This window comes from Sceloporus occidentalis, unplaced genomic scaffold (assembly GCF_023333645.1).
Source record: "Sceloporus occidentalis isolate IW3139 unplaced genomic scaffold, rSceOcc1.0.p SCAF_94, whole genome shotgun sequence".
Lineage (NCBI taxonomy): Eukaryota > Metazoa > Chordata > Lepidosauria > Squamata > Phrynosomatidae > Sceloporus > Sceloporus occidentalis.
Window position 1 is genome coordinate 2,927,263 of NW_028317074.1, and position 288,358 is coordinate 3,215,620.

Consider the following 288,358-nt stretch of genomic DNA (forward strand, 5'->3'; position numbering starts at 1 on the left):
CTGGATTGGTGTGTGTGTGGATTGGTATGTGTGTGGATTAGTATGTGTGGATTGGTGTATGTGTGGATTGGTGTATGTGTGGATTGGTGTGTGTGTGGATTGGTGTGTGTGTGTGGATTGGTGTGTGTGTGTGGATTGGTATGTGTGTGGATTGGTATATGTGCGGATTGGTAAATGTGTGAGAGTGATGGGTGTTATGCTGTACCATTTCCAATGTATTTTTCATTATATAATTATGCTCTAGTACATCATAACTCCCATCACTCTATACTGTTCTATACAGTGGCAGAGCTGGGAGACAGAGGCCTTGCACCCCCACCGCAGGACTCCTGAAAGGTAAGTGAACTTCAAAGGGGGAGAGGGTAGATCGTTAGGAGGGGGTAGATAGGGAGAAGGGAGTGAGGCGGGGGGATAGGGGGTAGATAGGGAGAAGGGAGTGAGACGGGGTAGGTAGGACAAAAGGGAGTGAGAAGGGGTAGATAGGGCAATCATACTCCTCTCATGCCAAGTCTGCGAGTACATCCTGGAATCTGCGAATGCCTGGGCATGACAGGAATGTGATTGCTGTTAACAATCATATATATATATATATATATATATATATATATATATATATATTAATATTGTTATTTAATTGTTTTGTCCTATTTTGGTGTGTTACTTACTTTAAATAAAAGTGTTAGATTTTTTTTTTATGGTGTGGGGGGGGGTCATATTCGGTTTCGGCCAGGTAAATGCTGCATTTTCGGTTTCAGTCCAGAATTTGTTTCGGTGCATCGCTACTACTAATGAAGTGGTAGGCCTACACCACATCAATGTTTGGCTTAGTATATAGTGATAGGAGTTATGCTGCACTATTGTCAATGTCTGGCTCAATGTATAGTGATAGGGATTACGCTGTACCACCGTCAATGTGTGCCTCAGTATATAGTGATAGGCGTTATGTTGTACCACCGTCATTGTCTGCCTCAGTATATAGTGGTAGGTGTTATGCTGTACAACCGTCAATGTCTGCCTCATTATATAGTGATAGGTGTTATGCTGTACCACCGTCAATGTCTGCCTCAGTATATAATGATAACAGTAAGTGTTATGCTGTACCACCTTCAGTGTCTGCGCCGGTATATAATGGTAGAAGCTATGCAGTTTTAAAGTGTGTGTGTGTGTGGGGGGGTGCCACATACAGGATCCGCCCCAGGTGCCAAATACTCTAGGTACGCCCCTGTTTAGGATAACTCTGTTCAGGATTAGAGTTTTGTATAGCCGGGGCTACAGATTTAGCAATAGTCTCCTGCATAGAGGACATGCATTTGACACTGATTTATTTACAGTACCATCCAATATAGACTGTAAATTTCCCTCAGAAAACACTTCATTATCATGAGAGGGGCCATCCAAAAGCAAATCAATTTTAGATGTAGTATCTTTAGCAGACATAGTGGCAGTGTAACAGTTTCCTCATGAAAACACTTCAAAACTGAGTCATAATAAAATTATTCTGCTTAAAAAAGAAAAAAAAAGTAACAAAGTATGAGAAAACTAAATCCCCGTGAGAAACACTGAATAAAGAAATAAGTATGAAGTGAGAGCTGTTTAGGGTTTGCTGAGGCTCTCTGAGGTAAAAGGGCCGTACCAAACTGATTGAGGATATAAACTATGTGGATCAATACTTATCTGTGAAGGGAGCAGCAAAGAAAGAGGAAGATTGGTTGGCTGACTGATAGTATATAGACTGTGCCCTGCTGTGATAGTCTATGTTCCACATTTGCATATTGTTTTGCTTCATTTTTTGTGTGTTTGTTTTTCTTTAAATAACTTTATTGATATTTGCTGCTGGAGTAGTAAAGAGAGAATTTAATGCATAATATGAGCCTCCTGTCTGAGATAAAATTCTATGTTTCTATTTTATGACAATATTACGATCATTCAGTGTATACTGGTGGAACTACCAGGAGGTTATAGCCAGAGAAACAGAAAAATCTGCAGCTAAGCCAGAATAAAGGCAAACACTTATCGGCCTTAGTAAACAGGGATTCAAATCTTTTTCCATCAACAGTTCTATTTGTGCTTTAATTAACAAGAGAATTGATGATTCATTTGAATTATGTTAGTGAATCAGACTCTTAAGTGGGTTTAGACACAGATGGGTTTTTAAAAAAATCCTAAAGAATAAATGTCAGTTATGGGAATGTTATATATTAGTCAGTAAAGCATGAAATTGAGCAGCTGTTCCTATACCAGCACACCTTGGAACTTTTAGGCTCCAGCTACTGGGAAACCCCCTTTCAGGCTGCAGCCAGGGCTACCTGCTGACACCAGTAGGTGGTCCCGCTAACTTCACAGGCTGTCTCACTGATGTGGTGGGCATTTCCAGTGATATCGCAGGACACTCCTCCATTTAAGGGGGAAATGGGCCGAGTGGGATGTGCCAGGACCCAGTGTCACCCCACAACCCGATGGATTTGGGGGTTGAATCGGTGCTTCTCCTAGTGTCTCGGGCAAAACCCGGGGAGTTCCCAGGTATGTACACCTTTCCTTAGAGGGTAGGATATATTAAGAATATTATTCAGTGTAAGTTATTTTTACTATTTGGTTTGGAATTTATGTATTTTTATATATTTACCACTATATCATGTGACAGGATGCAAAGTTTACCCTAAACGTGTTCTCTATAAATAGCTTATCTCGCCATGAATAAACAATATATATATGTTTCCCTAGTTAAAGTATAAGCTGTGTATATGATTGTCGCCTAAATGTAACTATAGCAAAACTTTAAAAAAAAAAAATGGCCTGGCCCCTGGCAGCCAGAAAATTTTTTTCCTGATTCCCAGCACTCAAAGGGTTAAACTTAATCAGCCGGGTTAACATCCATTTAATTATCGATTAAAATGACCTTTCATCATGATTTATGGAACTTGCTATGAAAAACACATAAAGGAACATGTCTAACTTCCCTCTGTACCAATTGTATTATTTACTGACAATTATATTATTAACAATAACATTTTAAATTATTGCCATGCGTTTTTTTTAAAGATCGATGTTGGCCTTTAATGTCTGCCTGAAGCACCAGCTATAGATCCAAGTCTATGGCATATATTTGAACAGGCACATGTTATATTTACATGTATGTATATTTAACACAGACACAAGCAAAATTATACACAGCATCAGAATATAACCAACTAATATAACCTAAATAGAAAGCGTATTGTTGCCTGTACTGATAAGCACACACAAAATTAACAAATATTTGAACCTGGAAAAAGTATACTGAAGAAACCACTATACAGTAATAGTGGAAACAGTCACAAATAATTATACTTAATTTGACTGCAGACAAAGTTAAGAACCAACTTGCTCTGTGACTTGACTACTGATTTACTATCATACTAGGTGTACCTAAGGGCTGGAGTCAGGTGTAGGTATCCACTTGTAGAGAACAGCCTCAACCTTGCTCTTGTGCACAGCAGACCAAAGAGAGTGAAACAATAGTCCCTTTATACCAAGCAGAATAAGGAACAACAGGGAATCTGGCAGATGAAAATGCCAGCAAACAGAGGTAACAGCACAGAACTAGGATCCTGCTGCCTTATAATCTTATATACTTATAGTCTTATCCAGCACAGACTAGTGTTTGAATCCTGGGTGACCAAATCAATTGAGAAACAACCAATTCAATGAAAGACTAACAATGTCCAACTCCACAGCAACTCGACTTCTTATAAACAAATTGCTGTTTTAGTATTAGGGCTGCTGCAGTTGAATTACCTCTGTATTGGACCTATAGATTTACTAGATTTCTGTAGGATGTAATTATTATTATTACAGATGTTACTGTGTGCAAGCCAACTAATCTAACTAAACATCAGCTGGCAATCTGTTAGCACACATTTTTCAATGTGTTTTTAAACTTTTAACCCCTTCAGTCCCCTATGGACGTACCGGTACGTTCTACCCTTCTTGCAGTGGCAAGTTTGACAGGCTGGACTTTCTGCTGTCTGATCTGATGTAACAGCTTCCGGCACGAAAGCTGGAAAACCGTTACATCTTTAAACGTTGATCGGGCATTCCCTTCCAGGTCGCGTCACTGCTGACGTCACCCTGAAAGGTCATCAGATGCTGTGACCTCTATGCAATTCTGTGGGAACTTGCATAGAGATCACAGTGTGATCGGTGCAGGGGGATCGCAGGGAGGAGAGTGAGAAACCATGTTTCTCACCCTCCTCCCAAGCTAAAAAAGAAACAGAGAAAAAAAAAGGTTAGTGATTTTAAAAAAGAAATCACTAAAATATTACAATAAATAAAAGAATAAAGTGAGCTAAATTATGTCATTGTGACATCACTGGCATTAATAACATGTTCAAGAAGTCCCTAAGAGGACCTCTAACCATTTAAAAAAAATATATATATATAAAAAATGCAAAAAAATACAAAAAATAAAATATATAAAAAAGATAATAATAATAAAATAAAAAAACCCCTTACATCCCATTGCCCTAACACAACATCTACCCAGTATAACCTTCCTGCCCCTGTTCACAACGCCCAAACCCGTTAAGCCATAAACATAAAAATTATATGAATAATGTAAACCTTATAGTATGTTCCCTATAAGTGCTGGGAAAGTATGGAAAATCTATATAAATTAGGTATTTCTGAAATCAGGACACCTGAATTGATAAACTTGGAGGGGATTTTCCATCACTTTACCTAATTTTGTGAGGATTCAGAGGGAAAATGTAAAAAAAAAAATTAGGTGTTTTTTTCTAATTTTCTCTTGTTTTTACTAAATTTCTCATTCTCAGCGAATCAACCAACTATGGTATCAAAAGAAAGCTCTATCTCTCCTTGAAAAAACAATATATTTAGTTGTACATGGATACACTATTAGCAGGAAAAGAGAATACTCGCTGAACCAACATGATCACCAGGGGGCAGTGATGGTTACTATAGACACCATTGGGTAGCCGTGCACACCACTGCTGTAAAACACGATGCTCCATGGCACCGTCTATACCTGCCGTGCTGTGTTTCTATCTGTAGTTTATATGACTTATACCTGGACTACATGAGGGAGGAAAAGAGAGATGCGTACAGTGAAGGAGGGGACAAAGAAAATCTGAGGTTGAAGACACTCGGGGTGGCCCACACAGGGAGCCTGAACACCTAAAGTCGGCCCTGATCACAACTCGCACATCCCCTTCTGGTCACTTGGAGGGGATTTTCCATCACTTTACCTAATTTTGTGAGGATTCAGAGGGAAAATGTAAAAAAAAAAATTAGGTGTTTTTTTCTAATTTTCCCTTGTTTTTACTAAATTTCTCATTCTCAGCGAATCAACCAACTATGGTATCAAAAGAAAGCTCTATCTCTCCTTGAAAAAATATATATTTAGTTGTACATGGGTACACTATTAGCAGGAAAAGAGAATACTCGCTGAACCAACATGATCACCAGGGGGCAGTGATGGTTACTATAGACACCATTGGGTAGCCGTGCACACCACTGCTGTAAAACACGATGCTCCATGGCACCGTTATAGGGTTTTTGGCACACCATGATAGTATAGAACATCATGAATGCTTCAAGGGGTTAAAGCTGCAGGCACTACAATTTTAGTGAATACGTACGTTTTTTTTTAGTGTTTAGCATATGTGGGTGTGCATCCGCGGTGGAGTCACTGTTAACCCTTAACTCGACTGATCACTCAACCTCTGAATAGATTTATTTTGCAAGATGTAAGAGTAAGTCTCACTGTCTTCTTTAACGGACTAACTTTTAAACCAGATTTGTAATATGCTTAATGCGCTTAGCCAACCTAATCATGGGTCATCTTTTGCATATCTCCGGGAGTGAGTAATAGTCTTTCATATTTAGAAAATAGTCACACATGTCACAAACTATTTTTGGTAGTAGCCAGGGTAGGAATGTTTCAATGATTCCAAAGTTCAGGTTTACTTTCAGAAACTGTCATAAAGATTTTTTCAAGGATTATGGCATTTGCACAATGCTATCATAAATCCTCTGTTTTTTTTCACACATTTGGCCTAAATATACAGTACCGAACAAAACAAGGCAAGTGTTAAAAAACATTTTGGAGAACTGACCAGTTTTTCTGTGGATTTAGGCAGCCTCAGTTCTCTATCTTCATGTAATCCCAGATGGACTTGATGATGTTGAGATCAGGGCTCTGTGGGGGCCATAGCATACCTTCCAGGACTTGGGGTCATTGATATGCTGCAGAATAAATTTGGGGCCAAAATATGCCTCCCTGATGGTATTGCATGAAGGATAAGTATCTGCTTATACTTCTCAGCAATATGGAGACTATTAATTCAGACCAACTCCATTTGCAGAAATGCAGCCACACATTTGCAAGGAACATCCATAATGCTTCACTCTGGCCCTCAAACACACACTGCTGAGTTTGCATGTGATTTTGTAGTTGCTCTATATACCTTTAATGCTATGCTTCCATGTGTTATTTATCAATACCTGTAAATACCGGGTTTGTATGTCTTATGCAGTTGATCTATACCTGCCATGCTGTGTTTCTATCTGTAGTTTATATGACTTATACCTGGACTACATGAGGGAGGAAAAGAGAGATGCGTACAGTGAAGGAGGGGACAAAGAAAATCTGAGGTTGAAGACACTCGGGGTGGCCCACACAGGGAGCCTGAACACCTAAAGTCGGCCCTGATCACAACTCGCACATCCCCTTCTGGTCACTTCCCGTGACAAAATGCATGTACAGGGCCTTTAATATTGACTGGACCTTGGGCAATTGCTGCCCCCTACTCCCTAACATGCAATCACCACATCACTCACTTGCTATGCGGTCACCATAGTATTGTGCTCCTGCCCTGTGCAGGACATCTCACTCATAGTCACACTAGGGTCAGAAGCAGGGAAGACTACACTGACTCTGACAGTCTCCTCCTAATCTACAGTACAGGGCAAGAACTTTTGTTTTTTTGTATTTGGAGTGGAGGGGTGATTGCATGTTAGGGAGTAGGGGGCAGCAATTGCCCAAGGTCCAGTCAATATTAAAGGCCCTGTACATGCATTTTGTACAGTAGTGTGTGTTCTTACACTTCCCCCTGTTTATGGTTATGTACCATAAATAAATGTTTGCTGTCCATTCATACAACATTCGTATCACATTCGTATCACATTCAGTGAGTGCAGGAAGATATGTAAACGATAATATTATAAAAAAGAATCTGTGGAAGACTGATGCATCCTACGTCTTAAAGTTTCCCTTAATATCATCTCTCCTTGCTTTATCTTTTCTCGAATAGTTAAATATGATTTTCTTATTCTACATAATAAACATATTTGAAAAATAATACATATAAAAGACACAAATAAAACAATAATAAATGGATGTAACAAAACACTGGTGATAGTGGAGCCAAAAGATGATTTTGCCATAATTTCTGTTGACTTAGCAAAGTTTTTCCACCAAGATGTACCTGAGACTATTGACCATTCATGTTCTATGTTTTTGAGTTTACCTTGCTCATGTTGAAATACAATCTGTGCTTCTTTTAATTGTTTTTGCAAGACATTTAAAAATCCTACATCTTTCCTGATCTCATTTGCCCACTTTTGCCATGGAAATTCACTTACTTGTGATAAATTAAACTGTAGTGGCAAAACATTTAATTTTTGAGAATTAATTTGAGAAACATTAATCTGAGTTCCATATATATAGATTGCTACTGGATCGCCATCAATACAATACAGACCTTTCGATAATATTTCTGTATGCGTACATTTAGGAAACATTGCTTTAATCAATTCCCCATTAGACATTACCTGTACACATACTCTACCTTTCTCTATAGGCGTTACAAGATCGTTAGATGTTTTCACACTTTGAATTGTACCTGAACATGAGCTCTGGTTATGAAAACATGAATGATATATAGTTTCAGCTTGATGAGACAAACAAATAATTTTGGACACAAAATGTAAACATGCAGACAAGTCTAACTGTTCCGGTTCTGACATATCTGTGGAAAAAACAAAATCAGGATACTCTAATTTATAAAATAATAATTGTGTACTACTGACAGGTATTCCCAATACTCTCATCAGGAATAATGTTTCTTCTTTACCTGCCATTGGTATTAAAGATGTACCTTTACACACATCATTACTACATCCTAACCATTTATTTACCCATAAATCAGTATGATTTCGAGCAAATGTAAATTCTTCAGGTAAACTACGTAGAATTCTTAGAGGAGTAATACCACATTGGAATGCTTGTGCCATTATTTTGAAGTCAGTAGAATATTCAATTTGGATTTCCAAGCAAGGTCTGGCTACTTCTGATAAATCAGCATTAGTCATTAAAGCCATGGTTGCTTCCTGGAGATGTTGCACTGCAGGTCCTATCACAGAAGCTGTTTTTATTATCATATTCTCCAAGATTTTGTTTAAACCTTGTTGAATATGTGTTTCTTTACTTCCTATTAACCCTGCAGTTTCCAAATCAGACTTTAGTGTCTTAATATCCATAGTATTAAGTATACTTTCTACTGTATTTACACCTGTTAAAATTTTTTTTTTTTTCTCAATTCTCCGTTTATTGCACGTATGGTAACATAGACATGGTATAAAGTACCGAGTACAGAGGTAAAACAGCGGAGCAGTTTACAAATACAGCATAGGCGGACACTGCACACGGATAGAAATGGCCAGGAAAACATGAGACATTGAGAACACTAGTGGAACAAATCAGGTACGTAAAAGAGTAAAGCCACCCCCAAAGGGGGAGGACAGAATAAGACCGATAAGCCATTCGGAACCCAATAATACAGTACCATAAAATGTGTAAGACAAAAGGAAACCAAAACAGAATAAAACAAGTCTGTCCCAGGGTCCGGCAGGTAGCTCCACTACTAAATCACATTAACCAAAGGCACGAACATACAAAAATGGACATAAAGAGACGCGGGAAGGAACCGTCTCTAGGACTAACACCCAGAAGGAGAGTAGTAGCGAACCCCTAGAGGGACACAGGGAAAGGACGATGTTCCAGGGACGCGATGAACGACCTCCAGTGAAACCACTTAAGTTCAACTTTATGACCCGCCCCCCTAGCTGACCATATGAGAACTTCCATCTGGTATGTGAATTCGACCTGGTTAACCCAGGCCATAAAAGAGGGAGGGGAGGCTGATTTCCAGTGGCGGGGGAGGACCGCGTTGGCCGCGTTAATCAGATGAAACGTCAAGGATCGCTTGTAGCTAGAAAAAGAAGTCTGTGTGTGATGGAGCAGAATGGCCTCAGGAGAAGCCTGGAAATCGGGATTGGCGACATCACGGATCACCGTCGTGACGGAATCCCAAAAGGATCTGATATCTGGGCAGGACCACCAAATATGCAACAGGGAGCCGGGATGAGCACCGCACCTCCAGCAGGATGGGGGAACCTGAGGGGCGAATCTGTGAATGTCTAGGGGAACCCTGTACCATCTCGTAAGTATCTTAAAAGACGTCTCCTGCATTCGACTAGACACCGATCCCTTGTGGACGATAGAGAGGATCTTAGACCAGTCCTCTGGTTCAAACGAGCAGGCCAAGTCCCGCTCCCACAGGCTAAAATAATACGGCTTGGCGACCGGCTCGGGGGAAAGCAACAGCGCGTACAATTTACATAGAAGATGGGGCGGCTCCTTCAGTTCAAGGCAAAACCTCTCCAATTGAGAGAGCGGACGTTCCAGATGCGGCAGAACCGCCAAGGAAGACACAAAATGCCTAAGTTGATGGTAGAGGAACTGGAGGGAGAAGGGGCAGGGACCCGGGCCCGACAGGGCCTCCAGGGGTTGCAGAACTGCCCCAGTAACCACATGGCACAGGCGCAGGGTACGCACCCCCGGAGGGAGAAAAGCCCGCAAGCCCCCACCCGAGCGACCCGGGGGAAAGTCCGGGTTCCCCACCAAGGGAGTCAGAGGGCCGGGTACCCTAGCAACCTTACCATCCCGCAGCAATCTACGAAAGACCCGCAGGGTGGGGAGAAGGAAGGGGTGGGCAGGGTACGTGACGCAACCCGCAGGGTCGCGAATCCACGGTAGCGCAGACAACGGGCACGTCAAGAAAGACCCCTCCACAGAAACCCATTGCTTAACCGATTCGACAGACCATTCGATAACGCGGCGCAAGTGAGACGCCTGCCAATAAAGCTCTAAACTCGGGAGACCCACCCCCCCTGCAACCGCTGCCTAATCAAGTAGGAGAACGCCAAGCGAGACGGCCTGCCCCTCCAGACATAGCGCAAGAAGGTCCTCCGGAATCTCTGGAAGAAAGACCTCGGGAGAGCTATGGGCAGCGTCTGAAAAAGGTAAAGGAATCTGGGGAGAAGATTCATCTTTATGACCCCCACCCTCCCAAACCAGGATATATGAGGATAAGCCCATTTACATAGGTCCGATTCTAGAGTAGACAACAAGGGCTCAAAATTAAGAGAGCGCAACTGCGAGAGGTCCGTGGGGATACGCAGGCCCAGATACTTAATAGAATCATCCCTCCATTTAAAGGGGAACCCAGTCCGAATGTGGTTACAAAGTTGCGCCGGGATGTGAAACCCCAGGATCTCCGATTTGGACAGATTGATTTTATAATTGGACAACACCTGGAACCTGGCAAGCTCCGACAGGACAGCCGAGAGAGACCGAACCGGGTTAGTGAGAGTCAAAAGGATATCATCCGCAAACAACGATAGAGTGTAAGACTGGGTTCCAATCCGGACTCCCACAATATCCGGGTGGGCCCGGATAGCATTCGCAAAGGGTTCGAGAACTAAAAGAAACAAAAGGGGGGAGAGGGGGCAACCCTGCCGCGTACCGTTCGCCAACGTGAATGGATCAGACAACAAACCATTAACGGCCACCCGTGTGGTCGGGGAGTCATATAAAGCCTTAACGCAGGACAAGAAGCGAAGACCAACACCAATTCTCGAGAGCACCCCAAAAAGGAAGGGCCAGGACACCCGGTCAAACGCCTTCTCGGCATCCATCGAGGCTACAATCAACGGAAGGCTACGAGACTGGACATGGGCAATTATGTTTACCACCTTCATAGTGTTGTCTCTCTCCTCGCGCCCGGGGACAAACCCCACCTGATCGGAGTGTATGAGATGGGGCAAAAAGGGCAACAGGCGCTAACATTTTGGAGAATAACTTCAAATCAACATTGATCAAAGAGATAGGGCGAAAACTACTACATAAATCTAAGTTTTTGTCTGGTTTAGGGATGACCACGATATTCGCGGACAGGGCCTGCGGGGCAAAAGGAGCACCTTGGGCGATAGCATTAAAAAACTAAACCAAGTGAGGACCAAGAACGGAAAGGAACTTCTTATAATAGGCAATGGTAAAGCCATCCGGACCAGGACTCCTACCAGCCGGGGAAGTTTTCACGACCTCAGCTACCTCGGCCAAGGAGATTGGTTGGTCGAGGAGGGCCCTGGCGTCGGGTGGCAGGGTTTTGGTGATGAATTCCGATAAATAAGCAGTGAGGGCCTCCTCCGACTCAGAAAGGGGAGTCCCCGGGCGCGGCAAATTATACAAGGACGTATAATACTGTCGAAAACAGTCGGCAACCTCCTCCGAACGGAAGCGAAGCCGACCCGCAGGGTCCCTAATACGTGGAACATAGGTTTGTGCCCTCTTCGCCCTCAGCGCCCGAGCCAGGAGCCTGCCAGGTTTGTCCCCAAATTCGTAAAACTGACGCCGAACCAAAAGATAGTTACGCTTAGTCTTATCATCAAGGAGGGCCGCTAACCGCGCGCGTAGAGCAGAAAGCTCCACCTGGGTGGAGGGGAGGAGGGTGAGCTTGTGGCGGGCCTCCAGACGTGCTATTTGCTGCGTAAGGTCTAAGATAGTAGCCGCGCAGTTCCTTTTAACGGAAGCGCCCAACTTTATCAGGTGGCCCCGTAAGACCGCCTTATGAGCTTCCCAAATCGTAGGAAGCGAAACGTCAGGGGTAACATTCTCTGCAAAATAGTGTTCAATGTGAGAGGACAATTGGGAAACTTGGTGGGGGTCACTCAATAAGTTCTTATTGAGACGCCAATGCCAATTGGTCCTGGGGAGGCCCGAGATAGCCAGCTTCATAAAAACCGGGGCGTGATCACTTATCGTAGCCACACCAATGCTAGCCGAACGCAGGAGCGACAAATGGAAGTGGGACAGAAAAAAGGCGTCTATGCACGAATATTTACAGTGACTAGGGGAAAAAAAGGTATAATCCCGCACAGTGGGATGGAGGGCTCTCCATACATCCACCAGCTGGTTCAAACGCAATTGATGGTTCACCTTACGAATCATAGAAAAGGGAACATGGGAACTCCCCGAGGAAGTGTCAATCTTAGGGTCCAACACCATATTAAAGTCCCCCCCCAAGATGGTAATACCCTCCTGGAAATCAGCCAATTTGGACAGGATCGAGGTAACAAATCGGGCTTGGTTACTATTAGGGGCATATATATTTGCCACAGTTACTCTATGAGAGCCCACATAGCCCTTGACGAAGATAGCTCTTCCCTCAGTGTCCTTCCACGTCTCAGAGGGTCTAAAGTGAATGCACTTATGAATGAGGATAGCCACCCCCTTGGTTTTGGAGGAAGGGGAGCTGGACAGAAATGAGTGAATGAAGTGTTTATTTAAAAGGGGGAATTCCCTGTTAGCGGAATAATGCGTTTCTTGCACAAAGGCGATATGTGTCTTAAAGGAGTGGAGAAACGCTAGGAGTTTGGAACGCTGCTGGGGTTTATTGAGGCCTCTGATGTTCAACGAGACCAAGTTAAGAGATTGAGGAGCCATACAGAATATTGAGAGAGCACCGGGAAGAGCACATCCGATAACCTGGACCCCTGGGACAAACAAACAAAACAATAAAACAAAACATAAACCAAACTGTGTGTAGTGTGTGTAACGTGTGATGCGATGCAAGGGACAACATCCCTAGTAATATTGCTGCCGCAATATGCAAGGTGAGCACGGGGACTGCAAGCAGGCCCAAATCAACCGTCCACACAGGGACGGGAAGGCTCTGGGGGGGGTTGCCGAGGAGGGCAAAGAAGGAAAGGACCGGGACGGTCCCTAAAATCAAAGGTGACAGGGAAGGACTATACGTCCCCGTCAACGGGACTGGGACAAAACATAATGACCGCTATGGGAAGGAGAACCCGGGAGCCGAAGTAACGGTCTAAGAGCGCCAAGCGCCCTGCTGGGTAATAACATGAATGTGAAAACTAATGTGATGTGTTAGCGAGCGGTACTTAGGCCGGTGAGAGTCAGACCCCCACAAACGTCAGGGGACCCAACCTAGCAAGGAAAGGGGGACTGCCCAAACTTAGTGGAGCGGATACGAAAAATGTAGTGTGGTGTACGAGCGACGACGCGTGTATAACGAAAAACCGGAACGAAACGAGCGAGGAACGAAAAATACAGAAAAAACAATAGAAAAATGCCGAAGTCCGAAAAGTCAATATGCCAATGTCCAGAGTGCCTCACCCACGAAGTGCGGGAGAGCACAGATGTGGGTACAGAGGATAACACCGACTCACCACCTGGACCGGCGGAGAACCCCATCGAAAAGCGCCCGCCAGGATTCAGGAGCCCGGCAGAGGACGAAAAACCGGAAGTGAAGCCAGACACTCAAGGGTCACCACCGGTCGTCGTCGCTGCAGTCGTGGCCCGTCGAGACCTCTTCCTACGGTGCACCGGGGCCGTCCAGGACCTGGCCGGTTCGGCGAGCTGCTGCGGAGCCTCAACGGAAAGTTCCCAGTCCGGGAGGCGAATGGCAGGAAGATCCAGGTGAGTGAGAAAAAACTCCAGGTCGCTGTGATGACGAAGGGTAAGGACATCCTTGTCCTTGCGGGCAATGAGGACGAACGGGAAGCCCCACTGGTACGGAATGTTCGCTGCACGTAGAGCTGCTGTAACAGGTTTAAGCGCTCTACGCTTCTGCAGGGTGATCGGGGAGAGGTCTTGAAAAATCTTGATCTGCTCCCCTTCGAAATCCAAGTCGCCCGAAAGGCGACACGCTTTCAGCACAGCCTCCTTAACGGAGTACTCATGCAAACAGCACACCACGTCCCTCGGTGGTGCCGTAGGGGGACCTTTCGGACGGAGTGCCCTGTGAGCCCTGTCGAACTGGATCGGGGTATCCTCAGGCTGCTGGAGAAGCGTATTAAATAAAATTTGCAGCGTCTTACGGACGTCAGCCGCGGAGACCGATTCAGGTAGGCCTCTGATGCGTAAGTTATTGCGCCTTCCCCTGTTGTCCAGGTCCTCAAGCTGTCTGTGTAGGGCAGTAAAGAGTTCCGAGTGATCACGGTGCACAGCAGACAAGGCATCAACCGCCTCGCAGGTCTTGACATGATCTTCCTCCAGCGTAGCAACACGGTCACCAATATGCTGAACATCCTGCTTGATCGCCGAGAGATCAGCCCGAACGCCCTGTAAGGCCTGGTCCAAGGCGGCATCGATCACCAAGACCAGATCCGCCTTCGTGGGCAGCTGCTTCAGGGCGTCCTGCCAGGTAGGTGACTCCGCCGGAGGATCGGAAAGCGCGGCTTCTCGGTCTAACGAGGCGTCATCTGAGCATTCGCTCGCTCGACTCGAGGGAGAGGGCGCCATCTTGGACGCATGTCCTTGAGAGTCAGAGTCCTGGGAGCCCCGGAAAAAGTGCCTCACCGAAGGCGCCAGAGGTCTCTCCCGGGAGCTGGGGGCTTTAGGAGTGCCGGCCGAGCGATTTGACTTCCCCATGATCGCGGCAGCGTAAACTAATTGCGGAAAGTCCCGAGACGGTGGACGGAGCTGCGGTCTTATGCAGCCATCTTAGATCGGTGCCGGCCCCGCCCCCCTCTACACCTGTTAAAATTCCTTGTATTACATTTCTCTTTTTCCTATTCAAATTTGTATTATTTCAACACCTCTTTCCATATTTAATAAATATTTTTTGCATTGTGGAAATCTAGATGAAATTTTCCACTCTGATATATTAAAATTCCAAATTATTGTTATAAATTTACCATCTAAAAGGAGAGGTTTGGAATGGAGATAGTTTACCTGAAATGGACTTGAATCTTTAAAAATTTTGTTTTCACACACAGATTTTTTTTTTTTTTTTTTTTAGGAAGCCCGAGGTGCGTGCTCCTTTTGGTGCCGCATTCTGTGCACAAGGCAACAGAAGCCAGACTACGATTCCGAGTTCCCTCACGGAGAACTCGGACAAATTCCAACCCCCCCCATGGGAGGGTCGGATCTTGAGTCTCACCCCGAAGAGTGAGACTCCTTGCTGGGTTTGTAGAGAGAGGAAGGGGCCAGAAGGCTCCCAATCCTCCTCCAGCAAAGTCCAGGCTTCACTGCCTCTTAAAAAGAAAACAGTGTCCAAAAACCGTGGGATCAAATACGTGTGCCATAGAATCGTGAGGGCCAAGCCGTGAATTTCAAACCGTGAATCAAATAAGGGGGGCAAATTAATGGGCACTCGTGAAAACAAAGTGAATTATATAAATAAAGAAAAATAATTTAAGGACAGACCATTGCTGGCCTGCCGGATTCAAAAATATAAACTTAACCCCAGGACCAGAAGGTACCTGGGGAAAAGGTAGTGCTGACAGGCCCCCAGTGGAAACGTGCGCTCACCGTGTGCAGTGGCGTGCAATACCACACACGGTGACTCCAGCATTTCTGCTAGGGCAATTTCACCTCGGGCTCCATCTGCTATCCCGAACCCTAAGGCCAGAGGATCAGCATAGTCCCCCCCTTCCCAAAGAGGAACTACACTTGATCTTAGCCAAAAGGCCGAGAAGCGACTGTGTGTTTTCACACACAGATATTGTTGGTGAGATGACAGTAACATTTACATCTACACATTTCCTTTCAAAATTTTTCAATCTTAAACAACACTGATAATTCCCATTGTCATTGAGAGTAGGCCGGTCTAGATGATATGTAAATCTCTTCTCAGACCATTCTACTCTACCTACTAGACCTCTATGTATCATACTCTGATTTGCATTGGAAAAACTTCCCAGGAACTCATCACCCTTAGTCCATGTCATTAAAGACTCGGGAGATAACACCGACTCAGTACTACATGTTAACACTAATTGATCCCTTCCTTCTAGGATCTCTATAGAATTAGGAAATCACATCACCATGTATAACTACACTCAAGTACGCTACTTCATTTATAATATGATCCCAAGACCCAAATTTATCATCATCTTGTGTGTAGGTCCCTTTAGTCCAACTAAATAAATGTTTAGGCCCTATCGTAACATTTAACCTTACATTACTTTGTCTAGTAAAGTTAATTCTAATGTTACATACTGATAAGTACCCTTTCATTACACCAAAACACACATGCCCATTAAAATCATCAATTTCTCTCTTCTTTCTAATAATGTCTGGGAACACTTGAGTTTTGTTAATTTGGCTATAAATTGGTTGTCAAATCTGTAGATCTTCTTGACTCTGTAGATCTTCCTTAGAACCGTCAATCATCAGTATGGTATCTTTGCCATGATGGACTTTTTAATGATTTGCATTGTCCATTCGACTCTTATATACAACCTAAAAAACACAACAGATATGCAGCATCAAAATCTTAGCTGATACAACACCTTTATTACTGTAGCACCGCACCATAAAACATAATGTAATGTTCTAATATGATTCTTAAGAAATTGTTTAAAATGATTATTTAACATTAAAAACTGCATCATTTTATCAAATAACCAAATAGCAAATTATAACACATGAATTTGGATCATGAGATGAATTTAAGAATATAGACAATAGTAAATAATTAATACTTCAATTGATTACGGAAAAACATATTTGATCAATACAATACAATACATAGTAATCCTATTTAGTCATGACGCAAAACCCTGTTCTCATGAACTAAATTAAGGTTTTGAATCAACCTGAGAAGCAAGAAAGGAAATATCCCTAACTTGTACTTCTGCAAATGATGGACACTATATAGTTGCAGTTTAACATATACAACATATAACATTACAGGATCTTAACTTAGAGAATAAAACAAAACACAAAACTTTAACATATAACACATCTGATGTTGTTCATATAGTTTTTTCTTATAAATAAATTAACTTATTCCAAACATCTTCATAGAAGACAGAGTGCATTGATACAGTACGAATTAGAGTTAATTGCTATACTAGCTCCCTATATACTGAATCAACATAGATCTACGTATTATAGCTCTCGCAACACTTACAACAAACATACTCCTGTGTAGTTCCTGCATTAGGTAAATCTTCTTTATTAACTTCAATCTCCCTGATTTGCCTAATCATTGGAGTGTAAAGTAAATCTCTTTGAGGTGTTACAGCCCTGTTAGTATATACATTTATATCTGAACTGTAAACAAATCCATTTGATTTTCTTTGCTCTTTTAATTTTTTATTATAGAGAAATTTGCGACATTGTCTTTTAAAATGTCCCAGTTTCTTGCAATAGAAACAGTGAAAAGACTCTTTATTCCAAAACCTGTGTCCCCTGGGATTCTGCATCTGGGTATGTTTAAATTCCTGAGGGGGAGAAGGGGGGTGAATTAAATGTGATCTCTCCTTTCTACCTATATCCTTGCTATTAACCATGTTAACTACAGACACATTCATTTTAACCCCTTCATGTCTGCATTCTCTCCTGATTTTATCAATAAATGCAGCAGCATCCTCAAGTGTTTGCATATCGGAAGCAATTGCTATGCTAGTAGGATCCAGGTAGTTAAACTTTTTAACAAAAACTTGAATCATAGAGACAGGACATCAGAAATGTTAAAAACTAATCTGTAAGCCTGCTCAAATCTTAACAAGAAAGAAAATGGATCCTCTGAAATTGTAGGTTTCAGATTTTCTAGTATATCAATTGTTGGATTGGTATTTCCAGTTGTAAACTTAATCAACTGCTGGAGTCTATCCTTATCTGTTCCATGAATTATTTCATCATTCTCCACTATAGGAGAATTTATTGGAGCTACTAATCTTCTACTCATGTATGTAGGTAACCAAATCTTAAACAAAATATTTTTTTCTTTATTAGACAAGTTATGTTTGTTTGTATTGGATTCAAATACATCTGCATTACCAAATGCATCCAAATTAGAATTATACGGTTGTATTTCTTTAAGTAATTTCATTAACTCACTTTGTATTTGTAATTAAAATTTTGCTGCTTTATTTCTAAGCTTCTTCCTTTGCAGTTCCTGTTCTGAACTGACCTCTGGTTCATCCTCTACATTTTCTGGAATTAAGCTGTGTCTTTGTCTATCTCCCCTTGTAATTACACAAACTTGTTTCAAGTCTTTCTGCAACTTTGTAATTAACAAATTCTTAATTTCTAAGCAATCCGACAAATCAGAAATCTCTTCAGTTAATAAATCACATTTAGGACATTCCTTTTCTATTGCACACACATTGTGCATCTCATTTTTAACCATGTCACTACTCTGTGAATTACTTTGACTAACATCATTATTAGTCAGATTATCACCACCATCAAGTAATGTATTAAAAATCTTAATCATTTTCATTACATTTCTCAACTTTTGTTTCTCCTTATTCCCAGAAAATATCTTTTGTCTATCTTATTATTTGCATCTTCACACTGACGCCATAAATCATGCCACAAAGCTGAATCACTAGCCATATAAGGAACAAACATATATTCAAGTTTACTTGCGGAAGACAAAGTATTAATAAAATCCATACTTACCGTAGATCAGTTGCTTGCTCAGTCTGCTCTCAGTACAATACACGGTTCTGGAATGCTCTTGCTTCTCACCACGTGGTCTGGTAATGGTCTGGTAGTGTCGAATTACACTTTCTTCTGATCACACTGCTAGGTTTTTTGTTTTTAGTCAGAGGATCTCTTTGATCTCTTCAGACAACTGCACACTATCCCCCCTTTTGTCGGAAGAGGAAAAGTAAAAAACAAACGTGCAGTAAAGGCTCGCCGTAGAAAACTGACTAAAGACTGGCTCAATTTGTTAGAATATTCTTTGTCTTGAATATCTAAGCTTCTCCAATGATCAAACAGCAATCAAGACCACAGCTTCTATGTCTATTAATTAGGTTTATTCGATGACAAATTATCAATTCATACAATACCAATGCTGGAACAAATGGTGATAAAAAGGTATTGTAGGCTAAGTATCTTGGTGAGATGAACGTGAGACCGTGGAAAGAGCGTGGAAAGAGACTTTGTCTTTGTAGTCATGCCAATTTAAACCCCTTTACATTTGGTTAGGGTATACGTAAAGGAATCCTATTGGAACAGTCATATGATACACCGGCATTCCACAGAAGACCCTCTAAACTACGTCACTTAATTGATACCATATGTTCCTAGCACTCAAGTTGCATTCAGGCCTAAAATGTGCAGAACAAAATAAAAGTATAAAAATGATTTCTTACAGTGTGTGTCTCAAACTCCTCTAAATTACTACATTCACAGCCTATAGTGAAACAATACCAAGCTTACTATAAATCGGGTTTATTATCACCCAACATGGTATTTGTAAAGCCTCTTTATTACCAGGTTAATCAGCATCAAGTAAAACATATAGATCTCAATAAAAATGGAGAAGATTATGAATTGGTATGAATTTAAAGGTCATTGTTTTGCATATCTCATTATCTGGGTTGTCAGAGAGTCTATGCATTTGAGGGTCTTACTGTACAAAAACTTACTGTACAGAAAATACTGTGCCGATGTAAAATTTAAATACTAAAAAAGTTATTATTATTTATTGTTTTATATAGTGCCATCAAATTCCGTAGCGCTGTACAATGGGTGGACAGGACAAAACAAGTATGTAACATAACTATTTGACTTACAGAGACAACAAGTGAGGAGGGGTCCCTTCAAGTGTCCCTTCAAAGAATAATGTCACTCTTTATGGCGTGAGATAAGCAGCATAATACCAACAAAAATTAGATGAAAAGTCTCAATATTTAGATAAATATGGGTATTGGCCCTCTCGGGTACCACCTTGTTTCTACGAGGTTCAAAATCTTTCTGTGTGCCCACCTATAAGCCATCCTTTTCTACCTTCCCTTTAACGCAGACCTGCTTTGACTTCTAGGTAAGTGTATCTCTAAAGTAGGCTCTGTTCTCAAGAGATCTTATTTCTTGAGTTAAATGTGTTGTTACCTCCCCACAGCACTTCAAGGGGCACTCTGCCTCCAGAAAAGCCTTATGTCTCCCATATAACACCCCCCCCCCGACTTACCACTGCTTCTGACTCCCTGCAGTGTCTGGTGGGGGCAGCGGGTGGTGGCCAGCGTTCATGAAAGGGGCCCAATGGCGAGGCGAAGTGCTGAGGCAATTGTGCGGCACGGTGCGTGCACGCCGGCCCCTTTAATTTCATTAGGCGCCGGCGGCCGCTTTCAATCCCGCTCGCAACCGCTCAGCGGCTGTTTTGAATGTTGGTCTGCCGGCCGCTGATCCACTGGGAGTCTTTCCTTCCTGAGTGACTGATCATCAAAATGGTAACCTACTGTTACTTACTGGTACCACTGTGTATTTTACTTATTTATATCCAGGTCCTACTGGAAGACATATCTATACCCTAGATATTCAGATGGGTGGATGCACTACAACATGTATTCCAATCTTCCCTTAGTGGAGTCTCAGGAGTTCACGAGGTAGGCATGGAGAAGACTAGCAAGGGTCAGTATGACCCCACTCAAGAAAGGGCTACATACATTTCAGAACAGACTGGCCAGGCCTAGGTACCAGATTATCAGTGTGTCTCATGTAAAAGACCTCATTGTGAGGTCGAAACATTGTTTTTTTGTCTCAATAAATCTGCCTGACGCTGGAACTCTTGAGTGTCTGGAGCCTTCATTTACCTTCTGGATTTACAGGGGAGCTGGCCCTTCCTGGCACAGTTAAGCACCTGGGTTCCCTTGGAGTGTGCAGATTCCTCATTATGGTTATTCATGTATGATAGCAACCTAAAATACAATTAAGGTACTTAGGGGTTTCATCACTAAACCAGGAAATTACAGGTAAGGTGAACATTTCTCATTGTTGTCATTTATAGAGTTGCTTTTATTTCACTATTATTGTTTTTAGGGATGCACCAATATATCGGTGGCGGAAACGATATCAGCCGAAAATAGCATTATCGGCAAAATGCCGAAACAAAAAAAAAAAAACACCGAAAATAATCATCCGCAGGGGCCCTTCCGCTTCCCTCTGTGTTGCTCAGCAGCGTATCTCTTACTCCATCAGGAACCCAGCAGAGTCACGTGAATGCATGTCACCTCACGTGACTCCGCTCCATTCCTGTTCCCCTTGGCAGGTCAAGAGAAGTTCAAACAGACTGCGAGCAACGCAGAGGGAGACAGTGGCCCCTGCGTAAGTCTGCGAGCGGCACCGGAAGATCTGCAGTTCAGGTAAGGTGCATGAATGAGTATACGTGAATGGGGGAATGAATGTTTGTGATGAATGAATATGCATGTGATAGCATGGATGTGTAAGTAGGGGGGGCAGGGTACAGGGAGGTTGTAGGTTATATGCATGTATTGGCTGCTTGTGCATAATAGGAGTGTCATTGCTACATAAAAATTATATGATTACTAACAGCAATCACACTCCTATCATGCCCAGCATCAATACACAAGGGGGGCAGCTAGCCAGGTTTCAGCATGTACTGGCTAACTTGGCATTGCTAACAGCAATCACACTTCTATGATACCCAGGATCCAGCATGTACTGGCTGCCTGGGCATGATAGGAGTATGATTGCTGTTAGTAATCATATATATTTAATATAGCAATTACACTCCTATCGTGCACAAGCAGCCACAGTAGTGTTGTGTTTATGAACATGAACCTTTATTGGAAGCTCTAGATTGCTTCTGGGAGAGGATCACACATGTGCACAAGCACAAGTTCCCACACGTACTGGCTGATGTACTAGCAGCTGGCATCAATCATACTCATATTATGTCCAGGCAGCCAGTACATACTGGACCCTGGGCATGATAGGAGTATTATCCTATCCCACAAGTCTATCGCCACATTTCATATACATGGTGTCATTCAATCACACTGACTAATATCATGCCCACAGGGAAAAGAAAATGTCGGTGCGCTGAGCTAGTCACAGGCTCAAATAATACAAATGTATAATACGAGGCCTACCAAACAGGTGTAAGCATGCTGCAAAAACAGTGTATTGGCTGTACAATGTATACAAAAAAACAGAAACTGTCTGCGCTTCTTACCCTAATAAAGTTGGCAACAAATACATAAACATAATATAAATGAGAGGTTTTGGTTATATGAATTGGCCAAAGCATAATTAAGCTCACCCGCCACGTCAAGGCACACTCTCAATAGGGTGAGAACCTACTCTCACCTCCTTTTTCCCTGTTTGCACATATTTGAGGTTGTTGGCTCCTCATCAGTCTGGTTGCAGCTTGCTGTCCAGGGGTTAATAGGGAGGAGGTTTAATTACACCTCGCCCAACACATTAATAAGGTTTTGGTAGCAGTATAAAACTGCTTTGTGTGCCCACTACGCAAGAGGTGAGAGTAGGTTCTCACACTATTGAGAGTGTGCCTTGACGTGGCGGGTGAGCTTAATTATGCTTTGGCCAATTCATATAATCATTGTAGCCCGTCAGGATATGTCCTGGTGCGTTTGGGTGTCAGTGTGGCAGAGCCTGTCCTGGTGTGTGTGTTTGGGTGTCGGTGTGGCAAAGCCTGTCCTGGTGTGTGTGTTTGGGTGTCAGTGTGGCAGAGCCTGTCCTGGTGTGTGTTTGGGTGTCGGTGTGGCAGAGCCTGTCCTGGTGTATCCAGGCACAATCAGTTGCCACTACTGTCACAAGTTCATGCATCTTTTAACCTAAACTGCAAGCATTTGTAGACATGACCTTTAGCTGCAGGCGCCTTCTATCCTTGTTTTCTAACCAAAACACCTTCCGTATCGATCCTGTCCGAACCAGAATTTGTTTTTAGCCCCCACCCCATTCCTAGTTTAAAATCTCGTCCAGCCTTCTAGCTGTCTAGCCATCCTCTACCCAATCACATTGGACCCTCTTGAATTCTGGTGAAATCTATCAAGACTACATAGATCATACCACAAAGCAAAATCAGTACAGTGCTCTAAAAACTCAAAGCTCTCCTGCTTACACCAAGCCATGCATTTAGTTGCCTAATCTACCGCTGTCTTTCTGGTGTAGCGCATGGCACAGGTAGTATCTCAGAGAATACTACCTTTGAGGTCCTTTTTAAATCTTACTCCCTCAATCCCTAAAATTACCTTTTAGGACTCTCCATCTTCCTCTTACTATCTCATTGGTGCCAATGTGCATCGAGACAGCTGGATCCTCACCAGGCCCTCCCAATAATCTATCCACTCTGGATTGATTATTCTTACTAGGAGTATCTCACACAGCAATAGAAATTGAGTGAATTAAGTCAATACATCAGAAAAATGTAAATTAGGCTGTCCAAAATCACTGCCCTCACCATTTACAACCAAATGATATACTACTGCTTGGAAATCTGTGCTGAATGTGTTTCTTGGTCTAGTAAGGAAACATGGCTGATTTCAGGGAGGCAGGGCTAGCCATGTACAGAGACAGTAACATGAGTACTGAGCAAGTGATAAAGTACTGACTTGGAGGACCGGTGATCAAATTGGACATGAGGGCAGAAGGACTAGATGTCAAAATTCCAAGTTGAAAAACTGAATTGTGCATGTCCCAAATGTGGCCTTTTAGTCACCAGATAAGCCATGCATGAGTGGTATCACTGTACTCAGGAGATGTCGGGTGTTGTTGGAATCAAGAACAAGCTTTCCCTCACTCAGGGGTGATGGAGCCGGTATGCATTTTGCTGATCATCACCCTCTCTTCTCTCAATGAGCTGCTCCTCAGTTTTTCAATTGAGTCAGTGAAGCTAATCTTCTGATAGGACTATTGGATTGTTATTTTCAGTATAAGTGTACCAATTGACACTGTGCTTAGCTTGTTACCTGGAGGCTAGTAAAGTATTTTCCTTTATGGAAATTCTCTACATAGGGCATATGCATACATATTTTTCTATACATTTTATTTCTTTTTTTCTCATGTCTAATGTGCATTTTTATAGCCATTTTAATCTATAAAGTTTATTATGATTATAAGTTATGTTTCACAGGGAATAGTTTGAGTAAACCCCCTAGTGTGCCCCTGTCTGGTAATCTCTCCTGTTATCATTTGTGGATTTTAACATGTTTTGAAATACCACATCCTGATTTGAAAATACTTGCTGCAGACAAACTAGGACAGACAGACATGACTGACCAAGGGTGGGTTACCTAGTTGTCTAGCTGTCTTCCAGCACAGATCTCCGTGTGCTATTTAAGTGACTGCACAGGATGGAGTAGTGTCAAGATAAGAACAATGCAATGATAAACTGGTTTAAATTTGTAGAACTGAAGGTGTAAATAGAAGTATTATTAAACACCCATCTACACACACCAGACAAGCCAGAAGGCTTGCTTTTCCCTCAGAAATCTCATGGTGCTTTCACAACCACAAGGGATTCTGGGTAGGCACATGCAAACAAGGTTAACAATTATCACCTTTGCCTCTATATCCACTTTATACATGGATTCCTTGAAAGTAATTGCCCGCTGTACAAGACAGCCTTTAGACAAAACTCAGAAAGAGGTACAATAGCCAGATCACCACTCATGGGACTCGTCAGCATGAGGTTGTGATACTGGCTTAATAGTATGAGGCTTGGAGTAGCTAAGAAATACCATTACATAAGTTATGTACCTCTTTCTGAGTTTTGTCTAAAGGCTGTCTTGTACAGCGGGCAATTACTTTCAAGGAATCCATGTATAAAGTGGATATAGAGGCAAAGGTGATAATTGTTAACCTTGTTTGCATGTGCCTACCCAGAATCCCTTGTGGTTGTGAAAGCACCATGAGATTTCTGAGGGAAAAGCAAGCCTTCTGGCTTGTCTGGTGTGTGTAGATGGGTGTTTAATAATACTTCTATTTACCCCTTAAATTTAAGTGGAAGGGTTTCCATCACCTTTTACCCACCATAACTTATGTAATGGTATTTCTTAGCTACTCCAAGCCTCATACTATTAAGCCAGTATCACAACCTCATGCTGATGAGTTCCATGAAGGACTAAACAGCTGTCCATGAGTGGTGATCTGGCTATTGTACCTCTTTCTGAGTTTTGTCTAAAGGCTGTCTTGTACAGCGGGCAATTACTTTCAAGGAATCCATGTATAAAGTAGATATAGAGGCAAAGGTGATAATTGTTAACCTTGTTTGCATGTGCCTACCCAGAATCCCTTGTGGTTGTGAAAGCACCATGAGATTTCTGAGGGAAAAGCAAGCCTTCTGGCTTGTCTGGTGTGTGTAGATGGTTGTTTAATAATACTTCTATTTACCCCTTAAATTTAAGTGGAAGGGTTTCCATCACCTTTTACCCACCATAATTTATGTAATGGTAGAACTGAAGGTGTATTACATAGTGAATATTACTAATACATCTAATGTGGATCTTGAACTTACAAGTTGAAATGTTTAGTTTGTTATGTTTTTTTTGATGCTATCATCTAAAACCTGAAAATAATTTGTCGACATTCTCACAATGCCTCATAAACCCTTTAAAATGCCTTAAGATTATAATAATATTACATGGGTTAAACACATGATTAACTTTAGACAAAGGTGGGACCGGCCCTTTTTTCTTAGTTTTACTCCAGATCACTGAAATTCCTACTATGTTAATGGAGTGAGGGTGGGGAATTGGAGAGAAGGTCAGGATCTCCGTTGCCACAATGCATAGCATTGTTGGATATGCCAAGACTACGCCTTAGGGTGAGGCAGTAGAAAGTCAGGTGAGAGATAAACAGAAAGGCAAAAATGTTCTTGCCTGACAACTGAATACACATTATGCTCAGAGAGAGTAACAATATCCCTGTGAAGATGCATTATATGCCACCAGGCGAGATAAAGAGGAGGCAATGGTTATTGTGTGTGAGAAGATGTAGTAATTGTTGTTAGACACATGTAAAGAGAGATGGTGTGTTTGAGCTTAATGTTATTTCACCTAGTTCAGTAGAAAGATGTTGTCAGGGACCACTTTTTCGCTGCCTGAACCATGGCTTTTTTATACCTGTGGCATTTAAATCTGCTACCACTAGTGGCCACCCTCCACCCTCTGGAGCACTCAGAGCTCAATTACTAGGATCAGGTGTGCCTTGTTACCTGGGTTGAGCCCTATTTAAAACATCCAGCTGGATTGTGTTACCTGGAGTACCCTGCCTTTATGAGCCTGCCCTGCATTTCAGTCAGGGCCTTTGTATTGAGGTCTGTGGACCTTTCTGCTTTGGCTCTGCACCTGTACCATTCCTGGTTACCTGCTTTGCGTCCTGATCAAGTGGATTCCCTGCTTCGTGCCCTTCCCAGTGGGCTCTCTGCCTTTCGTGCCCTTCCCAGTGGGCTCTCTGCCTTTCGTGCCCTTCCCAGTGGGCTCTCTGCCTTTCGTGCCCTTCCAAGAGAGCTCTCTGCCTTTTGTGCCCTTCCCATTGGGCTCTCTGCCTTTCATGCCCCTCCCAGTGGGCTCTCTGCCTTTCGTGCCCTTCCAAGTGGGCTCTCTGCCAAAATACCTATTACCAGTATTTATTTTGCCATACGTCCGGTTTCTTGCTTAGACTGTATTACCCTTATTTGCTTGTCCTGTTATATACATAAAATACATTACATTACCTGGATTTCTGCTTGTGGTGTCTTTGTTTGCATAATCATGGACTGTGGGTTACAGACCAAACCCCAAGTATCCCCTGCACATGGGCTCCTACCCGACCTGATCAGATTCCTGACAGATGTATGCAGAAATCTTATAGTAAACAAAATATAAAATATTCGGCTTTGAACCTGTATCATAAAAATATAGGGGTAGACATTCAGAAACATTAAAAATACATTACTACAGTCTAGTAATTATTACTATCCCCAAAAACCTTGTTGTTATTTGACCTTAAAATGTTTCAACTAGGTTCTTTTTCCAAGTAAATGTGTTTCTTGGCATACCCCAGTTGTTCCAGTATCTCACTACAACTGTTTTGTTCCTTAACCCCTTGATGACAATTGCCGGTCCGGGCACGTCACGGAAAAACATGTCGTTAACGACGAATGACGTGCCAGGACTGTCATTTATTAAAACGGGTAACAAAATCGATCCGTGATCGTTTTTTTTTTCTTTTACCCAAACGGCGTTGCTGTAATGCCTCGACCTCGAGGCATTCAGCAACGCCATGATCGGAATCAGGGGCCATGTCTGGCCCCTCCCCGGGGCGTCAACATCCGCCATACAATGTATGGCGGCGGACGCCCGTTTTAAAAGCGTTTAGGAGGCCATCAACGATCACCTCCTAAACTTAAATGGTGTCGCTGGAATGCCTCGATCAGGAGGCATCCAGCGACACCAAACACTTACCTCTTGATGGACTGTGACTGCTCCGGAGAGCGCTCACAGCCGCAGCTGCCGGTGATGTTCGCCATCAGCAAGATGACGGCGGCCCGGGAAAAAAAATAATAAAGACGAAAAAGTTCGCTAGACGGTCTCCTGACCGTCTAGAGAACTCTGGCTCCACTTGCAGGTTGAATACAGGTACTGCATTCAACCATGCAAGTCAATGGAGCCCTGCTTTCTAATCAGTGTGATTAGAAAAAAATAAATTAAAAATAAAATAAAATTAATAATCATTAGAAAAAAAAATAGTAAAAAAACAGTAAAATGTAAAAATAATTTCCCTCTGATGTCACTATCAGGGGAACCTTCAAGTTGAAAAAAAATGTTAAAAATGTTTTAAAAAAGGCAAAAAAAAATTAAAATATATATATAAAAAATATATTTTTGAGAGCAAGTCCTAAAATTAGCACATTATCTTAAAACAATTCTCGCATGGAAAGAGTTAAAATACTGGCATATTAAATGCCCATGGGGTGTCTACTTTTAAAAAATGTATGATTTGATGGGGTAAATTGAATTGGCCGGATTCAACAATGTCCCAATTAACACGGGGGGAAGGATGGCCACACATCTAATTTCCAATTAGAAAAATGCACACTTACCAAATGTGGCCTTTTAGTTCCCCCCAAGAATGACAAACCCATGCATGTGGGGTATCACTGTACTCAGGAGATGTTGCTGAACACATATTGGGGTGTCGTGTGACAGCGGCATATACCACGAGCTGTAAATTCATACATAAAGTAGGTGTGTGTGGGAAAAATACACACAAAAAAATACTACTGCAAACTTTGAAAAAATGCTGGTGGTAAAATGTTTGCATGCAAAGAGTTAATACCAGCATTTAAAATACCCTGGGGTGTCTAGTTTTCAAAAATATATGGTTTTGTTGGGCACACTGAAATGGCCCGGCTCAAAGATGTACCAAATAGGGCATGGGCAGTGGATCCCCAAATGCCAAAGTTCAACATTGAAAAATGTGCATGCCCCAAATGTGGCCCTTTTGCCCCCAAACAGCCAGGCAATATCATTCATGTGGGGTATCACCGCGCTCAGGAGATGTTGCTGAACACATATTGGGGTGTTTTGTGATAGTGACATATACGAGAACTTTTTAATTCATACCTGAAGTAAAATGTGTGTGACAAAACAAATGCAAAAAAATGACTACCACAAAGTTTGACAAAGACTGGTGGTAGATATGGTGCATGGAAAGAGTTAAAATACTAGCATTTGAAATACCCTGGGGTGTCTAGTTTTCAAAAATATATGGCTTTATTGGGCATACTGAAATGGCCCGGCTCAAAGATGTACCAAATAGGGCATGGGCAGTGGATCCCCAAATGCCAAAGTTCAACATTGAAAATTGCTCAGGAGATGTTGCTAAACACATATTGGGGTGTTTTATGATAGTGACATATACCAGAACCTGTTTATTCATACCTAAAGTAAAATGTGTGTGAAAAAACAAATGCAAAAAAAATGACTACCATAAAGTTTGACAAAGGCTGATGGTAGAATTAGTGCTTGGAAAGGGTTAAAATACTAGCACTTGGAATACCCTGGGCTCTCTAGTTTTCAAAAATATATGACTTGATGGGGTAAATTGCATTGGCCGGCTTCAAAGATACCCGAAATGGCACATGGGGGGAAGAATTACCAGATTTGGAAAAAAAGGCTTTGAAATAGCAAAACGCTACCTGTACTTTTTGCCCCATAATGTGTAGAAAAAAGCAAAAAAACATAAAAACATTGGGTATTTCTAAACTCAGGACAAATAGTAGAATCTATTTAGCAGGTTTTTTCATTACCTTTTATAGATGAGTAAAAGATTTTTCAACTAAAAGTTATAAACAGTCATTTTTTTCTAAATTTTTCACCATATTTTATACTTTTTTTAATAGTAAATAATATGATACAATCAAAACAATGTCATCTAAAGAAAGCCCTTCTTGTCCTGAAAAAAACAATATCTAATGTGTGTGGGTTCAGTAAACGGGAAAGAAGAAAATTACAACTAAACACGAGCAGAACAGAAATGTTAAAACGCCCATTGTCACGAAGGGTACAAAAAGTAAAATCAGCCTTTGTCACGAAGGTTAATCCTTCCAAACAAACCAACATTTAAGAGAGCAAGCTTGTACGTTTTGTAGAAAAATAAGGATCAGCCATAACATTATTACCATTATGACAGATGACGTGAATAACACTGATAATCTTGTTATCATGGCCCCTTCCAGTGGGTGGGATATACCGTATTTGCTCGATTATAAGACAAGGTTTTTTCAGAGCAAATGCTCTGGAAAATACCCCTCATCTTATAATTGGGGTCATCTTATAATCAGACCTCAAATAGGTCTGACTAAAATCCAGATCCCCCGCAGCGCTGCAGGGGACCTGGATCCTCCTGTCTTATGCCCCCCCCCAAACTTACCAGTGCTTCTGACTCCCTGGTGCGTAGCCGGGGCAGCATGTAGACGTGGCTGCGCTCTCACGGATGTGAATATATGAAAGAAAGAGAAACACAATAGTGTAATATGTCTCTTAAAGCTTATTTTTTATAAAATGAAGGCCGCAAGGGGCTACTCACATTTGGTGGGGGCTTCTTCAGTTAGCCCCAATGTATGTGCTTGGGTGATATAATCCTCGCCTTAAAGATTTCCCCCTTGTGAATGTTTTATGCAAGCCTCTAACCATGTCATTTATCTATTTTTTGTACAGTTTGAAAAGTAGTCTTGTCACTAAAGCAACAAATAAAACATTCATACCAAATGGTCTATTTGAGTTCTTTTGTAACAGGGACACTTGGTGGGGGGCGGGGCATGTCAAGACCCCGCTCCCGCGACCCGGGGCATTCGGTCAAACCTGGGAGTTCCCAGGTATGATTATAGGGATGCACCGAAATGAAAATTTTAGACCAAAACCGAAAAATTCGGGATGCACTTTATTATTATTATTATTATTATCCTTTATTTATATAGCGCCAACAGTTTACGCAGCGCTTAATACAATACATAAATTCAAGGGATATGACAAGACAAGAATTGACAGACTAAGACAAACCGATACATTTGGTGGAGAGAGCCCTGCTCGCAAGCTTACAATCTAGAGGGAAATGGGGTGACAAACATAAGGCATAGAGAAAGGGTGAGAGGTATTGTGGGGGTTGTATCGATGACAAGGAAGTTCTAGCAGCTAAGATGGTATGCTTCTCTGAAGAAGTGGGTTTTTAGATGTTTCTTGAAAGTTGGGAGGGAGGGAGAATGCTGAAGGTTCCTTGGGAGTAGATTCCAGAGATATGGGGCAGCTCGAGTGAAATCTTGTAGACGGGAAAAGGAAGAGGTGATGAGTGAGGAGGAGAGCCTTAGCCCATGGGAGGAACGTAGGGATCGAGTAGGAGAGTATTTGCTAATGAGGTCAGAAATGTACAGAGGAGCAGTATTATGGATGGCCTTATATGTCAGTGCCAGGATCTTAAATTTAATTCTAAAGGTAATTGGGAGCCAGTGGAGGGTTTCACAGAGGGGGGAAGCAGAAGAGGAGCGACGTGCAAGGAAGATGAGCCTAGCAGCGGCATTTAGGATAGACTGTAAAGGAGAGAGTCGAGACAGTGGAGTGCCAACCAGAAGAGTGTTGCAGTAGTCAAGACGGGAAATGATAAGGGAATGAACGAGTGTTTTTGTGGATTCTTGGGTGAGGAATGGGCGGATACGAGAGATGTTTTTTAGGTGCAAGCGGCAGGATTTGGCGAGGGACTGAATGTGAGGGATGAAGGAGAGGTTTGAGTCAAGGATGACCCCAAGGCATCGGGCCTGGTTAGTAGGAGAGATAGTCGTGTTGTTAATGGTGATAGAGAATTCAGGTAGTGGAGTGGAGATGGAGGGAGGGAAGATAATGAGTTCAGTTTTAGAAAGATTAAGTTTCAGGTAGTGTTGTGACATCCATGAAGAAATAGCAGACAAGCAATTGGTAATACGGGACAGGAGAGATGGAGAGAGATCAGGAGAAGACAGGTAGATTTGGGTATCATCTGCATATAGGTGATACTGGAGGCCAAATGAGTTGATTAGTGTGCCAAGAGAGGAAGTATAAAGAGAGAACAGCAGAGGGCCAAGGACTGAACCTTGGGGGACACCAACCGAAAGTGGAAGGGGTGATGATGTCTTGCCAGAGAAGTTGACAGAGAAGGAACGGTTAGACAGATATGAGGAGATCCAGGAGAGAGCTGTATCTCGAATGCCTATAGAAGCAAGTGAGTGTAGAAGAAGGTGGTTATCAACAGTATCGAAAGCAGCAGAGAGATCCAGTAGAATTAGAATAGAGAAGTGACCTTTTGCTTTGGCAGAGAGCAAGTCATTGGAGACTTTTGTTAGAGCTGTTTCAGTAGAGTGAAGGGGTTTGAAACCAGACTGTAGAGGGTCAAGGAGGGAATTAGAGGAGAGGAAGTTAATGAGGCGGTTGTACACAATCCGTTCAAGCAGCTTAGAGATAAAAGGAAGCAGAGAGATAGGGCGGTAGTTAGTCAAACAGACGGGATCTGAGGAAGGATTCTTTAGAATTGGTGTGATTAGCGCATGCTTGAAGGCAGATGGTACAGTTCCAGATGATAGAGAAAGATTAAATAGGTGGGTAAGTGATGGACCAAGGGATGGATATAGAGACTTTGTGAGGTGTGAAGGGATGGGGTCGAGGGGACAGGTTGTTGGGTGAGAGGAAGAAAGAAGAGTGGCTATCTCTTCTTCGGTTGTAGGGGAAAAGGCAGTTAGTATAGTAGGAGTGGAGAGAGTGGTGTTGAGTGGTGTAGGAGGGAGTTGTAAGGAAGAGAGGTCTTTTCTAATAGTCTCGATCTTCTCTTTGAAGTGGGTAGCAAGATCTTGGGCAGTGAGAGAGGTTTGTGGTGTGGGTGTGTAGGGACAGAGAAGGGACTAACATGACTGTTTCGGCACTTTGCCGAAACCGATACCGAAAATGACCCCCCCTTTAGAAAAGAAAAATAACAAAAAACACACTTATTAAATATAAGTAACACACTAAAATTGGACAAAAAATAAACATTAATAATAATAAACTCAAATAGCAGTTTTATATATAAAATATAAATGACTAATAACTGCAATTAAACTCCTATACCACCCAGGCAGTCTGTTTATGCTGGAATCTGAGTGATTCCAGCATGTGTTGGCTGCCTGGGCATGATATTACAAAAAAACAGAAACTGTCTGCTCTTCTTACCCTAATAAAGTTGGCAACAAATACATAAACATAATATAAATGAGAGGTTTTGGTTATATGAATTGTTGGACGCCCCTGGTCTAGACCCTTCTGGGATATCAGATTACTCCCCCTATGCACTGATGACAGACACTGTAACCCCCAATGCAAGTTTATGGAGACTTGCATGGGGATCACAGTGTGATCGGTGCAGGGGGGTCGCAGGGAGGAGACTGAGGATCCATGTTTCTCACTCTTCTCACAAGCTGAAAAAATAAACAAAAAGAAAAAAAAAGTGTTAGTGATTTTTTTTTTTAACAATAAAAAAATCACTAAAATAGGTACCGGCCCCCCTCTGTCACCTCCCTTTTTCACCCTGACGTTCCGAACAAATGTTGGCGGTGTGATGCTGCCCCGGGCTCTCTTCTACACTTGTGGTGGCACTGCTCCTGCATTGTTCCTTTCTGGGAATCTATTCATCGCCAGCTAGCTCCCTTTACTGATAGAGAGATCCCATTCACGCCAGAATGTTTTCTTCTTCACCACATCCCGTACTCGGCGTCCTGGTTCCGGAAGACCATTGTCCGTCACCTCCTCACGGCAGCTAAGCCGTTGGTTCCCCTGCACTGGGGTGATCCTGCTCCCCCTACTACCAAGGAGTGGATCCTTCGGGTGGAACAGATACGGGTGTTTGAGGAGATGTCTCTCTCTGCCTTGGGGTCTGCTGAGCGATATCAGAAGATATGGTACTATTGGTTGGAATTTCTGTCTGGCCCCCAGGCTCGCTCTCTGCTTACCTAAATCCGCTACTTTTGCTGTCTCGCCGGTTCTTCTGGTTTCCCCTGGCTTTTCTCTCTTCTTTCTTTTTCTTTTTTCTCTTCCTTTCTTTCTATTTCTTTCTCCCCCTCTTTTTTTTTTTTTCTTACTTCTCTTCTCCCCCCTCCTCCCTTCCCCCTCCTCCCTTCCCCCTCTGTATCACTGTTGCTCCATGGTCAGGTTTCCCGGTTCTTTCTCACACACTTGACCTGTTGGTCCTGGACCTTGTCTCATGGTCCGGTTGTACTGCTTCCGCCATCCTGCGGTTACTGCCTTCATTTTTCTACGCCACACACACGTTACACTTCTACATGGTGTCCACCTGCCCTGCTGTTCTGGGACCTGGGTTACCATTCGCCTACGTGCTTTCGGTTCCCTCCATGCAGTATCCTCTTTTTGAGGGACGTGCGCCTGGTCCCTTGTTCCGTTGGTTTCGCATGTGTCATTCCGTGTGGTACTGTTCTTGTTTCTCATCATGGACCGTCTTTTGTTACGCGAAGACATTTTGGAAACCGTTTCTGTAATCTACTGTGATGCTATCTGTGCTCCCCCCCTTCCCTTTTTTCCTTTCTGTATCCCTCCCTCCGTTGTTTGAAAATACAATAAAATTTGATTTACTCTAAAAAAATCACTAAAATAATACAATAAATAAAGAAAGTCATAAAAAAAAATACTAATAAAAAGAAAGGAAAAAAAAAACATCCCATTGCCCTAGCACAGCATCTAAAAGGTATAACCCCCTGCCCCCGCTCACAACCCCCAAACCCGTTAAGCCATAAGTATGAAAAATGCTACCCTATAGGGTACCATATGTAAGGGATGGATATGACCCACTAGAAAAAAATAAAAAACTAAGGATGTGGGGTATTTCCATAATCAGGAGATGCAGCTAAACAATTTTGGCTGGGTTTCTCAGCTGTAACACATACCATATGCAAAAATTTTTTAAGAATCTTACAAAATAAGTTGGTGTTGGTGGAAAAAAAAATGCAGGAAATAATTTCTGTGGCCAATTTTGACAGTGATTGGTGGACAAATAGCTGCATGAAGAGTGCCCAAATTCTCATAATAGGATAGTCTGGGTTGTCTGCTTTACAGAAATATGTACTTAATGGGTTTTTTGGTTTAAAATCCCATCATACCTAATGTAAAAATTCAACAGGTTTGTAAAAAATAATTGTGACGGAAGCCTCCATCACTGGGACCACTGGAGAAGCCTGACTGCCAGCCTCCTCCCTATTGACTATGGGCCCTGGGTTTGTAAAGACTTCTGTGGCTACCCCCAGCAGTATCATGTCATCACTGGTTGAGGGGATTATCTCCGGCAGACAGCCAGGATCTGCAACCAAGGAGAGACCACCATTGTTTTAATTTAATATCAGACTCCCCCACCCCATGGTGCATTATTATGTTGTGTAAATCAGTCTCTCCTCCCCCTCCTCATTGTATTGTTAATCCCGTTACTGCCCCTGTTGTCTCTGGAAGGCAGATTAAGGGGGGGGGGGTTTGTGTCCCAATATCTTGTTTTATGTAAATATGTGTTTTGATGGATATATCCAGTCCTGTGTGTGAGAAATAAATCAGTCTTAGTTTGGTTTTACCCTACACCGAGTCTCGGCTAGTGACTGGGGAACCAGGGAAAGTGTGTTGACCCAGGCTAAGGGAGCACAAGACAGCGGAGGTAGTCGGTCGGACTAGCCAGATCCGTGACATTGGTGGCAAGCGGCGGGATTGCTTCTTAGTCTGAGGGACACTTACTTTCTACCGGGATTGACCGACAGGACGGCAGACTTCGGTCGCCTTGACGAGGACATGCATGTGGTATCAGAATTCCAGGGGCTACTGCGGGTCATCCTCTTCTGCTACACAACTACTCTGCCTACAGAACAATACCATAATCTGAGGCAACTGGTTCGACGGTCACTATGGCAGAGGGCTGTTATATGCCGGGGTCAGTGTCTTCCAAGCTCCAAACAAAAGATTAGAGACCAGCGGGAACTACGGATGTGATTCCTGGGACAGCAACCCCAGGAGCAATGGGTATCCGAATTGGACAAGCTGGTCCAAAAGGAGGTAGAGCTGGAAGATCACTATAGGGCTCTGCAGTGGTATACAGAACAAGCATATTGGGGAACTGCAAAAGAATGTTCTCCAGAGGGCTATGACTTCGGTGGCCTGGGATTATTATGGGATAGTCTTCAGGAGGATCCGGAAGTACAGCGGAGTGGCGGATTGAGGACATCCGGGATTTCAGGGAGTGGGACCTCCCAGATGCACTAGGACTTAAAGGTGATTTAGACTTTTTAATTACACAGGAGTGGGAACTGGAAAAGGCGTATAAAAAACTGTTCGACTGCGTTCAACAGAATGCCCCAGTGTCCAGAGATTTTGTGGATGTGATTGAGTGGTCATCTGAGGATGTTGATCAAGGCAGGGTGGATGGGACTGCGGTCTCCACCCCTGAGTCACAGGGATACTGGGCAGCTAATCCAGATCCGATACCAGAGCTATGTGACTTTACACCACAACCGGATCCAGAGATTGTGGATCTAACTGATTTTATATCTGAGGATGTTGGTCTGGGAGGGCTTGCAATTGGCTTTCCTTCCCAGGGAAAGGAAGAAAGTTTTCTGGGGGTAGTGGATGGGACAGCAGTCTCCACTAGCACCCACCCAGCTGAAGAGCTGGCAACAGGCAGAGCGCTGCTGGCTTCTGCCCAACACCTTCAATGGCTACAGGGATCCAGGAAGATGCGGCAGCCGGCCCATCTCCCCAGCGGCAGCTCACATGTCCGGGAGCGGAGGAACCGGTCCTCCCTCCCCAGCGGCAGGCCGACCCACAAGATTCCCTAACCCCAGCTGAAGCGCTGGCAATCGGACAGAGCATCGCTGGCCTCTGCCCAGCACCTACCAAAGCTGCAGGAATTCAGGGAGATACAGCGGCCGACCCGCCTCCCCAGCAGAAGCAGGGAGGTGGAACAGCCGGTCCATCTCCCCAGCGGCAGAAATTAATTCCGGGACCGGATCAACCTGACCTCCCTCCTCAACGGCAGCAGGAGCACCAGGGAGGGGATGCAGGAGGCATCCCTCCCCAGCGGTACCCGGGATATGGCGCAGCCAGCCCATCTCCCCAGCAGCAGCAGGAGCACCAATTTTGGGAGGGCATTGATGGGCCAAATAAACTGACTGACTACGGAGTCAACCCGTTTGGGGTCTCATCCTGTGTCAGTCCAATTCGGAGGGCGGAGAATTGTGACGGAAGCCTCTATCACTGGGACCACTGGAGAAGCCTGCCAGCCTCCTCCCTATTGACTATGGGCCCTGGGTTTGTTCTGTGGCTACCCCCAGCAGTATCATCTCATCACTGGCTGAGGGGATTATCTCCGGCAGACAGCCAGGATCTGCAACCAAGGAGAGACACCATTGTTTTAATTTAATATCAGACTCCCCCACCCCATGGTGCATTATTATGTTGTGTAAATCAGTCTCTCCTCCCCCTCCTCATTGTATTGTTAATCCCGTTACTGCCCCTGTTGTCTCTGGAAGGCAGATTAAGGGGGGGGGGTTTGTGTCCCAATATCTTGTTTTATGTAAATATGTGTTTTGATGGATATGTCCAGTCCTGTGTGCGAGAAATAAATCAGTCTTCGTTTGGTTTTACCCTACACTGAGTCTTGGCTAGTGACTGGGGAACCGGGGAAAGTGTGTTGTCCCAGGCTAAGGGAGCACAAGACAGCGGAGGTAGTCGGTCGGACTAGCCAGATCCGTGACAATAATGTACACCTTATGGTATGCTCCCTATATAATAATAATAAGTAAAGTATTTCTGAAATCAGTTCACCTGAATTGATAAATTTGGAGGGGATTTTTTGTCACTTTTGTGAGGATTCAGATGGGAAAATATATAAAAAAAAAATTTTTAAAACTTCGCAAAATTTCTCATCCTAAATTTTCTGCTAATTATCCAACTATGGTATCAAAAGAAAGCCCTTTCTATCCTTCAAAAAACAATATATAGTTTACATGTGTACACTATTCACAGGAAAGGGGAATAATCGCTGAACCGACATGCCGCAAAAATGGCAAAATTGCCCCGGCACTTGAGGTACCAAAAACCCCTGGGACCAAAGGGGTTAACAACATTACCATTGTTTTTATTTTTCTTAATATTCTTAAGCACAATGAAGCCGAGTGGACAACTGGCCCTTCCAAACAAATCATATTTGCTCAGTCTTTTTGTAATTATACTCTTATGAACTTTTAACATTTAACATGCTAACTGAGGCCTTTAGAGTAACTCTTGAGTCTTTTGCAATTTCTCTGACCATTTCCCGGCCTGACCTTGGTGTAAATTTGGTGGGACGTCCGCTTTCTAGGAAGATTAGCACCTGTCTTGAATGTTTACTACTTTTGAATAATCTTTCTCACTGTAGAATGAGGACTTGTTTGGAAATGGCATCATAAATCTTCACAGATTGATGGTCCAGTAACAATTGCTTCTCTACGATCATTGATCTCTTTCCTCCATGGCCAGACCTGCAAACTGCTAAAACGTTGGCTTGTATGGACGTGGCCTCACTTGCTGATGGTCAATTAATCAAGAGCATTTGTCTGCTACTTAGCATCTTAATTCCTATGGACGTTTTTGACACATAGCTTCTCCATTTTGGATTCTCCATTTTTGTAGAATAAATCATGACCCTGTGTAATATGTCATGTGTTCTTGTTCATCTGAGTTTGTATTTATTCAGAGAGGCGCAATTCGTATCATCCGACGCTCGGGACATGCAGTTCCTGGTGCCAGGCAGGTGTTTTTCTTTTTCATTCAGAGCTGCAGGAGATCTGTATTATGCTTGCAGTCAGCATGGTTATCCAGGGCTGCAACAATGAATCAATCCTCCTCTTTGGCAGACGGTGAACGTCTGCTTAATGCGCATAGACAACCTTCCGCTGCTGCCCGGCACTTCTGCCAGGGCTTCATTGACAGAGAGCCAGCATCCGCCAGCTCCCCCCGCTAGACACCGCTAGACACCGGAGGCAGAGTGGCATATCTGGGGGTATGTGGCATATCAGGGGGTATAAGGCAGACTTTAAGTCTAGACTTTGAGTCTTGTGTGTGTCCAGGTTGGAAGGGCCCTTTCTACACAGTTTCGAACTGGTACGAAGAGACTACCTACTACAACCCTGTAGTTATGCCAGTGGTAGTAGTGATGATTGTGAGACAACTATTGGCATCTTTCGGCATACTAGGAGATGGTCCTTCTCCACTGAGTTTGTCTGGGTCTCTTTGCATCTGGGTTGTACTGTTCAGTTGGTCAATTTCAAGTTTTTAGATATTTAGAAGCCCTTACATCCCACTGCCCTAGCACAACACTAGCTCGCAAAGTATAAAAGAATGTAATACATACTAACACTCACAATTGTTTTTTGCATGTTACTATGGTTTCAAAGAAAGACCTATTTTTTCTGAAAAAAGGATGTATAATATGTGAATTCATCAAACATGGAAAAGGAATCTTGAATTTACCCACATATGGTAAAAATGGCAAAAAACATACAGTAATTATGGCACTAAAGGACCTTGGTAAGCAAGGGTTAAGGTAATATAAAAAGCATGTGAATATTGTGTAATGACACTGCCACCAAGTGGCCATGATAACTTACTACATTTTTGCAAATATTTACCTAGCTAAACAAGACGCTGCTCTTTTCTGTTTAGGGTCTCAGTAGAAAAGAACTGCAAAGGATTATTTAAATTAATTGTAATAATATTGATAATTTCTATGTTTTTAGAGTGTATAAAAAAAATTGACAGTGGCTTTTTCATTGGGCTCAATCCCCACATAGCTGCTTTTGCCCAGAAACGCAAACGGCAGCTCTGTCTGGTGCTGGACATTCAGCCCCCGTTTGCTTCTCCTCTTAGGAGCAGAAGTATGCTAGGGTCCCTACTTATTAACCCTTGTTGAACATAATATTGTTAGAGCTGACTTGTTTATTGAATTTTTATATGCTTTATTTATAAATAATTTTTGTTAGAAACATTTTCTTTTGTGTGATTTTCTTCTGCCTTTTTTTGAGTGGCTGATTTAATTTGGAGTTTAATTTAATTTAAAAAATGTAATAATTTTATTTGAGGTTCTATTCAGTCTAAATTTTCAGATTTGCAGGGCCCTACCCTATATTTTTCCTGGTGCTTGTTAATAGTAGGCATTGAAATTGTTTCTGGATTAGTAGTCTAATTCGGAAGCAATTTTAATGCCTACTATTAACAAGCACCAGGAAAAATGTACTTCTTGTGGAAGTTGTCACACCTGTGCGAATAGGAATTCAAAGCAAGGTTTATGATGTAGTTGGTCACAAAGCTATAAATCCATACTCCTAATGTTGCCACACAGTCTGCCTGTGCTTTCTTCTCTGTCCTGTGATTGCCCATTTGCTGTTCCAAGAGTTGTATGTACGATGCCACAAAATCCTTCTCAAACTGCTAAAGCCTTAGAAGAGGCGGATCTATTGGATCTTTGAAGCGAAAGTCAATCAAGCTTACCAGAACATAGTCTTCAGTGCTCTTTATGGAGATTACTATAGGCATGAAACTAGAGATGCAGTGTGTTTGCAAGCTCACACATCACCTGTCTAACACTCAGTGGTAATTTTCTGTATTTCTTTGTAGCAGAAATATCGTACTCAGCCCTGTACCCGTGATAGTGGTAGAAAGCTCACCTGTGAGCTCTGACAGCCATATAGTCAGTGCTTTGATCACTTGTCCCCTCATTAAATTAGTCTTTTTGTACATTTTAGGTAAACAAAAATGTGGCTTGGTATGTTATAACAAAGGCTAAAGATGAAAGTACTAGTGTAACGATTGGATGAGGAGGACCCCGGATGGCGGAGTGACCCAGGCAAACAGGAACCAGGAGTAACCAGGAGAGCTGGAACCGAGAATCAGGTCTGGTAACCAGTAAAGCAGGAAGCTGAATCAAATCCAGAAGAGTAGTCAAACAAGCTAAATCAATACCAACAGTCAGAAAAGAGGAGCCAAATCAGAAAACAGGAGCAAAGTCAGCAAGCCGGGTCAAACGAAGAAATAGCCACAGCAAGTCGCACAGGGAAACCACAGAATACACCAACCAAGGGTGACCCAGAAGAGGAAGTCCAGGTTTAAATAGGGACAGGTGGAGGTGTGTTCTGCATTAAGGAGGTCACCCGAGTTTATAACACGTTACATCTGTAATATTATGTTTTGATCACACGGTGGTGCTGTGCTACCTGTTTGCCGCGTGGTCGGCCACACGGTGAAGATGCCGACCGTGTAGCAGTGGTACTCGCTGCCCAGGAAGCCGGCCGAGGAGGAAGCGTGGCAGGACCGGAGAGGCAGGTAAGTCCTTACAACTAGCTACAGTATTTTCTTCTCCACAAAGGAAAATGGAAGCTTATCAATGGCCAATGTTTTGTCAGTAGACCAATCCACTATTATGTCACTCTTAGTTCCAAGAGAACTCAACTGTACAATATTTTATTGGCTCATTGGAGTCAGGGTACACATTGTTATCATCATTTTAGCCATCAGCTGTTCCTTTGCAAAGTTTAGGAAGACCCTACATGAGGTGAGTGTTGTACAGGTAACTTCTTTTCCACCATTCAAGGCACTTTCCCTGTAACTTCTGCTCTTTGAACCTATTTATAAACTTTGTGGGGATGCACTTAAAGCACCAAGCCTTTAAACCCCTCTGTGACAAGACGCCCTGTACTCCCATTGGGTACTCCCGCCAAACTACACTTCCTCCTGCCAGGACACCAGTGGTTAACCCCTTCAGCGCCAGACAGAACCAGCGTTGTAGAGAGAAAGGGGATACTTCTGCACCGGAGCTGGCATGGTGTCTAGCTGTAGCTTGGTATACTCAGCGCATGTACTATCCTCAAAAGGACAATCAGTTATTACAGTAGCCCACCCCAAGCATCAGACAGCATCAATATTGAGGTGAAACCAGGACTCGCTTTTATTCAAAACACACCAGTATCTAAACAGTACAAGGGGGTATTTTACATACAAAAGAAACAGCAAACCACACATAGTTCTCCATTAGGCCCTCCTTTGCACATGGCCCAGTATTTGCACTTGGCCCACCTCAGCCCAGTAGGGGGTCAACATTGTAGTCTGTGGGGAGGATGGTAAACTCGAGCGGTTCCCTGACTTCTGGCTGAAACCTGCTGGATATCAGATCCTGGTGCAAATACTGGTCATGGAGGTTGCTGTCCTGTAAGTCCTGACCCAATGGAGAGTAAAACAACACACATAAAACCCCCTCCCAAAATGCAGGTGCCCAAAATCTGCATCCAAGCTCCACAGGTTGTAGAGTCTCTGGTACTTGGGGAAACGCGGCACTCTGTTCCAGGGGTAAGAAGTTATCCCAATGGACCCCTGTACTCACCTCCCCAAAAACAGAACCCCAAGTCCAGTACCCATAGTCTGTAAGAAAGAGGCTGGCCCTCAGACTCCTCCAGGAGCTACCCTGAGCCCTGCCTTATGTCAGTGGGTGGTCCCGCTGCTGTCAGTGGATGGTCCCGCTGTTTCTCTACACCACCATACCAGATACGTCATGAAAATATGTCCCTAGGATTTTTCATTAAAAAAAAAAACAGTCCAATGATCACAGTGATCAAGGAGTCTAGTCTGTGACTGGACCGGTCAGTCTAAAACAGACTATGTATGTGATTGCTTCTACAGCCAACTATGTGAACAGATACAGTCAGATGACAAATGCAATGACAAACTCTGTCTGTTCTCTATCTCTCTCCTTTTCAATGTGATTGGGAACAGTAAGAATCAGTGTTCACTTGTGTGGAGGTTAGTTAGTGGGGAAATTAGTTATGTAAAGTTAGGTTTAATATTAGATATTAGTTTAAAAAACAATATCAAATAAGTAGAATTAAAACCTAAAACAATTAGGAAACTTGAAAGAATTTTTTTTAAAGAATATAGGGTGTTTTTTCTCATGTATAAAAGCTGTGTATAATTCTATATAACCGAAAAAGTGAATACATGTTTTGTTTTTTAAATTTCATTTTTCAAATTTCATAACAAATAATGTACAGATATAAATATGGTTTTTAAAAAAGCCTTACTTGACCCAAAATATCTCACACTGATGCCATACCTGTCAAATCCTTGTCCAAGCCCAATAACTTTTAAACCTGATTTAAACAATATGAATATACATTGGTTCCTATGACAGGTATAACATTGACCATATATAAATATTAATGTTCATTGACCTACACATCTACTGTACATTTGCTTTACAATGAAGAATCCAAGTGAAACATGTTGATTCATTGCTGGAGATTAAATTACAGAAAGACGAATCAGAATGATGGTACCAATAATGGTGTTATTCAAATAAAGGCAGATAGAACAGATGTTAAATGTGCTGTTCCTTTTTAGACAAAACATGTAGCATAAACCTGAGCATATCTATGATCGTACTCTGTGTTTCTTTAAAATACTTACAGCATATATTAATTTATTGACAGGCAGTCATTTCAATTCAGAAGTGTAGGTGGAACAGAACATTACGATTATTAATGTTTTAACCATTTATAGCACTGTATGGTGAGCAAGCCCCATTTTACCCTATACTACTGTATTCATTATCGTTGTCTAGCAAAAACCACGGTCATTCAGCTTCCATCCTTATATCTTTTACATCTTCTTTAATTTTTGACTGTCTGTACGTTACACACTCAAGATAACAACTTTGCTCTTTAGCTCTTGACAGTTTAGTAGACAGGAGGTGTGGAACCTGTGTCCAGAAAAGGTCCACAAAAGGTCAGTGAATTCACATGGAAGACAGAAACTGATGTGCTTAGCATATCTTGTCTCAACTAAGAGGAATATATTCCCTAGATGAATCAGTACACTGCTCTACTCATCTAGCAACTCATATATTGTTTAAACTCAAATTTGAGATTAAATATACACAGTATAATTTGTAATTCAGTATAATTTAAGTGTAATGGGACAGTTAAGTTAAAGAATCAGTGTCAATTACATGCTTACAATTCAACCCTGCAATACTCCAGATAACTATTTCAATGAGATTGATCTTTGTATATTCAAGCACAGTGAGCTAGAACCTGTTTTCTTCTTGCTGCTACTACTTGAGGAGAAGAACAGATTGCAGAGTGGTGCATCTCTATTTCCACTCTGCTTACATAAAAATAATTAAAGTGTCCATGACAAAGACTGTGGATGACATTGCTGCCTATGGGACATTTACAAAATTTCCACCACAAAGCAAGGGTGGATCTAGAGCCTGATCTTGGGAGGGGCACTCACACTAACACAACCACCCAGACAAACACCTAGACGATCATACTAACACAACCAAAGACATGTTCACAGAATAAATACCCCCAGAGACATTCACTAACATATAAAAACACACTCGCTAAGATACCCAAACAACGACACACTAAACCCCCCCCACATACACTAACATACCCAGGTACTAACATACTCAAAAGGCACATGTTTACTTACCCATACCTTGCTAATATACCAAGACAAAGTCACATGTTCACACACACACACACAAACATGCCCAAAGACATGTCTAACACAAGTTTGATTAAATACTTTAACTGTTTATTACTTAGAGCTCCTTTCAGCTTCTCCAGCCCACATTACCACTACATCCCAACATGCGTAACAGCAATCAACCTAAGCTCCTCCTACTTGATTACACCTGCAGATAACGATGTTATGTGACTCCCTATAACTGGTTTGTCATGCCAAACATCACATTCACAAACTGACATAAGCAGACACACAAACAGAAACATACCCAAAGACACGTGCTCACACACTAACATGCCCAAACAAACACATGTTCACACACTAATACACCCAAACACACGCAATAACATATCTAGAAACAGGCACGCAATTGACTTATCATACAAAGCCTCAGCCTGTCTTTGATGCAGCTGTCGTACTACTCCCACTTGATCATTCAAATGAGGTCTAACTAAGATCCAGAACACCTGCAGCAGAACCTGGACACGAGCCAGAGCAGGCGAGCACACAGGTGAGTAGTCACAAACAAAGCCGAGGTCAAGGATTGGAGAAATCAAGATCAACGTAAGACAAAGCCGAAGTCAGGACTGGAGCAAGCAGGACAATAGTGAAGCGAAGCAGGGGTATAGGAATGGAGAAATCAGGATCAACGGGAGACCAAGCCAAAGTCAATATTTTGGTTATAAACTCTATACCAAGCAACCCTGAGTGAGAGTATGAAAAATTTCCACCTTGGCTGCCTTTTCATGTGTAGTTTTAGAAAAAACTGACATACTTTTGTCCATGACTAAATACAGTTTGGGATGAATATATTAAAATTGTACTTAACTTAAACAAAGTGATCAACGATTGCTTTCTTTGCTCAGTGTTCCTGCAATGCCTCAATATTGAGGCATACAGCAACACCAAAAAAGTTGCAGGGGCCACTTGTGACCATGTGATTAGCTTTGGTAGATGATTAAAAGACTTTTTTTTTTTAAAAGTCAGAAAAAGTGTCCCCCCCCCAAATTGTTATTTTTATAATAAATGTGATCATGTGATCAAAGTAACGGTATCCAAACAAAGCCCATCTTGTCCTAAAAAAGCAAAATATCATTTGCATGAGTACACTAAATAAAAGAAAATTACAATTAAACACAAACACAGCAGAAATGTCAAAACAACCTCAGGCATGAAGGGTACAAAAATGAAAACACAGCCTGATCCTTAAGGGATTAAAGTCTGACCCTGACTTTATTTTATACTCATTGCAAAAATTAAATGTACCGGAAATCGCCTTTGTTTCAAAATGAAAGCAAAATCACTGAGGGTGCCCATGGACAAATGTAAAGGCTGTTTCCTTCAGGGCGCTCTTCTTCAGGGTGCTTTATTAGCACTTTTCCCGCTCATCCCCCTGTTCACTCTTTTAATTTTCAGGGTCTAGGCACATTTCAGACACACTGGGGTCCAAAATCATATTGGACAATTTTTTTTGTTTTGTTTTTGGTTTATCCGTATTCAGACAACAAATTTTGTTTCCTGTACTTTCGGTTCGGACTAAATTAGTTTTTGTGTTTTGTTTTTTAATTGGGGAAAGAAATGTGTTGCCCAAAAACAACTCTCTCCCCGTCCCTCAGTCCTGTCTGTGTCCCCTGCACCCACCCCCTGCCTTGTATCTGCTCCCTCCCCACCTGCTCACTTACATTCTCCAGCTGTAGGGCTGTAACTAACAATTATTTTCATAATCAATTAGTTGACCGATAATTTTTTCAATTAATCGATTAATCGGATAAAAAAAATAAATGTACATTTTTCATTTATTTAAAATCATTTAATAAACAAACAGGATGTTAAAAACAAACAGCAGAATAAAAAAACGTTGATGAAAATGCATTTCTTGTTTCCCAATATGCCCCCCAGTTATGCACATTTGAGCTCAGACTTGACACACTGCCTCCCAGATATGCCACATACCCCCTGATATGCCACTGTGCCCCCTGATATGCCTTATACCCCAGTATGCCATAGTGCCCTCATATATTCAGATTTGTTCACAGACTCGTTCACAGCACACTGACACAATATTTTTATAAATAAATACAGGATTAATCTTCACTGCCCCAGGATTTAGGTTCCCCTTAGTTTGCCCCCCTTTACCTCTAACTGCACCTTAAGCCTCATTAAATTAATTAAATTAACCCTCAGTCCTCAGCATTAAATTAACCCTAACGACCCCAATAACCAGGCCCGGACTGGCCATCGGGCCGGGCCGCGGCAGGGCCGGATTGACTTAGGGGCTGATGGAGCTGCAGCACCAGGCCCCTACCTTAAAATAGGCCCAGTCAGGACCGAACTGGCCATATCACAATATTGCTATATCTCAGCACACAATGCTATATAGTACAGTAATACATCACCAAGCCAATATCACTATCTTAGCTGATCAACTTGCAACTCAGTAGGGACTGGGAAACCCCTCAGGACAGTCTTTTCAAAGAGATACTTGTCTTGGACACAATGATCCCTGGATCCGTCCTGTGCTGCCCATGCATGTTTCGCAAATAGCACAGGTGAGGCTTCAAAGTTTGTGGTCGCGGCCGTGGGTTTTCATAGCCATTGTGGGGACTTTTCAATATTTTCAATCTTTCAGGGGTGAGTGTCTTTACATCATGGTGTTATCTCTAGGTGGCTTCTGTTCTGTGACACAGGCTGGCCCTCTATCTTATGGTGCTGGCCAGGCAGGTCCTTTGCCATTTTGTCCTTATCTATTCGGCACAGTGATCTGTACATGTTGACCCCTAAGTTACAAGTTATATAACTATCCTTAACTAATTAACCCTGATGTGACCGGGCCCAGGAGTACACTGGCAAGAGTAACAGAGTAAATTTCAAAAACAGGATTTCACAGAGCACCTCCTGTAGGGTCTCTGGGCATAAGGCTCACAGCCTCCTCTTTGTTATACACTTATCTGCCACCCGTTCCCACGCTGCACATTCTCCCAATGTCAAGTCCACCTTGCAGTGAAGTGTTTTTCAGCTGAGACTGTCAAGTTTTTGGTACTGTCTATGGGCACTCCTGAATTCAACCCTACGGTACCCAATCATTGAGCTTGTTCATTGTATTTGTTGTTTTGGTGATTTCTCAAAAAATTTGTTGCTGCTCGTGCCCTTTGTACCTGGCTTCCGATCTAGTTTGACCTTGGCTTCTGAGTCTGGCTCCTGATGTCTGCTCCGGTTGTATCCTTGTTATCTTCCCGTGTGGCCAGTCTGTTTGCCCTTTATCACGCTAGTGGTTTAAGTGAGGTGTTCCAGGCACTGACCTGACTCCGTATAGAGGGTTGAGCAGAACTTAACATGACACTCTCCAGCCTTTGGCTTATATAAAAAGCCTCTCTCACATTGCCACTATACATATATATATATATATATATATATATATATATATATATATATATAATATATACATGGCTCTCTCTCTCTCTCTCTCTATATATATATATAAACACATGGCTCATGTGCCTGTTTATAGGATTGCAGGAGCAGATACCTTTATGAAGCATGGAGTGAGGTATAGCGCAGAGGTAAGAATCCGGTACAGTGCAGCACAGTTATGTGGTAGAGGTGGGCGCCATTCCAGTACAGAGCAAGGCGTTTGTATAAGGGTGGGGTAAGGCTCCAGTAGGGGGCAGGAGAGGGATAAGGATCAGTAAAGGTTTGGGGGACTCAGGTACAGCGCAGAAGAGGGAATTGTTTCTGTATTACACCCTACCTTTATCCCTGCTAACCCCTGCTGGGGATGTAAAAAGACCTAATATTGAGAAATAAGAGTTTCATATGTATATGCAATATACAAAATTCAGTGTGGTTATTTGATTCAAAACTTTCAATGACTTTGAAAGAACTGTCAATATTACTGAAAACAAATGCAAAACAAATGCAAATAGGCTTGACCAATAAAGTAACAAGAGTCAAAGCTAATTAAGATCTGGACCACATAGGTTAATAACATCCAATGAATTATCAACAAGGGAAATAAAGAAGACAGACATAAGTGCGTTCAAATGCTTCTGTCTAATGGATATTTCCTTCTGAAGCAAAAAGATAAAAAGGGAGTTTGGAAAGAGAGTGGGAACATAAATACAGTACTTATACTTGGTAATATTTGGTAAGTTGACTTACGCCCCAGAGTTTATAAATCATCTGTGACTTGCTGTTTGGGGAATATGTGAAATACTAATTCTATCTCACTCCTTTGTGTGTCATGCAAGGCAGCTTTATAAGTCAAACACAAAACCAGGCTCAGCAACCATTTTAGTGTCTTAGAGGTACAGCCTTATTCACAAAGTTTTTAAACAAACTAGGTACTTTGTGTACATCCAAAAATAAAGAAACCATCTGGCGGTCAAGTAGTGTGGCAATCTTGGTTTCTTATACAATATTTTGTAGAAGATATATAGGTCTCTGCCTATGATGGTCTGGGCATCTTTAGATGATGATATATAGGTCTCTGCCTATGATGGTCTGGGCATCTTTAGATGAAGTAAAAATGGAATCAATTAAGAGATGTTAAGCTAAAGGCAATAGAATATTGCATTATACTTGTTAGAGAAAGAAAAAAAATCAAACCACTGTGGTACTCAGCAGATGTGGCACAAATATTGAAGGAAGAGAAGGTAGTGTTTAGCAGACTCAGAATAAAGAAATGAGAGCAAAATATAGATCTAAACTTAAGGAGGCAAAACACATTACTAGATGCACCAAAACACACACTGAGGATAATGATATATGGATAAGCATAAAGATCTAGCTGGCCGCATTATTCTTCAGTTGAATTTTTAAAGAGAAAGTTGAAGGGAAAGGGCTTCTAGGAGAAAGGATGAGGACCTAGCATGGGCAGAGGAGGACCTACTGTACCATCAGGAGCAAGTGAAGGAGTTGGAAAATGATTAAGAACTCACACAGAAAGGGGTAGGGCTGAATGAAGGGGTATTTAAAGCCAATTTGTGGCCTATTTTCCAAGCAGTGGAGCACATTGATTCAGGATGGCAGAAGCAAGTGTGGGTGAGATGGTGACCAAGTTGAAGTCTGCAGCATGTAGGAAGGGGCCTGTCTGGATGAAGACAAGGTTGGAAGCCTGCCATGATGGAGATGAGACAACAGTTCATGGGGATGAATATTTCCCTCCTCAAAGGTCTATTTCCCCCTCTACTCCTCTTCTGCTTCAGAGCAGAAACATATTTCCTTCTATTTCTACTTCTGTCCCTTTGGGGTTGGGTGTCTGTGGGGTTAAGCTCCACTAACAGAGACTGTTGGGGTGATACTAAGGGTAGTATGGATGGTACAGGTGCTTGGTATTTAGGCCTTGTGTAAGGAGGTGATTTGCAGTATGGTACAGGATCATAAACTCCTGGGAGGGGAAGCTACCCTATGCTGACTGCCCCATCCCAAAATGTGAAAGCTACAAACTCAGTATAGTGTCATCTGAGGTTACCACTCCTACAGGGGATACATCAGGTAATAGTGAGGCAGCAAAAAGGGTTGAGACAATATCAGATCATGCCAAAGGGAAGGGGGTCTGCGGGGCCATTTAAAGCAGGGGATTAGTTAAGTATTTTGAAAGGTGAGTACATAGATACATTCACTTTACTGTCCCTGGATATGTTTAACCATGACGAGGTGGCAAAGGCAGAAGAAAGCAAGAAGAAGGTTGTGGAGAGAAATTGTTACAGGCTAATTCCTTGCATGACTTAAAGCCTTTGAATGAATGGTTGGGATGCAGAGACAACCATCCCATCTCCAAGTTTTTTAAGAAGGGAAACCACAGGACTTTAACCAGCAACCCTTTCCATGACCGACCGTTCGCTTACCCGTGTCATCACCAGGTGGCTCTGTGGTCTCTAGGATTGACGATAGTATAAGCAGAGAAACAATGTTTCTTACACTTTATTTTATTTTATTTTATTAATTTATTTTATTTATTAATATATTTTATTAGTTTATTTTATTAATAATAAAAAAAAAAACATAAGCAAATTATTACCAGTCACATTACAAAAAAATCCCAATTAATCTAAAAAGCACCAGTTTTAATTATTTTTAATTACCATTAATTAATGAATGCTAACTACCATTATACCGTATTGGCTCAATTATAAGTCGCACCCTTAAAGGTTGGTGTTATTTTAAAGTTACATTTATTTTTAAATAAAAAATACACATTAGTGGCATCACACAGACGTTCCCCGGCTGCCAGAGAGGAGGATACAGGTCTCCGCAGTGCTGCGGGGGATCCTCATCTCTGGCAGCCGGGGGAAGTCTGCGTGATGAAGTTTGCGTGATTGGGCTTCTATGGTGGAGCACCGGAACATCATGTAACGCTGGCGCTCCTTCATATGGCGCTCCTGGCGGAAGTGCCGGCAGCAGCGGGGGGACAGATCCAGGTCTCCTACAGCTCTGCAGGGGATCTGGATCCTTACCCTGCTGTTTGCCCACAGCAGGGCTAAGTGATAAAGAAAAAAAAACACCTGCCCGGAACTGTATGTCGGGCGATACGAATTACGTTAAACCCTGATTCTAGGCCGTACCCCCACTTTAAGTGGGGGGGAAAGTGCGGCCTATAATACGGTAATTAAAAAACGGTTTGGCGAACTCTACATTTTTAAAGAAATGGTTGGTGCCAACCGGCAAGAACCGGCTGAATCCCACCACTGCCTCCCACAAGCCTGTCCACTAATGCCAGCAAGACCTCCTACCTGCATCCCACAAGGGGAGATCTGGGTACCTGGAGCCAGAAGTTTCCCAGGTATGCCTGCAGTGCTATGTTTCCATGTGTTATTTATTTAGTTTGTACCTGTAAATACAGGGTTTGGATGCGTTATTCAGTTGATCTATACCTGTATGTGGGTCTTTTCAGGTGATGACTGGGGAACACAGGCGGTGGCACAAACAGAGCACCTGAACACCTAAGGCCAGCTCTGTCTGCAGTAATTTATCACACAACCCACTGCATACTTATTCTGTGTAGTTCAATCTCAGGATAGGATTCTATCCAAAATAGCTGAATATAATGTGCATTAGATAAAGATATGTAGGATATAACAGCTACAAAGAATTTGCTGAAAGATTGAATAAGAAAAATGTATATTTAACTTGTGTAGCATGTAATGCTGAGATCAGTCAAGAACAAATATGTCAGATCAGCATGTTGAGCTAAAACAAATATTGTCCCTGAAAAAATGAAAACAAGATTTATTTATGCTGCCTGCACTTATTTTTGTGATTTGCTTTTTGTGATTATCAATGCTGCTTCTGCAGCACACATTTAGTGTTTAGTGAACCTGTTTTCTGCTCTGATATCACGATACGTGAGCTGGAAAAATATTATTAAACTGTATTGTAACAATTATAATAATTATGGTTATGTGTTATAATTGTGCAAGCTCATCTCTAGATTGTAAGTTTAAGCAAAATCTAGTCTTTACATAATGTATTGGTTTGTCAGTCAGTCAGTTCTAGTTTAGTAATGCCTTTAAAATATATGCACTGTAAGAAGTGCTGTAGAAATTGTTGATGCTATCTCTACGTTAACCACATATTAAGCTACAGCTTTTCGTACAAACACCCCTACACATATTTAGCAGAAGGCCAATAAATGGCGGAATTGTAGTCCCTTTAAATGCAAATGCAAATGCAGCCACACAAATGCAGAGGAAGCGCAAAAGTTAAGGACGCAGATCCTTTGTGTTCGGGAGAGGAACTTGCAAAAGCTAAGGCTCCAAGATTCTTTAGTAATAATAAATATCATGTATCACGCGATGTCTTTTTTTTTTAATTACATAGTTACATGGGCTGAAGAAAGACATTCATCTATCAAGTTCAGCCTTTCCTATATCTGTTAATTTGTTGCTGTTGATCCAAAAGAAGGCAACCCCCCCCAGTTTCAGATTTTGCAATAACCAGGGAAAAAATCATTTTTGACCCCAAAATGGCATTCAGATTTCTCCTTGGATCAATAAGCTGTTTCCCCATAATTAAAGATTATATGCCTGAATATTATGTTTTTCCAAGTATTCATCCAGTTGCTGTTTAAACGTCTGTACAGACTCAGATAACTACCTCTGCAGGCAGAGAATTCCACATCCTTATTGTCCTAAATGTAAAAAACCCTTTCCTCTGCCTTAGACTAAATCTCCTTTCTTCCAATCTGAACGCATGACCACGTGTCCTAAGCATAGTCCTGTTTATGAACAGATTTCCACACAATGGTTTGTATTGGCCCCGAATATATTTATATAATGCCATCATATCCCCTCTGAGATATTCTAAACTAAACAGATTTAAATTTGTTAACCTTTCGTTATAACTATAGTGCTCCATTCCTTTTATAAATTTTGTAGCCCGCCTCTTCACCCTTTCTAGTGCTATGATATCCTTCTTTAGAATAGGTGCCCAAAATTGCCCAGCTTATTTAAGGTCCGGCCTTACCATTGATTTATACAGAGGCAAAATTATATTTTTATCCCGCGAATTGATGCCCCTTTTTATATACGACAATACCTTACTGGCCTTAGCAACTGCTGACTGACATTGCACATTGTTGCCTAGTTTGTTATCTATAACAACTCCCAAATCCTTCTCATGTGTCGTGACCCCTAATTTGCTACCGTTTAGGGTGTAGGTTGCTTGTGCATTCCCTACCCTGAAGTGCATAACTTTACATTTATCTACATTGAATTTCATCTGTCATTTGTGTGCCCAGTCCCCCAGTCTATCTAGATCCCTCTGCAGCACTGTAATATCCTGCTCGCACTGTATTACTTTACCTAGTTTAGTGTCATCCGCAAACACAGAAACATGACTTTCTACGCCTATTGCCAGGTCATTTATAAATATGTTGAATAAAATTGGTCCCAGAACAGAACCCTGAGGGACACCACTTACCACTTTTGACCAGCTTGAAAATTTACCATTTATAACAACTCTCTGTTCTCTATCTATAAGCCAATGTTCTACCCGAGAACAAGAATTTGCATCTAGACCAATTTCCTTCAGTTTGAATACTAACCTATTGTGTGGAACCGTGTCAAATGCCTTGGCAAAATCCAAGTAGATTACATCCACTGCAACACCCTGATCTACACTTCTACTTACTTCTTCATAGAATGCAATTAAGTTAGTTTGACAGGACCTATGTTTCATAAAACCATGCTGATTTTTGCTAATAATACTGTTCTTGCCAATGAATTCCTGAATATTATCCCTTAATAAGCCATCAAATACTTTCCCAACCACAGAAGTTAAACTCACCGCTCTATCATTGCTGGGCACAGAGTTTGAACCCTTTTTGAATAAAGGAACCACATCTGCCTTCCTCCAATCCTCTGGTACAATTCCTGATTAGATTAGAAACAGAAATTCTATTCTCCTTGCCAGACAATTAGCTTTCACACATATTGAGAGCAAAACAGATGTCAGAGGTAGACATCTGCTTTTAAAGTGTTGGATAAGCAATGCTAAATATTAGACTTTTGCATTCAGATTAGTCTGAATGGCAAATTTACAGAATTTTGGTATATTCAGCGATTCATATGAAGCCACGGAAATGTTTTCTTACCTCTCCGCTGACCACTTCAGCTTCTGCATCTTCTTCCACATCATTTTGCCCTAACTTGAATTTGGGGCAATATATTGACGGTTCTGGTAACATCCTCTCCCTGATCCTCCAATCAGGAGAGAGGACATCATCGAAAGCGTCATCACGCCAAAACTTAGAAAGCGTTAGAGAAAAAGTGAGAGCATTTGTTTACCAATCTTTTGCCCCTGGTTTTAGAATTTAGGGACAGTCAAATATTATGTGCATACCTGAATGCTACGCTTGACCCCTCCCTAAACAGTTCTCACATGGGAGACTCCAACTATTCAGAGCAACTGAATAATCAAAGGCTTACCCTTTCCTGAATTTTACATTCCTTATATGATATTTGGTGTCTTGATCATACAGAAGGAAGAAATTATTATTTTTACCTGTCCTACCATACATTCTATTCTAGAATATACTATTTCTTTATAGATACTTCTTTGTTGCCTAGAGTGAAGGGATCCACTACTGAAACAATAAGACAATCTGATCACGCGCCAATCGTCTTAATAGCAGCTTGTTGTCAAATAGTATCTATATGGAATCTATAGCATGCCATATAACAGCATAATTTGAGAAAACTTGACTCCAAAAGTTTTCTCAGCACTTGTTTGGAATGCACACAAAGCTGTAATAGGAGGGCATATAATAAAATTAACATCTACACTCAAAAAGGACAGAGAGGAACATTATCTTAAGTACTGTGCCCAGTAAAAGAGGTTAGAATTTTAGGCGAGAATAGGCAGCTATGCAACTTAAAACAACTGAATATATGCTGCGGTACCTTAAGCAAAGTTACTAAATGAAAGTAAACGAGGATGGCTCTCAGTTAGCTGGAAAACTAAAGCTAAATCCTCTCAGTCTTAGACTCAAAGGAGCAGAAATTACTTTATTGTTTGAAGGCTGCACTTGTCCCCCTAATATAAATCTTTAAATTAGCAGTGCGGCATATAATCGAGGTCTAGATATTTTTTGCAGATGGCTTCCATGTGCCTGTCCCTATTTCACGACTCGGCTTCTCTTGTATCTTCTGGTATTGTCTTCTTTCTTCCGTCTTTTGTCTTCCCCTGTCTGTCCAGACAGATTCGCAGAGAAAGAGAAACGTTTCTGCATCTCTCTGCCAATCCGTCTGCATTATTCTGGCTTCATAGGGTACTTCTGCAAAAGAAGGGAGCCATGGGGACATTTACAAATTAAATTTTCTTTAAACTAACATAAAAATTTATGGGTGCGGGCTGTAATCAGGCGCAACCTATACTTGGGACGCTACGGTAGTTAATCCAGGTATGATGGCTGAAAACTATAGGGAGTGATATAACCTTAAAGAGACCCAATGGCAATTAAGCCACTTAAGCAATTGATAAACCTCCTGGATTCCTTTTCTTTATTACAGATCTCAGTGGAGCTGAGATAGTTACTGTATGCCCCCCTAGAGTTCCGTAAAATTACCAGGGTAATCAAACAGTTAAAACACACTCTGCACTGGGTCCACATCACCTTACAAATGTATATTAAATCAGTACAACTAAGACAGATTGGCCCTAGATTCCAGGATACTCTTAAGACACTAGAGGAGCATAGAAGTTTGGATTAAATGTATCATACATTAACTAACTCTGTGGAAAATCTGGGGGACATGGTTAACGTCGGACACATACAAGTTAGGGGTTGGATGACAGATATGAGGAAGAAAAAAAAAAAGCTCCCAGTCAGAAAGGTGCCCAGCATAATGAAATCTAAGGTCGTCCTAGAAGAGGAGAGAGCCAAGTCAGATGAGAGGTAGCCGCATTAACGCAGGGCATAAGGGGCACCCTTAAACCCGCCGCAACCGCGACCGGGTGCCACTCTAGGGGGCCGGACAGCCCCAACCAGGGCCGGCCTTAGGGGTGTGCGGCCGCACAGGGCTTAAATAAAAACATTGGGGTTTTTAAAAAAATGTATTTAACATCCTCCATGTTAAATAAAGTTTTTCAACTTTATTGAACATGGAGGATGTTAAATAAAGTTTAAAAAAACAACAAAAAAGACAATGTTTTAATTTAAGCCCTGTGCGGCCGCACACCCCTAAGGCTGGCCCTGGTGGGGGCTGCCCGGCCCCCTAGAGTGGCGGGCCCGGTCTCAGTTGCTGCTTACTCCGGCAACAAGTTAAGTAGGGTGAGGGAGGGGGTGCAGTGAGAAGGGGGAGAGGGGTTAGATAGTGAGAGGGGGTACATATTGAGAAGTGGGGAAGGGGGTGCAGTGAGAAGGGGGAGAGGGGTTAGATAGTGAGAGGGGGTACATATTGAGAAGTGGGGAAGGGGTACATAGTGATAAGGAGGAACATAGTGAGAAGGGGCAGATAAGAAGGGGAGGGGTAGATGGGGAGAGGGGGTAGTGTGAATGCGTACGAGAATGAATGAATAACTGTGTGGATGAATTGTGTGAATGCGTATGAGAATTAATGAATTCATGTGTGGATGAATTGCTTGAATGATTTGTGAGATTGCATTAATGAATATGTGTTAATGATTTGTGTGAATGAATGAGTAAGTGTTTGTGTCTATCATAAATGTTTAAGTGATTTGGGGAAATGCAAAGATGGTACATGAAGGGTGGGCTTTAACAATAAATAAATAAATAAATACAAATGGGCTGCTCAGTCTTAAATGCCCGGGCCCATTTTTTGTCCCAGTCCGGGCCTGTTTATTACTAATCAATACATGATGGATATGTATGAGTGTATTTTCCTTGTCCGATACAGCTATTGGGGTAAAAAATACACAGACATTTTATGATGGCGTTTGTAAAAATGTATAGATGAATGTGCATTTCCAGATTGATAAAATTAAAAAAAAAAATGTTTAAATACAACAAGTTTTTGCATATTGTAATGTTTTCAGGTAGCGACATATTAACCATTTCTGTTTGTTCTATCACTATTATCTTTATAAAATGCCCTAGAGTTTTAATCATCCAGCTGCACACTCTGACTGTTGAAATATTACATAGGAAAGGTTGTCATTGTGGGACACTCTGACTATGGGACACTCTGACTATTGAAAGATTGTGTAGGAACAGGTATAAGTGAAGTCTTTGTGAGGGATAATTTAAAAAAATCACATGACTCACAACGGCTGCCTACATGTTTATTGGAAGAAAATAAGACACAACTAGGCTTTATGGCTGGGCTCAAGAGACAACTGCTATAGGCAAGTCAGGGCAAGTCAGGGCTCAGGACAACTACAACTACCCTTTTTTCTATCTGTCAAATGTAGCCTTGCATTCATTCCCCCTCAAAAAACTGCACTCACACTGAAACCACAATATTGTGTTTCTGAACTTAAAACATTTAAATGAGGCCGGCCAATTTGACACAGGTCAACCACCAAGAGGCATATACAGTCTGCTCTCGTTCTAATCTCGTATACAGTTTGAAAGCCCAACCATATCACACTGTATTACTGTTAGGACTCATCTCTCATGGGGTGCCTTGACATGACAGGTGGGCTTATGTGCTTTGGCCAAATTGCACTACTAAAGCCTAATGTTTACTGAAAATGTGTATTTGTAGGTTTGGATTTAGCACTGGTAATCTCTTCTTTTTTTGTTAAATAGCTACATTTCATGTCTTGCTGCCACAATGCAAATTTTGAGTGAGTGCAGATGTAATATATTTCTGTAATAAATATGACTTAGTTGTGTACATCTTGCCAAATTTAAAACAGACAATAGAGGCTGAACACTGCAGATCTTCAGTAGTACTTCGTTTTCACTCCAGAACATTTTCTGCTGATGCCTGGAAAGCGTTTGCATCTTCCTTATAACAACCATCTATTTATAGGGCTCAAATTATATGCCGGGAGCAGCATAAATATCCTGGGCTGTTATTAAGCTGTCACAGTTTCAGTTCATTTAAAAAAAAATAATAATCTTCACACACTGCAGAATTCTCATTATTAAAGAAGGCAACATTTTTCACGGACTCTAAAACCGGCAGCGATTAATGTTCAAATCATCAGCTGATTTTATGGTTAATGTTTCAATACAATCATAAATCGCTCCTCCTTTATTTGCTAATCTTCACCTGCACTTCCTGTTCATAAACACGTCTAAAAAATCAATAGCCACAGCATTTGAAGGAAACAATAATGTGAAAGATCAAAAATCTGTATTTTTCCTAAAACCTGGAGCACATTTCAGATAAATCTGAAATCCTGATATAAGACATCTGTAACCAAAAAATGACAATGTACAAAGTCTGATCAAAGACTTTATATTTATTACAGGTGGTGATACATATGCAGTGTGTCCCACTTAGTTATGGACAAAGGGGTTATATTAACCTGTGCCACCTATTCCAGAAACAAGCCCCCATGCCTTATACTAGTATTGAGAAAGTTGTGTTCAAAGGCAGATATCTTTCTCTGTCATCATAAAATTTGATACAAAATAGGAACAATGTCTATATCAAGATTTTTTTGAAAAATAAACAGGAAAAGAAAAAGCATCCACACTATCTTTTATAATTCATTTATTATATCTTTTATAATTCATTTATTAGTTGATAAAACATTTAAAAGAAGACCTATGGTTAGGGTGACCTTTGACATCATTCAACGATGAAGTGTTCACAAAGGTGAATGAAAAGTCTGATCAATGAAAAGTTACTGGAAATCTTATTTGGATCATGTCAATGGATTCTAACTGAAGACTTTTGCATGTGTCAAGTGTCTGCAAAATGTATTTCAAGATTGGGCACTAGAGGTCAAAGGTTTTTCTTTTCTTAAAAATGTTATGGAGAGATTACTCTTAATACTAATAATGATTTATGTGCACAACTATTTTACATAACCGCTAAGTGTTAAAACTTCTTAATCATTCAATATGTCTACAGCATGTGTTGGTCTCATTAGCTTTAGATGGTGTACTAAGTGGTTAGGAAGCACATGCTACACAAGCATTACATCGAACAGGCAAACCTCCCTGTCACATAGGTGTCCTCAGGGGTAAACCATGTATGTGCCAAATTGTTCAAATTTCCCATTATTATTTTAAGCTCTGCTTCAGCATCTAAATATCATTTTTTAAACATGACCTTTGGTGCCCTGCATTGGACTCCATAATGGTGTTATACTGCATATTAATACAACCGATCATTCCCATATGATCATACTGTCTTGGTTTGTTTTTTTTGGTAGGAAATGGCAAACTGATAAGCACACCAACAATCACTGCCCCTAAAAGGTTAACCCTAGCAGGTTTGTGTAGCTGTTGGACCTCAGTGCTTAACCCATGAGCTTGTGCAAAAAGAACAAAAATGATTAACAAAGTCTGGAAGAGTTAGGGAAGAAACTGAAATTAAAAAGGATTTCCAGGTCAAAATCGCACAAAAGCCACACTCTCTTTAAATAAGCAGTCTAATCATTGCCTAATGAAGATACAGAGGAAACTAGCACATGCAGATGTTGAGTCTTAAATCACCATAATATTTATTATGGATTTGCAATTGGCTAGTATTTGAACAGTCTCAGTGTAAGTTGATTTATAAACAACAAAGAAAAATAAATGAGTCCTTCTTCTGAGGTAACAGAAAATAAATTATCTTCTTTACGATGTCACCGCTCTGCACGTAAGCACAGAAAATGTAATATACAATCTGTTTATTAATACATTTCAAAAAATATAAATAATAATAAAAATAGCAATGGAAATAACATCATATACCCTCAGGAAAATAAAAAAAAGAAAAAAATAAGTAAGATACATTCTGCTGGTTATATCCCTTGCTGAAAAATCTGCAATGTATTGCAACAAATGTCTTAACAATGCCCCCCAAATATTTTGGGGTTGTTCTCCTATTCAGCTGTTCCTCCATCTTTTATGTGAAAAATTCCAATAAAATCATGTGAGTGGCTTTGAAGGCTTCAGGCATCAAAGAGTTAGACCTTTATGTGGGGGTGGGGTATATTGCCTTTTATACCCACTCTCTGTCTTCAAAACCCTGTTCAAGTGGGGTAAATGTCATTAAAAATGCCCCTGTGATGAATTCCAAGTTTACGGAAACTTTTGTGACAGAGTTTAAGTAAAAACGTGTTTGGAGTGAGCGCTGGTAGAACCAACTGGGCGATTGAAATTGAAAGGCTGTTACTTTATTAATCAGTATTTAAAAGTATGTAATTCCATAAAAAGGTACATAAATGTAGTTTATACAGCATACAATAATTGTTGTTTTTGTGACGGATTGATAATTCTGATCATTCTGATCAATTATATCCGGATGTTAAATTTTTTTTTAAAGTGTATAAGATGTGGACCCACTAGTTGTAAGCAGTGTTGGTGCAGCATCTGTTGAGCTCATGTAGGGGCTGGTCTGCCAAGAACATTGTGGTTATTGGAGCACTAATTGAGTAAATGTCAAGTGCTCTCTAGAGTATAACCAATTGTTATGACTGTAAAGGTCCCCATACAGTCAGGAGTTAATTTGTACATGTTTACTATACTAATACATGGATACCTATTGTTTAACTAATTGGAACTCTTCTAAGGGATATTTAAGTACTTTATGAATCGAGTTTACACCATAGATCTTGAGGAATTAAGGAATTGTTATATAATGGTTTTTATGTCAGCATCAAAATAGGATGATTTTTAATGTGTGAGTTTTCTTGTAGTGAAGTGATTATACTTAGAAAGTGATACAGGTTGTTTATAATCCATTAACCCCTTGATGACAATTGCCGGTCCGGGCACGTAACGGAAAAACATGTCGTTAACGACAAATGACGTGCCAGGACCGTCATTTGTTAAAACGGGGAAAAAAAATCCATCCGTGATCGATTTTTTTACCCAAACGGCGTTGCTGTAATGCCTCGACCTCGAGGCATTCATCAATGCCATGATCCGAATCAGGGGCCATGTCTGGCCCCTCCCCGGGGCGTCAACATCCGCCATACAATGTATGGCGGCGGACGCCCGTTTTAAAAGCGTTTAGGAGGCGATCAACGATCACCTCCTAAACTTAAATGGTGTCGCTGGAATGCCTCGATCAGGAGGCATCCAGCGACACCAAACACTTACCTGTTGATGGACTGTGAGCGGTCACAGCCGCAGCTGCCGGTGATCTTCGCCATCAGCAAGATGGCGGCGACCCGGGAAAAAAATAATAAAGACGAAAAAGTTCGCTAGACGGTCTCCTAACCCTCTAGAGAACTCTGGCTCCACTTGCAGGTTGAATACAGGTACTGCATTCAACCATGCAAGTCAATGGAGCTCAGCTTTCTAATCACAGTGTGATTAGAAAAAAATAAATTAAAAATAAAATAAAATTAATAATCATTAGAAAAAAAATAGTAAAAAAACAGTAAAATGTAAAAATAATTTCCCTCTGATGTCACTATTAGGGGAACCTTCAAGTTGAAAAAAAATCTTAAAAATGTTTTAAAAAAGGCAAAAAAAAATTTAAAAATATATATAAAAAATATATTTTTGTGAGCAAGTCCTAAAATTAGCACATTAGCTTAAAACAATTCTCGCATGGAAAGAGTTAAAATACTGGCATATTAAATGCCCATGGGGTGTCTACTTTTAAAAAATTTATGATTTGATGGGGTAAATTGAATTGGCCGGATTCAACAACGTCCCAATTAACACGGGGGGAAGGATGGCCACACATCTAATTTCCAATTAGAAAAATGCACACGTACCAAATGTAGCCTTTTAGTTCCCCCCAAAAATGACAAACCCATGCATGGGGTATCACTGTACTCAGGAGATGTTGCTGAACACATATTGGGGTGTCGTGTGACAGCGGCATATACCAGGAGCTGTAAATTCATACATAAAGTAGGTGTGTGTGGGAAAAATACACACACAAAAATACTACTGCAAACTTTGAAAAAATGCTGGTGGTAAAATGTGTGCATGCAAAGAGTTAATATACCAGCATTTAAAATACCCTGTGGTGTCTAGTTTTCAAAAATATATGGTTTTATTGGGCACACTGAAATGGCCCGGCTCAAAGATGTACCAAATAGGGCATGGGCAGTGGATCCCCAAATGCCAAAGTTCAACATTAAAAATGTGCATGCCCCAAATGTGGCCCTTTTGCCCCCAAACAGCCAGGCAATATCGTTCATGTGGGGTATCACCGCGCTCAGGAGATGTTGCTGAACACATATTGGGGTGTTTTGTGATAGTGACATATACGAGAACTTTTTAATTCATACCTGAAGTAAAATGTGTGTGACAAAACAAATGCAAAAAAATGACTACCACAAAGTTTGACAAAGACTGGTGGTAGATATGGTGCATGGAAAGAGTTAAAATACTAGCATTTGAAATACCCTGGGGTGTCTAGTTTTCAAAAATATATGGCTTTATTGGGCATACTGAAATGGCCCGGCTCAAAGATGTGCCAAATAGGGCATGGGCAGTGGATCCCCAAATGCCAAAGTTCAACATTGAAAATGCGCATGCCCCAAATGTGGCCCTTTTCCCCCCAAACACCCAGGCAAAATCATTCATGTGAGGTATCGCTGTACTCAGGAGATGTTGCTAAACACATATTGGGGTGTTTTATGATAGTGACATATACCAGAACCTGTTTATTCATACCTAAAGTAAAGTGTGTGAAAAAACAAATGCAAAAAAAATGACTACCATAAAGTTTGACAAAGGCTGATGGTAGAATTAGTGCTTGGAAAGGGTTAAAATACTAGCACTTGGAATACCCTGGGCTGTCTAGTTTTAAAAAATATATGACTTGATGGGGTAAATTGCATTGGCCGGCTTCAAAGATACCCGAAATGGCACATGGGGGGAAGAATTACCAGATTTGGAAAAAATGGCTTTGAAATAGCAAAACGCTACCTGTACTTTTTGCCCCATAATGTGTAGAAAAAAGCAAAAAAACATAAAAATATTGGGTATTTCTAAACTCAGGACAAATAGTAGAATCTATTTAGCAGGTTTTTTCATTACCTTTTATAGATGAGTAAAAGATTTTTCAACTAAAAGTTAGAAACAGTCATTTTTTTCTAAATTTTTCACCATATTTTATACTTTGTTTAATAGTAAATAATATGATACAATCAAAACAATGTCATCTAAAGAAAGCACTTCTAGTCCTGAAAAAAACAATATCTAATGTGTGTGGGTTCAGTAAACGGGAAAGAAGAAAATTACAACTAAACACGAGCAGCGCAGAAATGTTAAAACGGCCATTGTCACGAAGGGTACAAAAAGTAAAATCAGCCTTTATCATGAAGGGGTTAAGCGACTACTAATTTGTGGATGAGTTATTTATAGGTTTGCGTAGATGTAAGCCCATTACCTATGTCTAAGTCGGAGAGAAGAAACACGTTATTATCATAGTTCGCTGATGCACAAAACACTCTGCCATATGCTGACCTTTTAAATGGAAACAAATAACAATTTTAATTTTCCAATGCTTCGGAGTGCACTTGGATTGATTTAATCCAACTGTTCAGGGATCCTCTCTGAGTGGAGGAGTTGGTTTGTTAATTTATATTCTCTGCATGGAGTACCGAGGGTTGGGATTCCAGTGTGCTGCATTGTAGTTTGGAGTAGTTGTATTAGTCCAGTGTATAACAGCATAGCTTTCGGGACTCCTCCCTTTATCCCTTTATCGAGTCAAAATGCTTCTGACTTGATAAAGGGAGGACTCCCGAAAGCTCGTCTATTATTTATTTATTTTTTAAAATACTGTTAGTCCAATAAAAAAGGTATTACAAGATTTTGCAACATTCTTCTATTGTGTGTGCTGCATGCAAGTACTACAATTGTAGGAAGATGGAGTTGCTACACTTGATTATACATTCCAAAAAGGACTTTTCTGGACCTCTACAGAGCCTTTTTTAACCCCTTTGGGACAGAGGGGTTTACCCTCCCTCCTGAATGACTGGAGCTTTTTTGCCATTTTTAGCATTTTGCCATTTTGTTCTATCATGATTCCCCTTTTCAATGTTTAGTGTTCCCACACAAATTATATATTGTTTTTGCAAGGACAGCTAGGGCTTTCTCTTTACACCACTTCTTTATAGGTTTTCATTTATTGTGAATAATATCTACTTAGGATTTATTCCACGAATTAGGTGCCACTGATAAAAATTAATAAATGTACATCCAGCAACAATAATATGCAACATTTTATAAGGGAGTAAAATGCTCTCTTACATAATTTTGGTTAATTTTAAACTTTGGATTGGAGACAACTGGTTATTCTTAATAGTTGCAGATTTATCAGTAAGCAGGGCTCCATTGACCTGCTTTGCTGATTGCAGTACCTCATTAGAGATTTTTAGGAGGGACTGGATAGACCCTGATGTAAACACCATAGGACATGTTATTATGTATTTTGATCATCTAGGGCCTGTTTTATAGGATGTAATAGTATGTCCTAAGGGCTCGAATCATAGTTTGCTTGCTCTTGAGGATCATGATCGGATGTTATTTGATGTCCATGATCTCCTGATATCCTCAGAGACGTTATAGTGAAAGGTACACCACTAGAATGTAAGCCATTTTGCATTTAGCTAGGTGATAAGGGTACACTGTTTTCAAGGGCCACAAGTAATGCCGAGGTCGAGGCATTACAGCAACACCGTTTAAGGTCATGACCGTCCTGGCACGTCAATTGTCGTTAACCCTTCACTTTCAGGTGACGTGCCCGGACCGTCAATTGTCATTAAGGGGTTAAGAAGGATCTTGGATATGGACTCCCTCCAGGCAGTATACATAGAAGACAGAAAGCCGGAAGGTAAGTATAAAAATATTTATTCGATAATAAGCAACATTTTTTTTTATCTTACATTGGCGATTCATGTTTTTTTCACTGCGACCGGATAACTAATCCATATAGCAGCGTCCTGCTAAAGGCAGATTTAAGTCCCCAGTGGCGTCGGAAGGAGGAAATAATTGATTTTTTATCATTTATTTACACACGTGAGCCACCACACAGCGTGCGCGGTTATTTATTGTTTCTTTAAATTTTTTTTTTAAAGTCAGAATATGATATAGAGAGGTCCTTTAAAACAATCATAAGCTTAAAATGAATTTGTATTTTTAAGTATACTGGATACTCTGTGTGGGCCACAGTAAATTTACATCATATCTTGGCTATAAAGAGACCAGATAGCACAATAACTTGAAATTATTGGGAAATTGTGAGGATTTTTGATTAGCATTGCATCTCTCTACTGTTACACCTACCTGCCTGGCCGGGATCCCGTGACGTCCCGTCTCAGATGGGCGGTCCTCCCAAGGTGCCGCTAGCGCGTCCTCTCCGTGCACTGGGGCGTGCGCGGCGGGTCAAGCTGTCGCGGCGTGTCTTGTTTGTGTTGTTGGCGATGTTGCCATGTTGCCATGGCGACTGCGCCATTCGCGGGCGCCAGTCGCGATGATGTCATCGCATGTCCATTGATTGTTTTTTTCTGGCTTCCCCGCCTCTAGTACTTTTAAACCCCCTTTGCCCTGTGCTTAGTGCCCGTGCAAATAGTCTTTATTACTCTGGGTGTGTGTTCGTGTTACGTTTGTGACTCCTGTACCTACGCTACCTGATTTCCGTGTACCAGACCTCAGCTATTGTTCCTGACATTCGCCCCTACGCTGCCTGCCCCGACCTCGGCTTTGTTATTGATTGTGAACCTGCGCTGCCTGTAGTCAGAGATGTTGCAAGTATTAAAATCTATTTAGCAGGTTTTTTCATTAGATTTTGTAGATGAGTAAAAGATTTTTCAAGTAAAAGTCAGAATTTTTTTTTCTAATTTTTCACCATATTTTGGCCTTTTTTTTATATAAAATTATATGATATGATACAAATAATGGTTTATAAATGAGAAATTTACATCTAAACATGAGGACTGCAGAAATATTAAAATCCATTGTCAGGAAAGATACAAAAAATTAAAAACAGGGGGGCGTGTCCAGCCGCCGAGGAAGATGGACGTCTGAGCTCTGTGCTCCGCTGCCGCCCGCACTTTCATCTGCTGTCATCCGGCTGCCAGACACGATGGGGCGAAATAAAAAAGCTCCCGCCGAACCCCCAACCCCGAGCAGTCGCACCAGAGAAACCGCTAACTCCCTTCGGGAGTATTTCAGGACGCCTGCGGACTTGGCCTCGCAGGCCTTGGCGGACCACGCGGCGGACTCGCCGGCCAGCTCATCCTCCCTGGAGGAGGCGACGTCCGTTCCTGCTCCCGCGCTGCCTCACCACTCACCTGAGGTGCTCCGGCTGTTTTCCTCGGCGCCTTGGCGCTCGGACTTCTCCACCCTCATCGCGGAGCTCCGGCAGGTGGTCCGGGACGAAGTGGCGACCCTCCGTACTGACCTCTCCTCACTGGAACACAGGGTGACGGTCCGGGAGGAGGCCTCGGCCTCGCAGCAACAGGTAGGCCAGGCCGTGACTCGGTCTGCTGAACACCACCTGCGCTGCCTCCGTGCTGTGAGGAGGCGGCTGGAGGACCTGGACAACAGGGGACGCAGGCAAAATATTAGAGTCCGGGGTGTTCCTGAATCTGAGGCCTCTGAAGACCTGCTGGCCCTTCTCACTACCCTGTTCTCCGGCCTCCTGGGCAGGGCTGTGGTCGCCTCGGCAGTGGTAGACAGGGTGCATCATGCCCTGAGGCCCCGTGGTGACCCATCTAGTCCTCCCAGGGACATTATCTGTCACCTGACGGACTTCCGCCTCAAAGAGGCCATAATGTCCCGCGCGCGGGAAGTGCGCACGTGGCCGCTTAATGGCGCGGTTGTCACCCTGTTCCATGACCTCTCTGACCTCACCCTGCAGGCCCGTCGCGCCCTGAGGCCCCTGACCCTGGAGCTTCAGCGCCTTCACATCCCCTATCGCTGGGGTCACCCGTTTGCGCTCCTGATCCGGCACAACAACACGTCGCTGACGCTGCGGCACCACCACGAACTCCCCCGCTTGCTGAGTGCCCTGGGCCTCCCTGCCTTGACCGTGGCCGACTGGGCTCTGTCTGGCCTTGACGCAGACGACGGGCCGGCGAGGCAGCCACTCTCTCGGCGCACCAGGCGTGGATTGCCTGAGCAGCCTACCCGGCGCGAACCACCAGCACCACAACCTTTCTCGCGCCATCTGGAGATTGAGGAATGATCACCCTCTGCGCCCCTGTTGGCCACCACCCTCGATGCTCACTTCGCCACTATACGGAATTGTGACTATTATTTCTTTTTTTTTTTTTTCTCTTTTCTTATATTTTATCACCCCTGTGGGGCTTCACTCCTCGCCGTATTCCTCCATGGACGTCTGCAGGTTTAATTCTGTATCTACATGTCCCTATGCCTGTATATTGTTCGCCTTATCTATTGCAATGTTTATGCACCATATTCGCTCTCTCTGGTCTCTTACTCCATTGCTGCCCACTTTCCTATGGGTCAGTAGGTCCGTACTTTGTTCGCCTTATCTTTTGCAATGTCTCTGCAGCCCATTCGCCCTCCCCGGTGCTTCTGTCCGCGGTACCTGGGCCCGGGGTTTGTTCTTAACAAATGTGTATAATGTCACCCTTTTTTTTTTTTTTTTTTTTTTATATATATATTTTGTGTCAATGGATCTATATATTGTTCGCCTTGTCTATTGCATTGTCTCTGTACTTCGTTCGCCCACAGGTTGCTTTGTGGCTACTTTTGCCTTTGTCGCGCGACCTGGGGTGACCTACTCCCCACCGCTCTGTGTGTACGGCGCCGGGGGCCTCTGCCCTCTACCTATGTTTCATACCATACCTCTGTTCACGTGGCGACACGGCACCGGGGCCTGGGGCTTGTTTGTTTGTCTGTTTTGATTATAAATTTTTTTTTTTTCTTTTCCTTTTCTTATATTTTGTCACCCCTGTGGGGCTCCACTCCTCGCCATATTCCTCCATGGACGTCTGCAGGTTTATTTCTGTTTCTCTATGTCCCTATGCCTGTATATTGTTCGCCTTATCTATTGCAATGTTTATGCACTATAATCGCTCTCTCTGGTCTCTTACTCCATTGCTGCCAACTTTCCTATGGGTTAGTAGGTCCGTACTTTGCTCGCCTTATCTTTTGCAATGTCTCTGCAGCCCATTCGCCCTCCCCGGTGTTTCTGTCTTGGGTTGCATTGGTGCGCACTTTGCCTTTGTTGCGCTTTCAGGGGCTACCTGCTCCTCCCCGCCTTGAACCTGCGGTACCGGGTGTATCTGCCCTTTATATATGTTTCCTACCATACATTTGTTCACGCGACGCCGCAGTGCCTGGGCCCGGGGTTTGTTCTTAACAAGTGTGTATAATGTCACTTCTTTTTTATATATATTTTGTGTCAATGGATCTATATGTCGTTCGCCTTGTCTATTGCGTTGTCTTTGTACTCCGTTCGCCCACCGGTTGCATTGTGGCTACTTTTGCCTTTGATGCGCGACCTGGGGTGGCCTACTCCCCACCGCTCTGAGTGTACGGTGCCGGGGGCCTCTGCCCTCTATCTATGTTCCGTACCATACCTCCGTTCACATGGCGCCACGGCACCAGGGCCTGGGGCTTGTTTGTCCGTGTTGATTATTGTGTTGTTTTGTTTTTTTGTTTGTTTTTTTGTTTTTTTTTTCTCTTTTTCCGGGGCGGATATGTGTTGATGTACCTTTGTTGTTTGGGCTGGTGGTTGAGGCCTGTTGATGCCTCATGCCGTTCCTCCCTCTCCTTCGACCTAGTTTAGCCGGCTAGTTTGTGTTACTCTATTACTGTTTTTGCTGTGGGCGGCGGCGCGCAGTTGTTCTCGCTGTTCCTACCACCATATTTTTGATCTCTCATACCTTGTTCTATTTTTTCTGTTCTTCCTTGTTCGGTTGCCTCGGCTCCCTCACGCTCACGCCTTCGTTCTGCCATCGACCTCCCTGTCCGTTAGGGTCGTTTCGGGCAACCTAGTGTTGCCCTATTGGCTGGCGTGTCTAGTGCGTCTCGCGGTCTTTACTGACCGTTTTGTTCCCGGTCCTCGAACCCTTCAGGTTTCCCTTCCCTCGTACTCCTCCCCCTCCCCTCTGTCTGTCCCCCCCCTTCTTCTTTTTTTTTTTTTTTTTCTCTTTTTTCTCTCTTTCCTCTTCTCTCTCCTCCGCCCTTCCTCCCCTCGGGCATGTCGCCCCCACCACGCGCTTCCCCCCTCACCTTCCTGTCCCTTAACGCCCGTGGACTTAATATCCCTGAGAAGCGCTCTCACCTACTCCGGGATCTACGTCGCGACAGAGTGGACGTAGCGTTCCTTCAAGAGACCCACTTCCTCTCCAGCAGGTCCCCTAGGCTCTCAGATCGCTTCTACCCTACCGGCTATTTCAGCAGCAATCCCTCCACCAAAACTAGGGGCGTGGCTATTCTCCTCTCCAAATATCTTCCCTTCTCGGAGGTTGGCGTCTGTTCCGACCCCGAGGGGCGCTACCTTCTGTTAAAAGGGGTTATCGCCAATCAAAAATACACCTTCGCTAACCTATACCTCCCCAACAGACGACAACACGTTCTCCTCCGACAGGTGCTTGCTAAATTACGAGACTTTCAGGAGGGCGTCCTGGTCCTCGGCGGAGACTTTAACATCCCTCTACACCCTGCTCTGGACACCTCTACGGGACTTTCCCATATCCCTCGACATGTACTGGGAAAGGTCTCTTCCTTGCTGACCTCACACCGCCTGGTAGACTGTTGGCGTGCCTTCCACCCCACGACTAGAGACTACACTTTCTACTCGACGCCGCACGGCTCCTACTCTCGTATCGACTACTTTTTCCTCCCCTACCACTATACGGCGCTCGTCTGTCGTGCCCGCATCGGCATCACCACTTGGTCGGACCATGCCCCGGTGCTCCTATCGCTTGATTCACCTCTCGTTCGGCCTTCTCGGCGCTCTTGGCGCCTCAATGAATCTCTGTTGTCTGATGATTCGGTGTGTGCCGATACAATTCAGGCTATCACCAGTTATTTTGACGAGAATCTCACGGGTGATGTCCCCAGCCTTACGGTGTGGGAGGCCCACAAGAGTGTGCTTCGGGGTCACTTTATCCGCATCTGCTCACAGCGCAAGAAACTCGACACGGAAAAGATAGGCTCTCTCTGCCTGCGCATTGCGGACGCGGAGAGGGCCCACAAGGACTCTCTCTCGGGGGACGACCTGCAGCTGCTTGTGTCGTTGCGGGGGGAACTGGCTTCGATCTTGAACGCCAGACACCAACGTGCCTACCAACGCTCCAGGGCGTTGTTCCATGAACATGGAGATAAGCCTGGGAAATATTTGGCGAGGGCCCTCCGGGCCTCTCGTACTCTGACCTACATCCCTAAAATCCGTTCCGACGCCGGCAGGGTGTGTCTTCTTCACTCTGATATCGCGGATGGTTTTGTCCAGTTCTTCACAAAACTGTATAACATCGTTCCTCCGTCAGGCCCCCACTCCACTGGAGACCGGGAATCGCAAATTGCGGACTATCTGCAACGCACGATCCGTGTGCGCATTTCTGCTGAAGACGCGGCCGGGCTAGACGCCCCTATTACCCTCCCGGAGTTACTTTTCGCCATCCGGTCGTCTCCGACCGGGAAATGCCCCGGCCCTGATGGGTTTCCCCTTAAGTATTATTCGCGGTTCCGCGACCAACTGGGCCCGCGGTATGTTGAGGCCTTCAACTCTCTACTACAGGGTGGCCACATCCATGCCCACACCCTATCCGCCTCTGTGACTCTTCTCCCCAAAGCCGGTAAGGACCCCGAGAACTGTGGCAGCTATCGGCCGATTTCCCTCCTTAATTCGGACCTCAACCTTTTTGCCAAAATTCTAGCCACCCGACTCAACCCTTTAATGCCAAAACTTGTGCACCCTGACCAGACGGGGTTTGTTCCGGGCCGCGAGGCTAGGGACAGCACTATTCGTGCTGTGAACCTCCTTCAGTTGGCCAAGCGTTCCAACCTTCCCACTATCCTCCTTTCCACGGATGCCGAGAAGGCCTTTGATAGGGTCGACTGGACCTTCATGTTTGCTACTCTCCGGCGCATGGGCTTCGGCCCCGGCCTGCTGACTTGGATCCAGTCACTCTATGCATCTCCTATGGCTCGCCTCTGTATCAACGGATCCCTCTCGGACCCTTTTCCTATATCTAACGGCACGAGGCAAGGGTGCCCCCTGTCGCCCCTGCTGTTTGTGCTCTCCTTGGAACCCCTGCTCCAGGCCGTTCGGTTAAACCCGGACATTCATGGTCTGACGGCAGGGGGGTCTAGCCACAAGGTCCTGGGCTATGCCGAAGACCTTCTGTTCGCTATCACCCGGCCTCATCTTTCCTTGCCGGTCGTCCTGAAGGAGCTTTCTGATTACGGGAAACTTTCTAATTTTAAAATTAACATGTCTAAGTCGGAGATTCTCAATGTCAACTTACCCCCGGCGGACAGGGACTCCCTGGCTGCTTCCTTTCCTTTTAAGTGGTGCCCTTCCCAGCTGAGATATCTGGGTGTTTGGCTGACGGATGACTCCTCTCGCCTCTTTAGCCTTAACTTCCCTCCCCTCTTGTCATCGATTCGATCTGACCTGCTTAAGTGGTCGAGACTTAGGGTCTCCTGGTTGGGTAGGGTTAACACCATCAAAATGAATGTTATGCCTCGCCTCCTCTACCTGTTTCAAACCTTGCTGATTTCCATCCCACCCTCTTTCTTTTCCTCTGTCCGCTCCGCCTTTCTCAGTTTCTTGTGGGGCCCTCGATCGCGACGCATCGGTTTCGCTACGCTGATCCTCCCTAAGTCTAGGGGTGGCCTCGCCCTGCCCTGCCCACGAACGTATTATCGCGCCTGTCATTTGCTGCGCATTGTGGAGTGGACCCGCTCTCCGGCCCATAAACAGTGGGTGGGAGTGGAGAGCGCACTGCTGGGCCTCCCGATCTCCTCTCTCCCCTGGCTAGCTGTGGATACGGCGCGTCGTCTTGCCTCCCCTCACCCCTTCATGTTTGCTACGCTACGGGTCTGGCACTCCTTGCTCCGCACTACACGGCTTTCTTCTGTCCCTTCCCCACTCACCCCACTCAGAGATAACCCCGACTTTCCGCCTGGGCTGGGACTCAATCTTTTCCCTGCAGCGACTCCGGAGGGTGTCCCGAGATTACGATCTTTTGTGACCCCTGCGGGGCTTAAGCCCTTGGATCACCTTGTCGGCCAGGGGACGACCTCCCTGATGGTTAGGCTTCGCTACCTGCAACTGCAAAACTTTTACCGCTCTTTGGCTCGGAAACATAACGTGCTGCGTGACCTCTCCCCTTTTGAGTCCCTGTGTGTGATGGATGCCCCTCTATCCCACGGTATCTCCAAACTTTACAGCCTCCTCCTGTCCGCCTTGACCCCCTCACCCCCTGCGTTCATGGGGAGGTGGGAGACGGCGCTGCAGGTCGTCCTTACTGAGGAACAGTGGAGCAAGATGTGCATCTTCGCACATCGCTGCTCTCTCAGCGCTAAAGACCAGGAGATGTCTTATAAACTGCTAGCCCACTGGTACCGCCCGCCTTCGGTGTTGTCTCGCTACCGGCCTGGGTCGACAGACGAGTGCTGGAGGTGCGGGGAGTCCCCGGGCTCTCTCCTTCACCTCTGGTGGAACTGCCCTCGTATCGCTCCCTTCTGGTCCGCCGTGCACGATTGTGCTCAGTCCCTCACTGACAGGGTCCTCCCCTTCACCCCGGAGTTCTACCTCCTACAACATATGACGTTCTCCTTCTCCTGGTACAAACGGACGGTTGTTAGGCACCTGATCACGGCCGCTAAGGCCCTCATACCTCTCCACTGGGGTGACCCCTCCCCTCCCTCTTTTAGGGAGTGGTTCCTCCGGGTGGACAATAAGCGCTCATTGGAGGAATTGGCCCTGTCGGCTTCGAATGCGGTTGAGAGATACCAACGCACCTGGTACCACTGGCTGGCATATGCCTCTGGTCCCCTCGCCCGTTCCTTACTGTCCCAGGCGCCTGCGGACTTACCTACAGCCCTTATATCTTGACCCCCTGCCCGACGATATTGTAGCGCTCTGGTCCACATCCCCAGTCCTCGCCCCTCCTCTAACCCCCCCCTTTTTTCTCTTCTTCTCCCCCCCCTTTTTGTTTCTCCCTTTTTTCCCTTCCCCCGTGGCCTGCCTTCCTTCGCGTGCCGCTCTTGACTCTACCCGCTCGACCCCCGTTCTCTCCTCTGCGGTTATATGGGCCGTATGCCCGTGCAAGGATCCCCCTTGACAGGCTGCTCCATCCCTGGCGCCTCTACGCTGGTGGTTGCGCTCATTTCGCACTTAAGGCCACTAAGGCCATTCAGATCTGAAGTCAGCAACCTTTGAGGCTCCTCACTCCCTCTCTTAGGTGTGCTATTTAAGACATGTGTATGTCAGGGGTCTTCTGATGTTATCTTGTCGCTAGGCGGGTAATTGTCGGGGGGCGGATTGTCGGGATGCCATTGTTCTGATGTGTACCAACTTGGATGTCACGGTTTGTTTGCTCCCCTACCCTTTCTTTTCTGTATCCCACATATTTTGAAAATTTTGAAAATCTCAATAAACATTGATTTACCCCAAAAATGAAAAACAGCTCTGTCCTTAAGGGATTAAGGAGGAGATTTACACTCAGTTTTGCATTGCAGGACCACCGGCAACAGCAGCGCTGCACCCATGGATACACACATCCAGCAGTATGCTATGGGACTCAATTTCTCCAAACTTTGACCCAGTTTGATTAATTGATCCCTCAATGTAAGGGAGGTTATATAGCAAGGCACTGGGAGCAGGATAACATTGGCACATATCTAGCCTGACTATCCTGGACCCAGGAAGAAAAATGAGCTGTGGCAGCAGAGGCAGATAAGTGTTTAGGGCAGGCACTGCATGACCATGAATGGCTACCTTTACCTATCATTCATTGCTATTTACCTTCATATATATATATATATATATATATATATATATATATATATATCAGGGGCGTTCCTAGAGTATTTGGCACCCGGGGCGGATCCTGTAAGTGGCACCCCTCCCACCAAATGTAAAGACATCTACAAAATTATGTTAAGAATATTTATTGCACCAATTTGTAAACTGTATGTCAACTGTAAACAACAAGAACTCTGAAAAAATAAATTAATAACTTATAAGTAAATGAAATACGTTTAAATAACATTTACTGAACATATAATAGTGCTTTCTTTAATAACCCTCCAAAAAAAACGGCGTCCACATTGCCCATATTGCCCACATAGAACCTGACCAGCACCCAAATTACACACACATAGGACGTGCCATCTTTGCCCCCAGCATGAGTCAGCATTGTTCCCAAACAGCCGAGTGTACGCCATCTTTGTCCCATGAACACGCTACCTGTGCCATCTTTGTCCCATAAACACCCTGCCTGTGCCATTTTTGTCCCATAAACACCCTGCTTATACCATCTTTGCCTTTTTGACAAATCAACTATACACCTGATTAACACAAACACTTTTACAGTCACTCACTAATTCACTTTCATTCACACAATCATTTATTCTTTCACACAAATTATTTACACATATTTATTGATGCATTCTCACAAATTCATTAATTCTCTCACTCATTCACACAATTCATCCACACATTAATCCATTCATTTTCGCTCTCTCATTCTGACTCTTTATTTCAATATTCTTGCTACCCTCCTTTCTCCCTATCTACCCAGTCTCAGCCCCTTCTGCCCTATCTACCCCTTCTCACTCCCTTCTCCCTATCTACCCCCTATCCCCCTGTCTCACTCCCTTCTCCCTATCTACCCCCTCCTAACTATCTACCCTCTGCCCCCTTTGAAGTTCACTTACCTTTCAGGAGTCCTGCGGTGGGAGTGCAAGGCCTGTGTCTCCCAGCTCTGCCACTGTATGGAACAGTATAGAGTGATGGGAGTTATGATGTACTTTAGAGCATACTAATAATGAAAAAGACATTGGAAATAACACCCATCACTCTCACACATTTACCAATCCACACATACCAATCCACAGATTCCACACATACCAATCCACACATACCAATCCACAGATTCCACACATACCAATCCACACATATACCAATCCACACATACCAATCCACACATACCAATCCACACATATACCAATCCACACATATACCAATCCACAGATTCCACACATACCAATCCACACATATACCAATCCACACATATACCAATCCACAGATTCCACACATACCAATCCACACATACCAATCCACACATATACCAATCCACAGATTCCACACATACCAATCCACACATATACCAATCCACAGATTCCACACATAACAATCCACAGATTCCACACATAACAATCCACATATATACCAATCCACAGATTCCACACATACCAATCCACATATACCAATCCACAGATATACAAATCCACAAATTCCACACATACCAATCCACAGATTCCACACATACCAATCCACTCTCACTGTCTTACTGAATGATTTCCTACCTTCTTTTCTACCTCTTTTCTTCTTACAGCAGTCTTCCTCTTCGCTCCTCTTCTTCTGTCTTCTTCCGGGTCAGAGGGAACTGTGGGCGCGGCTTCAGTGCCGCCGGGATCTGACAACAAACCCCGGAGCACAGCAGCAGTTGCCGCGCGGATCGCAAAGGAGCAGTATCGGAGGTCTGTTAAAGACCTCCGATACCGCTCTCTTGCGAGCCTGCTTCTCCAGCGGCGGACATTACTGTCCGTCTCTGGAGGGGTGCCGGCAAGTTGGCACCCCCCTGATGAGCGGCACCCGGTGCGGACCACCCCCCGCTAGGTACGCTACTGATATATATATACATATATATATATATATATCCCTTCCCACTTTGCCTCATCAAGGAGCTCCAAAACGGCTTGTGATTGCGCCAAAACAGCTTGTAATGCACAAGTCTATTAGCTAATGCAAGTTTATGTTGAAAAGACTCATTGATCTTTAGAAAACCTTTTAGCTATTATGTTAAAACAGCTAGAAATTTACTGCGAGGGAGCACAGAACAGACCTATCACTGGACCCCTAGGGATGAGTCCCTTCCTGTGCCTTCAAAGCTAGACAAGCTGGGTGGGGCTGTAAATGTAAACGTCTGTGAGGGATGGTGTGCATGTATATGCGAATCTTGTTGGGAAATACAACAGCATGTAATGTACAATATGTATAAGTAGCACTTGAGCTGTAGATGGTGTTGTGTAGTTCAGATTACTGTTTGTATATGCCTGCAAACTTGTCACACTCAGGAAGTTCTGTTTTTTTTCTTTGTCCTTCCTTTATCCTTTCTTTTCTCTAAGTGTGTTGACTACTGCTTCAATTAACTGATGTGTTCTAAACGTTTGCTGTTTTATCCACAAAAATAAAGCCTAATGCTGCATCTTCACAAGCTACCAGTGTCTCTTTTTGATACATAACCAACAAATCTGTGTGTATCTGTGACTTTGTATATATTTAGAAATGTAAAACTGTGTCAGGACATTTGAATGTGCATATATGATTATGTGTGAGTAAATATTACTGTGTAATATATTAAGTTTTATATTTCAATGGTTCTCACTGAACTGAAGATGCATTTGTGTGTATACATGTGTGTGCTAGATAGCCGCCAATATGGTCTTTGTGCTTACACCTCCTTACTTATAGATTACTAAAAAAAGATGCCAGTGGCATAGATATTAAGTTTTAGTGTTTTCTTTTCTGCCTTTTTTCAGTACTATAACAGCAGTTAATTCCACTATGAAGAACTTTCCACTTTGTAGGTTCATAACTCGATACCGCAAACGTTGATTGTGTGATTACATTACTTATCCGTGGGAAGGTATAAAGTGCTACTACCATGTATTCATAATTGTAAAGGCTTTAAAAGAGACCCATTTATATTATATTTAGTATACAAAAGGATCTATATGCTATTTTAAAGAGTTGATCAGATAGATACTGATAAACATGTGTAAGCACAAGAGAGCAGTAATTTAAGGACCTAGAAACAGAATGGTGTGGAAAATAAACAAAGTAAAACAGAAAATATTTCATAATTTGGTAGAATATATATATTTTTAAATGCTGGTTGTTTTTAAATGTATGCTTTAATGTGAACAACCTGAGAAAAGCTAATTTTGACCATGATTTTTAATGTTCTATTACAGGTATAGTACGGTGATAACCTTATAACCTTACAGGGGTACATTAAAATATCTAGTGTGTTCTGTGTTCGATATAACCTATGCTTTTGTATACTTACATTCCCAATTGTACATGATTATGCCTTGATTGCAGATTGACCCTGTGACTTTGGAGTAAGTATTTTTCAAATGTGTACCACCAAAACTATGCTCCAGAGGGAAATGTACTAAGCTCAAATGGCATATGCTGAAACTAAACCAGCAATCTGAAACATTCATGTAAATTGTATAAAGTACTATGGTAATAAACCTTGGCATCAAAGCTGAGAACATCTTTTTCACAGGATTGAAAAATTCCAAGTTAAAAACATTATTTCAAAATGCAGTGGGAATTACAGTGTTTGCCCAAAGTAATATGCCTAGCTAAACAAGTTTCAATAAAATCTGTTATCAACACCACTTTATTTTTCAAAGAAAAATATAAATTGCTAACTGTCTATTACAAAGTGGATATTGTATTAATTTTAAAATAGGGCAATTTCATTTCTAGCTACCAGTGTTCTCACTTTAAAGCAATTCCTTATATCAAGATACAAGGTAATTACAGTGATTTGTAACATAATCCAAAGTATATTTAAAATATATATATATAAATATATATATACACCGTATATATATACTGTATATACAAACAACTATGTTGACAAAAGTATTAGAACACCTGACCATTATACCTAAAGGGACTTCTATGACATTGCATTCTAAATACATAGACATTATGTAGTTGGTCCCCCCTTTGCAGCTATAACAGCTTCCAATCTTCTGAGAAGACTTTCCATGATCTTGGAGTGTTACTGTGGAAATGTTTGCCCATTTATCCAGTAGAGCATTTGTGAGGAGAGGTACTGACGTTGGGCGAGAAGCCCTGCTCGCAATCTCCGTTCCAGTTCATCTCAAAGGTGTTTGATGAAGGGCCCTGTATGGGCCAGTCAGGTTCTTCCAAACAAAACTCATCCAACCATGCCTTTATGGACCTTGCTTTGACACAGGGGCACATTTATCCTGAAATAGAAAAGGGCCTTCCCCAAACTGTGATGCTACATAGGATAGATCATTATTATGCACTACGCTCTTTAGCACTCGGGAGCCCTGCTCCTTGAGTGTGCATGGACTACTGCTTTGTGGCTGAGCTGTTGCTACTACTAGAGATTTCCACTTAGGGCAGGAATTTCAGGCACTGAAAGGTGGCATTCTATGATACTACCATATTTAAAGTCACTGAGCTCTTCGGATGGGCCAATGTTTGTCTATGGAGATGGCATGCTTATGTGCGCTGAAACACCTAAATGTAATAATTAGAGGGATGTCCCAATACTGTTGTATATCTATATCTATATATATATATATATATATATATATACCGACCAGCCATAACATTATGACCACTAGCCTAATATTGTGTAGGTCCCCCTTTTGCCTACAAAACAGCCCTGACCCTTCGAGACATGGACTCCACTAGACCTCTGAAGGTGTGCTAAGGTATCTAACACCAAGACATTTACAGCAGATCATTTTAAGTCCTGTAAGTTGCGAGGTGGGGGCTCCATGGATGCATCCTGGTACCATGTTTTCTCCAGGCAAGTGACTCATACCGACCCAGCCATCCACGTGATGTGATGTAAAAAAAAACGTGATTCATCAAGCCAGGCCACCTTCTTCCATTGCTCCGGGGTCCAGTTCTTATGCTCACATGCTTATTGTAGTGGAGAGGGGTCAGTATTGGCAGCCTGACTAGACTGTGGCTACGCAGCCCCATACGCAACAAACTGTGATGCACTGTATGTCCTGAACCAGAATTTACTTTTTCAGCAATTTGAGCTACAGTAGCTCGTCCGTTCTCTTGCCGCCTAATATATCCCATCCACTGACAGGTGCCATATATATATATATATATATATATATATATATATATATATATATATATATATACCGTATTTTTCGCTCTATAAGACGCACCTGCTGATAAGACGCACCTAGATTTTAGAGGAGAAAAAAAAGGAAAAAATATTTTGAGCTAAAAAATGGGCTAAAATATTTATTACAATAACTGAATAAGCTATGAACACAGTAAGACACACACAGTAAGACACACACAGACACAGTAAGATACACACAGACACAGTGAGACACACACAGACACAGTAAGACACACACAGACACAGTGAGACACACACACACACACACACACACAGTAAGACACACACACACAGTAAGACACACACACACACACAGTAAGACACACACACAGTAAGACACACACAGTAAGACCTCCCTCCCTAACCCCCCTTCTCAGTATCTCCCCTCTAACTCCCTAACCCCCCCTTCTCAGGATCTCCCCTCTAACTCCCTAACCCCCCCTTCTCAGGATCTGCCCCCCCCCCGCCCCGGTCACTTACCTTAAACTCCTGTGTTGGAAGCGTGAGGCGTTTGTCTCGGGTGCCGGCGCTTCACTGCTGAGCGCCGGCGTCTGACGTCATATGCCGGCGCCCAGCGTAAAGCGCCGGCACCCGAGACAAACGCTTCCAACACAGGAGTTGAAGCGCTGAGGCAGGCGGCGGTGGCGGTGGCGGCGGCTGCCGCCAGCAAAGGATTCCTGTATATCTGTCAGGCAGAGGGGCCCGAGAGTTGCCGAGCGGTTGTCTTCAGCAACCGCTCGGCACCCCTTGGGCCCCCCTGACTGGCAGAAATCCAGGACTCCTCTGCTGGCGGCCGCCGCCGCCTGCCTCAGTTGCGACCCCGGATTTATCGGCGTATAACACGCAGGTAGGGTTTAAGCTCCGGATTTTAGTTAAAAAAGTGCGTGTTATACGCCGATAAATACGGTATATCGTTGCCCCCCCTCCCTCCCTCCCTGCCTCCCTGCCTCCCTGCCTGCCTGCCTCCCTGCCTGCATGCATCTTCGCTCCATAAGACGCGGCTGATTTTTCATCCTACTTTGGGAGGAAAAAAACTGCGTCTTATGGAGCGAAAAATACGGTATATATATATAGTCTTGTGCATTCAGATTCATGTGAATTTCAATTTTAACAAAATGTGCACAATTTCCTGTCTCCTTTTCCACTGCTCCGCTTCTTCTCTTGACTCTTCCTGTTCTTCTGTTTTCATCTTTAGCTTCTCCTTGTGTCTTTTTTCTTTGTCTGCTGCTCTTTGTACCTTGGATCACTTTGAACTTCTGGAGGAACAAGGGAGAGGCTGTCCTTGTGCCTCCACTCTTTTGGAGATGTTCACCAGGAGGCCAGAATAATGAAGACAAATTTGTGAAGAAAGAGAATCGTTTCTGCATTCTCTCTCTATCTCTGCAAACGTATTTGCATTATTCTGGTAACTTGGTGCACGTCCGCAAAAGGGCAGAGCTATGAAGATACGCTCTCCCTAGTTTCTTCAGTCAGAGGAGAGAATGTGCCAGAAGGCTCTGCCCTTTTGCAGAAATTCGCCGTGAGGCCAGGTTCACAGAGAAGATGATGAAGAAGACAGAACAAGAAGATCCAAGAAGAAGATCCAAGAGAAGAAGCACTAAGCAAGGAAATCGTTGGCAGAGCAGGTTGGGAGACATTGAAAGATAGCATGAGAAAGTGTAAGAAAGCATGAGTGAGAGAGAGCAAGAAAGAGTGAATGAGGATGACAACATCATTTATTTCCAAAAGCCCTCCAAATATCGTTTGAACCGAAAGGGAAGAAAAAATGTTTTGCCTGAATCATTTTTTATTTATTTGCACAAGTCTTACTCAATGTATATATACTTTTAAATTATTAATTTAGTTAATGAACTACCATCCAATAAGGTGGGAGGTTTGGGGAGTGGTTAGGAGATATGATAGTGTTGCATTTTACCTTTAATGCAATTGTCCACAATATAGAGAACACCAGGAACAGAATGAGGGAAGAGGACATCATTTTGTGTTGCTCCATTGATAATTGATTGATTGAACTAAACATTCTGAGCTCCTAGAAAAGTGAGGCGTCAAAGAGGGATCCAAAATGGAATATATGTAACTGAGTTTCTATTTTTTTCATACACAAATTACATCTACACTTTCGTGAGACACTTTTATATGTAACTAAATATATTTTGGTGTTTTAGACCTAACAAGGCACAAGGGGTGAGTGTAGACACGAACACATTCAAGGGCCCATATGCAGCTGCACCTTTCTCCCTACTATTGTAATTATTGTAAGATAAAGAAAATATTTTTATTAGTTGTGATGTTCACACCAAAAAGAAATATTTAATTGTAGTAATTTCTGAACAACTAAAAGATCTCTAAATATAATTGTAACTTGGGTAGTTTAAAAAAAAAATGAAGTGCAGTTAGTGTGTTTCTTTTATTATTTATAAAACAAACACACATGACTAGCAAAATGCAGTGTATATACAGAATATATATATATATATTTATAGAAATTTAGCTATGGTGTCTACTTAGGGTCAGAAACCCTGTAAGACAAAGGGTTCATATGAATACATGGGCATGTATAAACTGCATAAAATGTTTAAGTATGGGGCCCAACAATAGAATTTTGCCCATGGTCCTATTAATTAAAGACAGCCCTGAAAATACCACGTAAAGGCTTAGGCACATATTTTTATTGGAGCCTTATGACTTTTTTTCTAAAACATTCTTTTGAGCTTTTTGCTTTATGTGAGCTTTTGTATACCACTGATACGAGCAGATTTATGGAGTAAACATCACATCTGAGATACAACCATAAAAAACAATCATTGTTTGCCCTTATTTAGATTAGTGGTCTTCAACAAAGCATTGCAATTATATATATGTAAATTTTCATCAATTTCATATGTCCCATTCTTGCCTTTTCCTAATAGTGCTACAAAATCTGGTGGCACTCTGTAAATTGTAATGCAATCATAATGCTGCAACATGAGGGAGGATTTCACACCACCAGATAAAATAAAAAAAAGGTAAAGTGAAACACAATTATTATATTTTATATTGGGGTAAGAATTAGACTATAGTATAATCTGCACTGTGACACTGTTTTCCTTTAAAATTACCCCTCATCATTTGCGTTATTTGCAAATTAGTGTGATGGTTAAATATGTGAGTATATTATTATTATACTTTATTTATAAAGTGCCGACAGATTCTGCAGCGCTGTACAAGATGACAATTTTACATATATATCCATGTGTAGATAGTTAAGTAAATTAAAGGAACCGTCCAATGTCCATGACACACACTCTAAAGGAGAATGAACATTAAAGTACACTCTCTCCTCATCCATGATCCAACTGTTCTTGCCACTAATTGGCAGCTTGAAGCAGCCAATCAGTGAGAAGAACGAGCTCCCTTTGAAAGACATGCACACTGTGTTTTGAACAGACCCCTGCATGTGGTGTTCACCCTAACCAGCACTGAAGCTGACTAGCGCTAAGTATATCAAGTGCAGGAAATTTAGCTGGTGGTTGTGGAAAGGAGCAAATGCATATGGGGGATTCCGCAAAATATTTCACAGGAGTACGCAGCTATCATAAGCATTACAGTTTATATGATGGCTGGAGTGTTTCTTGAAAATGTATGTTACTTTTGGTTTTACTGTAGGGAACACTTCTGTGATCTTGAGAAGGTGACAGCTTATTTTCTGTTTGTGTGTCTACTATCACAACCGTTTTTTTGAATGCCTTTATGAGAAACACTTTTCTTCCATGTAAGGGTAGGCCATTGTTCTGCAGTAATCTTCATTCTCCTCGCTCTTGTTCTTTACCAAGTTTAGCATGTAGTAGATTCCATATACCTGTACTTTAAATATTAAAACTGCTAAATGGTAATCGTGGAAACAGATAAAGATAGGATTTTGTTTGTGAAAAATACATTCTCTCATAGAACCTTACCAGGGAAGGTGTTTTAAAAGCAAGTGAAGATATTAAGCTTAATTCCAGCAGTTGAGACTCACTTTTGTAGTCGCATGTTCCATTTTGGAAGCAATAAGTGTCTCAAATAATGTAATTGAATTTCAAACTACTGTGCACATATAAAGTAAAGAGTACATGTTATCTCTGGGTACACCTTGATATCCAGTAATATTCATGTTTTCAAACATGATTCTCTTAGATAAATATCCAAATGAGAATTACATTGAAATATGTGTACTAGTCCTGCATTTCAATTGCTTTAAATAGTCTTAACACATTTAAAGGGTGGTCCTATTAAATGCAAACAATTTGATAAGTATACATTTTGTTCAGGCCTACCCTGCCTTATGCCTAACATTAATTTTTATTAATACATTAATAAACTAGTATTGTGTACCAAGAACATAATGAAACAATATCTCAAAATCATAGGCCTTATAATTAAACTCCCCCCACACCATATAGCAAAGATTATTCACAACCCCTTTTAGTAACATTAGATGGTACCTCCGTGATTTAAATGTTTTAGAGGAATTGCTATTCTTATCTTGAAAGTTTTTAACGTGAGAAATGATCCTGTAAGAACACAAAGCAATATACTCTTTACCTGTATTAATGTACCCATAAGTCGCAAATCTCTCCCAAAATTACATTGAGTCTTTTATTTTATTTGTTTTTATTATACCAGTTAAGAGGCGTGAAAAATTGCCTTCAAAATTGTTTGTTTGATTTTACACACATATAAACAACATGAAAGTCAGAGATAATTTGATCTCTTATTTTTGTTCTTTAACATTTGACTTAAAAAAAACACCCTGTTTCATAATGTAAAACGCCTGTGAATTACTTTCAATTAATATATATATCTACATATATATATATACGATATTTTCAGTTAAAGTTTCTCATCCCTTTAACACTTTTATTTGTAAACAGCAGAGGAGGAATTATAGTAAACATTTTTTTTGTTGTTTTCTTGTTCATTTGAACACGTTTGAAAAAAAAACCTCTAAAAAAAGAACACAATAGGAAAAAAAATATCACAGTTCTGGCTTTCTGTACACCAAAATTAGCTGCTCCTAATTATCTTTCGGGAATTAATACAACTTCGTGTATGCATGATTACTATTTACTGATTCCCAAATACCTGCTTGGAAATAGTGTAACTTTTGCTCTTGCCTGATTGATATCCATCTGAGTAAGGTATAGGATAAGTTAAAAGTGCAGTTTCCCCAACTCAATTTAATTATTATATCAGTGGAATATATACATTGTTATGTTGTAACACCTTTCTAAATCCCCTAACAAAGATATTACATTTAAACAAAAACACGGCAGTTAGAAAATTTAATTATATAGAATATAGAGGTTGGAGAAACTGTACCTTTAATTGGACATCGTACAAATGTTACAATTTGCTTATTTTACTGTATGGCGACCCCCTCTAAAATCTAAATTAGTGTGACCAATGCTGCATGTCTATTAATATACATAAAAAAAAACATCCTAACACTTCCATTCTGTGCAGCCCATATAATATTCAAATACTTGAATACACCAACTCTCCTCACTTACATTATATATTTTAGTTGCAGGGCAAGACACAATCTCCTCCGAGGAATTTTATCCTCCATTTATACCTACGGTTCAGAAATCATACACTGCTCCTGGCTGAGGTCTATTGGTGTAGCACAGTATTGATAATAGTGACCTTGGTTTTTCATTTTCTTTAGCTAAAACTATTGTTGAAACATCCCCACCAGGGGGAGCTTCATTAAAAAGCTTCGAGAAAGCACTAATCAGCTCACCTCAATAGTGATTCTGTTCCATTTACTAATTGGGGTGACTGTTTAATTTAATATCATAGTGGAAATAGTAACAATTAAAATATATTAATGTCTACATTTATAATATTTTTTGTTTTTTTAACAATTTTCCCATGCAGGCAGACCCTTGCTTTATTTACTTTCTATTTGAAATAATTGAAAACCACTTTTGCAAATAAATTGATTTCACTGTTTGACATCTGGCTGCCCTTAAGTGCCTGTCACCACACTTAGATGCTAATCACATATTTCTGGCAAAATATTGAATTTGGCCTATAAAAGATGGAAACACAACATGTGCTCACTAAACCATAGTGAATGGTGGCCACGGTTCCATTGTATATCCTATGTTTATGTACAGGGGTATCTAAAACTTACTAGGCTTCCGGCATTCAGCTGCCACGATTTCCAATTTTAAAAACATGTTATTCTAGAATTGTAGATAACTAAATCCATTACTGTGAAATCTGTGATTTTTCACCCAATAGAACTAAGGGCATTCAACTTTAACCTAACATCAGATATGGCTGAAGAAGCCCTGCATTTAAACTGTGTCAAGAGCAAGCCTGGTCCCTAAAACAACATTACTTGGAGATGGAGCAGATGGGGTGGATAATGCAATTTAAATTAGGTATATTGTTTTCATGTTTCCCTTATGCGGATACATAGTGAAAAAACATTCTGTCTAGATGTTTTATTGTCATGAAAAGCATTCCAACAGTGGGCTATGCTGTCATTATTGTTTGGCACTAAATTACTTCTCTGAAGACTGTATCTAAATTAAGCAATTCAATTTCTGACCACCAAGTATTGCTGATGCTGAGTCATCTGATGCTGAGTCATCATAATTTCTAATGGGTTCCTACATGGTAGCAGCATTTGTAGAAACAATGCATGTCAGCCAAGAATGCTTCTGATTGTGAAGAAAATAAAACATAAGAAAAGATTAGATAGAATATCAACCACACAACAAAAAGTTACTCAAGAAATGAAGTGTCCTATACATCAACGTCACAAATTTCTACAGCCGAAAAGTGGAAAACCACCAAGAAAAGAAATTACACGCTTCAAATTACAAAGGAGGCTGACTGTATCTATAGCTGTATCCCTAAAAGATCTGCTTTCCTACAACCTTTACACCCCAGGGGAAATATGGAACATGAAACTGCCATATCATTGAATTTTTGTTTGTTAATTTATAGTTTTGTTCTTACGAGTAGATTTCTTGTTCCCGACATTTTGGACTTTGGTGAATTTGCATGAATGGAGACAATGCTGTGTAATGAGAGTATAATAAGGTGATTAAACAGGAATGAATTCCCATTAACTTACAACCATGAGATTTCTCGATCACTTGGTCAAGACTCCAGTGAAGATATCTCTACTCTTCCCTTATATAAAAGGCATGTTCAATTTTGGAGACAAAGCATCTGCATTTTTGTTAACCTAGGTCTGGATGTTGACATATATAAAATGTTGAATGTGTACCAACAGTGTTAATGGTTAGTATTACAAAAAAAAAAATTTTTTTAATAATTAAAATGTTTTTGACCCTCTAAATCGTCAAACACTTTGATAAAGTGTTTTTATCGCAGGATTAAACATATTTTTATGCTGTTGAGATAACTGACTGGTTTATTCTTTTTTCTGAAATATCAGACTCTTGCTTATTTCCTACCACTAAGAATCACAGATAAAATCCCGGTTTTTTAAGTGGCCTCTAAATGTCAGTTTACCATTACAGAAAATCTACTGATCAAGTTAAGGTTATAATATTAGTATATGTACTAGCAACTTCAAACTGATATCATTGTAAGGGCCCAGACTAACACTTCAATCATCGATTGCATAGATTTAGAATTTCAAAAGTCTGTGTGATTCACCTCAAACAGAAATGATGCAATTTTAACTTCTTCAATGAAATTGAGATACTTTTAAAATTCTAATGCTATTGCAATGCAATTTAGCGGAACAAGACATTTCCAGAAAAAGATGCCATGTGACAAAAACGTTCAAAACTCTGTAGGTTGTTAAAATATCTCAAACACAAGACCAAGGACTGATTAAGATTTGAGTCTTTAGAATTTGATGGCAGATAAGAACCATTCGAAGCACATCTAGTCTGCACATTTCCCTGATGTAAAGACTCAGGCCTTATTGGTCCTTAGTCGTGTCTTAGATTCTGAAAAGCTTTAGGCCTCTTTCATGCATGTTTACATTTCTTCACTGTATTAGCCTCTACCACTGATGGGGGGGGGGTCCTTTATGTAAGTTACCTTTACCTTTAAGTAAAACTTCCTTACATTACATCTAAATATTAGACCCCCTAGTTTCAGACTATGAAATCTTGCTCCACAACATATATGATTTCACTGGGAACAGTAATTTTCTGTCCAGATTCAGGATATCATTGGTACACTCAATATGATAACCATATGTAAGAAGTGCCTATCGACACTGAAGATAGACAGGAGACTGACCAACCAGGAGGATCATGTTTTACTAGGTACAGAATTTATAGTGGTACTATAACCATGAAGCATTAAAATACAGAAATTTTTTTTTTTTTAAATTACATATAAATTGTTGTATCTGCCAAATTTACTCTTGTTCTATATACTGCCCTCCCTTATATATGGAATATATGCGGAAATTGTTTCTTCCATTTATTACACTTTAGTGTAATTCCCTAGTGGGTTGTCAGGGAGCGTTTAAATATGCAAGTTATTGCTGGATGCATAAGAGTTGGCATTAATGGGTTTAATGATTCAGGTGTGTAGATTTAGAAAATTAGATAATGTATTAGAGTTGGATTACACATTAGGCACCATAGCCAAACAGTGTCCAATAAGGGATTGAGGCTATGGATAATACAGTGTGAAGTATGCCTTCTCACTTCAGACCTCTCTCACTTCTCCCTTGCACCTGCACGTTTGATTCCTTACAGGAAGTACTTGGATATGACATCACATCCCAGCCCTCCTCATCTTAAAGTTCTGCTTATATTATATTATTATATTGTTCCCAAGTACCAATTAAATTTAGAACCCTATGCTCTCTAAAGAATAGTATATGCTGAAATACGGCACTCCTGAAACTAGTGCCAAGAGCAGGGGGGAGTTAGCACATTTATCTTAATATATAGCTTGATACATTTGCTTCGAAGTGTAAATTAGCCAGGAGCAAAAAGTAGTATTTAACAATATTCTGAGAGTTTAACCTTGATAAAGAATTCACATGATGGTAAAGTTTCACCAGTAATCTGTTAACTTGTGAACTGTTGGTCATTTATAAATTGGCACAGAGATAGTGGCAGTTTCACGTTACTCTTGGATGGCTTCAAATTGCAGGCTATTCTATGAGGGTGTCAGTTAACTGGAGTCTTTCATTTCTAAGGTGGCTTCAGTATTTTGGCACAAATTAGTCAGAGCCTGGCATCTGGGGACTCAAGGATTTGGCACAAAGAAGAGCATCTCACCTCCAGGACTGAGCTCTGTCAATTGGCACACGAAGAAAAAAAAAAAAAAAAAAGCCAGAGCCAGGGATCCTAGGCAACTAAGATCAATTGACTCATGGAAATGGCACAGGGATACAGAGCCTTGAAACCTCTAGGAACAGGTGTCTCGGGGCAGGACACATGACTTTCTCCCTCTGTGTCAGTACGAATTCATTGAAAAGTCTATTCTTAAAAAAAAGTCTCAACCACATATTTACAAAGCTAAATAAATTAACAGTGGGCGGTGTGTGGTCCCGTCCTTTGTTTCTGATGACCGAATGGGCACCTTTATTTATCTCCCCTCACATTCAACGTGATGGAAGGACTAACTGGAGGCTATGTTAACGCTTCCTGTGTTTCTGTATCTAAAACCATGTGTCATCTTGGAGAATTGAATATTAATGCCCTTATGGTCTTAGCTCTTGTGCTAGGATACTGCCCTCAATCATCTGACTTCACCACACTCAGCCACACCATTTTCAGTACTCTCGCCAAATACAAAGCAATTATTCTGATGTCCATCCAATATTCTTGTAAGATGTTAATATGCTGATATATACATGAATACAAATAGATATGTGAAAAATATATTACAGGTTTCATCTGTATAACCAAAGTGAAGCCCATATGAAAATTAGCCCTCAGAGTACCAATAACATCTGTGCAACATCATCAAACATTTTTCTGCAATGTTTTTCCTTCAAATTTTACTCTTGCATTCACAGCATTCATCAGCATTTTACAGCATTCATCTTAAATATGCTACCAAACAGTCTATCAATCTGCCTCATAAATTTGAAAGGTGGTTTGTTTTGGGTTTTCCCCTGATAGAGATCTGGACTCTGAACATCTACCTACAGTTAAAAAGTGTAGTTTTAGTTTAAACTAAATAGTATGAATGACAGCTTTCGCGTCAAGATTGCAAGTTATATTTCCTTCACTATGAAGGACAGACAAAATCCTTAACCCAGACTGGTATTATCTGTTCCTTAACACAGTGCCATGCTAGGAAGCCCTTGGATCCAAGTATGATTCTTGTATCCCATTGTTCTGATATATCTATAGAATCTATTTCTGAAAACAGTCTGTTTAAATAAAAATGCCCGCAATTATGAATACTGAAAACAAGAATGATTCGATAGCAGAATCAATAAATTTGCACAGCCAAAAAATATAAAAAGTTATAAAAGTGTTTCTAATACTATACGGAGCTATTCTATATCAATATGGTTTGCAAATTAATTATGGGCTGAACTATCAGCGGAATTAGTTTTCGTCCTTTAAGTACATAATATTTTTTGGTTAAAAAAACCCAAAGATCATATAAGATGACTCTTGTGACTTTCAGGCTTTACGTCTTATCACTTTCCATTTAGCTAAAAAGCAGTTATGGCAGCAAGACTTATGTTTGGTCTACCTAAATCAAAAATTAACTGTATGCAGATAAAAGAAAACAGTTAAGGTGTTTTGGTGGATGGACAAATGGAGGTCTTACTTGTAGTCATAGAATTCTTAAAACCTATGTTTTAAACATTCTCCACACAGACATACTTCAGCATTCACAGTGGGCAGTTCCCAGTTATTTTTTCTTCTCCCAAAATAAATATTCCTAGGCTTGTCTATAAAAGCTACCTAGTCTCCACTTCTATAACAAATTAGACAGTTTCATGGAAGCTTTCTACAATGTAAGGTGTACCCTATTTATCTTAACCACATCTGAAACTTTATGCTCTGCTTCTGATCCCCTGGCACTATGTGTTCTTCCAGCTCTTCATATCATGTTGGAAGAAAACTCTTTAGAATGTCTTTACCCATTCTTTCCTTTCTCCCTTACAGCGCTCAAGCCATGTCTTTAGTAAATGAAATCAAAGAATCCCCCCTCGTCTGATGTCAGCTCGGTGTTTCAGCAGGCTGGGATATGAACTCCACGTGGTTAGAAGGACGAGATGGCCCCAGGAAGAGAAGAAAGATGATGAGAATAAAAAGGCTGCATCTCATATATTCTGCTCCAACAGCACTCAGGAACACATCTGTCCTGCTTCACTGTAAGGGAATAAAATTTGGGAATTGGGAAGGGGAGGATTTAGGTCCCAGCCCACCTCCCCCTTTCAGACATCAGATTCAATGCTGGACAACTTCTCATACACATGGCCATTGGTAGAGTTGTTGAAAGATCTGGGGTTCTTATTGTTTGAAACGCAGGCATTGGGTTGGTTTCCTATACAAATGTCTTTTTGGAAACGGCCTGTGGGACCTGCATGTAGGGCAGTGAGTGATTTACCAGATGCTCGGAAGTCCGACCTTCCCTTCAAGCCACCAATAGCAGGCTGCCTAAAATAGTAGGGCTTGCTCCCATGAAGCAGACATTGGTCATCCCCAAATGTGGGAATAAATGGGTTTTGAGTGACTCGGTCTGGGTACAGGGAACGGCTGAGCATATAACCCCCAGGATTGTGAGTTGAACCATGGGACTTGTTGGCAAAAGAGGTCTCATTGGGCATTTCAAACATGTGGGCATAAGGGCTACCATCCAAGAAGCGCTCCTTATCCTTCAGGCTGACACTGCGGGGAGCTAAGGTCACATCTTCTTTCTGAAGGTCCACAAATGTGTCATAGGAATGCTGGCGATGAAGTTTGCTTCTGTTTCGTTTTTGAGCTTTGCCATTGGATGGGCTCTGTGGATACTTGGAGTTGGAGGTTGCAATTGGTCGAGCATCCAAATCCTGCAGAGAGTTGTCCTCACTGATGTCATAAAGGTTTCCTGCTTTTTTGCAGACTTCACAACGGATACAAGCAGGACGATTGGTATTTTGGGCTGAATAGTTGTGCATCTTGGAAGGGCAATTGCGACAGAAGTTGGTGCCGGCTCTATCCTCCCATTCCAAGTTACTCATATTTTTCTCCCAGGCGTTCCCTCCAGTGCCGTGTTTACGCTCATTTTGCGCAAACTCAGGTGCATGCTTCTGATGTTGCCTGTTTGAACATGAACTTTCATGCTTAAAATCATCCCCTCTTTCTTTATAGATGTCTGTTAGGTCCACATGCTCCCAATGAGGGTTGTTTTCCTTGGTCCTGAACTGGTCCAGATAAAAATCTCGCAGTCCCTCTTTGTCCCGAAAGTAACGTTTATGATCAGGTGACCTTGGACGTCTGCGGTAAGCTAGTTCAATCTCATCAAATTCCCTTCTGGATTTGGCAGATGCTGGCCTCTTTTTCAGACTATCTTTATATTGTTTCCTGCGCTTTGCATTGCCTTCAATGTTGCCATAGGTGACAGTATGTGTAGAAATGTCAGAAACATCAGACCTTATTAAATCATCAGGGGCACCATAACGGTCACTTTTAAAGGAAAATTTACCATATAGGTCACCTATTGGGGTTGTTGAGTGTTTTGTTGGCAAACCTATGTCTAAAGGTTTTTTTGAAAGAGATCTGGGCTGTGTAGTGAAAGGTGCATTATCACAGTCATATAACCCATCAATAGAGCTATTGCTCCCTATACTGTGTGGTCTATGATGGTGGAAATGGTCTTGGTATACATTGCTGTCTTTCAGCTGAAGATTACCAAAGGTCCTCTCCACTTCAGAGATGTAGTCACTAAATAGATTCTCCTCTGGTTGGAAGGACTTGCAGTCAGAGTGAGTGAAGCTTCGCCTATGCTCAGAGATATCATATACAGAGGATTCCCGTCGGATAAAATCCAGGGCGCTCTGCGGGGAGCCATTCACTCCAGACAGGTTGGCCATGTTCTTGGCAGTGCGGAGTAGACGCAGTATATTGGAGTGTGTATTGTTCATTGTTGCTGAAGGGGAATTCATGCCTGACTGCCGGTCTTCTATGGCAACACCATGTATACAACTGTAGATACCCTAAAATAAATTAGAAGAAAATCAAAGTCTGATACTATTAATTTGTAGGATAACAAAGTGGCTTAGTGAAGGGCAGGGAATAGGGCTGGGTGTGCCTAGAGAGCTGGCAAACCCACAACCTGGAGAACTGGAGACCCCAGGCAAATCCTGAAATCCCCAGGTCTCTGTACCTGAGATCAAAGTGCTAATCCTTAGCTTTAGTTCTAAGTTCCTACATGTAAATACATACATTTATGTGTAAATATTTTATGTCTAAAGCAAAGCTATTCTTAATTGGTGTAAAATTATGAGTTAAAAAAACACACGTCTGATCCCTTAAATCTTCTGCTGTAGCTGCTGCTCTGTTCATCTTCTTATTTGCTTCGTGACAGTAAAAACAGCAGGAAGCTATGTTGTACTAAAATGAGGCTTTTCAATATATATTTTTACATTACAACTTCTTTTGTTACCAAACCATTGTAACAATGGCTCTCAGTTGGGCTCATTTTGCAAATGCATCTATAAATGTTTCTTTATAAAATCAGAAGACTTCACAGGTTAGCTATCTGATTTAAAAGAAAACAGTTTTCTATTCTTTACTTTGTAATTCACACCATAGAATTCTCTTACTGATGATTCGGTAGTTTTTACATTTTCAAAATGGTATACATAAAAAACCTTCCCTCAAGGGTTTAAATTCTAAAACCTGTTTATAACCCCAAAACACCTATGTAAAATATGTAAATTACCAAACTTGATATTAATGGGTGAGTCTGGTATTAGTAATTCAAGCTAATAATTGGAAAAAGTCTTGTCTTTTTAATTATTCATTAACTAAAAAAAACTGATGTCTCTTCAACTTCCTCATGCTCTGAGAAGCACACGAAAGACCTGCTGTTACTTTCAGTTGTATTCCCAAAAGGTATTATTTGTCATGGATATCTTGATATAACGTACTGTATGACAAATCTGGTTAATAAAATATATGGTTCTTTTGTTTTATAACTGATTTAATATTGGCTTTGTTAATGTGTAAGTGGCATGGTATTTTTAAATTACAGTCATTAAAATGCAATTTACAAAAATGTACCAAATGTGTATCAGGCTCCACTGTTCCAGAACTCACCCTGCTAATAGAGAACACCAAGCCTGGCTTTCCAGAACAAACACCCATGAAGCAATGCCGAAACTGCCAGAAGAAGAGGTGCTCCATTATGAATGTGATCAGACTCAGAGCCATGGCTGCCCCCAACATGTAGAAGACCCCCGCCATGTTATCGATGTCCAGTTGGCTACTCATAACCTCATTCTTCTCATTGTGACAAATACCAGTTAGCCAGAGAGCTTCCAGCTCCTCCATTTCTCCTACAGGAAAAGGTTAGTAAGCTTGTTAGCACAATTTGTTTTCAAACACCCACACCGCTTCCATCAATCAAGAAATAGGATATGAAGCAGACTATAAGGCCACATGAATGCTACATGATGTTTTTGACCACAAAGATGCAGGGGTCTTAGTGCCACAATTTCTAAAAAAAACAAACAAAAAAAACAGTTGGGCATTCATTCTGGTGCCTTTGGGATAGAGACTTATCATTCTTCTGTGAATAACTTGGCTTGTCACTAGTGTAAACCTTCCCCACGAGAAATTATGTCATCAACTTGAAATCACCTTGCTGAAAACCAGCACTGTTCATGTATGCAAAGAACCATATTTTTAACAGAAGAATAAACCAGATGTCTTTTTTTGTTAGAATATTTATTAGAATTCAGGCAAACTCCCCAAGAAAGTTCCCTCTCATGTTAAAAAAACTACCTCAGGCCCCTTGTGTTAAAGAGATATAGCTACTTCTGATTCCCATATCACTTTCATTGGAAACAAAGCATCTGAATTCATGGTGGGGATGCACACATGTGTGGGACTACGTTGCCCCAGGGAGACTTTGGTTAGGTTAACAGAAAACAATATATAATAGACGCAATTAGCCTGTCCAATTCTATTTGTTTACTGTATGTTAGTGTTTAAGATATGTGTCCATGCAAAATATGTTTTAAAAAAGTGTGCCCAGTAAGATTAAAGCTAAACACCTACTTGCACACACCGCTTCCATGGCAAATGAACATTTAAGCCAATCAATTTGCTCAGATGACCCTTTACAGACAAATACATACCATCACCAAATAGCTGCAGAATTGCCAGATCAATTTGTCTTTTCCATCCTGAGTCCTTCTGAATAGCAATTCCATATCCAGTAGAAGCAAAGACTTTGCCACTTCCAATAGTCACTAGCTTACATCCTTCATCTCGACCAGCCATGTAGTTGAGTACAGCAGCATCATAGATAAAGGCGTCCAACTTACTATATTGTCAATAAGAACAATAGAATATCATGGTATACCACTTCTGAACATTACTTGGGCCTGTGGTTGCATTTCCACAAGATATGGAGTGTTATCTGATTTAATCAGTGGTACAAAACAGGTCTAAAGGAAGGTTTTGTTAACTACAGTAACATCAGCAGAGTGTAAATGAATGCGTACCACGTTAAAAATGAATTTACCAGCATGCATGGGTTTTCTTGAAGGGGTTTTGTGTCTTAATTGAAAAATAAAATAATAAATTGTGGGAACATTGCTCATCATTGGGTTACATCAAATGACATAACTGACATGTTATATAACCTCCATACCCAGTTTTTAGAGATAGAAGAGCATCCTGCACAGATTTCTGGTTAAACTTCACCATATATGCATGCATCTCGAGGTAGTTGTTACGGATATTCCTTTCTGTGCTGCCGTTGGGAACGGTCCCGAACCGGAATGCTGGGGAGAAGTCATTGGGTCTCTGAAACTAAGCCAAGAAAGAAAAAAATCACCTGTGAAACAGATTTCTACATCTTACCTGCATAATACACATAAAACTGATGCTGCGTTAGACTGCTTAGCATTGTTAGCCAGGCAAAATAAATAATACATTAAAAACACAACTTTTATTGGCATTTCTAAGAATAAACAAAAAGTTCTAGTGTGTTATTGATAAAAAAAAAACATACATTTTTACTTTTATCAATGCGTTGTATTTAGTAAAGGAAAGCTTCCTGGAATATTACAGTATTTTTTGTAGCGATTCTGTGGTACTGTAAAATCAGTTTATACTAAATGATAGGTAGTCTTATTGCAGATTGGTAATCTGTTTAAATTAAAATCTCTGATTAAATAACAATTCATTATTTTTAAAAACTGTGGAAAAAACTACCAAAAACCCCCAAAATGTTTGCATTGCATTTAATATTTTTTTTTGGATAACAATAGTGAGTGTTGCATCATAATTACTTTTATATTAAATAAAATTTAACTGGGTTGCATTCTTGCGTTTACTTTATATTTGATGGGTTGCTGGTCATAGGTTGCAGTAAAATTGGATAGGAAGGTCTATGAGAATTGTGTATAAGCTTAATTTGCTTAGGTTTCCTAATTCTACAGAGGACCACTGACTGGGTGGTAGTGAATGTATATAAATATGTAACACATTTTGACTGTAATAGTCAACATTCCATAATACTTCCATAAAGAACAGATGTCCTTTGTATGGCTGTTTTCATTTTTACAAAATACAAAAAAGGTTTCTGTCTCAAGTTTGCTTCGGATTCTATCTATTGTTTAAAATTAGGCCATGGTTATTACTCGGATAAAAATACATTATTCATTAAAAAGGCAAACTGCAGCTTTCCACCAAAGCATGAAATTCAGCTGAAATTAAATTAGGATTTCATTTAAGATAGCATACCCACAATCCTCTGCTCACGCAGAGAAGAATAATAGGTTCAAGGAACCAGTTCCAGGCAATACATGTATTATTTTTCTTTCGCCCTGTGAGGTAGTAACTTTTAAACCCCATTTTAAAAGTCCTGGGCTATAGAAAATGTAAACTGTTCAAATATCCAAGTAAAATATAATTTTTTATGCGCAAAAGAATGTGCAATATGAGGTATAGATCTATATACCCAGTGTGTGGGTGGTTCAATATACGTTATATTCAGATACATCATATTACCTTCTTTGTATTTTGAATATGGATTCAGGTTTTTATTCTATAGAGGAAAGCAAATGCTATCAAACTCCTCAAACTATATATTTGTGAGGACATCAGAAGATAAATCTTGCATAACCTTACTGATTGTAATATTTTATGTATAGGTGCTGTCTTATCGTTATCAATGATCACATTTACAGATTATATTGCCCTTGCCTAGTCTTCAAATCTATAGGTGATTGTTACAAAACAGAAGCTGTGTCTGCCATTTTCCTTGCTGGCCTGATAACAGAATAAACTGTTTTATTTTAACTCAGAATGGGATTAGACGCTTATTTTGTGAGGCTCAGCAATCTTTTGCCGCACATCACAGATACGTATATTCCATAGTGATGAATGACTAAGGGAATTCGGCCTATATGTTACCTAATATTTATACCCCTCTGAAAAAAGTAATGGTTAAACAATTTCCTGTTACTAGTCACCCAGGCATAATATACATCGAATTGGTATCTTATTTAGAGTGGGAATCATTGACCAACAAATATTTAGTTAGATAAGTTAATCGTTCTCTACAATTTTTTGATTAATTAATGCTTGAGGAGGGGACCTAACAAAAGCTTGCAATTAAACTCTCAACCAATAAATGGTATTATTTTAACTATATTTTTCTCCTACATGTTATCCACATTTATCTTCTGTCTTGTTTTGATTTATGTTTGATTAATTATGGTTAAATACCTTACACTTCCTGAGCCTTAAAGTATTTAATTAATCTGGTAACTAATGTCATTTTATGTCATAATTTTGATTTTGATTTAACTAAGTAGAGTTAAATTTGGTTCATGTGGGAAAACTTTGATGTTAAACATATTTCTGTCTATATTTTTGCAATATAGATTATTTGTTGTGGGGCTTAAGACAGGTACCATACAACAGCCTTAAACTGGCATGCATCCCATATGGGCAGATACTGGCTGTTTCATCTGTTTTGTAAAATAACTGTTAAGTTTAAAATACAAGTGTTTTTTTTAAATATTTTATTGTGTTTCAAATAGTTGTTAATGAGGGATCCACATCATGTACAATGGCAATACATACAGTGCCCTCCACTAATATTGGTACTCTTAGGGAATATGAGCATAGACTAATGTGAAAAATTGGCTATATTGCTTAACCATTCAATCTTTTCTTAAACACAAAAATACTCTACTCTCCTGAATATTAAACAATTACAAACACAACACAGGTTTATCCAAAAAAAGGTATAATATATTTGCGGCACAATTATTGGAACCCCTATACATTCATATGAAAAAAAATATATTTGAAGTATATTCCCATTGATATTTTAAATTTTTTTAGTACACCTGGGTGACTAGTAACAAGAAATTGTTCAACCATTTTTTTTTGTCAGAGGAGTATAAATATTAGGTAACATATAGGCCAAATTCCCTTAGTCATTCATCACTATGGAATATACGTATCTGTGATGTGCGGCAAAAAGATTGCTGAGCTTCACAAAATAAGAAGTGTCTAATCATTGAGAATGCCCATTTATATTATAGCTGCAGGGGACCTGGATCCTCCTCCTATGATGGAGCGCCGGCGTGACGTGACTTTCCGGTGCTCCATCATACCTCCATCATAGAGGCCCCAGCGGAAGTACCGGCTGCAGCGGAGGTTGTCACGCAGACATCCACCGGCTGCCAGAGAGGAGGATGCAGCACTGCAGGGAATCTGGATCCTCCTCCCTGGCAGCCAGTGAACGCGATACGCGCAGACAACCTCCACTTCCACCAGGGCTTCTATGACAGAGCTCTGGCGTGACATGTCCTTCCAGGGCTCAGTCATAGAAGCCCAGGCGGAACTAACCGGCAGCAGAGGTTGTCTACGCACATAGCACGACGTCCACCGGCTGCCCCTGCCAGGGAATCTGAAGCATGGAGGACAAGCCTAGGAATGCATTGGTAAGCCGGGGGGGGGGGGCAGAGTGACATATAGGGGGTTATAAGGCATATCAGGGAGGCAGAGTGGCATATAATGGGGTATAAGGCATATCTGGGGCAGAGTGGCATTTCTGGGGGCAGAGTGGCATATAGGGTGTATAAGGCATATCTGGACCAATTACCATCTAAGCATTTTTAGCAAATTCCAATTGAGAGAAAAAATGTTATTCCCAAAGGCTATAAACTGCTTCTCAATGCTTACAGTAATATTTAGATTTGTCCCCTAAGCCACAATGTATGTCAATTAATTAGCCTTGCATTCAGTTTCATTTCCCAACATTAAAGCATTAAAGCAAACCGTTCTACTTTTAGCACACTTTGGAGTGTAAAATGTGTACAAACGTAATGTAGTCACATTGATTAAATTGGTAGTTTTCTTTAAAGAATGTAAAGATATACAGGTGTCCCCCCCATTAAGTTGCCCAAATGGTTGATACCACGTTTTCCCAAAATTTGATGTTAAGATGAGAGTTTTGAAGGGATAACCCAAAAAAGTGGAATTAGAGGAGAAATGAATGTTTGTCCTGTAATTCTAAAGATAATTGTGAGCTAGTGTACACATTTCAGAGGCATAATCACTTGTTTTTTGGTATCCACATAATAGCCTCATTCTTTATAACTAGCCACACCAGGGAGCCATGGTAATAATGGCATACAAGTGACTGTGACAGTATGGACTGCGACTGTGGTATAGATAAAAGTTTAGCATCCCCCCCCTTATTGTTGGGTCTCTGAAGCATAGCCATAGATATTCTAAGATTCCTATTATTTGAAAGAAAGTTCAAAATGTTCTTTTGTAGAGTGTCTATTAGAGGCTTTGGGATCATAACCAAAATTACGCGAAAGATGTATAAAAATTGTTGCAGATGTTCTCCCAAACCAGGTGATATATAACTTGTGTCTGAAGATCCTGTCTAAGCTGCTTCACTAGTTTAGAATAATTGAGATTGTGAATACGGTTGGGGTCCCTGTGGATCTGAATTTCCAGGTATGATTGTCTCCAATCAAATTTGAATTTTAAGATTGCCAAAATATGTGAGGGTAGTATTCGATACATTGATTTGATGATTTGTCAAGACAAAATAATTGTGTTTTTAACAACTGCAAAACTATACACATTTTAAAGCATTCAATAAAAGATCAAAAACCCCAAAGTATATTACATGCAGAAACATACCCCCAAAAAACAGAACAATTTTGTGTCCATACTGATTTTAGTAATTTGCTCTAATTTGAATAATCTGGACTAGATTTCCGCTGTTTTTACACGCTTGAGCATGTAATAAGAAATTATTTCTGTATTTTGCATGCCACTTTTTCATTTGATCTCAAATAGTTAAACATCTGTTCTGAAGTTGCAAACTGTGAATCTTCCTGTGCCTTTCAGATACTGATTAGTAATTTAGCGATGCACTTCAGATGAAGGCTTTGTACAGAACTATTGTTAAGTGCCAGCAAATTCAATCTGCATAATGAAGTTGCTAAAAGCATCTGTTGATTGGTCAGAATAAAGCTCTGATTCTGACTGGCTACAATTAAACTGACACTTTGACTCTGTGCATATGCAGTGAAATCTCAGGAGAGCACAAAGAGTGGAGGCGGCTTTAGCTTTTCTAATATATCTTAACCCGTACTCATTACCATAATCAATGCAAAACGTCACAGGATGTTGGATTAAACCACATCAGTATGTAGTAAAGTCTACATACCTATCTCTATATGTTCATTGGAAATTGCTGAATGACACAATGATACAAAATTACATTAGATTAGCTGCTAAACTGTAAATTGCAGATGAGTTGAGATAAAACATTTCATCATCTAATGGGCAGCCTTGCCAAGAATGTATATTAAAACTCTTGTGACCAGGGTTTCTCACCAGCAAACAGTGCTTATTTATCAACCTTTGGAAGGATTGAACCTCCGACACTTCTTCTCCCACTTTTCAGTTTGATTAGCAAACAGGGCTCATTTTCCCTGCATTACTGATCGCAGTACCTGTGATCAGCCTGCACGGGGCTCATCAGAGGCCTCAGGAAGGCCACCTTTTTACTTTGAACACAGAGAATGCCTGAAGGGAAGGTATCCTGTTAATCGGTATGTCAAATAAATATACATTGGTATGTCAAATAAACACTGCTACAGTGTTGTCACTTGTTGCTATAATCACATGAGCTGAGTATACAGTATGTGGATGTACAATACATCCATTCTGTGATTTGCCTATGCACAAGAAACAGTAATCACATCATTCTCGGTCTACAGCAGATTAGCAGACAACACTGATTATACCCACAATTGACCACACTGCAGAAGTGTTTATTTGACATACTATATCACTTGGACTTTGGAGGGTTATTGTACATCCCACATCACAGGGTGTTTTGTCATTTAATGCGATACCTTGTTAGGCCGAAATGCGTCAGATTTACAGCATTTTTAAAACAACTCACTGTTTGTACTTTTTATGGACTATGATTATTTCATGATATGCACATGATTATGTATTTACTGTATGCATGAATATTATCATCATATTCACGCTCTCTTTGGGGCAATGGGAACACGTCCCCGATGTTGTTAGAGTTGCCACTACTCCTTTTTTTCTCTCTCTTTTCTATCATATCTTTTCTATCAATACTGAATTTCCTATTAAAGCATAACATAACAAGTAGTGCATAACATAACAATTTTGACTTACAGAAAAGTAATGAAGGCCATGCTCAAACATGATTACAATCTGACACTTCAACTCACTATCTTGCATTTGATTAAAACAAATGTGAATATATATGTTGTGTTCTGTCTGATATGTTTAGTCTGCTATGGGGAAGACCAAATCTTTTTTGTATTGGGCTCTTATGACATGCATAAGCACTGGCACAATCAAGTTGAGTGCTATGTAATATGCAAACATATCAAACATTTTGCCGGTCACTAAGTACAATGCACATTGATTTGTTTTAAATAAATCAATGAGCACATGCAATTGGTATGCCATTGTGTAAACAATATAGCATTTCAAAACACATAAATGAATATCAAGGTAAGAATTACTTTTTTAAAACTGTTACATAGCACTAAAAAAAGGCATTAACTACATTTAGTTGCACACGTCACAACTTGTTTAGCCACATGAGACCAATAACCACACTTATGCATTATTACTCACGTTTACCATACTACACCAGGCCTGGACTGGTCTTCAGGCACACTGGACAGATTCCTGTGGGATGGTGCCTGACAACACCTTTAATTCCCCCTTAACCAGCTCAGACAGCCAGCCCAATTCTTTTACATGTGTACAGGAGGCAGCTTCAGGCAAGTGGGTGATGTAAAAGCGCAACACGAGGCTGCATGTATACAGAAGTCAGCCTAATGTCATTTATCAGCTTCTCTTCTTCTAATTTCTCACTCCCCGTTTTGCCTTGGAAGTCTTTTATTTATTTCATAAAATGAAAAGTAAAAGACCGGAACCAAAATATTTTGTGGTGTACATGTAAAACAGCATTTTTTTCAACAGTGTCACACAGGAGCATATACCACAGTTCTTCACCCTAATACACCTAGCGATGATTTGAGCCCCAAAGATAAAACAACAAGGACTTGGAGACCTGGAGACCTCGGACCAGCTAGCAGCAACCTGCCTGCTGGTAGCGGATCCCAGCAGCATGACATTACCCCCTTCTCGAGGGCCGACAGAAGAAACTTCCCAGGTTTGTCAGGAACTTGGCATGAAATTCCCTCCAACAGAGCAGGGACATGTAGCTCAATTGGGGAGACCCACAACCTTTCTCCTGGCCTATATCCTTTCCAATGCACAAAGTATTAGATTGTATATTCCATACCTTTCTGGAATCTAGGATGGCCTGTATCTCTTTAGAGAAATAATGATTGCATTTTCAGTAATAATTTACAAAGTCCAGGAACCGTTGGAGAGGTTTGAAAGCCGGAGGTTGAGGCCATTCGAAATGGCATGATGTACCCCCATGAAAGCAATACGAGAAACTTCGATAAACCACCATGCACGTTACACAAACCAAATGGAATCACTGTGTATTCATAGTGTTCCATACGTGTATTAAAGGCAGTCTTCCACTCATAGTGACATGATGGTATCCACGTTAATCATTAAATGGTTTCGTCTTTTTTTAAATAAAAAGGATCCTGCTGGGAATGTAGATTTAAGAATGAATCCTCTCAAAGATTATCTTCAATATACTCCTCTAAAACAAGGGATTCAGATATTGACAGAGGATGGGTTCTGCCTCTAGGAGGAATGCTACTAGGGCAATCGTAGTGACGATGGAGTGGAAGCTCTTCAGCCTTGTCAAAAACATCTTGATAGTCCTTATAAAGACTGAGTAACAAGGATGATAAGACGAAGAAGACTTTCTGTAGGCAGCAGGAGATACATAAATAACCGCAGAAGTTGATATCACCAGTTTGCCAGTGGATCATGGGATTTTGACACTGCATCCAGGGGAAGCCCAGATTGATGGGGCACTCAGGAGAGGAGATGACATGGAACAAAATGGATTCCTGGTGAAGTCTCACATACAGCAATAAAGTAGTTTGATGGGTAATAGCAGCAGGGTATAAGGGGTGTCCACCAAATCAGAAATAGCAATAGGTAGAAAAACAATGGGAAGAGGTATGTTATAGTTGCATACAAACAATAAATCAATGAAGGACTTTGCAGCTCCAGCATCAAGCATGGCTGATGTGGATATTTTGTTATCATTCCATTTGAGAGTAACTGGAACAAGGATACAATCTGTTCTGCTGGGGGTGCTACGATCACCCAGGCAAGGCTCCCTTTCCTGGCCTAGGTGCAGGAGTTTTCTGCTTTATTAGGACAGGACCTGGTGAAATGTCCCTTCTGGCCACAGAAGAGACACAGACTCTTTCTACTACCAATGACAGAAAAGCAGTGGCGGCTTTTCCAGGCACATAACATTTTACAGGAAGAAAGAACAATTGTAGACCACAGGAAAACAAAGGAAAGGCCCATGGCAGAGCCTTGCCAGACAGAAGGGAGATAATATACCCTACTTTAGTCATTTTGGAAGGGAACATTTGGGGTGAGTTCAAATTGAAATGAACATTCGTTCAGAAATCCCCTACAGGTCTCAAGTTCCCCGCTATACCAATTGAGAGCTTGAAGCATTAAAGGTAATTGAGAGGATGAAACAGCTGCAGGAGTTGCCATTAAGGAAGATGATTCAGTTGAAGTTCCTGGAAGTTCTCTGGGACCAGGATCAGATCTTGATAACAAAACGTGCATGGCACAAGAAACCTTTTCAATCTTGTCCTCTATACTGTTGAAGAGACCCTCATGGACCCCTAGAAACTGACCTTGAGCAGAGAGAGCTTTGACAAACCCAGATGACCCTAGTGTAATGTCACTTTTGCCTTTACCCAGGAGTAGACATGGCAGACGTTTTTGGCAAGGGGTTGAGCCCCAAGATAAGAGAACAGGTACTTTAATGATACCTACAGGTATAGGCAGGTATAAATACGAGTTTAACAGGCAAAGTGCAGCAGAAATATCTGGATACCCGTATAGGTTAAACTACAGGCAGATCCCCTGAGCAAGTAATACAGCATGCCAGGTAAGAATACAGAATGAATAGTCAGCCAGAGCCAGGTTCAGTACACTGTAGTCAGACAAGCCATGGTCGGTACACGGAGCAGGTAATTAGACAAATCATGTACACAGATCAGGATAGTAAGGGACAAAATCATTAGGCACAGAAGGGTAAAAAAAAATCTAGTGGCGTTCAGATAGGGTTCACAGGGCCACACTAAGGTGCCCCTGCATAGCAGTTTCAGATTTTTAAATCCAGTCCTAACCTGCCCTGCCCCTTGCTGTGCATCATAGCCGCACCTCCAGCATTGTCTTCCCAATGGGAGACCTTACACCGGCTTGTTAGAAAAACAAAACCAAAGCCGGTAGCTTTTTTCAGTTGCTGTCTGGGCTGCACTCTGCCAGCCTGGACTATGTAATATTTATACATTGTCATGTCTACCTGATGCTACTAGTGGCCACCCTTTCCTCTACCAGCTGAGCCACATTACCCGAGCGTAGCCCTGCCTTTATATGGCTGCTCTGCCCTTCAGTCTGGGCCTTTGCATTATGGTGTATTCAGATTTGCAGTTTCTCTGCTTCCTGGCCCTGTGCTGTTCCCTGTTGGATTGTACCCATTTTGACCTGGCTTGTCCTGGCCTTGATCTTGGCTTCTGCTTTGGCTCTTGTGATCTCCTGGTGTTGACCCAGCTTGTCCTGACATTGCTCTCGGCTTCCGATTTGGCTTTTGTTCCTGTCATCTCCTTGTATCGACCTGGCTTGTCTCACTACGTGTGTGTCTGAGGGCTGCCCGACGTGTGCCAGCCATGTTCCTTGTCTGAGGAGTTCCAGCCTTGTGCTCTGCTCCATGGTCCCCTATCCGAATTCCTCCGCGTGGTCCCCTATCCAAAGTTTGCCCTGTGGACCCCTATCCAAAGTCCGCCCCGTGGTCCCCTATCCAAAGTCCGCCCCATGGTCCCCTATCCAAAGTCCGCTCCGTGGTCCACTATCCAAAGTCCACTATCCGAAGTCCGCTCCATGGTCCCCTATCCGATGTGCGCTCCGTGGTCCCCTATCTGAAGTCCACTCCGTGGTCCCCTATCCGAAACCCGCTCCGTGGTCCCCTATACGAAGCCCGCTCCGTGGTCCCCTATCTAAAGTCCGCTCCCTGGTCCCCTATCCGAAGCCCGCTCCATGGTCCCCTATCCGAAGTCCGCTTTGTGGTCCCCTATCCGAAGTCCGCTTTGTGGTCCCCTATCCGAAGTCCGCTCCGTGGTACCCTATCCGAAGTCCGCTCCGTGGTACCCTATCCGAAGTCCGCTCCGTGGTACCCTATCCGAAGTCCGCTCCGTGGTCCCCTATCCGAAGTCCGCTCCGTGGACCCCTATCGGAAAGTCCGCTTTGTGGTCCCCTATCCGAAGTCCGCTCCGTGGTCCCCTATCCGAAGTCCACTCCATGGTCCCCTATCCGAAGTCCGCTCCGTGGTCCCCTATCCGAAGTCCGCTCCGTCGCCCCTATCCGAAGCCCGCTCCGTGGTCCCCTATCTGAAGTCTGTATCCTGCCGTGGTGCATCTGCCTTTATCACACTTAATGGCCATTCCAGTTTCTTCTGTTCTGTCAGCACACTCCAATATAGACTGTTATCTGCATATATATATATAGCCTCTTTTGTCTTTATTCGCCTGTCTGTATGATGCATCGTGGGGTACAGACAGAGCCCTTGGTATCCCCTGCAATTGGGCTCCTACCAGTCCTGACAGTTGCTATGACAACGCTGTTTTTTTAACCTATCTGCACCTTCTACTTTTGTCACATGACAACAGACTGTAATTAAGTTAAAAAAATAATGGGGCAACATTTCACACGATTTTCTGCAGAGCATTAACATTCAATAGAACTGGGAATGTTGTGTCTACTGTAACTGTATATTCAGTTACAGACAGGGCCGGCCCTACAATGGAGCAGAGTGGGGCAATTGCTCCAGGCGGCACTTTTGAAGCCCCAAGCCTTTTTTTTTTTTAAGCGGAGGAGAGAGAGGGACACCGAGTGGTTTTCGCTTACCCACTCGGCGACCCTCTCCTCTGCGAGCCCTCTAGCTTGGTCTCGGTGCCGGCTTGTAATGCTGAGCGCCGGAAGATGACGTCATTTCCGGCGCTCATCATTACAAGCCGGCACCGAGACCGAGCAGGGAGACTCGCCGCAGGACTGCTGAAAGGTAAGGACAAAGGGGGGACAGGGTAGATAATAGGGAGGGAGAGGAAGGGTAGATAATGGGGGGGGGCGGCAGAGGAAGGGTAGATAATGGGGGGGGGCTGCACTTTAAACTTTGCCCCAGGCGGCATTATGCCTTGGGCCAGCCATGGTTACGGATATGAGTTAGTTTCATGAGTAGGTGGAACAGCCTCATTAACAGTTTTTAAACCTGCTTACAAATGTGAAGGTGTTATTAAATCAAGGGTAAATTTTGATTCACCTGACATAAATGCCTTATTACTTTACGTGTTTACAAGTGTAGTCCAACAGTCCTTCATGTGTTGGGATTTAATGAATTAGATTCCAGCAATCTGTTTATTAGCTAAGACTTGGAAAGTAAACAATCAATAACATAAAACATGTATCTTATACAGGATGTAACTTGGGAGCGCACTGAAAAACACTGGCCTAAATAATCATTTGAAAATATTTTCCAGCCTAACTACACAGCATCCAAATTTTCAGTCATGAGCCGATGAGCCTGAAGAGGCTCTGATCTGTCAGGAAGGATTTGGATCTGGCAGCCTGTTACGTCTCCCCTGCATTGAGTCAGAAGGTCTCATCAGGTCGTGTGTGTCCACATCACTTCTCGGGGCTGCGAGATGAGTCAGGTTGCATAGGAGCCTTTTTAGGAAGCCCTGTATCCTGCATCGTTCACGCTTTGTCACTTCCAGTTCCCTTGGCACAAAGTTTGACTGCCATCCAAAGATTTTGTGCCTTTCCCCCTTGGGAATTTTTACCTTCTCTAGAGTTTATTTTAGATGTAGTGCAAAATCACCAAAGCATGTATTTGTGCATTAAGAAATTATAAGTGATGGCAACATTTCAAACATTTATTATAGCTTTATAATGACAGAATAAAGCCACCGTCACAAATCTTAAATTCCCAGTGAATACTTTCTTACTTTTTATGTTTAATATGTATGGTATTATTAATAATGCATTTACACATCTCAGAATTCAAGCATTCATTCGTTAAATTATAGCATTACCATTTTTATATCTAAATTTAATTTTTTGGCTTAAACACTAGAACTACAGTTACCATATTTTTAGATACATAATATAAGCTTTTTTTTAACATTATCCGTGGGCACTTTAACATTTAGATATGTATAACACAAGGTCCCGGGCCACAAATTGTATAATGGGCATAGCAGAATAATATATGTATTCTGGAGATACTTTGCATGCTATATATATGTCAGCCTTTCCGTGAAACACACATAACACTAAATGTTTGTGGCAAGCATCCAGATTAACCGACAATGAACAATTTCATGGACTATACCACATAATTAAAAAAGAATGATAACTGAAAACCAAGTGGCATTCATTTTATTTAAGAATTGTGCTGCCAACTTGCTGCAAAAATATATTTTTCCTTTGTTCCTTTCCAGTCCATTTACAATTTAATGTGCATTTTGTATGTTACTTCAGCTATTTTGGAGTTATACTTTCTGGTTGATATACTAGCTAATTACAACAATCAGTATTTCATTTTGAAATATAGGTTTCATACCTTTTTGTCACTGAGGCCAGACACCTGGTCCACATACTCCTCTTGGATCATGAAGGCAGCAAGGTTAGCTGTATAACTGGCTAGGAAGATGACAGCAAAGAAGGCCCAGACTGATACCATAATCTTACTTGTGGTTCCCTTTGGATTTTGAACAGGCACAGAGTTATTGAACACCAGGCCCCAAAGCAACCAAATTGCTTTACCAATAGTAAATGAAGGACCACCAGGTTCTGCAAATCAGGGAACAAAGAGATAGACAAGTGTTATTGAGCTCATGGTCAGGAGGCAAGGCAATTTTTTCAGGTACTTTTGAAGGTATACTAAAATGTCTTTCAGACCCACTCATTTTAAATTGTAATTGCTAAGGAAGAAAAATAACGGTCACTAAATATTTGCCATCTTACCTCGCCCATCTGCAAGGCACCTGTTGTACCCAACAGGACTGAAATACTCAAATATGAACACAGCTACAGCAGAGACGATGAGAAGCATCACAAACATCATCACCCAGACATCAGCGCTAAATGGTTCTGTGGAAGAAAGATGAAATAGCTTGAAACTAAATAGAGAACAAAATAAAAGGGGACATAAAACCAAGGAAATAGCAGCTAAAACGTTGGCACAACTCAAGAGTTAAAGAAAAAATAAAGTCAATACGCTCATAGATTAAGAAACATTTTTAAACAAATAGATCCTGTCTTACCAAGAAATGCAGAGGGAGAAACAGTCCCGTTGCTTCTAGACACCATAACACTAATACCAGTTTCTATGAAAGGTACAGAGAAATCCACCACTTCTGAGCGTTCTTCATTGATCGTGAGGGATCCAACAGCCATATAAGCACGTTTGGTAACCACCTTGAGAAAGACAGTGTTCAAGATTGCATATTCACCCCTCATGGCAATCCAGCCATCTTCATTTCTCATTGTATAAGAATTGTTCAACTATAATTCAGTATTTAAAGCCTTGATCCTATTCAGCTCAATGACTGCCCATGATGACCACGGAAAGTTTACTACTGCAATTAAATGAGTGCAGGCTTGGGCTTAGGAACCCACTTGCTCCTTCCATCAACCCCCTGGGCTATTTGGTAACTTTTATGCCCCGCAGCTGTTCAGTGTGGGGGAAAGGAATAATAAAAAGAGTTTATTTTTGGTTCCTGCTTACAAACCAAACCAATAACATATTACCCTCCAATTATAGTGCCTCATCAACATCTAAGGACCAGAAGGTATTACCTCTCCAATCATTCCATTCCATGTTCCATTAATCTTCTTGCCATGCTTGCCATTGGTCACCAGATACAGATCATAGGTGAATTTGACAGTCTTAGCTATTTTTTTGAGGATATCTATGCAGAAGCCTTTGCAGCATCTCTTGATGTAGTTTCCTCCCTCTTCGGTGCGGTTCCTAATGATCAGAACAAGATTAACATGAGGTCTGGAAGACTGACATTTTTTAACCAAGTCATAGGAACTTTACGTCTTTTTTTGCTCCCTTCGGGGAGGGTTCTTTCCATAGAACATAGCTCTTAGATTTGTATGGATGTCAGTTCTGTTTGTCTGCCTTTGACCATCTTTCATTGTTGCCTACAGCAATGGCTACTTTTTTAGTTTCAGGCCTATTCTTACTACATTTATGTGGAATGTTTTTGAAAAAGTATGCTCACTGGAATAATTTAAAGCAGAAATGGATTCTGTCAGTCGAATATACATTACTGATATATAAAATTATTATTAATACTATAATCTTTCAAATTCAGTACTACTGTGCTTTTTTTTTATAACAAGCAAAACATTCACTGAACCTTTTTTCTATACGATTTGGTATACATAATAATGCAACTACAAGTGAGTTGTAAATATTGTGGTTGTTAAGACCTGCACCATTGGAACCTCAATCCTACCGTTGGCATTCACCTATGCTTATATATACACAGCTGGTATTCTGTTGCCTATGTGCTTGTGGGGTTCATGTGCATGGCTGCTATTGATCCCCAGTCCCTCCTCCATGATTGTCTTTCATCTTTTCTCTTTTTCTCATCATGTGAAGTTTCTAACCACCCACTGTTATTGACCAGTGACATCAGTCTTTTCGTAGCCAGACAGCTGTAGTAAGCTGCCTGTGGGTGCGGAAGATGGACCTATTCTGACTGATTAACATAACCCCCAACAGTTAATTTACTCTCTTTTTCTCTCTAGGTTTGTCTCTGCCATCCGCAGGGCTCACCATCAAGCAATTCAGACATCTACCTAGAGAACCATTTTTTAGGTGGAGGGCACCATGAGAGGCAGACAGGAAATGCTTAGTTGCAGTTCTGCTCTTTCTTGTATATGCTCTGCCCACTCATGCTTATGCTTCACTGATTTTAAAATATTGCACCCTTTCATGGTAACACAACAATTTTCCACCTGTCCTTGCTTCAGGAACTTTTATATTTGTAGTTTATTATTGAGTAGGGGATTCTCATATATGCCTTTGAGTGTGAATCCAGTGTCTCAATAAGGCCACCTCCTTTGAATTCAGTTTTCCAACAACTGAATCTTTATTGTATATCCTGACTCCAGTTTATGCTCTTATAAACTCCCATCCCTTGTCCCATACTCCTATAAGCTGAGTTTGCTGCTTTATCTACTTCTGGATGTTACTAAAATATTAACTCTACTTATACCATATGATAATATTATGAAGGTTCTTGTCATCAAGCCCATAAGCTGAATTGCTTTGTTTTGTGAGGCAATTGCCAGTCACATGGCTCAGCTCCTGACTAGGGCCTTAGAGCGATCATACATTTATCACAACTCTTGAATTAAGAGACTTGGGAAGCAAAAATATGCACCAAGATCAAACGCATGAACCACAGAAAAAGGTGGTGCCACGTTGCACACGACAGGGACTGCCCCAATCCTCCAAGGCTCTGCTCTGTTGCAGAAGCGCTTCAGGAGGCTAACCCATATCCACACTTTAAATCTTTAAGCTAATATTGATTTATCCTTGCAAAAACATACTGTAAGGATCGTCTTACCAGAAGGAATCCGGGATGCAGGAAAGGAACACGCTTGCTCAGTACAGGACACGCACAAGGGGCCTGAGATGGATAACAGGGCACTTGGCGGTGTTGCTGTAAGCACGGGTGATCAGGACAGCGCCGTTAAGCAGACCAGGGTCAGGATACCGGAGGTTCTCAGAGTCGTTAGGAAAGCCAGGGTCAGGATACCAGAAATACACAGGAGCCGAATGGAAAGCCGAGGTCAGGATGCCAGAGATACACAATAACCGTTTAGCGGACCGGGGTCAGGATGCCAGAGATACACAAGTCGTAAGAATAGCCAGGGTCAGGATTCCAGAAGTTCACGATAGCCGTTGAGCAGACCAGGGTCAGGATACCAGCAAAAGTAACAGGATACAGGAAAAATACGAGGGGCTCAATAAGTACGGAAGCACCAGTACAACTGAGCACCGGTGGATAGGTAAGAGAAGTTTAAATAGCCCGGGGAGGCGTTCCCCGGCGTCCCTGACGTAACCGCGCCCACCGTCGCCATAGCGACGCAGCGGAATCCAGGCGGCGGTCAGCCGCATAAATATTCATGAAGCGGCCGCGCGTGCGAGCGGCTGCTTCATGTAGCAGGGAACGGTGCCGGCGTTTCTGCCGGGAGGATGGAGAGGAACTTCCCCGCGTCTGCCAGGTAAGTGCCTTACAGGATCCCCCCGCAAGACGCGACCTCTGGGGGCGTGGAGAACCCGGCTTGAGAGGATGCAGCTTGTGGAATCTGCGAACACAGACGGGGGCATGCACCTGATCTGCCGGTTCCCAGGTTCTTTCTTCTGGGCTATACCCCTTCCAGTGTATCAGGTATTCCAAGTGTCCACGATGGATCCTGGAGTCAACAATCTTTTGTACCACATATTCCTCCACCCCATTGATGACAACAGGAGCAGGCGGAGGAGGTACACGGCCAGGAAAGGGGTTAGCTACCCATGGCTTGACTAGAGATACGTGGAACACGGGATGGATCCGACATGTAGCGGGCAGTTTCAGCTGCACTGTTACTGGATTGATGATCCTGGTGATGACATAAGGACCGATAAACTTGGGTCCTAATTTTTTCGATGGCACCTGCAGGCGTAGGTTACTTGTGGACAACCAGACTTTGTCACCGCAACGGTAGGTTGGTGGGCTGGATCTATGACGATCTGCATATAATTTGTATGTTTTACGAGCCTTGCTCAGGTTCTCTTTCAGGGTTCGAAATTGTCTGGCAAGAGCGGTGACTCGGTCCGTAATTCCAGGAACCGTAGGTCCGGTGGGTAGGCCCGGAATCATGGTAGGATGGTAGCCGTAATTTGCAAAAAATGGTGACATTTGTATGGAACGTTGTTTTTGGTTGTTGTAGGTAAATTCCGCAGAGGGGAGGAACTGGAGCCAGTCAGTCTGGAGGTGAGTGGTGTAACATCTCAAATATTGTTCCAATATTTGGTTTAAACGTTCTGTTTGACCGTTGGTTTGAGGATGAAAGGCCGTGGACAGCGTGGGACGAATGTGCAAATTTCGACAGAAGATCTTCCAGAAGCGTGATGTGAATTGTACCCCCCGGTCAGAAGTGATGGTCTGTGGTAGTCCATGGAGCCGAAAAACGGTATTCAGGAACAAGGTGGCCGTGGTCGCTGCTGAGGGAATACCAATGGTGGGAATAAAATGTGCCATCTTAGTAAATCTGTCTACCACCACCATTATTGTGTCGTGTTTCTTTGAGGGTGGTAGATCCACAATAAAGTCCATAGAAATTTTCGACCAGGGGGCCGATGGGATAGGTAACGGGCGGAGGAGGCCTACCGGTTTCTTGCGTGTGGTCTTGGTCCGGGCACAGGTGGTACACGAGCAGACAAACGAGGTAACGTCTCGATCCAGTGAAGGCCACCAGAAATGACGTCGGACGAGATCTAGGGTCTTCTTAATGCCCCCATGTCCAGAAAGGAGGGAGTCATGACAGGTTTGTAATACCCTTAGACGGGCCGGTCGTGGTACAAATATCATGTTACGGTAATAGAGAAGGTTCCTGGTACGACGGATAGGAGGATGTGTTCTTGGTATTGGCACGCCGCGGGAGGAAGTACGGATGTAGTCCATAAGGGGTGGTTGATGAGTGAGAAACAAATTGGATGGGAGAATGGTATCGGACTGACTCTTAGGGTGATGTGAAGTAACTGGTATTCGGGACAAGGCATCTGCTTTAATATTTCGGGATCCAGGGCGGTAGGTGATGTGTAAATTAAATCTTGTAAAGAAGAGAGCCCACCTTGCCTGTCTCGGACACAACCTACGTGCAGAACGGAGATACTCGAGGTTCCGATGGTCGGTATAAACCGTCACGGGGTGTATGGTACCTTCAAGAAGATGACGCCACGCTTCTAGTGCCTGCTTGATGGCCAACAATTCTCTATCCCCCACACTGTAGTTCATTTCTGAAGGGGTGAGTTTGCGAGAGTAATAGGCTACTGGGTGTAGACTCTGTTTTTCTCCATGTCTCTGAGATAAGATTGCCCCTACGGCTACATCCGAAGCGTCTACCTCCACATAAAAGGGTTCAGCAACGTTAGGTTGGATGAGAATAGGAGCCGTGGTAAAATACCGTTTCAAGATGTCAAATGCCTTCTGAGCGTCAGGTGACCATGCGAAATGAGAGGACTGGCGAGTAAGTCTCGTGATGGGTGCGATGACATGAGAGAAATTTCGAATGAATTTGCGATAGTAATTCGCGAAGCCGATGAAGCGCTGGATCGCTTTTTTATCAGAGGGTATCGGCCATTCCAATATCGCTGACACTTTCTTAGGATCCATTTGTAGACTCCCCGGCGTGATAATGAACCCCAGGAATTCTACTCGGGAGGATTCGAATTGGCATTTCTCTAGTTTAGCATAGAGATGATGTGAGCGTAGGCGTTTGAGGACCAGTTTAACCTGGTACCGATGTTCAGACAAAGTTGATGAGAAAATGAGGATGTCATCCAAATAGACTACCAGGAAGATGTCAAGGTAGTCCCGGAACACGTCATTTAGGAAATGTTGAAACGTCGCGGGGGCGTTACATAAACCGAAAGGCATTACGAGGTACTCAAAGTGTCCATAGCGACTTCGAAAGGCGGTCTTCCACTCGTCTCCCTCCCGTATGCGAACTAGATTGTAAGCCCCCCGGAGATCAATTTTAGTGAAGATGTGTGCATCTTTCAGTCGGTCCAGAAGTTCAGGAATAAGGGGCAACGGATATCTGTTCTTTATAGTGATTTTGTTTAATTCACGATAGTCGATGCAAGGGCGTAAACTGCCATCTTTTTTTTCTACAAAGAAGATTCCTGCACCGGCGGGGGAGGTAGACGGACGAATAAAACCCTTGGCTAAATTTTCTTGGATATAGTCTTTGAGGTAACGTAGTTCAGGTTCCGACAATGGAAATATTCTGCCAAAGGGAATGGGAGCTCCTGGGAGAAGATCGACAGGACAATCATAAGTCCTTTGGGGAGGAAGAGAGTCGGCTCCCTTCTTATCGAACACGTCGCTGAATTCTGCATATTGCTTGGGGAGACGTAGGACCGGAGAAGAGGATGAATCGTCAGGGAGTAGCAGGAGTGATTGGCGATTGGAGAGACAACGAGTGCGACAAAAAAAAGATTGGAAGGAGAGGGTGCCTGTGGCCCAGTTTATCGTAGGATTATGAAGCCTCAGCCAGGATAGTCCGAGAATAATTGGGAACATAGGTGATGGGATCAAGTCAAAGTTCAGATGTTCCATATGATTATTTCCCAGTAGTACCTGGAGTCGTGGTGTTTCTTGGGTGATGGGTCCAGAGGATAGCGGAGTGCCATCTACCACTTGGATATGTATTGGAGCTGCTTTGGTCAATGTTGGTATGTGCAATTGCTTGGCAAAGTCTTGATCCATAAAGCAGCTACTGGCACCGGAGTCAATGATGGCAGACACTGTAGTAGAATTACTGGTCCACTGCAGAAACAAGGGAATGGAAAGGTGAGGAGACCCGTCTCTAGGAAAGGAACTCAAGCAAACTGTAGTATGTGTGGGCTTACCCTTAGGAGGGCGTCGAGGACAGGAGTGGATCAGATGCCCGGGTTCACCACAGTATAGGCACAGATTGTTCCTCCGACGACGGGTTTTCTCAGCTTCGGATAGTGGGCCGCGTGCCAATCCGATCTGCATCGGTTCTTCCGGAGGGGGCATGATCGCTGGTAATTGGAGAGGAGGAAGGGTAGGAGCCGTAGGAGCAGTATGAGCCACAGGAGGGAAGTGGCGTCTCGGGGCAGGAACGGCTGAAGCAGCGCGTTCCAGGCGTCTTTCCCGAAACCTGCGGTCAAGCTGGATAGTCAGATATATTAAATCCTCTAATGAATTGGGGATACCCACACGGGCCAGTTCATCCTTTAAGCTCTCGGATAAACCCAGACGGAATTGGTCCCGAAGTGCTGGTTCGTTCCATGTACTTTCAAAAGCCAGGCTCCGGAATTCTGTGACGTATTCCTCCACAGGCCTTTTGCCTTGGTGTAACGCACGTATGGCTGCTTGTGCCGAGGTGGAACGAAACGGGTCATCAAACAAGGTATCCATAGCATGACTGAAATCAGCCCAGGAATTCAGGACGGAGTTATTGGTGTGAAGCAAATGATGGGCCCACAGTTGGGGTTCACCAGAGAGCAAGGAGATCACAGTTCGTACTTTAACATGGTCAGAGGAGTACGTTCTAGGTTGTAGTGAGAACAGGATCTGGCAGGATGTCATGAATGTGCGATAACGAGTTCTGTCCCCAGAGAAACGTTCAGGTAAAGGCACCTTAGGTTCAGGAGCCGTAGCACCGATTTCCTCCATCACCGGGGGCGGAGCTGTTCCCGAAGGGGATCCCCCGGAGGCAGGTAGATTTGTCTGGAGGTCCTGAAGTTGACGCTGCATGTGTGCGTGGCTAGTTTGGAGGTCTTGAAGAGAACGAGTAAGGGAGGCAATTTGTCCCGTGAGAGCCGAGAGTGCGTCAGCAATTCCTGCGGATTCCATGTTTGGCTCAGTTGTTCTGTAAGGATCGTCTTACCAGAAGGAATCCGGGATGCAGGAAAGGAACACGCTTGCTCAGTACAGGACACGCACAAGGGGCCTGAGATGGATAACAGGGCACTTGGCGGTGTTGCTGTAAGCACGGGTGATCAGGACAGCGCCGTTAAGCAGACCAGGGTCAGGATACCGGAGGTTCTCAGAGTCGTTAGGAAAGCCAGGGTCAGGATACCAGAAATACACAGGAGCCGAATGGAAAGCCGAGGTCAGGATGCCAGAGATACACAATAACCGTTTAGCGGACCGGGGTCAGGATGCCAGAGATACACAAGTCGTAAGAATAGCCAGGGTCAGGATTCCAGAAGTTCACGATAGCCGTTGAGCAGACCAGGGTCAGGATACCAGCAAAAGTAACAGGATACAGGAAAAATACGAGGGGCTCAATAAGTACGGAAGCACCAGTACAACTGAGCACCGGTGGATAGGTAAGAGAAGTTTAAATAGCCCGGGGAGGCGTTCCCCGGCGTCCCTGACGTAACCGCGCCCACCGTCGCCATAGCGACGCAGCGGAATCCAGGCGGCGGTCAGCCGCATAAATATTCATGAAGCGGCCGCGCGTGCGAGCGGCTGCTTCATGTAGCAGGGAACGGTGCCGGCGTTTCTGCCGGGAGGATGGAGAGGAACTTCCCCGCGTCTGCCAGGTAAGTGCCTTACACATACTCAATAGAAAGAAAAAAAGACAGAGGGAGACAGAGCGAGACACGTGTGGCAATACATAAAACAGAGGATTGTCATGTACATTTTTGACAGCCCCTGTATCACAAGTTTCATCCAGCAGATCCTTTGGGATACCACTGATATTGTTAAGGTGATGCACATTGTAAGAGATAGCCCTGAATTCTGTACAAAGTTGTTTGTCACTTCCAATACTGACATATGTCTTATGATATGATAACATCTCAGCAAGTGACACAGGGCTGTCATCATGATTTCTCCTAGGTTCAGAACACAGAGAGCTGTCTCTCTCACACAGTCACAATGACAAAGATGGTCCAAAGGTCCAAGGGTTTTATTTCTTAAAGTAAGAGAAGGGATTCATGTTTTTAAAGATCTCTGAGGGAGGCTGTCATGTGGTGAAGTATTTCCCATCTCCATTAGCAGCTATTTAAAGTAGCAATCCATCAAATACTCAAAAATGTAAAGCTTCTGACAAGATTCACTCCCCTTGCATGAGTCCTTCATATTTCAAATTTGGGCACATTTGCAATTCTGAGATACATGCATTAAAATAGCATTACATGAATCAAGGACGTGGTTCACAGATTCATGCGTTTTGAACTCTGGTTGTCTGATTTTGTACAGTTTACAGTAGTTAACAATTGTTAATCCCTGCACAATCCACATTAGCAGAACAAAATCAAATTGTGTAGGTAGCAACTTTTATTCGCAGCTATACTCTTTGAATGTAGGTTGCCAGGGTGATGAACAGTATAAGATATATGTTTTAAATAACATTAAACAGATTGCTTTTATTAAATGTATGTTATCCCCTATTTGTGAAGACCATGATTGTCACTACATTGACTTTGGATAATGTATGTTTTGCATACTAAATCCAAATAATTACTTTCATATTAACCTGGCATTTAATATTCTGATCTGCCTCAGTTCATTAAATCTTGCTGATGTGTTACATTACTTATTGCTGGAAACAAAACACCCATTGTTATCACTAATAAGCACGACCACAGAGTTATAAAGCCACCAGGGGAATTACAATTGTGTCATAGAATAGGAATATGATTAAATGTGTCACAGAAGGATAGCATAGCAAGATGTTTCTCTGATCAGAAAATATAGGCTTTGCAGCTATAACAGCTTCCACTTTTCTGTGATGGCTTGATGTTGGATGAGAAGGTCTTGCTCGCAATCTCCATTCCAGTTAATTCCTAAGGTGTTCAATGGGGTTAAGATCAGGCCTCTGTGCGGGCCAGTCAAGTTCTTCCACACCAAACATGTCACGGACCTTGCTGGAATACAAAAGGGCCTTCCCCAAACTGTTCCCATAAAGTTGGAAGCATTGTATTGTCCAAAATATCTTTGTATTCTGGAGCATTAAGCCTAGCTCAAACCCTTATTTCAATAATTAAGGTGTGTCCCAGTACTTATGTTGGTGCAGAAAGCAAGGTCCATAAAGACATTGTTGGATGAGTCTGGTGTGGAAGAACTTGACTGGGCCACACAGAGCCCTGATCTCAACCCCATTGAACACCTTTGGGATGAGCTGGAATGGAGGTTGCAAGCCAGACCTTCTAATCCCATATCAAGCCATCCCAGAACAGTGAAAGCTGTTATAGTTGCAAATAGGGGACCAACTACATTTTAATGTCTATGTATTTAGAATGCAATGTCATTAAAGTCCCTGTTTGTCCATATAGTGTATGTGCATACATACACATACTTAACACGTTCTTGGTTCCTCAGGAGCATAAAGCATACATTTAATCTGTGTTTGTATATACATAGCGGTGGACTGGGGAAGTTACAGGGGACTGAGGTGATAGGCGGCACAAAAGCTCAATTGTAAGGCTACAGGATCTAGTACTCAGGTTCTTTTTATATGATTGTTATTTTCTCTTGTAATTGGCTTTGTGTTTATTAAAGCATTAGCTTTTAATGCATGAAGACTATTGTTCCATTTCTATTCCACTTCTCTTTTCTAAAGAAATCCTTGATCCTGCATATTATCATTGGACTGCAGCAAGCTTTGGTTTGTAAGTACTTTTTTGGCATGAATGGTTTATAGTGGACTTGCGCATTCAGATTCTAGTTCTTTTCTCTTCTTTCTTGGTCTGCTTTTCCACACAATCCGCTCTGTTAACCTGGCCTCCTGAATCGCTTCTGCAAAAGGACAGAGCCTTGGTGCATACCACAAGGACAATCCTACCTCCGATTGGAGGAAAGGCTGTCCCCTTGGTGTGCACCTTGGCACCACTCTTTTGTGTAAGTAGTCTAAGAGGCCAGAATAATGCAGAAGGATTTGTCGTGAAAGAGAGGTGCGGAAACGTTTTTTTTTTCAGCAAATCTGTCTGCACCTTGTGGTGGAACCGCTTTGGGAGGCCTGGGTAACCCAGAGGATAGCAGGGAGAATACTTAATATTTAAGTATCAATTTCAAATTAGTGAAAGTTCTGCAAAATTGTGCCATAGACAGTTGAATACATTCACTATGTATGATGAAATGACGCACTTAATAGGTTCATGCAGTGTGTGAATATATGAGTTAAGTTGATTGTTCTTCATGTGAATGTATGGATCTTTAGTATACATGGAAACATTTTGACCTGGAAACGTGCGTATGCTTGCATTAATGTAAACAAATGTTATATTTTTGGACTGCTTGTCACTAAACTGATCAGACAGCGGAATCGCTGACTTCAATCTGTACTATCTTAGGTATACCTTTAAACATCTTTCATAAAAAGCAATTTATATTAACTCCTTAGCACCCTTTTCCAAGTCACTGAGACAAACCCTCAATAAAGCCCTCATCGGCATTAATTTCCCTCTGGCTAAATGAACAGATGGTATTTAGCTCAATATAACCCCAAACATTTTTTTCTCAATAGAGTAACTTTAACCTTCACACAATATATAATGCTGACAGAAAAAAGTATAAAGGACATCAAGTCATACTCAATGCGTATCTGCTTTCGACAGGGAACAGTGTTTCTCATGCAGGTGCCACTTAACGGGTCAACATCCTCAACGATAACAAAAGGTGCTTCCTCTAAAGTTACAATGCTCAAGTGTTCGTCCTTATGTTCCTCAGAATCTGGATACAGATCAAAAACGGGCCACACGTAATACTTCATCTGCAAACTTCGGTCCTTATATTTTCCCACCTGGTCATAAAACAAAAAAATGGGATTAACGATAAAAAACATACAATCTTACGTATTTAAAGAACAATGAAGAACAGCTAGTGATACACACAATGGCAAATAATTGTCAAAATCAGCTAATGAAACATCACTAATTAAAGTAAAATTATAGGACACATATTGCATGGGGCAATAATGCCTGTTTTTTTTTTTTTTTTTTTTAGATATTAAGAATCATTGATCACCATTCAAATCAGTGTTTTGTTCTGAGATATTTCTCATTTACTTTATTAGTTGCTCCTGCCTTACTACCTGTGCCCTGTAACAGATCATTAATGAGTTCTTCCATGAGGTGGTGCACATGATGATCCATCTTTGGTGTCTCACTGAGGTCTAACAACATCTGGGCAAGAATCGGTTTCCTCAACTACAAATTAAAAGCCTTAGGTATACAGGCATTTCCTGTAGATATTTCCTGTATGTTGAAATTGTGAAATAAATTCAAATATATTTCCACAATTTGCTCTCTTTTATGCAGCCTTCTTGTTGCACAAAAACCTGTTTGATATGTTACTGATCTCTGATAGCACAGATAACAGTCTTGTTTGAAGAATGTCCCAAGAGGAGCAATTAACATTACCAAGAAACAGCTTGTGAGGATTCTGTGCCAGATTCAAAAGGCAGGTAGAAATAAAATGAATGGGGAGTGAATATGGGTAATAGGGTGGTTAAGTGATATATATATATATATATTGTGGAATCTTAGGATGTGGAGAGTGGGTAGGAAGAGGTTAACTGTTTCTGCTATTTGGTGATAAGATTCTGATGCACTGGGAGGTAGTATTGTTCTGTTTAGGAATAGGATATTTATGGTTGAGGGCATAGGTCAAATTACACAGCTGGTGAGAAACTGGACCATAAGTGTAGGCTCAGGGTCAACTTCCGGGCACAGGATGTCTGCTTTAATTAACTGAAACCCCACCCATATCATACATATTAATGATATGTAGGTTAGGCTTTTGCCTTTTATGGTAAACCCAGAGATATTACAAGTGTGCCAGCCCTTTTGTAGGAGTTTACTTATTTCTTTTGTTTTCAATGTATATATATAGTGTGTGAAAATGTAAAGCTGTTAGATTTGCCTGCTTTTGTGCAGATCTCCCTGCAGCTGCTTGTATCCGGAATAAACTTTTATGCATTCAAAGAAGTCTGGTGGTCAGCACAACGTTAGCACAGCCCTGGAGGGAGAGAAATGGACGCAGGGGCCCATGACTGGGGGGGCCTGGGCTGCCCTTCCTCTCCTCCTCCACTTTCACCTTTTGAACTGTATAAAGTTACTAATTGCCCAGCTATATGTAAATCTGCAGATTAGGGGGTCACTCGGGGTTGGTCAGCAGCCCCCTGGTGCCCCCCCCCATGATATGGGCTATAAATTTGGCTCCCTACAGGGTAGGGCATTATTCCTTACTGCCGTTTGCCTGAAAATATTCCCTCCCACCCTCCCCTTTTTTTTTTTTTTTTTTTTTTTTTTTTTTTTTTTTTGTGTTTGTTTCTATGGTGTAGGTTTTATGCTGGCATGGTGCTAGAGCTACTCACCTTTAGGGGTGGTTGGCTCGTGGTGCACAAGCCTTCGGGCTTAAGTGCAAGACACTCCTTGGGCTAAGGGCCCTTGCGATTCCTATTGGTGCCACGGGCTGACGGGCAAGGGACGCCGTCAGTCACAGCGGGTATATGGTTTACACGCCTATGCCAGATGGTGTTTATTCATTGACGGTTTCACTGGTTACTGTTTCAGTTTGATGGTGTTTAGTTAATTGTTAAAAGGGGCGTTCGTTAAGCGCCCAACACATTGGTGTAAAGTTTACAAAGGGTTAATGGTACTTAACCCTTGACACATTAATTGTGTTAGTGTCACGGTGCGGAGATGCAAGTTGGATTGCACCGTGGACATATTAATCCATATCTGACTTTTATTGACATTGTTAAATAAATAAAGTCAATTTGTTAAAATTACATTTGGTGTATGTCTTTATTGTGGTTATGGGAGGAGGGGAAAAAGGGGGGCTGCCAGGTAGGCCCTCCTCCAGTCATGATTTCCACAACAGTTTTTGGCGTAGTCAGCAGGATCCCAACATCCAGGAAACCTGATCGAACCTTTCCTTGGGACTCTCTCCAGGACACACAAACCCAGCGCGCTATTAAGAGGTAAGACACCTTTTGAAATGTCTATTGTTTGTGTCTCCTGCGAGTGGTATTGTTCCCTTGGAGGGTAAGATATTCCTGGTGACGGGATCTTTTTACTTTGAATGTATAAACGTTAATATTAAGATTGTATAAGGTGACCTAGGTCAGGGATATTGGAACTTGTGTGAGTGCTGTGTGACTGAGACCCAGGTGGGTCGGGACTGGGTAATAATCAGACTGCAGCCGCCCCAAGACCCCTGCTAGCCTTTCGGGTGTTGACCAGGGTATCTTGATTGCAAGGGTGGTCTGAGGAAAACCCAGTTGCGTGTTAAATTGAGGGCTGAATGAAGTGGTACACATGAGACCCCTGAGGACGGTTGAAGGACGGTCAGGTTATAATTGATAGAAGGTCCCGGGTATTAATATAAATACCTTTAAGGGAGGAGACTGGCCGTGGTGACGTTGATGTAGTGGACTCAGAGCAAGCGCACGTAGATAATTGTGTCTAATTGTATCTGGTCCAGGGAAAATAAGTTCTTGGTGTATGATTGTGCAAAATTAGTTCCAAGGAAGTGGTGGTCCCAAGAAAAGGGAACCCCGGTTTGGTATTTAATTACCAGGAATTCACGTGAGGTATATAAAATTATTTATTGGAGAAAATTGGGCAATTCCCTGAGAAGGTACCTTTGATTAAATGTAATATGAAATTGGCACATAATGCAAAAGTCTAAGAAAAAATGATTAAATAAAAATGTTTAGAATCACTGGCATGCCTCTCTAAAAATAAAGGCGCAGAAAACTGAAGAAATGACGTCACCCTTGTATGTGTGTGAATAAGAATGCAATAGAAGTAAAGAGTGTATGTATGTATATATTTTCCTTTCTAAGATGTGCACAAAACTATTACGAGTGTTTGTAAGTTGTACTGTTATGAAAGTAAAAGGATGTAATGGGATGGGCTGCTATTGGTGGTGGTTCTATGAATGATTTGTAACTGGTATGATGTTATCATTGGGTAAAGAAATAGAATTGTTTGATTGTTCTAGAATTGTCAGATATTAATTTGAACATTCTAGGAAGTGGATAAGAAATTTGTAGTTATTGTAAATGTGGTTTATGTAAGTGTCAAACTTGCCTATTCTGTGCATAAAGGAACATTGAAAGAGACTGTAGCTTTGCTCCACCATAACGCCCATGCACAATTATACTAGCAAATAACAGCCTAATTATTTGATTATTATTAAAGTGATGTACAGGAAATGCATATTTAAACAAAATAGGCAAAATAATATAATTGTAACTTGATATTAGTTTTTCTTTTTGTATTTTGGGGATTACGTTTTGAAAATTCCCTGGAGTAATGTTTTTAAGTATGTACAGCATGCCTGACAGTTGCCTTAGCCTGGCCAGCTGGGAAAACTGAGGTAAACTATAAAAAAAAATAAAAAATAAAATAAAATAATAATTCGACTTAAGAGTTTGCAGTAAGCAAAGTTGTATGGTAGTACTAACACTAGTGAATACAATGCGCATAAGATAACTGCTATCGTGAAAGTTGTTTCTACTCCAATCTGCTTTACCAGTGTGTGTGTGATACGAATGAAGTGTGAATGAATGTGGGATAGGAACATGGATATTGTTATAATGCGTGTAAAATGGATTAAGCAGATTGGATTTGGAAAATATATAATAGAATACACCCATATCCCTTCATTGGAATAGTTCCCTAACTGTATTTCTATCAGGAATATTTTTAGTATTAAATTTATGTGAGATTATAATTGTGTTCATTAGGAAATATCAGTTTAGGACACAACGACATCCATATGTCAAGTATATTTATGTAAGTGCAATGTCAGATTGTATTAGAATATTGATAAACTAACCATTATGATTTGAGTTATATCTCAACAGGGTTCTCAAGCCACCAGAACTCAGATCAGAAAGAAAGTTGAACGCCTGGTGACTGGTTACTTTGTAACAAGAATGTTCACATAAAGTCAGGACTTGACTAATACCTAGGGGATTCATTTAGGTTATAAATTTATAAGGAAATCTTTATGGCTTCTAAATCCACAGACACAGGTTCACATCTTTCTAGATTCTATCCCATGGAATTAAAATTTCTAAGTACTTTCTTTTTCACACTTAAATGAAAATAATTACAAAAATCTTGTGCTTGTATTCTCTAAGTATATTTGTACTTTCAGTCTATGTAATAAGTATGTCAATGCAATGTGTATTTAGATGTAATGTAAGGAGGTTTTTCTTTACGGAGTTATGTGGTAGATGTATGGAGCCGCCTACCAGTGGAAGTGGTAAATGCTGGTACAGTAAGGAAATGTAAAATACAGGACATGGGCATGTGGCTCTTGAGTCTAGGACGGGACCGTGGGCTGATTGGGATATGAGCCCTATATTGGGAAAATGGACAGTGGATGGGCCGAAAGGTTCTTATTTGCTATCAAAATCATACAAGAGGACAATTTATAAATGTGGATATGCCACTAATTTAAGCATTGGAGTCTCGACATCTACAGGTCAAAGCTGTACAGCCAACAATATATGAAGAAAAATGTGCACCATATCCAATCTAGAGACTTGGTCCTTATTAACAGTTTCCAAAGGAACCGCACTGGAAAGGAGCTTATCAAGTATTATGTACAACACAGATTTGTTTGTTTCTTGGATCCATATCTCCCATTGCAAGCTTGCTCCTCCCCCAAAAGATTTAAAAGACTGAAATTCTCCTAGTAATTTTATATTTCAGATACTTGTTTTGTTTTATTTTATGTTGCTTAAGTAGATTGCATAATTAACATGTATTTTAACACAGAGAAAGCAGGAAGTTAAAAAAAAAAAAAAAAGTCTAATTTTACAAATATTTGTTTTTCTATCCTTTGTTATTCTATTTCAGTGTTGTGAATGGAACTCTTATATTGCTCTTGCCAATAGTTACGTTGAGAATGTACAAGATTCTCTGTGTTATGATTATATTCATATGCCTCATAGTTCAGACAGGGTTGTTCATTTTTATACCGGACCCATTATATTGCATTGTATTGTATTGATGAAATGGTAGGATTTAGAAATAAGACTCAAGTTTTACTCCCAGGTCTCCCTAAAACTCTTTATCCTCCCTTTCTGATGTCATAAATTGAGTATGGTCAGTGTTATAATTCTTCAACGAGAAATGAGGAAGAATAACAGTAGTTCAGACCATTGGGGATTTGTGTTTAGAACGTACAAATATTGAGGGAGGTATTTTTGTAGGAACTAGTAAGTGTCACAAGTAATTGCAGGAATCAGGTGTCATTGTACATCTTGTTAATATTGCATGGGAAGAAGATGTTGGGTAAAGCACATATTTATGTGACATTAAATGGGTTTTATTAGGTGTGGAAATTATGCATTTACTAGATTACCTGAGAATTGTCAAGGATCATGTTATGTGACCTACATATTCCCTACAATAAGGCATACTAAAGAAAGAGCAAAAGTTGTATTTGGGGTTCATAGAACTAAAAGGCACCATAAAGACGAACCCACGTTTTCAGAAATTTTGGGTAGCTGAGAATTCCTTCCACTAGGGTCTAAGATAATTGGGGAAGAATCAGAGCTTTAACCATCATGTTAGAAATGGTGGCCAATTAAACAGAAAATGCTCTCACAAGTATTACAGCAGAAATGCTAGCACTACGATTGGGTGCCATACAGAATCATATAGCTCTTCATTTCATTTTAGCTATTATGCTCACTAGTGGGCTCTGAATGTTGCACTTATGTTCCAGTCGTCTCTAAAAATGTTACTCCAGCGGTTAGTGAGATTAGGAAAGAAGTACTTGAAATGCAAAGTTCCCTGAAAATTTCTTCTGGGGATTGGGGAATAAGTAGTTGGTTTGGGGCGTATGGTTTGATTATAGGGGCTTTGTTCCTCACAACAATATTTGCCTCCATAACAGTGTTGAAACTTTTACTCCTTAAATGTTGGAATTCTGCTACCTCATCTATTGCCCATTATCCTGTTCTAATTGGTAAGACCATTCATGAATGTCCCCCTAGTGCTAATGGAGATTCTAATATCAAAACCAAGAATACTCAAGAAATTACAAAACACGTTTATTATCTGTGTATGACGGTGACCAAGATTTGGCTGCCCACAAATGTATTAAACACAATGGGTGAATGCCTAAGAGTCATGCTTCATGGAATCTTTAAAGCATGAAAGGGGGGACTGTGGAATCTTAGGATGTGGAGAGTGGGTAGGAAGAGGTTAACTGTTTCTGCTATTTGGTGATAAGAGTCTGATGCACTGGGAGGTAGTATTGTTCTGTTTAGGAATAGGATATTTATGGTTGAGGGCATAGGTCAAATTACACAGCTGGTGAGAAACTGGACCATAAGTGTAGGCTCAGGGTCAACTTCCGGGCACAGGATGTCTGCTTTAATTAACTGAAACCCCACCCATATCATACATATTAATGATATGTAGGTTAGGCTTTTGCCTTTTATGGTAAACCCAGAGATATTACAAGTGTGCCAGCCCTTTTGTAGGAGTTTACTTATTTCTTTTGTTTTCAATGTATATATATAGTGTGTGAAAATGTAAAGCTGTTAGATTTGCCTGCTTTTGTGCAGATCTCCCTGCAGCTGCTTGTATCCGGAATAAACTTTTATGCATTCAAAGAAGTCTGGTGGTCAGCACAACGTTTGATTTCCACAACAATATATATATATATAGATATATATATATAAAATCACTGAGTCCCGGATAAGTCACTGGTTAATTGTGCACCAATCTGCAATTCTATATAGATGTATGAAGATATATTTAATAATATGATACCTCACCACTCATTTCTTTTTTAAGAAACATTATTTTTAGTCTTCCAAACAACATCAAAAGGCATTGAGACAGAAAGTAATTAACATGCAGTATAATACATCATAGGCTGCTTATTAGAGAATAGGGTGATTTTTTTATGTTTCATGAACAATATTTAATAAGCAGGGAATGTACCCAAATTTCGAGAACACCAATTACCTGTTGAGAATTTTAACCTACTCTGTGTATACAGCAAAAGCGAAGGCATTGTATATTAATTCCTCCCCATTGCACAGGCACACCACTTCAGAGAAACAATTCAAAAGTAGCAAGGTAGTATAGTCAAGGGAGGGTGTCCAAGCTGCTCTGATTTAAATAAGCTCAATTGCTTCCAATGCATGGGACCTTTCCAAGTCTCCCCCTGTATACCATAGTCTATTTCAGTGTATATTAGACACAGTGCATCATTGGGAGGTTTAAGGGCCAAGTGAGCTTCTATGTGTCTATATTAAAGGGCCATATGTGGTCTAAATACGCCACTTGGAGTAAAACATTCTGGCTTGCCCTGAGCAGTGATAAATATACACATCTTACTTGCCGATGTTTGTTGGTTGAAAATCGTATTAATTTTGCAGAAAAAATATTCTATTTTACCACCAATATCTCCAAGTAAATATTAAGCCTATAAGTGATGTGTTTTGGACATCTGTGTGAGTACCACTTTAAGAATGAAAAGATTAGCAATTGAGACAGGGAAATAAAAGATGCCAAATGGAAAACACAAGCATGCTCTCAGGTAGGAGGCAGTGACTGGCAGAACTCTAAATGGCGTTTCTGTGTTCCTGGTGTTATTTTTGCTCTTTTAAGCAACATTCCCCTTAATTATTTACAGTCTGTGAAAGGGCATTTAGTAAAAAAAAAAAACCTAAAAAAAAAACAGTGACAACTAGGTTGATGAAAAAGTAGTTTTTTTTAATACACATTAGTGCCAGAAGTAACTGCTGTAATTCATTACACTGCATCTCTCTGGAAGGAAAGTTTGATCGAGATACTAAATGGCATCAGTGATTTCACATTTGTATACCTGGGAAGTCCCAGGGTAGGCTACTTTAAGCTGTTTCTTGCAATGTTTTGTAACTATTTGTTTGTGACCCAAATGAGAAGTTTGATAACACACATGCAAGACCATACATACTAATCCATACATATGAAGATTAAAATCATAATTTGTGTTTATGCTACATGCATGTACAGTTTCAAGACAACAATAAACGCAAAAGAGAAGGTTTGACCTTGACATAAGAAGCACCATAACAATGCTTGATTGCCAGAAAAAAACCATAAATGCTATTTATTAAAATAGAAACATATACTGCATGCTGAGATGGGCAGAGAGCTCAGTGAGGTGATATGCATCTATAGCTCCTGTTTCAGCCTCAGTGATAATGTAATTCATTTGCTCCCCTCTGAGAGCTTGGTGGTAAATTCTGTTCTCCTTGGCTGATTTTTCAAGAAAGCTTTGATGAACTGAGAAGTTATGAGTCGTGCCAGCTTTCTACCACCCACCAGACACATTTTTGTATCTCCCCACTAGCTTGGAAAAACAGAACACTATGTTCTTTCAGTCACCAGATTACGACGTCTTCTTCACTACATTTAAACAGCCATCCGTGTGAGTAAAGGATGTCGTTTTTGACTCTGAGATTCCATCCACATATTTCAGGCCAACATTTGAAAAACATAATTATGTTAGCTAAGATGTATGTATCCTTTCTACAAAAGAATAATAGGTGGACTGTGCAATCTATGTTTTCAAATGGAGCTACAAAACATCTTATACAATTTTTACAATACTTTAGAAATATAGATTTTTAAATACACCTACAAACATTGTTATACCAATTTATAAACCAGCACAGTTTGATTGATTGGCCTCAATTTTATAGAGATATACTCCAAGAATGTCTGGAAAATTCATGTCTGTGGTACGTGAGTTCTAAAATATGTCATAGGTCTTCTGCTTATGTCTTATATGTTGACTTCGCTTTATGAGTAGGATGTGTGCACTGATTAATATAATCTAACAAGCTGTTTTAAAAAACAGAATCTCAGTCTCAAATGTAATCATTAGCTTGGGTTTTGGGAGATACTAGCAAGTCAGTTTGCAAACCTGGCTAGGCGATCACCCAAGCAACTACACATTCAAAAACTGGATCAGTTCATGTCAAGTTCCAGCTCGTTTTGTGGAAAAAGATGAATCCAGCTAATGCTGTAGTCTCACTCCCTTGTTCCTTGACAGGTGGGGGGTGTTTTGGGGGTTGTCACTTAAGCTGCTCTGATTTCAAGACAAGGGGACACTCCTTAATTTATTTTCATATATTAGTTGTAGTTCCACACCTAGCCACTAGGGTGTTTGCATTTGCAATGCAACATGAACCATTCACACCCTGACTAGATTATTCCTATGGATTTTTGTGAGCTTTCCATGTGCTTTTTGCTGAATGTGTGTAAGATCAGGCTGAATATTGTCTTGTTATAGACCCTATTTTACTGGGCTCTATGGGTCAGCGTAATAGTGCCTGTCCTCTCCTCATCTGCTCTGATTTTTAGGGTAACTAGGACAGCATTTGTGCCCTGATGATCCTTTCTGTGCTCCTTTCATTGGATTTCTTTAAATGTCCTTTGAACATAATGTGAATTTTTGCTGAATTGTGTGAACATTTTGAGCAGTTTTATTTGTATTTCTTATTATTATTTATTGTTTTATATAGCGCCATCAAATTCCGTAGCGCTGTACAATGGGTAGACAGGACATAACAAGTAGTATGTTACAGTACAAATTGACTAACAGAGACAACAGGTGAGGAGGGCCCTGCTCAAAAGAGCTTACAGTCTAGAGGGAGTTGGGTGTATTACACAATAGGCAAAAGTGGCGTTGTTAGGGATAGACCAGCCACACTAGTAAAAGTATTGCAGGAGAGGGAGTAGGAAAGGTGAGCTAAAGGAATATGGGAGTATGGTAGGCCGTGCTATGTTGTAAGCATCCTTAAAGAAGTGGGTCTTGAGGGATTTTTTTTAAGGAATAAAGGCAGGGGGAGAGACGGATAGACCGGGGGAGAGAATTCCAGAGGATAGGGGCAGCCCTTGAGAAATCTTGTAAGCGGGCATGAGAGCTAGAAATCAGAGGAGAGGATAGAAGGAGATCATTGGATGAGCGGAGAGACCGGTTAGGAGTGTATTTAGAGATGAGAGAGGAGATGTAGGGAGGGGAACCGCTGTGAAGGGCTTTGAAAGTAAGAGTGAGGATTTTGAAATGAGTCCTGATTTGTAATCTAAAGATAAAAGCATAAAGCAACTTGTAGACATTGGGCTTGATTCTATGACCTGACTAAATCAATTCTTAGAAAATACAGAACGACCGTTCTAAACATGATATGAATGTACCGATTCAATTCTTCAGACTAAAAGCAAAATAGATGACCGCCCTCAGCCAAAATACTGGTAAGCAGTAAGCAACCACATTACTTGATCACACCATATTGTGTGCTGTGAGAATGGCCAAAGCATTTAACGACCAACTAGATCAAAGAAAAAATACAAAGCAATTTTGTAGTGCTTCATTGTATTTATTTTTAGATCACAAAACTGCAAAATAAATACAAATAACTTTACCCGCTTTAATTTAAAGAGTGAACAGCAGAAAGAACAGATGATCTTCAACAAGGAAGGCTAAGAAAATTGAAGGCGTTATAGTATACAGGAGTGATTAAGTATGAACAGAGATAGACAATGACATATGGATGCCCAACTTCAGTCATTGCAAGATACCATTCCAACAGGATTTCTGGATAACAGATAACAAATTGCTCAGTAAGGCAAACTGTTAACTGTTTGATTGAAGATTAAAATGGTAATTGAAAAAGTGCAATAGGTTCTATCATGAGATGGGAATAATGGTGCAAAATATAACTAGGATTAGAAGACTATTATCCATTGTGAAAGCTGGTGTTTAATCTACTTAAGATGTGCTAATGTTAGACATGTTTTTTTTCATCTCCACTTTCCAGTTAATTGCTTGCACTAAGACACTGCATTCAGCTTTTAAAAGCCTATGATGGCTAAAGAACTGAGATATTCGTAATAAATAAAAGGCCAATTTTCAATATGTCTATAACATGTTGCAACAAAAGGAATTACCAACACAAAGGAGAAAGATGGCTTTTCCTCACTCATCTTTTCAATTAGTAAAGTCATAATTCAGAAATGTATAAAAGGTTCTGGTTCTAACAGCAACTAAGGCACATCAGTGTCTTAAAGAAACCATCCACAGCCTAAGTGCACCTGGCTCTGGAAGCACAACACTTGTATAGCTTTCCTGCTCAGCTTTATTGTATATTTAAAAATAGAGTTAATATGTGATTACCAGAAAACACAGTTGGAACACAAAACTTAAGATGTGTGAAAGAGGTCCTTTTTAAACTACTGTACAGATCATGTTAGCGTGTCACTGCCTCAAGCATTGGTCTGCTCAACATGTAATAGCATCTATGCAATGCCCTGTGGGATTGAAGATGTGTTCTCTAGCTCTGAACAATCTGATACAACATTAAAAGCCACCAATTAAAGGCAATTGAAAGCGTCAATCTCTATGACTGGCAATTGACAAGGCTAATCTGATAAAGAACAAGCCCGTAAGGGACTAAATGTGGATATGCAGGCAGCCTGCCAAGTGTATGAGAGAACGGAACATGTATGGAGAAAATAATAGGGGAGTGGGCATTTTGAAGGAGAAAAAAAGTAAAGGCCAAGGGAACAAAATTATATTGTGAAGGGTAGGAAAAATATAAAGAACTACAAAAAGTGAAGATTTGCTAAGTGAAGATTTTAGCAAATGTTTAAAAGTAAGATCACAAGCTAAAGAAGGGAGATCTTTATAACCATGAATGCTAACCATTCACTGATGATGACTCCTCGTCTTCTCATGTTAAACCATATCCTTAAGTGATGCTTTCCAGAGAGAGGTTTCAGCTGTTGCATAATAATAATAATCATAATGAAATTAAGAGGTGCAAGTACCATAAAGTCAGTGTTGAACCATCAGTTCCTATGTGATTCTGATCTTGGGAAAAATGAAAGAATCAGGCATAAATATCATCCTGCCTTTAGAAATGTAAAATATCTGTACAACCTTACCTGGCCTCGGATTTGAATCGCTACCAACTTTTGAGAAACAAATTAAGAGAAGGATAAAATGAAGGGCATTTGTTGGAGTTAGCTGTTGACAAATTCCAATCCTCTTGTTATGACTTTACTAGTAAGGATAAGCTAATAAAAGCCGTTAACATAGTTTTAATATTCCTGCTTGATTTATGACACCAAAGTGGCACAGTTCAAAACACATATGAGCAATGAGTCTATTTAGGCTATTTAGGTTATACTTAACTGCACCTCTACCCACCCCCTCCCACCAGTGATTTAATTCTATCTCACAATTTACTTCAACTACTCATTACATTTAATGATGATGTCATTTTCGGTGGTCAGTGAGAGTCAGTTGCCTTTGATCATTTTTTCTGTCTCTGACTCTCGTATCAGAACGAGGCATAAAAAAGAGGACAACAAGAGAAAAAAAGGGACTTGAGGGACTTGAAAAACACAGGAAAAAAGCAAGAAAAGTCAGGTACATAAGCAAAAGATCTAGCAAAAGAAATCATACCAGAATTAAAGAGACAGAAAGGAAAACTAAATGGAAAATAGACAAGAAGTAGGCAGAAGAAAAACTAAAAGAAGAAAAATAGGTAAGGAAAAACACAGGAAAGTTGCCTATATTGTCACTTTTCAACCATAAGCAATTCCCCTAATCCCAAGGACGAGACCACGATGCGTTGCATGTCCTTGCAGTAGTAGCTCGACAGCTCTGCATTAAGGAAATGCTGAGGCTTCACAATATAAGTAAGTTATGTGTGACTGTGTGTCTGGGTATGTTAGTGTGGAACTGTGTGTGTGTCTGAGAATTCTAGTGTATGTGTCTTCGGAATTTTACTGTCCATGTTAGTGTGGCTGCCTGTGTGTTAGTGTCTGAGTGTGTGTGTCTAGTTGTGTTAGTGTCATTGTGTGTCTGGGTTTGTTAGTGTGTGTCTGCTTATGTGGGTGTGTTAGTTTGTATGTCTGGGTATGTTAGTGTGTGCATGTTAGTGTTGAGTGCCCGGTTATGTTGCTGTGAGTTAGTGGTTGTGTTAGTGTGAGTCTCCATGTGAGAGTGTTAGTGTAAGTGTGTATGCATGTTAGTCTAGGTGTCTGTGTGGGTAGTGTGAATGTATGTTAGCGTCTGTGTGCATGTGAATTAATGTGTCTATGCAAGGGAACAAACTTGAGCATCCTTGATAAAGTCCCTGGAGGGTTAACTATATTGCCTGTCCTTTTTATGGTAAACTAACTTAGAATAATAAGGCATAGACGCTTGTGGTGTTATATAAACTCTTTATACATTAGAAAAAATCCTGAATAGCAAAGTGTACAGCATTTTTGATATATTTTGCCTTTTTTTGGAGTTTTCAAACATTTTGAAATCATTGCATCATTGTTTGTAAAATGTTTAGCTTTACAGCATGTTCTTTACGCCCAAGGAACCCGATTGGTGAAACATGTTGTGCTGAATACGCCCATTGAGGAAGTGGACACAAATTAATTTTGTGAGAGTCAAGCTGTCACTGCTACAGCACGATACGATTCCAGTCCTCTCCACGGGAGCGTTAAAGTATTTTTCTATGTAAGATACTGATTTTTTTGTTGTTACTTATTTTAACTATCTCCCCTCCTGTCTTCCTCTGTTTTACTAGTACACGGAAGAAGCTCCATTTCATTCCCCAGAGTCCACTTTGATAAATTTAAGTATTGTTTAATCTTCACACATATTGTGGTGCCATTTCTAAATTTTGCGCAGCACCTTATTTTTCTGTTTTGTGTACTATTTTTTACACACTTGTGGTCAGTGTGTTGGGTCTGCAGCACCCAGGTATTATACCTGTTTAAGTCGTGTCATTATACCAGATATCTGGCATTTCTATTTCATTACTTTTTTGGTTTTGGGCTATCATAAAGGGAATAAATTGATTATATTATAAACATATGCTTAATTAATACATTTTCAACCAATAGAAACTATTATGGATTGTTTTAAATAAAAAAAAAATATGGTTTCCTCCACTGATCTGGTTGGTTTTAAAAATGTCCACCATGAAACATGTTTGTGCCTATCCCTGGACACACCTGGAAGAATGACTTAATTCATTAAACCGCTCTCAGGAGGCACCTGCTAAGTGTACAAAGGTTCATATACTACTTGAATGACATTCAAACAGAGATAATAAATAACTCAAGCTCAGAAAACAAATCTGCATTTTTACTACAATTTGGCAAATCTCTTTTATGTTCACCATACTAGATATGAGATCTATGCCACAGTTCTTTGTATGCGCTGCCTCATTTAACAACTTAATGACCAGTGACATGCTAGACACGTCACGCAAAAACAGACAGTTAACGACCAATTACGTGCCTGGCACGTCATGGCATTAAACAAGTTTAGAAAGCAATCTACGATCTCTTTCTTCACTTAAATGGTGTTGCTGTAATGCCTCAATGTTGAGGTATTCAGCAACACCGGGCCCGGGGCGTCACATTCCTCAATATATTGTATAGTGACTGATAGTTGACCGCCTCCTAAGCTTCACTGGTGTAGTTGAAATGCCTCCATTGCAAACCCACCCCAGCATTCAGCGACACCAAAAACCCACCCGAGGACGCACTCTGGCCTTTGTGGAGACCAGTCACAAGCGTCACTGCAAGATATTTTGCCTCTCGCAACATGGCAGCATCTATGCAACTATGCAAGTGAATGTAGCCCAGCTTTCTAATCACAATGTGATTAGTAAAATATAAAAAAATATCTAAAAAGAATAAATAAAAATGTGGTAACATAAAAAAATTATTATGCAGTGATTTCACCATCAGGAGAATCATCCAGTTCCAACAAAATGTAAAAAAAGTCCAAAAATATAAAAAAGTTTATTTTTATGAGCAAGTGCTAAAATTTGTGCTGTATCTTCCCAAAAATCCTGACATGGAAATAGTTCAAATACCAGCATTTCAAATACCCAAGGGGTGTCTACCTTAAAAAATGAATGGTTTGATGGGGTAAATTGGAGTGGCCTGGTTTCAAAGGTGTCCTAAATAGGGCACAGTCACAGACTGACCAAGTTCGTTAAAAATTGTGCAACTTGTGTCCTTTTAGCCTCCAAACCAGACAAACCCATGCATCGGTGATCTCACTGTACTTGCTGTAGATATATTGGGGTGTTTGACAGTGACGTATACCAAGAGCTATAAGTTCATAACTGAAGTACAATTTGTGTGAAAAAAACACAAAAATATACTATAACAAACTTTGGCAAAGGTAGAGTCTCATGTGTGGAAAGGGTTAAAATACCAGCATATGAAATAACTTGGGGTGTCTAGTTTTTAAAAATATATGGTTTGATGGGGTAAATTTAATTAGCCGACTTCAAAGATGGCCCAATCAGGACATGGGGCAGTTAAAAAATACACACTTCCCAAATGTGGAGTCTTACCTCCCAAACAAGGGCATAGCCACAGACTGACCAAGTTAGTTAAAAATTGTGCAACTCCCAAATGTGTCCTTTTAGCCTCCAAACAACCAGACAAACCCATGCATGGGTGATATCACTGCACTTGGGAGATGTTGCTAAACACATTTTGGAGTGTTGTTTGACAGTGACATATACCAGGATCCATAAATTCATTCCTGAAGTACAATTTGTGTGATAAAAAACCCCACAAAATAATTTAGTTCATAGAAAGGGTTAAAATACCAGCATTTGAAATACCTCAATGGTACATTGGGGGTACATTGCATTGGGGGTACATTGCATTGGCCGGCTTCAAAGATGTCCGAAATAGCACATGGGGCAGATTGACAAGATTTGGTTAAAATGGTTTTGAAATAGCAAAATGCTACTTGTATTGCCCTTTAACTTGCAAAAAAACATAAAAAAACATTGGGTATTTTTAAACTGAGGACAAAGAGTAGAATCTATTTAGCAGGTTTTTTTATTAGCTTTTTTTAGACGAGTAAAATCATTTTCAATAAGTGATAAAAAGTGTTAGTTTTTTTCAATTTTTCATCATATTTTATTTTTTATAAGAAATTAGATGATATGATCAAAAAAATTGTATCTTAAGAAAGTCCTTGTCCTGAAAAAACCTGATATATAACTTGTGTGGGTACACTAAATGGGAGAGGAGAGAATAACAGCTAAACACGAGTACAGCAGAAGTGTTAAAACAGCCTTGGTCACGAAGGGTACAAAAAATGGCCAGGTCCTTAAGGATTAGTTCATTGTCCCTGCTCATAAATAGATTTACATTTTAAATAAAAGGATTTTCATCTCTATGTATATCCATTCACCATTGCAGTTGTCATTGACCAGAATTATGCACCATGGTCCTTTTTAGGAAAGGAAAAGTATTAGAATGACATTGTGAATAAGTAAATCCTTTGTGTAGATTTAACAAAGCAACAAGCCATATTTAATGAATAACATCGGAAGAAGAAGAGGCAGTAAAATTAACCCGTCTTGGTTTACCCTTTTAGTTTAGACAATGTATTCATTAACTGTAGAATGAATGAACATAAAATAGTTCATAACAAAATAAATGGCAAAGCCTTTGGCACATAATTCTTGCACTAAACATATCAAGAGGAGATTGAAATTACCAAACAGGTAATCCAGATAATTTTTTTACGTATTCACAACCTTGCAAGAAACACTCCATAACTTTAGTTATCTTTATTGTAGCACTTATATGGGAACTACCTTTATGCCCACGGGGTCTGCATAGACTAGAAAGGGCCTTGACAGGGATGTGGAGTAGGGCTAGGCCAGGGGATCATGTAAAGTTCAGATGGGAGGGGGAGGAAGTGAAGAGGATATATGAAGTTAGGTAAAGGGGGGGTTCTGGGCTGTTTTGTTGTGCCGTGTGTTTGTCCCTTCCTCCTTTTATTTATTGTGAGATGTTTTCTTATTGCTATGTTTCTGGTTGGTGTTCATGTTTACTAATTTTCTCTGCTTCTGTTCTAGGCATTTTGTCTGGTAGCTTGCCAGGTAGCCGGGGTGTTATGTGGTGTTATAGCCACTGGTGGTAAAGTGTTGGTGGGAGGTTCCTGCCTGGGCGTGTTTGCTGGAACCTCGGATGGGGGCAGGGCTTAACAGGATGCCCTCCCATATGGGACGTTTATGGTTTGGCCCTGGTTGATCCTGGCAAGCTTATGGGTGCTCGGTTGTAAATGGTTTTGGATCATTGTCATGTTAACGCACCTTTTATGTTTACAGGTTGCGTGGCAATGACTAAAATAAACCTTTTCATCCCACATTTGGTGTCTGTGTTTTATTTGGGGGGTTAATTGGGCATGGCATAGCCCGAAGGTCGAGGCTACCCCTGTCAAAATAAAACACTGCTTGTTTAGGTAAATGAATATGGATGAATGACTGATAGCTGGTAAAAAAGCCTGATGTTGTTTTATTATAAATTTTATCTCTATTACTTTATGAGACTATGATCTGCACACAAAGCCTGCGTTACAACTGGGGTTATATTTGACAACAGATAAGAACCATCTAGTCTGGCCCACAATGGTAGGCTGCCCCATTTATCTACCACCCTCTCAGTAAAGTAAAGGTTCCTTACATTATATCTAAACCTCTTACCCTCCAGTTTTACTATGGCTTTTTTCCCTCTGAAATAAATGTGTCTTTTGTACTCTGTAAAATACAATTTAAGTATTTAATACCCTCTCTTTTTTTTCCTCCAACCTATACATATTGAGATTCCTTAGTCTTTCCTGATATTTTTTATCCTGCAAACCATTTATCATTTTAGTAGCCCTCATCTGAACTCTCTCCAGTAAGGATTATGGGAAATAAACTAAAAATACATACAATACATTGAATAGGCCTGATGCAGGTATGACATCAGTGATAAGAAATGAATCACGTATTACCCTAAATTCAAAATCAGATATGATAGTTTCTCATTTCCTTGTACACTATTTTATATGGTAAGGTATCAACTACTCCTTGAAACACAATGTATGCCTCCTTACCTTAGGAAAAGTTTACTTAGAAAGGTAATACATGACAGGTTTTTAATCACGGCATTAGATATTAGGATTAAAATGGGTCACTGACAGAAATTACTTTTTATTGTGAATCTAGTGGGACACATCTTCAGTGTTGACAACGTAAACCTCTAAACTGACTTCAAATTCATATTGTTTTCTTCTTTCATTCACTTCTTATCTCCTCTTTTGCTGTCCTCTTTAATCACACTCTTGTTCTTGTTTGTACTTTCTGAGCCTGTACTGATGACAAGAGTGCTTGCCTGTGATGGACAGTTTAAAGAGATGCAATAAACAGATGCAGGAATATTTGGGTCATGCTTGGTGAAGGAATGTCGGGATATTACAGTACTGAAATTCATATTGAAGAAAACCTGATTGAGCTGGGCTATGAAATAAATACAAGAACCTCACAGCACGTTCTTTTTTCATACTGAAATGCATTGCAATAGTCATATCTAGAGTTCAGATTAATTTCCCGATTTATATACTGTATGATAACTGTGAAACACTTGGTTTCCAAAGTTCTTACATTTAATCTTTTGATGTCAGCTTAGACCCAAGCCAAAGTGTCTTGAGCTGCTGGATAAGTGGGTTACAACAATGGTTAAACTTAAAAGTTTAACATACACCAGTACACCCAAAAACCTTACCACTCCTACCAGCAGAATATTCTGGACTAGGGTAGGCCTAGGGTGGCAGGTCTGGGAGGCGACAACTCCTCTGCAACATTACCGGGGTAAGATTGCTCTATTGGGTGAGTTGGAGAGGTCAGAGATCTGCCTTGTAACTGGCCCACTTGCCAGCCAAAAACAGGTTCAGTAGCATCATGCCCCAGTGCTCAGAACATAGGATCTGTTTAAATGTTTCACACCCACACCACCACTCAGTCTCCCCTCCAAGCTACGTACACTGAGAATTCTTAGTGTTGAATTCTTGACCATTCACCATTGTAGTAGTTTTGCACTTTACTCTCTCTAGATTGTCTATACTTCTGAAGATGGGTCCGCAGAACTGAATGCAATGTACGCAACTGGCTCAACAAGTACATGTAATGTGGGGCGCCAAAGAAAAGATCAATGTCACCTCTAAACCTCTTAAAGGAATCACAGCCAAAAGTGATCTATTAGGCAATAACTGATATATTTTGAGAATACCTTATTTCCACTTTCTGGAGCTGTAATAGAATACCTGTAGTACGCAAAACAGAAAATGTCTCTTACCCGTTCCCATTTCCTCTCCTGATTGAGCAGGATGATGACAAGTTTAGGATGCATTTGGTAACCATCTTCACTGAATGAGAGATTTCTTCCTTCAAATGTCACATTGATCAAATATCTAAAAAAAAAAAAAAAAGCACAATGTAAATATAAGATCGCCATCACTGATTGCCATATTATGATTTTGAAAAGTCCATATACTTTTCAGTGACACTTGGTTCAGGCATGACACCGCTGCTGTGCGTATATGCTTTGGGATACGGTGCCTTTAAAAGGCTGCCACACCAATGACAGGAGAGTCAATAATTCAGCCCCAAACGCCATGCAAGGATTAGATACAGCTTGCAGAAATTGTGGTATATGGGCAAAGTGGCAGGAAAATCAATGTATGGTCATATGGTGTCATTGAATACCTAATATTTATACCTAAGATAGGTACTTATAATATTTGCAGTGTGTAATTGCTGAGTGTGCTCTATTTTGTTATATATACATATTTGTAATTTCAGCAGCCCCACAAAACCCATATCTATATGCTTGTTATGTGACTGCTTCTTTTCTTTGTATATATTTTATATATACACACAAAAAATGGTTAACGATTTAAACAGTGTTATTTCAGAAACATAAAGGATAGTGTTACCATGGTAACATCTACCCACGGACAGCGAGATGCAGAACGTAGAAAAAAGAGTGAAGATGTAGAAAGCTGCCCATGGATGTCATGGTCCAGTGAGCAAAGCAAAGGAGTTTTCAGAGGTATAGAACCATATAAAGTGATGACATAATTGTAATTCCAACAATAGAAACTCTGCATTGAGTGGAAGAAACAAAACTACTGGGTCTGAGTAAGAAGGTCTTACAGAAAACCAGAGATGCATGCAGTCTGATCTTTTCCTACTATTTGTGCATCGTGTAATGTTATTCTGGATCCTCTGACGCACAAACATTGTCATACTGATACAGATAAAATACACCTATGACCCCATTAGAACACCTGTTAATGTAATGTAATGCAATGAAAATGATTGGAATATCTATTTATATGCCTTTGTTTTTATCACTCCTGCTGTTGTTCAGGAGGGAGAGCTTTTTATTGGATTTAACTCTGCCATTAGGTACCAGTCAAAAGTTTAAAGAAAGATGCATCCAGGATACGTCTTGGTTTAGTGTACAGTTGCTTCGGGAAGAGACCCGTGTGGTTAAGACGTCCAATGGTTTACTTGACAACGGAGTATGACTACATAATTGACTTTATCTTTATTTTTGATTACCATGACGCAACGGTTTGTTTTGGTGGAGGGGGGATTACTGTTTGGAGTTTTCTTGTTAGCCTCCCTGTATTGCAGTGTTCTTGTTTCTCTCATTCGGTGGTCATTTGGGGGACGTTACTGGGGTACTGTGTCATTTTGCTATGCTATTTGTTTCTTATTATGTTGTACCCTGGTTTCCTTGTTTTTGTTTTTATCTTTGAAAACTCAATAACAATGTTCAAAAGTAAAGAAAAATGCATGGTTCCAATATCATTATCTGGTGAATGTGAGGATGGATACCTGTGAGTATACAATATGAAAGAATCCAAAGGCATGTCACACTGTAAGGCAAAACCCAATGCATCCTGCAACCAGAGAACCTAGGCACAGAAGGTAAGCCTAATATGAGTTATAGCATTTATTTCAGTGCAGGAAGCATACTTCAAATCTCAAGCTCCAGTATCTAAGAGTTCATGTGCCGATTTTAATTTAGTAAAATGCATTGGCTACCATGCAAAATTGACATTAGATTGTAGATGACAAACTTAAGAAAAGGAAAACATTTACATTCTAATAAACCCTGAAGAAGACAGAATTGTAACTTTGTTCACATATTAAATAAGCAAGATGCATGCAAAAAACACCATGTCTGTATATCAGAAGGGAATGTATATTAACCAGGGCAAGCTGCCTAGGGTGCTTGGACCAGGGGTGCCCTAGTAGTCACTAAAGACAACATGGAACTATTGTGTAAGCCCAGGTGTAAGTGGTGGCTGAACACAGCGTCTGTAAGCTCAGGGACTGGAGTGGTAGGGAAATACTACAAATGCAACAAAGATTGCAAAGGAAAAAATACAGTACAATATGCTTTTGAAGCTTTTTCCCAAGAAAGTGCATATTATGTCTGGGATGTCCCTTAATTTGTCATTTCATTACTTTTGCAACTTACCTATTGAAAAAATATAAAATTACTAAGTGCATCCCAGGAGATGAATATAATAATTTATCTATTTTATATTCCGATTTATCAGTTTTAGTTTTAATAAACAACAGCTATTGTATTACTTTGACTTTCTTGTCAATTTTAATCAATGCTAATAGGACAGTCCTTTGGACAGTTGGACAACTCCTCAGCCCACTCGCATAACCTTTCTCTGGGTCACCAATAATTATATTGATCTGAATGATGTATTTCCAGGAATTAATCAATAGAATTAGCTGAAGTGCTTAGGTTAGCACAAACTTAATCATTGCACCCCTGCATCATCCAATACATATAAATGGTCAGTCTAAAACAGGCCGAGCAAGCATAATGCTATGCACAGTTTTAGCAGCGCTATTGAAATATCTTTTTTTTAGGTCGGTTCAAGTGGTAATAGCCTTAATTAAAGAGGTCTGATACAGTAACTTTAACATATTAAATAATTTTCATGAAATAAAAAAACAATTAAAAGTGTTCTGCTCTGTTATTACTACCCAATAATCATTTGCTACGTGAAAGACTTACTAATATGAGATCATATGATGTTGTATTATATAGCAGCTTGTCTAAACTCAGAAGCCTTTTAAGCACTTACACACTGAGACACGGACGTTCGGAATAGCATACCAGTACGATAAGCCAGGACCACACTCCCTACCCATTTCCCTCCCTCCTACTTCTTCCTACTTCCGCACGTACAAAAAGCTGTCTGGGGCTAGGCCTGCCCCTTGCACTGCTAGCCCTACACTTTACAAAAACTACTCTGCCAGAAGAGAGAACGCCTACCCAGGTATGTTACCAGGCACTGATTTGGCCCTAACCTATCAAGGAAGCCACCTGTACTATAGGCAAAGTCAATTCAATTATTATAGTGTATATGCTGAAAATAATATTTTGATCTGTAGGAACTCACAGATGTTAAGCCAATCAGGAATACATACAATACATGCTGGAAAAAATTACACAATGACCAAGAAAGACAAGAAAAATAATGATGAAGACAAGAGAGTAAATTGCAAATTAACGTAAATGTTTTATTGAAGGCAAAAGGCCATTATGTTTTTTTGTTGTTGTTGTTTCTGACATTACTATATGTCCACAGTTTATGACAGTCCTACATTTTATAGTAAAGTACAAAAATGGAAATGCATTGTAGTTGGCTTATTTGTGTGTAAAACTCCTATTGTATCCCCATCTCCAAAATTTGTCATTATTTTACAGTATTATGTTACACAAGACTTTTTCCTAACGGGACCTACATGACCAAATATGTTTATTTAGTGAGATGATCTTGTAGGATCTGCTGTAAAGCAAATAGCAAGTGCAATTAAGGGGGCAAGAAGTTGCTGCTAAATATACTTTAACCTGGAATTATGAGCCGTAACATTCAATGACACTCATAATAAAAACTAAAACACATTTTGTTGATAAGTCAACATACCGGCTTATTGCTAAAACCTAAAAAATATTAAATGCTTGAAAATTAAATTGCAGGCGTTGATAACAGGCCATGCTCTATCCCTCCCCTTTCTATTTATCTCTCTTTGTAGAGGGGTAGAGCGGTATGGACATGGGATAAGAGAGGGTTGCAACACTGTTGGGGGTCAAAGGCAACTACATCAATACTGGGCCCCAAAATTCCTATTGGTGGTGCTGTCTGTGAATACGACTGGATCAACTGAGGTTTAGAGTTTGCTACAGCTGCAAGAATCTGTTCCACAAGCTTTGACTTTGTGAGAAGCCATCTTACAAACAATTATACTGTACATATTGGTTGATGGAGCAATCATTATAATAGCTTTAAAACAGTAAACATTATATTGATGCCCAGGGCCAGACTGGGTATGAAAATGGGTCCTGACACTTTAAGGCCAGTGGCCAATAAATGACATACATACAGCCAACTGCTTTATACATGGCCGTACACTCAAAAGTGTGTTGCCGGACACTGTGGTATCTGATTTACTACATTTGCCAGGTGCCCAGTCTGGGCCTGTTGGCACTCAGTGGGGTTAATCTGTGCATTTTTAATGAGTGTAAGTGTCTTAGACTGAGTGTTTATTTCTCTGTATTTCTTACTTTCTTTCTGTCTTTTTCCCTTCCCTTCTTTATTTCCTCTCCTTGTCTCACCCTTCTCATCTTCCTTTTCCCTTCTCTCTTTTGCTCTTCTTCTTTTCTTCCATCTCCTCTAATTTCCCCTTCTCTCACTGCCATATTCTCTCCTCTTTTTTGCCCTCTCCTCTTTTTTTCTATCTTCTTTCCTTTCTCTTTCATCTCCCTTGCTTTTTCATGTTTTACCTGTTTTCTCTTGTCTCTCTCCATTTTTTCCAATCTCCTTACTCTCTAATGAACAAATCGCAAAAGCATTTTTGCAGTCAATAATAAAACCATACCTCTGAACAGGGTCCAGGGAGCAACCCTCGAAATAGTGTCCAGGAAATGGCTCAGCAAAAGGAGGCAACTTTATTTCCAAATAAATGAACACAAAATGCCATCATTGCCTCACCTTGGCCTAGGAAAACTATGGTCATTTTTCCTGATAAGGAAACCTTTCATCTGTAGTACTTAACACCAAAATAAAGAGGCGCTAAAGCCTAAAAGTTACAGAATATTACTTATTCAAAGTAATCTTAACCTAAAGCAAAAGGAATATATAAACCAAAACTCTAGTTCTGAGACAAATAGATTAGGCTTGTTCCTTGTTAGTTAGAACATAGCTCAAGTTTCCAGTCCCCTTGAGGAACTCTGCATGAGGGGAACAGATATAATGAGAATGCATTTAATGAAACCAGTCTGTTGGAATTTCAAAGACTGCTTTAAAATGCCACATAAAACATGATCCTCATTCAAGCCTCTTTCATTGACTTTGAACTAGTTGCCACATACAGAACGTGCAAAGGAGAATAATTTTACACACTGCTACAGCAAAATGTATTGTGTTTAAAGAGAAAAGTCACATTTCCAACAGTTTTAGGAAGTAGAGATACAGGGGCAGCAACACAAGGCTTAAGTTGTGAGGATATGTTCATGGCTAAAAAGTAAAATAGAGCTTGCTATTGAAAACAAATATTGTTTGCAAAAGTTTATGTGGGACAGAAAGTGGAATTTTCTTCCATTTATAAAAAATAGAGCTTGTTGGCTCTTTCAATACATGAAAATATAAGATGCTTTGCATTTAAGGAACACTGGATGGCGCATGATACAAAGATATACTGCATGGGAACCTGCCCCTACAAATTTGAAGCGTCTAAACAACAAATTTTGCCGTAGATTCTGATCTCAATCCCTTTGTTTATATGGTAGGTCAATCCAATTAATTGATTGAAAATTAAAAAAAAACATATTGTATACATTAAAACACTATATTTCATAATATTCTTTATTAGTTCTATGTACAAAAGGTGTTGTCCTCAAAATGCATCACGTTACATATGCAGCTGTGGCATTGCCAATTTTATTTAGTCAATGTGCTATCTATCTTACATTTACAATCTACGCCTCACTATTGTGTTTGATCTCAACTTGGTCTTGGATTGTGCCTGTGTTTTTTGTGACTCTGGCCTTTGGCTTGTGACTGGACTGTGTTATATGTTTGCATGCCCTGGCTTATTGGAATTGTATAACGAAAGTGTGTTAGGGTCAGTGCTGATAAAACCTCTAGGAAATTGTAGCTTAAAAGCAATAATATTTTTTCATATATAAAAAAAACCCCGAAACCATTAAAAAGTATCAGAAATATACAAATTGGTAATTAGATGATATTGAACAAAACGTGCAACATAACTTTTTTGTCTAATGTTATGAACTGGCACCAAGAGTTTTTCTTGAGGTAAACTTAACATGTTTAGCCAATACTGGCGTCTTCAGGGGTAGGTGGGTATGAATTGTAGCATAAAACACTATTCGAAAAGAGCTGAATAAATTTTGAGAAGTGTATGGGAAGCAGAGCCACTGAATATGTGTTATATTGTTGCAAACGCCCATTTAAAGGGTTAAGAAACGTTATCCTTGTAAAGACAGTTACTGAAGGGTAAAATGTCTTGAGGGAGCCACCCTGCCAGCCTGGACTATACCTACTGTCAAGCCTCTAGTCGCCACCCATCCCTCTCAGGAGCACCATTACTAGTTTTCTGATCAGAACATTATTAGCAGCTTCCTAATAATCTTCTGTTTCTGATCCGGCTTGTTCATGACCATTCTCCTGGATACCTGAATTGGCTTGTTGACTGTGTCCTTCTGTCACTGATCTGGCTTGTTTTTGACCACGTCTTAGGGCTTTCTGTCATGGGCCCTGCCTAAGGATCTCCAGTCCCCTTGCCAGTCCAGCTACAGATCCAAGTCCAAGATGCCTGTCCCTTATCGGAGTCCAAGGTGCCATGCAGTCACAAGGAGTCCTTTCAAGAGACTTTCCAACCTGTGTATTATCTACAGCCTGTACCCAGTTAATGTCTTGTTCTACTGTGTACAGTTCTACAGCCATGTTTGTATTACCCTCACCAGCCAGCACACTCCAGTATAGACTGTTTCCTAAACATCCAGCCGTGTGTGTGGGGTTTTTTTTTCTTGGCCTGTCTCTACCATCCGGTCCGATATCATGCATTATGGGGTATAGACAGAGGCCCAGGTATCCCTACCAACCTGCTTACCCGAGTCCTGACATTGAAAGCGGCTCCCAAAAAACAAAGGATGAGTTTAAGGGGGATAACAAAGAGAAGGCCAACATACATACCAATTTATTTTACTCTGTTTTATACAAATTAAGGTCCAAACTGAGGACCGTTCATAACTACATATAACCTCATTCTCACTAAATACGTGTCGGGACCCTCAGCCGAGACCCCAACTGAGTGACTCACCTGAGTACCCGCTAGCCGCGGGTACCTGGTCCCACGACGCTGCTCTGGCTCCTTCTTCATCTTCTGGCCGCATGGCTGGCTCTGGGCACGCATGGCTAGCTTGATGACGTCACGCACGGCAGATTTAAAAACCGGCACTGAGTACTACTCAGTGCTCAGTTACTGTGCCTAATAGAGCTCTTCCTTGTGTTGCTATTGATTCCTGTTGTTGACCCCGGATTATCCTTTGACTAAGCTGCCTTCTGTGACCCTGACCTCGGCTATTGTATTTTGGACTACGCTGCCTCCCGTGACCCAGACCCTGGGTACGTTATGGGACTTTGCTGTATTTAGTGAATCAGACCCTGCCTTCACCTTCTGCATTGTGTATATCCTGCATTCTGGACTCCTCACCTGCACTCCTTACAAAACTGAGCCCTAAGGGTTCTCCAGGAAGTCAGTGTGGTTATTCAGGGAGCCTATATTCTTTAGGGTAGTAACACAAGACTGGAGAAATGGTAATGTGATCCATTATTTTAAAAAAGGGACTACATTATGGATGAAGTCAGAGCCATGGCGCACCCCACAGGGACAGCCTCCCCCTCATTCCTTCAATCCAGGGAAAGTGTTTGTGCAGAGTCCAGAGGCCTGGATAACACAGCGGCTAGGGGTGAGAACCAGACCAAGAAACAATACAGAACGCAGAAAAAGCAAAGAACAAGAAAAGGCAAGAAAAAAAGCTGTTGGAAAAGGTGACGGGGACACTGAAGTTGTTGGCGGAAAAGGTAGGGAGACAGTGAGAGAAAGCAAGAGAAAGTGTGTGTGAGAGAGTATGGGAAAAGTCCCCAGAATTTCACCTGAACTGAAAGGGCAAAAATTACATTTATTGTCTCAAAACAAATGGACCAAAAACAAAACTAAAAATGAGTCCAAATCATTTTTTGGTCCATGTGCATAAGTACAGACTAAGAAGAGGGCCTTGACCTTAGAAGCCTGTATGTTTATAGGTAAGTGAGAGTCTGATAAAATGATAAAAAGAGAATTCCATAGAATGGAAGTGATAACGGTTAAAGAGAGACTCAAGTCCTGGCCATGCAATATAGAAAGTGCTGTATACACCAATCAGCCATAACATTATGACCACTGACAGGAGAAATGAATAACACTGATAATCTTGTTATCCTGGCATTTGTCAATGGGTGGGACATATTAGGCAGCAAATGAACAAAGTTGATATGTTAAAAGCAGGAAAAACTTTGACAAGGGTTATATTATGATGGCTAGACGACTCGGTCAAAGCATCTCTAAAACAGCAGCTCTTGTGGGTTGTTCCCAGTCTGCAGTGTTCAGGGGTCCAAGGAAGGAAAAGCAGTGAACTGGAAATAGGGTCATGGGCAGCCAAGGCTCATTGATGCATGTGGTGGGCACAGGCTGGACTGTGTGGTGAAATTCCACAGATGAGCTACTGTAGCTTAAATTGCTGAAAAAAGCTAGTGCTGGTTCTTATAGAAAGGTGTCAGAACACATAATGTATTGTAGTTTGTTGCGTATGGGGCTGCGTGGCCGCAGACCAGTCAGGGTGCCCAGGCTGACCCCTGTCCACTCTCTAAAGTGCCTACACTTGGCACATCAGCATAAGAACTGGACCACGCAATGGAAGAAGGTGGCCTGGTCTGATGAATCATTTTCTTTTACATCACATGGATGGCCGGGTGCATCGCTTACCAGAAGAACACATGTCACCAGGATGCATCCATGGAGGCCCCACCTTGCAACTTACAGGACCTAAAGAACCTGGTTCTAACGTTTTGCTCCATGCCTCGACAGGTCAGGGTTGTTTTGACAGCAAGAGGGAGACCTACACATAATGAGGCAGGTGGTCATAATGTTACGGCTGATCGGTGTGTAAATTATTAAAACTATAAATAAACAGATGCAGGAGTAATTAAAAAAAAACAAAAAACGGTCATATATTGAGGTTGCAGTACATCTTTCCAGAAATGTATTGTGAAGTAATGTCTTAGCAGCACTTGTGAATTTTGTGAATTTTAAAGGAAAACTCTAAAAGTTGATACAACAATATAACGTAAAAGGAGACATCTGATATATTTATATTACACCAAATAAGACAAGTCACTCCAAGGTCTTCTCACCTATTGTTATACTCTGTGTTTCTTTTATCCTTTGTTAGGTTCCCTTTGTGTCTTTTTTTGTCTCTCCTCTCTTCCTCTAGCACTGCCAAATCCAAAGCCAAAAGCTGCAGATTACAGATGTACACAAACAGACCTCATGATACTGCTTTGGGGAGAAATGGAGCTATCACTGGAACATCGACTTTATTCAGCAGTTCAAGACAAATATATCAGTTCAAAGACAATGTTCCCTGGAGATCATCTGTACCAGGCAGACACAAAAGACTGCCTAACTAATTATATAAATGAGTGTAATTAAATCACCAAGGGAAATTCTGCATGGAGCTACTTGGTTGAAATCCTACTAGCAGTGTGTGGATTGTCTGTATGATTTTTTTTACATTTGTGCTAAACTCAAAGTAGAGCCTTCAGTTTCTACCACATACAACTGGGAAAAGTTCACAAGAAATATTTAAGTGGCTATATTCGCATTTAACGCTACACGTTACACACTGTTCTGGGTGTTTAGCATAATCTTCTCCACCAGCATCACCATTTAATAAAGTTTTCATTTCAACTGTCCTCAGTCTTGTTCAATGCACCTCAACATAATTACCAGCCTTAATGTGCCACACATGGATACCACATGTAAAATAATACGTCGCTCCACTCATAATTGAATCAGAGCTGTTGGCAGTTTCAAAACGCAAGGAATCTGTCGAGACTACTGACAGTTATGTCAGAGTTGGGTTTCACAATACAAAAGAATGAGATTGATTCAGTGACCTTACTAAACCTTAATTGGCCTCAATGGTGTAACCCCCTCCCCCCACAAACACACATACACACATCCCCAAAACAACCCAATAAGCAATTTAACAGTCTGATCATAGAACAATCATACACTCTATAGTACGGACTACAGACACACAGAAAATGCTACTTTTAAACTATTGAAAACCCTGCCTTAAAACCATTAGATGAGATGCACAGCTTGTATAATAAGCACCTTATACCAAACCTACAATGGATACAATTATGCCCATACATTTCAGATCATCAGATCTTTTATCTAAACTCCACTAGACCTGACGGAAGGTGGGGGAGCGCAAGGTCTCTAACATCCACCAGCTCCGTGATGTCGTCATGGAGGAGTGGAAGTGGACTCCAGTAGCAACCTGTGAAGCTCTGGTGAACTCCATGCACAAAAGGGTTAAGGCAGTGCTGGAAAATAATAGTGGCCACACAAAATATTGACACTTTGGGCCAAATTTGGATATTTCCACTTAGGGGTGTACTCACTTTTGTTGCCAAGGTTTAGACATTATTGGCTATGTGTTGAGTTATTTGTAAGGGAACAGCAAATTTACACTGTTATACAGGCTGTACAATCACTACTTTACATTGTAGCAGTGTCTTCAGTGTTGTCACATGAAAAGATATAATAAAATATTAACAAAAATATGAGAGGTGTACTCACTTTTGTGAGATACTGTATATTTATATACACACACACACACACACATACACAAATGTGCTGGAAGAACAGGAGAAAAAGGACTGGCCAAAAAGCACGAGCTAGGCACAAAGGCAGACTTCGGATAGGGCACTGCAGAGTGGACTTCAGATAGGGGACCGCTGGCAGAGCACAAGGCTGGAAGACCATAGACAGGGCACTGGACTCACAGCAGGTCACACAGCAGGTCACACAGCAGGCAACCCTCAGGCAGGGCATGCCTAGTCAGGCAAGCTGGATCAGAACCAAAAAGATGAATCAATGGCAAATCGGAATCCAGGAGCAGAGTCAGAACAAGCCAGGTCAATACCAGAAGATGACGAATAAGAGCCAAATCAGGAGCCAAGAGCAAGGTCAGGACAAGCTGGGTCAAAATAAGTAGACTCCAACAGGGAGCAGCACAGCACCCGGAAGCCGCAAAACAGAAAAGCTGAATACACCACAATGCAAAGGCAGGGCTACACCCAGGCAACGTGGCTCAGCTGATAGACATTAGTAGTGGGTGCTCCAGAGAGGGAAGGGTGGCCACTAGTGGCTGCAGATAGGCATGGCAGTAGGTATAATTATCAAATAGTCCAGGCTGGCAGGGTGGAACCCTGACATGGTAGTAAGATGATGGAGCTTCAATACTGTAGGCTATGTATTCTTGACAAGATGGAGGAGAAAGAGATCTTGCCCTTTTAATCATGAGTTTTTATACTCCTTTAATTTAACCGTTAGGCCTAGGTTTTTTCATATACGGTAATATATGAACATTTCTAGACTTACGGAACCATTCATATAAGTCACTGGCCAGCTAATAGTTACATCACATGATTAAAAACACAAATTCCCTAGCATTCATGTTTCACTCAGGCCTAATGTGTGTATAGATATAGGAAAGAAAAAAAGCATGAAAATGATTTTGTAGACCCCTCCTGCAATTTAGAGGTAGATACTATACTGCCAATAAAGGTAACTTGTTTACACATAAGGGTGCTTACATAAAAAGATTGCAGGTCAATTTTAGAGTCACATTGTATGCAACACGAAAGCCAGTACTGAGTGGTTGTTGCTGTATAATCTGAAAACATTCTTAAAAGTCTCTGCGTTGACTAACCTTTTATAAGAAATAACAAAATGATAGATCTGTTAAGGTTGATTTGTCTAACATACTAGAGAGAGCAAATAACATTTTGTGTAAGTGGAACAGACTTTTAAACATGACAGATACCAAGATTCTGGTGTTGTACAATAAAGTAATAAAGTAAATAAAGCAGATCATAATAAAACAATTGTCTGCCACAAACCTTTGTGCATAACTCTCATACCCACATATATTTGTACAAATAATGTAGAATATTGGCAAAGATAAATCCCAGGGTCATAGGAAATCATTTTGTTAACTTGCTAGGATAGATCTTGGTGCAGTCATAAGGGGTAGCATGAGAGCTATTACAGTAGAAATTAGCATTGAGTTGTATACAGCGGTTTTATGAATTGCTACTGTGGCACATTGTAAGAGAATTGTTACAAAGAATAGAATTGAAGAGGTTGGCAGACAGCAAAAGGCCATGTTGTTCATGCAAATAAGTAGCTGAAACTTGCATCTGCACATTTTTCTACAATCATTTTCTGGAGAGTATGGCTTAAAGTGCACTGTGGAGTATGTCTTGCAGTGGTTCCATGGACATATACTCTAATCTCCGATGTGGAGCTTTGCAGCTCCTTCAGAGTAATCTTTGGTCTTTTTGTTGCCTCTCTTATTAATGCTTCCTTGCCTGCTCCATGAGTATTCGTGGGCGGCCCTTGCTTTGCAGGTTTGTTGTGGTGGCATATTCTTTAGTAATGGAATGAATGGTGCTCCATGGAATGTTCAAAGTTTTGAATAGTTTTTTATATCCCAACTGTGATCTGTACTTCTCCACAACTTTATCCCGGACCTGTTTGGAGAGCTCCTTGGTCTTCATGGTGCCACCTGATTGGTGGTGCCCCTTGCACAGTGGTTTTGCAGGTTCTGGGGCCTTTCAGAACAGATACTGAGATCATGTGAAAGATCATGTGACACTTAGATTGCACACAGGTGGACTTTATTTAACTAATTATGCGACTTCTGAAGGTAATTGGATGCACCAGATCTTATTTAGGGGCTTCATAGCGAAGGGTAGTGAATACATATGCACAAATCACCTTTCCATTTTTCATTTTTTAGAATTTTTAAAAAAGTTTTGTGTGTGTCCATCACATGAAATCCAAATAAAAATCCATTTTGATTCTATGTTGTAATGCTACAATATAAAAAAATACCAAGGGAGGGAGGGTGAACCCAGAATCCCCTGCAGTTGTGGCAGCACTTCAGGATTTCTGAGGAGAAAACAAGTCTTCTGGCTTGTTTGGTTGGTGTAGACTGGTGTTTTAATGCTTCTGCTACAACCTTTCAAATACTAAAATAGACAGTGAGGTAAAGTGTGAAGTATTGTCCAGAAATCTTGCTTCTTAATACCCCACCTATAACGAATAAACCTTTTAGAAGTGGCTGGTAAAAAAAATTTAAAAATTATTCAAATCCAATGGTTTGACAACAAAAGGAAAAAATGAACAAGATAGCAGATTTCACAAAATCCATCTATCTTCAGTGTCCAGAAATAGTTATAACAGCCCTTTTGCTGATATGATAAAAAGGAAAAACAATACTTATGTTGCTATAGTGAATGAAGAACTTGCAATCCCAGAAGCCAAAGCTTGTGTTTTATCATGTTCCTAAAAAAAACAAAACCATTTTTTTCACAGCTTTTATATTGGCACATTTCGGGCTGCAAGAAGAAAAGACCTGAAAAGCGATACTATGAGAAGGAACTGATTCAGTTGAGGTAAACCTGAAACAGGAAAGTCCTGATTTAACCCATTCCTTCTGTATTTTTTTTCCACTTTACTCACAACCATTTTGAAAAAATAACTCTAGTGAAGGAAGTCAACAGTAAACTTTTAAAAAATCGTAGCAACACAGCATGTTGTCTCCCTTTTCCCTTCGCCTTTCAATCGACTGAGGGAGACATTGCAAGCAGCAATCTTCTCCCACTGACCATTATGTTCAGTCTCAAACAAGATTCCTTATTGGCTCTGAATATTCCTTGAGTAATTTTGGGAATATTTGAATCAGTAAGATAATGATTTAGGAGATCAGTATTCATATTATTTTGTATATTATATAGTGTGGTGTAATAATTATTGAACTCCTGTCCTATACCATTTGGAACTCTTATTATTCTGCCATGTTGCAGCACTTTATCTATTCTGTTATTGGCCAATTTCTGTTTTAATTTATTAGATATTAATAATAAATATTTATTGACTTGGTTGTTTCTCACATACCATTTTCATTAAAATTTTTCTAAATTGGCATTTATTCTCTCAAAATTCCGATAAGTTATCTGAGTCTTTATCGCTAAGATTTCTTTTGCGATTTCTATCATGGGAATCAATTTATTTATTCTTTTTATAGAGATCAAGATATAATGTTGTCAGGTCAGGACCGCGGATTTGATTTTCTCTCGCACCTATTATTATCAAGTATCCCCGAACTACCGCTTTATATGCACACCATCTAACTGTAACATCACTAGATTTATTTTCTTCAAAATAATATTTGGTTAGTTGTTTGATATTTAGAAGATTATCTTCTTTGTATAAAAGCTTGTTATTTAATCACCATTCTCTTTTTATTCTATTATCCCTTTTTGAAGAAATTTCCCCTATAACTGCATTGTGGCCTGACCAATATATTGTGTGTAAATATATCTTTTTTATTTGATTTACAACGGAGATATTTCCCAGAACTAAATCTATTCTAGAATATGAACAATGTCTGTGTGAGAAGTTTGTGTAATCTTTCTCCTGTGGATTGAATAATCTCCATAGGTCATATAAATTTGATTTTGTCATTAATGAAGTCAATGCTTTAGATTTCTTTTCTAGTGCTTTATCTATCTGGGATTTTATGCATATTTTTTTATCCCATTCCGTATCCGGTACACAGTTAAAACCTCCGGCATATATTATATTTCCAATAGCTATTTTCTCAGTTTTTTCTATGATGTTATGTAAGTATTAAACTTTGCCTGCATTTGACATATATAGATTAATTAGCGTAAATAATAGAGTTCATTTTGCAAATAACAATAATATATCTAGCAAGGGGATCAATTTGATGGTATATTATTTCAGTATTACATTCCTTACTAAACCAGATAGCGACTCCTCCTTTTTTCTCTTCCTGGGAGGATGCATAGCACATACTTGCTGTTTGTTTCCCCAGTGTAATTTTTTTACCTAAATTTTACCAGTGAGTTTCCTGTATGAAGCAGACTTGTATTTTTTTTTCCTCTTATTAATTTTGTTAAGGCTGTTCTTTTTTGGGGTTTATTAAGGCCTTGGGTGTTTAAAAACCTAACAATGATTCATTTGGATACTTCTTGTCCTATCTTGGGGGCACTCACAGTCATACAATAAAAAGACTTATCTGCATATGAGAGGACGCAACCAGGGCCGGCCCTGCCATGGAGCAGAGTGGGGCAATTGCCCCAGGCGGCACTTTTGAAGAGGTGGCACTTTGCCGCCCCAAGCGCCGTTTTTTTTAAGCAGTGGAGGGAGAGGGGCGCCGAGTTGTTTTCGCTTATCAATTTTTCAGTACCCGCTCATCGCCCCTCTCTCTCCTCTGCGAGGCCTCAGTGCCGGCTTGTAATGCTGAGTGCCGGAATATGACGTCATGACGGCGCTCAGCAGTGAAGCAGCGCGCACAACGGCAGAGCAGGGAGACTCTCGCCGCAGGACTGCTGGAAGGTAAGTGAAGTACAAAGGGGGGGTAGGGTAGATAATAGGGAGGGGGGTAGATAATGAGAAGGTAGGGAGAGGAAGGGTAGATAATGAGAAGGTAGAGAGAGGAAGCGTAGATAATGAGCAGTGGCGTGGGGGTGGCGGCATTTCAAACTTCGCCCCAAGAGGCACTATGTCTTGGGCCGGCCCCTGTCGCAACATAAATATTTTGGGGTAATGGAGGCTATTTAGAATAGTCAATAAAGAACTTGCAATCACAGAAGCCAAAGCTTGTGTGTTATCATGTTCCTAAAAACAAAAACAAACAAAATAATTTTTCACAGCTTTTCAAGCTGCAAGAAGAAAAGACCTGAAAAGCAATACTATGAGAAGGAACTGATTCAGTTGAGGCAAACCTGAATCAGGAAAGTTTAACCTATTCCTTCATTTTTTTTTCCCATTTTACTCAGAAGCATTTTGAAAAAGTAAACAACTCTAGTGAAGGAAGCTAACAGTAAACTTTTAAAAAATAGTAGCAACACAGCATGTTGTCTCCCTCTGCCCTTCTCCTTTCAATCGACTGAGGGTGACATTGCAATCAGCAACTGACCATTATGTTCAGTCTCAAACAAGATTCCTTATTGGCTCTGAATATTCCTTTTTGTTTAACAGGCGTGTTCCTTTAGCTTAAATGCAATTCTTCCAGTAGCCTTCCCTTGCTTTGTTCTGTTTTACAGGGCTGCTTGATTCTGCCTCTTTCAGGTTAACAGTATGTACAGTAAGTGCCATTGGCATACAGATACTACTGAAGAATACAGTTGGATAACGTGCATGCTCAGAAGAAGACCCAGGGGTGTTAGGTGTCAGTAACCATTGGTAAAGAAAACCAGTGACATCTGAAAAAAAAGTATTACTCCTAATGATCATGCCTTTTGTAGTGGATTAGTGAAGCAAATGTAAGTCTCATTGTCACAGTTGCTAATTTATTACATATAGTGGAGTATGGAGAGATTGATAGTTTAAAGGACACCAGGATCAGCTCTTTAACAAGGTTCCAAAGTAGTGAATATCATTAGTGACCTATGTATGACATTGCAAGGCAGCAACAGTTATTTATTATAATTATTATCATTTATATAGCATCAACACTTTACGCAGCGCTTCTTACAGTACATACAATTAAACGGTTACGACAGAGCAATACATTAGATAAGTTCACAAGCTTGCAATCTACAGGTACTTCATAATTAACATTGAATCTTGCAATTGCCTTGCAGGAATTCAGTATAGGACTATTTGTTTTGCCATACATACAATATATGGACAAAAGTATTGTGAATCCTGACCATTACACCAACAGGGACTTTGCATTCTAAATACATAGACATTAATATGTAGTTGTTCCCCCCTTTGCAGCTAAAACAGCTTCCACTCTTCTAGGAAGGCTTTCCATAAGATGTAGAGTGTTTCTATGTGAATTTGTGCCCATTCATCTATTAGAGCATTTGTGAGGTCAGGCACTGATGTTGGATGAGAAGGCCAGGCCCAATCTCTGTTCTGGTTCATCCCAAACGTGTTTGATGGAGTTCAGGTCAGGCCTCTGTGGTGGCCAGTCAAGTACTTCCACACAGCAAACTCATCTTACCATGTCTTTATGGGCCTCAACCCCATCAAACCCCTTTGGGATGAACCAGACCAGAGATTATGAGCCAGGCCTTCTCATCAAACATCAGTGCCTGACCTCACAAATGCATTAATGGATGAATGGGCAAAAATAATAGATAACTGTGTGCAGTGAGCTAAAATGTCACATTGAACATATTTTTTTTAATATATTTTATTGTTCTATTTTAATTACTATCTATCTTTTAAAATATAAGGAGAACTCAGTATTACTTACATACATTTACTTGTTGCTGAACAACTAGTTTTTTTATATCTAAAAAATAATGTACCTCAGGCACTTTTTTATTAGCTATTGTATTTTCCAAACATACCTCCAAACTCCTCTAGAACTGTATAAGAAGATTTAGTTAAACCGGATTACAGTAGCTAAATGTCAGTGTTTCTTTGCTGATTTCAAGAGATATCTAATTCTTACTTAAAGTGTCTGGTCTGGCTGACTGCCAAGAACATCCATCTTAAAGATCATTCCTTCAAACTAAGACCAAAGTTCATTAACAGATATACAATGTTAAAAAGGATTTAACTTTATTCTCCTTAAAATCTGATGATGCATTACTTCTCCTCCACCTCTCTCACATCTACAATATCCTCCATCTCTTACCTTCCTATGTTCTGCTATTACCAATTCTAATGCATGTTCATGAAGTTATTTAATTCTAATGCAGGCTGCACAAAGTCTGTTAGAATGTGTATTCATTTACTGGAAAAATACTTACTTGCCAAGTCTTGCTTTAGTGAATAAAGTCATATGACAACAGCAAAGCCGTATGGTTGCTGAACTGACTGCTGAAGCATCTTCCAAAACCAAAAGTTGTCCTGGTTTTGATGTGTAAACAGGTTACATGTGGGCATTTGGCCTTGGTGTGCAATTGCCATGAGTTCCAGAAATTCTGTATTTACAAAATCACTACATCACAATTGCCTGTAACTGTCCTGAAGTTAAATTTGTTATACTTATTAACTTGCTTTGTAAATATCTGACACACTTACACACGCTTAAATACAGTATACTTTAATACAAGAGCTACAATATATTTCTATATTGTAACCAATATATCAAAAATTATACCAAACTTTGGCTTGTATGACTACCCATTTAGTGTACCAAACCCGGTTGTGTCTAAAAATCCATTCTGCATTAACCTCTGGCATCCTGTGTCATCCATCTGTGATTTCAGGCTGCAGTTTAGCAATACAGGTATCTAATTTCCACCTGTGCTTTGAATACAATACTCAGTACCAACATTACCTGTCTACATCTGAGCTTCCCTATTGTTGGCATCATCTAAGTCCCTGTCCTCTTAGCTTGGGGCTCAATTTCTTGCAAGGTGATATCAATATTAAAGTACTCTAATATGCACCTTCCACAACTAAAGAAAAAGCAAGCACTTGCCTCATAAAGAAGAGGTTGCTCTGCAGCAGCTGCCCTCCTCCTCCTCCATGATTCCACTATCCTTGTCACTTATTGGCTGCTTGAAGTAGTAAATCAGCGGAAGGAAGGTGCTCCCACTGAAATCAAGAGCAGCACTTTTCACATATGAGCACAGGGGGTCTGATCAGACCTCTACCCCCAGCTTTCCCTGAGACAGCACTAGAGCTGACTGTATCTGGCAAACACATGTCCTGTAGGCATTTAGCATAATGTGTGTGGGAAAGGGCAAATGCATATGGTAGGATTCTGCAGAAAACATTAAAATGTAATGACCATACAGCTATCATAAACATTAAAACCATGGTTGAAGTGTCCTTTTAGTCACATTGTCCTCTTATGCATGCTAGTTTTTTTCCCCTACAGTCATCCTGTTTACTAGGGATATTATTATAGATACTACACAGAAGACTTCTCTACTGCACAAAAATGTTGAAAGAGCTAGGCTTAAATGTAAAGCAGGTACATATTACAGTAGTATTTTATCTCGTTAAAAAACCTTCACTCTACTGAAACGGCTCTAACAAAAGTCTCCAATGACTTTCTGCCTGCCAAAGAAAAAAAGGTCACTTCTCCATTCTAATACTCTTGGATCTATCTGCTGCTGTTGATACTGTTAATCACCAACTGTTTCCTGACACACTAGTTTCTATTCCTCACCCAAGAATCCACAAAAACTCTGGTTCACTCACTTATCATTTCCCGACTTGACTACAGCAAGAGTCTTCTGGTTGGCATTCCACTGTCTCGACTCTCTTTTCTGCAGTCTGTCCTAAATGCTGCTGCTAGGCTTATCTTCCTTGCACGCTGCTCCTCTTCTGCTTCCCCACTCTGTGAAATCCTCCACTGGCTCACCTTTAGAATCAAATTTAAATTCCTGGTACTAACATAAGGCCCTCCATAACACTGCTCCCCCATACATTTCTGCCCTCATAAGCAAATACTCTCCTACTCAATCCCTACGTTCTTCCCATGGACTAAGGCTCTCCTCCTCACTTATCACTTTTCCTGTCTACAAGATTTCACTCGGGCTGCCCCATATCTCTGGAATCTACTCCCAATGAACTAATAATATTAATAATAATACAGAATTTATTATAAACAAAAATAATTTACAAATATTCCTACCATTGGAATTAAATTTTCCAGTTAAATACGTTACTTAGAAAGCAAAACTGTCATATGATTCTTATCTGTTCCTGAAGCCTATGGCTAGTGAGTGGGGGGAGAAATAATTAAAACACCAGCTATTGGCTGGGGCTGGTATGACCCTCAACTTGATAACACATTATTTTGTGCATGTGTGTTGTTTTTTTACATGGGTGTTGGTTTTTTTTGTATTGAAAAAACAACAGTGAAGTTGAATCCCTGAACACTTGGTTGTTGGTGTGTGGTGGTAGCCCTTTTGGCTGCCATCCCTCCTTAAAACGCATGCACAGCAGCACACTTTATCACAAGTACATTACATGTAAATTTTATGTAAGTAAAAAAAAACAGCATACAACTAATTTCAAGTACAGCGATACACCCTATCACAATCACAAATTACATACATGCATATATTATTTATCATGTAAGTGAAAAGATATGTGCGCACACCTGATCACATGGACAGTAGCACACCTCATTTCAAACATATTATATACACACATACATATTTTAAGAAAGTAAAAAAATATTTTTACACGCCTCATCACAAGCACAGCAATAACCTGAACACACTGCAGGCCCCACTGCATACCTGAACACAAGCACAACAGCACAACTCATCACATTCATTGGGACATTATCCTTTGTCAGCCATATCACCCCCAGCCTGATGTGAGAGTCAAGGCTGGTAATGAAAGGGTCAGCCTCTGCTAAACGAACCGACAGAGGCACTCCACCTTTACTCTGATTCTCACTACACTCTATCGTGAACGTACACAACACAGGCCCACAAGTCCTTAAAGCTACCATCCCTTCTGTAACATCAGAAGTGGCCAGGCTGAGCAAATAAGACATACAGGATTAATAGGCCCCATGTAAATGTTTTCAAAAACAAAATACAGAAAAACCGTATGTTATTTAATATATATATATGTCTACAGTAGGGTGACCACATTTTATTTCTGCCATTCAGGGACACACTATGAAGCACATGAGATCACACACACAGGTATATATATATATATATATGATTTCTAAATAACAGCTGAACTGCTCAGTTTGCTGCCGATATATATATTAATATTAGACCCTGCTGCCGATAAATATATAAGACCCTGCTGCCAATATATATAAATATTAGACCCTGCTGCCAATACATTTTATATTGATAAAATATGCAAGTATTTCCTTGGAACCCATATAGATCAAATAAACAACACATAAAACAGCACTTGCATGTATAGATCAAGATCTGAATAAGAAACACAAACCTACATAACTACATACATAAATAATGTATGGAAACATAGCATAGCAGGGATAGATCAACACATTAACACACAAACCCACATGTGAAATCAGCACTGAAGACATAGAATCAGACAAATAAATCCTGTATTTGCAGGCATACAATAATAAGGTATGAAAACATAGCATTGCAGGTAAAGATCAGCAGAACACACAAACCAAGCATTGCAGGTATAGATCAACTGGACATCACATGTAAACTCAGCACTGAGGGTATAGATCAAATAAACAACACATGGAAACAGCACTGCAGATATCGATCAACTGAATAAGACATAAAAACCCTGTACTTGTGGGAATACATAAATAATGTATGTAAACATAGAATATCAGATATGGATCTACAGAATAACACACAAACCCAGCTTTGCAGGTATAGATCAATTGGAATTTGAAAAAAACCTCAGCATTAAAGGTATAGATAAAACCCCATGAATTACAGGCACAGATGATAGGTTGCACAGCCCAATGCCAGCCCTGGCTTCCACATTGCCTACATAGAACCTGGCCAGCAACCAGATAACACACACAAGACTTGCCATCTGAGCACAGGATGAGTCAACTTTGTCTCCAAAGAGCCCGTCCTATGCCATCTTTGTCCCACCAAATACCTTGCCTGTGCCATCTTGGTTCCCAAGCACCCTGTCATCTTTGCCTTTACACAAATCAGTTGTACATCTATGATACACACAAACACTTCAGGCAATTCATCCACACATATATCCATACTCTCTCTCATTCAGACAATTAATCAACACATTCATTCATATTCTCCCTCATTCAGACAATCCATCCACACATTTACTCATACTCTCCCTCATTCAGACGATTCATCCACACATTAATTCATACTCTCCCTCATTCAGACAATTCATCCACACACATATTCATACTCTCCCTCATTCAGGCAATTAATGCACACACTAATTAATTCTCTCCCTCATTCAGACAATTCATCCAGACATTAATTCATACTCTCCCTCATTCAGGCAATTCATCCACACATTAATTCATACTCTCTCTCATTCAGACAATTCATCATTTCACTCAATCTCACTCTTTATTTCAATATTCTTACTACCCTCTTCCTCACTATCTCCCCCCTATCTACTCTCCTCTCTCCCTTCTTTCTCATAATCTACCCCCTCTTCCCCCCTCTCTTCTTTCTCATAATCTACCCCCTCTCCCTCCCTCCCTTCTCATTCATAATCTACCCCCTCTCCCTCCCTCCCTTCTCCTTATCTACCCCTTCCAGTCCCTTAGTTCTAGTGAATGTACTGTTACTGCTATTACATATAAATACATTTTAGACACTTGTATGCTTCCAACTTTGTGGCACCAGTTTGGGAAAGGCCTTTTCCTGTCCCAGCATGACACAAAGCAAGGTCCATGAATACCTTAAACAGCTTTAGGATGAACTGTGAAGCCAAGCCAGGCCTTCTCATCAAACATCAGTGCTTGACCTTTAACGTATATGACAGCTGCATGTCCTCTTTATATTTGCCTGGTGTTTTCCTTATAAATGCATGGGGTGTTCTGCAGAATCTCTCCAAATGCATTTGCCCCTTCCCAGCTGTTCTCTCTGCAGCAGATGTCTTCAACCAAATGCATCTCCATGAATGTGATATACTTACCACCAGTCAACTACAGCACTGACTTGGCTAAAGCTGTGGACGGGGATCTGTTCAGACCCCTGTTAGCATGCATAGAAAGTGCAGCCAGTCAGTGTCAAGAAATGTCAGACAACGGAGGGCTGTTGCTTAATATGAAAGAGTTGTCACAGTGGTGGGCTAAGCAATATTCACCGATCAGCCATAACCTGCCTAATATTGTGTAGGTCCTCCTTTTGCCGCCAAAACAGCTATGACTTGTTGAGTCATGGACTCCACTAGACCTCTGAAGCTGTGCTGTGGTGTCTGGCACCAAGACATTAGCAGGAGATCCTTTAAGTCCTGTAAATTGTGAGGTTGGGCCTCAATGGATTGCACTTATTTGTCCAGCACATCCCACAGATGCTGCCAAAGTGCCAAAGCTGCCAAAGTGCAGACGTGCCAAAGTAACATCCAAATGAATGGCAGGACCCAAGGTTTCCAAGCAGAACATTGCCCAAAGCATCACATTGCGATGCACACGCACCCGGCCACCCAGGTGAAAATGTCCAGGCTACCTGCTTCCACTGCTCCGTGGCCCAGTTCTTATGCTCAAGTGCCCATTGTAGGTGCTTTTGACAGTGGGCAGGGGTCAGCATGGACACCCTGAATGGTCTCCAGCAACAAACCGCGATTCACTGTGTGTTCTGAGACCTTTCTATCAGAACCAGAATTAAATTTTTAAGCAATTTGAGCTTCAGTAGCTCGTCTGCTGGATTTGACCACACGGGGTGAAAGCATTGACTTCCTTGGACCACTTTTGACAGGTACTGACCACTGCAGATCGGGGGCAACCCACAAGAGCTGCAGTTTTGGAGATACTCTGACCCAGTTGTCTAACCATCACAATTTGGCCCTTGTCAAACTCACTCGGATCCGTGCGCTCGCTAATTTTTCCTGCTTTTAACACATCAACTTTGAGGACATATTTCTCACTTGCTGCTTAATATATCCCACCTACTGACAGGTGCAATGGTAACAAGATTACCAGTGTTACTTACTACACCTGTCAGTGGTCATAATGTTATGGCTGATTGGTGTATGGCCATATAATGTGACAAAATACCCAATATTTATGCCTTAGACAGGTCTTTTTTGAACGGTATTTGCTAGGTATGCGAACCAATGCCTGCAGGCTTGCAAGTGCTAAATAACGTTAAAATAGATAAAGCACAAAATTATATACACCCCCAGTGAATTTAGCCAAGATATTACTCAGACCATTGCATTTTCCCTTTTGTCTGGTATGGTGCTAGAAGACAGAAGTAAAGCAGAAGTGGAACCAATATTCAAATAGGGATCTAAATTTCAGCAACTTAATTACAGACCTGTAAACCCAACATCTGTGGTGGTGAAAATATTTGAAAGCTTGTTAAGAGATAATTTTCAGGATTACATTTTGATATCATTAGTAAGAGTCAACACAGTTTTATAAAGGACAGATTGTGTCAGACCAATTTCATTTTATTCTATGAAGAGGGGAGCAAAATTATAGATCAGGGTCTTTCAGTAGATGTGATTTATATGGATTTTGTTTAAGCATTTGATAGAGTTCCTCAAAAAAGGAAAAAATATATAGGCTTAGGCGATATTTTTGTATGTGGACTGATAACTGGCTTAAAGGTGGAGTACAGAAAGTTGTTGTTTATGAGGAATTATCCAGCTGGACACAAATGGTAAGGAGTTCCTCAGGGCTCTGTTCTAGACCCACTGTTATTTAATGTTTTGATTAATGATATTGGAGTGGCTATTAAAAACCACGTGGCACTTTTTGCTGATGACACAAAATTAGGTAAGGTAATCTGAACTAGACATTTCATATCTAAAAGTGATTTGGTCAAGATAGAGGACTGGGTAGCCAAGTAGCAAATAAAATGTAATGTTGACAAATTTGGGAAATACATGTGCAAATTATACCTTAAATAGAGTTGTGTTAGGAAAATCATTAAATAAAAAAATGAGTTGGGAATAACTGTAGACAGAAAAACATATCAAGGATTTAATGTTAGGCAACTGCTGCAAGGGCCAGTAAAATACTGTTATGTATATAAAGGGGGTGTTGACACATGAGGAAAATATAATTTTGCTTCTAATTCAATGGTAAGACTTCACCTTGAATATGCAGTATATGTCTGTGCATCTATTCTTAAAAAAATGCATTATGGAGCTTGAAAAGGTAAAGGGAGAATTACAAATGAATGGAACACCTTAGTTACAAATAGTAGCATAACTAAAGGTGGTGGTGGGGGGTGCAGTTTGCCCTGGGTGCCACTCATCAGGGGGGTGCCTCGACAGCCTAACGCGAGCCCGCAGATTACCATTATGGTGCCCACACACTGTGTTCCTGGTCCCCTTGGACAGGAAAAGGGTTTCCTCACACAGTGCGCGGGCGCCACAGCAGTAAGCTGCAGAAGCACATTAGGCAGCTTTCAAGCCCAGTAGACATCTGCACTGCACCACTGATGCTCGGCTGGCCCCCGGACCAGTGAAATCTGCAAGAGAAATGAGAGGGTGCGGAAGAGTGAATGGGTAAATGAATGAAGTGAGTGTTTAGGGGCAGAAATGAAAGAGGTGGCATAGGCAGGCTACTATAAGGGCAGGGTTGGCATAGTTGGCACAAGCAGGCCACTAAAGAGGCAGAGGTGGCACAGGCAGGCTGTTTTAGGGGCAGTGGTGGCACAGGTAGGCTGCTAAAGTGGCAGCGGTGGCTCAGGCAGGCTGTTTTAGGGGCAGAGGCCTACCATGTCAATGTCTGGAAGAAAGGGACAGCATAAACCCTCTTGAAGCACACAAACAAAGAAAAGGAATCCAAGCACTCCAAACAGCTTCCAGTCTCTTGGACACTTTATTAAGCGAGAGCAAACAAAAGCAACGTTTGGCCAAACAGGGCCTTTGCATTTTGGGGTCAAGGAATTTTTCTCCTTTTTGAGGCAAAATTGAAATTGCTTCACTGTGCTTTTTTGCCTTCTTTTGGATCAACAAGGTTGGACTTGTTTCTTTTTCAACCAAAAAAACTATGCTATGTTTCTTTAATATGCATTCTACTTTGATAGGGCTTTAAGCTCCTAGTATCTATATGTGTTTACAGACGAGCACACCATTCTCTTTTATGCAATGTGCATAGCAAATAAAAAATTAAAGATGTGCAGGTTAAAATAAATTAACTCCTCACTTAAATGCCTGGTCATTAACCCTTTGAAATATTGGAATTTTTAAGCAGTTTTTTTCTATTTTCACATTGATGATTGAGCTAGCAAATAGCAAAGGCAATGAACATATGCAGCATGCTGGTGCATTTCTATATTGCTTATGTGTCGTGTGAGCAGTACACGAGGTGTGGTTTAATACCAGCTTCAGTTTGACTTTTATTTTTATTTATGCATTACAGTTCCTTTGGCTGATACATTTATATAAAATATCAGGCTTAATTTTGAATACAAGTTATTGAGAAACAAGGAAATAAGCTAAAAGATAAAAGGAAGAGCTATTAATATGATAATAGGATGGTCTGGGCATCTGCACAAAAGCTGTCAAAGCCTTGAAAATATTTCACACTCTATGGTTCTACATTAATACTGCATCAACTCCAGAATGCATAGAATCCTTTCTTTACAATTTAGCCACTTATCAACTGTGTCATATTGGTGCATTTTACACTTAATACTATCTACGGTATATATATAAATATATATATATATATATAGTTGTATATATATATATATTTATTTATTTTTTAAATATGGCTTATGCAAGAAATAACCAACTGCTGATGTGTATTTTGTAGACATTATGAACATCCTAAGGTTGAAGAAAAGATTGTTCATACACAATCAATCTGTAAGATTTAGATCTGAGTCTTTCAGGGATTCTGTTCTCAAGTACAATACTGAAAATATGAATCAGTAACCATAGCGTCAAGTACACATGGATCCTACTGTCCCAAGATTTTGTTCTGAGTGTGCAGAAAAGTGAAGATTTTGTAGAGAGTTTAAGTATTTGTGTCCCACAGTACACTGTTTCAATATCATACAATTACTGGTAAATTGCGAGTGTCAACGAACACCAAGCACTTCTAATACTAAAATTAACAGGTGAACACTCCAGCCAACAACATCATTTATGTCATTAGTTGACTTATTGCAGCCTTTCGCATAAACCTCTTCTGCTATTGTCTGATGTTCATGTATAGGAATAGGTGGCAATAGCTTTGTTGTATTTTAATAAATATGACCTCCATAAGGACTATGAAAATGAGGACTGGCCTAAGACCATTAACTAAGCTAGCCAGCTCTAGGAGATGGTGCTCAGCAGGGTCATGTAACATGACATTATGTGACTTTGAAGGTGTAAAGTTAAGATAACATTTTGAGGTTGTGTTTATCCTTTTTTTGTTGTCAGGAAGGTATCTGATAAAGACTGGAGGGTGAGGGTAGAAGTTGTATTGCCCTATGCAGAATGAGGTTGATCATATGTGGGGATAACAGCTGGTTTGGGCTAACAAGCCTTACACATAATAATGGTCAGGTATCAGCAGGTTGAGATAGAGTATTGGCTAACATTTTGTAGTGCTCATAAAAATGTAGATGCCTAGTGTAATTTACAGGAAGTAAAATCCAAGCTGTTTCCTAGTGTCAGCCAATCCAGTGGCAGCCAGGCACCACATTACTATCCCTGACAACAAAATGTATGGACTTATATACTGTATACCATTCCAGGATGGAAAGCACAATGTGCTGATCTGAGAGGAGTCTACAGACATGCCTCATGGCCTTCTTACTACCTCTGTTCAATTATTTATACAATCTGTGGGGCAGATCATTTAAAGGAGTCATGGATAATAATCAACTGCAATAATGATAAGTAGAATAAGCACCTTCCATGGCCCGCTAATGTCGGTTTCAGGTAGAAATCAGATACAAGTAAAGACCAGACTATAATTACGTAGTAGGAGATTTTTCTAATCCAGTATATTTTTTTTAATAGGTGGTGGGCAGATAATACTTGCTGCTTACTTGCCACGGTGTAGTTTATGTTTGTGTCTGCACTGCACAGCATGAATACACAGTACTATTTGTTCTGTGTGATGTAGGTGATTGAAGAGACACAGTCAGACTCCATTATGGGCAATGGTGATGGTAGGATCAGCTTCCTCCTTCCTACTTTCTATCATGTGACAGGATCACCCTGTAAGAAGTTAGTTTTTTTAGTAAGTGGAAGCTGCATAGTTCTCTGCTTGTAAGGGAAAGGTAAGAATCATGGTTACTGCGTGAGGATCCCCCAGCCATCAGCCTACAGCTACAGGAAAATAAATACTCTGCATATAGGAGCTGGGATGTATATGGCAGTCAGTGTGTATGCAGGTGTGTGTGTATTTATGTGGGGATATCTCTGTAGGAATCCATGGGGATACCTCTGTAGGAATGCATGAGGATGTGCTTATTGTACTTATAGTTTCTGTAAGTCAAAAGTGTATGTTATGCACTACTTGTCATGTCTTGTTTATCCATTATACAGCACTGCGGAATATGATGGTGTTATATAAAACAATAAATAATAATATCTATGTCTATGTGTGTTTATGCATTTTTGTGTTTATGTGCATTATCAACACAAGGACACAAGTAACTTCCATGACATATATAAAGATGGGTTTTTTTTTCTGATGGCTGCTTGGTTATCTGCAGACATTCATTTGGTTAGCTGTCATGCAGTATTTGTGGGACCCCCCCAACTTTGTCTGTGGACCCTTCCTGTCCTCATAAAAATGATCCCTGGACATGATACTGTCTGAAGGCTGAATTTTGCTGTGACTGTCTATGGGTGAACAGAAAAGTAGCAGACTGCTAATGCACAGTGTGTGCATATATATATATATAATTAACCTGGAGGTGACCCCTTGTAGCAGTGTTGCCCCAGGGCCTCATCTGACCATCAACTCTAAATGATCTGAAATAATTGCATACCCTGCTGTTAATCGGTACAAAATATATGAGGTGTCTTCGTGGGTGAAACTTCTCTAATATGCTGATGGATATTTTTCCTCTGTAACAGAACAAGCGAGCTTACAACTTGAGACATCCCCAGCCGGGATTCACCAGAGTACAGGCACTGCCCGTTCTTGGCTGAGTTACTCCCACCTTAAGCCATATGTATACTGTAACAGATTCAGCATCGGGTACATATACAATCCAGTATTATGCAGAGTAGTTTCTATTTTTGGAACGGTAGGGGCTCATTAGTCATAAAATCTACTTTATGGATTACAGTTGCTAAATTCCCCAATGCATCTATTTAGCTGGCAAACATGAGTTGATCAATAGGTTAAAGTGTGGGCCTCATTTACCAAAAGGTAATCCTGCAGTTTATACTCACACAGCGTCCTTCACCTTTAGAGTTTAGAGGATTAAATTCAGTTTGTTCCAAGGCTAGAAAAACTGGATCGCAAGCTTAATATAGTATATAATTTGATATGTGTTTTTATTGAAGAGACCAGTTTCAAAACATCGGGAAAAAAAGATTAGTATCAGAGGACAAATTTATAGATATGCAACAGCGATATATACAAAAAGAGATTTCACCCACATTAAATAGCCCTGGGGCAGTGCAACTGCCTGTGTATCCTAACAAGAATGTAAATATGTTAAAATGGGGAATTGTATTAATATATGTTCCATGAAATATATGTATCAAAGGGCCGAGTATAAAAAATACATGGGTAAAACAGATTGCTCCATTTATATGCAAAGGAAAGAGTTTTTTTTGTATTTATTTTTTTAAAATAAGACGATGCACAATTTTATTTCACAATATCTTAAAGCTTATCCTACTGTGTACATACATTGGTAGATGGAGAGTCTGAGGTCAACCACCATGAGTTCAGCATTAAAATCTTAGGAAGTCAAATGTTAAAAGGTTATTTGAGATATAACAGAGTTAAAAGACAACAAGGAGGTCCTTTCTATATCCATTCCTGCCAGTAATGGTATGCAGGAGGAGGTTACCTAGCAACCATCTCTCCATTTTAGTAACCTTGGAAACGGACCATACAGTTTAGCTGAATTTTCCTATATAGCTAAATGAGAATGCTTAGACAAGAAACAAACTCCATTTACTCGACTGATGCCAAATGTATGGTTCATGGGGTCAGAACAGTGATCTGGATCTAATGCTTTAATCCCGTTGTTATAATATACTAATTTATATGAAACGTATGATAACTTTCTAGCTATGAAATGCATCCTTGATTGTAGGTTTGTGCATTCATAACAGGAATTATTAATGCCAGTCCATTTGAATACATTGATCGGTGATGTGATTTGACTGCACAGTTGGAAACATCAGAAAACATCTTGAGATTTTGGCTCTAGGTGCCAAATTAGACTCCTGTTCGCTAAACGTCCATAATAACACTTAAAAAGTTCTATTCTAATCTCAGTTTTTGTGACTCTATACTAGGCATGTCTATATATTACACTTTGATTCTGGGTGTACACATTGTATGTAATAAAGCCTAGTGGTACAAACAATGCTTCCAAGGATCTGTTAGTGGCATAATATGATCATCTTGTGTGATTCAGCAGGTTTGTGCTAATGTTACGATGCAGCAAAGGAAAAGTAAAAGGCAGAAAGCAACTAGCTACTAAACATAACATAGCATAATACAATATTACAAACCTTTTAAAATCAGAAGGTTTTGCAAAAAAGTTCCCTAAAATAATGACCGTCTGGTGACTATTCAAATTATTTTTCAGATAATTGTACACAATATATAAGTAACTCTTGTTACTAAGCATGGCTCTCAAGGACAGAAATGTAAACCAACTGAGGATAAGCGAAAGCGGGACAAACGGTTAGCCGCTGGGGCAGTGGAACATCAGGACAGCAGTTGAAAATAGAAGACAACAGAGTGTGAGTAATTATGTTTGTGTGTTAAACTATATTGAGCATGCATACATGTATTGATAATATTCTACATTTATCTCTAATATTCTACACTATCTCTAATATTCTACATTACTCTCACCTGGTTCTTATATCCATGACAATAAAGTTTGCTACTAAAGCTTTTATGTGATGGAGTGGTGCAAAATAAGTTTGAATCCACGATAATGAGCGGAAATCTCTGCCACTGTTGTAAATGGAGTAGAGAAACAAGATACAAAAGGATTCTTCCAGTAGTAAAGTTGATGTTCACTTAATTAAATATTTGAAATCCAGCAAGAGCTCCCGAAAACATTGCAGTCACAGCACCTTCAGTGCCTCTCAGCTTGTAAAAACACTTAGGGGAAGCATGCATTCTGCTCACCAGCTAAAAACAATACCACGAGTTTCCACAAAGTGGCAAAGAGGACAAGAAAGCACATGGCATATGCACTTAATACTCAAAGAAAGACTGTACATTTCACTTGTTGTTACAAGTAAATAAAAATGACAGATGTGACCCTGCTGAAAATTAGCATTTCTTTCTAGATATTTTACTGCCTTTTTACAGTTACTTTGTTTTGTTATATGTATATTACAAATCGTAACATTAACTTACATTTATATATACACCGATCAGCCATAACATTATGACCAAAGTCAAGTGAAGTGAATAACACTGATAATCTTATTATCATGGCACCTGTCAGTGGGTGGGATATATTAGGCAGCGCATGAACATTTCGTCCTCAAAATGTGTTAGAAGCAGGAAAAAGGGGCAAGCGTAAGGATATGAGTGACTTTGACTAGGTCCAAACCTGGGTGTTCCTGGTCAAAAGGAAGGAAAATCGGTGAACCGGCAACAGAGACATGGATGGCAAAGCCACATTGATGCAAGTGAGGGGAGGGGGTGAAGGCTGGCTTGTCTGGTCAAATTCAACAGACAAGCCACTGTAGATCAAATTGCTCAAAAAGGTCATGCTGGTTCTGATAGAAAGAACACACAGTGCATCACAGTTTGTTGCGTATGGGGGGGGTCGCCGAAGACCAGTCAGGGTGCCCATGCTGACCCCTGTCCACTGCTGAAAGTGCCTACAATGGGCACATGAGCATAAGAACTGGGCCACGGAGCAAATAAAGAAGGTGGCCTGATCTGATGAATCAGATTTTCGTTTATATCATGTGGATGACTGGGTGCGTTTTCATCGCTTACCTGGAGAACACAAGGCACCAGGATACACCCATGGAGGCCCCAACTTACAGGACTTAAAGGACCCGCTTCTAACATCTTGGTGCCAGATACGTCTCGTGGAGTCCATGCCTTGACGGGCTGTTTTGGTGGAAAAAGAGGGACCTCCACAATATTAGGCCAGTGGTCATAATGTTATGGCTGATCAGTGTATATATTTATATATATATATATATATATATATATATATATATTGCAATAATGTTTATGGCAACTGCTGATTAAACATGACTTTTTAGAGGTGGAGCACCATCTGTACTATGAATATTATGTTAAATGTCTGCATGTAGTAGGGGTAGTAAGGGTAAGCAAATTTACTAGTGCTTCATGACTACCAGGATCTAAAATATTATTGGTTTTAAATGTTCAATTGTTACTTAGATGAGGATAAAAAAATAGTGACATCAATATATGAATCTTTTCAGTAACATTTGCAGTTCCCACAAGAGTTTTTGATAAAGCAGCTGTTATCAGTGCTACACAAGAAGAGTTTGCTCTAAGTCTTCAGCGCTCCAGCATGAAATAGTATTGGACAGTGAACTGATCTGACTGCTGTTCATGGTGCTGAAGAAGAAGCAAATGCATTTGGGGTGTAAATACCACCTATTATTATATTTTGTTCATATAGCACCAATATATGTAGCGCTTCTTACAGTAAATACTGTGAACTGACCTAACTAAAACACATTTGGTCTGTTGATTCAACAAGGACAGGTCGATACTTTTTACAACTGAAGTTTCTTGAAGCCCACATCAAAAAAAGGCAAATGATAGCAGGAAACAAATATACAATGGCAAATGTTGTATTGGTCTAAACCACTACCTTCTGTATTGTTTTATCTGGGAAAGCATTAGTTCGTAAATAAAGTCTATGATAGTGTGATGGTATCTCAAAAAAAACCTGAAGCATTTGTTTTGTGTGAGTGTTTTGATCTTTGTAAAAGAGTCTTTGTAAATGTGATTATCCCTATAAAATTGTGTCTCCCTATATACTTTCTAGTTAAATTTCAGTCATATTGCTGTTCATTCCCAATGTAACCTCATGTGTGTTAGCCTTCATAGGCTTCATCACAGTATTAAACCCTCCATTGCTTTATCATATTAGCATATTATTTTTCTTATTTGCAGTACATGGATTGAAACTATTGACCCCCAGGCAAAGGTGTCGTGGCACCTGGAAAACCCTTATTTCATCAAATATATCCCATTTCCGACACGTATATTCAAAGGGTATGACAAAACTGAAATTGACAGACTAATATGAACCATTACATTAGATGAAGAGTGTCCTGCTCACAAGTTTACTATAAAACCTTGCCTGTTGTGATAAGTGGTGCAATCATTTCAATGATATTCATTTGTTTGGAAAGAGGTACTTTCAGGTGTCACTTTTACCTAGGCAGTTGAATAGAGCAAACAATGTAAATGTATGTGTATATACAATGTGTATTTATAAAAGTACAGCAGCATGTTTGTTATTCATTGGATCTCCCCAATATATACAGCACAGGTCTATTTCTGTGTATTGCAAACAGAGTTAATACAAGGGAGCAGGAACATGTCTTGCAATCATCTACTTAGGGTTATGTTGACATAAACTCCAGCCAGGAACTGTTGGGGTTATTTCCTTTTGTCACATGAAAACATACATTTCTCCGTTCATTAAAGGAAACGCGATCAGACATATATACCGGGAATTGTATAGTTCCTATGTGCTAAACGTCTGTTTAACATTAAGAGGAGGGTTTTTTGCCTTGTAAGTAAATGTGAGCTGCCGTTGTCTTATGGTTGTCATTAACATCACATCTGAGCTTGGATGACATAAAAACAATATACTAAACAAGCACAATGGAGACTGGTTTAACTTTAGGTACACTGGGATAGGGTAAGATACTTCTCGCTCTTTTATAACAGTGGCACTTAATTTGTTAAATATCTGTTAGTTTCTTATCCTGCCATCATGACCTAGTTAAGACATAGTTACTCCCAGGCTCCGTAAAGTTAATTGGAAATACACAATTAGATTTTGCCCTTGTAATGACATAGTAGTACCTAGTGACACCAGTAGGAGGCCAGGTGCTTAATCCTATGTTCCTTCCCCAAATATGTTTATAGTAAGTAATACAAGGGTTGTGTGACAAGTAGCAGACATATCTGAGTATATGTAATCATCTTCCAGTACATTACTAAATCTTGGAAGAACATCAAATTATTCTAGACAAAAAATATTTATGAGAATTGGAAAGAGTCACCCTTTATACATGTCCCTTCTTAGGTCCTTCTTTACATACTGGAGAGAAGGCGTTATACAGATTTATTGTATTGTATTATGTGTTAGTGAGGGGTACCTGTAGAGCCTCTAAAGACAAAGATAGCAATTTCAAAATCAGCTACATGATCGCTTTATTTCCAGAATACAGAAGGACCAACACTTAGAATGCCATGTAATATAACATATCTAAAACTGATTGTCCTGTAAGATAGCCTTTTCTCAAGGCTTCTGAGTCTGATGCTGCTTTCAGGGGCTTTTGGATACTCCAAATAAATACATGTGGGTTATATGTTATGTATTACTATACAGGTTTAATAGGCCACAGAGTTTGGTCTCACAATGTTTATAAAAATAATTTGATGCCAGTAATTACCTAAAAAAAAAAGAGAGAGAGAGAAAGCAGTATCTTCTTGTTTAATATAATATTAACATAAAAAATAGTAATACCACAAATGAAGCAGCTATATACTAATCATCTGCGTACCCAGCAAACACCTGTGAAAATATGTTTAATCCTGCTGGGTGCTAAAATCAGAGAAATTACCTATCCAGACAGCCAGCTGTACAGCAGAGCCTCAGTTTACCTACGGAGACTTATAATATTTGTTATCAGAAACAGACAAGATGAATTAGGAGCCAGACAGACAATTTTAAAAGAAAAGAAGTGATACATCATTGGCGGTCAGTGTAAAATAGCACGTAATTTAGGCACCAGTCGTTTCATTTTAAAAGCCATGGTTAGCAGCCTCCTGGGATTTGTCCAGCCTTGTATTACATAAAGATACAATGTAAAGCAGTTAAATGTTCCCTTATGTCCTATTTGCCAATTTTTCTTTCATCACTGAATTCTATTCATCTCTTATAACAAAATACACCCACAATGTATATGTTTGTGTAGATTATATGGATTTTGACACACACTTCAGACAAATCTGTTTGCCTTTGCACAATATATATATATATATATATATATTTATATATAGATATATACGTGTGTGTTAATGGGTGGATAAATTACATTGATCTCTAAAAACCTTTCATTTAAGGTATTAGTTTCTTTTTCATAAAACAATAAGGACAGGTACATCATTTCTATGAAGGGTAAGCAACAACCTATATGGGAAAATATACTCAGTTTCCCTGTGCCTCATGCATTAAAGATTGCAAGCTCTAGGTGGCACAGACTCGACGTGAATGAAATATCTTGTGCAGATAACCAGGAACACTATATATTATTAATAATACTGCACATCTGTCTACACAAAGAGACAACAAGAAATGGAATAGATGTTAGTTGCACATAATATGTTTTACAAACATTAAATAAGGGTGCAGACGTATTAAAAGACTATATCCCGTTGTTATGGCAACAAGTTCAGCATCCAAAGAAAATGAAGGATATTATCATGGTTGTATGGGAATTTCCAGGAATTAGGCATGCCTATGGAGACCAGTTTCCATAGAGAGTTCACCAGAACACAGATTGGCCTAGAAAGCATTGTCAAACACTGCAATTTTGTGACATTAAGTAATATTATGGCCAAAGCAAGGTACAGTAGTCTAATAATTACTGAGGTCATTCACCTGTCTGGATGATGTATATATACTAACAACATTATGTGCAGAAAGTGGCGCTCATTTTAAATTTTGAGTCCTGAGGGAAAATATAGACATTTACAAATATTTGAAAAATGCTTTAAAATGCCTGACCGTCTTCCAATAGTTCATTTAAAGCGTTAAGCCTTTACCAAAAGGAAACGTGGCATCCTATTTATTAACTATATAAATAGCATATCCGATAATAAATATTTCAGGTAAAATGTAGAATGTATTTTTAAATCAACCTATGCTTTAGAAAAAAAAAAAGTTGATATTCAATTTTTCTTTCTGAGAATATTTCACAAAATGTATGTCATACATTATGAGTGTAATCCATCAGGCCACTAGGGGGAGAAATCCTTTGGGGGGGTAATGGACACTATAAAAACAAACCGCAAAAAAAGACGAGGATTTCCCCTGGGATATACCATTGAAATGTTGCTAAATGGGGCAAGCTCACGGGAGTCAGGGTCAGACTGGCTCAGCTGCTACTCACAGTCCCTTCACGCCACCTACACTTGCAGGGAATGCTTTGCATTACATTTGGTCCACTGGAGGCATTGCCTCAGTGTAGGCCTGTGGTTTGTTTGTAAAAGAAATTAAGGAAATATATGTTTTTGTATTAATTCTGACATTTATTATTAGTGAGAACAAAAAGGACGGGTGAAACTAAAGTATTTTACAAGGAATAAGCCTTTCTATTTATTTCCTTTTAGATCAACACCTAGTTCTTGCAATGAGTAACAAACGAATGTTATGCATTTCATATCGTTAAGGTCTGTCAATTAAAAGAACTTTACATTAATCAATAGTGCATACAAATTAAATGTTCTGCTAGCATGTTTAATCAGCTTGGAATGTTTAATAATCAATCAGCATTATGCTTTGGAGGCATTATACTTGTGTATAACACTTCTGCCACCACATTATTTGCAGCATTATGACCAGCATTGTTTGTATGTTTTAAGACGTTCTTGTTTTATTGTATGTGTATAGAGGTGTATGAAGGCAGGTGAAGGGTTCATTATATACTCTATGTGACATGAATCCCACATCCATAATTAGTTCTATGTGTGGTAGGTTAAAATGTATTTTGAAAAACATATCTTACAAACTGCTAATTCAGTCCAATTACCAATGTAAAAGTGATTATTTGTGGTTATTATGTGGTTGAAGTTTGCCTATTGAGGACAAGGTAACGATGCTGAATTTTTACACCATCTGTTACATTACAGATTATAGGCAGTGTACCATATAGGAGAGTAAGTGGAACTTGTTGCAAAAGCGACTAAGCTATACAACAATGGTAAAAGACAACACAGGCAAGCATGCAAAACTAATTTGTTTTGGGGGAAAACAAAAACATTTCCCACAGCATTTCCCACTTCTACCTTTGTAGAGTGTTTTCATCAGGGCCGTAGGAAGGGTAAGGCGAGAGAGGCACTACGAGGGGGCGCACTGCCGCCCGATCAACAGCTGCAGCCTCCAGGACTGGTTGGGGAGATCACAGATCTCTCTAACCAGCCGGACATTAAAGCTGTCATCCAAACGCACTGGTCACACTGGGCAGTTTCCCTGGGGCCCAGCGTTGTAGGGGCCCCGTGGTGAATCACATTGCTGCAGTTTGTGAGTTAATGTGTTGAGCTATACCTGCTATGCTATGTTTCCATACATTATTTATGTATACCTGCAAATATAGGGTTTTTATGTCTTATTAAGCTGATCTATACATGCAAGTGCTGTTTTATGTGTTAGTTATTTGATCTATACCTGAACTACAGGTAGTAAGTAAAAGAGAAGTATGGATTAGTGAATGAGGGGACTCTGGGGATGATTACAGGGGAGAGGACCTCTCAATGTCACGGTAGGGTCAGAAGGAGGGAAGACTGCACTGACTCTCACAGTCCTCCCCTAATCTGCAGTGAGTTTGGCATTTATTTTTTTTGGTGTGGTAGCAGAGGGAATTATTGCATGCTAGGGAGCATGGAGCGGGGCCCAAGAAAATGCTTGCGCAGGGTCCAATTTTTTCAATATTAAAATGTATTGTCAGCAGGGTGTAATGTTTCTATATATTGTCAGCAGGGGCTAATATTTATATATATATATTGTCGGCAGGGTCTTATATTTATATACATTGGCAGCAGGGCTAATATTAATATATATTTTCAGCAGGGACTAATATTAATATATATTGTCAGCAGGGGCTAATATTAAAGAATGAAAACTAACTGCCAGTTCAGTTGTTATTTTGAAATCATATTTCAATCACAGTCTTTACTTCAAAGAGATATGTACATATTATGTAGTTGAAAATGCATGTCTAACGCATATATATATATATATATATATATATATATATATATCAAATAACAGATGGAATAAGTATCTTGTGATACCTTTTTTATTGGACTAACAGAATTTTGGAATGACAAGCTTTCGGGAGCTCTTCTCCCTTTCTCAAGTCTAAAACATTTCTGAGCAAAACGACACATAGAATTCAATGTTGTGTGGCAGGGGAGGGGGCTTACTACAAAGATCTGATAAGGGAGGGTGAGATGTTGTAAAAGTATGTGTCCCTCCAGAGGGTCATAAATGTTCTGTGTAGGGAATTTTGAGGGGGGGTTTAGCACTGCTAAAGACAAATTGACACAGAAAAAAAAAACTAAGATGCTAGTGCTCACATACAGGGAATAAGAATGCAGTGCTGAATATAGGGATGGGAATGTATGTCTACACATGTTGTAATATTTACAGGTAAATATGAACATGGTGCACTTAAAAATACAGTACATATAGCAGGTGGGGGGTTATGTAAAACCTGTGGAGTGGGACAGGAAACCCAAATCGACATTGAGTCCTCTATTCTTGCTGTTGAATAGTTGAATCATTCTGACTTCAAAAGTTTGTCTTTGTTTGGTATTACTGAAGTCCCCTTTCAGTACTTTGATTTTTAGGTCCTCGACTGAATGGTCGTGTTGGGTGAAATGGTGTCCCACAGGGGTGCAGTAGGAATTTTCCTTGTGGTGTTTAAACACCTGTGTGTGTAATCTCATGAGCTTCATAGTGTGTCCCTAAAAGGCAGAAGTAAAATATGGTCACCCTAGTGTATGTGTATGGGCTGTGTGTGTGTGTGTGTGTAAGAGCAGTGTAGGTATTTGTGTGTTTGTAAGCTGGTGTGTATGCATATGTGTGTGCGTGTGAAGGCAGTGTATGTGTATACAAGTGTGTATGGGCAGTGTGTGTATATGTGTGTTTATGGGCATGTGTGTGTGTAAAGGCAGTGTGTATGGGCAGTGTGTGTGTGTAAGAGAAGTGTAGGTGTTTATATGTTTGTAAGCTGGTGTGTGTGCAAAGGCAGGGTTTTATAAGGGCAGTGTATGTGTAAATGCGTATTAATGGGCAGGTGTGTGTAAGGGCAATGTATGTGTATATGTGTGTTAATGGGTAGGTTTATGGGTAGGTGTGTGTAAAGGCAGTGTGTAAGGGCAATGTATGTGTATATGTATTTTTATGGGCAGTTGTGTGTAAGGGCAGTGTATGCGTAAATGTGAGTTAATGGGCAGGTGTCTGTAAGGGAACTGTAAATAAAATAACCTCTGTAAAAGAAATAGCTGGGGGGCACAATTTTCCATTCTTGCTTTGGGGACAAAAGGAGCTAGCCATGGCTCTGGTTTTCATACATCTCTATCGCCTACCAAACCATCTTTGTGTGGATATTCTTTTAATCCTTTTTTTATAGAGGGCACAGAAAACTGGAGCTTTTTTCAAATTTTTTACAAATATTTGTTCAACCATGATGAACATTTTCATTTTTAGTGTATCCAGATACGTTTTTTCAACATATGTGGCTTCTTTTACCCTAACATTTAGATGCATAGTACAACATTTCCTATAAAAAATTAAAAAAATAGTTGTATGGTTTTCCTGGTATAATTGTCACTAAACTAGTTGAGGTTACCCAAATAACACAAAAATAGATCAATTTAAGTGTCTTAATTGGAAATACCTTATATGTATAAAAATGTCACATCTGATGACTATAGGTCCAAAAGTAGATGTCATAAAATGCCCTTTCTCAGTATTGACTAACTGTAAGAATGAACAAAAACCCATGAATAACACACAATATAATATATTTTTGTAAAGCAGGCAACCCAGTTTATTTCACTAGAAAAACCTTGAAACTTTTTTTTTGTCTATTTGGTCTCCAAAATTAGTAATAATATACATTTTCTGCCCAGTGTTTCACGTTGGCTAGCATTGTTTGCACAGGTTACATGCACATACAGACATGTTCACCAAAACCTATTAAGCTGCATCTCCAGAAATACCACATATACTAAAGTTTTTTTTTTCATTCTCTTGGAAGCTACAGGATACATTGCATAACACGCTAATCTAATTGTAGGCACATATAACATAAATAGTTAAATTCCAAAAAGTAGTTCAAAGCAACAAAATTTAGGAAAACAAATACACATTTTCTTTTATTAAAAAGGTGGCATCCCGCAGACATAGGTATTGTTCTTTTTTTCTTTTTACTATTAATGGCATGGTGTTAGGTAACCTGCTCCATGCAACAATCACTCACTTTTAAGCAGCACTCACTCCCTGTCATTGTAGCCTTGAGTATTGGTGAGATCACTCAAGACCTGGTGGGCACTCCATGATGGTTTCCGTAGACTGCCTCAGATGCAAGGCAGTCCCTTGCACTGGGAATCATTGGGTAAATTACTTACTGAAGAAATTTTATTCCGTCATTACTGGTATTAATGCTCACCTGATGCTCGTGATGGCATGGAACTTCATGAAGGATGCAATGAGTTAAAGGGGCAGCTGTGTTATAGAGCAATAATGTCCAAATATAACCTTATGTTTACACAGAAATAACTATTTTAGTACTCAACTACGTATGCACTGGGTTCACTGTTGACAGACATTAGACACACTGCTGGGTCCAAGCAATAAAACAGAACAGGATTTGAAAACTGCACAACCACGTTAATTGCAATTTTCTCAGCTATCACAGTGTCCAGTACATTTAATTAGTATTCCATGTGCTTAGCAGAAAAATCATTCAAAACTTTTTTTTAGATTTGGAATGGTCAACATAATGATCACTTAAAATTTCTTGGCAGTTCCTCGCATCCTGTAACTGATGAATAGTAATTAACCAAATGGAGAGGTGTGTGTATCTGCGATATAGAATAAATAACTTAAGGGTAAAGGTACTACTTAATCATCATGGGGAGGAGAATGTAAGGAAATATATGTATATTACCCAGGAATTATATCTAAAAAGTAGGAAAAAAGGTAGGGAGCCATATAGCAAAGCAAGCTTTTGTTTCCAGAAAACTGCATAACGGTTAGATTTAGTTAATTAAGAGTCGCATATATCGCCAAGTATTTATCAGACCTTGTTTCTTTCCTTGTGTGGCTAAGCTTACATACAACATAGAAATGCATGATACACACACCTGCACAGGTATGCAGCCACTGAAGAGACAAAATCACATGCAGACATACCGACATAAATACATACAAGCCTTTTACTTGCACAAAGCACCTCTGCTCTTTTGACTGCTTGCTGGGGCATCCTGGTAGACTAAATTTGAACCTTACCCTTTCCTTATAAACAAACAGCCATGCAGCTGTCACTTACTGACGGTAGTACATGACAACAAAATGTGTTTATTAGCTGATCCTGTCACAGGACAGGAAGGGAGAAATTCCCTCTACTAACACCGTTCATACTAAAGTATTACAGTCTATGTATGTCTTCGCAAATACCCCTGCTGCAGTAGAGGGACCCCTCGGAACAAATGGTCCACCAAATCACCCAGCATAACAAACACTGTATCTCTGCTGTGCAATGCAGGCAAATATATACATGTCACAACAACAAGTTAGAAGCAAATGGGGCCCCTTGCCATTAAGGGCCCTGGGCATACATGTGAACTTCAAATGGTAAGTTTTGATGGGTCTAGCCACAACTCAACAACAACAAGGGGAAGTAGATAGTAGCCAAACACCGCTCCCCTGCCTTAAGAAAGAGGAAAGCGATCCAGAGACCTAGAGAAGCAGCAAATCGTCTGGAGACTTTTGGTCAAATTCTGATCCTGGGTATGATCCAAAAGCAAATATCCCTTTTACCTCATTGTAATTCCATTACTACATAAATGCTGGTTTACATTTTCATTAACTTTATTTGCATTGTATAGGGTTTGGTGTAATCCTGGCAGCCTGTAAAATAATTCTGTTGGCCTCTGCATGAGTGAATTGGGCAGTAGTTATATGTAACGAAAAATAGTAAGATTAAAAAAGCACCTTGCCATAGCTTTTATGTTAAATGGTTATAGGGGATCCATTTTAAATGATACTGAATGTTCTGCTGATGTCCGTTCTGTGTAATCACCATTATGTTTTATGTACACTAATGTTAAAAATATCTATCATTGTTCATCTTCTTTGAACGATATTAATAATTTGATAGGCTAATAAATATGTTGGAAATGCAAATAAAATCCATAGGTTTTTTGCTAAATCATTTGTCACAAATGGCAAATCATTAAAAATGATTTCCTACCTGTTTAACATGTGGGCATCATAAACACGATTTTCCTGGACATTGTAACAGCTGCTCTTGGACTGAGGAATAGAGTTGTGCTCAGACAGCATGGTGGAAGCTGCAGTAGTGATGATAGCAATCCCATCTCGAACTCGAGCAGGCAGATCATAGTCCCATTCATCGTAGGACACAGAGATGAGGCCTGTTGGGAATTCAGCTGGCACAGTGTCGGTGTCTCCTGCCACGAGGCTTGGTACAATCCATGTGTAACCATATCCTGTCAACCCCACCGAATGGGCCACCTCAAATATATAAGTGGCTTCCTCTTTCGTGCAGTACAGCAAGATGACAGGACTTTGAAGCTTCTTTAGTTGGTTTTGGATCTTGGAGTCATTGTCATCTAAGGACATGTCCAAGTGGATAACCTCTTCCAGCTCCCAACCCACAAAGCTGTTTTCTATGGTGCTTCGCACCTTGTTCTCAAAGCCTTGGTATCCAGGAAAGTAGGTGGTAACAATGGAAAAAATGTACCAGTCATATTCTTCCATGATGTTAAGCATTACAGAGGCTTGTTGTTCAATGGAGGGTCCAAACTGGAAGAACATGGATGATTCCTCCTGCAACAACAAAAAAAAAGAAAATCAGTTGTGAACTTGTTATTGCAAATTCTCGGAAGTTGTGAAGCAACCATTGCTTAGAAAGCACCAAGAATTCTGTCTTGCTTTTAAGTATTTGTATCAATTTAGAACTGCCTGTACAAGTGCATATTTGCTATTATTAATATAAAATGTGTTACAAATAACTGCTGCCCAATTCCTTTGTAGGATCCCAGCCTTTCGTATAAAATAGATCGGTCTCCCAAAATGAGCATATAACTTGTAAAGTTTTGTGGAAAATTAAGAAGTTTAGAGGTGCTCTCTAATATCTATCACAAAGCAGTTCCCAAACAATATGTTGGAGTGCGGTATGGGACTATCTCTGTATTATGATGGCACTACCAAAGTGAACATCTCCTGCAATGACTACTTAGTTCCCCCTGCATAGTAAATTACCGGTATTTATGCGGGAAGGTTTTGTTCATGTAACTAATTTAACTGTGTATTATACTGGGCTAGCTTAGTTCTTAGTTCAATGTGGTTAACCCATCATAATTAATACACAGATATCATAGAGTTGTAAATACTAATTGTCCTACAAATTTCTGGGTTAGTAAAATCACTCCACAAAACTAAGTTCCAGGTCATAAAGAAAGCAAATAATTTAACTGTGTATTATACTGGGCTAGCTTAGTTCTTAGTTCAATGTGGCTAACCCATCATAATTAATACAGAGAGATATCATAGGGTTGTAAATACCAATTTTCCTACAAATTTGGGGGTTAGTGAAATCACTCTACAAAACTAAGTTCCAGGTCATAAAGAAAGCAAAGGACCCATGGTTTAATTCCAGACAGTGAAGAGAACTGCATCTTCATTCTTTTTTTAAATCAATATAACATGATGTTGTCTTTGTCAGCTCCCCATCCCTTAGAGCCATCTGATTTGCTGTTGAGAACAGCTAATTAGAGTTTGCCAGAGGTGACAATAAACAGTCTGCCCCTTTGGAGAACGTAATAGCAATACAGGACTTAAGACAGAAAAGAACAACTTGTCACACTCATAATATTTATTCTCCATTTGTATGTTACTAAATATCTTACTTCTGTAGAAAATCCAGCCAATGAGTATCTCTTGTAAGCAGAGCTGAGCTGATGCTGCATTAAAACTCCCCTGAGTGATATAGCTATGCATTATAAAGGTCCATCTCAGCCCTTCTTGCAAAAGTAGCTCACCATGGTGACTTCTATACAATTACTTAAAATGCCCAACTTTCCTGCCTATGGCCATATACAATTTTATAATTTTATTATAATTTTATACATTCTCATAAACACAGCTTTGTAGGCTCTATAATTATAATGGTATATATACTGTATAGTGATCATAGGAGGCAAACTTTCCTTACTGTATTAGCTTCTGCCATTTCTGATGGGAGACTGTTCTATTTACCTACCACCTTTTCAGTAATGTGAAACTTCCTTACATTAAATTGAATGTATGACCTCTTGTTTTAACAATTCTCCTACTTTGAAATAAACTTCCCTCCTGCACTTTGTTAAACCCCTTTAAGTATTTAAATGTTTCTATCACATCTCCTCTTTCTATTGTTCCTCCAATCTATCCAATTTTTTCCTGCAAACCAGTCACCAGTCTGGTAGCCCTTCTCTGAATGCTCTAGCGATGGGGGTTTCCAGAACTATACACAACACCCTAGGCATATGCCGCCTTGTGAGTTTTATATCCCAAGTGCATTGTTTTACATTTATCAACATTAAACAGCAACACACTTGACCATTCTTCTACGTCACTTAAATCACCTGCCATTTGGCTTGTTTAACCACGAATGTCTACCCTGTTGCAGATCTTTGTATCATCTGCAAAAAGACATACCTTACCTTTAAGATCTTTTGTAATATCACTAGCAAAAATATAAAAAAGTATGGGGCCCAATAAAGTGCCCCTCAAATTGTAGAGTGAATGGAATCTCAAATCAAAACAAATCAAATAAAGACACTGAAATGGGAGAAAGCTGATGCACACTTAGCCCCACTGATACACACTGACCACTCAAATGTATGCATTTGGTATTCTAAGTCAAAGGACACATACTCAAACACACACATCACACAGCTACACATATCACATCCAGCCTTGCACTGCAGTTACAGTTACTGTTTCCATGTTTTTGGCCGAGGATGCCTGCTGACTGCTGTCAGCACCATGTCAGTGACCAGAGGAGTATATAGCCCAACAAAACCAGGGTACAGCTCGGATAGCACCACTAGTTCATCTGCTAAGTACAATAAGTGGCTCTGCTTTTAGACAGTAAGCTACAGTGAGTACCTACTGTTGGGAGCACGACTTGATTTTTTAGCTCTTCTCTTATAGCAAGTTGGGTTTGTTTGTGCATTTAAATTGAATTGGAATCCCTGGCCTTTCCTTATAATCCGTCTCCTCAAACAGCACAAACACAGAAATATAGATTGTGGATATACAAACCTTAGTATCAACATTAGTTGTATTACAATGGTGAACTGAACAACTTTGGGGGAGGGTGAAGTAATTTGCCTGTCTCTGCTTGAATGAAATATATACTGGTTATGCCTGGTACCAAAGAAAGCTGTAATCAATAAGGATAGGAGGTGTGAATTACTTTTCAATGAGATCTGTCTGATTACTGAGGAACACGGACTGTGTAGGAAGCTTACTATGAAATTGTAATATGGCAATGTGTGCCAGTAGCTAGGCAAGCAACTATTTCATTATCCTGACAAGTGATAATTTATATATCTAGCACACCCTCATTTTCTTTGCACTCACCCTTTCAGACATAGCATGAGGTACCTCCACTCTTCATGTTATTGCTATCCAATCCAGCCAATGTAAAGGAATATCTTCTACACTGGCTTTTTAAGTTTAAAGAGCCACATTATGAAAGGGGCTTTTGTCCGATTCTTATATTTCTTAGTTCACTAGACTAAATAACCATATGTAGTAGTGACTACCTCCTTGTGAATGACACACTCCTTCCATTTCATAGTCCTATCTTCCAGCTTTTAAAGGACTGTGTTCCCCAGGGGCAGGATGGCCTAGGCCAGTCCAGATTTTCCAAACAAGACTGGCCTGGTGTACAATTCAGGCTGCTCGTGGAGATGTGGCAAAGCAGATCAAAAAGTGACCGGTCGTCTGTATCAGTGAGACAGGTCACACCACGTGTGAGTTGCCCTGAATGCGAGTTTACTATTGTTCAAAGTGAGTGATGTCTGTCTATGTGTTAGAGAGAGTGTATGTATATGTGTGTGTTATAGTGAGTGGGTGATAGAGTAACTGTATGTTATTCTGACTGTAAGTATGTTAGTTGTGTGTGTTAGTTACATTGGGGGAGGGCCGGGGACATTATATGACTTCATATGCCCGTGAGCCACACAATATTTAATTATATAGTTCCAGCAGATTCCAAGGTTTTACAATCAGAGTCAGTAGGATGAATTTTAAATCCCAAACAATAACAAACTAGTACACAAGGAGAAGTGCGCCCTGCTCTTGCAAGTTTACAATCTAGTCGGTTGAGGCGGGATTAGTTGTCAGATGGCTTAGACATCATACTGGCTGAAAGTGTTATAAGAAAAGGGTGTATGCTTTTCAAAAGAGGTGAGTTTTCAAAGAGCTTTTAAAATTTGCATATGAGGGAGAAATCCTGACAGAATGGTGAAGGCAACTCCAAACAAGGGGTACAGCATGGGTGACATTCTGGATTTTGGAGAGGGAAGAGGTAATGATGGTAGAAGAGAGACTAAGGTCATGTGAGGAATGGCTAACGGCATTTGGATAGGAAGGTGTATTTTTTCCTAGGCGGTCAAGCCCCAGGTGCTGGCAGCCCATGGGCCACTTTGCTAGGGGGAGGTGGCGCTATTGGGATCCAAATTAATGCACCTTTCTCATCTCCCCTGATGAATGTATCACACTGTCCTAAAGCCCTAAAAGTTACACAAATATTTAGAAGAAACAGGCAAGCATACTAGGAAATGTGTTGATATATTATATTGTGTAACTACACAGTAACTGTAAAAAAAACTCCATAAAGCTATCTAAAATGGAAAAGAAGTCTTCTTCCCTAGGGTGTCACTTGGTCTAAGATACACCCTGTATAAAAGTCTTGGGAAAGCCCCTAGCCATGCCTCCAACCACACCCCCTCAATGTTGAGATGCATGCAATACACATACATAAATATCCATTTGCATTCTTCTCTACATATTTCTGCACTACTCTCTTGCCTTTGCATATACATACAGTATATCTCTGTCTTTCTATGCACATGCATGAGCCTGCCACTTATTTTTTTGCTGAACCAAGAGAAGTTTGGAACTTTGTAGCTATTGAATCAGCACTTGGTGACCCCGCAGTGTGACTTTACGTGGTCTTCCACTTCGTGGCTGGGTTGCTGTTGTTCCTAAACACTTCCTTTTTCCAATAAAACAAAAAATATTTTGAACTGGAATGGGAAGACAGGAACGTATCAGGGTCATGTGACATCACATGACCCCGTGGTAAAACCGAGGCATGTGTGATGTGTGTGTGTGTGAGCATGGATGTGTAATTGTGTGTGAGCATGAATGTGTTATTGTGTTTACATATGTGTGCCAGAGTAGATGTTGGAAGGTGGCAAGGGGCACAGAAGGCACAGACAAGTTGTTTGAGGGCAATGATGGCACAGACCAGCTGTTGAAGTGGGGGACCCTCGGGCAATTTTCCACCAGGACCCTGTGGTTTCTAGTTACGGCCCTGCATATATATATATATACATACATATTGCTAACCAAAAAAATTAAGTGTCTCTCAATATTAGAACTAGAACAATGCTAATGCCTAAATGGCAATGAATATGTTAAACACATAGATGAAGCTAACGGTTGGTTAGCTAACGTGCGTCAGGCTTTTTGTTTTGTGGCAGATCTAAATGGGAGCATAATCTACCTTTATTTTTAGTCTCAATTCCGCTTAATAGGATGATCCCTTTACAAGGTCTTTTCTTTTTAGGTCACATCTTATGAGTGGCACTTGGGTTGTATCAATATAACAGCTAATAGAATGCAACTACTATTTAGACAACAGTAACAAACTTAGGGCACACAGGTTTGAACCTAGATCTGTGTTTTAACCTATGCATTGCCATTTAGACAATTACATTGTTCTAGTTCTAATATTAGGACACACTTAAGGCAGGTGACGCTTTAATTTACTTTAATTAGCATTTTTAGCATTTCTTAGTGTTTTGGCCATGGTAGTTAAGTGCATTCTGACTACTCTAATTGAGAATAGGAGGAACACAGTGTATAATATAATGCACAAGCACATTACATACACATAGATATACACACAACAGACTGGGTTATCCATATTTAGTGTGTACATATTGCGTGTATATCTCTTTAAGAGAAAAAAACTCCCACATGTCAGTATCTTCCCTTGTGATCTGGGTCCAGCTGCTGACATCTGTTCAGCACTCGTTGGCTCTGGCCAGAAAGGCAGCTGCTGCTTGTGTTGCGGCCCAGCTCGTCACAATGAGATCAGGGAAATAAACCATTTCAAAATAGTAGGGATAATGAGATGAGTGTAATGTGAAGGAGACGGCTTGCTCAGTAAGGTCTGCCACTGGATTTCTAAGCTCATTTGTCTTGGCTGCAGATGGCCCGCTTTGTCCTCAGTTTGCTTACTTAGTTCTGCATAAAAATGCTAAGTCACTAGCCCACAATAATTACTAATGTTATCTTAATTAAGACCTCATTCACTTAATAGTGACTTTATCCAGTATTTTCTTTTCATTACTGTTTACATTGTACCACTGGAATATCTATATATGACAAAAAGAGTTTGATGTTGTCCTATAAACTACGGTAAATACAAATGCATCTGAACTATTGTGCTAGAGACAGACAATTAAGTATAATGTAATGCAAAGTTTTTTGTTTTAGATATTTTTATTTTCCTTATTCTCTAAGTCTTCTACACACCTCTTTACCCTTTTCTTTCCCCTACCTCTGACATGATGCTCTTTCCCGGTGATTTTCTCATTTCCATGGCCTATCTTTCCCGACCTTGGCCTATCTTTACTGTTGCGTAGTTTGTTTTACCTCCTTCGTGAACCTTTTTTGTGTCTGTTTTTAATTTCCTGATCAATTCCAAAAGTGTGATTAAGTTGGGGCGCAGGCATTGTAGTAGATATCTTCTACTTAGCTGTCAATATTTCAAGCAAACACTCAAGATCATGCTGCTGAAATACTAGAGTCAGCAGCACTGGGCTGTGAAATTAACTTTTCACTTTTGTGGTTACAGCCTATCTTGTAAATAGATGGACTGGCCAATTTAACTCTTTCCTTATGAATTCCCCATGACCCACTGGCACCCCTACACATTATTACATATGTAGTTATTATGGTAATATCAACACAAACATCTTCTCATCTCATAAAATCTAAGCAAACATTTTAATAAAAGAAATTTGCTCAACACCAATCCCATTATTTCTCACATTGAATGTGAAACAGCAGAATTGAAAGGGGGTCAAATACCATAGTTGTTAATAAGTAACTTGTTTTGTTGCATTGCAAAAGCAATACTAGTTGTTATGTCTGTAATGATTATTTGGTATTTTATGGGGTTTCAATCCTTCATCCCTTCTGGACTCAAGATATTTGGCAGCGCAAATTATAGCATCTTACGATGATAACCTGGTGTGAGTGTCAAGAGAAGAGAGGGTCTAAACACGTTCTTTGGTGTGAGGTTGAGGTACAAATGGGTAAGCTGATGGTGATTTTATTCTGCATCAGGAAAATGTAAGTGTGGCACTGACACTCAATGCACAACTGTCTATGCAGTACAATTGTACAAATTTCATTGCAATCTGGTAAGAGCAAAAAGCCATTAGTTGCATATTTGTATAAAAGTGAACTGTTAACAGTGATCCATTGTGAGAAGTGGGGGATTGTTATGGTACCCTGTGACCTTTTAGATACATATCTTCAATTTCAAAGACTTTAATTAGCCTATTTTCCAAGAAAATGACCCTTAGACCTACATCTTTTAGAATTACTTAAGGGCTGTACTATCAGATGGCAACCACATTTTCAAACATGTTTTCCATGTTTTCACTGGTAGTGCTTTGAAAAAGCTGGCAAATGTCCTAGGATGAGGAAGAAGCATTGAGCAGATGGGAAGGGAGCAGTATAAAAGGACAAAAAAGGATTCTAGGATGGAAGGGAACATATTCATTGCATATATATAGAGAGAGACATCACAGGTCAGTAATTTACAATCATAAAGCCACACAAGAGCTAAAATCTCATAATATATACAAGCATTGTGGTAATCGGTGGCACAAATATGTCTAAATTTAAGATTTTCTAAAACAAATGGAACTTAGACCTACATAAGGTTAGCATCCACGTGTGGTCACTGAGATGGCTTGACCAGTGAGGTTTGCTCCAAGCCAAAGCGCATACATAAATCTATAGCTAATTTTTAAGCAAAGACTGCAATCCTTTCAAGGTTATCCCTAAAAAGAACTGGATTGCCAAATTGGTGTAACTGTTAAAATGTAATCCTGCCTAAACTGTCCCTAAATAAGCAATTGCAAAACAAAAGGAAGATTGACTTTAGAACATCTAAATTACTAGTAAATATTATAATGCTTCAATAAATGTGACTTTTACAGCACGTAAATCATTTGTCTTGCTGGGCACAATCCAAAGCAAACAAGAGTGAAAAAGTATTCACTGTTTTAGCAACATATAAATAATTTAAGCTCTCATAATGATAGAGCATAATGTAATAGGTACTCAACAATTTCATGAAAAATAATTGTGTGTTTTAACCCCTTAAATGTGAGAATCTGTTAGCATGCAGACATCGTTCAGGCATAAAGATGTGAAAGGTTAAACATGAATAAACAGGCCAGTGAGGGTTGAACTTAATGAATGAGATTCAGCAAAAAAACAGGATTGATGATGGAGGGTGAGTATATTAAGGCCTTATAATGCATTGGGGGAAAATACTAGTGTATCTCAGCGTGGAATGCAAGAAAATTATTTTATGCTTCTTTTCTTTCACATCATATATTGGCAGGTTATATCCCCACTTTTTTTCTAGTACTTTGCTTAAATATCATTGATAGTTGTTTATGCAGTATATGCTGCCCATTGTGCAATGTTTACAAAGCACCAAGAAGTAATTAAATGATGCCCTTCTTCTTGAGCAGGCTCAAAGTGGGTGGAGTAAAAAATGGCTGTCACGTCCCAATGTTATGGGGAATACAGCCCTGTACTGGGGATCCCTGAAAGCTGTGTTGAGAGAACATCTCTCTATTTAACGGAAAACATGCAATATCCTTTGGTCAAATATTTATCTCTCAAATCAGCCTTTAAGATCATATACCTTCCAACATTTTAAATGTGTGCTTACAGGGCGACTAGACTGCTGGGCTTTCATCAAGACTTTAATTGTGACTTTATAAACCATTCATATCTAGGTACTCACCAGGATTGTCCTAAACACAATCCACAATCCAACCAATGGACCAAGCTTGCTGCCATAGTGTCATGTTTGACTATGCTTTCTCTTTCATCCCTCACATCTAGTCATTCACAAAATAATGCCTCCTGCACCTGAATTAATTCCCTAGATATTCATATAAGTAGCCTGGAATCTGACAATAATGTGAGCAGTAGCTCAGCTAAAGACCAGAACAATGGGTGAGCCTAATGTCAATGATGCCAAGATGCAGCATTTTATAAAGGGCCGCTATGGGTAGATGCGGTTTTATCATTAGCTCCACCTCTCTGACAAAATTAAGAGATTTTTTTTTCATTTTTCACTTAATTTTTAAAACCAGATTTTTTTAGTCCTAACAACTGGGTTGATACTAGCTGACCTGGCAAATGTCCAGTTTCTTGGGACTGCCGGCAACTTTGCATCCACAATGCCAGAACCAGTGTGGGCCACAAAATATCGCTAGAAAATAATGGCTTAACTCTGTGTAAGAGTTTAATAAATTTTGTAGATAAAGGTGCATCTATATCATGTCACTGCACCGGAAAGAAATAAACCCGAAATACTGCAGCCTGTGTGAAAATTTCTAAATAGACCAACATAGCAACACAACTGAGAATGCCATAAGGCTCGGAAGCAAGACTTTCCTCTGCTTCCCCCCTCCTCCAATGCCTATGATAACGCACTGCCACAAAGGGCAAAAAAAACCCTGCATCCCACACACATATAGACCGATTTGTTAAGCACAGTGGAGAAGCCGGTATGTAATAACAGCAATCAAATAGCACGATAGGGGGACAGCAGCTGTTGCGCAGTGTACTAAATCTATGTGTAGGGGTGTAGTGTTAAACAATTGCAGAGATGGAGTCAAATTGAGCTCTCTTTCATTCCTTATATTGAATGCTAAAAGCTAAGCTGAATTTGCTTCTAAAAGGATAGAAGGAAACAGCTGGAAGGTATTACTTTGATTTTATTTTGTTTAATCCATGAAAGATTTATAATCATAGAATGGGTTAAAAAAAACGCCCTCTTTTAAGTCCACTATACATTTTTAAGATCATTTCTACAATTTTCATGGCCAACCAAGAGCATGATTAATTAAGGATAAGCACCACTTCATATAATTTCAAGAACAAGGTAACATGTTGGTTAGAGATAACAGAATTATTTTCTCTTCAGAAATCAACATTGCCCTAACCTAAAGGAACGTGACCCTGCTGCATTTCTGAATCCCCTGGGTGGTACACGAGAGGTTGCTTGCACAGTGTGCAAGCATCTCAGATGTAAGCAGCAGGCCTGTACAGAAGTGATTGCAGAGAGTAGCATATATGGGGAGGGGTGTAGGGGGGCGGTCTGCCACAGGTGCAACTCATCAAGGGAGCTCTGAAGCCATGCCCACCGCACCGGAAAGAGGCCGAATAGAGGAAGAACAAAGATGAGGAGAAAAAGAGCTGCAGCAGGTAAAGTGACAAGTGACAAGGTAGGGAGACATTCAGAGAGAGAGAGAGAGCGAGAAAGCAGTAGTAATTGTATAAGAGTGATGAGAGTTATGCTGTACCATCGTCAATGTCTTGTTCAGACATTAAAAATCACATAATAACAAACCGACACGGGTCCTGCTCTTGCAAGCTTACAATATAGCTCCTGTTACTATATACCATCATCAATGTCTGCCTCAGTTGATAATGAGAGAAGTTATGCTGTACCATTTTGCAGTATATAATGGTATCAATTATGCTGTATGACTGTCAATATCTGCCTCGGTATATAATGATAGCAGTTATGCTGTGCCACTGTCATGTCTGGCTCAGTGTATAGTAATAGGAGTTGTGCTGTACCACCATCAATGTCTGCCTTAATATATAATGATAGCAGCTATGCTGTACCACCATCATCGGCTGGCCCAGTATATAATGATAGCAGTTATGCTGTACTACTGTCAATATCTGCCTCAGTATATAATAATAGCAGTTATGCAGTTTTATAGTGGGGGGTGCCACATACAGGATCCATCCCAGGTGCCAAATATTCTATGCCCCTGATTGCATTGGTCGCCTGGGCCCCCTAGAGTTGCGGCCCTGGTTGTCGCAGACCTTGGTTGCTGTGGGCTCAAGGGCCAGCCTCTATGGGCCCCCAGAAATGACTGGGCCCGGGCAGCTGCCCCATTTACTGCACATTAAAGATGGCCTGTGGCCAATGCAGAAAGAGTGTCATTTTTGGAAAATAAAATGACATTTGTAAGTATTGAAACAATGCTGGTCCTGGAACAGTAGCGTACCTAGCGGGGGGCGGGGGGGGGCAGTCCGCACCGGGTGCCGCTGATCAGGGGGGTGCCAACTTGCCGGCACCCGGCACCCCTCCAGAGACGGACAGTAATGTCCGCCGCTGGAGGAGAAGGCTCGCAAGGGAGCGGTATCGGAGGTCTTAAAATCACTCAAGGGAGCCGGAGGTCTGTTAAAGACCTCCGATACCGCTCCCTCGCGAGCCACGCGGCAACTGGTGCTGTGCGCCGGGGTTTGTTGTCAGATCCCGGCGCACAACACTGAAGCCGCGCCCACAGTGCCCTCTGACCCGGAAGAAGACAGAAGAAGAGGAGTGAAGAAGACAGAAGAAGAGGAGTGAAGAAGACAGAAGAAGAGGAAGAAAAGGAGCTATCTGCTGTAAGAAGAAAAGAGGAAAGGTAGGAAATCATTCAGTGAGAGTGACAGTGAGAGTGGATTGGTATGTGTGGAATCTGTGGATTGGTATGTGTGGAATCTGTGGATTGGTATGTGTGGATTGGTATGTGTGGAATCTGGATTGGGAAGTGTGGATTGGTATGTGTGGATTGGTATGTGTGGAATCTGTGGATTGGTATGTGTGGAATCTGTGGATTGGTATGTGTGGATTGGTATGCGTGGAATCTGTGGATTGGTATGTGTGGAATCTGTGGATTGGTAAATGTGGATTGGTATGTGTGGAATCTGGATTGGTATGTGTGGAATCTGTGGATTGGTATGTGTGGATTGGTATGCGTGGAATCTGTGGATTGGTATGTGTGGATTGGTATGTGTGGAATCTGTGGATTGGTATGTTTGGAATCTGTGGATTGATATGTGTGGAATCTGTGGATTGGTATGTGTGGAATCTGTGGATTGGTATGTGTGGAATCTGTGGATTGGTATGTGTGGATTGGTATGTGTGGAATCTGTGGATTGGTAAATGTGGATTGGTAAATGTGTGAGAGTGATGGGTGTTATGCTGTACCATTTCCAATGTATTTTTCATTATATAATTATGCTCTAAAGTACATCATAACTCCTATCACTCTATACTGTTCCATACAGTGGCAGAGATGGGAGACAGAGGCCTTGCACCCCCACCGCAGGACTCCTGAAAGGTAAGTGAACATCAAAGGGGGGAGAGGGTAGATAGAGAGAAGGGAGTGAGACGGGGGGATAGGGGGTAGATAGGGAGAAGGGAGTGAGAAGGGGTAGATAGGGCAGAAGGGGGTGAGAATGGGTAGATAGGGAGAAAGGGGGGTAGCAAGAATATTGAAATAAAGAGTCAGAATGAGAGAGCGAAAATGAATGGATTAATGTGTGGATGAATTGTTTGAATGAGTGAGAGAATTAAAGAATTTGTTAGAATGCATCAATGAATATGTGTAAATAATTTGTGTGAAAGAATAAATGATTGTGTGAATGAATTGTATGAATGAAAGTGAATTAGTGAGTGACTGTAAAAGTGTTTGTGTTAATCATAGGTGTATAGTTGATTTGTCAAAAAGGCAAAGATGGTATAAGCAGGGTGTTTATGGGACAAAAATGGCACAGGCAGGGTGTTTGTGGGACAAAGATGGCACAGGTAGCGTGTTCATGGGACAAAGATGGCGTACACTCGGCTGTTTGGGAACAATGCTGACTCATGCTGGGCTGTTTGGGGGCAAAGATGGCACGTCCTATGTGTGTGTAATTTGGGTGCTGGTCAGGTTCTATGTGGGCAATGTGGACGCTGTTTTTTTTGGAGGGTTATTAAAGAAAGCACTATTATATGTTCAGTAAATGTTATTTAAACGTATTTATTTTACTTATAAGTTATTAATTTATTTTTTCAGATTTCTTGTTTTTTACAGTTGACATACAGTTTACAAATTGGTGCAATAAATATTCTTAACATAATTTTGTAGATGTCTTTACATTTGGTGGGGGGGGGGGTGCCACTTACAGGATCCGCCCCGGGTGCCAAATACTCTAGGTACGCCCCTGTCCTGGAATTTGCCTTCTGTCTTTTAAGGATCTTGGTCCCTGGGATAAGTCTTTTTTTCCTGAATCCTTACATCTCCCATTGTTTAAGGGGAATTGTCTGTAATTAATTGGCACAGAATGGCAAAAGGAGATATATTTTTTATTTGTTTTAAATGCGGTAAAATGCTGTGCTACTTTATTGCACTTCTCTAATGAGACTCTTGTTGTGTCTACTAGGGACCTGGATTGCAAGAAATGTTTCTTAGGAGACTACATCAAGTCATCCAGCTTAGCTGGATGGGCTTCCCAATTTTCAACATACACCCAGTACATTTTCCCTGTAGGAAAATGCATTAAGGCTATTTGTTAGCACGCAGATTGATGATACATATAGAAATCAGGCATCCCTAAACCTCCCAATTTTGGAATATGTAATAGCTTTTGTGCCACTCTATTTAATTTTCCCAAATGATTATATGTTTAGTATATTTATATCAATAAATGGAGATTTGAACTCACGGATCTCCAAATAACACTGTATTCAGCTGCATGGTCCTTTATCAAGATCATGATGTGGTCCAAAACAATGACTTGATTTTTCTTATCATGCTGCTTGTTTAATAAAGTATTATTTGGAGACCCATAAGTACAAAACTCAATTTCTGGACATTGTATGCATCTAGGCAAGTAGTTATTGTTGATTTATAAAAAGCTGAGTGCAAGCCTTGTGGACTTTGTGTATACCACTGTTGCCTATTATTGTTTTACTTTACACACTTCAGAAGATAAGAGGCCTAAACTGGGCTAAAAACCGTCAACGGGCTGTTTCTTTGTTTGAAATGTAAATTTAAATTGCTTTGTAATATCCCTAACATATGAGGAATGAACTGTGTTTTAAACGACATCTTGATTCAGTAGAGGTAATGCTGATTTTCGCATGGCTGCCATGGAAACAGTCTTTCGTCAGTCTTCTGCTTTTAGTTCTTCTGCCAATTCTACTTCCTGGAAGACCATAATAAAGTCATGCTTGCTTATATTTCCATAGAGACTAACTGTGATTATTGTGGTGAGTTTGATGATGGGGAATAGATTGCAATCTCACGATTAGAAAAAAAAGTCAAATGTAAGGTGTCTATTTACTAAAAATTTAAGCTGTCAGTTAACTCAATTGGTGTGTTCATGCAGGTTAACTTAATATTTGCATGCCATGACGGCATCTAGCAAATTAATCCCTCTATGCATTTAATTTAAAGAATCTCTCAATAAGAAAAACCTGAATTATGAAATAACCAGAGCCCCCAGAACCCCTACTTTCTGGGGGGCCTCTTCCTCCAACCCATGCATGAGGGGGGATAATAAATTGCACTAGGTGAGATACAACCTACCAATGCACTCTAACCCCTAAACAATAAGATCTACGTACCAGAGAGGGAAAATTATAACCTTGTCCAGTTGAAGGGGAGAGAACACTGATTAATATTTGAGCCTTTTTATTTTATTTATTTCTATTATTACTTTTACTTTTTTCTTTTAATTCTAATACTGGTGTGATTCATACTTCACTTGCCACGCAAACAACACAAGGCTTAATAAATGCCTGGGTTTCTGAGTTCAATTGAAGTCAAGCTGACGTGAGACAAACATAGTTCCATGCTAGTATAAATGGCAGTAGTGAATATACATGTTGGACAATATGTTGCTGCAAGCACTTTTTAAGTAAATATATTTTCATTATCCCACTGATGAGTGAATGACTTTCCCTTTCTGACTGGCTGTTTATATTGTGTACTAAAGTAAGGTAGCAGGTTAGAAGAAAGGATACAATTAGTTGACAAGCAAGTGTGCTATGTCGCTTAAAGTTGCCTTTAAGACAAGTAGGTTCACATTATTACAATATTTTAAACTTTAAAACAAAAAAAACCTAAAACAACAATAATAAAATTGACACGTTTTACATTAATATGAATAATTTTAACTTCTTTGACCACCTTCATTAAGATTTAGACATTTTTCACTTAGCTACTTAAAAATAATAACTACTTTGAAAATAAAAATAAGCATACTTTGGGTACATATTGGGTGCTTTAGATAAAAACTTAAAAGTAAGTGAACCTGGCAACCAATGACAATAATGTGGAACTCACTGGACAGAATCTAAGGAAAAGTCATGGCTTCTTTATAAACAGTGAATAATTAGGGTTTTCATTTAGGTTAAAGATGACTGAAATTAGGAACCAGCCAGTGGTACAGCACAGAAAGGAGTCCAGCAGCAGGCTTGTACGCACCGTGGAAGGATATCCATTAACTGTGGTAACTAGTAGAATACACTGGCCATATGGGCAGTGAACAGATGCACAAAAGGTTACAAAGCATAAGCCACAGTTAGTCCAGTGATCAATACAGCAGGCAGCAGGCAACAATGAATTCAATGCAGGCAAAAGGGTTTGGAAGCCAGGAGCACAGTAGGACAAAAAGTGGCACAGGCAAACATGAATCCAAGGCAGGAAATGGTCAGGAATAGGAGTGACAGAGGGACAGGAAGCGTGACTGTCAGACTATCTGAGGGCCATTTGCAGGCTGTATGGAGGCATTATAAATTTAATATTTATATATTTTTATTCAAAAATTCAAAATACACATGTAAGACATATCTTTCTCAGAGCCTTATTTCATATATCAAACTTCTTAGTATGGATACATATATACTGTACGTGTATACCCCCAATACAAAAGGGAGTTTTATTACATCATACCTCATAAATATGGCTGACCATTGTAGAAGAAAAAAAAGAGAAGAAAAGTTTGTTACAGTGTATATCATTCATAAAACTAACAAATATCATTTACCCTATCTTCATAACATTCATACATCAACTTCAACATTCTCTCCTGGGAGTAGCCGGAATATATGCTCGGGGCCCGCAAGTTAATCTAGTAGTAATTTAATAAATTGATTTCAAATGTGCAGGGGCCAAATATAAGAGAAAATGTTATCATATAGGGATACCAACTCGCTCCTCCCGAAATAGTTTCCAGGGACGCCAGATTTTATCAAACATGTCGATCTTTTCCAGTTTATAATAATATCCCCTTTCCATTGTGTACTGGTATTGTATTTGATTCGTAACTATCTCCCAATTTATTATGGCAGCGTTTCCTCACTGTCTGGCGAAACAAATCTTTGCAGCCAAAAAAACATGTATAATAAGTATTCTTTGATTTAACTTCAGTTTCTCTAACCCCAGATGGAACAGAAACATCAGTGGATCCACCTGGTCCTGGAGTTGGAAAAGGAGATTGAATAATTGCGAGATATTCTTCCTAATATTTAATAATTGGGAGCATTCCCACCATATATGCAATAAGGAACCCATATGGGCAGAACATCGCCAACAACTATCTAATACAATTTATTGGATCGATTTTATTCAATCTAACAGGAACTAAATACCATCTATAGATAACCTTAATATAGGTCTCTAATAGGTTTACCGAATGGACATGTTTTTTTGTTGATAGGAAAGCCTGACGCCATTGTTCCAACGAATCTGCTGTACCCAAATCTCTTTCCCATCTCAGAATCGGTGGATCTTTCTCATCTATATAAAGGCTTTGCATAAGGATAATTGAGCTTTTTTTTTTGTGTGTTGTCAACCAGTGTTCTATTGCGGGATTATTGTCTATTCCTATCCGATTAATAAAATTCTTAATCCTTAAATATGTAAATAATTCCGATTTTGACAAGGAATATCGTTCGCTAATCTGAGAAAATGGCATAAGAACATCTTGATTTAAGATATTGCCAATGCAAGAGATACCACTCATATTCCATTTAGTCAGATCTATATCGCTAATATGGTAATAAATAGCCTCCAACGGAGTGAAGGAGAAGAGGGATCGATTTATTTTTGCTTTTCTTTTAAATATGAGTATTGTTCTTATTGTATTATATATTATGGGGTTCAGATTACTTATCTTCTTTGCTCTACATGCATTAGCCCAAAACAGATAACCTAGTTCCCCTTTCTTAATGTCTGCTTCCTCAATTTGTAGCTATCTTGGTAGGTTATTAGATCTTTTGTCCCATGCTAAGTAATGGGTCAACATTGTTGCTTCGTGAAGATTTTTAATACTTGGATAGGATATTCCCCCTGGGTGTGACATCACCCATGATGCCGTAGGCCCTGTCCCCTGAACACCCTGTTGGATTTCTATGACAAGGGGCAGCACAGAATACTTAGCAACAGGCTGTGTCCCCCACGGAACCCAACGCACTCTCCTCATGCTGGAGCAGGACTTCGACTGCAAGGTATACGTCTCCCAACTGAATCTAGAATGCAACCAACTCTCACAAATTAGGTTTCTAACTAAAAAAAGTTAGTGAACTTTGCACTTGTCAAAGGTGAAACCTTTTATTGGGGCAACATAGAAAAAGATGTAGTCACACCAACCTTCAAGACTTCTGTTGAGTCCATTTGCAATGTCTTGGCTACTAAAGGGTGTTGAATACAAAGAAATCTTAATATTATGCCCCAAAGGTACATTTTGTATTCATATAAATCAGAGGTGTGATGGATGACTGCCAGAGGTGCCCTTCTGTTTTGATGTTACACTTCGTTAAGCAGAGTATTGATTGATAGTGTGGTTGTACAGGGGCTCTGTCAGATACAAGGCATACTGCACTGGACAATGAAATGGACACATGGATTCTAAAAAAAAATAGTAAATAACACTAGATAAGCGTTGCACTATTTCAATCCTACGTGAATATTTCCTAACAAATGACAGAATTCAGATGTCTCCCCAATGTGCGAGGTTGGGAAAAAAGAAAAGGTCTAGAGAATGAAGGAAAATGAAGCAAAGAAAACATGTCTTAATTCAGACAGACAAATTTGGTTGCTGTAGCAACGTTACTCTCAGCAGGGTGTTGAGTTCTTTTCTGCAATAGAATTTCAAAAGTTCTGGTAAAAGAAAAAAAAAAACAGTAGGAGGAAATATTTGCCAGACATGGAGAGCCCAGTCACGTGCCCAGCTTTAAAAAAACCCGCAGTGGTATTGTTGCAAATTAAATGATAACCTGTTACAAGTTAAAACGGAGATCTTTGTCCGTGAGTGACTACATCATTTCAGAGTATACTTAGTACAACTGGAAAGAAAATTAGCATCATTTGCTAAATTGTGTTTTTAAATCATTTTCAGAGTACAGATGGGGCCATGCTTACAAAACCATTAATAATCCATAGACGTGCTTACTAGGCACACATGGAAACTGTACTGGAAAAAGGCTGGGTAGCATTTTTTTTTACTTAATAAAAATTAAACATTGCAAGAAAAAATAAATACATAAATTAGAGAAAAACATACAAGAAGTATGTATTAAAAGTGTCATCACTCAAATGGTGGTATACACAGGAAAGCAATGTCTATATTAAAAAAGCAAGCAGATTTCTTTGGTTGCCTTCCATGTAAAATGGAAAGCTAACAAAAGAAAATAATTATAGAGAGATTACTACCGAAGTTGTTTTATGTTTTTCAACATATCGGGTATATCCATTTTTGGGGGAAAAGAAAAGAGACTCCAGTTTGACTTTATAATTACATAATTTCATTGTAACATGTTTTTACTATATTAAAGGTGACTAGCTTCTCTACTATAAGTATTTAGATCATTAACAGAAGGATGAAACAGCTGTCCATGAGTGGTGGTCTGGCTTCTGCACCTCTTTTCCAGGCTTTGTTTGAAAGCTGTCTAGCGCAATAGACATGAACTCTAGGGGATCCAAGTATAAAGTGGATTTAGAGGAAAAAGGGGTTCGTTGTTAAACTGATGTGCATACATAGGATTTCTGTTAGGCTTACTGGTGGATTTAACTAAGTGGTTGGCAATGCTTCCTTATCTCATAACTTTAAGTGGAGAGGATTTTCGTCACTTTCCTTGTCCCCACCATAACATGTATTTTTAACATTTGCTAGGCACAGCTACAGTAGCTTTGTACAAATCATACAAAAATAAACCTAATATTTTGTGCTCTCTTGTATATTGTACTCATGTTAATCAATGGTTTGTAATTATACATGCACACAATACACACACAATAACCCTTGTATGTATGTGTTTTTTTCCATTATAGTTGACACTTCTATTTTCCATAAAACATTTTACAGAGAAGAATTTTACTCAGGTAAAAAGCCAGAGAAATAAAAAGATAGAGACTACAAATAAGGAGGCCTGGTCTTCATTTGCAAGCTAATTTTCTTCTATTATTGTTTCTATTATTGTTTTTTTCTGTAGTATATTTTGTACCAGCTAGCATGATACATAAAGCACTGTAGCCCTTTTTCATAATTATCTATACCTTTTAAGTATGGGATATATTCCCTTGGTTCTTATTTGCTTGCTTGTTATACAATAAGATAATGAGACTAGTCATACTGCTTCTTAATGTCATGGATGCTATGCACATGTAGCATGGCTGTGACATTTTTGTCCACAGAGATGCCTCCCTGTATAATTTAATTATAGACCGTAACATATTTACAGCCTGTGGAAGATGGAGCAGAGGAATCTCAAAGAGTTTGAAAGTCACAAAAATCAGCCCTGCTGATTTGAACGCACATTTACTCTGTGCTTAACAAAAATGAGCATATCCATAATCACAATCCATATCACAATCCAGATTATTCCAAATCCTATATATAACATAAATCATGTTTATGTAATTTTTCCCTGCACAGTTCTAAACAATTTGCAGCACTAAAGACTCAAGTACAACTTGTAGTCTTGCACATTCTAATGTAATCTTCATAGGAAAGAAAGAAAAAATTGAATTATTTGCCCATTGCTTTGCCTTTGGTGTAGGATACAAAAAGTGACATTAGGAATAATAGTGACCTTTTGTGCTGGATTCAATTTTGTTTTTATCTCAGGCATGACAGTTTGTCTTTAAAATGTTCCTCCTCTGACAGGTTTCTTTTTTATTTTAACCAAATTTTGCAAAACTTGTTTCTCATAACTTCAACTGTATCATTCTGACGAATATTCAGGTACGACAAAGTGCAAGACTTACTTAGTCAAGAACGGACAACAAATAAATAGTGTGCCTTACAGTGAGTTCACACCAATATAGGAGTCTCAAATTCTAGCTTATGTACCATACAGTAACACAGGCCATACATATAGTAAGTAGACAAAATTTACAAATTTTACATCTGGAATACATTTACAACAATAGAGGTACTAATTCTTTCTCTGGTCAACCTGGTTTGTTATGTATTAACACGTCAGACTTCCAACAGTGGAGCATTCATTTGAGTAGAGTGGATGAAGAGACTGACAGATCTAGTGAGTGTCGGGGATTGAGGAATTGGAATAACTTTATGCAGGGAAAGGCAGTCGTAGGACTGAAGTGATAGGACCATCTTCAATGTGTTTACCTTTCTCAGTGGGAACGAGTACGGTCCATGGAATACTGATTGTGACTACCTCCAGCATTAATCCATTTGATAGCTTATGGATGGTAGTTGGCACTGGAAAATCGGATCTATGTCCCAACCCACAATATGCATGTGGTCACATACGGTATTACTATAGCTCCAGCTTCCCTGGAAAGAAGTCTATTGCCTTAAAGCAGAGGCTTAGTTTGGAGTCAGTTACACATAGCGTAATTATAATGCAATACAACCACACAGCCACACTGATATATAAAAACCTTCAAACCTAACAGTACAACTTGAACACAGAACACAATAAACGGTCAGATTCCCAGTCAATTGCTTAATATATCTCCTTCTATCTTCATTTTTCATTTTCTCCAATAACTTGAACACACTTTCTTTTATATAGTATATTATCATTGCTTGTGTGGCTATGGTTTTGTTCCTTAATATGTTATCTATTTTACCCTGCATGAGCTTTTCCCTCTCTGTCCATCTGATTTCAGCAAAACAGAGGTTGAATGTTCATGCATATAAAGGTCTTCAGCTAGAGTACATGATGCTACAAAATAATATTTATATTATGTTTGAGTGAGCGTGTGTTTTTAATAAAACTCATTTTATCATTCAAACTGATTGACCACCAAAATCACAGGTAGGGATTAGTGATTAATATGAAACAAATGTGAGTGGGTAAGACCATTGGAGTGGGACAAGGTTCTAGATTTTGACTTGTAGTAGCAAAGTCTACAAATAATATTCAAATCAATTTCACCTGTGCTTTAATAATTTTAGATAGCAAATTCATTGTAGCAAGGGGTACATTTAAAAGTGCTAAGAGTCTATTAGCCTTGCAAAGCAATTAACATAAAGGGTCACCATGCTGCCACCTAGTAATTACTATTGAGTTTTGTTTATCCCCAGAAGTGCCTTCTGTGGTATTGAAGCTTTGCATCGAAGCCTATCACTAACTACTGAGATATAAGTAGGACATGTTCTAACATAGCAATAGGGGGCTCCCCTTCCAGGGTATTTATCACTTACCCTCTGGCCCACTGTCAGGGCTGTCCTCTAGCACTTCTGCTGCTGACCCAGCTCCCTTGGGCGTTGGTGATCGACTGTGTAGCCATGGGTAGCCACACGGCACAAAGAATGGTGATGCCTATTTAAGGCCCTCTAGCCAGCCCACTATGCTCTCAGAATGTCATACCTATGCTAGTCATAGGGTGTTCCTGTTCAGAGGATTCCTGCATTGCATTATTCTTGCTTAACCCCAACTCTGGCTCTAATATACACCTAAATTTTGAACAGGTACAATAAGACAGGAACAAGCGGTTGTAGTTACGCCACTGCTATGTAGCCAGGATCCAGTGATGTATTGTGTTTCCCACAACTGCAAATCTTACAAAAAAAAATCAGGTATATAAATCTGTATATACATTATTAAAGTCCATCAGTCAGACTTGAGAAATAGCATGTTCCTGGGACATGCAACTAACACACAGTATGAAACTCTAAGCACTGGTATTAATGCACGTGACTTCCCTTGTATCCTTATCTGAGACCCCACTTTGTGAACTTTGCAATGATAAGCAGGTAGTTTACTGGTCAATTCCCTATGTAGAGTGTTCACACATTGCTGGCATTGAGAGTGAAAAATGAGCTTGCACTGCAGTGTAATGAGCTCCAAATGCATCTGTGAATTAAGGCCTGTAGCGGGGAATTTTATTTCTCCTTGTTATAAGTAAGTGTAAACTCAATGCAGTGAAATCTTTGACACATGGAATATATAAAATACCCTGACAACAAAGAAGGTGATTATAGTGGAGTCTTTATACCATGTATGATTTATTTATTAGGTCTGTAAGCATAGCAAGCACCTTCTTTAACACAAGGCAAAACATATAGGTGCTCAGGGCAAAAAACATCTATCTGTAGCTGTCCCCACTCCAACGAATGATTCTTAATGCCCTGACCCCTAGGAACAAAAACATATGATATCATGGGCATATTACCTGCCACTGTAGTAAGCTAATTGAGAAACAATGCTAGGCCAGCCAGCAGAAAGATGGAAGAACTGCGAACACGCTAATAGTTTGAACTTGTGAGAAAGAGAGAGACTTTCCTTCTAGGAGGTGTGGCTAGAAGCTTTACAGGCTTTTATTTGACATTGTAACCTATTGATAGCTTTTTATTTTTTTTAAAATAGGCAGAAGCTTCTGTTAACTCAAACTAGGCAACTTCCCAGGATGATGGGAAGTATCGCCACCATGCTCTTCTCTCTCTTAGCAAGCATATTTTTTTAAGAAGGAGCCCTTGGTTTGATCAGGGCACCTAACACCTTGGCACAATCGAATTTATAAAACAATTTCAATGTTTGGAGGATCTTAGAAAAAGAGGAATTTAAGAGACAGACGGATTTGGGTCCCAAAGGACAGAGCCTCTGAAACAGGGGCACTTAAAGGGACACACCAGCAATCATATGCACTTTAATACATATGATAGATGAGAGGTCAGAATGCCTCTATATGCCTCCGAGCTACTTTTTGTTCAGGAGATATGTTCATGTGCATGATACTCTTACCACCAATCACCTCAAGATCTGGCTCAGTGAAAGCTATTCCGACACATGCACAGAAAGTGCTTCCATTGATTTGTGCGAATATTGATTTCAATGGGAATGCTTTTCTTCAAACAACCAATCAGTGACAAGAATTGTCACACCGTAGAGGAACAGGGAAGCTGCATGCCTGCAGTGTTCACCTCAGTTAAGTGATTTGTTTTTTACACATAGTGCTTTGATATGCATTCTTCTGCAGTGGAGCTGTCAGGAAGAGTAAACTATCCCTTTAATAAGTAAGCCGTGGAAAATATCAACCCGCCCTGGAGGACAGATTTGACAACCACTGGCTTTATAAACAATATGCGTAGTTATCAATTTCAACAACTACTGGCTTTTCAATTTCAATCTTTTTTTTAATCCCACCCCAACCTTTTCCTGAGATCCACAAGGTGATGCCATGGGGACCACTAATAGTCTATGAACCACACATTTAAAACCACTGATTTATATAAACTACTTGCTTATAAAGCTCCATCTCTACCACGCAAACTGAGGGCTAATTAGAGAACTGTGAATTTCTTTCATTACAGCTTTGACTTTAGAGAGGAGGTTTGTGTAGCATTTGAGACGTTATGTCTTTGTGTATGTGGGAGCAAACCTCATGAATTGCTAGGCAACGAATTTCTAGTTCTTTGTAATGTTTGGGAACACAGCACAGCCCATGTGTTCACAGTTGGACACACATTCTGTTTTTCAAGCAATGGAAATTGCAAGTGGCTTAACATGGTTTGTACTATAATCTATGTCTACATCAGAATGGATAACGTGTTAGGATTTAAAATGGAAGGCCAAACATTCTTTGTAGCACATACAATGAAATAGATTGCTACATTATTGCTACAAAAAAGCACAGTAAAATCTGGAAATGTAAAAAACCTTATACTCCTGCTATCAAAATATTTAACTAAATATTCAAGTTCCGTTAGGTATAAAATCATTATGATACACCTGTTCACTTGATGAGAACTGACATGGTCATGCATACCCCTTTTATCCCCAATAGACAGTGATACTGCTAAATGTCATTTTATATCTTCCAAATAAATATAATTACATAAGTTATGGTAGGTAAAAGGTGATGGAAACCCTTCCACTTAAATTTAAGCGGTAGTAGAAGTATCATTAAACACTCATCTACAGACACCAGACAAGCCAGAAGGCTTGTTTTTCCCTCAGAAATCTCATGGTGCTGCCACAACCACAAGGGATTCTGGGAGTTTTGACTAAAGGCTGTCTTGTACAGCGGGCAATTACTTTCAAGGGATCCATGTATAAAGTGGATATAGAGGCAAAGGTGATAATTGTTAACCTTATTTGCATGTGCCTACCCAGAATCCCTTGTGGTTGTGAAAGCACCATAAGATTTCTGAGGGAAAAACAAGCCTTCTGGCTTGTCTGGTGTCTGTAGATGAGTGTTTAATGATACTTCTACAACCCCTAAAAATAAATATAAGATATATCTTGGTTTCTGCATACTGATATGGTACACTGTAGCATACCTCGACATATTTTGATCCATATGAACTCTTTAAGTGTCTCTGTGCTCATCATCCACTTGAATATTCTATTACAGAAACTTCCCTGAGGCTGCTAGTTCCTGGAACTACCATAAAAAGCTCTGACCAAAAAGGAGCATTTTGTTGAGGTCCTGTAAAGGACTCTTCACATTACCATTTGTCCTGCTTTTAGCTCCCCGGTGAACTGTTCTCTTTTGCCATTCATCTCAATGACCTAAAAAATGAAATCTTGACAAGCAAAAAAGAAAAAGCACATGTTTCCTATGAGATACAAACTGTAATTTTAATGAAGGCTATAAAAGAGCTGCCAATGTCTCAACTCTGCAAAAGAACACCTTTTTTCAAGAAGGCAAGAAAATAAGTAATGATTTAGACACAATGGACTCTGTACAGAGTATGAATGTAGCAATGCCTCAGACTGAAAGCATATGAACATCAGCCCTCAGCCAAGATGCATATAAAAAGTAAGCAACTGTATTACCTAATCACATCATAATGTGACGAGATTGAGAGAGAGAGAGAGAGAGATAATTACACATACTACACCTTTGCACACATCACCTCAATCAATGCATCAGTGTGATTGCATGCCAGGGAGTGGGGGAGCAAGCAAATGCTTGCCCAGGGTCCAATCGATATTAAAGGCATCCCTGACTGCACTGCATATTGCCTGGATGTCAAGTCACTAAGTTCCACAACCGTAAAGTCTTCTACCTGCAGTAATACAGCTGTAAATAATATGGGGGCTTGCTTAGATCATATAAAGTCTGGTACTATGTCCTTCATTTATTTGTTGATTATATTCTTTAATATGAGTATGACATGCTTCAGTAAAGATACATGGGCCATACTTGACATAGAAATCTGAAAAACGTATAAATGTAAATTAAGAACATGACATCTTGACAAAATGATACCACCCTTTTGGCCATTAGTCCTGATACTATAAATTTTGCCACTCTGTGGGACAATGTTTTGTATATACTAATCCAGAATGGAAACCCTAGCATTAAACAGGGCTGTTATGTTAAAGTTGTCGATCTCAGATATCATGTACAGGCTACTGGATTGATGCTATCTCATTATGACCTGTGATTAAGAGTCTTTGAAACCAGTAATTAAACCAACATCTGAGGAGTTAAATATAAACAGGCCACATAAAGATTTTAATTCCTGTTTAAAAGATTGTCAGAAGCTTGGCAGAGTCTCGGTGTTAGCTCCACTACCTTTCATGTTTTTAACTGCATGCATAAAGTCAAGCACAACAATGAGAAGATATAAAGTATTCCTTTTTCATCCCTTAACAAATTCATATGACCCTTCATCAGAAGACCATAAACCTCTTAACTGTTTTTCTAGACTAGATATTTTAAACACTCATGAATTCTACATGGCAACATGTAAAATTCATACTGTAAATAACTGTTATTCAGTAGATGTCTTCTATATACCAGCATCAAGCAACACTTAACCAAAACTGCTTTCCTGACTCGTACAGCATGGACAGTTTGGCAGTCCTACCAAACATAACCCCCAAAACACTATATTTAAAGCAAGGTAAGCTGAGGCTATTGAGCTGTTTGTAGACTAGAACTGCCATAAAATTCGACCATCTTCATAATGATAATGGTTGTCTTCCAGTGACTTCCAGGCTATTAGCATTATACGAAGGGGACATCTGGATACAAAGCCTTACATATTTTATATTATTTTTTGTCACATTATAAAATATATACAGATTATTTTAATGACATATTTGAAAACTGAAGATTATAAAGTGAAATTCTATTTCTTACAAAATCCCAATATTACTCTTACCATTGTAGGCAACCATGTTAACATATATTATATGCTAACTTAAAATATTATATAGAAAAATACTTTGTTTCTCATCAACTACACAGTTCAGAGGTAATTCAATGTTGCACTGCAGTGTTTAACACTAATGCAGCGAAAGGGTTAAAGTACATAGCTCCACTGAGCAGAAACATCCCAGCTGCTCTCCCTATGGATATCTTCATGTCAGGGTTGCATATCGTGAAGACCTGCAGACAGCACTGGGGTCAGTAGGTTAAAATATAGCACTTCAGTGATCCCAGCTCCCTGTAGCCTCCTAGAGCCTCTAGCAACTTTCCTGGCAGTAATATGATTGAAGAAGTAAAGAGTCTGTCTAAAGTAACTTTAGAAAATGGGGATTCCATTCAATATTAAAGGTGGCCCTGACTGCACTGCATTTAGCCTGAATGTCAAGTTGCTAAGTGCCACTACCGCAAAGATGTTGGCTTGTATGACGACTCGTTTAGTGTACCAAACTTGGTTGTGTCTTACCATCCATTTTGCTTTGGTACCTGGCATCCAATACATCATGTCCTGTTATTCTACCTGCAGTATTACCTATACAGGTATCTATTATACTTGGTCCCTCTCTGTTTAACTTGGGGCTAAACCCCTTGCTGTGTGATTCAGGGCAAAGAACTTCTGTTCACTTAGAAACTCTATACGCCTGGTCTAGATTTAGTTTGCACATATATACACTGTATGACCCCTTTCTGGTTTGTGTTTTTAATATGTATGCAAAAGTACTTCTTCAAAAATGCCAAAGGCAGAGTTTAGGATTGAGTAATGCATAAATAGATCAAACCTTAATTTAAATGAAATACAGCATGCTGTTTCATATATGCAGCCCCATATCTTTTCATAAAGAAAAATCTGGCCATTCATTTATGAGTTCTGGAAGAAAATCATATCATGCAGTATGACACTAGTCAAAAACCATGGCTTTAACTGAAAACACTGCATATGCGATGGATCTAAAATTACTTGAAATATTAACCCATGTGTGGATGATGTAACAATTGTCCCGTGGAAACATTCTTTAGAGGTGGAACCTGATGTCTTTTAATATTAGCATTTGATTATTAATCCCAGGAAAATATGATACAATGTAAAGAATATAAAAGAAGCAAATGAGGGGCATGCTCTCTAGAGTTCACATTCTAAACAAAATGTTGAAATGGTCGATACAAAAGTCATATTTTTTTCTTCCATTTGATGGAGGGCAACTATACACTGTTACAGTGCTAATTAACAGCAATGAGCCAAGGTAATTTTGGTTTCCTGTAGTGAAAGCGGTCTCTGTGACACGAGGACAGGAGACATTTCATTGTAACTAGTGTTGCTTATGATGGTCTCTGCCTCTTTCATGTGATGCTTGCGATACACTAGAGTCAATTGCAATAACAAGATTAATCATGACGTTAACAATTTTTTTATCATTGTACAAAATTCAAAGTAAGTGAGCAGAAGAAAAATCGAATTTCACTTGACTACCCTTTGCCTTCAACATAGCATCAATTCAAAATATATTTTGCTGGATGACAATGACCCAGTAGCGTACCTAGCGGGGGGCGGCGGTCCGCACCAGGGGGGTGCCAACTTGCCGGCACCTGGCACCCCTCCAGAGACGGACAGTAATGTCCGCCGCTGGAGGAGCAGGCTCGCAAGGGAGCGGTATCGGAGGTCTTTAACAGACATCCGGCTCCCTTGAGTGATTTTAAGCCGGGTTCAACCCTTGAACCCGGCTTAAAATCACTCAAGGGAGCCGGAGGTCTGTTAAAGACCTCCGATATCGCTCCCTTGCGATCCGCGCGGCAACAGCTGCTGTGCGCCGGGATTTGTTGTCAGATCCCGGCGCACAACACTGAAGCCGTGCCCACTGAACCGGAAGAAGACAGAAGAACTGAAGAAGAGGAGCGAAGAGGATGAAAAGAAGCTGTAAGGAGAAAAGAGGAAAGCATTCAGTGAGTGAGAGTGGATTGGTATATGTGTGGATTGGTATGTGTGGATTAGTATGTGTGGATTGGTATGTGTGGATTAGTATGTGTGGACTGGTATATGTGTGGATTGGTATGTGTGGATTGGTATGTGTGGATTGGTATGTGTGGATTGATATGTGTGGATTGGTATGTGTGGATTGGTATGTGTGGATTGGTATATGTGTGGATTGGTATATGTGTGGATTGGTATATGTGTGGATTGGTATGTGTGGATTGGTATATATGTGGATTGGTATGTGTGGATTGGTATGTGTGGATTGGTATGTGTGGATTAGTATATGTGTGGATTGGTATATGTCTGGATTGGTATATGTGTGGATTGGTGTATGTGTGGATTGGTATGTGTGTGGATTGGTATGTGTGTGGATTGGTATGTGTGTGTGGATTGGTATGTGTGGATTAGTATGTGTGGATTGGTATATATGTGGATTGGTATATATGTGGATTGGTATATGTGTGAATTGGTATATGTGTGGATTGGTATATGTGTGGATTAGTATATGTGTGGATTGGTATGTGTGGATTGGTGTATGTCTGGATTGGTGTGTGTGTGGATTGTTGTGTGTGTGGATTGGTATGTGTGTGGATTGGTATGTGTGTGGATTGGTATATGTGCGGATTGGTAAGTGTGTGAGAGTGATGGGTGTTATGCTGTACCATTTCCAATTTATTTTTCATTATATAATTATGCTCTAGTACATCATAACTCCCATCACTCTATACTGTTCCATACAATGGCAGAGCTGGGAGACAGAGGCCTTGCACCCCCACCGCAGGACTCCTGAACTTCAAAGGGGGAGAGGGTAGATAGTTAGGAGGGGGTAGATAGGGAGAAGGGAGTGAGACGGGGGGGTAGGGGGTAGATAGGGAGAATGGAGTGAGAAGGGGTAGGTAGGACAAAAGGGAGTGAGAAGGGGTAGATAGGGCAATCATACTCCTATCATGCCAAGTCTGCGAGTACATCCTGGAATCTGGGTATGCCTGGGCATGATAGGAATGTGATTGCTGTTAACAATCATATATATATATATTAATAGTGTTATTTAATTGTTTTGTCCTATTTTGGTGTGTTACTTACTTTAAATAAAAGTGTTAGATTTTTTTTATGGTGTGGGGGGGTCATATTCGGTTTCGGCCAGGTAAATGCTGCATTTTCGGTTTCAGTCCAGAATTCGTTTCGGTGTATCCCTACTACTAATTAAGTGGTAGGCCTACACCACATCAATGTTTGGCTTAGTATATAGTGATAGGAGTTATGCTGCACTATTGTCAATGTCTGGGTCAATATATAGTGATAGGGATTACGCTGTACCACCGTCAATGTGTGCCTCAGTATATAGTGATAGGTGTTATGTTGTACCACCGTCATTGTCTGCCTCAGTATATAGTGGTATGTGTTATGCTGTACAACCGTCAATGTCTGCCTCAGTATATAGTGATAGGTGTTATGCTGTACCACCGTCAATGTCTGCCTCAGTATATAATGATAACAGTAAGTGTTATGCTGTACCACCTTCAGTGTCTGCGCCGGTATATAACGGTAGAAGCTATGCAGGTGTGTGTGTGTGTGGGGGGGTGCCACATACAGGATCTGCCCCAGGTGCCAAATACTCTAGGTACGCCCCTGCAATGACCCAAAACATACAGGCAAAGTAATTAAGAACCATCTTCAGTGAGTCCTGGAAGTGATGGTATGACCCTCACAGAGCCCTGATCTTAACATAGAGTCACTCTGGGAAGATAGAGAAGCAACTGAGGCTGCCTAAATCCACAGAAGAACTGTGGAACAACCTACTTGCTGAATTCCTTAAAAAGCTATGTGCAAGTGTACCTAGAAGTATTTTTGTTAGCTATTTATATGATTATATTGGGCGATTATGAAGAATGGGCTAGTGTGCATATAGGTTACCTACATACTATTTGCACCCTCTGACAGGTAACTAAGCCTGCCTTACAAGCTTGTATGTCATTGGCTTGCCAGATAGTTCATTAGATGACCCAGGGGAAATTGACTCAATGAGAGCACTACAGTGCATGTGTAGGAAGCATACTTATCTATTTGCCACTTATGCTGCTTTATCTTCTACCTTTTCTTTGGAGTGATATTGTGTCAGGAAGTTGCATCACTTAGGATGTGTTGGTTTTAGTATTGTCACTGCTCCATTGCTGACACTCTGTCAACAGGGAGTCATGACATGAAGGGCATTATACCTAGATATATCTGGATGTAAATCAATAGGCGGAGAGATGGAATTTTCTCAGGAGTGAATGCTAATGGTTAACATAGGAAATCTTTGGTGCTCTACAGGGCACAAAGAAACTCGGCTTTCTAAAAACACTCTATGGAGTCAAGAGCAGCAAGTTTCAGTTGTATCTCCCACTGTGTACTGATGTATATATGGAGAGAAATCAACCTTATGAAATCCCCATTTTACAAGTAGCTCAAAGGACACTACCTGATCTGAAGAAAATATAATCTTTTCACAAACATTTATCATATGTAAGAGGCAGGGGCGGACTGGCCAACCGGGATACCATGAAATTTCCCGCCTGCTCTGGGGCCTCATTTGACGTTAGAGTTATGTGGTGGCCAGACAGAAGTTAAAGAACTAGATAGAAGAGTGAAGTACAATGTCAGATTTGTGAAGGACTCCAAGAACCATAGAAGATTTAGGACTGACACAGAAGAACAGGTATGCAGCACTACACTAACTGTTCTAGTCAAAGCCCAGACCTCAATCCAATTGAGCATTTGTGGTATGACTTAAAGATAGCTGTGCACCAGTACAAACCAGAGCAGTTTTGCCTTGAAGAATTTGCAAAAATCCCAGTAGCTCTACAGTACTGACTTTGAGGAGGGTGAATAATTATGCATGTTCAAGTTTAACGGTACAAACCCTCCACAAATCCATTCCAATTCCAGGTTGTGATGCAACAAAAGAGAAAAAATGTCAAGGGGGGGTGAATACTTTTTCAAGGTGCTATTTCATATCGCAACTGCCTAGGAGTCATATTAAGGCTCACCCCGATACACTATCATTGTACATCTTTTTCTTTGAGCACTATGGAAGAGCTAATTGGGGTTGGTGGCAGATCCTGTATTTTTTTGTCTTTTCACTTTTCTTTTTTTTCCTCCTAGTTCGTTTCTCAGTCCTCCTGGCAAATTTCTCAGTCCTACTGTATGAAACCTGTAGGACAACCAGAGTAACCATCAGGATCTTCAGGCTGACACCAAAAACCAGATGGAGGGAATGACTCAGGACAGAGATCTATAGTAGGGAGTCCCACAGCTGGCAGAGGTGATGGGCATAAGTGAGTAAGTTCAACTATTTTCAGGACTGGTGTTCAATTATTTCCGGAGTTGTTTTTTATTCCAGCCCTGGTAGCATGATGTTATATTAAGGACCTGCTGTGATGGCCAGCCCCACCAGATAACTTCTTGGTTGCAAATGCATGTGTATTGTGCATGACCCTATCTGATTCTGCAAACAGAAGGTGTGATATGCAACATCAGCAGGAAAGATCACCGTATATACTCGCGGATAAGCCCATTTGCAGATAAACCGTCCTCAAAATTTAAACACACTCCTAGACACTTACACATGCACACAGTTACTAACATGCATAACCAGACACTCACACGAACACACTCAGACACTTATGTTAACATGACAAACGAACACTAACAAATACACATGTGCTACTCCCTTACCCACTGAAGACTCGGCCTGTCCTAAACGCATTTCCGCAATGTGTGCTCCTGTGCTCTACCGTGTGGTCACACAATGTCTTCTCCTTAAAATTAATGTCTCATTATGGCCAAGTGACATGAAGGGGCAGAGATTGGGGAGGATCAAGTTGGAAGTGGGCAGAGCAATTTTTTTTCGCCTGCACAGATGTTAATCACACTGACCCAAAGGCCCAGTAATAAACTCTGATTTCCAGAGCCTCCAAGCAAAATCTGGAGAATTCCCAGGTGTGGTTACACAGACAGTGGCAAATTTAAACAAAAAAGTACAGAATATGTTCTGGGCCGTGGTTGTTAGTCCTTACAGTCTAAACATTGATAACACTCAAACACTACATTTTAGTAAAAGTTAAAAAGACGTAAATCATACAGAGATTAGGCAAAGGGTTTCTTGCAGCACAGTGAAGAGGAACCCCATGTGTTTCTGCAGTTTCGTATGTTCCAAAGTTTGTAGATAGGGAAGTCTCAAGGGAGGGTGAAGAGGCAAGTTTGTACACGGCAGGCGCTCCCTAATTAAGAAAGAGCTGATGGTCCCTGCCTGTTTTATGAGGCAAGAGTTGCTGTCTTCTGGGATCACAGTTACCATAATTAATATGCTCCAATTTGGAAAAATTAGTGTGTTTAAGCAAAGCATCCAGCGTCTCTTGGCAGGCTGAAAATGGTAAAGAAATACGGCATACATTTATAATTATTAACCCCTGGAACACTGTGTGTTATATAAAGTGAAGAACAGAAAAACAAATCTCAGCACTGTTAGAATCAACATTATTATTATTATTACTATTAAGCAGAATACATAGCTGATTATGGCTCCCAATAGTATTTTATAGTATAAGTGTTCACTAAGAGCATTGTGTAATGTTTTATCATATAGGTCATTTTCTTTAAAACAAACTTATCATTGGTGTTTCATGCTCAATGTATTAATTACCGTATTCTTTTTTTATCACTTGTACCTTGGGACCTGAAACTAAATATTTTTGCTTAGGGCCCCTAAATACTTAGACCCATCACTGACCACATCCTTTTTGGTATTAACCCTGAATACTGCTTTGTACCTGCAATAGGATGATACAGACAAATTATACATCATTTGACAGCCTCACAATAGGAATTCCTAAATTTGGTAGGATTTTTGTAGTTACTAAATTGTGTGCTAGTTCCAACGGAGTTACCCAGCAGAATCTCAGCAACACAGAGAACCATTAATTAGCCAAACTATACTATGCCAAGTTCAACTCAAGCGCACAAAATCTGCATTACGTTCTATCTGCAGTAAACTGTTGAAATATTTGTGTTGATACATCTGATGTCTAGGTAATGGAACCTAATGTTATCATAAAATAAAACACCATGCAAACCAGAAACAAAAATTAATTATTTCAAGAATCATTTTAAGAGGAAGGGTTTTAGCAGTATAAACTCATACTTCCCAGATGCCTCTACTGAAAAGGGGAAGTGTAAGCAGAAATAATATTTAACTACAATTCTGGCACAAGCTATATAGCACTTCCATTAAAGTCAGCACCCATAAACACATAAGCCTGTTGAAAATCGATTTTTAGGTGTGTGGTATATATATGTGTGTGTGCATTTTCTTTTTTTTTGCTAGGTGGGTGCTACCCTGGGTCTGGACTATGGGATCAACTGCTATAAATACACTACTGAAAAACAAGGTCATACAAACATGCACACATACCACACAAATACAGGTCAAAGTCATACCAAAATGCAGTGGTTCTGCATGTATTTATTTACAGCACAATTACAAAATAGCAGTGTGAAATGAATGTGGAATAACATTAGTATATGAAACAAGCAGCTGAGAAGATCCATGTCATTAATGAACAGATATTAGTTCAAAACAGGAAGGTTAGCAGGTCCCTGATTACAGCAATGAAGACAAGACCAGGCAAGAAAGAAGGAAGATAATGTATCCATTTATACCATTATTAACCAGAAATGTGTTGGTCTAATGAACAACCAGGGTACTAAACATTGATTATACTCTTGCAATGGGCCAATGTCATAGCAACAATTGTAAAGATAACAAATAGACATCAATATCCAGTATCAATATCAAAATATTAAATTTTAAATATTATATTTAAATGAAATATTTGACATTTCTATGTCAGTGGCTTAAGGTTTAATATGAATTTGCCAGCTACTACTACTGTTCCATCAGTAGTTGTGCCACCTACTTGAACATTATGATGCCTAAATATTTGCTATAAATATGCTATAAATATTTTTTGTTGTATAAAAAAGCCTAGGCATACATACAGTATATAAAAGGATTTCAGATTATATTCTTTAGCATAATAGGGAAACACTTTTCTTATTTGTGTCTTCAAAATGTATTTAAGCATGTAAACTTAAAACAAAACAATAATGGCATTATACATGGCAATCACAATATTATTAAATATTCGGTAAAAACTGGCATTTAAGAGTTAACCCTTGGCTCTTTAGAAGACATGTAGATCTGTGCCAATAATCTCTGGTCTTGCAGGTACCTGAACTACCATTTGTTTGCCAAGAGACACTTTAGTTATCATATGCACCTTAATGTATATGGTAGCTGAGTGTCCCCCCTTAAATTATTGTTTTCTCACATTTGGAAATGCATTGAGGGCTTCAGCGGAATCACCCCCTATCTGAACTTGCTTCTCTCTCTCCCCTAGTTCATTGTCTTGCAGGAGATGTTTGCACTTTTAAGAGTACATCAGGGTGATTTAGTTTGATTCTGTGAGGTGCCCCAATCATATGTCTTTCATTGATAGAGCAGGAATAAAGTAGGCTTTTGCTTGCATTTTGGTTTATTTCAGTCTTTCTAGGAACAGTTTGTCTGGGGATTTGGATTTTGTTTAAAAGTAATACTTGACCTAGACCTTAAGAACATGCTGAAGAAACTACCTCTGGTCTTCCTTTTCTTTATGTGATAGATTTAGTTCCTCAAGTATGTTAGGAATTCTTGTAACATAAGTGAATCTACAGGAAATCAAGGCTCTTCTGCACAATCCTCTGCTAAAGTGCCTTGTAACTTCTATGCATGAAGTGTTTTTCTTTTTAAGTGAAATACTTACCCCTTAGTCCAGTATTTAAAGCATCTATGAAAACTTGAAGCAAGAGTAAGTGAAACTAAGATAAATGTACTGTTATTACATTGGACTTCATGTTTGATTTTCAAATAGATTCAGCGATATGTTCGGAAAGCCTTCAAGGCAAAGCCCATCTGAGAGGTTATAGTCCTTTAACTACTTCTTTTTAACTTTTCCATCCCAGTGAGATATGGATTAGTACATAATCTGTCATCACATCCTTGGGCATCTTCAAGCTTTGGAAATTGCCACTAAACCAGCAATCTCAAGATTTAAAGATACACCTCCCTATAAAAACACCAAAGACAGCAAATACATTGTTCTTGATCTACATGTATCAATTTAAAACTCATTTATTTAGAAGATATGAACACAACTAAACAAAAATGAATATTGCATGGTTTTTGTTTCTTAACAGTTTTAAGTTGCCTTCCTTACAGGACTTATATTATGTTCCAACCTGAGATAAGTACATGTATTGTTCATTCATCAAACTTTAATAACACAGACAGTGTGCGGGTCTAGGTCCAGAGATGGTCGTTGCGATGACGTTTATGATAAGATCAGTTTGTGAATAACAAAATGTCGCATGATATCCATAACTGGAAGTTGAAGTATATTGACTGATGTGTTCTTAACAAAACAGATCTTCCCATGAAGTCTATAAAACTGACCTTTTTAAGTTTTTTATGTTCTATACAGTGCTCAATGTGAAAAATCTTTTTTCTTTTGGTATATTTAGGACCCTACTATTGGAATGTAGATTGATCAGCCATTACATTATGACCACTGACTGGTGAAGTGAATAACACTGATAATCTTGTTATCATGGCACCTGTCAGTGGGTTTGATATATTAGGTAGTAAGTGAACATTTCGTCCTCAAAAATGATGTGCTAGAAACAGGAAAAATGGGCAAGCATAAGGAACTGAGCAATGTTGACAGGTGCCAGATTGTGATGGTTAGACGACTGGGTCAAAGCATCATAAAACTGCAGCTCTTGTGGGGTGCTCCCGGTCTGCAGTGGTCATCAAAAGTGGTCCAAGGAATAGAAAGGTGCTAGAACACACAGTGCATCACAGTGTGTTGTGTATGGGGCTGCATAGCCACAGACCAGTCAGGGTGCCCATGCTGACCCCGGTCCACTGCCAAAAGTGCCTACAATGGGCATGTGAGCATTGGAAGAAAGCGACCTGGTCATGTGGATGGCCAGGTGCATGTGTGTTGCTTGCCTGGAGAACACATGGCACCAGGATGCATCCATGAAGGCGCCATCTTGCAGGGCTTAAAGGAGTGGAGCACTGGCCCTCCCTTCTCTCCAAATGCTCCAACCCAGGGACCCAAACTTAACTACAGAATTTCCAGTATTTTGTTGGTAACAAAACATTCTCCCTGGGGTTATCAAATAACACATTGCACTGTAGTATTTTCCGGGAAATATATATGCCATCCACCACCATGTTCCCTGTCACAACACACACATATATATATATATATATGTATATATATATATATATATAAAACCACCCTTAAAGATGTCAAAGGACATTCAAAAGAACAATTTGTACCTAGCAGCTCCTGTGGCGTTCGACATTTTAGTCTGGTAATACAAGCTTCTAACTGCATAGTTATTTTATTGCACTATAGTTGTATTGAATTTAGCAATAAAGCATGAATTCTATATCAAAGCCATAAAGTTTTGCCGTTACGTAGAAGGTATGACCCAAGTGACCTTCACAAAATAAAAAAGTCACAGATATAAGCTACTAGATGCAGCAAAAGACATTGCCTATAGGAGCAAAAAAAAATTAACTTTGTTGTATATGAGGAGATGGTGGGGGAACTCAAGCATTATCCAAAGCATGGGTAGAGCCCGTGTTCTGGGTAAGTATTCTTTGCACGTGCTCTCGTACTGCCATGGGATTGTGTGCTCTCTCTCCATTGATTTGTAAATTAAAACGTACAGGTTTTGAAGCCTGGTGTCTGACTGCAGCTCTGAGAACACTTTGTATGCAGCCCCTGACCTGTCACTACTGCACCAAGGACAGCTCCTGTTGTTCAGAGCCTGTACTCCGTTTACCAAGTAATGCATTTGCTTTATGAAAAAGCAGCGTATCTATCCCAACAAGAAAATATATTTTTTGGATGTATTGCATATGTAGTGAGTAGATTTTCTCCAGAGTTCACCATCTGAGACATCAGATCATATGCGGCAAAAGTATTTTTTGGTGTTAAGTCAAAATGTCCTAACATCTTCTGAGAATTAAACATAGTACACAGTTTTGTACTGTTATAGATTCATATTCATTTTAAAATATCATTTCATCCTAATAATTATTAATATATGATGATGATGCCAGATGGTTAGTGAGTTGAATAATCCAGATTAATTTCCACATTTCAGTATTTTAGAGTAAACTGGTGTGGAATATATTATCAAACAGGGAAAAGAAAAAATGTCGGTGCGCTAAGCTAGTCTCAGGCTCAAATAATACAAATGTATAATATGAGGCCTACCAAACAGTGTGAGCATGCTGCAAATACAGTGTGTTGGCTGTACAATGTATACAAAAAACAAAATACTGTCTGCGCTTCTCACCCTAATAAAGTTGGCAACAAATATATAAACATAATATAAATGAGAGGTTTTGGCTATATGAATTGGCCAAAGCATAATTAAGCTCACCCGCCACGTCAAGGCACACTCTCAATAGGGTGAGATCCTACTCTCACCTCCTACATAGTGGGCACACAAAGCAGTGTATACTGCTACCAAAACCTTATTAATGTGTTGGGGGAGGTATAATTAAACCTCCTCCCATTTAACCCCTGGACAGCAAGCTGTGGAATATATTATCCCAGAATCAGAAGGCAAACCACGAAGTAGAAAACTCAAACACAAGCAAAAGAGAGTGGCTTGCAATGGCCAGTCATTTTTGTGAGAATGTTTCTGTGCCCTCCTTATTGCATAAAAAAATATAGGTGCAAAAAAATGTGTTTGTGAGAAAGACATTGGGTAGTGAAAAGGGTAAACAGGCTAGACAAATTCTCATCCGTATATGTTATGCCATTATTGTGACAATACTGCTACAATATTGTACAAAATACCCCTGTCAATGAATTCACTTAGCTCAGGCATGTCCAAACTTTTTTCGAAGAGTGCCAGATTTGATGAAGTGAGCATGTGCGAGGGCCGACCATTTTGCCTCGCATTCTTTGAACCATTAAAATTAAATGCAAATTAACTGTTTTATGCAAATTTTATTGAAAACGGCATACTTTTCATTTTGTGACTTGGATGACAAATCTAAACAGGTGTTAAATCACTCTGCCTATAGCATCAAAAAAACAGACCTATATTTGGGCAACTTATCTGTGGGGCCTTATCAGTCCGGAACGCAGGCCACAATTGGCCCTCGGGCCGGACTTTGGACATGCCTGACTTAGCTCCTGCAAAGTAGTGTTCATTGACATCCATGTAAATGTTCCAAGATATTTTGAGGATCTTGTGAAATGTTTATCTCATGTGCAGGGCACAACACAATTAAAACTCAATGAAAATGACTTTTTCTCTGTGCTTTTCAGCACTGTGAATGTTAGTAAGGTGGTTGATATATTATTAGTGTCTGAGTGTATTTCTCAGAGACACACTTAAAGCCTTTTGGTAAACTCAGGACAATACACCAGCAAAAAGTGTATGCCCAACAGGTTTAGTACACACTCGATTCTATAGGATCAGCAACTATTCAAAACTTGTAATTTTGAGCAGACAGGTGCTTTGATGCACAAAGAAGACAAAATATCACAAGTAAAAGTTTAGGAATGAATAAGAAAATGGATGATTCAGTCATACATACTGTCAAATTCTGTTGTTCTGAACATGGCAGACAGAGCTATGAAAATTACTAATATAGATTCTCAGCATTATATGAAAGATACATGACTACTAATTTTCTCCATACACTGTGCAATTGTACTCTAATTTCACTTCTTATATATGTTGCTAAATGGAACTCACTTTTTAACAAATGTTCTACTTATCAATGTGGTAACAGCCTTCAATTTTTCTCCTGTGGAGCAGCTGCGGGATAAAGTGTCCTCTGGATTGCTGTAGACAAGCGAGATATTGACCTTGTTCAGCAGTGTTAAATCATCTTTTTGAGTGCTATCAAAGAGATGAGGGTTCATGTCAAAGCTGCACTGAGGAATCTTATGAAAAAACATATAAAAAAAACATGAGGACATGGGGTGATACCCAACATATTAACCAATTTATGTCAATTAACTTAGTGTAACTGACTTAGATGGCATTCTTATAAGTTGTACTTATGGTAAAACAATCATTTAGATTGTAAGCGTGGAATAAAATGTAATATAATATAATAAAGGTTTCATAGAAATGATGGTGTCTTTAAATTATAGCCATTTAATGCGTATAAATACCAGGTTTTAACCTATGGCATTAATTCAGCATTGAACGATGTTACACCACAGAAGTGCTAAAGCATTTTCAGATATTTCAGATGATCAGAGAACACATTTGTAATCTCTGATTTCATTACTGACACTGCCAACGCTGCTATGTAGTACTTGAAGTACTGAGGCATTTTATTACTTTCATGAGCAAATGTTTGTACATTATTTTATATCACATTGTAGAAGAAAGTAAAACCTTACTACTGTAGCCTGCTATCTAGATTAGCCATATTTCTACCTGGTGTAAATATATATTCTGAATTCTTCTGCCTTGTCTGATGTTTAAGAAAACCTTATTTATATCCCATCCCATATATTATAAGCACCAAAGATAGCATCCAATCTTATAATAATTGATCAAATTAGCAACTATGTGACAAAACCACACTGATTAGATATCATGCTAACCTGACAATTCTGGCACCAGACCAATATGAAAGAACAGACCTGGTAACACACTATGTTCTGTTCAGTTGGAAAAAAGATGAAAGTCCCTTATGCAGCTGACATAATGAAATGACCTATACATGTGAATTGTAAATTCTCTTGTTTTCCACAAATATCCCATACAACTGGTTCATAGCTCATGAGGCTGCTTGTGAAAAGGTAGGTTAATTTTAGAACATGTAAGAGAAGGAAAGAAATAGGATTTATTCCTGATCATCAAAAAGATGGAAGTCAAAACTATGATGACTGAGCAGGATTTGGCAACTTGCTGAGAATTAATAATTGTAATGGTATTTTGTAAAAAATAAAATAACACTTTTTGGGGGAACTTCAGTAATACACTGGAGCTTGCTCCAAATACACATACAGAATAACCCTTTAAAAGCAAGGGTCTTTTTCTTGAGCTATGTTTGTTTTTTGGTGTGGATAGTGAGTGTCTGGGTACCAGGCTGGAGACAGGCACTACATAGCCCGAACAATGCCCTTTAGCACAGTGGAAAAGTGTCTAAGAGATGTTTTAAACCTATACAATTTTAATGAGAAAGCTAGCTAAAAATCCACACAAAAATAGACGGAATAGTACATTTGGGCACTAAAACCCACAACATAAATGTCTTTATGAAAACACATCCTAAATGCCATCGCCATAAAAATGTAATGATATTATTAAAATTACCAAACCAAAATCCAGACTGGTTCCAAACTTCTATCTATCTATCTATCTATCTATCTATCTATCTATCATCTATCTATATCCCTTCTGACTACTATATATGTGTCTTCATAGCAGACATACAGAGCAGGTGCAAGTACCTTGGTAACCCTTAGTCACATGGGAGCCATGATGAGGAGGCAAGGAAGGCAACGAAATGCAAATACCGCCAAATGATAAGGCAGATCCTGAAGAGCCAGCTTGGAAGGGGAAAAAATATATTCAGTCATAAAAATGTATCACACAAAACATTTTAAGCCTGACATGCATTTCCTTTTGATTATCATCACAGCTTTATCAGGGAGAAAGAGGACAATGACCCAAAATGTTATTGGTCAGATTAGTTAAATTAACAAAAAGAGTAAACAAAAGACATATGAGGGAATCCTTTTCTGTAAAATAACGACCATAATATGCAGAATTTACCCCTTTTTCAGTGACTTGTTCAATAAGTCCTGAAATCAGGGGGTGCTTAGAGTACAAAGTGCCATATATTGTGACAACATTGTACAATTTTTATATGATTGTTTACTCCAACACACCACTATTCTACATTCTTTGTTATTTTTCCGCTACTCTGGTTTCTTGTTTGGTTGGTTTTTTTTTGCATCACCAACCATCAGCCAGTGCCCTAATCTGGTGGGTGGTATAAAGTTGAGTGTAAAGTTTTATATCTGTATATTATACAGAGGCGCGTATTATTATTATACCTGCGATTTTACAAGTCTCAGCATTGCTGACAGCTATCCAGCAGTAAATGCCAAAATCTGTTGTTGTCACATCACTCAATGGATCCAATAGATATTATTGTACTACTATATTCACATAATATTAATAAATGCTGACATTTATTCACCGTTTGTTCTGTCTCACATTACTGGACATACCATGTAAGACAGTGAAGCTCATTGAAAACTCCCATGCTCTTGCGGGCACCCAATGCCCAGCATGATGAAATTGTATGGGAAGGTAAAAACTCACTGCTAGTTATAACACATACAACCAAATGACGAGATGATATGTAGAAAAGATAATACTATTGCCTATTTGTAAGTATCAATTCCAAAAGGACAAATCCTAGGCAAATAATCATATAACGGCCTATACAATGACTCTACAAATGTAGTATTTGGCAATTGCTAGTATCAGCATGTTTAAAGGATCCCTATTTGGAAATATCAATATTCTCTGAATGTTACCAAAAAAAATTGAGCAGATGCTTCAATTAATAAATGGTGTAAAATAGAAGCCCTCATTTGAGCTTTTGGGAGAGAAGGTCTGTGATTTGTTAATCCAAAAACACTCTTCTTGTAAAAATATCCTGTTTCCTTTTCTATGGGAGGTACTTAAATTTTAACCAGACAGGTTTACACCTGTGTTGCTAATGAACGTGACCGGAAATGGGGGAGCACTTATTGACATAACAGATGGAATTCCCATCTTCTGAGAGCCTAAAGCAAAATTTCATACAGGTTTTGCATAAACACGTGAGATTAAATAAACAACCCCAGTGCTGCAATCCACATATAAATGAGGATAAATAAATAATCTTAGTATTCTAAAACAAGCCAAATTTGGCAAAAGGTAAAAATAATTATGAAATGTGGGATGGTTTCAATAATATTTGTGGTGTGCAAAGAATAAAAAAGAAATATTAACCCACTATTAACCAAAGGGTCTTAAACATAGTTTAAACCCCAATGGGAGGCATGGAGCCCATACATGCTGCCTGCTCATTCTGTGATCATTGGGATAAAAGATTTAAATAAATCTAACCTTTTAGAGAGGGATGGTGCCCATCCATACCTCACCATTCCTTGGCTGTAAAATGGAGGAAGTTAATTTGTAAAAAAATAATATAAAACAAAATGTAAAGTAAAATAAAATGTACCCCCTACCTCTGGGTACTACAGGTAGGAGGTAAGGAGGTAAACTCATTGCATTTACCACACACATTTAAACACAACTCAGGGTTAATAAATCCCAAAGTTATCTAAAAATTTTACTAACATTCAAGTGTAACTCTGAGACGAATAGATAACTACCAGTTCTCATCTGCTCGACCCTTTGTAAATAGTGATTTGTGTGGTAAGTCTCATACTTCCAAATATTCAATAAAGTTGTGCACCAAGCAGTTGGGTCTAAGGAAGGAAAGATGACCAGATAGAGGACAGAGCTAGAAGACACTCTCACTGACTAGAGATCAAACAATATTGAAGCCCTGGGATTATATTCAGGAAGCTCTCATGGCCATCACATTCTGCATGGCAAAAATTCCATTCCAAAATCTATGATGAATGATCTGAATAAGGCTATAACTAAACAATGCATGAGGTACCCAATATTATCACAAGCAGAAAAAAGTAATTGACGATTTAGAAATCATAGCATGCTGCTGGCAGGTTCATACTTCCAAACAAATAGGCATCTTCCTTGTTTAGTAAGATTATTGTCAAAATGCTCCACTTCTTAATAGAGACACATCTGAATGATTACTTATAATAAAAATGAAACAATGTCAATTCCAGAGCTAATTACTTCAGGCAAACAAATGGATCGAGTCATATAAAAACTAAGACAGCTGTCTCTGTGTTGCAGTTTTCATTGCAAGTCATGAAATTTGCACACCTGATAACATGCACTGCTGATCCATACTTGCACAGCTTTGGTTAATCCCAAACCAAACCCTCACTGATATCAATGCTCAACCTGTAATAACTTGCCTTTTCAATCAATTTAATTAGTGACATGTAGCCAGCTCAATGATTAATTTCCCTGAGCTTCACAAGAACTTGTTACTTACTGTTCATAATCTACACATTGACTATAACTTAATTTATGTTACAATTTTTAACAGACCTAAGGTAGCAGCACCAACAGACCTACTTAAAAACCTAACATACACAATGCCGTTTCACAGGGAATCTTTGTCCTATAGACAGTAGGTCATTGAAGAATTGTGGACCCATCTGTAAATCAATATATATCAAGGGCCAGAATAAATGCAGGTAGATTTGTGGAGGAAGAGGTAAATGTCCGCAAACGAGTGGAGCCTCCAGGCTCATACATATATACATGTTTATATCTATTTAAACTAGCTTAACAATGTACTTAAATGATGAACATTCCATAAACATAATGGTTGTTTGGTATTTGCGTCATGTATTCAAGGCAACCTTACTCAAAATATTATTATACCACTTAGAATCTCTTCTCTGCTTTCAAGGTCAGACCCACGATTACTGAGCAACATTCCTAATTCTGCTAAATAAATGGCTATTTATCCAAATAATAGTTGCATCATAATATATGTTAGAGAGTCAGGATTGACTACTTCATTAATACAGTGGTATTGGAAACCTCCATTACATTTCAGTGGATATGCATGAATTTTGCATTCCCATTTGAGATAGACAAATGGTAGCGATAAAAAAGGTATAAAAGAGGAGAATAAGAGGAATAGGGGATTCATTCAATAACATACAGTAATTCCTGGAATTTCCACATATTTACAATTATTATTTTTACTATGTCTGGCCAACGCACCATAACGGATACTTCTTGTCTCTTTCTAGAACTCTTACTCGTTCTGAAAAATCATTTACACTGTTTTGCTATCCTATGATGAGTGCTGGTGGTTACCATCTTTCCACAACAAGAAGGAAGCCAGCCTGGTTACATAGTGGTATAGTATCAATCCCATGGTTGGGATTGCAGTAGTTTGTTAGCCTGTTGGGCCAGAACTTCCACTCCCAGAAGCCATCCCTGGGGTTAGATGCCGGCAGCAGTATGCTATTTGTACATCTTCACTTACTTATCACTGCTTGTGATAATTTTGGGTACCTGGTGCATTGTTTTGTTATAGCCTTATTCAGATTATTAATCATGGATTATTTTGTTTGTTTGTTATACCACTGTACACATTTCCATTTGCATTTATCTGTACATGTGACTATATACCTGTGTTTTTAATTAATCTTTCTAGTTGTAACTCTTTTTTGTTGATTATTGGATTGGTCATTTTATCTATATTGTATGGTGATTTGACCATTTCATGAAAATTTATCTTGTTATTCCTTCATGCTTTCATTTATATATTAATGAGAATTTATATTGTTTAGTGCCTCAATTTAGTTGTGTTCTGATCGTTTATGCCGTTCATGCCCCTTAGGATGTATAGGTACATTCCTTAAAGCTGTGTCAAGACATGGAATACTGGAACCATGTCTTGTGGTCCGATGAGATCAAGATAAACTTATTTGGCTCAGATGGTGTCAGGCGTGTGTGGCGGCAACCAAGTGAGGAGTACAAAGACAAGTGTGTCTTGCCTACAGTCAAGCATGTTGGTGGGAGTGTCATGGTCTGGGCCTGCATGAGTGCTGCCGGCACTGGGGAGCTACAGTTCATTGAGGTAACCATGAATGCCGACATGTACTGTGACATACTGAAGCAGAGCATGATCCCCTCCCTGCGGAGACTCTGCAGCAGTGCAGTATTCTGACATGATAACGACCCCAAACAGACCTCCAAGACGGCCACTGCCTTGCTAAAGAAGCTGAGGGTAAAGGTGATGGACTGGCCAAGCAAGTCTCCAGACCTAAACCCTATTGAGCATCTGTGTGGCATCCTCAAACGGAAGGTGGGGGAGCGTAAGGTCTCTAACATCCACCAGCTCCGTGATGTCGTCATGGAGGAGTGGAAGAGGCTGTGTGTTGAGTTATTTTGAGGGGACTGCAAATTTACATTGTTATAGAGGCTGTACACTCACTACTTTAGATTGTAGCAGAGTGTTATTTCTTCAGTGTTATTACATGAAAAGATATACCGTATTGGCTCGAATATAGGCCGCACTTTTTCCCCCCACTTTAAGTCTCTAAAGCGGGGGTGCGGCCTATATTCGGGGTCTGGGTGCCGGGCAGGCAGCGGGGTTAGGATACAGAAGTTGTATATGCGTATTGCGTAGATGTCCCCCGCCGGCCCCGCAAGACACTCGGGAGTCTGCTCTGGTAAGTCGGTGGGGGGGGCAGAGTGGCAGCATATCTCGGGGGGGGAGGAGGAGGACAGTGGCAGCATATCTCGGGGGGGAGAAGGACAGTGGCAGCATATCTCGGGGGGGAGGACAGTGGCAGCATATCTCGGGGGGAGGACAGTGGCAGCATATCTCGGGGGGGGGAGTGGCAGCATATCTCGGGGGGGAGGGAGACAGAGTGGCAGCATGTTTTTTGGTGCTTTTTTAAAGAAAAAAACTTTTTCTTTAAAAAAGTACCAAACTTTTAGGGTGCGGCCTATATACGGGGGCGGCCTATATCCGAGCCAATACGGTAATAAAATATTTACAAAAATGTGAGAGCTGTGCTCACTTTTGTGAGATATTGTATATGTACACTGCAGTACCAATCAGAAGATTTAAAAGGGAAACTGTTACCTTTACGGTATTTAGCAAAACTAAAATAATTTATTGAAATTACCTGCCGTTTCTACTTTTTGTTTAGCATTCAGCATAATTGCTTTGAGGCCATTAAGTTTAAAATTGAGACTAATTTAGCTTGATGAAGCTGATATCTGTGGAAAAAGGTGACACACCTAGCATTTCAAATCAATTTCTGTTCTAATTCCTTGAGTATTTTTCCTCCTCCTCTGCCCACTCTTATAAGGCATGCCTTATCCAAGCGGCAGTAATAAATAACTTAAAAAGTGGAGAGATAATATATTCGGTTGGAAATAATCATACAGTTCCTTAACTCAGGTGACTGTTCATGCTAGTTCCAATGTCTAAGTCTGTAATACATAAAATTGTTATTTTTTACCTGTAAACACAATTGCATTGGTTTATTTAGCATATAGAATCTTAAAGTGTACAATCTTGGAAAAGTGACAGGATCCTGAAAGAGAGGGGGATTTTTGAAGAAGCAACGCCACGAGGTTTGCAATCAGAACTGTTTTGTATGAGTTTTATGTATGAGTTTGCATGCACATACATATACAAAACAATAACAATCGGTGAACACATACAAAATTAAAGAAAGCCATCATTGGGTAATCTGTGGCGTTAAAACAACCCCAGATTTACTTTTATAAAGATATAGAACTCCCTTCATTTTCATGGAATTTATCACTGAAGTGAAATGATGCTTGGAATGTGAACAGACAAATTTGACAAGAGCAGTGATCTCAGAGCACATCCAAAAATAGAATGATACAGTGGCTTAGTTTAATGCTGTGTCCTGTTGCTGGGATTCCCTCCTACGTCAGAGGATGTTCAAAGTCTTACGTTTTTTTTCTCCCCCGCACACACATTAATCTGCCCTCATGCATCAAAATTTCTTGGTTACTGTCACAATTTTCCACCTGCTTTTTTTCATGTTTCTCAAGGTCGCCCACTCTATTCCCACCCCCAGCCTGTCTTCCAGAGAATTGCAGGGTTTCCAAGGCAACCCAATCAGTGTTTCCTGCCAAGACGATAACAATCTATTCAATTAGTAGATAGAGGATGCTAGTGTTGAAATGGGACAGGGAAAAATCATGTCTCTTCCACAAAAAAAACTTTGCCACTTTTTTTCTGACACATTCTTCTTCTATATCTTCCTTTCTCTTACTCATAGTCTCACTTAGATGGATTTTCTTCTCTCTACTCTAACATCCTTGCTTTTTTGTCACATTCCTAACAATCGATTACAAATTTTATAGTGTTAGTAAAGTAGTTTTCTCCTTACGCACACCTGTTTAAGACCGAATGTTTCTCTTTTGACTGAAGTCATTGTTTTATTGTAGCTCATAATGATTGCTGGGTATGAGCATACCTGGGAACCTCTGGGCTCCAGCTACCCAGAGCCTTCTCTTTGCGGGACGCAGCCAGGACTGCACACTGACGTTGGTGGTGTTGGTGGGAGGTCCCACTGATGTCGGTGGGTGGTCCTGCTGACGTTGGTGGGCGGTCCCTCTTATGTCAATGTGCGTTCCCGCTGCCGTTAAGGGGCGTTCCCGCTGACGTCAGGAAACACCCCCCATTTAAAGGAAAAATTGTCGGGGAGCGGGGCGTGTCAAGCTCCCGCGACCCGGAGAGTTCCCAGGTATGGTTATAAGTGTTTCACAGTGTTGCACTGCTTTTATAAAATCAGTAACTATTTGAGCCTAATCACAGCCCTGTCCCCTGGTCATGCCTCACCAAAAAGGTCCCACTGGCCATTTTATATGCCCTCAAAATGCATCTTAAACAGTACCGTCTACTACTGCAAGTTTTATGCCATCCAAGCTGCCTGGAAGTCTGTAACATAGAGCTGGTAAGTTGCTTTTTCATTGGCTGTTGCTTTAAAAGAAAATGATTTGTGGGCCAAGTCTAATCTCCAAACTGAAAAAGCCTTGGTTTTAGATGGTAAGAACCTAAAGTTGGTCAATATATAAAGGTCAATGTAAATATCAATATGAAAATGACCAGACTGTAACATTTTGAATGTCATTTTCTATACAAACTGCTTGCTTTTCTTTATCTCTCTCACATAGTAAAGAAACCATTCAAATAATTTACTAAATTGTTGTAAGCAACAAGAAGCTTGAATACGTTTAACTTTATTGCTGTTTAGAAATATAGTGATAACAAAAGTTATGGTGGGTAAAGGTAATGGAAAACCCTTCCACTTAAAATTAAGGGGGGTAGTAGTAGCATTATCAAACACTCGTCTACAGACACCAGACAAGCCAGAAGGCTTGTTTTCCCTCAGAAATCTCATGGTGCTGCCACAACCACATAGAAATATAGTGGGCATGCTGAAGTTTCCCCTGCCAACCTTTGCCTTACAAATCCTGCAGGTCACTGGAAAACCCTGACGTGTCCTACCACACAGAGTAATTTGCACCTAGAGAAGGTATCCAATTGCAGCATCCTACGGACTGATCCATTATGTAAAGAGGCCCTGTACAAGCTTACAATCCAGAGGAGTATAGTGCCACTTTGAACTAATACATTTTTAGCCACCAATATATCTTGTTTAAACGAAATACTCAAGCGTACAAAAAAGATATGTTTGGGACAAAGAACTTCCTTAATAACAGACCATGGAAAACTTTTGGGTAAATTCAATCCCAACACAGATAGCAAATCATAATATAATAATATAATAATATAATAAAATGATACAGAAAATGTGGTATAATTACTCTTAGACACCCAAGACACTGGAAAACCCACTAATTTGCCTAAGGTAGGCTATTCTGTATACCAGATGTAGTATCACAATTAGGACTAATTAGGACTAATCTAAATATACATTACAAACCCCATGTTTATTCTGCAATGAGTTAGTAGGTGTCAGTTTATGTTCTTCTAGATTGGCCTCTTTTCTAGAGTAGTTCTGATTCACTTGCTTTGAGTGTAGGAGCTACACGTAAATAATAAGTGCGTCTAACTGCAATGTTGAGTTTGACTTTCCAGAAACAGCTGGTGACAAATGCCAGCGCAGTTCAGCTCTTAAAATAAAAATCTCTGACAGCTGTGGAGCAGCATGCGCAATAAATGAATACGATTCCTTGTCAGTCCCGATGACCTTCTCTTTCTCTCTATATAAACACTGTATTTTGTATGCATGGGAGATACTCAGTTGTTAGAACCAAAGAATGAATTGTAGATACTGCAAATTCAAAGCTAATACAGTACATGAATATGGGAAGAAAATATTTTTCTCCTGAAGGCAAGATATAGCATGTTCACTTCTACATGCATATAGTAATATATTGTTACATTATTACATATATTACATATTACAACAGTAGGACCTATAACAATGCTTTGTTGATTTTTCCTCCATTTATTCCACTGTAATGGTGACAATCCCATTATCTGTAAAGGTAGACCTCAAATCCTTTTGCCATAGCTCATAACAATCTGGGATTAAGGAATGTCTTTTTTAATATAACATTGATGGGATATTCTGGTCTAGAGGTGGTAATTAAAGGCTATATTTGAGATTTACTGATTTAGAACAATACATTTTAATAATATAATTGCTATGCAGAAGGAAAAGCTGAATTCATTATATTGTGATCAATGCATATTTTCGGAGTAATTATTTTAGTAATATTTGCAATAGATAAATATACGCAAGATTGGACATGACCATAAAAATTATTGTCAACGATTATTGACAGGTTTTTTTTATAAGAAGCCTAGAAGAGTTTATATGAGCATGTGAGTGAATACTCAGTGTTCATTATAGTAATTTTAAATCACAAATGCTTGGTTATGGAAATGAATTAATATCCTTCCATTATATATTCCCCAAAGCTATCTGGGTGAAAACATAGAAAAAATCACTGCCACTGAAGCAGGGCTATACTGGCCATCTGGCACGCTGGGCATTACCCGTTGGGCCAGTGGCCATTAGTGTTGTATACTTACCAATACTGCCGCTCCAGTAGGAGGTTCAGTGCTATACTGGGTGGCTGCCGACTGCATATGCGCGGCAACACATGTGAATATGAATATGTAATGTGCAGCAGTGCAGATCCAGCTCATCCTAGTCATCCCTAGTCTAGCCCTGCACTGAACATAATATTTCATGAGAACAGTAACAGAACGTATGTACCGGAAGCTATGGATGATATTTTGGATTGTTTTTATTGTGGTTTTGTTTGTGGAAAAACTATTTTGTTGTACTGTTCAAGGAAGGGTATGAGCTTCAAACAAACCTTTTGCTTGGATCTTCTTTACAAGTTACAGCTTTTCCACATAGGAATAAAGAAACATAGAATTTGCTGACAGATGGGAATAATTCAGCCCATTGTCCTGCTGTTGTCTTACATCCAGTAAAGTCTTATGTCTAATCCATGCATGTTTACACTCTCTTACTGAATTAACCACTTTTGCTGTAAGACTGTTCTACTTTACTTCCCTCTCAGTGAAGTAAAACCAAGTTTCCGCATAGCTCAGAGCTCTCCAGAATTTCAGAGTTTCTAGGTGAAGAGCTGCCTGGCCCCATGTCAGTTCTCCCTCTTACCTTTAAATGTTAAATCTTTCAGTATTTAATTTTACTTTTTCTCCTGCTAATTATTTACCACTTTATGTTACTTATGCCTGATACATTTATAAACATTGAACTGCAGCTGCCACACTCTCATCCACCCAGTCAACGTGGGTCACATAAAATCTCCAGTGCTGAGCTGTAAAGCAATTAATTTAACATTGTAGTTGCATATAAAAAATCTTATGTGCCTCTGGTGTTGGCTCATTTATACTATAGATTCTCTTTTAGATTTAGGCATGAGCTCTATTTCAGAGCGTTAGTTAGCCAACTAATACTGAAAATACAAAATATTAAACAATTAAATAATAAAAATGAGATGACCCTAACATTATATATATATATATTGCTGTATTATATATATATTGCTGTAAATGTTAAACATAAGATGAATTGTGGTTGAATAGTTAAAAGTCAATATAAGTATCAGATCATACAAAGCTGCAGCTATAACTCTTACAAATATTTAAATCTTTTATCATCACCTCCTTGTAAACAACATTAACATGGGTCTAATTAACAATAAATCTATCACATCATAAACAAAAGATGAAAAATCTTTTACAATTGTTTAGAGTATACTTTAAGTTAAATGAATTTGAAGAGATCACTTTAATTGTCCTTATACTGATACACAGTCTATTGTAGCGTTAAGCTCCTTTTCACATTTCACATAAGCATATAAAACACAAAGTGTTACTGTGTAAGCTATGGTATGTTAAACACAAACACAACATTGTACTTTACACTACAATGACAATCTGTTTCTCATAAAACTATAATATTCTGGAATACAAAGCAATGGGTCTAGATGTCTCTGCATGCCCTGTCTCCTTTGGTGGACAAGTGTGAATTAACCTCTTGTCATCAATGATGCTACTTTATACCCTGGCACACCTGGTCTTACTGGGGTGGAGCTCTGCAGGTGTATCAGATGAAGGACAATACAAAAGACTGACCCCCAAGTCATGGTGAGGGATAGAGAACACAAGTGGCAGTGGATTCCAAAAATAATAGAGCACTGAGGCGTTTTCTGCAGAAACATGTTATAGTACACTCATTTTTCTCAGCATAAAGCCTCATAATTGGGAATATGTATTACCTTTCTACCATATAGGTGCATTTTGCAGTATAATCAATTCTCTTTGACAACTACTTCAGAGAATGGTCTTACCTTATCAGCCATGATCATTGAGGATCCACCATGAATGCCAAGAATGGGAGTGAGTGTCTGGGCAGAGATAAAGTCCAAAATTTGGGCGATAGCCTCCTGGTCTGTGTCATCACCAAATACCACACCTTGAACCTTCTTTTCAGACATGACTTCACATATCCTTGTGATGATACTCTTGGGATCTGACTCATTCATGGTGACAAGGGCCACCCTTGGTGTCACAGAAAGGTGGTGAAAGTCATCTTTCTCGTGGGCATCTTTTATGGCTACCTCGTCTGAAGTACCCACCAAAATTACTGCAATGTCTAAACTGGGGTGTTTCTGGGCATAATAGCCCAAACAGAAAAGGGTCATCAAGCTGATTTTTAAGAAGTAGCAGGCTTCTGAAGGCCTCATCTTCAACTTTTACTCTCCCTGAAAGATAAGAAAAAAATGGTCAAGAAAAAGTTCCATATACTTATCATATTACTATTAATAGAATTTATTTCCTTATACTCAATTAATAAAACTACTATAAAATACTATATGAACATGATTTCCCATTTTATATATATGTACTAAAATTATTTTAATAAGCAGTATTTAATTATGAGGACCATATTATTTCAATGTTCTTCTGGATTTTTGTTTGAGTGGAAGAAAAAAACGGTTATATTGTGCACTCGTTTGCATGCATGCACTCACGCATATCAATTTTAGTGCAATGTTTATTGTTGCCTGGGTTATACAGTATGAAAGGAATCATAATTATATTAGCAGGATTTGCATTAGTACAGAGCACATTGTGAGTGAGTAAGAATATATGTGTTCATTAACCTTGACATTTTTATGGCAATCCACTTTATTCCCTCCTACACTCTGCCCAGGAAACTGCAGGAGTATGGTCTAGTTACCGGTTGTACTTTTATGTGCTCCCACTCCAAGCACTGGAAACAAATTGGAGTCTGTATTCTCTGGAACATCTACTGCCTCCCACTTTCCGGCATAGGGCACTGCAGGGAACAGGGATGAGTGCTTGGGTGCCTGTGATGTTTGCCACTATTATTGACTGTGGAAAATGGCATTTCCAGTAAGCTCTTACCATATTAAAAATATAAGCTTTCCGTTTCCAAGTAATAAACATTTAGTGCTATTTATAATTTCTGTAAAGATATGTGGTTGCGTATTAAACTGCAATACAAACATCTCTACTGATTTATGTATCTGATGATGCAAGAAGGTATTTAAAGGTACATTCCACTTAGATAAAACAATACATTCTCTAGTATTTTAAGCAGATAAACCTTATTGGATCTTTATATTTCTTCTTCTAAAGGTTTAATCATAGAACTTCACTGCATATAAGAGCCATTCAGCCATCTAGTCTGCCCATTTTTCCTGCTATAGTGACTTGTCCTTCGGTTAGATTTGGGATGCCTATCCCAGCATGTTTAAATTGGCTTACTGTATTAACCTCTTCCACTTAAGTTGGGAGGCTTTTCCACTTATTTAGTATGCTCTTGGTAAAGTAAAACTTCCTTAGACTACATGCAAATTAAAGTGATACCGGCTAAAAATCTAAACAAGGTAACATGTTCATTAATTAAATAATTATTATTGTAAAGGGTTTTGGCATTCCTTAGTACTGGAAATAATGTTTCCAACGTTACTTTATTTACAATATTGTTACATTCAGCAGAGTAGGTGAACAGTACGCTTAAAGCCCAGACATTCATGAGTATAACTACTATGTTAACCAATGCGGGCCATTAACAGATATTAATTCATTCATTTTCAAAGAAAGAACTAGGATTTCCACAAGTTCTATGCTCACTGGTAATTAAAAAATAAATTAATAAAAGATCATTTAAAAAAAAACATGTTTAGTTAGCCTCATACTAATAATAGTAATTATTATTATCATCATTAATATTCTCAGCTTTTATTTCTGTAGCACCAACAATATACGCAGCGCTTCTTACAATGGATATATTCAAGGGGAAAAGACAGACTAAGACAAACTGACACATTAGGTAAAGAGGGCCCTGCTCGCAAGCTTATGATCTAGTAATAATCATGTTTCTTAAATAAATATACACTGATTATGATATAACACTAATCTATACCTTTTAAGCTGTGTGGTATGAGAAATGATGCAGTATGAAAATGAGCATTTGCGGTGAAGGAATCTGGTGTTAGAAATGTTTCTGCAGTAATGTACCTGGATTAGCTGCCTGCTTTCTTCCCCTGACATAAATTATATATATATATCCCGAGTCACCTTTATCAAATAAAGGATTTTATATGAGATACATCATTAAGAAAAGTGCCAGTTCATGATGTATTGCATATTATGTTTTTTCAGAGACATTAGGCTGTCTCATCAGCCTAGAATATTAATAGCCTTACACATTAGCAGTTTTAAAATATACATATATTGCCCTCATTGACAAATATATAAACAGAAAATAACAGAGAAATAAAAAGAAATCTTAAATAAGCATTCTGCGACTGTTTTACCTACATTTATCACTTTAATGTGTTACAGTTAGCACTAAGAAATGCACGTCAAACAAGCATTCTAAAGGGACTGTCACACAAGCATTCCAAATTTTGTCAAAGTAACAACATATGCCCCATTTCTCTAGGTTTTTGAGGAATAACCATGAAGCCACGTAGAACTGTATGACATACAGAAGTGATAACATTTTAGCTGCATATGCTAGTAGGAATGAATAGCTTGGTAGCCTAAAATTACAGAAGGGTTTATTATGTGAGTATGTATTTCAAGCAGATTGGTAATGACTACATACAAAGTGAGAGATTGCATGGGTACTAACTATGAAAGTGTAAGTGCAGCTTTTGATTAATTGGTACAAATATAACTTATGTGTGGGAACATATTAATGCATAGCAGCTTGAGATTTTGAGGGGCATTATGGAAACAAGAGAAGATGAAGAGTTTGCCCCAGCTTGGCTCCTGCTCATATTCTTCCACTCTTGACGAGACATTTGCCTTGAGCCCATGCAAAATTATGCAGCTGTATTACAAAGGATATTTATAAAATATATGTTTGGATATCTATCTATCTATCTATCTATCTATCTATCTATCAAACTAAATGTATCTCTTTTTTTCTATATTTTGCAGTCTGCTGCAGTCTATACAATGTACTCTACTATCTGTGATACCAATAACTGAATACAAAGTCTGCCAAAACCTGCAACAGAAAAACCTTAAATCAACATCCATAAATTCCATGCTTGTGGCAGAGCTTGTGGTCAGATTTTATTACCAGGACGTAAACTTACCCCTAGCAATATGTCAGAAGCTTGCCTCAATGAGTTAAATTCAATTAATTAAGAAAGTAAGATACAGTACATTTATCTGATCATTGTCTTAAGACGGTTGTAATCGCATTTTGATTTAAACATAATCCTGAAGGTTTGTGTGACTATGATAGTGAGGACCCACTAGGTACTTGAAACTAATAACCCTGTCTGTTGTTGGGCAAATATGGGTGAAACACACCCCAGGAGACTCCCAGTGCCTGTGTTCTTACATTTCACCTTGTAACAGGGAATTTTACTCATCCTTCTAATAAGTAACTTTACATTTATAAGTTTATATTTTTCCATTGCAAAGTAAAGCACAATTGGTATTCTATTTTTAGGAATAAATCTATATTTTGCTATTGGAATCTTTCCCGAGTGATGGATTCTGTGATCAACAAATTACTCCACGTAGCTGGGGTGTCATTTTGATTGAGATGCCATGCTCTTGCTGGAATATACAGAACATTTGTCCTGGTTGTGGCCCTCAAGGCTTAAAGTTTTCACACCCTGGCTATAAATTGTGTAATAGAATAAAAATTGAAGACAAAGAGAAAATGGTAATTACCATTTTTTTAAGGCTCATAGCTCTTAGAACTTAATTTCTCTTGCTTTAAACATGTTAATATTACTAATTCTCTAGATGCAAAGATCCAGTATTTTCGGTTCAAAATGTGACATTCCATGTGTGTGATTAGCACAACTATAAGCAGATGAGACAAGATAAAATATTTGCGTTTATTTAAACTGTGTAAATGTTATGGTTAGGACTGGTCATGTCAGTTAATGAGGTGCTTTTTATGATTAAACAAATATTGTTCTTCAGTGGGAAAGTTCAAATTAATAAGGGTGCCGCAGCTATCTAATAATATTGAAGGGTATTTGATGGCTTTCATTGGATTCATACTGACCCTATGCAATATTTTTGTGTGAAAATAAAGATAACATACATGTTTCATGGCAGCTAAAATTATCAAGCAGATTCCCGTTTCTGGTTTTATCATGCTCCAAAAAATGCAATAATTCTATATTAGTGAATGAATCAAAATACTACCGTATTTGCTCGATTAGAAGACGACCCTGATTATAAGACGACCCCCCCAAATCTGAATATTAATTTAGGAAAAAAAAGAAAAGGCCTGAATATAAGACGACCCTATAGGAAAAACAGTTTTACCAGTAAATGTTAATTCATGTAAACTATTTTTTTTTAATAAAAGCTATGATTGAGAAAAATATTTTGGTTTCATTTCCTTCTATTTTCCAACCTGCCCCCCCAGTTATGCCACTGTGCCCCATGATATGCCTTTTGACCCCCTATGTGCCACTCTGCCCCAGAAATGCCTTATACCCCCTATATGCCACTGTGCCCCATGATATGCCTTTTAACCCTATATGCCACTGTGCCCCATGATATGCCTTTTAACCCTATATGCCACTGTGCCCCATGATATGCCTTTTGACCCCCTATGTGCCACTCTGCCTCCAGAAATGCCTTATACCCCTATATGTCACTCTGGCATTAAGGGGGTTAAAAGGCATATTATGGGGCAGAGTGGCATATAGGGAGGTTTAAGGCATTTCATAGAGCACTCTGCCTCCCTCCCCCTCCCTCCTCCAAACTTACCGGTGCTTCTGACTCTCCTGTCATGCAGCCGGGGCAGCGTGTAGATGTCTAACGTACGCTGCAGCCGGAAGGAGGCGTGGCTAGCAGCGGGGGTTATCCCTCCCGACAGGAGGCTCCAGGTCCCCTGCAGCTGCGGGGGATCGGGATCTTAGTCGTCTCATAGTCAGACCTATTTGAGGTCTGATTATAAGACGACCCCGATTATAAGACGAGGGGTATTTTTCAGAGCATTTGCTCTGAAAAAAACCTCGTCTTATAATCGAGCAAATACGGTATTTTATATTGAGATATTTTTAAGTTGATTTAATAATTAGTGACGATGAATTAGTAGAGCCACGTTAAGACTGAATTAATACGGAATAGTGAAGTCTATCTCTCAAAAGGCTTTAAATTGTTAATAATAATAATAATAATAATAATAATATCTTCCTTCTCATCAGTATGTGATTGTAAAACTATGCAATATCTGGGAATCTATTTTTAGTATTCTTTGACATCTTCTTTTAGGTGTTTTAATATTTAAATATGTCTTCAACATTTTGATACATTTTAAACATTTTGTATTTTGCACATTGTTCAATAGTGTAAAATATGCTTTCTTTTGCATACATTGGTTGGTCAAAAATACTTGAGTAAGCTAAAACATCACCAGATTCTGGTGATGGTAGGATATGATAAAATATATAATGGGATACATTTTTGATGCTGATTTCTATATTTGTTTTTAACAATGCATTAACTCAGTTCTGGTGATTAACAAGGGAGTACAGACAATAATAGGAGATATCTGGGAAACATACATAGTTACATAGTACATAAGGTTGAAAAAAAGCCCATCAAGTTCAATACTTCTACCTAACCTTCCAACTCTTGATCGAAAAGAAGGCAAAAACCCCTATTTAAGCTTCTTCGAATTCTGCCATCGGGGAAAAATTCCTTCTTGACTCCAAAAGGCAATCAGATTTCTCCTTGGATCAAAAAGCTCCAAAATATTAATTCTATTTATAGCCCTGTATGTCATGCCTTTCTAAAAAAAATATCATTATCCAGACCCCTTTTGGAATTAAAAAAACATATTTACTTTTGGCATTTTAATGGTATTACTTGAATTCCTGAATTGCTGTATGGTTTCTACACTGCCTACATCTTCATTCATGGAAAGCTTTTTAGTTTATTAGCACCATCCGATCATACATGGTCAGGTCTCATTAGTATTCATTTTCCACTAATGTGCAACAGGCAGATTTAATTGTAGCAGACACTTCTCATGGCCCCGTGTTAACATATTTAAACTAATAGAGGGAGTTCACCAGGCAATTAAAAGATTGGACACACAACTTAACACTGACTACTGACTCCGCTGTTTCCACCGATGTTTCACATCTTATATAAAAAGCAGAAATATACAGGATTTTCTTCCCCCTGAACTATGACAGCAGAGGAATACAGTATCTAGGGGTGATGCTGGCAGCTGCCCAGGCCACATGAAAAAGCCAGGGCACCAGATAAAGGATTTCTTAACACCCTTACAACTGGATATGTGTATGAGGGATTTATTCAAGATCCCTTCATTGTTTGTACAATTTCATAGCTACTCCACTGATTGTATGAACCATTTCATTGATCTAGAATGTTTTTTACATTGTTTCTTCCAGTCAGCTACAGGCCCTCATGGCAGCCAAAGCTTTAAATGCAGGCTATATTCAAAGCATATCTCTGTCTGATTTCTTCCCAGAATTCATTCGACCTACGAAATCAATCAGCATTCCCCTACGTCTGCTTACTAAATTCAGCCCTTGATTATGTAACATGCAATCTATATATAAACCAACCTTTGCCATCTCCTATTGCCAAACTGCAGCATAAAAAAACAATATCCAAACGTTTTCTGTGTTTTACTGGGCACAATCTGTAGAGAGCTAGGGGGCTAAATGTACCTTTATGTATTCTCAGCTATACCCAAAGGGCTTTAAAGCACGAATGAACCAATGTTTAGCAAATTATTCCATGAAACAAGTCAATAAATGTCCCATCCTTACACTGAATAGTGGTTGGTAACCATCAAAACTACTGTACACATACTTCTAAATAATGCATGGAAATCTTTCTAAATCAAAGCAAATACTGAAATTGCATAGCCGTTTATTATTTGTGTAGTGGCAGAATTTCAATATAAATATAGGTTAGAAAAGAGCTATGCTATCACACCTTTTTAATACAAATAGCATATTTCTTCCAAGTATTTACAGACTACAAGTTCCAATCGATAAATGATGTTATTGCGCAACAACAGCAATACTATTTGGGTGATTATGATTAGGCTGGCAAATTTAGCCAATACTTAAACACCTACTACTCTCCCACTATATTATGTCATAGAACAGAAGATATTTCTACAGTCATTTAGTAGTAACAGTAATTGCTATTTTATGTTTGTCAACAAAATAATATAAACTTGGCTGCTTTCTACTTTGTCCAATTTCTATTATGTCCAATTCAGGCAGTCAGCACTAAACCTGACGGAGCCAATCACAATCCCCATGTAGCGGTCAGTAAAACTTAGCTTTTATTAATTATTTAAAATGCAATGATACAGTAGCACATATTCTGTTCCATGGTAAGGCATACCTTAAGCTGCACCTAACCCTAGGTGGACTTAATCGAACATGAGATTTGGAGCACTTATATACACCGCTACCACTAAAACCAACAAAAGTTACAGCTGTAAATGAAACAATTAAAAACAAATGTGTTGTAACGTTGTCTACCAAATAATTCCATGAAAATAAATAACTTTCTTTGTGAGTAAAAATACACCTCCAACACAAACATATTTGGGCAAGCTTAATATTACACAATAGACCTTGTTAAATAGTACATACGATTAGTACAATAGTACAAATGTAGATCAGAAGATACAAGAATATTTTTGTACCATTGCATGTACTGCTGAGACATTTAATCTTCTGTGTAACTATATTGTATATGTGTAATATAATGATATAATAAATCAAGTAAAGATTCACTTATGTTTCTTAGAGAGAAATTGCATGATTAAAAACACAACAAGCAGGGAAATGCCTGGCATGTTTTGTCCCAAACGGCTCAATCGTATACATGTAACTGAAAGGCCCTCAAAACACTAAAGGTAGAAACTAACTCTTGTCACTTAAAAAGGAGGTTAACTCCAAAAGAATTAAAACCCTTCAACAAAATTAAGTATATCGCAAAGTGTTGAAAGGTTTACATTTGAACCATGTTAACTGTAAAAAAAAGCTGATAAGGTTGTTACTTTTATTGGCTAACTGAAGTATAATAGATTGCGAGCTAGGTGTCTTTTTCAGGTGTAATATTCTAGATATTCACAAAAGCTTGCCCTCTCATTGTGAGAAAACAGAATCAATGGGTAAAGGTGGAGGTCCTAAGACAGTTATACCATCACATAGTGGTACCAGCTATAAAACACATTCAGCAATAGGACTTGTGTTGACAAGGTTCTCTTAATTTATCAATAATTTCAATGACAATTTGTTAATTTAAGAATAAAATGTGCGCTGTGACCACTTTATTCATGTTTTGTGTAGCAGGGCCCTGTATTCCTTCTGTACAGGAAGCCCTAATATGTTTTAATCTGATTAAAAGCTATTATTAAGATATTAAAATAGAGCTATGCAATCTGCGGGTGCGAGATAAATGAATGTAATTTCATCTAAGGTGTATAAATGTAAGAAATTAATGTATTGGGGAAAAATGGACGCAAGGTGGAGGGTAAGTTAAGTATTATATGTTTCATTAACACTGTATGTTCAACTAATTTCTAGCTTAAATTGCTTACAAAAACAGCATCTAAATTAGTTACATTTTTCCTATGGATATAAAGTTGAAAAACCTTGTGGATTTAAAGATGAATGTGCTTTCGCAAGCAACCAAATGTACACATTTTGTGTTAAATAATTTGTAGTTTGTGTTAAATAAGATGTTTTTAGCATCTAGCATATTAACTATGATAAAATGTAACACCGTTCTAATTGTTGAATTTCATACAAATCTGGTAGATTCTTTATAATGAAAACTTTAACTGTACTTAATATTAATATGTAATGCCAAAACACTTGTTCATTCTAGATGTAAATGTAGTTAATATTTTTGATGCATATTAATTTTAGTGCCCACACACAGTATATTCCTCATAATGTCTGCTGTTATCAGTTAAACTGTTTTGCAAGCAGCATCCAAACTGTCTGCACCTGGTCACTGTTTAAACAGACCCTAAATTGCTCCTTTCATCTGTATTTCAACCATGCCAACATGTCACATGCTGAGTGCTTGTCCATCTGGGAAGCATGAGGTCAGCACACAATGTGACAAATATTTAAGGTTTTCTAACTCAATGCTGCAGTTCCACCTAGTGATCAAAAAAATTCAATATAACATATGCAGTAACTAACAGGCACTTAGTATAGGTATTATTTACATTGATAGCATTATATGTTAGACATCACAATGCTTTGTATACACAAATGCTCTCCTTCTCTTATATATCTATGGCAAAGTTCATCTCCAGATTTGGAACACATGTAACCCAATGAATATTCAATCTCCAGTTGCTGGACAAACCCAGGTTCTTTGTTATCTGTTGTGCAGATGGCTGATGTGGATGAGAGCACCAAAACTCTCAAGATTCTGGTCAGCTCTGTGGTGGAGGTGTATGCACCTTGTGGGTGCATGCAACCTGCTTCGAACTGGTCAACATCTGGAAACAATAGTATTTCGTAGCTTCAGATACATGAAACTATATTATGATTAATGGTTATTATGTGTTTCTGGACTTTATATATCTAGTCAATATATATACTGTGTGCTCCCAGTGGCCTTATGTATCTTGGCACTGTTCAATGATCATAATAATCAGTGATGTTGGCAATCATTAATGCTTCTGGCTGTATCTGCTTGATTTATAATTCCCAACAGTGGTTCTCAACCTTCCTAATGCCGCCACCCTTTAATACAGTTCCTCATGTTGTGGTGACCCTCAACCATAAAATTGTGTAATTATATATTGTGAAATATGTGTTTTCCGATGGTCTTAGGCGACCCCTGTGAAAGGGGTCTAGAACACATGGGCACATTTTTTAACCAAGAAGGACATTTACTTTAATATCTAACACTGATCTAGGAGTATGCATGTAGATCAATGACAAGACTGAATCACTTTTGGAGGAAGTGCTTGAGAGCAACGCCTAACTCACTGTTCAGATTAAAATCAAGGCACCAGGTTTTACCTCCTAGATGTTTACAGTTTTATTATGAGCATTAATGTTGCAATTTTATTTGATGGCTATCCCCTTTATGTTGTATAACGTGTAAGATTTATGTGTAAAATACTGAACTATTACACAATTAAATAAATATAAATAAAACAATATAAAACAACCATCCATACCTTACTTTTAGCTCATTTAAGCTTGATTTCAAACTCTAGTTTATTTATTACAAAAGGATATTTTCAGGCTCGCTGAGTGCAGATGAACCTTTTCACAAGGAACTACAATATGTTTTGTACTACACTTTCTTAATGTATTTTCTGATTAGAGAGCAGTTCTATCGTCCCCCTTTTTTTGTTTAGAGTTAATGACCAGTGAATGACAGGGGTTCCTCACCGTTTTCAATCTGCTTTCACAGTACATTAGCATGGTGCACCAGACCATGCTCACTCTGAGAGCCCACGACAAGCTGTTACGCTTCCCTTCTGCACTTCTATTACAGTCTAGAATTCAACCTACCCAGACAAGCAGTTCACATATTGACATCATTTCACTTCTCCCACTTGATTTCCTTTTAACAAAGAAACAAGATGGTTGATTATACTTAGTGGGGGTAGATTGATATTAATGGTGAGATAAGTACAGTGTTCATCGTAAGCCATCAACTATATCCTGTTCTACATGAGAGCTTCATTTACACACAGAGCAGGGGAAAAAATCTGCCGTTTCAGGTCACACTCAGGAGCATGATATATTAGGCTGCTGTAGCAAAATCCAATTCTGTGCTCGTACAACAATAAACTCGTAAAGTCTGGATTTGCTGTAGATTACACCTAAGTAACAAGGACAGAATTATACGTTGTGACATTATTTGTTTGGTTGCCAGTTATCCATTTACGGAAGATGAAATATAATCACTTAATCTACCTAGTTGTACGGTAATGTCATAAAAAACGAATAATGTATTAGTTATATACAACTTCAATGTGATTGTTGGGTAAAGTGTAACTGAAGCATCATTAAATGTTTTTTCTTTACTTTGGTCACCATATCTATGTTTCTTCCCATTATGTCTTGCAGGATTGCTATACTCTGTCTTTTTTCACACTTGTCTCCCTCTATGGTTTTAGCATTTGTTGTGGTCAGTATTTTTCAAAACAATAATTGCATTTGAACATTTACCACAGGTAAACACTCCAGATGTACAACTACTTTAGTTGAAAACAGAGACCTTTGTGTCTTTGACACCGTACCACCTAACAACTTTAATGTGTAATATATATTCCGTTGGCTTGTATTCATAAGCTGTTTCCGTGTGTGTGTGTGTGTGTGTATATATATATATATAGATATATATATATATACATACATACATACATATACAGTTTACATCTGAGCCACTAGAAGATATAGCAAAATCATAAAATCAATCATGTTCAGCCATGTGAATTCTACCTAGTCAACATAGCATACCCTGATCATTGTTTTTAGCATTGCTTACTGAAAAAGATATTAAAAATCAAACACTCAGCAAATGTATGGAAGATGAAAAAGAAAAGTTACAGAGTGTTACCAGATTTTAGAGCCTCTTCTAACCTTGGTATGGCTTTGTAGAACGGATAGAAACTCTATTTTTCATAGAATATATGGTATGTGATTGCATACAAATCTAAAAGGCCTTAGAGTGATAGAGAAACTCCTGCATCTAACATGTCGAGTCGATATCCACTCCGGGCTTAATTTAAACCCAAGATTGCTAGTGAATATTAATGAACTTGGCATGCTGCCAGGCAAAGCAACCTTTCTTTTCTATCCTATGCATTATCAAAATCTTGCAGCATTTATAGCCAACTGTGCACAAAACATGCTGTGCAGAACTCTGCAAATTTATAAGCAAACACCTTGCAAATTATTTAAATATCATTGGTTTACTATGGTAGTTTAACAGTTAAAAACCAGCAAATAATACTTGTTTTGTTCACATTTTCATAAAGAGCTGGGTAACATAGCACTGACTTTGTGGCTTCCTGGCTCAGACTAGCTATAAAGCATTGGCCTACCTACCCTTTAGGTAATATATGTATGTATATATATATATATATATATATATATATATATATATATATATATATATACTGTATACATGAGTTTAGTGTCTGAGAGAGGTAGATGTGGTCGATATTGTAATCAAGTGAACAAAATGTTTCTTACTTGATTGCAATATATTTTGCTAGTTACAAATTAGACAAGGATACTATATTAGAAAATACATAAAAAGTAACATTAGTTGATGAAGACTACAGCAAATGCTTTTGAAAAGCTGTGCATCGTTCCTTTTATTAATTCCAATGACTTCTGTTTAATTGATGTATTGTTGGGTTAAGGCTAAAGGCTTTGAATACTCATGTCTATTGTGGAAAATCACAAAATGGCTGGCAACATTTAACCTAGGATCCAACTCCAGCTAGGTGGTTCAGTAAAAAAACAGCCCAAATTACATTTGAAGGACAATATGCCCAGTGTGTACTATCCAGTTTGATTTTAAGTAGATTAACAGAAGTGCATATAAACCTATAAAAGGAAACTGGAAAGGATACAGTCCATGAGTAAATTATTTCTACAGTTCTACAGCCTGGTGGCTGTAAGTGGAATTGCAAGCAAACAATAAAGCTAATGACAGTGGCCAAGAATGTTTAAATCAGAACAACCCATGGGACAATTGCTCCCTTGTCACCAGTCTCTGGGTGGGATATGATCAATGAGGGAGAATACAGCAAGTAGGGATGCAAACGTACAATGTATGCTAACAGACAATGTGACGTGAATACCCTGGACATAGGTGCATATTATATATATATATATATATATATATACATACTGTATATATGTGCTAGTATAATTAAAGTGGAACTGTTTGTGTTTGTAAAGTGTCAATTCTGATTTCACACAGTTACAGTCTGCAGTGTGAAAAAAATGATTTCATGTTCCACTGCAATGAAAGAGGAGATGGTAACATACATTACCTGAAGGACACCATGTTTTACAACATACTATAATTATTAAAGCAATTGTAGGTCTTTTGGTTCTCTTGTTTAAAAAGACAACCTTAGTGCCATAGCTAAGAAGTACAACATCTTTATTTCTTCTATTTCCTTTTAAATAGATAGTAAATAAGAGGTGGCCCATGTGTCCTCTAGACACATCAACCGATAACCCTTGCTTGACACTGATGAGCACGCGGTGTGAAATACGTGGATGTCTTCCACAGAACCACAGGCATTTAAATTGGAAGATATGACGATGTGCAGATTGAAGTCGCCCACGGCTACCAGACGTTAACATGCAGCAATCTGTACAAAAAGGAAATCTGAAAGCTATGAATCCTGGCTGTTGGGCAATAACTGACACTTACACAGATCTTACTGTTTATTATATCTGCTTCAGTACATTGCAGAACTAAAAATCTTATTAGTATTTAGACATTATCAACACAAATGTAGTTGTATGTTTGATTTGAAGTCCTCATTTTTCCCATGAAAATTTAAAATCATGTGAAAATTATACTTTTCAGCTAACAATTTTTCATGCTGGAGCATTTAGATTATTTTTTAAGGACACTCTTGATCCAACACAGGTAGCCCAATAACAATGGCAGGTCACTGTCTCTGTTGGATCCAACTGTGTATGCATTAACTGTGCAACTGGAAAAAACAAGGCTTATGAATTGTGGTGGAATCTTTGCTCAGCCATAAACACTGATGCCATCCTGTGTGGATATTTGAGCTTTCTGTCCATTTGACTGTTGTTGAATAAAACTTTGTCTTGTTCTTTTAGGTGCTGGCTAAATACTGTTGATAATGGGTCTCTAAGCACTGGACATACAATTGCAGTTTCATAGCAACTGCCTATTCACAAACTTGTATTGATCTAATCATTTGGCTTGTCAAAGAACACAAGTGGTCCAGGATTTTATGAGTATTCTGTTGTATTTCAATTGACATCCACAAAACCTAAACAGCTGGTGTTTATAGAGGGCTGGTTTGAGAACCACTAAACCACTTAAAAGCTTGCTCTGTAACTCCATGTTATAATAATAAACATGTAATTATTAATACATATATATATCTATATAGCATCAACAGGTTCTTCACAACTGAACAAATTTAAATACAGATGGAAAGGACATATTTAGGCAAATGGAGAAGAGTATTTTATAGTGCCATTACATGAAAATCGATATACAGTAACTGAAAAAAAGATATCACTCAACAAGGAGTGTATTTAGACTATCTCTTATTTCTTCTCTTATGTACGAATAGGTTAACAACCAAGTAGTGCATGGCAAAGTTTGCTTAAAGGACCCTTCTATCTTTCTCAAAGTCAAGTGCCCTTGAAGCTTTTGTTTTAGAAAATAGAATAATAAATCATTTTTACACATGGTTTCATGATTCTAAAGTGAGTATTTCCAATTTATTTCAATATAAATCAGACACAACCAATTCACTCTTTGCTTGCATCATTGGGTAGTGGCTCACTCCACATATGTTTAAAATGTGTACTTTTTTGTGAAATTTTAGCAAGTCAGTTGTTAACGCACTACAACCTGAAATTGAAAGGAAGCTCCAGCCATCATTTGCACTTTAATGCACGTCTCCTAACATGTGATATACTTATTGCCAATCAGCTCAAACACTGGCTCAGCAAACACTTGAGGGGATCTAATGACCATGTGATTTCAATGGGGGTGCTTCAAGCTTCAAGCAGCTAATTAGTAGTGCAAAATGTCAGGACACGGAGGGGGCAGAGAGCAATGAAGGGGATTCAATATGCATTTACCATGGAAATAGGGCTGGAGAGCACTTTAATAGATTTCTAATGAATGGACTTATGTATAGAAGCAACCTGGTGATTTCTCCACCTCTGCTTAGTCACTGGGATGTGTGCAGATTAGCCAGGTTTGGCTGTTTTAGTATGAAATGTGCAGCAAAAGAACACATCACATCAAAATTCAATTCAATTAAAATTTGGAATTACAAACTGAGGTAACTGCAATTTAGCAGTTATTAAATCTGCAAAACAGTCATCAGAAAATGGATAGATAATAGAAAAATTGAATGAACTGTAAATCTTGATAAGTTTCTCATATTTTATGATGTCCTGTATTGTATTTCAAAGAGAAATTGTGTAAAGAACTAGCTCCCCCACCTGTTATATAAGCTTTCATGTTATTCTCATGAATAGAGCACCAATTGAGTCAATAATGAATAATGAATAATTGTTTCAGTGATCGCTAGACGCAAGTGTTTACAGCCATGTTAATAGGCCAATAAAGCCTCAGCTCCAATAAATCCAATAGGCCTCTTCATGTTGCTACTGTGAACCTTTCCCTAAAAGTAATCTGGATATCAGCCCTTTGGTGTATTCTGCCTTGGGCCGATTTGAAGGGCACAAGCCAGTAGACAACTTCACCCTATCGAGTGATTGGTCTTCCCAATCCACCATCTCTTAATGAGCCAGTTAGGATGATCTCCCTTGGTGCTTGTCTAATTAAGCTACCAATGTCTGTGCAGATAGTATCTTTTACACATGAAATAATGCAGAGCAGTAGCATATGACGCCATATAGATCCTTTTTAATTCACATGAAGGCAAACAAGGCAGAAAATACAGTAGCCCTCTCTGAAATATTGATTGTAGCCACCTACTGTTCTCATACTGTGTAACACAGCCACAGTCACAGCAGAATTACTGAAACAGGCAATGGTAATAACTTTATATATATATAATTCCAAGACTATGCCAAATAAATGAAAATTCACAGAAAAAGTTGCATCATATTTCTTAGGTCTATGACCACTAAGCACCAGGATCTTTTTAAACTACATACTGCCTTTAGTTTCTATCAAGCCATATTTAAAAGACTTAGTAAATGAATGCCTACTGCTATCTCTCTATTTGATGATAAATGGTCTTTAACACACAGGCTGTGATTGAGAGTTCCAATCTAAAGTCAGATTTTGTAGTCAATGTTATCATATAAGTTTTTGGGACCAAAGAGATCTCTTTGTCACATTGTCTATCCGAGGAAGAGACCTCTAAAGTCTAAAGTGACTTTACATCTTTTTCTACTTCAGCCCAATAGAATGTATACTGTTTTACTAAAGGACTCAATCATCGTCTGGGCTAATATAGTTTAATCTGCAGTGATAAACAATGATTACACCCTGGGTCATCATACAGGATGGTGTACATAGGCAAGGATGTCCAGGTCCATTTAACATCATTACACAACAATGAGAACAAAACAAATGCACATGTCAAATGGACTTATTCTGGAAATTTTATTGAGCAAAATCTAGTACCGTATTTGCTCGATTATAAGACGACCCCGATTATAAGACAACCCCCCAAAATCTAAATATTACCTTAGGAAAAAAACAAAAAGCCTGAATATAAGACTACCCTATAGAAAAAAAAGTTTTACTAGTAAATATTAATGCATGTAAACAATTTTTTCATATCTAATAAAAGCTATGATTGAGAAAAATATATATATTTTTTATTTCTTGCCCCCCCCCAGTTATGCACATCTGCCCCCAGGGTTGCCACTCTGCCCCCAGAAATGCCTTATACCAACTATTTGCCACTCTGCCCCATGATGTGCCTTTTAACCCTCTATATGCCAGAGTGGCATATAGGGGGTTAAAATGCATATCATGGGGCAGAGTGGCATATAGGGGTTTAAAAGGCATTTCTGGAGGTATATATATATATATATATATATATACACACAGCAATCACACTCCTATCAAGCCAAGGCAGCCAGTACATGCTGGAACCTGGGGATGATAGGAGTATGAGTACAGCCTCTCTACGCCATGCTACCACCACCACCCACCTTACACATCCATGCTATCATACACACACTCATTCACAAACATTTAAATACTCATTCATTCCACAATCACACATACTTCACACATTAATCACAAAAACCCTCCCCCACCCCCTTACCTGAACTGCAGATCTCTCACTCGAAGACTTCTGCAGGGTCCCGGCTGTGCGAGCAACTTCTCTGGCCCCGCCCCCAGAGGAAGGAGGGGGAGGCAGAGTTATGTGACACTCTACTAGCTTCCTGTTCTTCTGCTGCTAGAAGAAGAGACGCTACTCGCGACCAAAGCACTGGTAAGCAGCCTGGCAACCCCTCGTCTTATAATCGAGGTCGTCTTCTAATCAGACCTCGATTATAAGACGAGGGGTATTTTTCCGAGCATTTGCTCTGAAAAAACCCTCATCTTATAATCGAGCAAATACGGTATTTAGGAATGCCAACTGTTTTATGGTCAGTAAGCCAAACAACTGAAAATGTGAACTGAAAATATTTTGATGTTAAAAGGCAGTGTTCATCCTAATGGCTTGTTTTGGTACCCAGAAACCTGTGAACATCAATTATATGCGAATACTGCAGAAGTAAAATTCATAAATATGTATCTTTTGAAAAGCATGAAAACAGACATTCTGTGCTAGAAATACTGGAAAGGACACAGATTCTGATTCAGAGATGTTTCAATTGCTTACATTTGTTTAATTACGTACTTTAAATTAACTTTTTTAGCTGACATTTTTAAATGCTCTAGCATAATTATGTATGAACTATATACATTTTATTTCTTTTGTTGATATTACATTTCTTTGCGGCATCGGTCTCTAACATTTTCTTAAAAACATATTAAGTAAGATTTAAAGTCTACATTATAATTTTATCTTTTAATGTTTTTTTCAAAGTACTTACAGCATGTAGTTGAAGATTTATGTTGCTAGGCAACCATCGCTATCTTGACCTCTAGAAGCTACAGAATAACGTCACACAAACCATATTCAGGTTCCTTTGGTTGAAGAAAATAACTCAGTAGTCTGAATTATCCATGTGTGTCTTCTATATATTAACAGACTTTTGTAGCTCTGTATGTCTCCAGGGTTCCACACACTTAAAAAGCAGCAGAATGTATCTGCCATACGGAGAAGTGATTCATTGTCTTGTCACTTCTTGTCATTATTTATAACGTGTCCACTCCATCATAACACTTTATAGTTGATTAAAAGGTCAATGGGTTTATATTTCAGCTGTTTGGAGACAATTATGACATGACAAGTGTACTTATGGTTGATCTCTTAGTTTGAGGGATGCTTGTGAAGTATACAGGAAGTAGAATGAGATGATTGGGTCTGAAGACAGGAAGTGATGCTTTAGAGGTCTAGCTTTGTTCTGGAAAAAAGAAACATAGGGCTTATAGCACTGGGTTTATATTTATTCTCGTTGCAAATAATTTTGTTGATAAGTTGAGCACAACTTAGTATTTAGTACAACAAAGCTCCAAGATCCAAGATACCAAGGTCAACTTTAATGTGAGGCAAAAGTAGCAGCTGCCTTTGTTACAGGCTTACCTTAGGGGCCCACAGTAGCTTTCCTTTGGGCCCCTCAATAGCTGCCATAATCCAAGCGGCTGCACAGACCTCACTGCCAATGGTTCCTCCTAGTGACCTGTGTACTTTGGTTTAGTAGAGCACTGGGAAATTACAGTATGTCATATACTACAAGGGAGTTTGATCTTAGTATACACTACCACATGTGAGCCTATACAAATATATATATATATATATATATAAATTTTAGAAGTTGCAAAGTTGTTTTAGAAAAATAAATTAACTTTATTGATATATATATATATATATATATATATATATATATATACACACACACATTATCTCACAAAAGTCAGTACACCCCTCACATTTTTGTAAATATTTTATTATATCTTTTCATGCGACAACACTGAAGAAATGACACTCTGCTACAATGTAAAGTAGTGAATGTACAGCCTGTATAAGAGTATAAATTTGCTGTCCCCTCAAAATAACTCAACCCACAGCCATTAATGTCTAAAACTTGGCAACAAAAGTGAGTACACCCCTAAGTGGAAATGTCCAAATTGGGTCCAATAAGACATTTCCCCTCCCTGGTGTCATGTGACCCGTTAGTGTTACAAGGTCTCAGGTGTGAATGGGGAGCAGGTGTGTTAAATTTGGTGTTATCACTCTCACACTCTCTCATACTGGTCACTAGAAGTTCCACATGGCACCTCATGGCAAAGAACTCTCTGAGAATCTGAAAAAAAAGAATTGTTGCTCTACATAAAGATGGCCTAGGCTATAAGAAGATTTCTAAGACCCTGAAACTGAGCTGCAGCATGGTTGACAAGACCATACATTGGTTTTATAGGACAGATGGTCGACCAAAGAAGTTGAGTGCATGTGCTCAGCGTCATATCAAGAGGTTGTCTTTGGGAAATAGACGTTTGAGTGCGCCCAGTATTGTTGAGGGGATGGGGGTCAGCCTGTCAGTGCTCAGACCATACGACGCACACAGCATGGCTGTCGCCCCAGAAGGAAGCCTCTTCTAAAGATGATGGTCAAGAAAGTCCGCAAACAGTTTGCTGAAGACAAGCAGACTAAGGACATGGATTACTGGAATCATGTCTTGTGGTCCGATGAGACCAAGATAAACTTATTTGGTTCAGATGGTGTCAAGTGTGTGTGGCGGCAACCAGGTGAGGACTACAAAGACAAGTGTGTCTTGCCTACAGTTAATACAAAAAACAAAAACTGTCTGCGCTTCTTACCCTAATAAAGTTGGCAACAAATATATAAACATAATATAAATGAGAGGTTTTGGTTATATGAATTGGCCAAAGCATAATTAAGCTCACCCGCCACGTCAAGGCACACTCTCAATAGGGTGAGAACCTACTCTCACCTCCTACATAGTGGACACACAAAGCAGTTTATACTGCTACCAAAACCTTATTAATGTGTTGGGGGAGGTGCAATTAAACCTCCTCTCCATTAACCCCTGGACAGCAAGCTGCAACCAGACTGATGAGGAGCCAACAACCTCAAATATGTGCAAACAGGGAAAAGAAAAATATCAGTGCGCTAAGACTGAGACTAGCTTAGCGCACCGACATTTTTCTTTTCCCTGTTTGCCTACAGTTAAGCATGGTAGTGGGAGTGTCATGGTCTAGGCCTGCATGAGTGCTGCCGGCACTGGGGAGCTACAACTCATTGAGGGAACCAGGAACGCCAACATGTACTGTGACATACTGAAGTAGAGCATGATCCCTCCCTTCGGAGACTGGACCAAAGGGCAGTATTCCAACATGATAATGACCCTTAACACATCTCCAAGACGACCACTGCCTTGCTAAAGGGCGTAAAGGTGATGGACAGACCTAAACACTATTGAGCATCTGTGGGGCAATCCTCAAACGGAAGGTGGGGAAGCACAAGGTCTCTTAACATCCACCAGCTCTGTGATGTCGTCTTGGAATAGAAGAGGACTCCGGTGGCAACCTGTGAAGCTCTAGTGAACTCCATGCCCAAGAGGGTTAAGGCAGTGCTGGAAAATAGTAGTGGCCACTCAGAATATTGACACTTTGGGCCCAATTTGGACATTTCCACTCATGGGTCTTACGGTTTCTTATATGGTACCTTAACTGATAAATAATCAAACAATATAAAAGCCAGTTTTAGATCAATTTATAAAATGTCTAAATAGAAAGGCACAATAATCTCCTGGTATTTGCAGCATTAGCAGAAATCATACCTTGTAACTTGATGCAACAATGTAACTATAACGAAAATAAAGTATCCAATCCTGGATTTGAAGCAGTCAGACAGACAACTGAAAATCAAGAAACAGTCTGTTTAGCAGTATGCAACATAGCTCCTGGTATTTGCAGCAGTAGCAGAAATCATACTTTGTAACTTTAACTAACAAGTCACATGACACCGGGGAGGGGAAATGGCTAATCGGACCCAATTTGGACATTTCCACGTAGGGTGTACTCACTTTTGTTGCCAAAGTTTAGACATTAATGACTGTATGTTGAGTTATTTTGAGGGGACAGCATATTTACACTGTTATACAGGCTGTACACTCAATACTTTACACTGTAGCAGAGTGTCATTTCTTCAGTGTTGTCACATGAAAAGATATAATAAAATATATACAGAAATGTGAGGGGTGTACTTTTGTGAGATACTGTATATATATATATATATATATATATATATATATATACAGTATCTTTAATTTTAGTGGAAGGGTTTCCATCACCTTTTACCCACCATAACTTATGTAATGATATTTCTTAGTTACCCCAAGCCTCAACTTTTAAGCCAGTATCACAACCTCATGCTGACGAGTCCCATGAAGGACGAAACAGCTGTCCATGAGTGGTGATCTGGCTATTGTACCTCTTCCTGAGTTTTGTCTAAAGGCTGTCTTGTACAGCGGGCAGTTACTTTCAAGGAATCCATGTATAAAGTGGATATAGAGGCAAAGGTGATAATTGTTAACCTTATTTGCATGTGCCTACCCAGAATCCCTTGTGGTTGTGAAAGCACCATGAGATTTCTGAGGGAAAAGCAAGCCTTCTGGCTTGTCTGGTGTCTGTAGATGAGTGTTTAATAATACTTCTACTACCCCTTAAATTTTAGTGGAAGGGTTTCCATCACCTTTTACCCACCATAACTTATGTAATGATATTTCTTAGTTACCCCAAGCCTCAACTTTTAAGCCACTATCACAACCTCATGCTGACGAGTCCCATGAAGGACGAAACAGCTGTCCATGAGTGGTGATCTGGCTATTGTACCTCTTCCTGAGTTTTGTCTAAAGGCTGTCTTGTACAGCGGGCAGTTACTTTCAAGGAATCCATGTATAAAGTGGATATAGAGGCAAAGGTGATAATTGTTAACCTTATTTGCATGTGCCTACCCTGAATCCCTTGTGGTTGTGAAAGCACCATGAGATTTCTGAGGGAAAAGCAAGCCTTCTGGCTTGTCTGGTGTCTGTAGATGAGTGTTTAATAATACTTCTACTACCCTATATATATATATATATATATATATATCTCAATAAAGGGAATTTCTTTTTCTTAAACTACTTTGCAACTTCTAAAATAATTTGCAAAATAAAGAACACCATGTATGTATTGACAATGGGTCTTGAAAAATGATGAAGCATAATCATATGGACCACAGAGTTTTTAGGTTTGTTTGTTGTAGTGCTTTATTTTCTCTCTAAATATACTGTGTATTGCTATATATCGTATTTTGCTATATGTAAGATGTCTGTTGAGATATTTTTCCTGATTACTCATGTGTGCCAATGTCTTCTGTTGTAATACTTTGCTGCTTTTTGTAAGTTGCTATTTATTGACCACTTAATCAGCTGTTTCTGTTTGCTGGTACCAAGTTAGCCTTTTTTATGCCCAAATGTATGAATAAATTTTGTGAAGCTTTTCCTAGAATAAAAGATATACAGTTTTTTATCTTTATTTTTTCTCTCAACTTGCTGCCTATGTTTAACTTTTAAGTATATGTTCTGCAGTGATAAATTACGTGACAAATTACCAAGTGCATGCTTTTTTGTTGCAAAAATTCAATCTCAATTTGCCACTCTTGCATTCAAGGAAAATAGTCCAATAAATAGTGTCTTCTGAAATACTGGGGGTTATGTATAAAAAGGTATTTTTGTGTAAAGTTTGAAAAATGCCCATATTATTATAGCAACCACTGTGATATCCCAGCTATTTTGACTATAACATTGTTAGCTACAGTGATAGGCCCGTACCATGACTCCAGAATCATGTTTGGTATGACCCCAGAATCAGAATCAGTTTTATTATTGTATTACTTCTTTTAAGTCATATCATTTTGATACATGTGACTGTCAACTGTAAAGACTTTGTGTGTAAGGTGCACACATTTACTATATCTTTTTAGCATCTGCTAGATCACATGCCAGAGGAGACAAGCCGAGATAATGTATTTCTAGTTTTTCTAGTTGCTGACTGACATTGGGAACTGCTGAAATGATTGAGCAACAGTCATTACCAAAATGGACATTTCGTACCTTAGATGGCATTTTCTACAAATACTGGCTCAATTATCTGGTTTTCATATATGAAGCAAGAAGGAAAAAGCAGAAGTTATATGTTCTGAAAAAGAAAACTCGGGGTATCCGAAAGCTTAGTAATGCTGCATCTTTTTCTATGTTGGCCCTATAAAAGGTGTCACCTTTGACTGAAGACGCTGTTGTCTTAAGCACCTATAACAATATACATATTCCTTCTGAACAATTAATACAATGGGGTACTTCAAAATCCCAATCACAACATATTAGTTTTTACTGCAAAATATCAAGACAAATTAACACTTCTTTAAAACCCTCATTGTAATCTTTGCTTCCAGACATCACCATTTGTGTGAATATGAGCTTGAAGTTATCAAAGTGCATAAGTGAATGTTTTATTCAAAGGTTCATGCTGCATGTGTGAATGTTTAATTCAAGATATCAGTATGCATATGTGCATGTTTTATTTAAGAGATCACTGTATTTGTATGAATGTTTAGTTTAATAGCTCCGAGTGCATGTGAAACTGTTTAATTTAAACATGTGCATGTTTGTTTATTTAGTTGAAGAAATCTTTATAACTTTCTAAATGTTTCCTTCATTAGATTAGTATGTCTATGTAAAAAATTATTCAACTAATTATCCAAGTAGTAACCCTGCCCTACTAACTATACAATATGCATTAGAATTACTAAAAAAACATTTTTTTTTTTAAATGGGACTTGGGACCAAGGGAATCAAATTTCTTACTATTTTCTGTATCTCTCTCATTGATGACCACCATGAGAAGATCATGCTTTTTCCAGTGTCTACAACAACTGCATTTGCCATTTAATTGTATCCATGTATATTACTGGCTGTAGTAGCAATCACATACACGAACGTGCAGGAGATCTGCTGTAGGCTTACCATTCTGTTCATGGAGCAGTCAGCTATAGCAATGACCCCACGATGAATGCAATTGTGGACATTTGGTTCTCTTTTCATGACATACCAGGTATGTTGTTAGTCACACAGGGGTTAAATGAAAAAAGTTGTTTTTTTTAAATTGTAAGCACATTGTTTTGCTATTTCTGTACACATTGTGACGTTTATGGATGTAGAACAATGTTATATACTCATATAAGAGCATACTAAGAGAGTATTCTTAGAGAGTAACTAATGGGGTAGAAAGAGAGAGAGAGATGGATTCTGGGTCACACAGAAGGACTATCCCTCATAAAGTGACAGACTTGAGAAGTATACCCAGCTGATGTTTACATGTATTTTCTGTGAGCCATGTGCACAGTGGCATTGGTCATCAATATATCCAGGACACAATTTGTATCCGGCTATTTGGAGACACAGAATTTGACAGTTGTGCACACTTCCCCCGTGTGTTACATCTTTTTATGCATTTAACTTTTTTAGTGTCATATATGTTTAGAAAGTAGACCTAGGATGCCAAGCAGATATCTCATGCATGGTGGCACTGTAGGGTCCCAACTTAGTAATCACTTTTATTGGGAAAAAAAATATTTGTAGTGTTTGAACTTGTGTGAAGGTCATAAAATGTGAGAAAATACACAGAAGGGAGAGGACCCAGCATTTTTTATCATGCAGCTTGCTGAAGAGATGTGCTTGTTTGTCACTAAATATGTTTAGTGTAATGGGCCACTATCCCTGATGTATAATTCAGGACATGAGAGCACATTCATAAGGATTTCATTCAGGAGACCACCATGCATATGTGTATGAATGTGTTATTTAAAAGTATCCATGTGAATATTTAGCTCAGCAGAATCGCTCTCATTAAAATGGTACCTTTCCCCAGATTACTATACTTGATTCAGTCCCTCCGTTATCCACATGGCAATGTTTTGCTTAAGAGCTGGCTGAGTATGGGACCTTCAAAACATGCACATTGAGTTTATAATTCTGCATAAACTGTTGCTGTTGCATTCAACAGATCCCTTTCTTTCTAACTTTGGCCCTGCAAATGCTAAAATTTAAGTGGAGCCCTATTGCAACATAGAAGAGATTGAAAAATTAAGTTAGACAAGAGACCAATAAATTCCAAATGCTGTGTAAGTATTAAGTGTGTGTGTTTGTGTGTATTTCTGTTTTTGAACAATGTAACTGGTCAGACCAATATTAATTTAGTGGATATCATTAGAAATTAGATTTTGACCTTTTTAGGACATAACAAGAGAACAAAAACACAATTTACCAAGTAACCTACTGATTACTAACATGGAAGCAGAGCCAGTTGTAGGTTTACGGGAACTTCAGTGAACCGATTTATTAGGGCTTCATTGGTATTAAATATTATAAGCAGTGGCGTCGCTACAGGGGGGCAAGGGGGGGCAATTGCCCCCCCCTAGGTTATTCCTTGCCCCCCCTGTTGCCCCCCCGCCGAATTTGCATGGTGCCGTCGCTAGCAGTCCCAGTCAGGTGCTAACGACGGCACCATGCCGTCACTAGCACTATCTTACCTTGATGGAGGTCTGTGGACCTCCATCACCACCTACCCCGGCGATCTGCCCCTCACACTGAAGGGCATCACCGGGGCCACCCGATCTGCCGATGACGTCACCGCGCAACTTTATTAACAACTGACAATTGTCAGTTAAAGAGGTATGGGGGCATGCTGCTTAGATGCTTGTATCTCAGGCATCTAAGCAGCTACATACCCCCAACATATACCCCCAACGGTATATAGAGTGTAAAAAAATAATAAAAAATATTAAGTTAAAAAAAATAAAAATGTAAAAAAAATGATTTGGGGGTCTCTAAAGGCAGATAAAAAAAGATCAAAATTGCCTAGAAACCCCCAAATTAAATTATTCAAACATAAAGTAGTTTACGTATTCTAGCTAAATGATCACTGTGGTAGCCAATGTTACCACAGCGATCATATAGCTATAAAAAGTCACATTCCCTTTTTAAAAATGGCCGATACTAATTTTTAATCCTATGATCCCTTTGATCATGGGGTTAAATTTAGCCAACGGTAGAGGGAGGCAATTTTTGAAATCCTGATGAACTGCAAATATTATTAAAATCAGCCATTTAGCCTGTGCGGTACGTGAGTAACCATCTCATCCCTGGAGCGCCTTGCATTTTTACTGCAAAACTTATTTTTGCTGTAAAAGTGATTTTTTCTTCTCCCTTTACCATCATTTCTTTGGGATTGTAAGGGGAAAGAATGGTGTGTGCTTCTGTGAGTAAATGTATGGAAAGAATGGCGTGTGCTTCTGTGAGTGAATGGAGATATGAAAGGCGTGTGAATGATCAGTAATTAGGGTTGAAGCCTTGACGTGGCATTACTGCTCACGTAGGAAGTTAAATTATGGCACAAAAAGTACACATTTGCAAAAACGACATCCCTTGGTGCATCAAATGAGGGGCTGCACATGTTTCTAGTACAAACCTGGAGTGCGCAAGACACAAATGAACATGTCGCTATGGTTAGAAAAAGCAGGATGTTTGAGCCTTGGGGACCAAGATGGCACAGGCAGGGTGTATATGGGACAAAGATGGCAAATCTCATGTGTGTTATCTGGGTGCTGGCCAGGTTCTATGTGGGCAGCGTGGTTGGGGTGTGCAACCTGTGATCTATCCCTGTAATTTAGGGGGTTTTAAATATACCTTTAATGCCGTGTTTTTATGTGAATTCCAATTGATCTGTACCTGCAAAGCTGGGTTTGTGTGTTCTTCTGTAGATCCATATCTGCTATGCTATGTTTCCATACAGGGTTTGTATGTCTTGTTCAGTTGATTAATACCTGCAATGCTGTTTCCATGTATTGATTTGATCTATACCTGCAATGCTACATTTCATATATTATTATTGTATACCTGTTTATATATCTGTTTATTTGATATATACCTTCAGTGCTGAGATCACAAGTGAATTTCAATTGATCTATACATGCAAAGCTGGGTTTGTGTGTTAATGTGTTGATCTATACCTGCTATCGGCAGCAGGGTCTAATATTTATATATATATTTATATATATATCGGCAGCAGGGACTAATATTAGGCCCTGAAATCATTTAGTGGAAAAGTTAAGGTATTGTGTTGTTTAAAGGATTTCAAGGATTAGTCGTACTAAATTGTGGCTTCAGGCTTCCCATGTTGAATGATCAAGTATTGTATTGTCCAATAATAAAAGTATCATTCCATAGCACATTACTTTTGGCAAAATATATATATATATATATATATATATATGTGTGTGTGTGTGTTTTCAGTGGTATGATTTAATGGTGGAAATTATTAATGCCCCCCCCCAGTTTGACTGTGGTATCTTGTGTGCCCCCCTATATATTGTTTCTAGAGTCGCCACTGATTATAAGTATGCATAAACTAAGGAACATAGTAGTACTAATAAGAACTGTGTTTTAAGTAAACGTTATTAAGAATGAATATCACATTTTAATATATCACCCTATGAAACTGCGTATAATTAAGTATAATCTACTCATATATTATCTATGTTTTTGTCATGGAAACTAGTTCACAAATTGTAGTACCATCATTAAGTGTGAAACATATCTAGCCAATTCAACCTTAGCACCATCATCTGGGAAAGAAGGAAGCACTTGGTATATAACAAATCATCAGACCTTTCTGCTGCCAGAGTCTGCATTAGCTATAAACCATTCTTATGCTCTGCACCCTGCTATGTCTGTCCCAAACAGTGATTTATAACCAGAACACTCCATCTATCACAGGTCTGTCATGCCACACAAGGGTTACAGAAAGGAAGACTTTGGGTTTCAGCATTACCTTTTTTCTTAACATAAAAAGCTGCTGGACGTCACCAGGTTCCGACATGCAATTTATAAACCACTTTAATCCTATTTGAAAACCCTGCTCTCAAAAAAATATACAAAAAAAAGTACAAGAACTGATGCTTTTGAATGTAAAGCTATAATGTTCCTTTGGCAGTAACTGCAAAGAATTTAGAAGGAAATTTCAATAGCTGACAAAGAAACTTGGACATATTGTTAAAATATCACCATTTAAGCACAGTTGGCAATAACACTAAAAACTGTGAAAGCAGCTGCTTAGGGTCGCCATTGATATATATATATATATATATATATATATAATGAATAATGGAAAATAGTTGAGGGTAGGAAGAGGTAAATGTATATGGAGGTTTTTTTGGAGGTAATTTAATATGTATTCTTCTTTCTTAGTGTGTTGTCAGGTACAGTGAACCGTCCCTTTAAAAGAATTTTAATCCTGATAGGGCGGATGGCAAGAAAAAGTAAATTAACCCTTTGGATTTATATAAAATGTATCTTAAAATAATATATGATGTTCATCTAAGTTACAATTGTGATGGAACCCTCCATCACTGGGGCCACTGGAGAGGCCTGACTGCCAGCTTTCTTCCTATTGACTATGGGCCCTGACTTTGTAAAGACTTCTGTGTCTAGCCCCAGAAGTATCACACCATCACTTGCTGAGGGGATTGTCTCCAGCAGACAGCCAGGATCTGCAACCAGGGAGTGATCGCCAGTGTTTTAGTTTAATATCAGACCCCTCCACCCCATGGTGCATTATTATGTTGCCCCCCTTCCCCCCAGTTCCACTACTAAAGACATTTACCCCGGCCATCCCCAGAACTGGTTTGGGACCAGTAATAGATAGTGGAGGTTGGGACCCTATTGTATTGTTAATGACTGCCCATGTTGTCTCTGGGAGGCAGATTAAGGGGGCGGTTTGTATCCCAATATCTTGTTTTATGTTAATGTGTGTTTTGCTGGATATATCCAGTGCTGTGTGTGAGAAATAAATCAGTCTTTGTTTTGGTTTATACCCTACACTGAGTCTCGGCCAGTGACTGGGGAACCGGGGAAAGTGTGGTGTCCCAGGCTAAGGGAGCACAAGACAGCGGAGGTAGTCGGTCGGACTAGCCAGAGCCTTGACAACAATAATGAACAAACACAATCTGTTTTAACTAATAACACACAAATTATTGTATGCTACTTGTCCATATTGAATACATCATTCAGACATTCAAAGTGTGATAAAGAACCATAAAGTAACAGCTAAAGGCTTTAAGGAATCATGGGAACTGGTTAACATCTCGGTTCATAAGTTTACCAGGGCAGGATACCACAGGGGAAGCCTCTGCTCTTAAAAAAAAGATGAGTGGCAGCCAAGGTGGAACCCCCCGTCCCCGTTTAGATACGCTACTGCAGATATTGTATGCCTTGATTTATGACCACCATAATTTTCATGATTTTTTAAAAAATATATATTTTGTATATTGATCAGAAATACGCCCTAGTGGCATAGTAATAGGCTTTGTTTGCCTAATTTGTTGGGAAATATGTTTAGCATTTCAAGTAAAAATATTACCGTATTTGCTCGATTATAAGACGACCCTGATTATAAGACGACCCCCCAAAATCTGAATATTAACTTAGGAAAAAAAGAAAAAGCCTGAATATAAGACGACCCTAAAGGAAAAAAGTTTTACCAGTAAATGTTAATTCATGTAAACTATTTTTTTTAATAAAAGCTATGATTGAGAAAAATATTTTTTTTGTTTTTATTTCTTGTATTTTCCAACCTGTCCCCCAGTTACGCACATCTGCCCCCAGGCTTGCCACTCCAATATGGCACTGTGGCCCATGATATGCCTTTTAACCCTCTATATGCCACTGTGCCCCATGGTATGCCTTTTGACCCCCTATGTGCCACTCTGCCTCCAGAAATGCCTTATACCCCTATATGCCACTCTGCCTCCAGAAATGCCTTATACCCCTATATCCCATTCTGGCATTTAGGGGGTTAAAATGCATATTATGGGGCAGAGTGGCATATAGGGAGGTATAAGGCATTTCAGGAGGCAGAGTGGCATTAAGGGAGTTAAAAGGCATTGTATAGAGCACTCTGCCTCCAGAAATGCCTTATACCCCTATATGCCACTCTGGCATTTAGGGGGTTAAAATGCATATTATGGGGCAGAGTGGCATATAGGTGTATAAGGCATTTCAGGAGGCAGAGTGCTCTATTAAATGCCCCCTTAACGCCACTCCAGAAATGCCCTATGCCCCCATTTAACACACACACACACACACACACACACACCCTATACCCCCATTTAACTAACACACACACACACACACTCTCCCCTCCCCTCCCCTCTCAGCCCTCTCTTACCGGTGCTTCCAGCCGGGGCAGCGGGTTGACGTCGCCTTCTGCTGCAGCCGGAAGGAGGTGGAGTTGGCAGCGGGGGTTTGTATCCGTCCGTCGCGTATACTTTCCCCGGCTGTCAGAGATCAGAGTTCCCCGCACCGGTGCGGGGAACTCTGATCTCTGACAGTCGGGGAAGGTTTGCGCGACGGACGCAGACAACCCCCGCTGCTAGCCACACCTCCTTCCGGCTGCAGCGGACGTTGTCTACGCGGATCGCGTAGACGTCAACCCGCTGCCCCGGCAATACAGCAGGAAGCACCGGTAAGTGTGTGTATGATGGGGGGGGGGGTGAGACAGGAGGATCCAGGTCCCCTGCAGCGGTGCGGGGGATCTGGATCTTAGTCTCCTAATCAGACTCTATTTGAGGTCTGATTAGAAGACGACCCCGATTAGAAGACGAGGGGTATTTTTCAGAGCATTTGCTCTGAAAAAAACCTCGTCTTATAATCGAGCAAATACGGTAGTATAATTAAGGGTAAAAACTCACTGTTTTTTTATTCAATAATGGAGATAAATGTATGCACTTTATCTACGTTAATTTAACCTGGCCTTAAATTAGACATCAACAGAATTTACCATTTAAACTAAATCTGTTTACCAGGGATTAATGTCATAATTTTTGTCTACTGCAATCTATGGATATTTCAGTTACAGTGATATTTGTTTCTTCTGGTGGAAACCCATTGCTAATTTAGTACAGCAACCAACCCTTTTAACGCGTCATAGCTGCTGACGTTCCCGAATGTACGTCCCAGATTTGGCAAAATCCTGTTAATCTGAATTGTAGCCAAACCTTGCACTATGAGCGCTGGAAGAGAGAAGGAACTCCCTGAACACAACACTACACCAATAAATTGTGTGTGAAATCTCCCTAGCATTGATGTCACACCATGGGATGTTAAAAAAAGTTGAAATGCATGCCAAATGACTTATGGATGTTAATTTGCTAAATTAGCCTCCACCTATACCAATCAAGAATCTAGTTACTTGTAAATCAGGTTACCATGATTATTATGAAAAAATGTCTAGTCGTAGACTAGTCCACTCCTTTGTTTCCCATTTTCTCCCTGACATGGGTGTATTGTTTAATAAGACCTCAAAAAAAATGCCAAGCATCCATCACTACCAAAAACAAGATATCACCTTTTAGTGGGGACATGTTCTCATTTTCCACGGCATTGTTCTAGTTGCCGTTTACTGGCTGTATTTCCTGGGATTTGAGGAGTCCTTGCAGATATCCACTTTAAGGAGAGTATTTTGGCCTTTCTATAAATTGTTTAACAGTATATGAAATATTTAGGATGAGAGGGAAAATGGGTTTAGGGCATCAAATTGTGGGAAAAGAGGCTTAAGGGAGAGAAAGAACAGAATAGCAGATATGTGAGCTGCCCAGTGGTTTTAAACCAAGACCTAGCCTTACCGTGGGCTTGGCTATTGAAGTCAAACGTACCCATAACATAAAGGAAGTTCCTTGATAGCATCCATAAGTGTTTTAGCAAGGACCAAAACTGTAATTAAGAGTAGGGGTTAAGTAGGATGAGCCCGCTTATTATCTTCCACTCTTGCAGGGTTGCCAGCTATAAAAAAATGTTAGTTTAAAATATTTTTTTCAAATTTAAAAAAACAGGGAAAAAATTGTCTAAGAAGAAATGTCTAAGAAGAAAAGACAGGGGAATGGACTGATGTTAGGGAAGAAAATGTAGGATGGGGACTCAATGAAGCCACACATTTTGTTTGCAAAAACAAAATCCTTCTGTCCAACCCAATACCTTTCCTGGTTCATGCAATGCAACCTAAAATAGCAACACTTGGTGCATCCCCTTAGAGAAGGCTTCTGCATCTATATAATGACAATAGTATTCACAAAACATGTTTAATTTTAGTATCATATGAGTTACTGTTATTTGTTCACTATGACAAATGGCTTGAACTGTAATTTTCCAGTCTATGTAACAGACCTTAATCATGCCTCACCTTCTGTGATGGTTTTCTTGGGATACTGCCACAAATGATTTACTACATTCCAAATTTCCAACATTCCACATACACGGTGTAATAATTCTGCCCAAATCTTAGTTAGGTGTAGTTGCATCAACAAGTGTATAACCCAGGCTACATTGTTAAAATCACAGTTTTGAGAAAAATGCTTAAGTTAAAAGACCATTTTAGAAGGCCCTCCACAAAGATAGATGCACTCTATTACAGTATACAGTCAAAACAATAAAATACTCCCAAATTGTGTTGTATTAGGACTTATGACTTTGCATGGCCACAAATACAAATTCTCTACAAACTTACTGTAGATTTTAAGATCAGATCCAATGTTGTGTTTGTTATTATCTTGCCCAGGTTTGTGTCTTTAGTCTTTAGTTATCTGCCCATTTTCCTTTCAAAGTGTAATTGGGTCTAGCTCAGCCCCTCTATAATGATGAACTGGGAGCTCTGGACAGGGAACTGGAAGAAAGTCCCAGTAATACACATGATCTTCTTCAACCCTTTGTATATAATAATTATGAGAATTAAAACATAATAAATACATGAAGGGAAACTCAATACAGCTTACAAAGGTCTAGAACATTACCATGAGAACTGAATTTGAGCATTTGGTTTAATACAAAACACATCAGCTGCATACGTTATTAGCATTGTTTTTTTTATTTCAGGACAGCTTTCATTCTGCAGTCTTCTGAAAAACCTATATGTTCTAAGGTATTACATCATTCACTTGATAAGTTATGGATCTCCTGCACATACCTCTGAATGATACATCTTCCTCACCATTAAAGAGATGGACAAGCATTTAAGGGACTATATTATATGAAAAACCTTGTGTTATCATAATATCATGAATGTCCTCCAGTAGTGAAAATCAAAACAAAATGTTCCCTGTCTTTTCTGTACAAATTATGACCAATACACCGTCTGCCCTCTAAAATGCAAATTGTACTTTACAACCTGGTTGCCCTGTGCATAATCATTTTGACAACAGGCCCGCCATACCTTCCAAAATTGCAAATGCTCCAAGAAAGACACTTTTTAGGGGGTATGGTAAAAGACATGGATGGAGGCAAGGCTTTACTGAGATTATGTAACCTCATGAATTCAATTTATGTAATCAAGGAATCAATTTATAAGAAAAATGATTTTATTTACACATACATTTTATTATTGTATTTTATTGTGCTCTTTAACAGTTTGTTCAATGAGAGGGAATGTCCCCCTAAAGGGTCATGGGGGGATTATAACAGAGCCGGTCCTTACATGGGTCCTGGTGGGTCCATGGGACACAGGAGGCACTTTGGGATATTGTTTAGGGATAGATTTGTGAGAGAAATGTTACTACACTTCTCTTTTTCTGCCAAACTATTTGAACTATTCTTGCCTCTCAGTGCATTTTCATGAAAGGGTGGATCCACTCAGACAGCTTCTCCCCCGTTCCTCTTCTCCAGGTTCACGGAGAAGTAGACAAAGGAAAGAAGACACAGGGAGAGAGACTGTGAGAGAGAGTGTTTGAGAGACTGAGAGAGCAGCAAACAGTACTGACAAGCTGTTTTGTGGCAAGGGGGGCAAAGATGGCACAGACAAACAGTTGGGAGCAAGGATAGTACTGACAAGCTGTTTGGAGACAAATATGGCACTGACAAACTTTTTGGGGCTAAGATGACACTGACAAGCTGCCTGGGAAACTGGTAAACTCTTTGGGACAAAGGTGGCATAGGCAATCTGTTTTGGGGCAAAAGATGGCACAGGCAGCTGTAACAGTTGTACCCCCTGATGGTTTCCCTGTGTGAGAAAGAATGAGAGTGAAACCTTCAGTAAAGACTATAATTATCCTTTCTAACTTTGTTCCTTAAAAAGAGGGGGGATTAAAATTAAGCCCTTTTTTCAATTACAGATTTTTTTTAACTGTATCCCATATGGCTAGCTGAAATATTCTTCTACAGGAAAACAATTTCCATTTTTGCAGGCTGTAATGTGAATATAAAATAGAAGGATTTTTGATTTATGGGAATATGAAAAACGAAGACATTGAAGGACAGAGCTGAAGTGCTGAGCAGGTAAGTGAGATTGAAGAGACATGAGCGGCTTGATGAACGGAAACCATTTATATCAGCTGTATAAATAAATAATGGAATGGAACATGTACAAACTGATAATAATGTATAGGATAAAGCACAGAGTGAGGTACATGATATGAATGTAATGTGAGCTATAGATATGAGCTGCTTCTAAAACAATCTTCAAGGACAAAAGTTTTATAAGTGGGAATGTTTGTTTTCGGTGAACATTATGATATTACAAAATATACTTCATGTTTTCAAAGCTGATATTTATGTTAGTGGTGGGCCTTGTATCTCCTTCCCTACCTCTGCTGAGAAAATGAATACAAATTACCACATAGTATTTATAGCAGGGGCTATACTGGGACGCATGAGATGGTATAAACTGAATAGTGGTTTAAAAACTATTGCTATGCAGGAATCCCCTGGGTAGAGTTGACTAGTGGATAAGATCTGTAGAATGAGTTGATGAGATAAAGAATAGTTGAAGATGGATCCTTTGGACCGTATGTATATGTGTATATTTTCATAAAATATATGGCATCATTTCATAACACGTTTTGGCAGCAAGACTTACAAAACAAGAGCACTGCCTCCATTGCACTACCATCAGTGAATCATAATTTCCAATAACCCAGTATCTAGGCCTTGACTTTCTTGACTTCATTTGTCTGTTCCTGTCTTCTTTATCTCCTGGTGTCCAGCCCCTGACCTGTTTCAACATACACAAGTCTGCAGTTCATGTAAACTACCTATTCCAAATACTACAGTTTTATCATTAGGGATGCAACCCCCATCTATATTGGAGGCATCTTGATGGCTTCTGTGCCAGACATGGTGAATCCACTGGTAGTGAGTAAAGGTAGGCTTTCAATGCCCATGTACACAGACAAAGGTGCAAAACACTGGTCTGCTCAGAAATGGGGCCAGTGTTTACATGATTATGGGAGTATGTACTGTGCAAATGAATAAAGTTGTACAACTATACATGTATAGGGTCCAGGAGTCTACTCAGGGCCCCATTGAATTAAGGACAAACCAAAACACACTCTTTAATATGTAATGATTTCCAAGCAGGTTCAACCAATGAATATAAAAATCAACTAAATAACAATAAGTGTAAAGTGCAACTTGCAACACACCTCGTGAAAAAACCACTCTAAATTTCCACTCAAATAATACAAATAACAATAAACATAAAGGTGTGAGCGCACATGCCCCAATACACAACCTTAGAACCAATGAATGTTCACCTACACCATTAATTTACTCATATATCTCTCTAAGGAAAAATATTTAAGAGACACTGTGTAAACCGAATAGTGAAAAAGTAATCATACATGAAATAAGAACACAATACACAGACTCCAGTTTAAAAATGAGCAGCTTTGTAATGTGGTAATCTGGTAGAGCCAGCGCCGTAGGTAATACATATTAACATGTTTAATTTTAAAATAACACTACTGGTACCTTCGAACAAAGCGTTTACTGTGTAATACAAAGGCATTTTAAATTTGTGCTGGTTTTTTTTCTATCTTTAGAGAGGTTTAGACAGAAAATGCCATACAGCAGTATCGCAAATGTCAGGTCTGAGAGAGCATATGCACTCACAAAATGCTGCTTCAGCTGTAGTAACTACTGGAAGCAGCATCCACAATCTGATTACCCTTTTTTCATTAAAGTGGACCTGTCAACAACACAGATATGAGCATTATTTAACGGGACTGCAATCTCCGGGATTTTTTTTCTAGGTATCAGTGTAACAAATAGTATTAGCCTCACTGATCCCCTTCATTTAACAGGAACACTAACTATTTTACTGGTGGCTTCTCAAATGCAGCACCCAAAGGTTTACTGCGTATAGTTGTACAATACTGTATGTGCCTGCATGCAACAGCATATACTTGTCTAGGAATTAAGGTAGTACAAGGGGAATAGCACCACTTAGCATGCCAAGGTAATCAGGCTCCCTGGTGCGTCAGTGCGCAATTGGTCGATTACAAGACCCCTCTCTGATCTCTCCAACTCACTCACAAACCCTATGGGGATCGGCACACTCTCCATTGTATGCTGTGCCCAGCGCCACATGATGTGCAGTGCCAGGATATGACATTATATATCCCAGCACTTACCAGAGTGGATGGCAGTTTCACGAGTACAAACTGAAGGGCAGCAGCACCTACAAACACCAAAGATAGGCTCATGAGGACTTACTTTATGTTAGATAAGTAGTCATGGCAAAAAATTATGTTGCTGTTCCTTTAATTTTATGCATTAAGTCAGCATAAAGGATGTTCTTTTTTTTTTTCCATACAATAAAAAGGTTTCAGGGACATTCAGTTAGTGACTATGTGCTCTTAGTTCAGAGTGCAGAACCTCCAAAACAGATGATGTCATTGTCCTGAATTGACCTCCTTCCTTCTTAATCATTTTTTACTGTGAGAGCAAACCAGCATTAACTAAAGAGGAGGAGTAACTTCACGGTGTACAAAAGGAGTGTAAAACTCCAGGCCTCAAGAAGAGCAAACAGGATTTCTACATACTGCAGCTAAATCATAAGCATATTTTGATATAATAATAATTGATGAAATAATTCAGAATTTCTTATATGAATGGCTGTCTCTGTTACGTAAATTCAACCAACGTTATAGTTAACTCTCTCCTTCCATTTATTTGTGGTGTAAATTCCATGGTACGTGTGTCTGATAAATTCCCCTACTGTGTGGGCTTTTATTTCACATATGGTATATCAGAATGCTGACAAACATGTTAATATTCATGAAGATCACTGCTACTAATCCCTACCAGACACTGCAATCGTTTGACAAGTCACTGACAAGAGATTTTCATTTATTGTATGCCGACGACATATTTCCAACTTATCTTCTAATGTGATTCATATTTATATAAGTTTTGTCTGTTTTGTGTACATTTTACATTAATTATACATGCATTTTCTACAAAAAAACTGTGAATAACCTGTTTTGGTTATTTACTTTACAAGGAACTCTGTTCATCTGATCAGGCAGAACACACTGTACAAAATGATTTTCTCTGCTGTTCTAACTGTGGGTCTCTCTGTTCACTGGTTTTATTGAAGTTTAATGATTCTGTCTCTTTGTTTTTTATAAATGTAAAGGACAGAATTTAAGGTCATCTTTACTTTGTTTCAATTATTGTTAAATGTATGTTACATAGTATATCTGTTGTTCCCTTTATTTGGAAAAAAAAAAAACTATGGCATGTATTAAACCTTTCTAAACAACGTGTAATAAATATATTCAAATAACTGGCAGACCATGTATGTATGTATGTATGTATGTCTGTAAGCTCTTTTATGTGGGCGAGCTGACTATAAATGCGTTTCTGAGCCTGTAGTTTCGTGACAAGCCTTCCGAGGGTCTGCAATCATGGAGCATAATTATACACAAGCTTAGCAGGGTGAACAATGGCAGTTTAGAAAGGCACAGCTGCCCTCCCCCTGTCCTCTGTTCAGCACAGTGTAATGACAAGATGATTCAGCTTCCAACCAGAATTCTTGATTAACTCACCATGGAGACAGTACATGGCAGATACTACATACATGCCAGCAGTATAGAAAAAGGTTTGATAGAACACCCACTCACTTTCAGCAATGCCACCCTACACACATCATATGTCCCAAAAAGACTTCAATGGTATCTGACATGAGGAAGGATGTTAAGGGATGAATCAGATTGAGCCGTATGTATCCCTTGTGCCTTGTATATCAGTGATATTGTCCCTTTGCACATATCATTAGACGAAGATTAGATACGTTTCTCCCATAACATTTTTTTATGGCATTGCCTTACTGCACATAGCAATCAGGATGCTTGGGGCAGAGCTTGTGAGGTAGACTGTCATTCAAACTGGCAGTACTACTGAGCATGCGTACAGCTGTGCCCATGCAGTTTCTTAGACATCAGAGAATTAAAGCGCCACGGAGGTAGAGCTCGGTCGGAAAGCCTGTCAAGAGTGTCAAAATCAGGACTGTTCCACAGTAAGCGAGGTAGCTGGAAGGCATTTAACGTATAAAAGTCAATTCATATATCCATACATCATGTATTCTCATGCTTACCATATGTTTAACTCTTTTCCTGCCAAAGTGCCAAGTAACGCTCAGCGTATCAGTGGTGGCCTATCCAAAGAGGGCCATACATAGTATATCATTTACTATTTCTGAAAGGGTTAGTGAATATTTACTAAATTAAGGTAAATATACCCTTTTCACTCTTTTCATGTGCAAGAGTATAATTTTGAAATATTGCCAATCATGAAATAGGTCTACTAGGAACATCCTCACACCTTTTGAATCTTCAGTGATGGATATACAGAGGATATAAAAAGTCTACACACCCCTGTTAAAATGTCAGGTTCTTGTGATTTTAAAGAATGAGAAAAAGATAAATCAGGTCATAACTGATCAGGTGCTATATCACATAGATGTTTTCTTCCCAACTTTATCAGATTTTTATATTATTATGTATCAGCACGACATGCAGCTTAAATAACCTGTTTTTATAATACACACCATTTTGCTGTATTTCCTTGTTGAAAACATTTCAGCTGGGCCTCTTAACTCTTTCTAAACTGCTCAACCTGGCCTATCTCTGACATCACAGAAGGCGTGTTAAATTGAATGGGTCCTAGTTTAAAGGAACCTCACTCACTCATCACACCTATCACAAATCACCCCATCACACCTATCACACAAAACAGCTCACAACTATAACACTTACACCCCATCACAGCCAATGTGGCCATCACTGTGTATTAGGATCTGTAAAGATTTGCTGTTCCACATAAGTGAGAATGAAATGGCTGGTGGGCGCAGCTATAGGTCGTCAGACTGCTGTGATATAGTACATAGAGGAGGGGTTTGGAGGAATGACGAGACTGTTTCTGGGCAACAGTGGAATTTCAATAAACTTTTAAACCCAATTTTTAAGACGGAGACAGGGTGCATTAATGAGAAAAACAAAATGACACATAACTTTCTTTTACTTCACTCACCATGATGCAGCAAATATCTGGGGATATTTTAAGAGACTTCTTAAGTGGAAAAGCACCTTTAAGTACTCTTAAGTGATCTTCATCGTGCATCACACCTTAGTGATCATAAGACATCAGAAAGCTAGCTGGGAACCTAAACACATGCAAGTATGACAATCAAATATCATTCATCATGTATGCTGTGTTATAGGAACTATTCAAATTTGATTTAATCCCTTGGGAGGCATACCACCCTTACCTCCTGTTTGCTGTTGGATAGGGGATTAACACATGTTTAAAACCGAAATAGGCAAAAGTCCAAATTCCAAAATAAATCCCTACTTACACTTCCTCACATATAAGTACAGAGGAACAAGGTCCACCCAATGCAAAATAACTAGTATATTAACTCAAACACTGGTTTACATTGGTAACTTGTGGTCAGTTTAAGTCAAATGTTTTCCCACCGCCCATACATTTTTATAAGCAATAGCTTAAGCTACATAAAAATATTATTTTTTTGTTGTGTTTTTTTGGAGAGAAAAGAACAATAAAAATCCTGGTGAGGCTAAGGGACAATTTTTGTTTGGCTGTAAGTGATCTCTCTTTCTCTCTTAAAAAAAAAGAAGGAAAACTTAATTTCATGAAAGCTGTCAACCTATTACGGTACTTTTCCTACAGTACAAAAAAAAAAAGCTAAAGGAAATACATTATGTTTCCTGTCTATAGGAATAAATGGTTCTCTGGTGCTATTCACTTCAATGGAGAAAGATGTAGTTAAGTTAGGAACACACCGAGATTTAGGGTGTAGGCAGCTAATATGATGCCCCGAGGGACACGTTTGCTGAAGGCAGAGACTGAAAATAGACTAAACTGAGAGATGTAATAGTATGCAGAAAAGATAGGTCATGTGACAAAGGGCTGGTTCAGTGACAACTGAACACCACGATCCTATTATTACTAATTATTATTAATTATTATTATCTATTGTTTAACATAGCGCCATGAGATTCTGCAGCTCCTGGGACAACGTTGTCAAATGAAATTTTCACAGCGTTCTCACATAGATTTTGAGCCATTATAAGGGCTGATAAATGAGCTAACTTTTTGCTTCTTTAAGGGTTTTTAAGATAACATGCAAGTATATTATATATATCCAGTATAAGACATGAAAACCTTAAACAAAAAATTATTTCTTGCATCAAAATAAATACACTGTAAAAGTACAAGTTTAAAAATAGATGCAACATAATTATGAACATTAGGTACAAAAACTGGAGAAAAATTCTAAAAAAAATTCATATAATATAATGTTAAGGAGTTATTCCACCTACTATGTTGGATTCAACACAGCATTAGAAACATCTTCTTATTACTGTTAAATATCCAAAACCTTTCCTTTAATAATTTTTTCGTCATTCACTATTTTTTTAGGGATGTGACACAAAATTAGCCACCGATAGGTTGTAGCAATAGACTTCTTGAAGTTGCATTTCCACTTAGATAAATTATTAATTCCATTCTAGTATGGCAAGCAAATTACCTTGAACAGATCTGTTGTTTTCTTTCATAGTTTCTAGTGTATAATGATTTACAGATAATACACTTCTGATTAGTAAAGATTCTTAAGCTCTATACAGACAATTCTATGATACAAAGTTCTATTTTAATAATTAGGTATTACACTGCGTTATGTTCTTTGTCAATGACATTTCATATAAAGAACTAACTAATTTGTTCTTAATATACAGGTTTAAATATCTATAAACCGTTAACAGTATTGTGACACTCTTCTATATAAAATGTTTCTTTTTATTTTGAAGAAAACGATGCACCCATAGTGCATTGTAAATCATAGGTTTGTTTTTATTAAATTGCAGCTAATGTTGCTGTAAGATCATCTATTTTTATGGCCCTTTTCAAAAAATACCATACAGATCACATAAGCAAGAATACAAGGTTGATATGTATGCCAATAGCTTAACATTGTAGGAATGAAATACATCAACAAGAATTATTTTTCGGATCATCCGGGGTTGCAATGAAGATGAAACGTGTTAAGAATTGTTTTTATGCATTGAACAGAACTATGTATACGAGCTATAATTAGTTTTAATAAATTAATTTAAAAACCACAGACAGTTCATCTTTAAGAAACAATGGAGGCTGTACCCTGAGTACCTGTAGACAACCTGGCATCCAAACCTGAAGCCTACATTGCCTCATAGCCTCATCAAGAAGTACAGCTGGCATTATTTGTAGGGCTTTTAGCCTAGTCTACTACAGCTATAGCCTTGTTGCAAATCTTTAGACAGTAACACTATACAATATTGGCAGGCAACTATAAATAGGCTTTATGGCAGACATTTCATTAAATATCCCATCGACATCATACAACATATGCCACGGTTAGCAGCAATTGTTGTACGGTCACTTTACACTTGTCTCTCCTTGACTATAATTTTGATAACTAGGGTTAATTTAACAATAGTGAACTCTTTCAAAGTACTTCATACGTTTATCAGTAAAATGTTGGCATTCCTGACAACCAGCAGGATTTCAAAATGGTCTCTTTTCCAGACTCACTATCAGCACTATTTCAAATGTCCCTCCAGTGGCAGAGACAGGAATAATCCTTGCTAAACTTCTTCAAGCTTCACACAGCTGCCCATTTAATTTTATTTTTACAGTTTTTTTAACTTTTAATGCTCCAGACTTTTAAACTTTACTGCTCCATTTTTATGAGGAAGTTCTAAAATTGGCACTTCGTCTTCCAAACAAATGTTGCAAACCTATGCATGGGGGCATTGGTATACTTAGGGGGTGGCCTTTTAACTACCAATTTTACAAACCTATGCACTGGTGGAATCACTGGGAACATGTTGCTAAATACGTATTGTGTTGTTTCTTAGTAACCCTTTAAATTTGAAGTCCATTTATACTCAAGTTGCAATCTGTGTAAGAAAAGTTTTACCTCTCCAAAAATTGGTGGGAAAAAGACTGCATGAAAAGTGTGTCTAGTTGACTACCCTGGGTAGAAAAATTTGTACATGTGGGGGGTGATTCTGGGATTCATGACAGATATGTTACAATGTCACTAGTTTTTGCCCTATAAAAATGGGTATTCCTGATTTTACAATTTATTGGCAGTGGGTATGGTAATTAGAAAGAAGAAAATTTACAGTTTTTCAAAAGTGGACCAATTATGAAAGCATTAAGCTGATGAGTTAAAACATTTTTCTAATAATGCTATTTGTATAGAAAAATGGCAATCCAGCAAACTATGCTCTATTTAACATCAATGAAAGTGTAAAGTAAAGTATGTTTTATGTATCCGCTGCTCATTTCTTTAGGTAGGGAATGTTGGGAGTAATGCAGATTATGTTCTTGGTCTTTTCTTGTAACTGCAAGCAATACAAATTTGTTTACGGAAACTGCTGCAGTGACCTGTGATTGATGAATGTGATTCTTGGAGGCCAGGTTTCTACCAGTTCACTGCAGCATTGCGTTGAACAAATTAGTGAGTTCAATTTGGATGTAGTGCCTTTATAGTAATGCAGAATGTACCGAATCATCACTCTTTAACTCATGGAGCGCCAGGCGGGATAGTGTGTGGCCTATTGCCCAGCCGTTATTCATGGTTTTGGGTTACAATTGGGTTACAATTTCTTGCATTCTTATTGTTATTTACGGTTCCATTTTTTAGGTTATCCAGATTTACAAATGCCAGCTTTATACCTGACTCAACCAAGACATTTTCTGCAAATTTTCTTCTATTACCCAGGTCGAATGTTACAGTTCCTCTTTAACAGGTCCTGGACTAAAGAACGCATTATATGTTCAGTAAGAATACCATGATTATTAATGGGTCTATGGAATATAACAGTAATAGAAAATGCACGGTTTACAATTGAACCCATATCGAAACTCAAATTTGCAAATATTTGGACGTGTCTAAAGAAATTTCACACACAATATACAAAGTGGAAACAAACCTGTGAATGTGTTAACAGCTAAAAACAAATAATACCAGTAACCATTTAACCATTTGATGCCAACAAACACACAAATTATGTTACATCTGCTGTACTTAACCATCACAACCGTTATAATTTAACAAACTCTAAACTTTACTTTTACTGTTTGAAAAGATATACTTAAATTTTGTAATAATGACTCTATGACCACTACAGCAATCTCTACACGTTATAGTTAGAACAGTGATTCCTACAAATATACCGCTTTTTAACACATTATTGGGCTTTGACATGTTTCATTGATGTCATTGGAGATCATTTGATACTAGGCTGGGATAGACAATACTCCTGGTAAACACGTACATACTGAATGCTCCAAGCACTTAGATGATTTTATGTATTTGTGCATTGGGAGCTTACTAGTGAGTATGATTTTATCACGTGACTTTCTTGAAAAGTCTGCTTTTTAGACTTGTTTTTTCCTCAGAATAAGTAATGTTCCATAGGCATATTAAAAACCCATGCCATGCTCACTTTTATGAGCACAAAATGTTTATAAGACTTACTTAGTTTTTCATTCAGTTTCCCATGGCACTGTAATGCACTGTAAATTTAAGAAACATATCGATACATTTTTACATTGAGATAGTGGGAACATTTTGTGGCTTTTTCACTTTTCTGGAAGGAGAAAGTAAAAGTAATGTTTAGAAAGGATGTCATAGTCTAAAACAAGAGGGTCAGAGGATTATATGTAATGTAAGGACGTTTTACTTCACTGACAGGGTGGTAGATAAGTGTTAGAGGTTTGCGCCAAAAGTGGTAAAAGGTAATAAAGCGAATATTGAAATAAGCATGGCATAAGCATAAGGCTATCTAGACAAGATCCAGAATCAAATAAGGTTTGAAGTTTATATGAAAAAATGGGCAACCTAAAAAAACTGTATGGTTTTTATCTGCTGTCAAATTCTGTGTTTGAGGCCATTGCTTTGTCTCAAAAATGGACGTGAGAATTCTAAAGAGTTATAATATAGTAACAAGTGATTGTTGGTTGACAGACTTCCATGTGGTGCAAATATCCGATATGCATACATATATGTTCATTAAGCACCATGAAAATGTGTATTGCATGTTACCCAAGCTGTACTTATGTACATATGTTTTTCTTTTACCCAAACGACTCACTTTAAGATATTGTGATATATCATTCTGATAATTAGAGGATAAAAAAAATAAATTTATATTTATTTCTCTCCACAATCACATTTATATTTTTGTACAGCTGTCCTCTAAAACCACCCATTGCCATACTTAACTTTTTTTTCTGGTTGCATGAAGATATTGATTTAACCAACACTGGGCAATAAATAAATGACAACATTCTGAAATAACTGACCTACCTAGTTTAACAAAAAGGGAAGAATTCCAATCAATCAATTAGGAGAAACCGAAAGAGACTGCCATTATATTTCATGGCACCCATCTCTCTTGAGGCTGAGAGCAGGTGAGCTTATGTAAAAGGAAACCTTACCAAGACAGAGGACAGAAAGCATTATATATTCTTGATGAGTACCAACAGTCTTGCAAACAGAAATTGTATATTCAACATACAATTACATGGCCGCCGGAGAATGCCAGTCGCCTCAATTGTAAGCATCGGTTACTCCAGCATCCTGCTAAAAATATCAGTTGAAGTCAGGCACACAAGATGGATGTGTGTAACGACTTGACCATCTTGACGAATGTCTCTTTTTAATAAACATGCTAATCTTTTATTAGAAATGACTCATTTGTATTTTAACTTGTAACACTTTGCTTCAGAGCAGAATGCCAGTTAGATAAAAATTGCTAAGCAACCACACAGCCCTAATGGATGCATATTCTCGATAGAGAAGTACACAGAATGCTAATTTCATAAGAACTCTGCGTCATGAACTAGCTCACAGCACAACTATTACCACAAGAACCTGATCAGTGGAGGTCTTGTGAATGGAAATCCTACATAACCATAATGGTGGCCTTAACATCACCATGTATTCTGGTGAGTCTCTGCAGCACTGGTTTGTGTGATAAAACATCAGTACTCATCTCTAGGCCTTGAGGACTGCAAATAAGCCATAGATCTTGGAAATCTCAGCTTAAACACGTGCATTTCAATAGACTTGTGCATTCGTCTTCGGGCGAACATGAAAACGAGCACGAAGAGGCCGTTTTTTTGTTCGTTCCGAAGGAACGTAGAACAGAATACAGTGCCGGCAAACCGTAGGCGAAGACGAAGACTCACAATCACGAAGAATCGAAGATTCTTCGTGATCGTCTTCGTTTTTGCCGCGCAACCGCCAAAATTTCAAACAGGAGTGAGCTGATCCTCGTCTGTCCAATCAGCTCACTCTTGTGACGTAACGCTAAGGGTCTCGTCCAATGCCTGTGCTGCTGTTTTTTGAATTCTGAAGGCGCCTTTATAAGACCAGAGCTTGCCTGAGAGATCCATTCATTTTTCGCTGTGACTGCTTTGGCAACACTGCTGTGCTGCATCCGAGCGTTACAGAGAGAGATTGTTCTGTTCTGTGTGAGACTGGTAAGCCTTAGCCTGCCATTTCTCACTGTGTACTTCATCCTCACTTCAGTGCTACTTAATTAATATATTTAATAATAATAATTTGATTAATTTAATTTTTTTTAAATTAATTTGTCATCAACTTTAGTGTAAGTGCTGTTGAGTTGACAGTGCACCCAGTGCCTCAGTGGCACTGGGGTGCCCTTGCCCTGGGCTGGCACTAGTGCCTATTGCCTGTCCTGCTTAAATAAATTAAATAGAATTTATAAATTACAATTTAATAGAATCTATAATTTAATAGTTCATTATAATATTATATATATATATATATTTGTCAGTCATATATATATATATACTATAGTATACTAGTGTAGAGTGTACTGTAGACATTCATCTACTAGTGTCTAATTTAAAATCAGTAATATTAATTAATATAATTAATAATTGAATTCATTATAAAATTATATATATATTTGTCAGTTATAGTTAGTAATAGTATACTAGTGTAGAGTGTACTGTAGACATTCAGAACATCTACTAGTGTCTAATCTAAAATCAGTAATATCAATAATTCTCTAATTCTTTCTTATCTTAATAGTTAATTAAATTAGCTATAAATAAAAGTAATAATATTAATTAATTACTACTAGCGTATAGTTCAGCTAATCTTATTAGTACTGGTGCTGCAGCTCTATAGTTTGTGCTTTGTTTTAGCAACAGTAAGAGACCAAGTCAATTTTTCTTAATTAATCTTTCATTTTATTTCATTTGTTTTGCTCACCTCAGTCCATCAGTGAAGTGAACTTGTTGGGCTAGTGAGTGCAGCCGCATAAGTGCTGTGTTTTTTTTTGATCAGCAAGCAGTGACGTTAACTGTTTTGCAAAGATTTTCTCATTTATTTTACATTTTATTTCAATTTTATTAAAAGTACCCTTAGTGTTTTGCTCACCTCAGTCCATCAGTGAAGTGAACTTGTTGGGCTAGTGAGTGCAGCAAGCAGTGAAGATAACCGTTTTGCTGTGACATTTTATTTTATTTCTAATTCTTTTCAAGAAAAATTGACTGTGACGAGCTGTACTAAGCAAAGCTTCAAGCTACTAGCTGTAGTACTAAAATAATTCTAATCTTCTTTAATCTTAATCTATAATATATTATAAATAATAATATTCTAATTCATAATCTATAATATAAGTAATTCTAATTCTAAATTCTAATTCATAATCTATATTCTTCTATCTATAATACATAATATATAAGTAAATTAGTTCTAATCTATTAATATTATATAACTTAATATTAATTAATAAATCATATACTGAATCTGATTTAACCTCACTTTAGCTTAGTGGGTTTGAGAGCGTCTGCCTAGAGGTAGACTTATAGTAAGGAAATATAGCTTTAGGCTAGCATAGTGGTAGGCTAAGCTCTTAGGCCCGTGTAAATTCAAATTAAAAATAAAATACTGCTAGTTATTAAATAGTTAATCTTGAGTTAATAATTTCAATAACTTTAGGATTTTGGCAGATTGCACACAGCACAGTGCAGTAGTGCATAGTTTTACTTTTTAAGCAGTAGCACTGAAGAGAACTTCCTCTAATTTTTTTGTCTTTAATTCGTTTTTCCTTTTTTTTTATTTTTATTTTTTTATTTTTTTTTTTATAGTTTTTTAAACACTACACTACACTACACTACACACACAACACAAAATTTGAAATGGATCCTCCTTTTGGGACTAAGGAGGGACAAGCTCCATCTACCACCACCACCACCACCACCAGCACCACCACCAGCACCACCACCAGCTCTAAGATGCAGCCTTTGCGTCAGTCTAGTCGGCCAAGTAGGCCAAGCTCTCGCTTATCATTTGGGGAAGCATTGCTTGAAGGATCATCAAGTAAAGGAAAGGCACCAAAAGCAGGCAGTAGTAGTGCGGCTAGGCCCACAAGCTCTATGGTTTTTTACGGAAAGCCTAAAGCACCAGAAGCACGTTCAAAGTTAAAGGGTAGCACAAGTAGTACCAGCCCAGTGACTAAAAAGAAGTGCCTTTTGCCCCAAGCAGCATCTTCCCCATCCACCAGCAGCATGCAAGGTACCAAGCAGAGCCAAATTAGCAGCAAGACTCAGAGGGGTCCCAAACCAAAGCGATCTCATTCCTTTGTAGGGAAAACCACCACCACCACCACCCCCGCCTCTACCACCACTAGTGCTGCGCCTACTGTTCCCACTGGTACCGCCACGCCATGTCCTCCTAGTACCTCTAGCAAGCCACCAAGTCCTTACAAAATTTTTGTAAAGACAGTTAGAGAGAGGGCTACACATAGTGGAACTCCACCTAGCGAGGTAGCAGAGGAGCCTGAGACTGAGAGGCCAAGTGCAGAGTCTATTCTTCCTGCTCGCACTACTACTAGTCACGAGTCTCACGACGATATCAGTCTTAGCTCCAGCCTAGCAGGAATTCCATTCGATCTGGTTAATGAAGAGCTAGACTATGAGCCAGAGGAAGTAGAGGAGATGAGTGGTCAGGAATCAGATTCCTCAGGGAGCAGTGTCCAAATGACTAGTGCACAATTTTCCCCTGAGCCTCCACCTTCTCCGCTACGATCATCACCATCACCACCACCAGCAGCAGCAGCAAAACCTAGCAAATCTAAAGCAATTAGCAGTCCCACTATGGCCAGTACTGTTACCACCAGTCCCACCACCACTAGTTCTGCCTCTGTTCATCCACCCCGAGCAGTAAGAGCAGCACCCAAGGCACACTCCAAGGCTATGCGCGCCCCAATTTGGGAGCACTTTGAAAATGTTGAAGAAGGGCGCTATGGAAAGTGCAAACATTGTGGGAAGCTAATAAGCAGAGGGAAAGTGTCTGGCCATTTTACCAGTGCTAGCATGAAGCATCACCTCAGCACTCAACACAACGCTGTGCTATTGGGGAAAGATGCAGAGGTAAAACTTAGTGCAGGCAGCATAGCTGGTGGCCGTGGAAAAACCCCAACAGCTTCTTCTTCTGAGCCAATAGCAGCAGCAGCAGCAGCAGCAGCAACTAGTGCTGGCAGCCAGAGACCAAGGCAGGTTGGAGCACTGCATGCCCAGCCCACCCTGGAAGAATTTGGGGCATTCCACTCCAAGAGAACGATGCCCAAACAGCAGGCCAATAAAGTAACGCGACTTATTGGTCAGTTCATTGCTGTTGGAGGGGCATCCTTCTCCATGATTGAAGGGGAGCCTTTCAAACAATTGATGGCGGCTGTGGCTCCACAATACACAGTTCCGTCACGTTCCACTTTCAGCAGGAACATTGTCCCCTCGCTGTATCGGTCCTGTGTTGCAGCAGTGAAAGAGGAGCTTTCCAAGGCTGCTGGTCAGTGTGTTCATTTCACTACAGATTTGTGGAGTGCACCTAGCGCCCAGCATGCCTTTCTTTCTTTGACAGCACACTGGTGGCAGCCCGGTGTGTCTAAGGAAGTTGCTGCAGCAGGCTACCGATCATTCCTTCTCCATGCAGAAGTGATGGATGAAAAGCACACTTCCCAAAATATTCTGCATGCGATTAGGAAAATGTTTAGCCTTTGGGTGGGAGCAGAGGCGGGCACCAATGTTGAAGTTGGTTTTGTGGTAACTGACGGAGGTGCCAATATGGTGAAAGCGCTGCGAGATGGTCATATTGTTGGTGTGCGCTGTGCAGCCCACATCATCCATCTTGTAGTGAAGGCAGCAATGTCAGAAGGAACTAATGTGGCAGCAGTAGTTCTGTCCCGCTGCAGAAAGATCGCTGGGCACTTTCACCATAGTGTTAAGGCTAGCCAACTTTTGAGGGAAGAGCAAGAGAGGTCAGGTCTTCCCGTACACTGCCTACGTCAGGATGTCAGTACACGGTGGAACTCCACGTTAGACATGCTAGAGAGGATTTTGGAGCAGCAGAGGGCAATCCATAATCTTGCCTCAGAGCACAATATTGGGATTACCTCTCCATTGAATAGGGAGGATTGGACAGTGATCGCCCAGCTAGTGGCAGTCCTTAAACCATTCAGGGATGCCACAGAAAATTTAAGCTCAAACACTGCCAGTCTGGCCCAGGTAATCCCAGTGTTCTCCCATCTAGGCAGCAAGATGGATGTGTTCCTTGGAAACCGTGAGGCTGTTCAAGGTGGCACTCTACATCCTGACGTAGCAGCCATAGTCAGGAAGCTGAAGGATCTGCTAAAAGTACACCTTCGCAAGCGAATGGAAGAGAGTCCCGAAATGATGCTAGCGTGCCTTTGTGATCCAAGAATTAAGGGAAAGCTAGCTTTGAAATTCAATGTTCTCAGTAGCTACCGGGAGCAATTGGTCAACAAGGTGCGTGACTGGCAGCGTAAAATGGGAATGCTGTCCGAGGAGGGTGAGGTGCAGGAGGAGGAAGAGATGATGTGGTCTGCTACCCCTAGCAGCAGCATCAGCAGCAGTGCCACAAGCAGCACAACACAGCTGAGTGGAGCAGCTGCGTTTTGGGAAGAGGCACTTGGCAGTATAGTTGGACCATTTGACAGAGCTAGCAGCAGAAAGGAGAGTAGTGCTGCTGAAATGGTCAAACTTTACCTCTGTGAAGTTCCTTCTGCTCCTAATGTTGATCCTCTTAGCTACTGGGATGACAAGAAGAGTGTGTGGCCTGCACTCTCATGGGTTGCGCAGCAGCTTCTATCATGTCCGCCAACCACTGTTCAAAGTGAGCGCGTGTTTTCTATGACTGGAAACATACTGAGTCCACAGCGCTCACGCATGGCACCTCATCTGATGGAGCAGATTGCCTTTCTTAAATTCAATCTGCCCAAATTGGGTTACCCAGCTCTTAGCTTGGAAAGTTAAATTTTTTCTCTCTAATGTTTAAGGTAGTTTCTCCCCCTGGTTGCACTTGCTGCGGTGTGGCAATGCCTGCTACCTCCGCTGGTGTAGCCAATTTACGCTAGGGCCTAGTGTCTGAGCTCTGTAAGTCCGCTCCCAAATGCCTAGGACTGACAGTCTTTGGATGCTTTGCCCTGGGGTGAAACAGGTGAGTGGGTCGTCAATTGCCCACTCATTCACCTTTTTCCGTTTCCAACGCTGCTGCTGGTGGTGGTGCCAGTATCTTTTGCCAGTTCGCTTCCTGGCTGAAATCATGCCTCAGATGTCCCTAATGGAAAGGGTAGTTTCTCCCCCCTGGTTGCACTTGCTGCGGTGTGGCAACGCCTGCTACCTCCGCCGGTGTAGCTAGCTTATGCTAGGGCCTTGTGTCTGAGTTCTGTAGGTCTGCTCCCAAACGCCAAGGACTGACAGTGCTTGGATGCTTTGCCCTGGGGTGAAACAGGTGAGCGGGTCGTCAATTGCCCACTCATTCGCCTTTCCCAATTCTGCTGCTGCTGGTGGTGGTGCCAGTGTCTCTCTTCAATGCCAGTTCGCTTCCTGGCTAGTGTCATGCCTCGAATGTCCCTGATGGTAAGGGTAGTTTCTCCCCCCTGGTTGCACTTGCTGCGGTGTGGCAACGCCTGCTACCTCCGCCGGTGTAGCCAGCTTACGCTAGGGCCTTGTGTCTGAGTTCTGTAGGTCTGCTCCCAAACGCCAAGGACTGACAGTGCTTGGATGCTTTGCCCTGGGGTGAAACAGGTGAGCGGGTCGTCAATTGCCCACTCATTCGCCTTTTCCAATGCTGCTGCTGCTGGTGGTGGTGCCAGTGTCTCTTCTCTGCCAGTTCGCTTCCTGGCTAGTGTCATGCCTCAAATGTCCCTTATGGTAAGGGCAGTTTCTCCCCCCTGGTTGCACTTGCTGCGGTGTGGCAACGCCTGCTACCTCCGCCAATGTAGCCAGCTTACGCTAGGGCCTTGTGTCTGAGCTCTGGAAGTCCGCTCCCAAACGCCAAGGACTGACAGTGTTTGGATGCTTTGCTCTGGGGTGAAACAGGTGAGTGGGTCGCCAATTGCCCACTCATTCGCCTTTCCCAATTCTGCTGCTGCTGCTGCTGGTGGTGGTGCCAGTGTCTCTTCGATGCCAGTTCGCTTCCTGGCTAGTGTCATGAATCAAATGTCCCTAATGGTAAGGGCAGTTTCTCCCCCCTGGCTGCCTCTGTCTGCGGTGTGGCAACGCCTGCTACCTCCGCCGGAGTGGCCAGCTTACGCTAGGGCCTTGTGTCTGAGCTCTGGAAGTCTGCTGCCAAACGTCTAAGACTGACAGTGTTTGGGTGCTTTGCCCTGGGGTGAAACAGGTGAGCGGGTCGCCAATTGCCCTCTCATTCGCCTTTCCAATTTTTCAATGCTGCTGGTGGTGGTGGTGGTGGTGGTGGTGCCAGCATCTCTTCTCTGCCAGTTCGCTTCCTGGCTAGAGTCATGCCCAAAATGTCCCTAATTGTAAGGGCAGTTTCTCCCCCCTGGCTGCCTCTGTCTGCGGTGTGGCAACGCCTGCTACCTCCGCCGGAGTGGCCAGCTTACGCTAGGGCCTTGTGTCTGAGCTCTGGAAGTCTGCTGCCAAACGTCTAAGACTGACAGTGTTTGGGTGCTTTGCCCTGGGGTGAAACAGGTGAGTGGGTCGCCAATTGCCCACTCATTCGCCTTTTCAATGCTGCTGCTGGTGGTGGTGCCAGCATCTCTTCTCTGCCAGTTCGCTTCCTGGCTAGAGTCATGCCCAAAATGTCCCTAATGGTAAGGGCAGTTTCTCCCCCCTGGCTGCCTCTGTTTGCGGTGTGGCAACGCCTGCTACCTCCGCCGGAGTGGCCAGCTTACGCTAGGGCCTTGTGTCTGAGCTCTGGAAGTCTGCTGCCAAACGTCTAAGACTGACAGTGTTTGGGTGCTTTGCCCTGGGGTGAAACAGGTGAGTGGGTCGCCAATTGCCCACTCATTCGCCTTTTCAATGCTGCTGCTGGTGGTGGTGCCAGCATCTCTTCTCTGCCAGTTCGCTTCCTGGCTAGTGTCATGCCTCAAATGTCCCTAATTGTAAGGGCAGTTTCTCCCCCCTGGCTGCCTCTGTCTGCGGTGTGGCAACGCCTGCTACCTCCGCCGGAGTGGCCAGCTTACGCTAGGGCCTTGTGTCTGAGCTCTGGAAGTCTGCTGCCAAACGTCTAAGACTGACAGTGTTTGGGTGCTTTGCCCTGGGGTGAAACAGGTGAGCGGGTCGCCAATTGCCCTCTCATTCGCCTTTCCAATTTTTCAATGCTGCTGGTGGTGGTGGTGGTGGTGGTGGTGCCAGCATCTCTTCTCTGCCAGTTCGCTTCCTGGCTAGAGTCATGCCCAAAATGTCCCTAATTGTAAGGGCAGTTTCTCCCCCCTGGCTGCCTCTGTCTGCGGTGTGGCAACGCCTGCTACCTCCGCCGGAGTGGCCAGCTTACGCTAGGGCCTTGTGTCTGAGCTCTGGAAGTCTGCTGCCAAACGTCTAAGACTGACAGTGTTTGGGTGCTTTGCCCTGGGGTGAAACAGGTGAGTGGGTCGCCAATTGCCCACTCATTCGCCTTTTCAATGCTGCTGCTGGTGGTGGTGCCAGCATCTCTTCTCTGCCAGTTCGCTTCCTGGCTAGAGTCATGCCCAAAATGTCCCTAATGGTAAGGGCAGTTTCTCCCCCCTGGCTGCCTCTGTTTGCGGTGTGGCAACGCCTGCTACCTCCGCCGGAGTGGCCAGCTTACGCTAGGGCCTTGTGTCTGAGCTCTGGAAGTCTGCTGCCAAACGTCTAAGACTGACAGTGTTTGGGTGCTTTGCCCTGGGGTGAAACAGGTGAGCGGGTCGCCAATTGCCCACTCATTTGCCTTTCCCATTTCCTTTTCCATTTCATTATTTTCCTTCTGATACACAACCAACCAAACATAACACACACAATAACACATATAACACATATAACACACAGTGACATCACACATAACACACATACACACACACTTACAATGCACAAAACACAAGGACCTTTTCCTTGTTATTTGCCCTGGCCTTCACTCACTAATAGCATTACATTAACACTATAACTCACACTTCACCCTATAACATTTTTCCATCCACATACCTGCCAACAGACCCAACTTTTTCAGGGACAGTCCTGCTTTTTTCCAGTCCTGTCCCATCTAATTTAGCTAAACTAGGTATGCAAAATGCAAATACACATAGGTAGTTATAGCTCGGTAGGTAACGCTACTATAAACATTTAATAAATATAATCAAGTACTAAATAATAAATCTAACTTTAAAATACATTTAAATAAACCCCTATTTTTTTAAAAAAAAACACATTAAAATTAAATTATTATTATTTAGACATAATCCATCTTTAACCAAACCAGTGCACTGCTACTAATCTTAAACATAACCGTACATTAACCCTAAGCTATTTTTTAGTTCTTGTCCAACATTTTTCCATCAGCATACCTGCCAACACACCCAAGATTTTGGTGGACAGTCCTGCTATTTTCCAGTCCTGTCCAATAAGTAAGTTGGGTTGTTGCAAAGTATGCCATTGTAAATAGGTAGCAAATGTTAGGCATGTAAAGTGGTCCAAAATCAATTTAAAAATGTAAAATATTCCCTATTCTTTTATTAAACATCTATGGACAGTACACCTCGGTATGTGTGTGCAACTCTATTGGTCGTTTCGGCAGGGGGCTCGCCTGCCATCAACGAATGAAGTGCATTCTGCAGTTCTGCAATTCACTCGTTGATGCCAGACCAGCCCCCTGCCGAAACGACCAATAGAGCTGCACACACGTACCTTCACGGCAGCTGCTGCTGCTGTGATGTGTTATTAACCCCGTATTAACCCCTGCTAGGCAACCAGGAGGAAAACGAAGATTAAACGAGCACGAAGAATGTCCGCGAATATTCGCCCGAAGAGAAGACAGGAACGGGCGAATATTCGCGGAATACGAAGATTTTT

General features: G+C 39.9%; 1 protein-coding gene across 1 annotated transcript; it reads right to left on the bottom strand.

Moving 5' to 3' along the window:
- Nucleotides 1-90,241: 90,241 nt before the first annotated feature.
- On the bottom strand, nucleotides 90,242-233,908 carry LOC149284409 (glutamate receptor ionotropic, NMDA 2B). Its single transcript, XM_089496763.1, has 12 exons — nucleotides 233,513-233,908; nucleotides 181,077-181,675; nucleotides 138,724-138,838; nucleotides 119,107-119,315; nucleotides 108,603-108,774; nucleotides 108,068-108,221; nucleotides 107,769-107,894; nucleotides 107,365-107,594; nucleotides 94,669-94,829; nucleotides 94,151-94,338; nucleotides 93,108-93,346; nucleotides 90,242-92,002 (listed from the first exon to the last, which is right to left on the bottom strand). Exons 1-12 carry the CDS (start codon nucleotides 233,906-233,908, stop codon nucleotides 90,242-90,244), a joined length of 4,350 nt encoding a protein of 1,449 aa, XP_089352889.1.
- Nucleotides 233,909-288,358: the final 54,450 nt, after the last annotated feature.

What these genes read in the sequence shown, in the direction of transcription:
- LOC149284409 (XM_089496763.1), bottom strand. Translation starts at nt 233,908, where the DNA reads ATGAGGCCTTCAGAAGCCTGCTACTTCTTAAAAATCAGCTTGATGACC. An exon ending in GGAATGGAATGATTGGAGAG is followed by an intron (nt 108,222 to 108,602) that starts GTAATACCTTCT and finishes GTCTTTCTCAAG; the next exon opens with GTGGTTACCAAACGTGCTTA. An exon ending in TTCTCCCTCTGCATTTCTTG is followed by an intron (nt 107,895 to 108,067) that starts GTAAGACAGGAT and finishes TTTCTTCCACAG; the next exon opens with AACCATTTAGCGCTGATGTC.